The sequence below is a fragment of the Gopherus flavomarginatus genome, chromosome 13, assembly GCF_025201925.1.
Source record: "Gopherus flavomarginatus isolate rGopFla2 chromosome 13, rGopFla2.mat.asm, whole genome shotgun sequence".
Lineage (NCBI taxonomy): Eukaryota > Metazoa > Chordata > Testudines > Testudinidae > Gopherus > Gopherus flavomarginatus.
This window is the reverse complement of record NC_066629.1, coordinates 22436300-22724657: the sequence shown is the minus strand read 5'-3', so window position 1 is coordinate 22724657 and position 288358 is coordinate 22436300. Positions and strand designations below refer to the sequence as shown.

At 50.2% G+C, this 288358-nt stretch overlaps 1 protein-coding gene across 5 annotated transcripts; it reads right to left on the bottom strand.

Annotated features, from left to right (window-relative positions):
* Positions 1-107900: 107900 nt before the first annotated feature.
* NECTIN1 (nectin cell adhesion molecule 1) lies at positions 107901-271305 on the bottom strand. 5 transcript variants are annotated; one of them, XR_007769222.1, is made up of 11 exons: positions 270436-271305; positions 199247-199597; positions 198325-198627; positions 197725-197842; positions 188821-188972; positions 140671-140818; positions 135850-135937; positions 135244-135354; positions 126481-126664; positions 121763-121807; positions 111865-111953 (listed from the first exon to the last, which is right to left on the bottom strand). XR_007769222.1 is itself a non-coding variant. In XM_050922064.1 (10 exons), the coding sequence occupies exons 1-9, from the start codon at positions 270515-270517 to the stop codon at positions 126524-126526; spliced, it is 1494 nt and encodes a 497-aa protein (XP_050778021.1). In that variant the 5' UTR covers positions 270518-271305; the 3' UTR covers positions 111865-111953; positions 126481-126523. The 5 variants fall into 5 exon arrangements, 3 of the variants coding, with proteins under 3 accessions (XP_050778019.1, XP_050778021.1, XP_050778020.1); XR_007769223.1 differs by lacking the exon at positions 111865-111953 and adding an exon at positions 120600-120630; XM_050922064.1 differs by lacking the exon at positions 121763-121807.
* Between the last annotated feature and the right edge of the window lie 17053 nt (positions 271306-288358).

Here is a 288358-nt window from a genome sequence, read left to right as displayed (position 1 = left end):
GTTTTGTGAGGCTACAAATTATTGTGAAGGATTTGCAAAGCTCTGAGCTCTGTGGGGGTCGCTGATCCTAGCAATCATCCTTCTGCACTTGATGGGCCTAGTGCTGAGCTTCTTACTCATGTTCTGCTCAGGCAAACACCCTCTGAAGTCAAGGAACCAAGTCCTGAGGATCTTGCTCAGACTTCCCCAAAGATACACTGCTATTGAGGTCAGTGGGAATGTTACTAAGAACATAAGAATGGCCAGACTGGGTCAGACCAAAGGTTTATCTAGCCCAGTACCCTGTCTTCTGACAGTGGCCAATGCCAGGTGCTTCGAAGCGGATGAATAGAACAGGGCATTTATCGAGTGATCCATTCCCAGTCCTCTGGTCCCAGCTTCTGGCAGTCAGAGGCTGATGACACCCAGAGCATGGGGTTTTATCCCTGATCATCTTGGTTGACAGCCATTGCTGGACCTATCCGCTGTGAACTCATCTCATTCCTTTTTAACAGGGACTAAAGCGAGTGAAGACCTCCAGGACCCAGCCAGCTGTAATGTGTAACAATAGAGAAATAGCAAAGATCCCAATGGCCCATCCGTTCCCCCCCGCATCCCACTGAGGGGCTGGCTGTCACGCTCCAGCCCATAGCAGGGCAGCATAGCATCAGACCGTCTGGGGGGAGGCTGAGGAAATTGCTCACCTGGGCCAGGCACCACAGTGCCCCCAGAGAACCCGTCTGTGCTGGTGAGTAAACAGACAGGTTAGTGCTGCAGACAGCTCTGAAGCGACTTATTAAAGGGATTAGCCATCGCCCCGACTGGATTTAAGATGGGGGCTGTTATCAACAGATAATCCTGTCTCAAATCCTCTCCAGTGGCTTGGGGAAGGCAGAGGGGAGAGTGGGAGGAGGGAGAGAAGGAAGATGAGTGAGGACTAAAGCAGCAGGAGGAAGGGGAGCAATGGGAGGAAGGCAGAGGAGTCCCAGAAGAAGAGAGCAGAAGGAAGGAGTATGCAAGATTTTTCCATCTGAAGGGCAAATCCAGTTCCTTATGCTCAGTCCAAGTAACTGGGCTGGGCTTTGGAGATTTCATCACGGTGCTAGGAGGGGAGAAATGGTTCCCACTGACCCACTCTGCAGCCACGGCACCAAGCTTAGGCCTGGAGTCACTTCCATAGACCTTGGGCCCTGCTCTAGGTATGTAGGGGGCAAAGACTGCTGGACCTACACAGTGGCCCAATCCCTGTTGCCCCCAAAGAGGTACAGTGCCTTGCAGGGTGGCTCTGTGGAGCTGGTTTCAACAGAGCACACAGCAGTGGGAGACGCTCTGCCCAACTCTTCTCAGAGATGCTGCCATGCCAAAGCAAAGCAGAGCAGACCCCAGCAGTGGTCATGATGTGGGTAAGAGGCATCTGGCTGGCTGGCAGCAGAGGTGCAGCCTGGATGGCTCAGTGAGGCATGAGCTGGGATGCTGTGTATTTTGGGGGAGGGTCCATGACAGCAGGGCCCATGCATTGCAGACCCCTGAGAAATTTCTTTGGGCCTCAGTCTTTCCTTCAGTCCCTCTTGTGGCCTCCTCCATTCTGGTTCCACAGTGCCTCAGAGTGTTTGGCCACAAAGCTCTGCTGAGGACTCCATGCACTGCCGAGGGGGGTGGGAATGGTTGAGGCAGGAGCATTGCAGAGGCAGGCAGCCAGAGGGGTGCATGGGAAATTTGAACCACTGCATGCTCAGAACCACAACTGGGGGTGCTCAGAATGCTGCCAGTCTGGTGGATCAGGAATGACTATAGCCCTCCTTAATGCAGCATGATCTATGTACCGCTCTAGTAGCTAGTCCAGGTCAGACATTTATGTATCTGTTCTACCTGCAGCTAATGGGTTTAGGGACCTGGGCACTTATGAAAATCCCATTAGACACCTCTCTGCAAGTTTAAGCTCCTAAATACCTTTACAAATCTGCTGCTGAGACTTTGAGCTCAAACTAAAGAGGCTCCGGCTTTTAGATCAAAATGTCCAAAGTTTGATCCCTGCTCATGACCCACCCAGGGGGTGATATGTGCATGTTCACCCATGTAGGAGAGCAAACCTGGCTATCATCACTGGGGAGGTTGGCACCCAAGGCCTGCCTCCGCCCAATGGCCTGTGTTTCAGCACCATGGACAAGGCTCCAATGGAGCCTGACAAACTGAGTTTGCCCATGTTCTGTAGCAAGCCTGCATTTGAAGCAGTGTATTCAATCCTGATTAGCTCTGACACACTCACCTGTAACCTTTTCATTAGGAAATTATGTTTAATAGAAATTGTTCTGACACTTCTCAGAGGCATTTCCCCGCAATTCATTAGGAGGCGGGGGGTGGGAGGGGGAAACATGAAATCAAATGGTAATCAGGCGTTTCTTTTCAGTGGCAATATTTGTGCTAATCAGGCCGCAGTGTGGAGTGAATGGGCATCAGCAGGTGGCAGCGGGGGTGGGAGTGAATGAAGCACGCAGAAGAAATGTCAAGGTGAATGGCTGCCTGGAGCCCAGAGGGGAGGAGAGAAGGGGAAACCAGCCAAACACACTTGGCCGGAGGTTGGGAACGAAGCTGAAGGATCCAAGATCAGTTAGACAGGGAACCTAGAGTTGCCCCTGCACAAGATTTGGAACTGACTCCACTCCAGTGTTTGGGACCAGCCCCATCTGTTGCTCTCTTAAAAGACACCTACAGCCTAAGCAGAAAGTTCATCAGGGAGCATCTATCGATCTGTCTTCACTGTTTCCGAAGGCTGTGGGGAACCAGAATTTCTGTATCACAGGAAATTTTACAATGTGTTTCATTCTGAATTGTAGTTAAAACAAAGACTTCGTAATTTCCTGCAAAATGATGTTATTTGGGGGAAAATTCAGTTTTTTGGGTCCATCAAAATTTCATTGAATTTCAACTTTTTAAATGCAAACTACCATTTCAAAATGAAAACAAAACAAAACAAGACGTTTCATTGAGAAAGAGTCAAAAAGAATAATTCAGCCTGATCAAAATGCTTTTTTTCTTAAAAAATGTAATCCAAATGGACACATTTATTGCAATTATTAAAGTTGCAATGAATAATGGCTGTAAAGATGAATGGGTTTTGTGGGAGTTTGGAATCTAAGTTCATTTCAGGTGTCTTTGAAAGTCTCAGCCAATAATAATAAGTATTAGCATTGGTTTAAATGAAGACAAAGTCCTGGTGCTAAACATAGCTGATTGTTTGACTACATTTGTGATCAAAGAGAAAGTAGTACAATATGAAAGGGAGACATACATACCCCTCCTTTTGAGAAGCTGTTCTCCTCTCACTGTATGCCCACCTTACACAGCAGGTGTGCTTCGAAAGATACCCCCCAACCACTTATAGCGCTGTTGCTTATTAATTAGAAAGGGCTTTCTATGGCACTAAGATCTGACCCACTAATTTATACAAGCTCTTTAACTTTGTGTTCTGTATCTTTTCTTATCTCTGTTTTGGATACTACATTTTGAATGAGTTGCCAATAAAGGTACCTGTACTAGGATGTAAAACAAAAGTAGCTGGCTTTGACAATCTGTATATTTGCTAATGCCAAAAGATAAGTTTAACTTTGCAGAGAATTGTGGGATATCTCTCTCTTGACATACATGAGCAAAATGGACCGAATTGTAGAAAAGACATAATATAATGTGGTTAACATAACTGCTCGCATGCTAGGTAAAATACAATATTAGTAAGATATACCCTACAGGTAACATATACATATTGGCTAACAGTCCAGTATTTATTATTGTTTACAGGAGACAGCATGTGGTCTAGTGGTTAGAGCTGAGATCCAACAGTCCTTAGAGAAAAAATAACCCAACATGCAAGTCAGGACTCCTGGGTTCTATTCCAACCCCTTTTTGACCTTGGGCAAATCCACTTCTCTTCTCATTGCCTCATCTGTAAGCTGGACAAGAACACTGTGTGTGGGGTGTGCAGTTTAATTACCATTAATTAGGCTCTTTGGGAAGGGAAGGTCCCATGGAGAAGACACAGTATTATTATAAGGGCCCTAAGTTCTTTCCAGACAGTTAAGGGATGAGAAATTCCCCTGCACAGAAGAGATCTGGTGGTTTAAGTTGCATGCAGAATGTGGTGGAGAGGGAAGAACACCGGAAAATAGGAGCTCAGGAGCTATATGGAGCAGCAGGGAAGGGAAGATGAGCATGTGGCTGCATCTAGGTTTCTGGTTAAACACTAGTGCAGCAGGCGGGACTTGAGAAGAGACTAGAATGAGAAGAGAGGGGGCACATTGTGGGCAGCATTCGGGACTGAGATTTCTGCAGGGAAGTGCATTGGCGCTGGTGGCTGATCATGACTTCATGGATCCCTGGGATTTGTGAAGTTCAGGACTGGGGGTGGGGTGAGATGCAGGAAGGCTGGAGGAGGGAGAGGCAGCAGAGTACGGGTGGGGAGGGAAGTGGAGAATGATCCTGGGTTTCTCCTAGTGTACGTTGTGGCTGAAGTCAGCACTGAGCTGGGTCTTTCCCTCTACCAGGAAAGGGATGAGCAGTTTGTTCCAGCCCCCCCCCTTCCCTATGGGAACGTCGCAGATTTTAACATGGGAAGGGATCATTAGGTCATCTAGTCTGACCTCCTATATTGCTCAGGCCATTAAATGTCACCCAGTTATCCCTGTGCTGAGCCCAGCAGCTTGTCTGTGACTAAAGCTCATCTTCCAAAAAGGGATCCAGTCCTGACTTGAAGAGCACAAGAGACGAAGAATGCACCACTTCCCTTGGTGGCTTGTTCCAATGGTTAACCACCCTCCCTGTTAAACACATGGGCCTTATTTTGAATTTGAATTTGAATTTGTCTGACTTTAGCTTCCAGCCCTTGGCTCTTGCTCAGCCTCTCTCTTTTAGATTAAAAAGCCCTCTAGTACCTTGTACTCTCTCCCCACAAAGGTATTTATTCCCTGTAGTTAAACCACCTCTCAGTCTTCTTTTGGAGACGCTAAACAGGTGGAACTCCTTAAATCTCTCACTGTAAGGCACTTGCTCTGATGCTCCAAACTTTTTTATGGTGCTTCTCCACATCTGCGCCGCTTTTTTTCCAACATCTTTTTAAATATGTGAGCACCAGAAATGGACAAAGTATTCCAGTCTCAGTCTCACCAATGGCCTATACAGTGGCATAGGCACCGACTCCCTGGGTTCTTCGGGGTTGGAGCATCCATGGAAAAAAATTAGTGGGTGCTCAGTACCCATTGGCAGCCAGCTCCCTCTTCCCCGCCCTAGTGCCTCCCAGCTGCTGGGGCCCTGCCAATCAACTCTTCCCCCTCCCTCCCAGTGCCTACCACCACCGCAATCAGCTGTTTTGCAGTGTGCACGAGGCTCTGGGAGCGAAGGGGAGGTGTGAGGATGGGATGCACTGGGAGGAGGGGTTGGAACTGGGCGGGAAGAGGTGGGTGGAGACTGGGGCATGGGGAAAGGGATGGGGAGGGGGTGGGGCCTGGGCAGAGCAGGGGCGGGAAGAAGATGAACAGTGGTGTGGCTTGGTGGAAGGGGTGGGGTGGGGGCAGGACCAGGAGTGGAGCAGGGGAGGGAAGAGTTGGGACGAGTTGGGGCTTGGGGGAAGGGGGCCTTGGATGGAGCAGGGGGCTGAGCACTCCTCGGGCCGGAGGAAGTCAGCGCCTATGTACAGTGGCATCATAACGTCCCTGAGCCTACTCACATGTTTACACATCCAAGGATCACATTAACCCCTTCAGACACAGCATCACCCTGGGAGCTCATGTTCAGTGCCTTGTTCACTATGATCCCTAAATCCTTTTCAGTCACTGCTTTCCAGGGTACAGTCCTCCAGTCTGTCCGTCCGGCCTGCATTCCTTGTTCCTACATGTATCACTTGTCATTTGACTGCATTAAAACATATTGTGTGTCAATGGGGCCCAGCTTGATGGTTATTTATCGCTGCCAATCTTTGTGTCATCTGCAAATTTTATCTGCATGGATTTTATATTTACTTCCAGATCATTGTTGAAAATATTGAATCCTGATCCCTTAAGAGCCCAGCCAGAAACATCGTCTTTCAATGAAGATTCGTCATTGATGACGACTTTTTGAGATCCGTCAGTCAGTCCATTCTTAGCCTGTTTAATGTGTGCTCTATTGATATTGCATGGTGCTAATTTTTTAATCAGCATGCCATGTGGTACTGAGGGAAATGCTTTACAAAGGGAAAGTATGTCGCATCTACGCAGTTACCTGTAGCAACCAAACTTGTCATCTCATCAAAGAATGAAATCACATTAATTTGATAAGGCCTATTTTCCATAAAGCCGCACTGACTGGCATGAATTATATTCCTATTCTTTAATGCTTGATCGATTTAATCCCATATCAGCTTTCCCATTATTTTGCCCAGGACTGAAGTCAGACTAAATGGCCTGTGGTCACCCAGCTTTTCTTTTTGGAACTGGCCCAGCATTTGCACTCTTCCACTTTTCTGGAGTTTCCTCGGTGTTCCAAGATGTATTGATAATTAACTCTAGCACTGGAGAGTGTAATACCAGAGCAGAGGAGATGGAAACCCACCTGCCTGGGTGTGTGGGGATGGCTGCTCAGTTATCCCCCTGGTTTGGGATCTGTTGCTGATTTCCCGTCTCTGGAGCCTTACATGTATTAGGCCCCGATCTCTCCTCTGTGCCAGAATTGCCAGCTAATTGCCCCGCTACCCCCAGTTGGCCCAAATTGGCACACTGAGACCCGCTTAGTGTGTGCCACTCGCCACCAGTTTGCAAATGAGTTTGCACAAAGGCTTTCTGACCCGAATGTACCTCCCTGTTATTATATCCCTTTCACCGCCTCTAACGCAATTACCACTCTCCCAATAATAACATGTAATGCAATTACATCCAGCGAGCCCGCCAACCGAATGCTCAAGTGACTTCAGCTCATCTGCACTCACTAGATCTTATGAGTTATGACCAGCCTTTGACCCGCGCCAAGCTAGACAGCAGCCCCCCAGTGGCATGAGATGTGGCAGAAGGGATTCACGGCCGATTCCTGGACTTGGCAGAATGAATGAGACATAGAGACTGAATTCCTCTCTTACCTCTAGGTCCGGATTGTGTTGCACTGGCAGGGGGTGGTGTGTGTAGCACATGTGCCCACGCTGCTGTCTGCTGGGGGCAGTATGGTATAGGGCATCAGGGGTTTGGGCTCTATTCCTGGTTCAGTGCTAGCATGCTGTGTGACCTTGGAGAGGTCACAATCCCTCTCCATGCCTTAGCTTCCCCCCTTCTATGGATGAAAGGTGTAAATGCCGAGTGATGCATCTTTGTCCCTGGTTCCCCAGAGTTGGCATATTTCCCCAGCACTCTATTCAGACTGAATTCACACGCATAAGCCTTGTTGTTATTAACTGGCAGTGGAGCAAACATGATTCATACTGGATCTGTGCAGGGGCTTTTTGCTTGAGGGTGCTGTAAGAAGTGCTTAGAAGCTGGTTCTCTGGGGGTGCAAGTTTCTCATCATGCATTAATATTACTATGGTTCATGCATGATTTACCTGTAGAATTCACTGCCACTAGGTATAACTGAGACTAAGCATTAGGCAGAATTCCTAAAAGGACTGGACATCCAGGTGGATAAAGAGAATGTCCATAGTTAGATAGATAGATCAATCTATAACCCTCATGCTTCATGACACAATATGACCACTAACTGACAGGGGTCAGGAAGGATTGTTTTGTATTCTTGATTATGTGGTTTCTTTCTTCTTCTTCTGAAGAGCCTCTGTGGGAGACAGGACTTTCTCGGAATACAGTCCCTGTGGGAGACAGGACACTGGACTAGACAGACCAGACGTATGATCTGGTGTGACAGTTGCCTTTGTAACTTTGCTCCAGCCAATCCCCAGATGTTAGAGGCAGTCACATTATTCCCCTCGCCCATCTGACAAACAACGTTAGATTTTACCTCTGCCGATAAGAGCTAATCTAGCATTTTACAACTGTATATCTGAAATTAGTAGCAGCTTAATCTCCCTCTGCTGGATCACTCAGGGTGTAATTGTGCAGAAAAAAGAGAGTATTAAAATGCAAAACACTCCATTGTACTTTTTTATGTTAAATCCGTTCCTCATTCTGTCTTTCTTTTAATTTTACAAGGGGGTTTTATTTTATTTTTTTTCCTATGGGTGCATGCGTTCATCTATCATAAAGAGAATGAGCGGGGCATACAGAGAGAATAATTTCAATTTTGACATGAATCTTAAAAATGAATACTTAAATACAAGCAAAAAATATATTCTTACACCTTTAATTTCCTCTCTATGAAGTCTAATGAAAAAGCCTGATTATTTTTAATTCTTCCCCTTAATAATTCAGTGGCAGAGTGATTTAAGGCTGGGGACGATAATTACCTTTTCACTTCTCTGGTAAATGGAGTTTTAATAGAAATGGGAGCTCAAATGCTGGAATTAATTCAAACAGGTCAGATTCAGGTCATCCATAGCTTCTTCTGTATAAATCATTTATCTGTAAAATGGCCTGCTTTTCAATTTCACAGGGAACCCTACTCAGGGGCTTCATTTGAAAGTAAGACACAATGTTTATATCTTGTAAGGCAAAGGGAAAAAAGGTGCAGTGCACATCATTGTGAGATTTTTAAAAAAATGCTAATTACTGGCAGGCTGAAGGAGATGACTATGCACTTAGGTAGATGAAGATAGTTCACACCGGTGTAACTACAATGGTAAGCTACAGGGGTGGCTTTCTAAATTCCTTATATTGGGCCCTGGTCTCTGAGCACTGCACATTTCTTCTCATACACTCTCTGTGAGGCAGGGCAGTGGTGGTATCCCCAGGGAACTCAAGCACAGAGAGAGTAAGTGACTTGCCCAAGACCACATAGGAAGTCTGTGGCAGAGCAGGGCATCAAATGTGGGTCTTGTAAGGGCATTACTACTGCCTGAACACCTGGCCCATCCTTTGTCTCTAATCCCTACTTCTGCAAGTCCCTTTTTGCACTATTGCTGAGTGTCTGTTAAGTGTTTGCCTTAGTGTAGGTACACTGATGCATTCAAATTCAAATTTCCCTGGTTAGACAAATCCTGTGAGAATCCAGGAGGTAGGTTTCTCCCTGGGAAGATCTTGAAGTGTAGCTAGGAATCATTAATTGGGATGGTTTTGTAGCTAACGCACCAGATTGGACCTCAGGTAGGTTCAGTTCTTGCCTCTGACACAGATTTCCTCTGTGACCTTGAGCAAGCCACATAATCTCCCGGTGTCTCAGTCATCCATTTATGAGATGGGGATAATAATAATTCTCTACCCAGGATGGGTGTGAGGATAAATTTGGAGATGTAGGTGAAGTGTTCAGACAGAACACTGATGGGGGACAGAGAAGTATTTTGATAGATGGGCAATTTATAGTTACATAGCACTTTTCATCCCAGAATTTCAAAGCACATTACAACCATTAACCTTCCTAATTCTCCAGGGTGATATTTATTTTTATCCATCTTTGAAAGATGGGGAAACTGAGGCACAGAAAGGTTAACATGACTTGTCCAAAGCCAATGGCAGAGGTGGACAAAGAATCCAAGAGTCCTGATGACTACTTCACTGCGCTCATCATTAGATTACAGCCCCTCCCTGCTGGAACTGGGAGTTGCTCATCCCAGATGAGCCTGCAGCAGTCCAGGATGGGAGGGATGAGGGTGTCACTGCATCCCCAGCATGGGCTCATGGTGCCAGAGTGCGTGACTGCAGGTTCCCCGTCACAGCATATGCAGGTACCAGAGAGAACTCGTCCCATTGGCTCAGGCAAGGAGAGCTCTCACCTGACTAACAGCCAGCAGTGATGCGTCATTTTATCCTACCCATCCCTAGCACTGGGTGATTTAAATAATTGCCCCCACTCAGCAATAACAGAGAGTGACAAAACAGGGACGAGTGAGATCCCAGGAGTATCCATCATCTGCTACCAGACCACAGGACAGCACAGGGGGTGGCTGGCAGATTCACTGCTACATGAATGCATGTGAAAGCGGATGAGAGAAGAGGGGAGAGCCCCTGGGAGCTGGGTGGTCAGAAAGCACATGTTCAAAACGTGCCAGGCAAGTCCTGATGCATTGCAAAGTACCATGGGTGCCAACATCCATCCATCAATCCTTAAAGGCAGACCACCTGAGTGGGAACGATTCCAGTTTCCCAATGTGGTTCCCTTCAGCTCCTCATATCCCTGCCACCCAGCAAATGGCTTGGAGAACGGGTACAGCATGTTCAGAAAGTCACAAGACCAGGGCTGTGACGAGACAAGGCAAAGCAAGTTCCAGTGCCCAGGACCTCCCAACTGAACAAGGGGGCTCTTTGCAGAGGCTCTATCATAGTGTTACTTGGGCAGAGAGGGTCTCTCTCCAATCGATAACCCCAGACCTTTTCTTGTAACAACAGTTAACACTTGTTTAGCTCATTCCAGCTATCGCTTTCAGAGCCCTTGGCAAAGGTGAGTCCATAGCATTGTCCCCATTCTACAACCAGGGAAACTGAGGCACAGAGTAGGGACATGACTTGTCCAAGGTCATCCAGGGAGTCAGTCATAGAGTTGAGAACAAAACGTAGGCAACTGGATGTTTAATCTTGTGCCCTGCCAGCTGGATCAGGCAGCCTTTAAGGCATTCTAGGGAAGAACCTGTGCCTTGAGTGGTGCCATACCTAGGGCTGCTTTGTAAAACACAGGGTCTTCCCTCTGGAAAGCATGACAGGATAAAGGTCATATGACATAGCAGGGCCCAAAGCAATAGGAGAGAAATATTAAACTTCCTGGAAAATGAGCTCCAGAGGAACCCCATCAACCTTAATCTCTCCAATGAACCTGCCCCAGTGGAAACCCCCACAGCCCCAAACTCTCTGGTGAACCCAACCCTGGAGAACCACTCTCCTGCTTAAGAGGGCTCCACCAAAGTTCATCCACTCTGCGCTACCGAGCCCAATGCTATGCTATTAAGTTTGTGCTGTGCAATCAACCCCCTGACCTAGCATTCGCCACCTCCCCTGATTCAAAGGCTCCGACGGGGGGGAGCAGAAACCAAAAGAGTGTTGAAACTCAAAGGGGAGGTGGAAATTAGCAAGGCTGCGCTGGAATCGGGGAAAGCAGTTGGGGGTTACGTTTGTCATGAACATTAAACACAGGCAGCCGGGTCTCTAATTAAGTGCTGGGCTGGCGGAACTTTAAAGCACTCCAGATCTGATTCGCGCTGAGGGCATGTTAATGATTTCTTTTCAAATGTCAAGCAGTTTTGTTTCTATTTCCTTTCATAAATAATTTCTACCAAGCCGGAGGCGGTGACAGCACCCATCTGACAGGAGGAGCCCCCTCTGCAGCCAGCCCAGCATCGGTGCAGTTGGGATATAGCTTTTACACTGCAGCAGCACTTCGGTTTGGGGCTCTGGTGGGGCAGAGGCACGTAGCAACACGTGGGTCCAGGCCCAAAGAGTAGAGAGGCATAAGGAGCCCACTGTGCAGGGGAGAGAAGCTGCTGGCTGTAGGCGTAGATGAGTAGCTGGATAGTAGGTCCGTGGGGAGTGGGTAGGTTGTTGGCTGTGCTGCCCAACACACTAGTGAGCCCATGCAGGCGGAGGAGTGATCATCGCTTACGTCCCACCCGCAGCAAGAGGAAACTGAGACCAGAGCCATAATTTGGTCCTCCGGGCTGCCCCTTACTGAGGCTGGATTGCAGGGTTGTAATCTAGCCCTAAGATGACATAAGGACGTAAGAACATAAGAATGGCCCTACTGGATCAGACCAAGGGTCCATCTAGCCCAGTATCCTGTCTACCAACAGTGGCCAATGCCAGGTGCCCCAGAGGGAATGAACAGAACAGGTAATGATCAAGTGATCCATCCCCTATTACCCATTCCCAGCTCCTGGCAAACAGAGGCTAGGGACACTATCCCTGTCCATCCTGGCTAATAGTCTTTGGTGGATCTATCCTCCATGAATGTATCTAGTCCTTTTTTGAACAAGCAGTATCCAAGGGGTGAGGGGCAGGGTTACACTCAGAGGGGATGCAGCCTACAGAGAGTTACATTACGATTCAGCTGTTCCCAGCAGACCCTCAAGCCAGCTGTCATTCTAGGGTGGATTTCTTATGTGTGGCACGGGGTAGAACACCTCCCACTCTCACAGGCTTAATGCAGGAATCCTGAGGTGAAATTAACTGGCCTGGGCTATGTAGGAAGTTAGAGTAGATAATCAGGTCCCTGCCTCCTGGCCTTAAACTCCCTGAGCCACGGGATGGAGAGGAGCAAAGGCAAGTGGCTGCATTTCTCTCACACGCTTATCCAGTCTCCCAAGGGAAACAGTGGAAGCCTCTTTGCTTGGGACATTGAAAATTGGAGAGAACCAGCCCTGCAGAATATAATCTAGCGCAGCGGCTTTCAGCCTTTCCCCCTTGCAATTCTGTTACCCCAGGACAAAGCTCTGGGAATCCTCTTCCTCCCATCTTGTCATAAAGAAATGGAGGGTGGTTGTGACCCCCTGGAACCTATCTGGGACCCCCAGGCTGAGAATCTAGGCTGCAGGGAGGACAGTCCTCCACTGGCTGGTTGGACAGACTGGGTCACCCAAGAGACCCTTTTCTAGCTGGTCCTCAGACTTTTCTGGGGACATGAAAGAAACTGGTCTTAGATTGGAACCAACTGCTGAGTGGAGCATCCACCCCGGGTGCTCCTCCAAACTCGTTTGTGAGTGCTTAGGGCCAGCCACTAGGATGCGCTCTGCCCTTCTTAGAGGAAGTGGTTTCTCATTGTAGCCAAATGGAACCTCTGCAAGTTTACGACACACTAATATTCCTTTGCCCATTACCATTTAAGGTCAGCTATTATACACCGCTTCCTGGGGAACTCAAGCAAATGATTGCATTGCCCGAGTCACAGACTCATTTGGTAAATACAAATACAATTTCCAGATTCAGGCAATGAACCAATCAGTCGTCAAACCGTGGAGCTTAAAACTGATGTCTCTCTTTTGGGGACTGCAGAAATACTACGTGGCCTAGGATCTGGCCTGCACTGTGTGCCATAGATCACTATTTAGACTGAGAAATACTCTGGGTCAAAGGCCCAATTTCCTCCTTCCTTTCCAGTCATCTGTAGGATTTGCTGTAGCATCACTGTATCCAAAAGGCACATGAACCTTTTCTAAAATATTGGTTCACTCAGAGGCATGGAATGTGGCCAGAAGCCAAATCTGCACACTGACTGTAAACTCAAGGGAGGTGCAAGTCCTGCACTAACTGTCTCCAGAGCTGAATTTGGTTGGCTTTCTGAGTATTGGGGTTAGAGCTAACGACACCCCCAGCAAATGCAAAAGGAAGCCCAAGAATTTCACATGGGTGGGGTTAACACCCCATAACCTCTACATGGCTTCAGTGGGGCAGGGAGAGCAGTCCCTGCAAAGCCCAGGTTTGCCCCAAGCCCGGCCTAGGTCCCGCTCAAATGAGCTCAGTGAAAACGGCCTGAGCTTTGGGCTCACAATGGAATGAGGAATCAGGTGAGTTGGATCTGGGTTTGATTTGGTTATAAACGTTTTGTGCAGCTCTGTCTCAAACCTGGCAGATTCCTGACACCTGGTCTCCACTCTCCTTCCTCTTGGAGTCATTGATATATTTAGTCAGATGAAAAAAAATGAGTCTATGACAAGCATCCATATGTGCCTGCCTAGTGCTCCATAGCACATGACGGGGACCAGTCCTGCCATCTTCACTCAGGCACCTCTCCCCTTGAAGATCTCAAGCAGCAGTGCTGCCTAGTGGAATGAGTGCTATGCTGGGAGCTGGGCAATCTTGAATTCTAATCCCAAATTGCTCTGAGCCTGATGTCACATCACACTGGGGTGAATGGAGAAACAGGCCCGTGCCTCAGTTTCCCCAGCTGTAGAGAGGCAGCAGATAGGGCACGACGACTGGGAATCAGGAGACCTGGGTTCTATTCCCAGCTCTGACCCTGCCTTGCTGTGTGACCTTTAGTAAGCCACTCGCCCTTCGCTGTGTCTTTTTCTCTCTCACCTTTTGTCCGTTTAGACTGCAGGCCCCTTGGAGCAGGGACTGTATCCCTACTCTTGGGCTATACAGTGTCGGTCACAGTGGGACCCTGATCTTGACTGGGGCTTCTATGCACTATTGTAATATAAATAACTAGTAATAATGTACAAAGATAACAGCATCATCCTTTTCTGCCTCCCGGGGAAGCTGTAAGGATGAACTAGTTAATAGCTGCACAGTTCTTTGACTGCACAGTAGTGCTATATAAATGCTAAAGACCCTGGGTCCTCTTAGAGTCTATCAGCTCTAAGACACTTGAGGAGATGTCGGTTGGTATTTGTGTTGCAATATGCTGTAATTTTATTCGTAAATACATTCCATTTATTGGTTACTAATTGTTGATAATCAGTTATGAATGATTGTATCTGTATTGTTCTTTGACAGGTATCCATCCTTATGAATATTGTTTTCTAGTTATATGTAAGCATGTTTTATCAGGGTTTTTTGTATTTAGGAAAATAAATACAAATAGATAGCAATCATCAAAATTAATAAATGGGCTTTCCCTTCTAACAGACCGGCAAGGTATGTGCCATTTCTCCCTCTTATAGCCTGTCTGCTAGAGAATAGTAACCTACTACTGCTAGAAGCTGATGGAGTTACTCCTTTGGGTCACATAGCAGAGGTTTGTGCTGACAACTCATATAGGGGGATTGTTACCAGAACTATTTTTTTTTGAGTGGAAAATTTCTCAAAAAAAAAAGGACTTTTGAAGAAATTTTCTTGGAAAATTTGGCGTTTTCTGTGGAAAGATTAAAACCCAAGATATTTCAGTTCTGAAATGCTGCCGTGGTGCCTCATGGGAGTTGTAGTTTAAGTGCTTGGTGCTCACATTCTCCTCTATGGGTTGGGCTCCCTGATCGGACTACATCTCCCAGGAGTATTTTATGCTTATGGAATAGCACAAAGAGGGCCTGCCTTGTTTCAGGAAAACAAAGAGTTAATAGCAACTCATGCTCACACAAGTGTTCCAGGGATGTCATAGTATAATTCCCAAAACTGGACCTTAGCGTCCAAAATATGGGTACTTAGCATGAATTCCCCTAAGCTTAATTACCAGCTTAGATCTGATAGGCTGCCACCAATCAGGACTTAAGTAGAGCGCCTGATAGACTCTAGTGTCCCCAAACCCTTCCCTGGAGACCCCAAGACCCAGATTCCTTGAGTCTCACAACAAAGGGAAATAAACCATTCCCTTCCCCCTCTTTATGTCCTCCCAGATCTTTCCCGCCCTGGGTACCCTAGGAGATCACCGTAATTCAAATCCTTGAATCACCACTTCCCCTCCCTTCTTCTCAGGAAAGAGATACACAGATAAATGCTGAGAGCAGGCTTTTCTTCCCTCCTCCCTTTCCTTTCTGCCACCAATTCCCTGGTAACTACACAGACTCAAGTCCTTCGAGCCTTAACTAGGAGAAAACTCAAACAGGTCTTAAAGCAAAGCTTTTAATAAAAAAAGAAAGAAAAAAGGTAAAAGGTTTATCTCTGCACTTTAGATGGTAAACAGTTACAAGGTCTTTCAACTTATAAACAATAGAAAAAAACTTTCTCCAGCAGAAACGCAATTTAAGCTACTTCTAGCAAGTACATATATGCAAATGGAAAAAAAAAACAAATTAAAAGACTATGACCGCCTTTTCTTACTTACAATTCTGAATAGATAAGAGACTGTAGCAGGGAGATTGGCAGAATCCTGGTTGCACCTCTAACCCCATCCCAGAGAGAACAAAGCCAAACCCAAAACCCACAAACAAAGGCTTCCCTCCACGAGATTTGAAAGTATCTTGTCTCCTGATTGGTCCTCTGGTCAGGTGTTTGCAGGTCACTGTTTGTTAACCCTTTCCAGGTGAAAGAGACATTAACCCTTAGCTATCTGTTTATGACAGGGAGGCACCAGGGATTTGATCCATTTCCCATTCCCGGTAATGGAAGTCCTTCCACTGAGTGTAACTGGAGATGCATCAGGCTCCATTACAGCAACAGATGGGGATAGCTTATCTTGGAACAGGCTGTGGGCTGGGTGAGGAACCTCTAGCTGGGGGATATTTGTTTGTTACCTTGTGGTGTCCTCTATCTGCTTCCCTGGAACAAAGGGGAAAAAAATTCTCCCTGAAAGCCTGGCCAACCCAGTGCTCATTGGGCTGAATTCCAATAGCGGTAAGCATTACGCTAAGTGGATGCATGCACATGTGCACTCCCCCATCAATATGGAACTCCAGGATTGTGGGGAGAGGACTGGGACATCAAGGGACCGGCAGAAGACAGAGCCTGCATCTGCACTGCCAGATTCAGGTTGCGGTGTATAGTCTGCCGTTGTCCTCTGTTAGGGTTAGGGTTGTGACCCCATCACCTGCGCCTGGATAGAAGTGAGTCCTGGATTCTGAGGATCACTTCCCTGCGGAGAAAGCAGAGACAAGTTCTAGAGATGGGGGTGAAGAACAGACCAATGAGACAGACTTATGTGAGACTATGTCTAAAAGGGCTAAGACTTTGATAGCCCCTGAGCTGCTGGACGGAGCTGCGGATGGAGCTGTGAGCCCTGAGAAGGGAGCATTGGGTGGGAGCTCCCAGCACAGTACTGGCACTGTGAGCCCTTAAGTCCTCAATCCTGCATGCTCCAGTGATGATACTAGGTCCAAGCCTGGGGCTGCACTGTCTGGGGCCTTGGGGGAAATCAATACGGCAGTGGTTCCTACTAAACCTCTCTCTTTCGGGAATGGGAAGAATGTTATGAGAGCTGCTTGTTCTTCCCATGTGGTGGAGTCTAAGGGAGATGAAGAGGATGAGGATAATCTCAGACCCCTCACTAGTTCTTGATGTCCCAGCCAGGCTTCACTTTTTATAAATTGACTTGTAAGCTGGACCCGTTCTGCTTGATTTGGTGTGTGGAGAATATTTTGAGTGCACTTGGGGAGGACAAGGCTTTACTAATCCATTTTTAGCATTTGCTTAAGATGTGTTTTGCTTTACAGTCAGGTCTTTCTGTGTACGTGTTACCATGTCATAACATTTTAAATCTTTTTTAATGTGATTTTATGTAAAGAAAGGTGTTTTTCATGTCACCCCTCGCACACACAAAACCACTATTATGGAAAAAAGACCCAGATGGGAAAAAATCTACGTCCATTACCCAAAGCCCTGGGGCCAGAGTAGAGATGCCTGAGTGACAGAATGGGCTCTTTGGATTTATGTTGGCCGGGAGTTGCTTCCTAGTGTTCTCCTCTGTGCCTTGCTGGCACTCCGCTCTCCAAGGAAGGCGGGGCCTTGCGGTACTTTTAACGCTTGTATAAACAGACCTTTCCCCTAGCCCGGCGCAGTAATGATGTTTATTGAGTCACACACGCATTCTGTCTCTTGTATTTTTCATGCACCCAGTCCCCCGAGGCGATGCAGCTTGCTAATCAAACAGCAGCAAAGCTGGTGCGTGCGCCATTCCCCGCCACTATTGATAATCATGCTTCTCCCCCCCACACCTCGAAATGTGGTCCAGCAACCGGGATCCCACGTGTTGCCAGTTGCAGCTTTAATTGACAAATGGCCCATTATGTCTGCTCACGGGAGCTTTGTGATTAAGTGTGATGAGGAGGAGGCGGATGATGCCCAGTCAGTCTTAACTGGGGAAACTGGACATGGCTCTGGTGAGGGGGTTGTCTCCCAGTGTTATTATAAGTCCAGGGGAAAATAAATCCCGCCCCCCACATCCTCTTCTACCAGTTCAGCAGGTGGCTGAGGCAGCTGTAATAACCTAACTTCCACTTGTGATGATCCTGCCTGTGCAAATGAGCAGCCTTGATGGAATCTGGTGAGCCAACACAATGCCTTGCCTTTCTCTTCCCTTTGAAGATCCCAAGCCTGTGTGCCGTAAGCCTGACTCCCTCCTCCCCTCTTGTGTGGAAAGTTAGTAATCCCCATGTCTGACCCAGAGAGAAAGTGGAACATTTCAAGGGCTTCACTAAAATCACTCAGAGATCCTCCGTCAGAGCTAGGAGGGGGAACCCCAGAGTCCTGACACACAATCTGCCACTCAGACCTCTGGATGCTGATCACTCTAAACATAAGCTGAGAGGGAAAAGGAAGGGCTGAAACTGCAGCTGTGTCTGTGCTGATGGATGCTGAAGACCTTCACAGAGTTTTGTGTGGAGATTGTTCCATCCAGCACTGAAATGCAGCCACCTTTGGGTTGGAACATGCAGCTGTTTAACCGCATATAACAACAGTACATGACTATGGGGGACAGGAACATAAGAACAAATGGCCATACTGGGTCAGACCAAAGGTCCATCTAGCCCAATATCATGTCATCCAGCAGTGGCCAATGCCAGAAACTTCAGAGGAAGTGAACAGAACAGATAATCATCAGTGATCCATCCCCTATCGCTCATTCCCAGCTTCTGGCAAACAGAGGCTAGGGACACCATTCCTGCCCATCCTGGCTCATAGTCATTGATGGACCTATCCTCCATGTAGTACATGCATAGTCACCACTGTAAGCTTGTTTCAATGGGAAACTGAGACTGGGAGACATTCCTCTAGGAGATTGTGTGGGGATACAGAGACTTAATCAGCCCCAGTTCTTCCCTTTAAATCTATCTAACCATCTTTCTTTCTTCTTTACAGACTCCTTTCTGTTTGGTCCTCATCACCCTAGTATTCTAGGGTTTCAGATTGAAGTAGACCCTTTATGAACTCTCTTTTTAAATGGGAAACAGGAGCTGGGAATTTTGCTTTAAGAGTTCAAAGTCTCTTTCTAAAATGTAAAGCATATTTACGTTGTTTGCATCCTATGACGGGGAAACAAATGCCTCTGATTTGTGAGCGGCTCCCAACCCGCTGCCCATTTTTCCAGGGCTGTGCATAAATAACACAATTTATTCAAAGGAACCCTTTCTCCTATTTACATTTATATTGAATAATTTAAAACACCTTCCCCATTTCCATAAATTACTCCCCCTAGGATGGGGAACCTGCCTGTGTCGAAGGGATCTGCTTCTGGGGGGAATGTCTAATTACATTAACATATGCAACTACATTAAAGTGAGGGCTGACCCCAGGGAGGGGGCAGCTGTGCTGACAGGGGAAGAGGGGAATGCAGGGTGTTTGGATGCTGCGTGGCATCTGTGAGTGGTGGGACCTGGGAGGTGTGGCAGGTCTGAGCATTGCAGTGTAGGAGGCTCTGGGTTGGGGGTACCCCAGTGAAAGGTAAAAAAAAATGCTGAGCAGGATGGGGCGTGCAAGGAGCTCAGTCTTGCATCAAAGGGAGACCACAAGGGACCTGATCCCTCATTGCTCAGCAGGATGCGAGAGCCTGATCCTGCACTAAGAGAGCACAAAGCACATTAATGAGAGCTCCAGCCCCTAGCTACCCTACCCATGTCTAGGGTGAGGCCAGAGAAGGGAACGCAGAGCTGAGCATCTCCTTGGTGTGAAAAGGAACCTGTATAAGACCATGTCTCCTGAGCCCAGCTCCTGGTCCCTCTTTTATCCAGTGCTCTTGTCAGCAAGGAAGTGGGTGCACAAGGGGTTTGGGACTTGCTCCCGCTCAGTGCACTGAGTCCCCACTCATGCTCACACCGAGACTCAACTCACATTGCCACTGCAGTATCTCAGCCTGTGCTTCCCACTGGGCCCCAGGCCAGGGCATCCCAGATCCAGGGCTAAGAGGGTTGCCCAAGGCCAGGCAGTGAGCTAGGGACAGAGCTGGGAGCAGAATGCTGATGGGCCTGATTCTGACCTTGCTTGGGCATGTGCTGCATCATTTACCCACAGCCTCTTGCACTGGGTGGTACTGTGGAGCTCACTCCCTAGGCCTGGGGAGCTCCCCTGCTCCTGAACTCAAAAAAGGCTTTGGCAAGTGGGCATTCCTGCTCTGAGTGCCAAGGGAAGGTGCCAAGAGCATCTTCACCCTCAGTAGAAAGAGAAGAAAACAATCAGCCCATTTTGGGCCTTCCCATCAGGAACTGAACTCCTCCTCCACCCCTTCCTCTGCTCTAGGTTCCATCCGCGGGACACGTTACAGACACACTGGAGTAGCCTGGACATCTCCCACTGGGTGGCTCCATCTCTTACAGGAGATTGCAGTGGTTCGGCGTAATTAACGAAGGGGAATAACAGCCCTGTGTAAACAGATGTCTGCCACCTTGGCTGCCCCTGACATCAGCAGCTTCTTGCTCAGAGAGTCATTCTGGGATGGTGGCTTGGAATTTAATTTCCTAGAATTTAATTTCCTGGCTTGCTGAAGGAAGGCAGGAAGGCTGCGGGTCCATCACCACAGACAGCAGAGGATGTGAACCAACTATGAAAGGAAGGAAGAAAACTGCAGTGCTGTGGTGCTTGGGAGTTGAATTATGACATGATGGGAGCCCGGACCCTCCAGCACTGAAAGCAGCTGACTTGTGGGTCACTATTTCAGGGATAAATTTAGCAGAAGGGAAAAAGAATCACAGGGAATTTGCAAGCTAGTGTCCCTCCTCCTCTCAATGGTTTTCCCTTCTATTTTCATACTTTCCCACATTGGTGTGAGTGACTCCTGATGTCTCTCGAAGAGGTGGTTTCCTAGAGACTGGCAAAGACATGGGAGAAGTATAAGGGGCAAGGAGGATACAGAAGCGATGGGGCCTGGCTGGAGGTGATGGGTTGATAGCCCTGGAGACTGAAGCCCTCTGTTCATCTACAGAGCAGGTAAAGCACCAGCCGACTATGCCCATGCATCACTCCATTGTGCCATGTCCTTGACTGTTATCATGGCCCACTGAGTCCTTGACCACTCTGGTGAGACTGCCAAGAAAGTTGCCAGTTCATGGCAGCTGTCATGGAGGTTTCTGAGCTGTGGACCTCAGTCCACTGGGAACTGTATGAGACCCACCAGCTGGTTACAATCCTCAGTTGCTACCAGCCTGAGTTAGATTCAGAACACTGAACAGCAGTGAAAGACTTCACCTCATTACTGATCCCTGGAGTCACTCAATTCACAGATCTTAGGAATGTTAACCTTTCGCAGGCTTTTAAGGGGTACCCAATGGACTCTTCAGCCCAAACCCTCTATTTCAGCACATGTAGCCCCGGAATACAGAGGGCAACGCACTAGCAGAGAGATCTCATGCATTTGGGACTTCCGGCCGGGACAATGATTCACTGATCAGCTAAGGGATAGCAGCATGGACACTTCTTGATCACATGAGCCTTCTTTGATTCCACTGAAGTCCAAGTTGCACTCCTAGGGCCAGATTCAGGATGCCCAGTGCTCCTGGCCACCACCCAGGAAAACTTGATGACAAATGTGGAGAACAAATTCTTTACTCCGATTCTGGATTCTCACCCCCCACAAAGCTTCAGCTGCCACTTTGCAGGTGGAGAAGAGACATGCAGTGGAGCATCCCAGCCCAGCCACAGGCATGCTGTTTGCTAGTGACAGCAATGTGTGACTCCTCCTCTGGGATGGGGGATCTGCATGGGGAAGAGGTGTGGGCCCCGAGTGGCCAGAATAAAGGGGTACCCAGTCACTCTGCTTTGACAACATTGTTATTTATTATTGGTAGCAGCGGAGTGCGTAGGAGTCACAGTCATGGCTCAGGACCTCATTGCACTGGGTGCCATACAATCCAGAACAAAAAGAAGTCCCTGCTTCAAAGACCTCGTAACCTAAGTAGGAGACAAGAGACAGCATATGGCTACAGGCTGACTGAAGGGAGAGTACAAGGAATCAGTGAGACCATATTCATCAGCATGACACAACACACCAGCAGCCTAACCATGGTCAAGTCTTTTGTAGGCATCAAGGTGAAAGAGAGGATAAGGACTCAAAGAATGGCAGCTGTGGGTGGATGAGGCCCTGTAAGTAAGTGTTATAGATACTTATGCATGGGGGCATTTACCTGCAGATATCCCGTATATAAACATACATGTCCAGCTGGTGTAAATTGGTCATGCTGATTGGTATCAACTGAGGATCTGGCCCGCTGGGCTAGTTCCACATTCACACTTTTATAAGGTAGGAGTAATTCAGGTGAAGTCAAAGGGCCTGGCTGACTCCTGAGTAACTCATGTTTTAAGGCTGTGTGACTCCACTGGGCACCAGAGTAGCCCAGCACAAACTTGGAGCAGAACTGGAGCAAGACCATGGTAATTTAGGCCCAGTGGACTAAGCCTTTAACTGAGAGTGAAATAAATCCACCTGCGTATAATACCTCCCTAGAAAATTCCTTCTTAAAGTAATCTCCCTTTTCCTGGTCACTACTAAAATTTCAGGCTTAGAAATTAATTATCATTTTAATGTTGCCATTTATTTTACTGCTGGCTGTATAGGAAGAATAAATCCAGCTTGAAAATGAATTGTGATTACGGTGTCCACGCTTCACAAGCTTGTGATATTGCCTCTGTATTAATGAAATATTATTGACAAATTCTATCGAATTTGGCAAAAGCACCCCCCCTACTGTGCTGACGCAGAGCTCTTTGAAATTAAACAGGAGTTCAACACCTGGCATTTTGCAAATGGCTACATCTGAAAGAGAATGATGAACGTCCTTTCATTACTTACCTAGAATAGCTGTTTGCCATTCCCCCTCCTTAGTGTCATTTATTTCTCTGGGATCTAACTCTCAGCAGATGCCTCTGGTAGTGTTTTATGTTTGAGGGTCCAGATACCCATTTAATTAACTCCATAATTGTATGGTAACTGCTGGTCCTCTGATTGCACAGTAAGCATCGGATAGATTAAGACAGTAATTTCATGGTAATTTTTGTCTTCCCAACTAGTGGTCTCTGAGGGAAAAGATCTCAAGGTCCCATATTCAGTTTCTACTCAGGCAAAGCTCCCGCTCAAGTCAAAAAGAGCTTGGTGCATAAGGACACTCAGAAATAACAGAGTAAGGACCTTAGGATTTGAACCACTGACTTTATTAGTGGTAATAGAGTCCCCGTTGTGCTGGGTGCAGTAGAAACACAAAGACAAAGGATGAGAAAGGAAATAGGGGAAATGCCTTGCCCAAGGGCATGGAGCAGGTCACTAGACTGCTGGGGATAGAGCACAGATCTCCTGAGTTCTCCTCCCTATCGTTATGTCCCACTTAAGCCTGGGGCTCAGTTGATACTTAGACTTCATGCTGTCCCTTTGCACAGGAGTGTAGGTTAGTCCAGAGGAGTTTGTGGTGATGCTGGATTCCTTCGTACAGGGCTGAGAGAGGTTGGCCATGTCGCTCCAGGGCTGTTCTGTGCTGATAGCTACATCTCCCTAGTCTCCCTTGCACCACGTGGGAGGAGACAGCATGGAATTTATAGGGAAAAGGGTGGTGGACCAGACAGAGGGGAAAGGCAGCTATCCCTCCCTCTCACAGCTGCAGCTCCACAGGGACAGCATGTGAGCTCATCTCTGTCCCCGTCTGAATGGGGCTATGGGGTCAGGAAGCAGCTGCTCGACCCCCCATGTTCCCCTGACTGATCTGCACAATACACAGATCTAGGGGCCTGATGTCCAGGCAGCCCTTTGCTGTGATTCCTTATTGAAAGTGGCAGCATCTCTGGAGGACACAGAGCAGAGTTCAGAGTGCAGCTCCTGCCTTCATCTTTAATGCGCTTGCCCTGTAGTCACTCTCAGTGATGGAGGCAGGTGTACAGCCACACGGGGAGAAAGAGATGGATATTGCTTGGAGCTGCCTTAGGGACTGTGTTAATAGGCCTGGAGGGAGAGAATTTGGCAGAAGCTGGGAGAAAACCCTGCAACAAAATTAGGATGAGAGAGAGACAACTCTCCTGGCCCAGTTGCACACTTTCTTTGCCTCTCAGTCTCTCTCCCCCTCCTGTAACTTAGTGCTCACTAGTATCCTGGATGAGATTAGTTCTCTTTGAAGCTATTCTCCTATCTGTGCAGACAGGTTTCCCAGGAGCTCATGGCATTAAAAGCACAGGTCCATAGGCAGTGAAGGCTCCCTGGTTGCAACTGCATCATCAGTGGATAAGACCCCATATTGCCATGCAGTGTGACGCTCTCAGGTTTATTAACTCAAGTTTTCTTAAAGATATTAAAGCTTGTGGCACAGATGCAACAGCCATTCCATTACTCAGGATGGATTCTATAATATTAGCTTGGAAGCAACTTAATAACACTTTCAAAGCAGCAAGAATTTACAGTGGGTCACACTCCCTCACTTCATCTCCCTCTGGACTGATGTGTCATGACTTTGTATTCTCCCTTTCCCTGTATGGATGCATATCTGACCTAAACTGCCTACTGTCCCTGCAGAAGATATGAATCCAAAATTCTCAAAGCCTTAGTGACAATGCAACACAATAAGACCCATTGAAGTCAATGGGAGTCTTCCAACTGAGTGAATGGGCATTGGATCAGGCCTTAAACAAGAAGACATTCTAAGTGACTTTTTAAAAATCCTAAAAAAGGTAGTAGAAAGACAATACGTGATCTAGAAAGTAGAGTGAATCAGTGACAACTGGTCTTGGCAAGGATCTATTGAACCTAGAACAAACATGCAAGTGTGAAAATGCCTCAGAGTGTGACTCAAAGCTGAGATCATCTTGCATCTTTCTACTGGTTCTTCAGCTGCTAGAACATCTGGGGAACATATGGCATTGACGGCACTTGTCACGATGCTTCTTGCATTGGAAATTTGATTTGGGTACCCAGAAAAAGTCTTCATTCCAGATACATTTTCCAAAGACCCAACTGTGATATCCCTCAAAGCACTGCATAGGAGCCCATTAGAGAGTTTGTGTTTGAACATTTGAAGCAATTATTCATGTTCATCTTAGCTCCAAATAGCTACCAAACACCATGTGTTTTTCCTCAGTGTTAATAAAAGCCTAAATGATTCTTCATTAAGAAGCCCATTAAGAAACTTGCAGTTTCCTCAGAGCTCATTAGAGGATATTCTCACCATTAAATTATCACACTGGAGTTTTACAGAAGACTGAGGAAAGATGCCCTATTGTGATTAATTCATGATAGATTTTCTCTCCCTTCCATACACTCTGTTCCCCAGGCTCAGTTTTGCTAATTTCCCAAACTCTACATTCTTTGAAGCACAGCTCTGATCCTTCAACTTCTCTCTGCAGGGAGGGTTTCCCCAGAGCTGTGACACAGTGAGTCTGCAATCCATTTTTGCAGTGTTTTCCACCAGTTTTTGACGTGCAGTGGGACCTCTTCGCATCTTTCTCAATAGGAGATCATTGCTCCATTTAAAGTTTCCAAGCCTTTACTGCAGGTCATGTTTATGACAAGGACAATGAGAAGACTGGCAAATCTGGAACTGAACCCATTTACTGGCACCCATCTTAGGAAGAACGCGGCCCAGCTTTGGTAGTGCATTCCGTAACTGGAGCTGTCCCTGGTGCTGAATCATGGAGTTGATGCTGAACGGAGGAGCTGCTCTTTGAGATGAATGGTGTCTCTCTCCCAAGACAAGAGAAAGCCATAAACAATGTTATGTACACTACCCACAAAATGGCAACCTCCTCTACACCAGTATCCAGGCTCTGCTAGCAAGCCCTTGTGTTTTTTGCTGTAATTCCCTACATACCAAAGGCTTAGGAAAGGGAGCAGCCTCACCAGGCAAAAACCTGAAGTAGAAAGGGCAAAGCAGGCCAGAAGGCAGAGTCTCCTAAATTAAGTCTATGGCAGGTCAATTTGTGTCATCCTTCTGAACCCAGGAACAAATCACATGATCGAGGGATTACTGGCTTGTGGGAAAACTGGTTGTTTTAAAACAACAGAGCTGCTCTAATCTCCCACCAAGTATTAAAATCTCATTTATGGTGCATTATACAGTTGGTCTTTTGAACAGTTAAAGGCCATAAATGAAGTTTATGGCATCCTGAAGTCAAATCTGGGGAAAGAATGAGAGATAATCCGTTTGGCTGAAGAGGATGGAGCAGGAAGGGCCAGCACGGCACAGTTATTTACATCCATTCAGAGTCACAGGGAAATTAAGGGCATTAACTGAGCTGCCAGGCCCTCCTCAGAATGGGGCTTTAAATGATATTGATGTGGTCCTAATAGATGTGCAGTTTGTCTTGTGCATATTGCTGTTCAGCACTTGGAAGCAGCCGATGGGCAGGAGCTTTAGAAATATTTTGTCTCTTCAGTAGGATCCGTTTCTGTGGGTTTGGAGTGTCAAACCCTACAAAACAAGTTCCAGTTCCATGAGCCACCAAGTTGAGTTAGGGACCCAAAGTGCATTTAACTGAGGTACTCAGCTCTTGGGAGCCCAGTCAAAATAACCCCAAAACTTCCTAGGCAGGATTTCTTGTCATTCTTGTTATTAGAGTAGGGCCTAGTGGCTCTGACTGAGATCAGGGCCGCCTAGGTGCTGTACAAGCACATAGTAAGAGACAACCCCTGCCATAAAGTGCTTGCAGTCTATGTAGCAAGGCAGATAAAGGGTGGGAAGTGAAACGGAAGCCCAAGGAAAGGAAGCGACTAGCCTATGATTATGCAGCAGGGCAGCGGCAGAAATGGGAAATAAAAAGCAGGTATCCTGAGTCCCAGTCCAGTGCCTTTCGCACTGGGTCATGTTGCTTTGCTTTAAGCTAAGAAGAAACAAAGGCTCCCATTAGCCTGGTTTCATAGCCCTGGGAAAGTCGACTAGCCAGGCCAGATCCCCAGCTAGTGTAAATCGATGTAACTCCACTGATATCTGTGGAGCTCTCAGGGGTAGTCTAGGTCAGTGGTCCCCAACCTTTTTGGCTGGCAGGTGCCAGCCAAAGGACCACTGCGGTGGTGGAGCACCCGCCGAAATGCCGCCGAATTTCAGCAGCATTTCGGCGGGGATACCTGTCGATGACATCACTTGCCGTTGACAAGCGATGTCATCGAGAAGTGTCCCCGCTGAAATTCGGGAGTGACGCCTCTCGATGACATCACTTGTCAATGGCAAGTGGCGTCATCGAGAGGTATCGCCGCCGAAATTCAGGAGTGACGCCTCTCGATGATGTCACTTGTTGGCGACAAGCATCATCATCGAGAGGCGTCCCCGCCAAAATGCTGCTGAGGCATTTTGGCAGGTGCTATCCTGGGGGCCAGGACTCGGGCATATTAAGATGCCCCCATGGGCGCCATGGCGCCCGCGGGCACCGCGTTGGGGACCCTTGGTCTAGGTATACTTAATGTAGCCTCAGCATGGGGGCGGGACGCTGGACTAGCTGACCTCTTGAGGTCTCTTCCACCCTTAACTTTCCATGATTTCTACAGTAATACAGTTACACAGCTTTACGGCTGAAGATCTGGCCCACCATATCCCCTATGGAGGGCTAGATTTTTCCTCAGATTTTACTCATGACCTGGTCCAGCTTTCATGAAATCAGTGGGAGTTTTGCCAGGGTGAGGAGCAAGTGAAATCTGAGGAATGACTCCAAGATCTGGCCTATGGTCAGTTTTTAAACAGAGAATCTGAAAATTGTCCTGCTTCCGAGTAGGAGAGAAAGAAATTCCCCCCTCCCCTCGAGATAACAATTCACTCTTTCCAGATCTCCTCCCACCAAAGGCCTGCCATCTCAGCACCCCAGGGAACCTCCTTGTTGGACCAAGGCTTGAAATCTGTAGAGATAACTGTTGCCTTACTCAAGGAAAACTCCCAGTGGGACAGATCTCAAGATGAGCTGATCTCTTCCAGTCCTATTGACTTTGGTGAGCTTGGAGGTGCTTAGCACCTCTCAGGAATTGGCCCATTGTCTTCAATGAAGGCTTTGCCCAAGTAAGAATTGAGAAAGGATTTAACTCCTAGTGTCCACCCAGGCTGAGTGCTGCTCTCCTGCCAGTCCCTGCTCTGAGGGCATGCAGCTGTGTTCTTCCCGCTGCTCAGAAAAAGGAAGCTCACCCTCTTCTCGCCAATCCCCAGACAGGGTCTAAAACACCAAACCTCACACCTTTTACTATGCTGCCTGGTGCTTGCATGCACACCGAGCAGTAGCTAGGGACAGACGGTGGAATGAAACTAACCCACAAAGCATTCAGCGATCAAAGACACGTAACCATATCTCCAAGGATCACGTGTCTCATTTCTAAAAGACAAGCAAGGTCCTAGCCAACCACAAAGCTTCTGTAAATATTTAGAGAGTTATTATAAGCAAGGCCAGCCTTTGGGTTTCGGGAGCCCCGAAGTGAGGCTGGAGTAGCTTCCCCTTTGGGGCCAGGCATGAAAGCGTATAGTAGGGATTTGGACTAACCAAATGAGAGCTGCAGGATTTCACTTCAGAAGAAAGAAGCCAAACACAAGGACCTCTCTCCTCACTGAGGCTTAATTAATTATTGTTAGTGAGGCGCACAGAGAACCAAAAATGAAAAGAGCTACATGCTTGCAGAGCATCATCCTCATTGTTATTAGCAAGCAGGGATATGCAAACACACTTGCTCCTGTGAGTGCCCCTTGTCCCATTGGGGCTGATGTTCCTAGACTCACTGGGGCCACTTGTCTACCTCAAGTGCCCTCAAAGCTGGCTCTGAGTAGGTCCTTTGCCTCCTTGCTTTCTTCTTGTCTGATTGTCTGAGTTTCTCACAAATAATACTAGCAATAAAAAAAGCTCATACCACATGTGTGATTGATGCCCATGTCCAATCCACGGGTGAAAATGACACGTGCCCTTATAGATTTCAGATTCTAGGTAGCAGAGTGTGATGTAGCTATATGAAGAGCAACTGATGCATCGTGTCTGAATCTAATCTATCATCTAATTTTTTTATCTCCAAGGTGCCTGTCATTTCAGTGTCCATCTGTCATAACATTTTTTCCCAGATCTGGACGTTAGCGTCCAAAATATGGGTGTTAGCCTGAAAACCTCCAAGCTTAGTTACCAGCTTGGACCTGATAACGCTGCCACCAGCCAGGGATTTATACAGTGCCTAGCTCACTGTGGTCTCCCCAAAACCTTCCCTGGGGGACCCCCAGACTCAGATTCCTTGAGTCTCACAACAAAGGGAAATAACCCCCTCCCCTTGTTTCCTTGTTACTTCCTCCCAGGCTCCACTCCTTGGACGACCCTAGGAGATTCCCTGCTTCCAGTCCTGGAAACACAAGTACCGAGAGAACTAATCTCTCCCCCTCACCCAGAGGGTATGCAAAGTCAGGCTTAGTAAATCTAACACAAAGAGATTTTCCCCTGGACTTCTTCCTCCCACCAATTGCCTGGTGAGCTGCAGACTCAATTCCCTGGAGTCCCCACTAAAGAAAAACTCCAACAGGTCTTAAAAAGAAAGCTTTATATAAAAAGAGTGAAAAAAGACATAATATATAGTCTCTGTAATAAGATGACAATATACAGGGTCAATTGCTTAAAGGAAAAAAATGAATAAACAGCCTTATCCAAAAAGAATACAATTCAAAACACTCCAGCAACTACACACATGTAAATACAAAAGAAAACAATATAAACCTATTGTCTTACATCCTTGTACTTACAACTTGGAAACAGAAGATTAGAAAGCCAGGAGATAGAAAAATCACTCTCAGAGCCGAGAGGATCAGACACAAGACAAAACAATGAACTCACACCCAAAACTTCCGTCCACCCAGATTTGAAAAACTCTTGTTTCCTGATTGGTCCTCTGGTCAGGTGTTTCAGGTTACTGGTGTTACCCCTTTACAGGTAAAAGAACATTAACCCTTAGCTATCTGTTTATGACACCATCCACCTCTTTCTCTCTAAAGGCCAAATGCCATTCTCAGTTATAGCGGTACAGTCCCATTGACTGCCAGGGAGTTGTGCTGGTGGAACCCGAAGAAGAATTTACCCTGAAGTGAATGAGTGTCTCTTCTATTTCATTTTCTCTGTCTCTACTGAGCTCTAGCCCACAACAATCAGGGGGAGAGTCCCTTGCCTCAATGAAAGGTGACATGTATGCTGGGACGCAAGAAAATACACTGTGAACGGGGAAGTGCCTAGGGGATGCTGTCAAAGATGATTTTTTTGGCCATAGCATTTAATGTAGAAGGTGTCAGGGGCCCCTGGGCCAAAATAACACACCTCTGAGGCTGGATGAATCAGTAAGTGAAGGCATCTCTCAGATGTTGCACCTGGAGACTCATCAAGGAGTTTTGGTGCATCTTCTCCTTTGAAGGATGGGCAGGATGCTATTTTGCTGTGGCTTGATGGGCACTGGCCCTGTTGGCCTGTGGCAGCCCGTCTTTTAACACTGTTGTTGCATTTCTAATGGGAAGGGCTTGATGAGGTCCCTTGGTGTATGTGATTGATGGGATCAGATGTCATGAGCAAGCTTGCTGTGATGGATATTTGAATGCTGGGACCCTGCATATGGGTGTGCGTGTGTCAAGAGGAACTTCAGTGAATCAGCCAGCAACCATAGTGGATTTGCAACTTAATTAGCTGACTCTGCTCAGCTGGTGCCCTGTTGACCCCTTGCAGATTTAAAGAGGTGAGTCACCAGCTGAAGCAGAGTTTAGGGTGGCTTTGAGCACAGGGACAGACTGCCAGGATGGGTGAGTGAGCTTCAGTTCATCTCTGCATCCCAGGCCCGCTCCCTGTAAGGGCTCCCTGCTCCATTCAAACAAGCACACATGCGCATGTGTGAACACAGGCTCACATGCACACACACATGCATACACATGCACACATTTATCTCTATACACACATGCGCACATATGTGTCCCTGCACATTTTCCTTGGAGTCAATCTTCATGGTCATTCCTTTCCTCACCAAAGGATCCCATTTATCACTAGAGGGGAGTTCGGTCACTTTGTCCATTCAGTTCTAAATCCAAGGCAGCCCATAACCTAGAACAGTAGGATCCCCCATTACTGAGCCGACAGGTGAACCCAGTCTTTCTTCATTCACTTCTAGGCTTCGTCTATGCCAGGGCACCCCCTGATCTACTCACAACATATCCCCGTTCCTTGAGCGAGAAGACAATTCCTCTCCGTTCATTCAGTTCTGTACAGTTCCTGGTCTGATGCACCCCAGCCCTGCCCTAAAAAAACTCTTTCACTCATGGATAACAGTTTCCTTTTATGGACAGTGCATTATGTTTAAATCTCCATCATAATCAGCCATTTAAATCAAGAGTACTTGGAATTATCTGCTGCCATCTTTGGAGGAAAATGTACCTAGTTTAAATGCATTAAATGATCTTTATTCATTCCGTTCAGGAACAATGATCTTAGCACAGACTTAGAAGAGGAATGGTCCTTCTTATAGCTGTTGCCTTGATCTGGATGGAATTTTTGGGTCTGACTCAGAACATTTCCAGAGTTTTGGGGGCATTTGTACCTGAGGTGTTAGCTTTGGGGGCCATTTCTACCTGATTTCAAAGCTAGGCAGGGAGGATTAACCATGTTGAGGCATCTTTTATGCACTTAGGCGTCTGGACTTTTTTATACACTTAGGTACCTGGCCCAGCTGAGGTCAGGGTCCCACAGGCACCGCACAGACGTACAGAGGAAAGAGACAACCCCCGCCCCAAAGAGCTTGCAGTCTGAGCAAACAATGAAAACATTCTGGGGTGACATTTTCAAAAGTGCCTGAGTCTCCCTGAAAGTAATGTGGCTTAGGACTTAAGTCTTCTTTGTAAAGATGAGTTACATACTTTGGAGCCTCACTCAGCTGCACTGGGACATTTGACCCATTATCCCCATTTTACAGATGGGGAGTCGAGGTACAGAAAGAGTAAGAGATTTGCCCAAGGTCATACTGGGAGTTTGTAGAAGAGCCAACTGCTGAACCTTCATGGCCTGAGTTCCAGTCCAGTGCCCTAGCCATGGGGCCCTTCAGGTCCCTTGTTTGCCAGAAATGGAGGTGAAAAAATTATAATGCTCCTAGGTTTCCCAATGCCCATTGCAAACTCCACCCATCAGATTTACAGCGTGTGGGTCAAACCGGGCCCTGGCACAAACAGGCGATACCCCAGCAATGTGAATGGAGTTACACCAGGCCTGGATTTGGCCCTGTAGAAGCTGAGAACACTTCACCTACCACAGTTTTCCTGCTTGTTGTTCTTTTTCTCTGTCACTGTTAGCAACCCCTTTTCCTCCCGGTCTCACAGGCCTGTAACATGGGCGTCACCTTTGACTGCTCCTTCTCTCTAGATCAGTGGTTCCAAACCTATTTACCACTGTAGGCCACATATGCAGCTTTCTCTGTGTTATGTGGGCCACATCCGCACAATGTATATGCTAGCTGTAGGGCCTGGAGGATGTCACATGGGCGCAGCTGTGTGCCGATGCTGCAAGTGACCCGTGGGTTGAGAATCACTGCTCTAGACCCTAACACTCCAGTCATGTCCTAATCCTACAGCTGCTGCTTCCTCCATAACATTTCCAAGCCCTGGCTTCTGTTCTCTGTCCGCACCACTCGCAACTCTCACCCACGCTCTCCTCACTTCCTGCCTTGTTTAATGCGCCCAGCACAATGGAGCTCTGATCCTGATTGGGGTCACCGAGTGCCATTGCCATACAAATGATAATAAATGAAAATAATGATAATTAACCAGGGCTCAAAGGCTCAGGTTTATGCCTGCCCTGAAATATCATCTCCCTCTTCGTCTCTTATTGCAGTCCCCCAAAGGAAACTCCTTCCAGAGCTGAGGCTGCAGGTGCAGATTCTCAGCTGATCCAGTTCCACTGAAATCAGTGGGTCACATCCTCACCTGGTGTCAATCAACATAGCTCCATTGAACTCAGTGGTGTAAATCAGCCCAGATGCCGGTGGACCTAGGCTGATTAGCACCAGCTGAGGATCCGTCCTTGGAGGAGCAGCTTTCTCCAGCTGTCTTGGGAAACACAACACGTGAACAGCTAATACAAGAGGAACGCAGGTCTGGAGAGCAGACAACAGCCAGCGGAGCAACATGGGCATGTGCTGTGTGTTTTCTCTCCCTCCCCTTGCCAATATTACTGTTTTTGTGCTCTGTGGTTTGAAAGCGAACGTTGTTGATACCAGCGCTGTCTCTTATCATGAAGCTGCTGCAAAAATTGCTTTTAAATTGTTTTACAATTGGGTTTTGCTCACAAGCCTCCTGATTGAGCAAGGCAAACTCGAGATGGGAAATGAGTCTGGGGTGGGAGTGAGAGAGGGAGCCTGGAGGACAAGACACTGGAGCGAGGAAAGAGAACACGGGACTGTTCTCAACACAAGCCCACATGAATTAAAGCAGAAGTTTGTTCCATAGCCTTGTCAAGGGTGAAAATCACCGGCATGCAGAGGGCTAGCATGTGGCCTGTGCAGCACTTATGAACTTTCTGGTGCAGGGAGCATCTTTTTGTACAGCACCTAGCACCATGGGGTCCTGGGCCATGACTGGGTCTCCTAAGTGCTATTGCAATGTAACTAATAATGAAGAATCATTCCCTAAGCCCTATGGTTGAAATTCTGGCCCCATTGGAGTCAACAGGAGTTCTGTCCTTGATTCCCCTGGAGCCAGGATTTCTCCCTATGGAGTCAAAAGAAGAATTGCCAGACAGTGTAAAAGGAGCCACCTTAGACTCTAGGGACACTAGGGCTAGTGCAGCTTCCTTCTGAGGGCTTTTTACTTGCGAGGCTACACAAATAAAATAATCCCCGCACCAGCAACTCTGACAGCAGTGACTTTGTTGAAGTAACTTTGTAATGAATCCCAGCCCTTCTCCCAACAGATGCCCTTGCAGTAATATCTTGAAGTAGCAGCAGAATACAATAAATCAGCTTTTAACAAACTCATAAACTCATCGTAGGGGAGGTAAACCAATTTCTGAGCCAGTTGAGGCACTGAGATTTCACAGAGTGGCACAAAGCTTGAGTGGATTGTGAGATTGCTCTTGAGCTGGTGAATTAGTCTCCTTTTCTCTGCTGGCTGATAGGGACAATACTATTAACTCCTTGGTGGCTATGGGCTCACTCTCTGTCTCTCTCTCACACACACTTTCTGACTCACACAAACAAGCTGATCCCTCTGTTCCTCCCCCAACACAGCAGTAGATCTGATATCCAGGTGCCCTGGGACTGTAGATTTGAATCCCAGTAGTTTTCGCTCAGCCTTCCTTCCACCTGAGGGAGGTCAACACACTGAGGCCAGACAGCCACGGTGCTGTAGGTATGCCAGCATTAACCCATGGAGTAGACGCAGCCTACAGAGACAGAAAGGTTTTTTCCATCGCAGTAGAGACTCCACCTCCCCGAGCATCCATTCACTAGCCTAGCTGTGTTTACACCGGGGTGTGTGGGTTGTATGTGTGTGTGTGTGTGTCAGCATAGCTACGGTGCTCACAAGGGTGGATTGTTCATACCTCTAAGTGCCATATAGTAGCACCTCAGAGCTCACAACACCTCGAGAATGGAGGTTGTTCATTACTCTGAATAAGGCCTTGGCTACATTGGCTCTTTACAGCACTGCAACTTTCTCGCTCAGGGGTGTGAAAAAACAACCCCCTGAGAGCAGCAAGTCACAGCGCTGCAAAGCGCCAGTGTAAACAGTGCCCCAGTGCTGGGAGCATGGCTCCCAGCACTGCAAGCTAATCCCCACGGGGAGGTGGAGTACCTGCAGTGTTGGGAGAGCTCTCTCCCAGCGCTGGCGTCGCGACCACACTCGCACTTCAAAGCGCTGCCACGGGGTGTTTCGAGTGTAGCCAAGCCCTAAAACGTTCTGGTGGTTCTTTCAAAAGTTTACCACTGAACATTGACTTAATGCAGCTTTGGAACTTTGCTATGCAGAAGAAAAATGCTGCTTTTCCTTTAATTTTTTAGTTGTTGACGTTTAACACAGCAATGTACTGTATTTGATTTTTGTTTTTTTCTGGGCTCTGCTGCTGCCTGATTGTGTACTTCTGGCTCCAAATGAGATGTGTGGTTGACCGGTCAGTTTGTAACTCTGCTGTTCTACTGTAGCTCTGTAGATCTAGGTTTTAAATGTGGATCAAGCCTGAGTCCCACGTACGTCATTTACTTTGTATGTGGCTTTTTTTGGAAAAGGCCTTAAAACACCAGGTCCTGTCTGCTTTGTGAAAACAGTAAAGAACCCAAGGCATAGTTTATGAGTCAGAGCCAAATTCACCCTGACTTACACCCACATTGCTTTCAACAGATTAATAGTAGAATGTGGCCCTGAATATTTGTTCTTAGCCAAAATTTCCCTGTCCTTCCTGTTGCACTGTCTGCTGTATGCATGGCTACAGCCTTCTACCCCAGAGGTTGCTGCATTTCCATGAGGCTGCACATGTACAAAGTGTAAAATACTTTGCCAGATAAACACCAGCTGTTGTTATGTTCACACACCTCCTTGGCATTCACTCACAGGCAGCCTGGGAAACACCAGCCTGAGGAAGAAATACATTTCCTTCGCCTTGTTGTTTTTCAGTGGGAAGCTCGCTCTCTGAAAATCTTCTGTGTAGCGTTTAATGAGAGCAGTGAGGTGGGGCAAGCCAATGGGGTGTTGCCGACCGCTTGTTGTGATGTATCGAAGATGGTGTTGGAATTGCAAGCTGTCACTTTAAAAGCAGGGGGATCTGTATCAAAGCACAGGGTTGGAGTCAGGCTGAAAAGAGCCACAAAGCAAGGTGGGGTGAGCGGTGCCTCCCTGCCTTTGGGAGCAGCCTGTTTTGCTGGTCTCTTGTGTGTTTCGACTTTGAAGAAATAAAGTCGTGTTATTTTGCAACCTTCCAGCAAGAGTATTTTTGGTTCTCTCTGATTTCTCCGTGGCTATGCTCTGAAATGTAATGCTTGCGACTCCACAGAGCTCTGATGCTAAGCAGCCCACAGGAAGGAGAAAAGCAATGGTGCAACTGCTGTTGTGTCAGAAGATTGGGTATGGCTACGAAGACCTAAGGCCATTTTCACCTGTAGTGAAGAGGGGAACTGGGAACTGCTTCTCATGTCCCTATCTTCAGGAAGGTAGTTTAATTGTTAAACACAAGCTCTCTGGGCCTGAACAAGGAGAACCCAGAAAGGAAACAAGTCAGGGCGCTCCTGGGGATCAGGGACATCTCTTGCATTGCTCCAGTACAGACACCTATCTGCCACATTGAAACGAAGCCAAAGGGCAGCTCCTGGTCACTTTTAGTTCCGTGCCACCATGGCCTGGGAGGAAAATAGCTTCCTAGTTTATCAAGCCCAAACCTGAGCTATAAGTAAAGATTTTGATGCCTGGAGGTAGGTGCCAAGCTTTCCAGTGTATGCTGGAATGTGGGTTAGCCAGCTGGGGCATCCAGGTACAGGGCCAGATGCTCAGCTGACATGAATTGGAATAGCTCCACTGGCTTCACTAGAGCTCAGCTGAACTAACCAGCTGAGGCTGCGTCCTTCAGCAGCCCCCGTCCCCTAGAGGATTCCAGAGGCTGCCTTTGAGGAGATGAAAGAGGATTTTCATGCACAGATTATTACCCATGTGTCTTCTCACAAAGGAAAAAGCCACCCTTCCACTCCCCCATCCCCGCTGCCATCAGAGAGGTTACCACTGTAACCATTCCCTATCACCCCGATGAGAAATAACTGCCCAAGCAAGTCACATAGGCACCACAACTCCCCACCCCCTTCAAGCCAGCTGAGTGGGGACTAGGTTGTTATAGCAACATTGTGGTATAAGTGACCCCCCCCCCACCGCTTCCACCACTACACACCACTGCAGAAAAGAAACATGCAGCGTCTTCATAATGGCGCTGGCGTCACTTGGTTTATCCAGTTGTCAAAGATAATAGGAAACAGGAGACGCGGCGCTGAATGCTGAAGCACTGTGAGGACTGGGCTGGCTGGTAACTGTCCAAACTACCTGTGATGCCAGCAGGGATCTGACTCGGGAACACGTCGCAGGTTGCAGCCAGGTCTAGAGCTCCACGGACCACGCAGCTGCTGGCCCTGCAGACAGAATCCCCATCGGAGCTCCAAGACAGGACGGGGGTGTGTGTGTGTGGCCCCTGATGCTGGCCCAGGCATCATGGCCACATTCAGTACATTCCATCCTAGGGGGCACCCAGCAGCATTCCTTGCTCCCATTGCCGAGGGAGACCTATGTCCCATGCATGCCTGTCCTGCCCACCCGGTGCAGCGATGGGACCAAAGGCTGGCTCGTTCACAGAGAAGAATCTCTCCTGAGGGACTCTGCCTTGCTCCCTGACTTGGTCACTGGCACCCGGGTGTAGTGCATTCAGCATGCCCAATTGCCTGAATGAGATTGTGATACCTAGCAGAATTGTACACCTGCAACTACCAGGCCATAGATCTTCAGGCCCAGCCAACTGTATGAAGGAGATTAGCAGATGGTGCCCCTTTTCTCCCTTATCTAATACATCCTGCCATACAGCTGGGGATGGGACAGAGCTTCTTGTCTTCCTGCGGCATCGCTCCTTTCACTGCAGTGGTGATAGCTTGACCAAGAACACTCAGCCAGCAAGGTAAGGACTATAATAGAGCGACTGCATTTGGCTGCTTGGCTACAGTTTGGGATTTGCTCCAGGCTCTGGCTCCGGGCTGAGATGCCAGATTATACTGACGTGCCTACACACAGGAAAACAAGCAAAGAGACAGACAAAGAGCAAAGAGTCGAATACTTTCCAGTCAGCTGAGAGTGAGTCTTCTGTTTGTTCAGGCTACATGGTGTGTCCGTGCCACTGAGCAAACCCCAAAGCTGTCAATGGGAGGCATGAATGGGGCTTCTGCTCAGGGCCCAGTTACCAGATCAACAGCCAAAGAGAGAACATGAGCTCTTCAGATGCATTGATGAATAATGGCACAACATGCAGGGTGCCAGGGAAGATAGGGGATGGGAAGGGACAGGGGAAGAGGGCTCAGGATGGCAAGTAATATCTGCTAATAAGTGTGGATGGAATGCTAAAGAGCAGACTTATCCCTTGGCAGGTGCTTCTTTGTGTGGACCTCCATCCTCTGTCAGAGAACTTCCAGCATCATCCAACAGAAGACAACTCCTCAGAGAAAAAGCCCAGAGGCCATTCAGTCCCTCAGGGAGAAGCAACCTATAGAAATTGTCACACAAGTTCCTTCTAGTCCAGTGTCCTGTCTCCAATGATGGCCAGCACCAGCTGCTTCAGAGGGAAGGGCAAGAAACCCAATAGTGGACAGTTATGGGCTCACCTGCCTGTACATGAAGTTTCTTCCTAACCCCTGGCAGTTAGTGGTTGATTTGTGCAGCTGTCTCCCTTAGCAGCTGCTGAGGGAGACAGTCTCCCATCAGTTGTGTTCAGTATGCTCTGTAGTTCTGGTCAGCTAGAAAGCCAGCTGGGTGTACACAGGAAAGCCATCTGGGTGATTCCCTAGCATGGCACACTCACCATGCCTTGATCACTGACTGAGGCACAGACATCCAGGTTCATTGCACTTACAAGAGTGATACCCACTAGCATTCCCTGCCTTTTTGCTAGCGGACAGGTACCCAGCTCCAACACCTGGAAGCCAGCTGAGTCCATCCAAGAAAGTCCTGTGGGTGAAGTAGAGTAAAGTCCTGTGGCAACCAGGTGTGCTGTGCTCACCTTCCAGGGCTCTGCTGTTTCTTACAGGTTATGCCTAGTGCTGACCAGACCATCTCAGCAGTGAAGGCTCACAGGATCCACTGCAGCGTTTTTTGGGCAGATGTACCAGATAGTCAGTCTAAAGTATTGGCTGAACAAGCCAAGACCTGCTCCCTTCTATGTATCAGAGTGCTCTACAGAGCTTGGGCTGCTCCTTGCAGGTGCCCCTGAAAATCCATAACATTCTAACCAGTTTTCAGAAAAAATGTTTCTTTGGCTTCTCTGTTATAATGAATAATTACTATTGTTTATTTGTATTTGTACTGCGGTAATGCCTCTTCTTGAATCAGGCACCCCCGCGGTGTTAGGCTTGGAGCAACAAGATGCTCTGACCTTTACTATTTATTGTTCGTATTATGACAAGAACTAGGTGCCTCAACTGAGGTCAGGATGCCATTGTGCAAGGTGTGCTGCAGAGATGTAGCAAGAAATGATCCCTGCCTGAGAGAGCTCACAGTCCAAATAGACAAGCTCAGTAAAGGGCAGGAGGGGAAACAGAGGCACAGAGAGATACAGTCAAGCAGCCGGTTAATGGCAGAGATCAGGACCCAGATCTCTTGACTCCCAGTCCAGTGCCATGCCCTATCCATCTATATGGACATAACAAAAACCTCACACCATTGATGCTTTATATCCTCTCTAAAATCATATTGGAGATATAGAGGAAACTCCCATTCTGGCCAATGGTTTTCTTTATTAACAGCTGTCATAAACAGATAGCTAAGGGTTAATGTTCTTTTACCTGTAAAGGGTTAACACAGGGAACCAAACACCTGACCAGAGGACCAATCAGGAAACAAGACTTTTTCAAATCTGGGTGGAGGGAAGTTTTGGGTGTGAGTTCTTTGTCTTGGGTCTGACCCTCTCGGCTCTGAGAGTGATTTTTCTATCTCCTGCCTTTCTAATCTTCTGTTTCCAAGTTGTAAGTACAAGGATAGTAAGACAATAGGTTTATATTGTTTTCTTTTGTATTTACATGTGTGTAGTTGCTGGAATGTGTTAAACTGTATTCTTTTTGAATAAGGCTGTTTATTCATTTTTTTCCTTTAAGCAATTGACCCTGTATATTGTCATCTTATTACAGAGACTATTTTTAATGTCTTTTTCTTTCTTTTTTTCATATAAAGCTTTCTTTTTAAGACCTGTTGGAGTTTTTTCTTTAGTGGGGATTCCAGGGAATTGAGTCTGCAGCTCACCAAGGAATTGGTGGAAGGAAAAAGTCAAGGGGAAAATCTCTTTGTGTTAGATTTACTAAGCCTGACTTTGCATACTCTCTGGGTGAGGGGGAGAGATTAGCTCTCTCGGTACTTGTGTTTCCAGGAATGGAAGCAGGGAATTTCCTAGGGTCGTCCAAGGAGGGGAGCCTGGGAGAAAGTAACAAGGAAACAAAGGGAGGGGGTTATTTCCCTTTGTTGTGAGATTCAAGGAATCTGAGTCTGGGGGTCCCCCAGGGAAGGTTTTGGGGAGACCACAGTGAGCTAGGCACTGTATATTTCTTAGCTGGTGGCAGCGATACCAGGTCCAAGCTGGTACCTAAGCTTGTAGGTTTTCATGCTAACACCCATATTTTGGACGCTAAGGTCCAGATCTGGGAAGAAATGTTATGACAACAGCCTAGCAGGAGCCCAGGGCCAACCTTTCACACTGACAATAATACCTAAATTATACATCCAATTACATTACTCGCTTTCATCCAAGGACCTCGAAACATGTTAAAACTTGACTCACTTTTGTATTATCCTCATTCAATGGATGGGGAAAAATGAGGCACCAAGAAGTGAAATGATTTTGCCCAAGGTCACTCAGTGAATCAGAGACACAGCCTAGACCAGAAGGGCAGGACAAAGTTGATAGGAAACCAGAACTCTGTCTAGGGTTGGCTACCTCCATGATGGATGTTGCATTAAACACTGATAGATAGATTAGTTTAGACCTCCCAGGTCTCTTTGACAGCAGTTTCTCCAAAACAGCTGAGCCACATTCCACCTCCAAAATTGTACATGATTCCATTAAAAAAGAAAAGGGACCAAATCCCCCCAAAAGCAAGAGCTATTCTAGCTGCTGTTGCTACTTCCTCCAGTACTGCAGAGATTGCTGGGTAAGCCCAGGCCCGTTCTCATTGGCAGTTTGTCTTTACAGAAACAAATGCCCATTCACTGTGTAATTAACGCAGTTAACTGAGACGCTGATCCATGCTAACTCTGTGAAACCAGCTTATTATCTGCAGCGCTAATTAGCCAGGGAAAAATAGACGCTGGTTTTGCAGAATATATGTGTAAAGGGGGAGTGAGAGGAAACCCTTCAAAACTGATTCCTTTTTTTTGCCTTTTTCCTCTTTTCACTCTAAAACAAGAGATGAAAAAAGTAAGCTGCAGATGCAAAAAAAAAAATCTCTTTTTGAAGGACTCAATCAGAGCTGGGCAGGTCTGGCAGCAGAAGTAATGCACAGTCATGGGAAAAGAAGAAGTTTGCCCCTCTTAAATTGTCTTTAGCGCTCAATTGAAATACTGCACATCAGAGCGGAAGGGATGCTGGATTTGCACTGGAAATAAGGAGAGGAAAAGCTTACCAAAAATTTACTGTAGGTTTGTACAAGGCCTTGTACATTGCAACTGTGGCCTGGCTAGTGCCTTTAGGTGCTCTAAAATAATACTAAGATTCATTAATAATTATTACAAGTGTCTTCTCAGTAAATCTCCAGACCGGTTTGAAAAAGATGCTAGAAGTAATACAGGAGCTAAAGTGTGTATCAAATTCCAAAGATTATTCAGGCTAAAGAATGACAAGTGACTGTGTGTGTGTCCAAAGCAAGGCCTGTTACTACTGGAGGAAACTCAGTCTGTAGTTTTACTGTGGCATTTAGTATTCGGAGCAAAGTCCGATTTGCTCATTGCGCTGATGGGATATGAAAGGCAGGATGGAGTTTTACTGCAGAGCAGTTGACCTAGCTCCCGAGATATTACTGATACACAGCTGTTTTTCAGCATTTCAAAACACTAGAGTCAATATGTGGAGCTGTCTGCTAAGAGAAGCAATTAGACTTCAGAGCATTAAGAACACCAGTTCCAAAACGTATACACAGGGGACGGATCCATCTCAATCCCAGCCAGAAGGGAGGGCCACAGGGAATATAAATTACATAGAACACACTAGTTCCCATCCCAGCCAGCAAGTAGCACAGCTGGAAATGTAATGGGGACCATTGTATGTCCCATCCAGAAGGGGTCATGGTGACCAGTTGAACCCAAAGGGACGTACACAGAACTGGGGAATACAAAAAGGGGAAACCATCTTCTGTCCATCACTAGGTCACTGCAGAGAATGGGACAGAGGTGGAGTGAAGAGGATCTAGAACAGTCCCTGTCCTAGCTCCCGGGGTGCAATTGAAGAAGATTGCACAGACAGAGGGATATCCTGGGAATCTTTTTTTATTCCAGCCAGAAGGAGGCACTGCAGAACTTGCCCCAAGGGGAACAAACAGGAGGCAGGTGAGTATCTGTCCTGGACAGCAGGGATTGGAGATGAGGACGCAGGGCAGAACAATCTGAAGTTACGTCCACACTATGAGTTGGGCTGTGATGCTCAGGCTGCACAGAGCACCCCTAAAAAGTGAGGATGGGCTTCAGGGCCCAAGAGCCAGCCTGAGCCCGAACAGCTCCACAGCTATTTTTAGCATCATAGCCTGAGCCCTGTGAGCCTGAGTCTGTAGATGCAGGCTCTGAGACTTGCAGCCGCTGGATCCTCCTTGCTGTGTAAACGCACCCACGCATGATAGCTCTCATCTGAGCTAGTGCACTAAAAATAGTAGCATAGCCAGAGTAGCACGGGCAGCCGCGAGGCACCTGCCACAGATAGCTCCTGTGCCACCCACGGCTGCCTGTGCTACTGTGACTACACTACTGTTTTTAGCATGTTAGCTCAATGAGAGCTAGTGTGAGTCTGTCTACACGAGCTGGGAACCACTTCCCTAGCTTCCAGGATAGACATAGCCTGAGTGGGAGAGGAGCTTTCCACTGGAAGAATGGAAGAAGAGACAGATGATGGTGTGACTGGTGTGACTAGCTGGATCTCAGTAAAAGTAGGAGAGATAGATAGATAGACAGACAGATAGATGGAGTCTAATTCTTTCTCTGGAAAAGCCTCCCCCCATCCCTCCCTGAGCAGGTAACACATTTAACATCCATTAATTAACACTAAGACAACTGCCTTAATGTTTCACCCAATCTCTCATTAGTAACCTCCCGCAGCAAGGGGTACAGCCAGACCTGCTGCGTGCAGCCCTGTGGTGGATCATTTGTAACCAAGGTGGCACTCCTCCACTTCTCGCGCTGAGTTTGGATCGGGGATGGCTCAGTTACAAGGATGGGATAGACATGGGACTGGCTTTTCCATGACTCCCAATTTCTAAGCCAGTTTATGGAGCCATGCAAGAGGGACAGCATTTCTAGCATAACCTGGGAGGCTATAACAGCCTCATGACCTGGTGCATCGAGAGGCCATGACCTGCTAAAAGCCATGCACTTGAGGGACATTTACTGGCAAAAACTGATCCATGCTGGGCTTTTGGCTGAGGACGCTTTATTCATTTAAACTCTTTATATAGTACAAGTATTAAGAGCTGTTGGTGCAAGGTGCCCAAATGGACTCCCTGAAGTCCTCTTTTTGGCCCTGAATCCAACAAAGCACATTTCACTTGAAATACCTGAATAGTCCCCATTGGACTCAATGGGGCTACTCAGGTACTTACAGGACAGGCCGTGCTTAAGTGTTTTGCTGGATTGGGGCCTTTACACATTGAAGAGGGACAACATGGGGCATCAGCAGTGTAGATTTGCCCCCTCAGTGCCCACTGCCAGCAGTGAGAGAGGAGGTCAGTCTCCAGGGCCCCATTCAGTCCTCAGTCTCTCTGCCGCTGAGACCAGGGTATCAAAAGTGAGGGAAGCTTTTGTGATCCTGCCTAGGGGGATCTAGAGTGGAGCAGCCGTGCTCATTTTATGTGGCTCACCAAACAGTCATCAGATGATAACAACTCTTTGGACATGGGCTTGATCTATTGGTGAAAGGCACCTGGCCAAGTACTGACCACAGCTGGCCATCAGGGGTGCTGGAACAATTTGTTTAGTGGGGGTGCTGGTTGTGCTCTTGTTCAGGTCGGCAGACGGAGGAAGCACGTGTACGGTTTGACTTGGATGCGGTATCGAAGACACGCACCCTGCTGCAAAGGGTGAGATTCACCTCTGTGCAAAGGTCTGTGCACCCCTTAAGCCCTCAAAGTAGCACATATGTGGTGCATACACCTCGTGGTGGCTCTTTTGCATGTAGGGCATTTCACCCCACATGTCTTCCTGCTTTGTGAGTACTGGCCTTGCAACACTCCAGAGAGGTAAAAGCCATGGGGGAATCTCTCTCCAGTCGAGACTGGATTTAAGTAACTGCAACTTCTTCTGCAACAGCAGACGCCAGGGAACGAGGGATGCCTCTGTGCTGGCGGCCGTGCTGTAATTACGCTGAAAGTCCATATCACCGATTACACTTGTTCTGCTTGTACGGCACGAGGCTGGTGGCTTGTTTAACAATTCACAGAGCATTGTTCTCACTGCAGCCATAACACCACAAAATTGATATTGTTCTTACACGGGAGGCACAGATAAGACGTGTGTTTAGCACAATGTCGGGGCCACGATACCATCGCTGCATGGGGAAATTAAAAACCTCGACTTGGAAGCAAAACCCTGGTTCTCCCTCCCCTCCCCTCAGCATTTGCGGTGGCAGCATGGGTGTTCCCCACGGGCCCAGCGAGGAGAACAGCAATTGATGAGGATGCACGCTCCTCTTCTAGCAAGCCCAAGACCCTTGGGACTCAGCTGGGAGGTGACAGCGTGTAGAACAGAGGCGGCACTGAATGAAAACACTGGCACTGAATCCCTCTACATTTCGTGGAAGTTTAGGTCTATATCGAGGCCTGTCACTGGTCTATTATCGGTTCAGCCCCAACGCATTCAGAGCCCTAGACTTTTCCCTTTCTTCAAGGTGAGAAGAAAATCCTTTCTGGCTCTTTGCATCCCAGATCCTTGAGATACACCATCTTAGGGGTGGTGGTGAAAGCTGGGTACCTCATGGTGGGTGGGTGTGTGTGTGTGTGTGTGTGTGTGTGTGTGTGTGTGTGTGTGAGATAGAGAAGCATGTATGTGAGTATATATTGTGACGTGTCTGTAACATCTGTCTGTGGAGGTCACAGTTGCGTGTCTATCTATGGGGGATGTCTGTGTCTGTCACTCTCTGGGGATCTCCCTATGCACTTGTCCCCTAACTCCCTTCCTGCTGGCTGGGGCTGCTTTTCCTTCCTAGCAGAGAGGGGGTCCATTTTGTGCATTAGCACCTAATTGTCAGTAGGAACAGAAGGGCTGCCACTTTATACACATGTATCCATCAGAGACAGATGGTTCCAAGAGACCCATAGGCTCAATGTGGGAAGCATTAATGCAGTTTTAATTAAACTTATTATCCTTGCTATGTGGGCCTTAGGGAGACAGAATGTTGAGAAGCAAAACAACACTCCGGAACCTGTATTTTCCCCTTTTCTTTTTGTTTTTTAGTTTGACTGAGGCACCGGCTGTGGCCGTGGGTAGAGCTGGGTGGGAAAGTTCTTTACATCCTGTGAACATTTCTGAGATTTCAAAAATAAAAACTCCCCAACTCAAATCAGGACAAAAAAAACAAATCTCAATTTTTTTTTGCAAATTAGAAAAATCAAAAAATTCGGTTTAGGTGAATCTAAAGGCTTTGCTTCAATTATTTCTGAATGTTTTGGTTTTGTCTTTATCATTAGTAGTATTACTATAATTAGCTTACCTTTCTAAACAAAAATCCATTTCAAACAGAAAAACTGGAATTTTTCATTTTGAAAATGTTGAAATGAAATCTTTCCATCATTTCTAAACTTCCTCCCCCACAAAAAAAGTGTTGTGAGTGTAGGAATTCGTCAAAGGCAGGGACTGAGAGAGGTGAGAGCAAGAACCATGTGAGGCAAGGACCATGGGAGGTGAGAGTGGGACCATGTAAGAAAGGATCTGGAGCCACGTGTGGTGGGACCCTTGAGCGGCAGGGGCCATGTGAGGTGGGGGGCAGAAGCTGCATGAGATAGGAGGGGGAACCACCATCAGGCAGAGACCACATGAGGTGAGAGCAGGAACCACGTGAAGCAGTGACCACGTGAGGTGAGAGCGGGACCCACGTGAAGCAGGGAACACGTGAGGTGAGAGCAGGAACCACGTGAAGCAGGGACCACGTGAGGTGAGAGCGGGAACCACGTGAAGCAGTGACCACGTGAGGTGAGAGCGGGAACCACGTGAAGCAGGGAACACGTGAGGTGAGAGCAGAAGCTGCATGACATGGAACCTGGAGCTGCACAAGGTGTGGGCTGCATAAGGTGGGGACAGGAGCTATGTGAGGCTGCATTAGGTCAGAGTGGGGGCCATGTTAGCTGGAGCAGAAGCCCCTAGTGTGAGCCAGAAGCTGTGGGACATTTAAGTAATTTCATTCTCCTCACTAGGATTCTATCTGATTTTCTTCCCAGTGAAAAACACTCTTAAAGGACTCCTTAACCGTCAGAAAAAAGGTGCCAAACTCATTTCCGGGGAGTTCCATTAGCAATCAGCCAACCAGAGACAGGATTGGTGCTGCTTTTGCAAAACTGCTTTGGTTGAGTTTTGCTTTCCTACAAGCCCAAACGAAGCATGTCTGTGCCCCAACTCACCGAGAAAGCAGAGCCAGGATTGGGTGGCAGAAGATCTGCCTTTTCTTCCCAGCTCTGACATTGATTATATTGCCTTAATGTGCAAGAGGATTGTGAGGCTAAATTCATGGTTGTAACACACTTTGGGATCCTTGCAAGAAAAGTGCTACAGCAGGATCAAGGATCATTCATTCGAACTCCACACAGACCAGGTCACCACCTCCGTTTTGACTCATCTCTCTGAGATGCTCAGGTCCAGGGCCGGCGCTTCCATATAGGTGGCCTAGGCAATCGCCTAGGGTGCCAGGATTATTGGTGGGTGGCATTTTGCTGGAGGAGGTGGCAGGCGGCTCCGGTGGAGCTGCCGCAGTTATGTCTGCAGACGGTCGGCTGCTCCCACTGCGGACTAGTGGAGACGCGGACCAGCGGACCCTCCGTAGGCACGACTGCAGCAGCTCCACCGGAGACACGGGACCAGGGCGCGGGGCAGTGAAATTGCTGTACTCCTAGGGCGCTAAAACCCCTAGCACCGGTCCTGCTCTGGCCCCTCACCCCCAAAGTTCCCCCAGCCCTCCCTGAACAAATGCTGATAATAAGCAGAGCAAACCCATAACCCTAGACGATGAGCAATTAATCAGGCAACCGGAGAAGCATGCACTGCATCCATCTTATCTGAGTTAGGGTGCAATCTGCTGCAGAGGTAGAATTGCGCCAAGAAACTCAACAACAACAAAAGGTGGCAAAGGCCAGGAAACAAAGTTATACAGGAGCCTGGGAGTGGGGGAGGAGAGGTCTCTGAGGCCTGTCTGGGTTCCTGCTGATTGATGATGGAATAAGGAGAAAGAGATGGGGCAGAGAGACAAGGCATGTGCAATTAACTTTCCTGACAGCGACCCCTGATTATTGGGGACATGTGTCGGATAAGACTCCTGATAAGCACTCTGAGGGGGAGAAGCAGAGAGGCCCAGAGACCGCAACAGTTTTGGGGATGGGGGGAAGAAGGGGGTGCCAGTCACGGGGCTGATAAGGAGAGAGCTGCACATGGCAGGGAATGATTGCAAATGCTGTGAGTCAGGAGGCCTGTGTGGGACCTCCCGGGGGCTGAAGACCAGGCTATTGAGCCTGCAGATTCACAAGCCAGCCACCAGGCTAAGGAGGCAGAGGAACCAAGTCGTCAGCCAGTCTCATGCCAGCCTGAGCTGGACATGAAGAGAGGGGAGAGCCCACAGAGGGATGCTCCCTCTCCAGGCTCGGACGGTTGAGGTTCGGTGCCCCAGCCTGCAGGAGATCTGTTTCGGTGGAAGTCCAGTAGGTGGGCAGGCAGCTGCCCCAGACTGCATCAGGTGGGAGAGGGAAGGTTGATGCAGCCCTTGCAGATTGCAGTGAAGCCGGGAAAATGTGACATCACTCAGGGATGGTCTCCCCAGGAGTAGTCCTGGTAGGCCCCACAAGCAGCCCTGGCTGTCTCTATATGGCCAAGAGGATATGAGGCACCTGAGGACTTCCCCCCCACCCCGCCCTCTTACCTTTCTATCTAGGACTCTGCGCCTCCTCTGTAGTCAGTGTGTAAACTCACGAACAGGCAGGGCTCAGCTGAACCCTGCGTGGGTTTGAGGTGTTGTCCTGTGCAGTGCACACCCTCACCGGCAGGTCCCAGCGGGGCTACAGCCCACAGCTTCTCCTGGCTTAGCGACAGGCCTGGGCCACAATGGTCAGATCCAGAGCCAGATGGTTCCATTTCAGGCCCACCTCTGGCACTGCTCCCTGGCAGGAGGGCATCTTAGCCTACCCCACCCACTTCCCCCACATCCTAGGAGGAACCACTCCCTGGACTATTTTCATTGCCCACGATTGAATGGGATAACACTTTGCTAGAATGATAAAAGCTAGTTAATTATCCAGTTAGAAAGCTGCCCCCACCCCTCTTTGCCTGCCCGTGGCTATATATTAATCTTTTGTTAGTTCATTTTATCTGGAGCCGAATAAATTGGAAAAGCAGGAATGATTCATGTACTGTAGATTGTGTATTGATCCAGCACACTTCCCTCCTTAAAGTCCCAATCCGTCACGCCGATCAATTGTGCATTCTGGCCTAGCCCACTGCGCTTGCCGTTTGAAGAAGAGGAGACACAGCCTGGAAGCACATCTGCACGCATCTCAGCTAGTCCTCTCTCCAGGGTGTTTTGCACCCCACATCTGCAGGAGGCAGCTGTTCATACAGAGCCCCCAGCTTTACCAGTGGCAGTTGCTCTGATTGGATAGCTACATGCTCCCTACAAAGTCCTGTCTGAAGCATAGGTAAAATGGGATGCTTCCTCCACCTTGGCTGTTCTAACGTCCTGGCTGGGAAGTTGGAAGGGGATCAGTTTTCTGGACTGGAAATGCTGCTGGCATTTGTGACTCAAAGCCCCACAGGGCTTGATGCTCAACTGAGGTAATCTGAGATGGCCCAGAAGACACATGGCGAGGGGCATAATGGAGGAATCCGAGTGCCTCCCAAATGTTATGGATGAATTTAACCTCACAATCTCTCTGGGCATATGAATTCCATTTTATAGATTATTTGTATGACAGTAATGTCTAGAAATCCCAACTCAGGGTAGGCTGAGTGAGTGGCAGTCCCTGCACCAAAGCACTTACAATCTAAATAGACAAGGCAGCCTAAAAAATTACTGCTGCCCCAATTTTATAGATGGGGCTCCGAGACACAGAGAAAGGCTAAGTGACTTGCCCAAGGTCATTCAGGGAATCTGTGGCAGAGCCAGGGACTGGACCCAGGTCTCCTGAGTCCCAAGCCAGTGCCTTAACCACAACCAAGAAGGGCGAAGGAAGATCCCAGCAGCACTGTGAGTTTATGCTGATGTGGGATAGGGGGGCAGCAATGCAGGCAAAGAGATGCACAGTGGAGGGGAGTGGATTAGTACTGGAGGTGGCAGGTTGGATGGAACTCACCAGCTTCCCAGTATCTGTTGGAAAGCTCTCGAGGAATAGCTGAGCAGCAAAGGGAGTAATTTGCAGCTCTAATAGCTTCTTGGGCACACTGCGACACGGTAATGGGGACTGGGGCTCAGGCTGGTTGGATGCAATCTGCCTTCCATCAAGAGACTCCAGACTTGCCCAGCAGGAGCCGGAATTAAAGTGCGATGATTGCGATGAGAACCTGACAGCAGAGGGGAGGGAAGCAGTGGTGCAAGGGTAGCGGGGGGGGGGGGGGGAGGGAGCAGCCTGATACCTGGGAGGAAGGCAGGTGAGTGGCACAGAGATAGCTTACCCTGAGCCCTAGTGGGTGAGATGGATTCAGACCGAAGCCCATCTGGGGCTGGGAGTCGTGCAGCCCAGCCCTGTAACAGGGATCCCTACAACAACTCTACTGGAGGAGCCTAGCAGGGCCGGCTTTAGGAAGTGCGGGGCCCAATTCGAACATTTTCAGCGGGGGCCCTGGCAGGGATGACTTAAAAAAAAACGTGTAAGAAAAAGCCTTTCATTTCTTCCATGTATTATTTACTTTCCATAACTATATAAATAATACAATTATATATTATGTACATTGCATCACATATGCTGTTGATTGCTTATTAATGACCGCCATTTCACATGTGTGGGTCCCTGCCACTCCCTGCGGGTGTGCACATGTGTGGGTCCCAGCTGCTCCCTGCCCCCCTCATTGAAGCAAGTGTGCAGGGTTACAGCCCTGGGAACTGCAGGGCAGCAGTGGACTTGGGGCTGGTTGGAGTCAGGGCAGGGGCTGACTGGAGGTAGGGTCTAGCTGCAGGCAGGGCAAGGGGTGCAGGGCTGGCTGGAGACAGGGGTGTGTGGGGTGGGGTGGGCTGGCTTCAGGCAGGGCCGCAGGGGGATGCAGCAGGGGTTGAGGGGGCTGGAGACAGAGGAGTGTGGAATTGGCTGGTTTCAGGCAGGGGAGTGCAGCGGGGTTGGCTGGAGGCTGGAGGGCAGGGAGGTTGGGGCTGGGTGTGGGCAGGGCTGGCAGGGCTGGTGCAGGCAGGGGTGTGTGGGGGCTGTCTGTCTTTGGGCAGGGCCACAGGGGTGTGTGGCAGGGGGTGGCTGGAGACAGGGCAGGGGGTTTGGCAGGGGCTGGCTGTGGGCACGGAGTGCAGAACTGGCTGGGGGCAGAGCTGGCTGGGGGCAGGGCAGAGGGTGCAGCAGAGGCAGCTGGAGCCCCGCCCTTTAAATAGCCCCCAAGCCTCCCGCTATCCCAGGGCTCTGGGGGTTATTTAAAGGGCCCAGGGCTCCCCTGCTTCTACCCCTCCCCAGACCTTTTATATAGCGGCGAGAGCCCTGGAGAATACATGGGGGCAGCGGGGCTCTGGCGGCTATTTAAAGGACGGAGTGGCAGAGGCAGCTGGAGCCCCGGCCCTTTAAATAGCCCCCGGAGCCCCCCGAAATCCCAGGGCTATGGGGGCTATTTAAAGGGCCCAGAGCTCCGGCCGAGAGAGCGGGGCTGCAGGGCGGCTTGCCGCACTCCGGCCGCGGCTCCAGCCAGGAGAGTGGGGCTGCTTGCCGCACTCTGGCTCTCGGCGCAGGGCCCGATTCCTGGGAATCGGTTGAATCGGCCTAAAGCCAGCACTGGAGCCTGGCACTGGTAGCCTTGGGAATTCCCCACAGCCAGCCCACCAGCACCATTTTGTACAGCGCCTCCTGTTGGGAGAGGCTGGAACTGAACAGCTAGTGCTCCTGCCCCATTCCCTGTAAAATCCCTGTCTGGATGAGGTGGGGCTCTAAGCACCTGTGATGTCCTTCACCGCTAGCCCTCTGCCACTATCCCAGCAGAAATCCTTGTTCCACTCCTGTCTTGTTTAGCAGTGAGGGCCATCCAGGGGGCAAGACTCATGTGAGATCTGGCAGGAGCCAGTTGAGCAGAGTAAAATGGAGCCTGTCTGAGGCCTGGCAGCGAATCCTGGAGTAACTCGGAACACAGTCAGTGCTGATTGCATCTCACTGTCATGCCATCTTCATTCCACATCGGACAGGCTGGAAAACTCTGGGGGTGGTAAAATATAACATAACATGGGCTGCTGCAGAAATATTCCCTCCTACATGGAAAAAGAAGAGCTTTCCCCTCACTGCTGGACACAGTCATAACAATAACTCTTTGCAATAGAATTGCACCTAATATCAGAGCTCCCAAAGCACTTTAACAAGGTGGGCCAGCACGTTGTCCTTACGGGGGAAACAGACAAAAAGGGGAATTCATTTGTCCACAGACAACAAGTTATTGACAGAGCCGAGAATATCCGGGTATCCCCATACCCACTTCCCTGCTCTAAACACTAGACTCCAGTGTTTCCCAGGGCTGGGTAATAGAACACAGGAGCCCAGATTCCTAGTCTCCTGCTCTAACCACACCACACAACTACACACCCCATCCACAGCCATGAGTTAAACCCAGGAGTTCTCACTCCCAGTTCCTTTCTTGAACCATTAGCTCTCATTGCATACTTTTGTACGTTGGGTACCACGGTAACAGACACCTTCTAGCCCCCAGACAGACAGACAGATTTAACACAAACACTGTGTAGATATTAACATGACATATGCAGACACAAGTATAATACAGACATCTTTTTTTATTCCTTTACATTTTGTGCTGACTGCGATACCCTCAAGAGAGGCATGCCTTGTTTCCCGGCAATGATACTTAGACATGCTTCAGCTCCATACAAAGTATATGATTTCAGGACACGCCATGGAAAATAGCAGGCTGCAGTGGGCCATCGCAGTTCCAGCTCGCTTTACATATGATAGCTCCTTGAGAGAAGGGATTACACGTCTCTTCAAGCCAATCCATTTGCCAGGTACCTATTGCAGCTGAAGAGGTAGCTTATGCCACCTCCTTGGGGCTGCAGGTAGTTAAGGCAGTAAGTTCAGTTCGCATGGGCTTGGGGAAGCATCTTCTGCCACTAGCTCATTGTGTGGCCTTGGGCGAATCCCCTTGCCTCCCAGTGCCTCACTTTCCCCATGGGCCAGAGCCCAATCCTAGTCCTAATGGGAGCATTGTCAATTATGTCAAGGGGAACCCTATAGTGGAGATGATACAACTGTTACCAAACCCAAGGTTGCATGGTATCCGAGTTCCACAGTTTATTACAAACTCCAACCCCAGGCCCGGATTTAGTAACGGGGTCTCCAAGATCACAAACCTTCTGGCCTGTGATTTGGCACCTTGGAGTATCACGCTGGCTCTGGGCATGTGTCTTCCAGAGGTGGGTCATCTTTTTATTGGCCATGTTAGCTACAGAGTCGCAAAGGGGGATGCGTACACTTTCTCTGTCAGGCTGATAACATAGTCCTGCAGCCTCAGACGTGCTAACACGTTCTGCTTGCCAACTTCAGCATCTGACAGACAGCAGCTTCCCTATGTGTTAAACATTAATAGCTTTCCAGCTTTGCCTCTACATTTCCTGTTACTGGGGACATGCGCTGCCTCTCTGGAGATGTCAGTCCACGACAGAACAATTACTCCACGGGCTCAGTGCTTCTGAAGAAGGTGGATGGCTTCAGCCCGGAAAAGGAATGGATTGCCTGAGAGTGGTAAAGGAAATATCAGGGCATCAAGGGATTTCAGCAAGATGTTGTCACAAGAATGGGACCAGAGTGTGGCACCAACTGTGCAGCTGGAATGTGGAATCTGTTTCTGCAGAAGAATGTCGGCTGTTTTATTTAGATGAAATATTAACTCAAAGTCCTGACCAATCATGGACATGAATGATCCCATGGCATTTAGTGCAAAAGTTGAAGTCTTAACTCTGGTGTCACTGTCAGATTCCAACTCCAATAATTCCGTTCTGCCACCTCTCAAGTGGCTACAAAATTCTTCTTTGTTTTCTCACCTGTTATGTAGTGTTACTGTGTACAGCCAATTCCTTGTTGTGTTCCACTCCAGAGGCAGATGCTTATCATTGGTGGGTGAATGATGGTTGTAAATATAGCATCACTCCACAAAGTTACAACATTTTGGGGGGGAGGGGTCAAAATGTTTCACAATTTTGTCTTGTGGAAACTCATGCTTGCAAAATGTGGCTGTGTCATGGAATTTAGCCAAAAGGTTTGGGGTGGTTGTTGTTGTTCTGCATCAAAAAATGCAAAACTGCAAATCTTAATTTTTGCATTTGCAACTTCTCCTACACCTGAATATGGGTCAAACGTGACTTGTAAGTTCACCTGGGCTTGAGTGACATTTCACCATTCCAGGTTTGAAAACAGACTCATTTTCTAGCTATGACCCCAATAAAGTATAAATCTTTTCATGAGCTGTGAGACCATCCAAATCTGGGGTTCCCCTTGTGAAAATGTCATCCATCTTTAATAAATATATGGACCAGAAGCTCAGCTGGTGTAAAGTGGTGGATCTCCACTGAAATCAGTGGGGATATGGTGACTGACATCAGTTGAGGACCTGCCCCATAGCAAGTGAAGGACTTTATGATCACTTTGAGAGAAAGCTGTCATGACTTTCTCTCTCACCTTTAAGGGTCCCAGCATAACAAGCCCCAGTAATAATTCAGCAGAAGTTCAGTATTACCAACTAAAAAAAGGATTCCTTTCCAAACATCATTTGTCTATGTGTGCAGTTGTGAGTCTCTCTTTATCTGTTTCTGCAGACTACAAAACTGAACACACCTGTCTCATAGAGAGATGGATCCAAGATTGAGTCCTGGTGTGGATCCATTTTTGAGAACCCCAAATTTCATAGGGGGTTGAGATCTGGCCTGTTCTCTTTGGCATCTCTTTAGTCCCACCAAACTCATTATGTGGAAGCTTCACTCCTCTGCCTGAGGTTCGGACATGTCAGGAGTGTGTGGGGAGAGGGGATCAAAGGAATTGCTGGAGAGCTCATAGAACAAGACAAGGACCAGATCAAAGGCCATAGCAGAGTGAGACATGAGACTTGTCTGTCTGAACTGCTAACTCCTTAGTTTGTGGGTATCCCTGATGCTGGCAAAGGGACCACCACTCAATAGGACTTGCGTTTAGAGTCACATCGATGAGTTTTGCATCACTCAGTGCAGCCTGGCTCCGGATGCCCCATCCCCAAATCCCCCAATGCAACTCCCACAGAAGGATTTTAGCGGAATATTTCATGGCTCACTGTAATTCTGCTTGTGCGGTCACGAGATCCAGGCTCCCAAGTAGAGGTTATTAGATGTTGAATGTGTAAGTAACCGAGGCAGCCAGCTCCCTGACTGATTCAGCCTCGAGCTATTCAGGGAGACGTGAAAGACACGTCTCCTATTGGCACAATTTCCGCTGCTCTGTTACACAAGTGAAGTGGTGGAGATGGGGATAATCAGAGTCTCCTGCTCTCAGCAGGGGGCATGAGGAGAGGCCCCGGTGCACAAAGTGCTGCGCACCTCAAACAGGTCTTTGAGTTTTAAAAGTCATTTTAGCACTGGTGAAAAGGGCTAGAAGTCCAGGGAGTTGTTCAGTTCCCAGCAGCTTTCACAGCCAAGGGGGTTACAATTCTCATTCACACCCTGCTGAGCGGCCACATCACAAACCACTCACCTGAAGGCATGGCCACTGCAATAGAAACCAGGCCTGTGAAAATGTTTATAGTGCCTGGCTGTACCAATGTTCTTCCTGCACAGACTAGTTAGAGCCATCATCTCAGTAGGTTGCAATTTACCCAGAGATACCTGGGGCGTTAAGCAGTGCTGCTAGTGCATTTTATCTGGTTGTACCTGGAACATTCAAAAACTCAACAGATGGCATCTAATTGGAGTCACATGGGGCCTTCAGCAGCACAGTAGCTGCGTTGTACCTGTAACATTCAGCTGCAAGACAAGTGCCTCCCACCTGAATACATCTGGAGCATTCAGCATGAGCTGGGCCTTGGAGAAACAAACTGACTCCCTTTTCACAGTGCAAGCCATCCCTTCTCCCCACTGCTTGGAGAGGAGCCCTCACTGGCTACTCCTCTGTCCCCAAGCTCCATTGCTCCTTCACAGGGAGCTGCACTTCCTGCCTTCGCTTGAAACGCTGTGTCCATAAATACTTGTGCATTGTGGCTCTAAGCTCTACTGAGGCTCTCGGGGATTATGTGACCTAATGGCTACATCAATTTGCTTTCTAATAGTCATGTTATTAATACTGTGAGAGCTCAGAGTTGCAGATAAATCCTAGTGCTATAAACCCACTTTTATATTTCACACCACATAGCTCTTTTCACTTGGCACACTCCACTGGCACAAAGCACTCTCCTAGCTAGGGGCATGTATTATTATCATCAACTCAAGCCCTAATTGAATTCATTAGAAACAAGCCCTGTTGCTCTAATCTTTAGATGAAGTTTTCCCTCTTATTACAGTGCAAATGAAAGTCCTTATTAATTCCTCACTCGGTTGTTTATCTGGTGAAACGATCGGGGAGGGTGGAGGGGAGATGGACAGTCTGGGTTAATAATGCAAAAAATCCCTTTGGTTTTTTTTCTGTTGATAGCAGTAATGGATTTGAGGTGGTTGCTTCAGGCTCCGTCAATGCAGGAAAGAGGGTTGGATGGTGTGGGTTACTTTGGGCTATAAGCCTCCTTGCAGTTTGAAGCCAAGGAGAGGTTGGCAGTGGAGGCAAAAGACATGACCATCTCCGTCAGAGCTGCAAAGAGACAGTCCTTGGAGATTTTGGAGACACCTCAGCTTGGCTTTGAGGGGCTGTGTGCTTACTGCAGGAGGGGAGTTCTGGGTGCGATGTGTGAGAGGTCATGTGATCAAGCATCTTGAGCTCTAGGCAACGATCTGAGAGGTTCTAGTCTGAGCTCTGGCACTACCTCACTGTGTACCCCAGGGCAAGTGGCTTCTCATCTGGGCCTCAGTTTCCCTGTTTGCATAATGGGAATAATGATGCTTTTGCAAGGTACTTAAATCAGCCAATGAACAGCACGACAGTAGGCAGCACTGATTCTGATGCAGCTGCCCGAACTCCATACAGGGACCCAGATCATTTAACCACAAACAAGCCCCTTTTGTGGCAGCATACAAGGGTGTCATTATTTCAGTCGTTAGACCCATTCCTCCTCCCCAATTAACCCAGCATATACAACCACTACTAACAATGTCCCCACCTTACTCCAACCGGATAGAAAGTAACTCAAGAAGAAATGGAAGCAGAGGGGGAAGGAAATATGGTTACATATTCATCAGCTCATTAATATTCATGAGGACTGTAAACCAGATTAATTTCCGTGCACCATTTCTCCTGTGATTCCTTCCTCCCATATTTTATGTAACAAGAAAAAAGAACCCAAATATTTTTTGTCGTTATCTTTAGCTTCATTTAAATGGAACACAGGTCATTTGTCATTTAAATAGGAATTCTTCCTTCTGTGCAGAAAGTAGCTTTCCCCTGCATCATGACTATCATGGACCCCTGCCTGTTGACAGATCTCAGAAGGCACCATCACTGCCATTTACAAATCCAGTCTGCTTTCCCTTCCAGCTTTCCACAGCAATATTGTGGGTGAATCAGAACGATTCATCTGTGTTTCGTAGGCCCTGTAATGCTAAAATGGAGATTCTCCTTTAGGCTAAGGGCAGGGGTATGGGCTTTGGGAGCAGGAGGATGAGTGTTCGGGAGTGGAGTTACTGTGCTGACTGAGTGAAGGGGTGTTTCTTGGAAAGCCCAATAGAAGTCCGCACAAGATGTGGCTCTTTCCAAGTGGGAGTGGCTCAGAGAGAAAGAGAGTGTGTGTGTGTGTGTGTGTGCGTGAGTGCATCTGTGCTTCCTGCCTGTTTTTACAGGAGAAGCCGGGGGGCTGTCTCTGCGCTGTCTTCCAAGAGCATCTTGGTCTCTCCTGCTCTCTGCTCAGGGCACACAACAGCTTAGCTTCCTGAGGACTGAAATGCACTGGTCTAACATTAAAGTCTTTGGGCTCAATATAGTGGTAAATGGGTCAGTCTTGGTGGCTTGTATTAACCCACTATAAAATGCTGAGTGCCCCTGCTGTAAGCTGAGTGGTACCTGGCATTATTATGGGCATTACAGTAGTGCCCAGAGGTCCTGACTAAGATTGGCCCCCCATGGAGCTAGGTGCTGTACAGACACATCCCAAGAGACAATTGCTGCCCCAAGGAGCTTCCACTGAGCATGAACAAGACACAGGGTGGGAAAGCACAAATGAAGTGTCACCCTCAACGACACTAGCAGAGCCAGCAAGAGAAACTGTCTCCTGACTTCCCTTCCAGTGCCTTCTCCATTAGGTCACAGATTTGCTATTCTGGAGACACAACCTCTTGTGTTTGGGACACACTTTGGCCAGCTCCTTGAGCAAATCTTCTACTTTCGCTATGAGAGACAGTCAAATTCATTTTGGAAACTAGTTATCACTGTAAATTAACATTTTAAAAGCTCTGTAGTTTACATTTCCACTTATAAATCCTCCTGTTAGGATTATTTGATAGTGCAAATTCTCATCTATGCCTTAATAGGCCTTTCAGATTTGGGGTGGGTATGAATTTCAATTTTTTTTCTTCTGGTAATAGGATCTACTGAATATATGACAGATTTGTCAGTGGAATTTCAACAAATAATAATAAATGAACTTTAAATGCCATTTATGTCGTCAATTTTTAATTTCAAAAGTGTCACCCTATTGCATTTTGGGATATGCAAATTAAACAGTTCACCTACAAAGTTTTATAGCAGCCTAACGTGTCTAGAATGCTTTCGGCTGATATTTCTGCTTATTTAATCCCTGCAATATAAGGTTAAGATTAGCTGTTGATATTTGTTATATTTGTTTTATAATGGATAGATTCCTTTCATTAACTAAATGATTTAGAATTATGCAAACCAAAGTACAAACTGTATTGGGTGGTGACGCTGAAGTACCCAGATTGGAAAAATAACTGAGCTAGAGAAATGGAAAGATGCTACTGTGCCAGAGCATGTGAAAAGAGACTTTAAAAACCTGCATTAATCAGTCTCTTCAATGAGACGTGAAACAGAACCTCTGGCCATTCATGGCCATTCTGCATCCATGGTAGTGGAGGGTTGTTAATGTTAACTTGGGTGTGTAGGCTAAATAGCAGCTCAGAGATTTACACTCCTCCGACCCACACTTTCCAATAGTAATAATAATTTGCGTTCGTTTAACACCCTTCAGTCTTGTTTGCAGTGCTTAGGGGCCCCGGTGTGCTAGGTGCTTGTATGTGCAGTCTGAGACAGTCCCTGTCCCCAAGAGCTTGCAATTGATATAGGCAAGACTGACAAAAGGAGGATTGTTATCTTTATTTGACAGATAGGGAGGCAAAGCTCTTGGGGGAGGTTAAGTGATGTGCCCAAGGTCACACAAAACTTTTCTGATAGAGCCAAGAATTAAACCCAGATCCTCCTGACTCTCAGTCCAGTGCCTTGAACTGATTTGTGATCTTTCCCCATCTGAAGATCTCATAATAACGGGTCAGATCAATGGATCAGGTAGCTCAGTATCCTGTCTGCCAACAGTGGCTGGGGCCAGATGCTTCAGAGGGAATGGACAGAACAGGGCAACTATTGAGTGAGCCACCCCCTGTTGTCTAGTCCCAGCTTGTGGCAGTCAGATTTTTTGGGACACCCAGAGCATGGGGTTGCGTCTGTGACCATCTTGGCTAAGAAACATTGATGGACTTATCCTCTCTGAATTTACCTAGTTCTGTTTTGATCCCAGTTATAATTTTGGCCTTCACAACATCTCCTGGCAATGAGTTCCACAGATTGACTGTGTGTTGTGTGAAGAAGTATTTTCTTACGTTCATTGTAAACCCTCTGACTACTAATTGCATTGGATGACCTTGGTTCTTGTGTTATGTGAAGGGGTAAATAACACTTCCCTAGTCACTTTCTCCACACCCATCATGATTTCCTAGACCGCTGTGATATCTGTTTGGCTTCCCAGATGTACAGGATAGCTTGGTGGCGATGGTGGTAGGGGTTCAGAACAATGGTGCAATAAGAGCGTCAGGCCTGCAGTGTCTAGGTCAGAAAATTGGCACTGCAATAAAAATGTAGTTTTTGGTGGCTTCAGCTTTTATTTGAGGGACCTAAGAGCTGCCCCAAATTCCCCGGCCTCACACGTAGGGAGGACATCTGTCCTGTGAACCTGTGGCCCAAGCGGTCAGAGGTCTATTCTCCCAGAATTCCCCTTTTGCTTGCTCCAAGACGAAGCTGCTGTTGGAGTCCCCCTACTGTGCTGTAGAAGTGTCTGCCCCAGAGTTCCCACTGTCCCGGAGAGCACTTCAGTGGGAATAGAAGGGCACCATTCCTCTGCCTGGGTGCACCCCTGGCTCCTGTACAATTGAGACAAGGATCAGAGGATATGCTTTCCCTGCCTGGGCATACCCTGTGCTCCCATCCATGCTGAGCTCCGTGCCACACGCCTCTAATGAAAGAATCCTCATAACAAAGTGCTTATCACTTCATCAGAGAAAATTAATCTCCACCAAGGACAGCTGATCTTTCATGAAGCCATTCATGTGAGAGAGCCTCTCTCGCAGCCCCTCACTTCTCCCTTCCACCTCCTCCACTGCAGTGGGATCCCCAGGGATCTGCCAAGCAAAGTTTCAGGTGCATCTCCATTAATTACCATAAGCTGGTTAACCACAGGGTAATGATAAATTCCTCTCATTTGTTATTGGCCAGTGATTACGGCAGCGAAAGGAGGGAGGTCAGGGGGGCAGAAAGCCATCAATTTCCTATTGCAAGGAGATGGCAGATCATCTGACTGAGCCTGTCTGCCTGGTGCTTGCTTCTGCTCCAACATGCCAGTATCCTGGGGCCCTTTGTCTCCCAGATAATGACCTGCACTAGAATCGATTGTTGTTCAGGCAGGGGTCTGAGTGGGTCTTGCAGGCTTTGGTTGTAGAAGTCACTATTGGTCTTTTTCAGTGGATGTCACTACAGTTGGAGCTGCCACCGGAGACATTACGGGCTTCCTGGATTTCGGGCTTGCACTTTGGAGTTGGCCAATGTCATTGCCGCAGCGGGCTGAGAAGTGTATCATAGGATCTTGCTCCCTCTAGAGGATAAGAGACCAGTTTGTCATCAGGGAGCACATCTTTGGGCCATGTAGCTGATTAGATTGGAGACGAGGGAGCAAAGCTTGATACTGGGGATGAGGCTCGCTACCATTCCAGAAGCTGCAGCAGCCTGCCTGGCACACCAATGCATATGGAAAGTTAAGCGGTTACACCTGCACATCAGCACAATGTGCCTGCAGGTTACATCCTGTATGTGCTGACATGCATATGACATGCAGCACTCATGAGCACCAATGCTCTGTAAGCATGAAGGGTGCTAGCTACGGATGCGTGTGTGCATGCACATGTATGGTTTATGCACAGGATTCCGCCCTTGTGTGCACCCATTTATGTGTATACGCACAGCACTAACATTGCATGCATGCCACCCCCCACACGTGGTTTGAGTGCCTGTACACACGTGTGTGATGTGCATACATATCACACCCATCACATGTATGCAAAGTATAGAACACCCATCTTTGCATGCACATATGCAGCCCCGCCATGCAGAGGCCCAGCCCAAGTCCAGGCTGCAGCCTTCCACTGGAGTTCTTGTTTGGCCATGAACACAACTCTTTTACCGCTGGGTAAATAACTCCCATCGGATTGTTTTGCTAAACTGGCTTCATGACCCACGCCAAAGTGCTCAAACACAAGAAATGATCATCGTGTTAATTGCAATTCTCTTGTTATGCAAAGTCATCAGCGGACTAATGTCCCATGTTATTACCAGATATTGCAAACAGCTCAGTTCAAACAGAAAGCAGGATGCGTCCAGTTACCCCTGAGACCAACTTAGCTAGGAGTGATGGCAACATATTTCTAGGGCTTACTGGCAAGAGGGGGTCAATTTTATGGCTACATTGGAGGGCAGGCAACTCTCAATCTTTAGTGCTTCAGCTAAAGAGATGGCTGCTGCAACAGGCAACCATATCGATTACTTGGAGCAGATCAAGATGCATTTCTAGGTTCTTCTATTCCTGGCTCTTCCACTCACCGTGTGTGACTTTGAGCCAGTCCCTGCCTCAGTTTCCTGCTTCCAAAGGTGCTCTCAAAGTAGGATTATAATTGATTGTCCTTGGGAATAAGTACTGGTTTCTGGTTAATCTTCCTTGAGCATGGAATGCCATTTGGGGGGCAAGAGCATTTGCACAGGATGCATTCAGGAATAATTGATAAAGGGCTTCAAAAATACAGGCTTTGGGGTTTGGGTTTTGACGCCTGTATACTGCTATGCTGCTCTCTGATGCCCAGGGCTGGAAGAAGGAAGCGGCAGCCAAACAGATTTCCAAAACCTCTCGAAGATCACATTCTAGGGGTTTGCTCCCATTCATCCTAGGTGAATTTTAGGCTTTTGAAAGGAACTAACCGAGAGGAACCAAACTTCTGTTTACACACAGACCATCTATGCTCTTGGAAGAGGCAGAGCAAACGTCCCTCTCACGCCTAATCTAAAGCATCCAGAGCAAGTGGGGAATTTTGTCCCTGTGTCCATTGGACCTGGGTCTTGCTGATGAGATTGTGAACAAGCAGGCCAATTACTACCAGGGTCATTGGGGGGATTAGAGACACGGACTCCTCTTCCCTGACAACATCAACTCAATTCATAGAAGCAACCAAGCAGCAGGTACTGATTTCTCATCTGAAGCAGAGACTCTAACTCATTGTGCACGTGCGCGGCTCTGTTCCTTTTCTGTGACTCACTTGCCTCGCTGGCTGCAGAGCAGCAGGGCCTCGTGCCGTTTGCCGGGACACATCCTTGCCAAGCCATTTGGTGGCAGTGATGTGTTTCCCTGTATTTCTGGAGCAAGTTCAGTTGTTTTGCTCCTTCACCAGCACTTGGTGCCTGGTGCCTTTCTCCTTGGTAGATCTCACCCAGCTTGTCTTCTGCTGGAAATTGGATTTGAAAATTGTTCTTTGGTATCAGAGTCTAAGGGGCTTTCCTGAGCCTTCCAAGATCTTTGCAGGAAGGTTGGAAGCAACTAGAGTGATGACTGAGCTATCCCGTTTCTACCTTGCATTGGTGCACCCACGGGACTAACTAGCGTTCACTGGGTTACTGACGTCAATACAAATTATCTGAGCTGAGAATCTGCCCTGTCTGCTCCATGCTTCCTTGTTAAGTTTTCACAGTCTTGTTGCTTCAGGTTACACCCCTTGAGCCACCAGCCTGGTCAGGCCCTCTCCAATGGCTTTGCTGTTTCACAGCGAGCTGACCATGGGGATTTCACTGCTTTCCCCCCACCAGCTGTTTCTCTTGGCATTGCTGGTCGGCTGGCCACTCAAGGACACCTGCTTCTTCCCCAGAAGCAAACTAATCCATCACCTGGACACCTTTTTTGGCAAGAGCCACAAATGAAAAAAACCCAGCTTGGACAGAGGAAGAGCAGGATGCGCTGTGAGCATGATCAATTCACAGGATCCAGGGGGAATGAGCAGAGGGTGAGAATGTGCTTTGAGTGCAGGAAGCCAAATATTGGAATGCTCTGCCCTGCAGGATCCAGGTCTCGCTCCATCAAGCACAACACAAGCTCAACTGGCCTTGCAACATCTACACTCACAGCTTTCTTTCCAATCACCGGGAAAGAGATTTGCTCTTTGAAAGGGCTTGGCTTGCATTATGGCAAAGAAACTTGGGAGCATGTAATGGGCCTCATCTGGAACTGAACATGCCCAAACAATGGGCGAGACTGAGTCTGAATTGGGATCCAGAGCTGAATTTTGCAGCCGGTCTCCATTTCTGCAATGGGCTGAACCAAGAACTTCAGCATAGAACGCTTCCAAACTTTGGTAGATTCAGAGTTTAGACCTGACCGTTGTGGGTCAGGGCCCCAAGCAGAGCTCCTCCTAATCACTGGGGACTACCAGTCACCACACAGGTGTGTGCAGCAGATAGGCAGCATTGCTGTGAAAGCATTCCCTCAGGTGCTGAGCGGCGGGGAGTGAGCGCAGAGGAGAAACTGACTCTTTTATCCTCCTAGAGCGCTGGTTGGAAAGGGAGGGGAGGAAATCCCACCTCGGCCCTGATAACTTGTAGCAAGTGCTCCTGGGAACGAGGGATGGTTGGGAGTGGATGCATTGTGTGCACTTTGTGTCCCGGGGAGTGCAGGACAGTGAGAGAGAGCTGGGCAGCTATTGAGAGTAGGAGTTCTGGGCTGGGGAGCAACCCAGGGAACAGTCAGAGCATGTGCCCTGGGAGCCTGCATCAGGCCGCATGTGAGGATTGCTCTGAGGCCACAGGAAAGAGAAGCCTCGCTCTGTGACAGAGGGACTGACACTGGCACTGGGACTGTTTGCTGCTGATAAAGCTGAGGGTCCCTTACTGATTATGGTGTTGGAGTGATTTCCAGATGAGTGCCTGCCTCTCCAAGGGTGGGAGGAGAAGGCTGCACCCCAAGGCAAAACAGGGAGTCTGGCACCCCCATCCCATTCTCCTTTCCTCATGTAGGGTTTAGTGATCAGGATAGTACAGGGGTTTGGCAGAGGACTGGAGGCATGTCACATGACCTGCCAGCTGACTTCCTGGGTTTGCATTCCAAAGGCATGGAGGCCCCCTGTGCTCAGTTCTTACTCTCAGGACCCACCATCCAGTCCTGCCCTGAGCAACTCCAGATTAATGGGACTCCAGGGGTCCTCAGCATTTCATGGGACTGGGCCCAACCTGAGGACCCCTGGTTTCCAGGGCTGTCCGTCCCACATCAGCTCACTCTCACATAGTGAGATCCACAGGGAGATAAAAAAGCCAAAGAGCATTAATCCTGCATATGCAATGAGTGGCTAGGCACACCAGCCATGGCCAGGAGCTGCACACTGCAGGATGTATTTTGATGTATTGCTCGTTGTGATGTCTCTGCAGTTAACTGGCAGCCCAGGTTATTAGTGAGATACCTAAATGCTTGGCAAAGATACCCTTCCTCTACCCAGGTTTTCTTCAGGGTGCAACAGCACGAGTGAAAAGGTTCAGGCCCTCCGGTTTATCAATCATTTCTTAATTAAACAGCCTGCTCTGATCTCCCCTTTTGCTGCTGACTCTGACTCAGAGCTTTGTTCTCTTTAAGGACAGCAGATTTTTCTATTTCTTTTTAATAGCACCAGGGAAATCCCTTTCTTCTTTCACTGCCCCCTCCACAGAGCTGCTGGGTTTCTTAGAAGCTACCGGCGAAGGTTTCCAATTTCTCAGACTTGCATTTCCCTTCCTGAGCAATCAAAGCACAGAGAGGCTAATGGCGCTGGGAATCCGTTGTGTCTCAACGGCTGTGGAGTTCTCTGGGCCACATTCGCCTCTCATGGGCACTGTGCAAATCAGGAGTGGCTCAAGGATGTGACACCAGGCAAAATCAGAGAGTAAACTGTTCTGAGAATCCCAGATTCAATTCATCATTGTTCTGCAGCAGCTTTAAATCAGCTCAGCTGGCAGAGGGCAGGTGTAAACACCCCCTGGAAGATCCTACCAGCACAGAGGGCCTTTGCAGTGACCCGTGGCTCAGACCAGGGTCACTGTTTTCAGGGGGCAGCATAACCTCCTTTGCTGCAGATCTATTTGTTAATTAAGGGCACTTTTGCAAGCTCCCTGCAATCCAGCTACTGCGTTGCTCACTGAAATGCAGGTGCAATGACTCTCCTGGCTGCGCCCATCTGTCGGGATTGAACTCGGGGCCTGTGGCTCTAATATGTGACCCAGCCACCAGCCAGGGATGAAACCCCATGCTGGGTTAGTGCAAGTTACACAGGCAACTCTTGCGACAGAGCTGCTGGCATCAGGTACCCTGTCTTGGAGACTGGCCTATAGTCTAGGTCATGGGTAGAGCGAAGCTGACTTGCCGTGGTTGGGAAGATGGAAGACCTCAGCTGTTCAGTTCAAAGCTAGGGATGGGCCCTGCCATAAAGTGTAGGGGTGCCCAGCCCTGGAGGCTAACGTTTACTTGGCACTGATGGTTTGTTCCAGGCACGTCTTTCATTGAGGGACATGAGTGGTTGAGGGCGCTGGATCCCTAGGCCTGGGCAGAGCAGGATGCCGATATAAGCAAGTAGTGCGCAAGGGAGCAGTGTGACACAGCCTGTTAGGCTGTGGAATGAGGAGAGCTGAGCTCTATTTCTGCACTGGCCGCTTACACACTCTGCACCTCCCGGCGAGTTGCTGTGCAGCCTCTGTTAGCAATGATACCCTCACCCATGTACGGCGCTCTGAGATCCTTGGGCCAGAAGGGCAAAGCATCATTGTTTCCCTCTTGCTATTGGAAACGTGGGATTGAGCCAAGCCCTCTTCTTCGCTCCCTGCCTCCTATTACCTGCAATCGCCGGGGGACCGCGAACTTTTACCAACCCCGTTCAGAGCCCCATCCCCACTTCTCTGTTGAATAAAACATCCTCTTGGTGAAGTCATCTCCCATGGGCGAATGGCGGGGATGGGAAGGCTCTTGCCATCTGTAGGGCCTGCTCCAATCCGTTATGAAAGATTGCTGCTGGAACCACTATGGCAAATCATATTTCACATTTGTTATATTTATAAACATCCCCCTCTCTTTTCTCTTCTCAGACAGGCAGGTACTCAGAAGGTCTTTAGCACCTCAGCGATAAGTATTGGATAAAATATCACTTGGGATACAGTGTCAAATGCATCACACAGTAATTGCCAGCAAAGTGGACGGGCCAACCCAACGAGACCCATTTTTCTATCAATCTTCCAGAGCGGGGAAGCTCACCTTGACTCATAGCTCCTCTCTGCGGTCTGCAAGGCAGCAGAAGAAAGATGGTTACCTTCCCTTCTCTGCACCCCCCACCACACGACCACACTTCCACCTTCAGCTTTTCCCTCTCCCCTCCCACCCCTTTTGTCTCGAAGCTGCCGCAGCAGCAGCTGGTTTGCGGGAGCTGTCGATTTTCTATTCAAAATGCTGTGGTGCTGTCATTTTCTGCACTTCCACAATTAGGGGAATTTTAAGCAAACTACCCTGTGGATGATTACAGCCGGATTCAATTTCTGTTGCTTTGATCACCAAAGATGAGGACGCTGCTGGAATATTTGCTGATGTTCTGTGCTTCAAGAAAAGCTCCTGCTAGCTGCCTCTTCTCTCTTCCCCCTACCTCACTGCTTTCCGGCTCCCCTCCACCAGGCTGCTCCCTCAGCTCAGGTGGCACCAAATGAACCCCAAACACACTTTTCTGTGCCAGAAGGCAGCATGATCTAGTGGCTAGCTAGGAGCTGAGCGATAGGATTTATGGGGTTTGTTCCCAACTCTGTGACTCAGGACCAGTCTGTGCTTCATATTCCCCATCCATAACACAGGGGAATCAAAGCTGCTCATATTCGTGAAGTGTGCGAAGGAGTTATCAGTGCAGATGATTAGCCTGATTTCCTGGGGCTGCAAAACTGGTTGGGAAACCTTGAGAATTAGGTTTCTTGGGTGTTAGCGGTTCTTCCCTCTGCTGGGTGGGTTAGAAACACCTGCCCCTATTGTCAATGTTAAAACTCCCATTAACTTTAATGTGGCCAGGATTTCATCCCAAGAGAACAGCCCAATTACAGCTGATATTTCCAGCCAGGCTAGGCTTTCTTCAAATGCAGGCATAGCAGAAGAAATGGCAAAGGATAGGCTGGGGGTAAGGTGAAGCACGTGGTTCTGAACCTCAGAAAGTTCCTGGTCCGGCTTTGGGGCAAAGGTTTGGTTCTGATTCTAGCCACACACATTCACACCTCCCTACTTGAATCCAGATCAGCTACTCTTTCCTCCTCCCACATGGTCTCCGGATTCTAGAGACACAAGCCCAGTTTGGGTTTCATGGTGTTTTGTGAATTCTTTCTACGCCCTGGGGGATATTTGAACTGGTTCACATCAAAGCTGAAAGGTGGAAAACTTCTTCTAATCAAAACCAACTAGCAAGCGAAATTCACCAGGCTTTAGGGTTGTTTGCTACCTGAAACTTTGACCTTGGGGACCAGTTTCACTGTGGAGTTTGTGGGTCCCAGATCTGGAGTGGGGACTGGGGCTGATAGATGGTTTGGATAGAAACCCTGGGGTACTGGATAGTTTGAGGGCTTTCTTTCCCATGAGCTCTGCAAACCAAATTAAGAATGTATAATCAACAGGTGACTTGGAAACCTCAGACCTGAACTCATATTGTCCTACAAGCCTGGGGATCCTGATCAAGGTGAGGCTACCAGCAGGGAACTTTGTGAGGACTCCTATCCAGGCTCCAAGTAGATATGACTTTGTTAAAATAAACCTGTCACTTCTTCAGGACTAACTGGCAATCTGCACTCAGAAGAGACCTAGGACTCAACAAGTAGAGCAGAGAGCTGTAAGTCAGGATTTGGGTGTGTTGGCAAATCTCCGGGGCAGGGGGAGAATCGGGGCTGGAACAATGGAGGTATTATAGCTCAAAATGACTGTGGGGGAAATGCATTTGGGGGCTACCATACTATAGCTGCTCTATCCAGAGCCAGCAGAGAGGAGCTCAGTCCTTATTTTGTACAGGTAGAGCTCAGTAGGAAATCATATTTAGGGAGGTTCTGCCTTGGTGTTCCCAAATGTGTCCATGACAGGCTGTCAGTTCCAGTATATTAATAGACTATTAATGCATCCGACTTTCCTGAGCAGTATGTATAGGTTTTCCATAGGTTAATTAGGCCATATTTCAGGATAATTACAGCTGTATATTTCTGCACTAATTAAGTGGCTTTAAGACAAACCCACAACGTGGCTTACTGAATCATAATTAAACTTCCTCTGCCTCCTGCTAGATACCATGGAACTAATACCCATAAAAGATCCCGGCACTGCTCCTTGCCAGCAGCAAATTAAAGCTCACGGAGGAATCTGATGGAACGTATCATTTTTATAGAATCGTGTGTACAGATTATTCAAAATGAATATTACATGAGTCATCAAAATGATTCAACTTTCGCTTCTTTATTTATATATATATATCTTCCCAAATGAACTTTCACCTGACGGGAGGGGGAATGACTCATCCATGGAATATTCATATACAACAGTGAACTTAATGCTTTCTTTCCCTAGAGCCAGCACTAGAACTAGGGACCACTTCCATCCTGCAGGAGCACCGAGGGCAAAATTGACTGCTAACCTCATGGTTCCTTCAAAGTCCATGCACCATCTCACTATACAGATTGTAAGCTCTTTGGAGCAGCTGTCATCTTTCTGTTCTGGCACAATGGGGTCCTGGTTCACGGCTGGGATTCCTAAGCCCTACCTCCATCTAAATAATAAACAACTTCAATCTCCCTTATGTCTTATTTTGAGGTGTCTGTATGAGAGCGAATTTCACTCTAGATGCATTTTGCTGATCTGATGGCCTTGCCAGGTGATATTGCCACTGTTTAACATGAAACGACTAACCTGGAAATAAATATTTTGACCAGTATGGGTTTGCCTTTGCAAACCAACTGGCTATGGTTGCATTTGCACTCCTTTGGACTTAGCTTTCAGCAAACCCGTTAGTGGATGAATTAGTGGTGATGGGCACTCTAGAAATAAAAGACAGACAGCTAGATAGATTTTACTGGGAATAATGAATTTGACTGCAGAACATTCGTGGAAAGCAAATATCCAGGTCAAGTTCTAAGAGTTATGCTCATCCAGTGAGGGAACAGAAACAACAGCAAGTGACCTACGTGTCCAATCAGACAGCTCTACATTTGAGCATTGGCATTTCACAACTAATTGCTCACGAACAAGCTACAAACCAAGGTAAAATCCTCATCTCATTAAAATCAATAGCAAAACTCCCGTTGACTTCTGTGGGGCCAGGATTGCACCAAGAAAGTCATTCTGCCACTTTTCAAATAATGAACAGATTTGAAAAAATCTAATCTTTTAGTGGGGAATTCATGGACTGAAGTGGACGGGAATGGCTCCACAGTGGTTCAGCACTAAATCATAAGCAAAGTCTGCCTTGTAATTAGGACAGTGTTTGGGTTTTATTCAGAAGGGTGTGTCATAAGGTGACGGAGTCCCTTTAAGAGGGGGACATGGTCTACCTCCAGGATAATTGATCAGGGAAGTTTGGCCTGCAAAAAGGGTTTCAGGGAACAACTGGCACTCCCAGAGAAAGGCGCGGTCAGCTGGGGAGGGAGATGATAGGACAGTTAGAGGGGAGACACAGGAAAGAGGTAGTTTGGAGTTTCCTCCCTCAGGGAAAGGAATCGTGAGGAGCTACTGGAGGGAGCTTGTACCGTGGGACTGGCCCAATGAAGGGACAGGGGGGATGAAGGAGACTCCTGAAGCAGGGGTGGGAGAAAGCCAACCCTCCTTCCCAAGACAGAAGGCCTGGGGACAGACCAGGGCTAAGAACCGGGCCTGGAGAGAATCAGCCTGGGGAAAAAAGACACCAGGGAAGAAGCCCTGAAGCTTGGCAGCTCAGCGAGGGAGCCTTGAATGCTTGATCCACTTATTTGACTCACTCCCTTCTTGCTATTCTGGAGGCAGCACTGAGCAGATACTGGAGATCGCTAACTGATGTCTGCAGCTGGAGGCTTTCTTGGCTGGAAGAGCCGCTGGAAAATGGGCTCTTCTGGTAGGAGAGAATGTGTGTGTGTGTGTGTGTGTGTGTGTGTGTGTGTGTGTGTGTGTGTGTGTGTTTGCAGAGGGTTGTCTGACTGTCTGTGTTTCATGGCTGGAAATGCCATGCCAAGAACCTTTTGACAGTTTTGATTTTGTGTCCGTTTGGAAATCAGAAGCAAAAAGACTTTTCAAAAAGTGAGAGGCTGGAATGGTTGGGGAAATTTCCAGCTGGCTCACCTAGCCCTCATTACCACCAGCTGTTTGGCACTGCGTGTCTTTTACCAGCTTGATAGGAGAAAGCTCTTGGCTTGGGATGGGGTGGATCTAGCATGACTCTCGGAGTGGGCAGAAGGCCAGCGACTGCCACATATTTGGTTCCACTCAGAGGAATAAAAATAGGGTGCACTCAAACAACCCAGACTGGGCCACTACAAGACATTCAGGCAGAGACTTTTAATGCTGCCTAGGAGATTTGGGTGCCCAGTTCCCTTTAAAATGCATGGACGCGGCCTCCTTCTCTACTTCCCTACCCAGAATCTTGGGGAGGGTTGCTACATGCTGTTAACATGGCATCAGAGGGGGCTGGATGAAATGTGTGGTTGTGTCCCTAGGTGCTTTGCAAAATGCCCTGCCGTGCTCTGGACTGGAAGGCACTGTATAAAATGTCGGCCGTCATCATTAATCTCTTCTTGATGTTGCCACTGACCTATATGGCTGACACTGCAGTGTATAACAAGCTACTGTCACTATAAAGGTGTTCCTGTCCATTTGCAGCTGAGCAGGAGGGGTGCTAGTTGAGTAGTTAGTTGTTCCAGCTGCTGGGAGGCAGACTGGGGTTTTGCAGATGCAGCCGGAGATACCCATGAGTTTGGGGTGGGGCAGATGCAAAGGGACTGAGATTTTAAATACAGGGAGTTTTGTGGGTATATGGAGGGAGCTGAGATTTGGGGTTGTGAGAAGGGTGTAAAAGGGGAGGAACCTCAGAACTTTGTGTGTAGTGGGAGGGGCCAGTTAAAGAGTCAGGGGATCTTGTTCTAAAATCATCTCTTAGTGCTTTGCAGTGTGTGTGTGTGTGTGTGTGTGTGTAGAAAATCTGCTCTTTACATTTGTGCTCCTGGTTGGAGGGACAATCCATGACTAGAGCGTACAATGAACTGATTTTTCAGTTCACCGCCAAACCCCCAAAATCAGACAAATAAAATTCAGTTTGGACCCCAAACCAAAAAATGATTTGAATGTTTTGTTGAAGGGAAAAAGTTAAAAAAAAAGTAATTTCAGTTTGAGCAAAATGTTTTGTTTGCCCAGACACAAAACATTTATTTTTTGTTTCAAATTATGTAATAGTTGAAAACAAAATTGAAGGAAAATTTGAAATGAAGTCGGGTCAACAAAAACATTTAGCTTTTTTCAGATTTTGTTTTTGGACCAAAGCAATTCAGTGAATTCAAGATACATTTCAGAAGAATGAAATCTGCATTTTTTGACAACAAAAATTTCAGTTAAAAAATGTCACCCTGTTCTCCTCAGGACCCCTCTGCCAGGCGTGGTCAGGGAGAGTATGACTTGGCTTCAGACTGTTTTTTGGGGAGAAGGGGTTAATTTCTCCAGCAGCATTCTCAGACTTGTATCAGCCATGGGGGGCAGGGGAGGAAGAAGAGGTGAAAGGTCAAGGATGATCAACACCCCATGAAGTCCCAGATTCAGGAGGAAGGGGGAGTCTTTCCAGGGATAGCCCTCGAGACTGGGCTGCCATCTGTCTCCAGGAGGGGCAGTTGGTAGGGAAAGCTGTCAAGGTAAATTAGGTAGGAGACATTGGTGGAAAAGTTGGGGGAGGTGAAGACTGAATGTCCACAGAGAACTTATTTGCCTCCCACTCCAGAAGGAGATGTCACCCTAGGGAAGGGTTGGAATAACATGAGGATTCCCAAATCCATGGGGACTGGAACTTCTTCTGCTCCAGGACAGGAAAGGAACCCTCCAGGTCAAGGATGGGTCCCATGAACTGAAGTCAAGGACTGAAGGACTTTGGGACTGTGACTTCCACCCACGACTGGGGATCTGTAAGGTGCTGCTTTTTGCCTAGCCCATGACAGACTCACCACCATATCCAGAGTCACTTTTCAGGTAGTTTAATTTTCCAGAAGCCAAAATGCTGTCTATGTATTTCTGTGTGAGAGAGATCATGCCAGTCCTCCAGCCCACCCAGGGCTACAGCTACCAGGGACGACCCACTGTTAGGGTGACCATACGTCCCATTTTGGCCAGGACAGTCCCTTGGTTAAGCCCTGTCTCAGCCATCCCAACGTTTTGGACAAAAGAGGGCACGTGTCTCATTTGCTCCATCAGCCAGCAAGAGCAAATGGGACACATGCCCACTTTTATCCAAAAAGTGGGGTATGGTGTGGAGGAATGTCTGGGGAGGGGAGCCACAGCCCCTTGCAGGAGGGGAGACAGGGCTCATGCTGGGGGGACAGGGTTCCAGTGACCCCAGCCTTGTGTGGGCGGCGGGGCAGGGTCAGGGGGGACTCGGGGCAGCCCTGTGGCTGCGGGGTGGGGGGAGAGAGAGACAGCTCAAGCCAGCCCTGCAGGGTGTCACATTTCTCTTTGGGAAATATGGTTACCCTCCTTTTTTGCCTTTCAGGGCTGCTGCAGGACTCTTCCTTGGTTTTCCTGTCTCCTAGGCTTTCTCCCTGGACGCCATGTTCCCTCCAGCAGGTTCCCCTCTCCCCAGGGCACTCTGGCAGCTTTTCCCAGGGGAATGTCCTGTTGCTGCTGCTCCCTGAACATTCCATCCTTAATGACAAGCTGCCTCGTCACCCTCTTAATTGGCCCAACTGGGAAGACCAGTTCTAGCCCAGGGGAGCTGATCCTGCCTCCCTTCAAGGGTCCAGCCACCCTGTGACAAGAACCCTACCCACTGGAAACTGCTCTGTGCAGGGGGCATAGGGATAGGCTGTGGTGTAGCAGCAGCGGCATGATGTCCTGTCTGTGCCTAGGCGCCTCTGTGCCATTCATCCTTCAGGGAGGGCACATATGACTGCGAAAGCAAGTAAGAGCCACTTGGTTTTCTCTGGCAATAAATTGGGCTGGTAATAGATTAAACGCAGAAGCCGAGGATTTGTTCTAGCAGAAATGCTATTGCCTAGGGTGGTTTTAATAAAATGATAATCAAATAAAGAGTGAACTACAATAAATTAATGTCTTTCACCGGGGAGGTGGGCACAACCGTCCTTTCAAAGCTGCCGTCGATGTTGTAATCAGTGAAGAGAGAGGGGGAAGGAAAAAGAAAAGGAATGGGGGAGAAAAAGCATTTAACCCTGCTTGTTAGACATGTGAATCTCGCATCTAATTTCCAACGGACTTACACCATGTGCGAGCACTGATAAGGCCCTGTGTGAAATTGACAGCTTGGTCTGAGCCGTCTATCTGCCATAAACCATTTCTTTATTGTGCAGATAAAGGAGCTAGCCTGGCTGAGCATGACTGTATGATTAAACTTTTCATCTGAGGGAGGATAGGTGAAGAAAGAGACACATTCCTATTAAAGCTGCTATTAACTAATGAGGGAGAGGGGAATACGCTATGTGTTTTTATATATACACACAGACTTAATAATCTCTTTTCAGGCTGCTTTGAGAGAGAGGAGCAGGGGCAGGGGTGGGAAGGTGGGCAGGATATGGTGCATGCATTGGCATGGGGCATTGTTGGAGGAGATTTGTCCTGGCCAGGTCAGAGAAGCAACTGTTGTGTGAGAGTTTGGTTAACTGTTTGAGAGGCTGTATATATGTAAGAGAGAGTTCAAGTGTGTATACGTGTCAAAGCCTTAGGTGTGTACACAGGTGCGAGGAAGGTGTGTGTGGATTTGGCCATGTGTGAGTTGTGTTTTTGTGTCATTGCAGGGATATGTATATGTGCATATGGGAGTCTGTCTCTGTGTGAAGATATGTGGGCAGTGGATAACAGCCTACAACTGCTACCAGCCGGTGGAGTTGCTCTTTTAGCTCAGGTGTTAGAGACCCAGGCTTTTAGCGCTGAAAGGTGTTGATGACCTTTGCAGGTTATACTTGCATGAGCGTTTATCACCTTCTCTCTCTCATACAGAAATACACAGTGTGCCTGTGCATACATTTGGATGGTTGGACACAGTTTTGCAAGGGTGCCCGTGTGTGGCTGTCCATGTGTTTGCATATAGGTAGGTCTGGGTGTATTTGGGAGAGTGTGAGTGCCCACAGGGACTGGGTGCCTTTTTCTGTTCAGTTTCTCTTGCCAAGGTCTAACCAGGGTCATTTGGTGAGCGCTAGAATCCAGGAATAAGCTTGAGGCTCGAGTTCTTCCTACCCTAAGTTGTAGGGTAGGGTCAGGAGGTCTGAGAAATGCCTTCAGCTTCAATCTCCTGCCACTGGTGGGGGTCTGGATGAAGTGACTGTCTGAGGTCCTGCCAGCCCTACAATTCTATGCTTCTGTTCTGACTTAAATCTATACAAGGTCCCCATAATCAGTGTGCTCCTGCAAATTGCCCGCCTCTCCGGGATATCGCCCCTGATACACCCCCACCACCAGCTGGAGCAGAACCTTCCCCAGACTCAGTATTAGCTCCAGATTCCCTAAAGCCCACTGTTGGGTCTAGATGAGTGCCCCAGGAATTCATCTGCCCACACACCAGGGCTCCCTGGGAGCTGTGGAATGTCCTCTCCATGCCAGTCTGCAGAGCCTTAACAGGCCGGTCTCTCTTCCAGGAGGGCTGCCTCTCGGTGTGGGATAATGGGCTCCGTGCAGGGATTGTCAGGCACAGGTATTCTCCTCACCGCTAATGGAAGCTGATGAGTTGGGGAGAGCATGAGCAGCCTGGAGGATTTTTAAAGAGTTAGAGTGGAGTAGCCCTGTTAAATCAGGCCAGATGGCCACATTAGCTCTGTACCGAAGATATGAAACTCCCTGTCCATCACCCGCTTGCTGGCCCGGCCCAGCTGCCCAGTTTTTCTCTGCAAGCCTTTGACAGCTGCTCTTGGGGAAATAGAGAAACGCAGCCCGCCCCTCCTTTTCATTATCAATAAACACAAGCGCTCATTGTCTTCTAAAGCAATTTCATAGCCGCTGCACAAGCACGGAGCCATCAAAGGAGCCTTTCAGTGGGCTGCTGCGAGAGACAATGGGAAGCAGATACACCTTCATCAACAAAGAGACGCATTTCCATTTTGATAACAAATGTCTCTGTCCCCCCCAGTGTGTTGTACACCCCGCGCCTTGTTGTGTGTGTGTGTGTTTCTCCCCCGCCCCCCCACCGATGAGAGGAACCCGCCAAGCAGAATGGCACGCACAATAGCATTTACCCTTCCCTCTTCCTGCCAGGCTCCTGGCTGACAGATCTGATAGGCCCAGGCACCGCGCGCTTACCTTTCATTCTAAATAGGGGAGAAAAACAGGCTTTATTTTCCCTCCCTATCCGTTATCTCCCTCTTGCTTGTTCTCGTTACAATGTACCTGCCGTGACAGAGATGTAGGAGCTGCCAAAGGAACCGCTGTGCCTTTTGTGTTCCCTCCGGGCATATGCAGCTCCCACCGGCTTCAGCTTCTCTTGGCTTCTGCCGGCGTTGAACTTTGGCCTAGCGTGCTTGTTCTTTAAAGAAGAAACAGGTGCTCGGATACTGCCTTGACAGACAGAGAGGTATGCAGGGCAGTTATTAGATGGAGCTGCCTTTTCTAAATCTCTTTTGTGTATTTCCTTTCCATTAATATCCTAATAATCCTGGGAGCGCCACGTCAGTAGATCTCAAAGCAGTTTGTAAAGGTGAGGGAGACTGTATGATCTTCATTTCACTGAAGGGGAAACTGAGGCACTGAGATGTGACGATGGCCTGATTTTCAGCGGAGCTGCACATTGGTCAATGAGAGTTGTGCAAGCTCGGCACTTCTGAACATCAGGCCATTAAAATGTCATCTCGTTAGGAATGTAGGGCATGGCAGACTGGAGCAGACCAGGGAGCCATCTAGTTCCGTGTCCTGTCACTGGAAGTAGCCACTAGCAGGTGCATCAGATGAAGGACAAGGTCTCTGTAGTAGGCAGTTAGGGAATAACTTTCCTCCTCTTCCATTATTTAGAGTTTGGCTTGTGCCCTGTAGCAGGAGGGTTTATATCTTTTTCAAAAGATTTTGTTTACTATATTTGTTTAATATCTACTGGGATAACTCTGCATGGGTTCATTAGCTATATTAATGTCCAATCCTTCTGGGATCCCGTTAAGCTCTTGGTCTCAGGGATAGCTTGTGGCAATGAGTTCCACAGGCCAATCACACGCTGGTTAGCAAACTGAGTGCATTTGATCGGGAGTCCGAGAGACACGATGGGGATGGGGCCATTTTGCACAGCGTCACTTTCCAGAGCACTGCTGCATGCTCCGAAAGGAAAAATCACAGGGAAGAACCACCCTGGCTCGTTGGCTGCTTCTCTGGCTGTCAGAACGGCAGCACAGGCCACAGAACAATGTGCTGGTGTTCCATTGTGAGCTGCTCCCGGCTGAGACCTTCTGAAAGGAAAAGGCACTGGAGCGTGTGGGGGGCCCAGTCTGCAATTGTCAGGTTTGCTCGCACGCCCCTTGCGTCACAGAGCATGATTTGGCTATGATAGCCGTCGCCTCAGCCTCTCTGGCTGGGGTCACGGAGTGGGAGGTGGAAATGGAGATCCCCACCCCTACTCCCGTCCCTCTGGATCCCGTCTCTCTCTCTGCTTAGATGGAGGCCTAATGGCACCAGTGCTCTCATAATTGATGGGTTGTGACAATAGCAGTGAGAAAGGAACCTTCAATTGGCCCATTCTTGTAGCTGCAGAGGGATCATGGGGAGCTCAGCTTTGTCTATCACTAAATGACCTGGCACAATGCAGACCCTTCTGCTGCTGCCCAGCAAAAGGGCCAAAGGAAAAAGTTAGCCCCTCTGAGCCTTTCTTCATGAGGGGAACCCATGGGATCTTGGGAGCCAGGGATGCTGGGCCCTCAGTATCAGAGTCATCATGGGAGCTGTACAGCAGAAAGGCAGAAGTAAGGAAGCAGACAGCCAGCCAAGCAAGCTGAGATTTTGATGCCATTTTAACACCGGGTGGGGCTAGGTTATCTCCTGCAGGCCCCGAATTGAGAGGGAATCCTGCATCCAGAGTTCAAACAACATCCTCAGCTCCTCAGGCTGGGAGAGGGGATAAACTGAGCAGGGTCTTTTATTTCCTCTTGGCTGGTGAGTATCTGGGGGGAAAGGAATCGGGAGTTATGCCCCTATCAGCAGTTAACCCACTCCATGCAGAATGTTCCCAAGAGCACATCACCTTGGGCTTACCTCACAGTAACACAATCATGCCCTCCTGCAACCTCCTTGATGCAGGGGCTGGAGCTCCCCCCACCTCCTTCTCCAAGAAGTAATGGAGAGGACCACACACATGCACCCACTGCCGGTCCCTGAGAGACTGATGTGTTCTTCCCCAAGCAGCTTGTTTACAACCATTATCTCTGCTGCTGACACTTCTCTCTCTGCCAAAGTTTCCAGCCTCAGCAGAGATGCCATTCCCTTATCGGTCTTAGCTGGAGAGGATCAACAGATGGCTTCTTTCACTGCAGCACCTCTCAGTGACACAGCATTATGCAGAGGGAGAATCAGGGAGGACATGGAGGGGAATGTGAAAGCAAGCAAGCAAGCAAGCATAGGGAAGGTAGGGTGGAAGGAATGAGAGATACAGGAATAGGAGCGTTTGGAGGAGAAAAGGGAACATTCAGAGGGAAAGGGAGGAGGGTTAGAAGGCAGACGGGAATGAAGGAGTAAAACAGGATGAAGAAATAGAGGTGACTTGAGAGAGGAGAAGGACGAGGGGGCCTAGCACATGACAGACGGTACATCAGGAATCCAAGATCAAAATGCCAACTAAATTAGGGTGTTATAGGTCACCGAACAGAAATTTCACAATGACTGAGTCACTAACAAAGGTTAAAATGTGGAACAAAGGCAAATAACAACAAAATCTGGAGTCAGTGACCATAAACTCGGAACAGAAAAGAGGGTGATGCAGAGATGACTGGAAAGCAGAAGAAATCATTGTCTGCAATCAGTGTTCAGCGGGCCAGATTGAAAACGAAATGTACTTTTCTGCGCTGTCATCCCAAATGCAAATACAGAAGAGAAGTGGTTTTGACAATGTCTTCCAATAAAATTAATATACTTAAAGCAGTCAATGGGAAGGAGATAGCAATGTCAGGCCAGGAACAGATACAAACAAAGCTGGGATATGCAATGCTGCATGCAAACATTACATAGGATCAACTAACAGTGGTAAGGAAAATTGGACACAAATTTTTCAGTGAAACATTTTTTTTCATTGGAAAATGCTGATTTGTCAAAACCAAAAACTGGGGAGAGGGTCACTTTCGAGGAAATTTCTGTTTAGAAACATTTTTCAGAAAAAATGTTTTGAAATTGTCAACATGTCCCATTTTGGCATTGTCCAAACGGAACATTCAACTTTGTTTGGTGTTGAAAAGCATTTTCATTTTGACATTTAGGCTCTTATAGTAAAAAAAATTTAAAAATAAAAATGGTCAAAATTGAAAATAAAAATAAAACAGATATTACCTGAAATTAAAAAAAAGTGACAACGCAAATCGTCTCAATTGACCTCAACTGAATTCTTCAGATTGTCAGTTTGTGGGAAATTTTGAAATTTTGACTTTTCATCCTGATTCAGGGTGGGAAAAAGTCCAAAATTGCTAAAATTTTCCTGGGATGAGAAAACCGTTTCTCCCTTGTCCTTGCTCTGGTTCTGAGAACCATCTGTTCTCATTGAAATCAGCAGCAGTCTGGGTCATTCAGCCCCTCTCAAGAACACAGAGGATCAGACTCTCTGGGCTTGACTCTTCCTTAGTGTTATCACTGAGTCTGGTGCAAAGTACATACAGAACATTATCATTCTGACCAGGCAGCATTTTACACCCATTCAGTGTTCCAGACAATGATGACGCAAGATCCAGGTGAGGGAAAGCAGGGACTAGTTCTCCATCATTTATTTGGCTTCTTAGATGGGATCTGAGATTTCAAACACCTGCAAAATCCAGGGGTGTTTTGGCCATTTGGTTCAGGCCCATCTCCTATGAGATCTGGCACCGTAGCAGGGAATTCAGCCAATAGAGAAACTTAGTTGGAAGGACGAGAGGTGGGAGAAGAGCTTCCAAGCCTGGGTTTGCTGTGCAGGCTGCTGCTGAAGGTAAATCTGTTTATTCATAAGCCAGGTGGAGCTCAGGCTGCTGCTGAACAAATATAATCTTCGTTGTCTCCATTTGGCGTCTCTGCCCAACTTCCAAGCACCCCCCTTAGTGTAAATGAACCCTGGTGTCAGTCTGGGTACATGCTCGGTCCCCATTACATGGTGATTCTGGGTGGTTCTAGGGTCATATCTTCTAAAGGCCAATTAAGGATGAGTCTGACCTGAGCCCTCAGTAACATAGGGGCCATCATAGTACTTAAGTCCCACTTAAGCCCTCCAGTACAGCCCTGCAGCAGTACTGGGATCCCGCAGGTCCCAGTGCCATAATAGCGCCTTTGATGGAGATCAAAATAATCTGCTCTTTTAATTCATTAAATGGGGTGTTTCTATTTCCAGTTTATAGAGTGGGAAACTGAGGCACAGGGCGATGACAAGATTATCCCAAAGTCACATGACAGAGCTAAGAATGGAACCCAGGTGTCAGTCTTAGGCTTCAGGCCCCCATTTTTGCCACAGTGAACATCCTCTAGATGGCCTTTTGGTTGCTATGGCAGCAAATTTGATACCTCCCAGTCTACACAGCCAGTTCAGTGTCACTTACGCTGAGGTCAGCAACATCCATCCTGGCTACGCCCCTTCACGCTGGAGAATGGGGTCAGCATTTCTGCGTTAGCTGGATTTCTCAGTCGCTTACCAGCGCTTTGGACCTGATTCTTGTCTCCCTGCTGGTGCTGTGATTCAGGCATGACACCTCTGAGAGGCAGGATGGCCCAGTGGTTACAGCATTAGTTTAGCTTGTGGGAGACCTGGGATAAATTCCCAGCACTGCCACTGATATCCTTTGTGGCCATGGGTCAGTCACTTAACCTCTCTTATGTCAGTCTCCAAGCTCATTTGTTTTCCTTGAATCCTCTGAGGTGGCCAACAAATGAGAATATTAGTCTCCAAAGTTTGGAGCTGTGATTCAGCCCAGCCCAAGAATACAAAGTGCATGTCTGGATTGAGGTCTGAATTGCTCTGGGGCTCAATGGGCCAGCTGGTCCCGATATGCAGGTTCAGGCTCATCTCTAGATCTAATAGCTCATGCTTCTGGCAGATGGAAGACTGGTCTTGAGGTTAAGGGACTGGGACTCAGGAGATCTAGGACCAAGTCCTGCCTGAGCCCCAGGTTCCCTTGCCTATCTCTTAACTGGGGATGGTGATAACGCTCCCTTTGTCTTGTCTAGTCAGGCTCTGAACTCTTCAGGACAGGGGCTGTGTGCAGCCAGCACCCAGCACAATGGGGCCCAGATCTCCAGTGCTACCGTACTACAGAGAATATACTGTTCCTAAGAACAAATCATTTGCCAGAGGAGCTCAGCCTCTCAGCCCCTATCTCTCCTGGCCCCGCAGAAGGATGGGGATTGCCCAGGAGAGGCAGTAAGTTTCAGCACTCAACGGCCATGTCTGGAAAGGCGCAGCTTTTCCAGGTAATCCGGGGGGCTTGGAATTCCATCCCCCTACATCCACACAAGCTAAACCAGGACTCAGGCAGGCTGTATTGGGTTCACCCTAGTGCCGTGGGGATGGCTCGAAGGATTGCAGCCCAGGAGCCCTACCCGGCCTCCTCCCCAAACTACCAATCCTATCCGTATGAATTATTATTATGAACCATCCATTATTAATAGGGGAGGCTGGGGGTTCAAAGAGGCTTTTATATAGCTGCAAGTCCTGGCTGTTCCAGCAGAGAGAGAGATTTACCTAGTGAACGTCCTGGGGGGCTGTTTGCAGAGGTTTCCATGGGATTACCATCATAAGAAGATGGGGGAGTCTGCAGGTCCAGGTCCATCAGAAAAGGACACAAGAGCCCACCTTGAATCTCTTAAGTCCCTCTGTGCTTCTATTTGGCTTGTCAGTGGTTTCTTCTCTTCCTAGTGAAGACAGGTGGCAGGGTGAGGAGAGAGGCAGTTCTGAAAGCATTAACAGCTTTGTTTTGTCCTGGCTCTTTCTACTAACAAAAGAGAGGAAGGAACCGATGGGGGGAAAGTACCCTACAGCCATCAAGGCCCAGTTCCGGAGCAGATGTGCCTGAACACCAGCTTTTGCCTCCTACTTCTGTACAGAGGAGCCACGGGGGTAAATAACCAGCAACTGAGGCTGCTGTGAACCAGCTGTGGAGACTCTTTTCTTATTCGAGAGCATATGGGGTCCCACCGTTAAGCAAGAGTTCAGAGAGTGCTGCATACACACACATACACATACAGCGGCATGGCCGGATGCTCACTGTTGCAAACACATTGACCCCGGAGGTCTGGTGACTAGAGGAACGAACTAGAAATCAGTGATCTTGGGAATCTCCTCCCACCTCAGACAGAGAGCATTATCTAGTGCCTAGTGCTCATTTCTCTGTCACTGACCTATGTGGCCTTGGGGAAATTGCGGCTTTCCCATGCCTCAGTTTCCCAATCTGGCAGGTGTGGAGTGTACTGCTGGCCAGGTAGGTTGGGCAGCTGAGCTATACGGTGACAGGTTCCCTTTGCTGACTCTGTAGAGAGGGCAGGTGAGACATTGACTAGTAGGTTACCTGGGTGGGCAAGCAGTTGCTCTAGCCTGGCAGGCAGGAGTGGCTAGGACAGGCAAATTTCACTAGTCAAGCTGTATGATGAGAGAATGGGGGAAGGAAGGAAGGAAGGACACAGCACACTATATACTTGTGATAAACAGACCCTCATCCTCAAGCATGAGATGGAGCCTGCTCCATCTAAGGCAACAGTTATTATTCCAAACCACACATGAAAGGTAATTTTGAAATTGCACTTTCCATTGCCACCTCGGCTGCCGCAATCAAAGCTGCAAAAATCTACAAGGCGGGTAGCTACCAGAGGTGTCTAAAAATAAGGCAGATCAAATGGGAAAGCAAACTAGCAGACAGCCCCAGTACACATGCCATGCTGAGGAGATAGTGTTCAGACACGGTGAGGGAAGCAGGGGGACGTACATTTACTTGGGCTCCCAGTCCTCAAGTCTGGGGAGCTGTTGAGGGCTATTTCCCGCATGTCTTTATCTTCTCGTCATCTAAGGGATGGATGGGTATAATCAAATCCTAAAAAAGAGGCAGGAGCAAATTGGTCTTTCTTCCTCAGTGAGAGAACAATTTCTGGATCCTGCTAATCCTGCTTTGATCATCTGAGAACCATAAGATACTAGACAGTCCCTCTGCAAAAATGTCAACATTTATTAAATCTTTAGCATGAACAACTGGATTTCTTCTTCTTTTTCTTCCCCCCTCCTTCTCTTAACACTATTTTACAGTGACCTGATGAGAAAAGACAGCTTAAAAGCCAGGGCTCAATTATTATTATTAGCTGGAGAACTTGGAAATTCACTGGGCAGAGGCAGAGGCCTGGAATAGACCAACCCCATCTGCACATGCTAAAATCAAGGGCTTTTCTATTCAGGGCCTAGCCCTGGGTCTGTTCCTTTTCTTTACAATGTGTATCACTGCCTTGCATAGTTATACCACTGTGAGTCCTGGCCACTGCAGCAATAACTATCCTGACTCATCCTATCTATCCATCTGTCCTCCTAGATCTTAATATACTGATCTATGTATCTATCTATCCATCCCCATTCACACCCTCTGTCTATCCACCTCGCTCTGCATATCATCTTTCTCCCCATACATTCTCTCCATCACAAGGCATACTATTTATCTGTCTGTGTTTCTTCCTTATGCCTGCTGCTGGAAGCACTGCCTTTGTACCCTGCTGTACAGTGCAAATATAGTTCAACTCCCATGGTGTAGCTCTGACTAAGTAAGCAGTTCTGTGGTAAATATATATTTTTTAAAATGCTGCCTGTATCCTTATGTTACCCTCAGACTGGACAGGAAAAGTCAGGAGAACAGGTTCCCCACCCAGTTGTTTAGATGCGGAGCACAGATGGATTTTCCTCTGAAAGCCATTCCGCCCAGCAGGCACACAACTGAGGAGATAGTTTAATATCGGAACATCTTGAAACGGGTGAGCAGGGAAGGATTTAGCCAAGATCCTATCAAAGCCCGAGTCGGAGAAACACTCAGGCCTGCATCTCATTAACTGGAGTTAGGTGAGTGTGAAGATGAGTTAAGGGCTACTGGATATTTGCTCTGTACTGAAGGAGATAGACTGAAGCTAAGCTTTAAGCAGGGAAGGGGAGGAAACAAAGTGTTTTTATGTGGACCTGGGAATAAAAACAAACATGGATGAAAGGAAGGCTAGCTCTGTTTATGGCCCCACAGGCATCCTTCTGCCCATCTTGATAGGAGGCTTGACCTGGCCCAGTCTACACAAGTCAGAAAGGTGGTGCAGAGGCTGTTGGCTAGAACCCCTTGATCATCTGAAGCCAATACAATGACTTGTCTGTACCCTACAAAACCAAGACTCTCCCTTGTGTTTTACCAGTCCTGGGTGGTTAGACTCAAGTGCATCTCAACTGGTGCCATTGTCATCTGCGTTTTCTCCTAGTTTGCACTGGGAGCCACAAGCATTCCGGTTGTCCAGGTTCAGCTCGTTCTCCTGACCCCACGCCACGAAGCAGAGCCACCTATTCAGAAATTAACCAAGAGCCACTGCTCTCAGAAAACTGAGCACTGTGGGAAAGATGCTTAAAGAAGTCCCAGAATGCACTGGTCCAGCCATGTTTGTAAGGTGCACGGGGTGCTGACATACCAAAATAATTACATCAGAAACAGCACTGTATGTGGCTGTGCAGAAAGATTACAAGCAAAGGAGACAGCTCCAGCCACTGGTTATTATCTGCTACTTGTATAGCAGCAGTGCCCAGGGCCCTCAGTTGAAATCCAGGTTCCATGGCGCTAGGTGATGTATAGACTCAATAAGGGATTGTCCCTGCCCCAAAGAGCGCACAGTCTGAATAGACAAGTCAGCTATTATCCCCACGTTACAGATGGAGAATCAAGGCACAGGGAGACTAAGTGATATGTCCAAGGTCACACAGGGAATCAGCGGCAGAGCGGCGAACAGAAATCCTGAGTCCTCAGCCTTAACCACAAAACTGTCCTTCCTCAACTCCTGCAGCACCAGTCCCTGCAATAGACACTTTGCTGAGTGTGGATGCAATCACCGTGACCTCAGGTCAAGCATCTTGTAGACACAGTGCTGGGTACATGAAAGGGAGCCAGCTGCTGAGAGATTTGGCCAGATGGTGTGCGAGATTAGAGGAATTTGATTTTCTGAGTGCAACAGAAACCTGGATGATCTAATATTGCTCCAGATGTGTGATCCACAGGGTGGGTTGGTTTGTTTTTTGCCAGGGATAGGGCCATGGTTGACTCCTTCCTGGAAATAATTCTCTTTGCTTGAGGGGGTGTGGGGAGGGAGAAGGGTATGTGAGGAGGCACAGCATGCAGCTGGTTTGCCACTCCTCACCAGGATTGTGCTACAAGTCACTGGAGAAACTTCCCACAGAGCTCTCCTGCCCCTGCAGCATGGCCCCATTTGGGCTGCGAAGATTAAAAAAATGCCTCTATTACAGGGATTATTATTGTAAGTAGGTTAAACCACCATTAACAATGCCAGCTACCCTAAGCAAAAAATGCTTCTACTGGGAGAATGGCAATGAAAGCCAGATATTCCCCCTGCCCTCCGCATTATGACAAACTCTGTGAGCTATGGCAGATGTCTCTTGGCTCATTTCTCAGACAGACTAAAGAGCCTTATAAATAACTACTTTTGTTCAAAGACTTCCATCTCTCGCTCACTCTGGGCCAGGTTCTGATGCCTCTGCTCATGGTGACCAGCAGCATATTGTGTGAGTGTTAAATCCATGGAAATATTCACAGAGTAAGGGTGAGACAATCTGGTCCACCCTCTACAGAGAGTGAGACATCTGCAGTCAGGTAGGTTTATAATGCTGCACAACATAGCTAATTGGAACTTTATGGTGACAGCTGGGACAGAACTGCTTCCAAAGCACTGAGCTAACCGGCCACTTGACCTAAAGGAGAATCACCATTAGGGAGTATCAATATAGGTCCTATGACACCCTGATGAGCAGTTCTGACTCCATCCAGTAGAGGGGATAGCTCACTGTAATACAGTTACATATAATAAGACATGGCTCATAGAGATTAGGCCCACAGATACAGATTTGGTTTGTGCTGGGTGCAAACTGGAGGCTGAATCAAAATGTGGAGGCAGGTTCATATTCAACGAAACTGCAATCTCATGAGCAGTTCTCATGTGATCTTGTCCCATTCCAGGGCAGACATCTTGTGAGATCAGCTGTTCCAGAAAGACTGTCCATCACCTCATGCTGAAATCTCTGGAGAATGGCTTATCTGCTGAGATTTGGGCCACATCAGAGCCAGAGCCAGAAACAATCCTCTTTTGGTTTGGGATCCAGCCCCAAAACAAGACAACAGAGGTGATTTTAGGTCTAGGGAACTGACTCTAAACAATGCCCAAAATTGCAGGGGGTTCTGATTTTGGCCTGCCTCTGTGATAGCATCCCCCAAGAGTGGACTGACTCTGTCCGCTGCAGGAGCAGAGGACTGGGGCTATACATGTGGACTACATAGGCGGGAGAGAGACGTGGAGCACAAGGGAGCCCAATTCTCCACTAATGAGATAATACTGCTTGTCTGTGAGATATTGCAGCTGTGTGCAGTATCTTTGGGGGAACATATTGTGTTAAGTCAGTGTATGTATCTCTGGGGTCCAGGAGTCTCATGAATGACTGTGTTTGGCTCCATGGGAGAGCGTTATCACAGCTCCTCCAGGAACCAAAAATAGAGAGGGGATTAAAGTGAGTCACTAAGGCTGTAAACACCTCTAGAGAGGTACCAGCCCTAGGGGAGGCTTGCAGGTACTGGTTCAGTTGACTTCAGCTGGGCTGTGAGGGCTCAGGACTTGTGAAATCCAGGGCTCTAGCACTTCCCCTTATTCACTCCCAGTGCTCACACCTGCACAGAAATGTACCAGCCTTGCACTCCCTTGCTCAGCACAGCCATAGTCTTTCAGGATCAAGGGCTGTGTGTGTGTGAGTGTGTGTGTGTGTGTGTGTTCAGGGAACTGAAGCAAAAAAACCAGAACCAGTGGAGTGTTGTCAACAGTGATTGAGCACAAAAATCTATATCCAAGCGGGACTGCAGGCAGATCTGTTAGCTACTGATGTGAGACAATCCAAATCATGGTCTGGAATGCTTGCTGTGATCAATCCTGACAGGTATTGTTCAGCGGATGTTGTTGAATGATGCTACTGGGATCTGCATGGGGGTAGGGCCTGGTTTCTGTCCCTGCCATCTCAAAATGGCTGTGGCTCTCATTAGGGCCTGCAGCCTTCTAGAGAGGAGGCTGATGGACAATAGGACACTTTGGAGGTGGCTAATTAAAAAAGGGAGCTCCAAAGGAGAAGCTTGTTTCATTCATCCTCTTCCAAGACTGTCTTGATGAAGACTGTCTGTCTTCACAATAATCCACTGCTGTAGAGGCTGCTAGAGAAAGAGACTCGCCCCCCGGAGGGACCCTAAACCCATCTATTGCAGCCCTGAGAGGTCTAACACAGGTGGAAACGGCTTTCTCTTTTTGCAATGCACCCATTTCAGCCCCAGCATGCAGCTGGCTGCTTGCCGGCTTGATTCTGGCCAGGCTGCTGGTGCTGCTGGAGTCAGAACACCTGGATATCCTCATCAAAGCCCTTCTGACATGAAACAGAATCTGTGCATGCGGCAAGGTACCTGGGCCAGCTGCTGCCTGCGCTATACCACAGCTCAGGCTAAGCTGGGAGAATTAGCTGTGGTTTGATAAGACGTTCTCTGTTAATACGTTACTGAGCTGGAAGGCTAATTATGCCCATATACATCCTTGCACGTTAATGCTGACATGCAGCTCCAGCAAGCATCATCTGCTGTCGCTTCCCACTTCGGAGCAGAGGCTGTACATAGCATTTGAATCAGATCTGCAGTGCTGAGGCACCTAGCGCTCAAGTGAGTGGGAAGGAGATGGGTTCTTGGTGGAAAGATTTATCCTTGAAAGGGGTTAAGGGTCTGATGTCCTGAGCAGGGGCAAAAGGGGATGGGACGGTGCCGAGCTTGAGGCCGTGTCTCTGGATTATGGTGGGTTTCACTCTAACTAGCTGTTTGCACATGAAATTTTTCATGCGATTAGGCAGGTAACGGCCCCGTAGAGCTGCACGTCTATATTTTATGCAGTAAACGGAAGCCCTGAAGCCAATCTCCCTGACACACACTCCTGATTTACACCCTGAGCCAGGCAGATAATTACATTTCAGTTTGATATATAAAAGGCAGCATGGGAAGCTTATGAAGAATTAACGCAGCTTTCTGCAATACCTGCTAAGTCAGAAGCGTTTGGTTAATCATTTTGCAGTAATCAAACAAACATTGACATAAAGAGGGACTAACCAGCCTGATCTCTGGAGGGAACATGGCTTGGCAGGAGAGCTCATGCCAATCTGAGGAGTTCAGAGGAGGACACTTGCTACTTGATCTCGGTTTCCATTTCCTAAGAAGCCTGCATCACTTGTTAAACAAAAAAATCTGCTAAACTTCTGAGAGATGTAGGTGACCGAGGAATTTGGAGGTGGGTCAGAGGGGCTGGCGAACTATTGGCATGGGGGATCAGGGGTCTGGCAGAGTGGATTCACTTGAGAGGAAGATCTAGATGCAGTCAGAAGGTGAGGAAGGGCCAAAATTCCCTTGGGGAAATTCGACAGGTGAGACTATGTTGATAGGGGACTGTGTTGGGAGGAAGACTATGCTGATGGGTCTAGGCCCTGTCCCCACTTTAAGCCCCCCACTAGGAGGACCGCTGCTTTCTTGAGTTCTGTCATCATTGATGCCTGCCCTCTCCTTTGCCATCCCTACTGTTATCTGCGATGAAGGAGGGTTTCCGTACCCGTCAGTCATAACAGAGGCACATTTTGGAGAAGGACAAGGTGAAAGAGTCATGGAGCCCATATGCCCTGCCTGAGCAAATCTTCAAATCAGAGAACATTCAAAGTCAAAGCTGGATTCTCCTTGTTCTCCTGCCCAAGGGGTAGCTCTGGTCCAGAGCCTCTGGAGGGGAACTGGAATTCATTGGTGGAGCGAATTTCAATGCAGAAGAGAGTGGTCTACCCAGCTAGTTCTGGGCCCATTAGCAGAGCTGGGAAATCCCAAGGACTGAACAAGCACCTTAGCAAAATCAGGCCCTGCGAGCCTAGGAGCTCCAGGTCCATCCAAGCAGAGAAGAGAATCAGGGAGGCGCAGTTCATTACATTGACCGTTGCTGACTGTCTCGGGCCAGGGGGAGGGTATAGAGCACTTCATCTCCTAGTGGTTCATAGCCCTTCAGTCTTGGCAGCTGCTGCCATTCATCACTGAAAGCAAAGGATTATATATTAGAAATGACAGGCAGATTACACTCCGGGTACAGCCGGGCCTTCTTCATTTGGGTCTGGAATTAGTTTGAGGCTGCCGGGGACCTTGACAGTGATAAATAGTTGGCGCGGCAGACATGGCTGCCTTGCACTCTTGTCCTGGCTAGCGGAGGGGGCTTTTCATTATCATCATTTTATTAACCTCTCGGTGACAAGAGACCTCCGCTGTCATGTTGCATTTTGAGTTCCGGAAACCTGGAGTGAGTGGCCAGTATGAGCAGAGCTCCAGAGATGGCTCCTCTAAGCTGTTTCCCCTTACGGGGGAACCTCCAGGGCGGCAGGGAAAACTGGTGGGAAATATGAGATGTAGGAAGAGACATCAGCCACCAGGGAGATGGCGGGAGAGATTGAATAAGGAAAGCATCAGCTGACTGTAGAAGCTGAGCTTCAGCTCAGCCTGCTGCTGAATTGAGTTCACCTCCTACATTGCTCTTTAAGAAGAATGCCACGTCAGTTCCCACAAGCCACTGGAGCACGTCCCATCAGGGCGTGTGCCCCACAGACTGTGTATCAAGGCATGGGTGGGGCTTATGCATGAGGGGGAGGGGCCTATGCACAAGGAGGTGTGGTGACTGGATGAGTGCATGTCTCAGGGGACAGCGGTGCTGAGAGGGAGGTGTGGGGGACCTAAGCTGAGTGTGTGTGTGTGTGGGATGGTTGAGTGGGGTGAGGGGGGGGAAGTGAAGAGTGGACAGTGTGTGTATGTTAAAGTGAATAATGAAGGTGAGATGCCAGAGTGGCCATGAGGCTACAGGTATTTTATGTGTACTCACACAGAGAGCATGCATTGGAGTGTGGGTGTTATAAGTACACACTCACACACACAAACATGCACACACAAGCTTATTTTTCTATCTTTCTATAACAGGCTTTAATGGCTTAGTGTTGCAATAGCAGATTGGAGTTTCAGCTGGGTTTTGGCCACCACTGAACTAGTGTTAAAGTCTCAGCGTGGTTATTTTAAAATAAAGTAAGAATAATAATGATTAATTTGTGTATACTGACCAGGCACTTTAGTCTAATGCATCTCAGTCAGCATTGTTAGCCTGGTCAACCAGACATCTCTGTGTGAAACATCAGGGCAAATAGTGTGTCATGTCTGAGGTGCACCAACAGAAATACACAAAGGGTTGGGACTGGAGCAGCAGGGGCTGCTGCAGGTCTTGCCTAAGGTTCACCCTCAGAGCTGCGTGTGTGAGCCAAAGGCGAGAAGCTAGGACTGGAGTGCCTGGGTGCAGCAGTTCTATATTGCAGTCTGTTGGCAAAGGGAAGGGAAGCGAAGCTTATCCATCAGCCACCTGCGCTCTGCCTGCTTCTCCCAACATTGACTGGCCTCTTACGTTCCTGAGAAATGGCAAAATAATCAGCATGATTTAAAAAAAAATTAATTACTTTTCACAAACTTTTCTGGGCATTGCTTGGACTTTGCCTTTTTAAAAGTCTCTGAGCCCCGTGAAAGTCGGCTCCGCACAATGCATTTTACATACTAATGGCATCTAATTCCCCGTCCGATAAAAGCAGAAGGGAAGATAAAAAGGCCTGCAGGCAAATAGGATTAATCGGGTGTCAGAGGTGCCTAATTAGAAAGAATGATGGACTGGAATGCAGTGCACAGGAGGCAGGAGGCAGGCCAAGCTGTTCCTAACAGTTTCTTCTATGTATTTAGATGCTTCCACTGTACACAATGCAAATGCCTGAACATCAACAAGTCACCTCTCTCCTGCTCTGTCCCTTCACCTGGAGAGTTCTGAAGCTTGGTGTACCAAGCGCCATTTGTCATGGTGACAGGGAGAAGATGTAATCCATCCAACTGCTGGTTGCATCCTGAAAAATCAATGCATTAGCGATCTGCCTTTCTTTCCTTCTCCATTTTCTTCCATTCTTTCTAACTTCTTATTCTTATTCAGGGAAACCTGACTGCCACTTCTGAACACCTGGGATTGAGCCTGCCAACATTCCCCATCTTTCTTCATCTCCGAGTCTCCGTGGCAGCCTATGCAGAGGCATCATGTTGAGCTAACTCTCTGGCGTCCTTCAAGGGCTAAGAGTTGGTGTCGCCATTAGACTTGCCCCATTGCTGGTTGGCTCCATATCTAAGGAAGTCTCCTCGGGTGGCAGGGGGAGGGGAGAGACAGCTTGCCTTGGTGGACTAGTGATAGGAGGAAGAAGCACTCACCTATAGGTTACTAGTCCCAGTCTGGATCAGCTCAGTCATGGCTGAAAGTCACAATGGATGATGGCTACTTTAGTGGCTTCTAACTGAAGTAAGTCTAGGGGTCTCAGCTAAGAAGATGTGTCCGCATGGCACAAACCAGAGCCTCCTTATTGACACTCTCAGTAAAGAGGCAAATGAATGCGTGGGTCATGGGGAGTAGCTCTCAGTCTGTATTGAGACATATTGGTTGGGGACAGCATGGGGGTAGTTTGTGCTGTGGATTAAGAAGATTCCAGGTGATCCATCCAGCACTTTCCACCAGCATCCACTTCTCTTAAGTATACCTGGTCCCTTTTTAACAACCGTAGAAGACATGCATGGCTTTTGTGCGAGCCCTGTGTGACACAGGACAACACAGGTGCCACATGTGAAATACCAGCACCCCAAATGAGCACACAGCCCACTTCCCTGTGTGGGTGTGCAGCGTGTGTTGCACTGGAGGTTTTCGTGAAGCAAGGGGCTGGAGAGGATTTTGTTGCTATATGGTGGGGTTTCCAATCTCCTGCCCTACTTGAGGCCTACGAGCACGAGTGGGACTAATTTCATTTCAGCGAAAGCATTCTGTGAATCCTTTTCACCATGCAAAATCCATTGCATCCTTCTCATTAATCCCCCCAAATACAGATACTTACTCCAGGCCTAATCCTCCTCTGCTATTGTGTCTCTCCACTGCAGCCTCTCTTCATCAGCTTAATAAATTCTTGCCATTTCAATAGAGGCTTCAAAGCTGAACATGTCGGGCATTAGAGTGAACTCAAATCCCAGGGGCTGCTACGCCTTCTTCCCCGGCAGCCTCAGACCCTGGGCCAGGCAAGGCCGAGTACTGTAGCAGGATGGGAGGCAGAGGTCACCTGTGATATGAAAAAATTGCTTCCTCATGAGCATGTGTCAGGTGAGACAAAACACAATGTGCTGAGGCCAAAATAAAATTGATCATGGCTTTATTTGGTTTTTAGCCTGGGGTGGATTCTAGTTCAGGTCGGGAGACTATCCCCGGCCTTGAAGGTGGCAATAATGTCCTTGAATCCAATTCAGGACCTTGCCAAAGGGTTTTGTTGGTGAGGCTCTGCCTTTTGCTGCCAGTGGAACTCCATCTGCCAATTTTAAACAGGCCCTCTCTGCCCGTGGTTACCGAAGACCAAAGTAAGCACTGTGCTGACAATGTACAGGCCTCTGCAACTGTCTCCAAGCCCTTTTCGATTCATTAGAATGGCAAGGGAGAGCTGCACTTGAGAAAATTTCTCCAAAGACTTTGTTTCAAACTCTGATGCTTTCCTTCCAGTTAGTTTCTCTTTCCTTCTCGTTAGAGCAGGAGGGACTGGGAGTTTGGACTCCTGGGTTCTATTCCTGAGTCTAGGAGACGGTGCCGTCAAGTGCCTAGAGCAGGTGATTGCAAGTCAGGATTCCTGGGTTCTAATTCCCATTTCTGCCACTGACTCAAGGTGAGAATTCAGCATTAAATCACTGAAGCTTTCTGTCCATCCATCTGTAAAATGGGGAAATAATATTTCCTTTGTGATCTCCAGACGAAAGGCTGAAAGCCTGGTATATTGATATTCCTCTCTCCAGCAAATTGCATGGCGTTTTCGTTTCATCATGTATTTAAAAAAAAAAAAGGGAGTCTGACAACTATTTCCTAAATTTACCCCATGAAATAATTTTGGGTGCCTACTGGACCTGACCATTGCTCTCCACATCCAGTATCTTATTTGCAGAGGCAAATATCTGATGCATTAGGGGATCAATAAGTTCATACCCTGAAGCCTGAAATTTGATGACCAGCCTCTCAACATGAACACTGCAAATATTAGCCGTGCTTGTGATGTACCTGGCCTCTACAAGATTTAATCTGATGACCTGTAAATTCCAGGGGCTCATATTGATCAGAGGGTTTCCATTTTTAAGTCACGTTCCCCATGTAAATGTTTCATTTGCCCCTGAAATGACTAATCTAGACTGATGTTTTTTTCTCTCATTTTATTGTATTAGGGGCTCGTAATCCTGTTTTACGTCCTGGTGTCTCTTCAATAGGCCAAACCCCTTGTACATATTTGTTTTTCAGCATGGCATTTACACAGTGCGGCTGCTCCACAAGGGTTCTGCTGAAAGACAGATTCACAGTGGAAATTAAACACAAAAGACTAAATGCTCCTGGGGAGCTACGGGCAGCTGTGTTGCTTTATTTAATTTTTAAGACTATTTGGATGAACACAGCAATTTTTCTCCCTTTGATTCTGCCTTTACAAAACTTCTCTGAGGAACCAGAGCAGCCTCCAGGCAGATGCAAATATATTAGTCTTTATTATAAAAGGGAGGAGGGGGGGGGAAAGCAAAAGCAAACCAACAACAAATCCCCTGAAGTTAGCACCAGCGCAAATGTCAGAGACAGGAGGACTGTTTCTCATTCACAAAAATGTAATCGAAGTGTGTTGGCACATCAAATATGCCAAGGAGCTGCATTCTAGGCAGAAGCCGGAAGGGCTCACGCTCCCTTAAGCACACAGCCTGGAGCGATGTCCTTTTCAGAATGCAGCGGCACATGTACAACTGGCGGTGCCTATAAAATATTGTGGCACTGACTTGAAATAGATGGCAGACTGCATGTGCGGGAGGGGTGTGTTTCTAGGGACAGGTTGTGTAAGCAGGAGGAGATGTGTGTGTGTATGCGTCAGGTGAATGAGGCATGTGTGGAAAGGCATAGAGCAGATTAGGAAATATGTGTAGGAGGAGGGGTGTGCATGAAGAAGGAGATGTGTGTAGTGGGCAAGGTGTGTGTGCATGTGTTTGTGTGTGTAGCAGTGTGCTGTAAACAAATAGTTCCATTCTTAATCCTCAACAGAATATGTAGGCCCTGAGACCGTACCCAAACTAAGCCTTCCTGGGATCTGGCTTTACTGGTACCTCCAGAACAATAATACATCACAAAAGCCTGGCCTACCATTCCTCCCTTTGCTGTGCCTAGGGCTTTCCTGCGGGACTCCTTCTGTCCTATCCCCCTAATTCCCTCTCAGGAGAGAGCCACTCCCACCTCCCTTGTATCCAGGCTGGATTTAATGAAACACAACTCATCAGCCACACTGCCACAGTTCTAACCCCTGCTGACTGGGTCCCCATCTCCCTGTTACATATGCATGTGAGGGTGTATGCGTGGATGCTGGGGAGAGGGGAAGGTGTGTTTTAACCCCTCAATCCAATGGTCCTGAGCACTTTATTAAAATGCAAACTGCAGACATAGGCTCAGCATGATCAAACCTACCTCTCCATGTAACACTTCAATCTTTTCTTCCTACAGATCTTTCAAAACAAGGTGCAGCTAACAAGACAATCATGTCCCGAGATAGCTAAAGCAGCAGCCAGTGCAGTCTGTGAATCAAGTGTTTGACACTGACTGTAACATTTAAAGCGAAATCTCTCTCCAATCCACTAGCACTAGCCACTGGTAGTGAAATCTTGATGGCAGTCTCCTGGTTTATTCCTGTCATTACATCTTGCTTGTTTCCACTGCATATTTGTCTGTGGCTTCCAGAGTTATGGAGGTTATTAAATTTGAATATTTTTATGGACTCACCTACTTACAATGTACAAGCAAAGTAACCCTTTGTTCTAATTTAGTCTTTTCCTTTCTCTAAATCCCAGCAAGCAGTTGCTAATAAATGAACAAATAAATGCATTCAGATTGAGCCGTAATGGAGAGAAATGCAGTGTCTAATGAACAGATCATTTGCACCCCAAGACTAAAGATGAATTACAGTGACACCTCTTCCAAACTCCTTTTTAGTTTAAACTATTTCTCCTTGGGAAGAAACAGAAAAAAGCGCAGCAGATGGATTTCACCGAGAAGGATCTGAACATGCACCAAACAGAACTGTCACAGCCAAAATTGCTTCATATATCATAGACCAACACCAGGCAGATAATGGCAAACCAGTTCTGATCAGGGACCGATTATTATTGCTGATTCCAAGCGTGATGCGCAGAGTAGACAGCCTTACAGCTTGATTTTCTTAAATTGGGCTGACCTTGCAGCGTTGAGATTCACAATGGGTTTGCGTTGACCGGTAAAATGAGGTGCCAACATGATGGAGAAGTTATAAAAGAAGTCAATCATCTCTCTTCTCTCTCTTGCTTTTCTTTTTCTAATGAGAGTGTCTCTTTTCATGTCTTTGTTGAAGATGTGCGTGGTAACAACCTGTCTTCCTGTCTGCTACTGTCGGCTCTCAAATTACCCCCAAATTACCCTGCCCCAATGGAAATGTGTGGTCAGATGAGTTATCAGAACTCAGGCATTGGCAGAAATGAGAAGTGGAGTGGGGGAATTATGACTGGATCATTTATTTTAATGTCAGTCTGTTCTTCCCCAGATAATCTAATGTGATATTCAAACATCAGTAATTTTCTGTCATGTGGCTTTTTTTATTTGTTTTGCTAATGCAGTTATTAACACAGAACCAAAAAGCAGCCTGACACAAATGACTCAGGAGCGGCGCAAGCATGTGGGGGGATGAATTACAGAATGCTGCGCCCGGCTGGTTAGAGCTTTCTGGACTGGGCGGGAGCCTGTCATGTGTGAGTCTGATGACGATTTCCATAGTGACACAGGGAAGAAAGAGCAATGTAATCGAATAAGAGAACATCTGGTCTTGGGGAAACAACCACTCAGCAGAGATTCAGAAGATCTGGATTCAAGTTCTGGCTTTGGCATGAACTCCCTGTGTGACCTGGCAGAGGTGCTGGGACAATTTGTATAATGAGGGTGCTGAGAGCCATTGGACCAAACTGTAAACTCTCCATACAATGGAAACCACTTCAAGCCAGGGGGTGCGGTAGCATCCCTAGTTCCAGCACCTATGTCTTGGGCAAGTTATTTAATGTGTCGGTCTCAATATCCTATCTGGACAATGAGGGTAATAATTCTTCCTTTCTTCCAACTTTTGTCTTTTTTGACTGTAAGCTCTTTAAGGTGGGGCAGCCTCTCACTATGTACAGTACCTGCCACTAGGAGGCCACTAGATGCTATCGTAATACAAATAATTAACAACAAATGCTATGGCTGGAGATCGCTAAACTCTGAACATTACCACAATGTGTTGACATTTCAAACAGGTGGTGTCAGCAGAGACAGGATACTGAGCTAGATGGACCACTGGTCTGATCTAGTCTGGAGATTGCTGTGTGCCTATGGCAAACATCTCATTCTTAAAGGACAAGGTCCTTTCCTGGAAGAGCTGACATCCCAAAGGGAAAGTGAGTTTGAAGGCAGTGCAGCCTGATGGAACGTGATTCAGCTCCACCCAGTGTGTATCTTAGGGATGCTTTGAAAAGGGAGCAAAAATCAGATTTCAGCCTTCTTTGGGAGTTCATGTGCAAGCAGCAGATGATATTGATGAGCGGTCACTGTCTCTTTTTGCATCCTTGTGGAACATAGTTATCAGGACCTGATCCTTCACCCACCTCAGGGTAAATCCAGAGTTGTTCAGTTGAAGTCCATGGATGAGTGTAAATGAGGGAGCAATGAGACCCAATATGGTCTGTGGTGGTGGCTTGGATTCTAGCCGGTAGTTCATGGATGCGCTCTCATTCAGTATCTCTGCTAAAGGCACAAAGGGAGGCAATCTCACACATGCAGCGTAGTGATATCACAGGGCTGAAAAACAGCAGCTCCTCATAGGTAGGGAAGGCCAGTGCAAGCAGCTCAGGCCCGATCCCCTCTCCATCTCCGATCAGGAATGAAAGGTTGTGGAGACAATTATATTTTGTCCCTGGTGCTGATGGACAGCTCCTTCCCAGGCTATGCTTTATCCTGGGCAACACATGGTGCTGATGGACAGATCTCAGCCCCCTAGGGAATGGGATACAGCAACAGTGCTCTGTGTGTCCTATTCTTGGGGGTGGAGAGGTGAGGTCCTAAGCTGAGCTGGCCTGGGCAGTTCTTCACAGCAGCTCTGTGGTCCCTAGAGTGCATTTTGTAGGAAGTCTGGCAGTGGGGTAGATATTCCCATAGAGGTATGAATGCAGTACCTGGGAGCTGAAACTTTTAGGAACAAGAGCTAAGGACTTGCATTAGGAGCTAAAGTGGCCTGGCGGTTGGACAGGCCATGGAATTCTCCTCCACTGGAAACCAGAGTTTCCAGAGAGAGATATTCAAATGTATTTGACCCATCACAGTCTAAGAAGAAGAAAGTGAACTTTAATCATGTCTATTAAAAGGTTAGCTAATTGCTGACAGTGGCAGAGGGGAGAAATCCTGACATATACAGTGAAGTCTGAGGCCAGGAAAGTGCCACTGACACACAGTATAGACAAAGGAGACATTATTAAGGAAGAGCGAGCAGTGGAAAGGTTTCTTTTGCCTTTAAAAGCAAACCCTGCTAACTCCACATACTCTGTTCTCCAACAGTCTGGGCTCAGCCAGTGTATCCTCCCTCTGCTTCTTAGTCATGGGTCAGTGAGCCTTGCATGTTTAAATCAATATAATCTTTCTTTTAAAGTTTCACAGTGCTCATGTAATGCCAGTAAGTTCCTGCTTCCCCCCATTCTTAAAGCAAGGAGATATAATGGCAAGGAGTTCAGGAACACTACCTGCTATGAAAATCATCTTAGGGAAGGAATTGGATCTAGATTTATCTTCCCAAATACTGGATATCATCACTGCCAATGAATCAAGACTTCCTTCAATTTTGGTGGAGAGACAAACTGGTTTCACAACATCAGCCTGCTCCCATCCCTGCTTACACATGTTCTATTGCAGTTTAACACCACTACCTTCAATGGCAGGAGTCCAGTTACCCCAGCATGAGCAAGAGGAAAATCAGACTCCCTAGACCAGACTTTCATATGATCACAAGGCCACATTTTCCAGGAGTCAGCACCCACAAGGGGGTCAATGTTCTCAAAAGGTCTCAGATCCCATTGAGGTGGCCAGAGTTTCTAACGTGCTCAGCACACACCAGATCTGGTCAGATTTTCCAAAACTGGCCTCAGTGGGAGCTGAACCATTCTGAAAATCTGACCCTGATTGCAGGTGCTGAGCACGATCGGAAATCTTGGCCTATGCGTTAGCCTTGCCCACTTCATCTCACCCACTGATCAGCCACATGGATGATTTGGAAGAAAGCTCGCTCATTTCAAGCCTGTGTGCTGCAGAGCTGAGGGATCTCAGGGTATAGAACTTTTCACCATGTGTGTGGATCTAGCCTGCAGTCAGAAGTGAATGACCAGAAAGTTGTTAGCAGACACAATATGGTTTGATGACATCCATGAAATAAATTGATGGGCTCAGCCTGGTTGCTAGTGTCCATGTTAGGAAAACACAATCACAATCACAACCCATGCTAACAGGAAGTCTCCACAGAGAAGTTAAGGGCTGAATGGACTAAGAGGATTGAACTAACCTCTAGGAAGGTCCCTTTAGCTCAGGGTCATGTTACAGAGTGCACTACCATTGCCCTTACTAATTTTGTACTCATATGGACAGCTTCGGTCTGCAGTGCTTTTAATCTGACATTCCATCCACACACATCTAAAAAAAAGCATCAAAATTGAATCAACTCTTTATAATGGTTCAAGGTTTCTTGAGACACTAATTTGCTGGGCTGAGCAAGCAATCCACCATGACTCTTGAGGGAAATGCAAGTGAGTGAGAAAAATAATCCATGAATAAAAGTCCTGGGCACATGCATTCTTTGTAGCAAAGACAAGTCAAGTTGTACTTCCCAAGCCTTCAAACACTGAGAGAATTCATGTTCTTCTGTGATAGTTTATGTGAATCTTGGCTTCTCACTAAGACATTCTGTGTCATTAATATAAATTTGACTTGTGTATGCTTTTTCCTTGTGAAGCACAAAAAGAGACACAACCTCCAAGATCTGCCACAATTTGTTATTGAGTTTGTAATATGTAATTGTGGGAATGATTATAATATTGCCAACTGGATTTCAGTTGTCCCCACACACGCAGACCGGCAAGCTGAAATAAGCAATGACAGGAAAATGTTCTTGTTTGCACACAAATACGTTAATAACTAGCAATTTCAGGCTGGGAAAAGTAGGAGAAAAAATAAGTTGAAGGACAAAAAAGCCACACATATTAAACTCAATGGGGAAGTTAACTCTAGTGATGGCAGTACTGTGGATTTGGAGTGGGACCTGGTGAATTACAAAATAGATCCAATGAGTTAAAGAAGTACATCCACTCTAGCCCCCTTAACCCCTCCCATTTTGCATGCCTTTTAACACATCCATGAAATCACATTAATTTCTCTAATGTGTGCAATGCCCTAAGTTACTTTTTAATCATTATGATCAAAACTTTGTTTAAAATTGAAGGCAGCTGCATTTGTTTCTGTCGGATATCATAATTGCAATTGTAAATTGGGAAACGTAATGTTTCCTGGTGCTGCTGTGAGTAATAGCTCTGAAATCATTATAGATAGGTAGATATAAATAAACCAAGAGATCTATAAAAATAAGCAAAAGCAAGTTAAAAGGATAATTTGCAGATCAAACAGGAATAGTGGAATAGGAATGCAGAAAAAATATTTCACTGCACAGTCAAAGTGTTCTTTAAATGTATTTGCACCATTACACAAAAAGGTAGGTAACAGAGAAAATTGCTCTACTAGAAAAATCAGAGTGGGGAATTAATGGGCAGGCTGTATTTGCTGAGAATGTTGTTTTGTTTTGGTATTCACAGAAGAGTATGCAGCACCTCCCAACAAGAAGTTGAAGGGCTCAGACTGCAGCCCAACAGCCAAACAAGGCCACCAGAATCCTCCCTGGCACATTTGCCTTTTGGCTTGCCCTCTCCATGGATCTGATCTTGCAAAATGCTTCTGGACACCTCCATCTCTCACTGCTTAGCACCTTGTCAGCTGAGATCTGCAGAAGGTGGTGAGGAGAAAGCCGATCAGCCTCAGGTTTCTTTCATTGGTGGGCACAAACAAGAAGCAAGGTTTTTTTTAAATACCAGGGAAGGTTTGAGTGAAGAGAGAGATGGTAGGACGAATGTGTGTGCCAGACCTCTGGATTCCACTCCTGGTCCTTCGGGCAGAATCCCTAGCTGGCACAGAACTGGAATAGCCATCTCTATTCTACCTTTTCCTGACACTGTTCGGGTATGTTGTGTGTTCAGAGCACCTTGCACTCTGGAAGTCCCTGGGTGCCTAGGGGGATGACACAAATGAGACAGTCTAACTTACACCAGGGGCTGAAGTGACCAGAGGATGGGGGGCTGCTCATATTCTGTGTTGAGTTCATTTTGGCCGCACTCAAAGATCTGTCCCTGCATATGAATTTCAATGCAATGATAGATGTGCTCTTGAGACTCCTAGCAAGTTATGCTTGAGCCCTTTGACTGAATAAGATTTCCTCCCAAATGTAGCATGAAATTCGGAACTCAGGTACGCTGGTATAAATCTAGAGCAACTTCACATAAGACAATGTAGTTATTCCAGATTTGCACTAGCAGATGCATATTCTGGCTCATAGTGTGAGGATAACCACAGAAATAGTTGTGAAAAGCCCAGATCGTACCAGTCCTAGATAGCACCCATTCATGTGCTCTGTAAAGGAAATGCGCGGCGGGGGGGTGGGTGGGAATTAATGGTGCCTTACATGACAGTTTTGTAGATGTTTTCTGTTTTTCAAGACCCAAGAACTGGAAAATGGCCAACATCATGCCAGCATTTATCAGAAGACCGTGAGATCCAGCAGGCCATTACAGTCCAGCCCGCCATTACAGTCCAGCCCATTTAACATCCGTACGTGAGGAAGGGATATTAGAAACAATTTTGTAAGATTTAGAAAGGAATCATTTAATTGGGGACGCCAACATGGACTTATCAAGATGTGATCATCTGCTCAACTACCTCATTCTGTAGTTTCAAATGCTGTGGCCATGTTATTATTTCTTGAGTTCCACAGTACAGATTGTTAACCAAGGCGATGAGGCACGGGGTTGGGAGGGACACAGGTGGACAGGTAGGTAGATACCTGCCTGGGAAACAGGAAAGAGGCCAGCATTTTGACAATATACTTGAATATCTCCAGGTGGGAAGAAGCTACCAATGCAGCAGCTGACCCAGTGGCTTGTATTCATAATATGAGCAAAAGGTGAGAATGCAGAGATCACACGTGACATTGAAGTTAGCAGCTGGGGCTAAAGTCTGAGGAACAACTACGGCCAAGATCCTCCAAGCCATCTACAGAAATGGGCAGCCTGAATTAATAGGCCATAGTCCTTCAGACCCATTGGGTGACTTTGGAAACCCCAGTCTAAATATGTGGAATGGCTTTAAATGACTAGTTCAGATGATGGGGAAATGGGCAGACAAGCTCACAAAATGAACTGCTGTGAATACTTCAAATGCTTAAACAGCGCAGAGGGAGGAGAAATATAGAGAGTCATGCAGGGGGAGGCAATAAGGAAGGATAATGGGATGAAATTAAAATAGTAAATTACATCTGAAGATTGTATACACCTTCTCCCCCCACTGAACTCTCTTCCACCTTCTCTCCCCAGGCAAAGGGTCCTGTTTTAAACTCTGGGGTCACTAATCCGCAGCTGTCACAAATGAAGTCAGTAGCGCTACATGGGTTAATACCAGCTGAGGATCTTTCCCTAGGACAGCATACAATCCATTAACCACACACGTCAAGCTGTGGAGTGCTCTCCCCAGGGAAGAAACACAAGTCCAGTCATTGGGAGCATTCAGAATTAATCCAGGTAAAGGACAGGTGATTGTACTGCAGGGAGTGGCATGCAAGAGATGCACTGATTGGACTTACCCATCTGTAATTTTTGTGATTCTATGGTCTGATTCGCGGGGCAGGGTGAGAGAGAAAGCGTGGCCTTTGTAAGAGAGGGCAGCGTCAAATGGAGGGACCTAGGTCTCTGTGAGGGCAGGGAGCTGGAAGGAGTGAGATAGGAAGAGGTTTTGGGGTAGCTGTGATCATTTTAGTGATGCCATGTGCATTCCAGACAGCAGGAGAAAGACATTGGGATAGGCATGAGGTTAGGGATGGTGGCGGAAGAGGGTGGAGGTGCTGGCAGGGATAGGTGTGGGAGGTGAAGAGGATCAGGCCTGCCTCATCATGTAAATGAAATGCTTAGCTTATGCACTCCCTCTGGCCTCCTTCTGCTAAGCAAGGATAGCTTGGTGGGTGCAGAACAGCTTCTCATTTATGCAGGATCAGGGTCTCCTGTGCTCCCGGCCCTTTGTACTTTGCATGCAGCCATGCAGCACTGCATTTTGGTGCTGGACAGGATGTAATTCTGTGTGGCTGCTAAATAAGTCCCCATTTTCCCTGCAGCGGGGAACATAGGACACACTGACCCTTCCCTCCCAGCCATTCAAAGTGTTACTCTACCTCTTGGACAGGCACAGATGCAGAGCTCTTGGAAGACAGAGAGGCCTCTGGCACCCGATCTCACCCTGCTCTGGCCTAACAGGCCCCATGACTGTCTCCATGACAGGGCCTATGTGCGGAAGCCATGACAGGTGACGTGACCCCGTGCTGCACAGCCCTTGCACTGATCTCCACAATCCGCAGCCCGAGACAGCTTAGACAAGAATGCCTTCATCTGTTAAATCTTCCATCGGACTCTAATGGCCCTGCTTCTCCTGTCCAACATCACTCAGCGTGACTCCCTAATTACTGTAATTAGGGAGCGCAGGAGAAACCTGTGCGCTGCTAAGGAGGAGCCATGCTCAGGAAATGGATTCTCACCATAGGCTACATCCATTAACAGGTCAGCAAGCCTGTCGCTTCCATCTCCCAGCGCAGACAGTGCTCTGACACCCCCAAGCTCGGGTGGCCTGGCTGAGAGGACTTGGACAGGAATGTTGGCTGTGATGGACAGTTGCTGCCTCCAGACTCCTCTCCACTTCCTCCCACCACTTGCTTTTAAAGCAAAAGGCTTCCCCCAATGAAGGCCACTCTGTAACTGAAGACAATCACACCCAGTGGCCAATGGATCCACCACACCTAGAGAAGGGGGTTGTTACCTCAGCTCCACACATGGAAGGGCAGAGAGATGGAGTGAATTGCCCCAGATCATGCAGAGAGTCTGAGGCAGAGCCACATCCCCTGAGTGCCAGCCCCATGCCTAAACCTCAAGCCCAGCTTTCCACTATTATATTCTTACAGTCTGTCCAAATCAGGCAAATGCATCCTAGCCGGCAGTCCATCCACACATGCTTCCCTCTTTGGAGTAACATGACAGTCACCTATGATCTTCCCTAGAAGAGAACACATTTCACTTCAAGCCTGTAGCAGAGTCCATCTCCCTCACCCTGCAGAGATTCACAGCAGCATTTCCTGCCAGGCGCAGCCTCTGCCAGGAGCCTTGCAAAGATAAGAATCGACCGGCTTTGCACTTCAGTAGGTGCACGGCCCTGGGAATGTTCACATGAGCACTATACCTGGCCCATCCGATTGCACCAGTGAACTAGCTAACGCTCCAGCTCTGAGTTATTGAACCATAAATTCCAGCTTAATGAGTTTTATACTGAGGAGAATCATTAATATAATTTGTACTGATGTGAAAATGATGTTGCTCGAGACTGAATGAGGAGGGAGTATTTTGGAGGGCGGGGGACTGGTGGAAATGTTTTCTTCCCTGGCAGCGTCTCAGGGATTCTATTCACCCCGAGGAAGATGGCTATGTATGTATGTTCGTCTCAGATTTAACCTTGGCTCCCATCCGCAAAAAAGAACATATAGAGTGGGAACACAATGATATTAAAGCAAAGAGATCAACCGCCTCTGTTTGCCAGCTGAGATGTAGCATCTTTAATGTAGCACTTTACTGTTCTGTCCTTTAATTTGGAGCCCTTTTTTCTGATCCCTACACATAGCATGGTATTGTCTCGGCTCCTCGGTGTCTATTTTTTGCTCCTGCATGAAAAGATGTCTTTAAAGGCAGCTGTTTCAGAGATAAAATAACAGATCTTTGGCTTAAAAAAGAAAATCTATCTATCTATGAAATAAAGAACCCAGCAGGATATGCTCTGTGCTAGCATAAGGGCTAATCAGAGCTTGGTAAGTGTTTGAGATGGAGGCTTGCAAAGGCACTGGAAGTGCTGACCCTGCCTGCAGATCTGATGGTGGAAAAGAAATAAGATGAACTGGAATGAATGGGGCTCCAATCACCTTTGTACAAGCAGCCGTCTTTACCCCCCAGCCCCCCAGTCGCCATAAGATTCAGGGTTTGCAAAGTGTCTCTGCTGAACCTTGGTGTTCCTGGGGGGTTTAAACTCAGACAGGGATGATGTCAAGGGTATCCTGTGTTATATTGTTACACAGCCTCCGTTTTCAGCTGCTCTTCTCCTTTGTTTAAAGCCAACGCAGTGCTAATGATAGGTGCAGGAGTGGAGCTCTGCAGAAGGAGCTATCAGTCAACTCTCTCCATCCTGCCCTAGAGTCACTCACTACCCGCAAGGGTAAGAGGGTTATTCATATTCCAGGTCCATCCCATCCTTGGCACCTCTGCTGAGACAACCATCAAGGGTAACTCCTTGGGCCCAATCCATTCTCTGCGATGTCCTGCTAGCCACTGGGCTGAGGCTCTAGCAACTAGTCTCATGCAATCCCACAAACGCCAGTGTCATGGAAACCTAGGGTGGATTCACACCAGTGGCCTAGAAGTGACAGGCTCTTTTTTTACCATCCCCACCTCAAGCCTTTTGCTGCCTCCATCCCCGGGTGAGCTGTTTCAAAGGACCAAGGTCTTTTTATTTATTTATTTAAAAGAGAAGCTCTATCTCTGGGCAACGTAGCTTTCCCATTAAAATAGGCCCTGGAGATTTTTCATTTGCTGAGCTAGTGACTTGTGCTAAGAATTCCTTCACTGCATGTTGGTCAGACCCGTTTGATAGTCTACATTCTAACAGTGTGCTAATTCCACGCTCAGCTGGGCCGGACTCCAAAGCAAATAAACCTGCAAGGGCTTTCAGCGTTCTAGTTTGGGGACTGTAACACAGGGACAGATGCTTAGACCCTTCCTAGAGATGAAGGGCTACTCTACTGAGCCATCCAGCTGTCAGGATCTTCACTCCATTCCTGCAGATGCAGGGTAATTGCTGCTAAGTTACAATGGTAGGTACATTGCTACCTCGATGTAACGCAACCCGATATAACACAAATTCGGATATAACGCGGTAAAGCAGTGCTCCAGGGTGAGAGGCGGGGGCTGTGCACTCCGGTGGATGAAAGCAAGTTCAATATAACACAGTTTCACCTATAACACAGCAAGATTATTTGGCTCCCGAGGACAACGTTATATCGAGGTAGAGGTATATTTCTTGTTAACACCAACCAGATGGTTGAGAGAGGTTGGATAGTCTAACTCATAGGAAGAGGGAAAGCGGGTTTCGTCTGGAGAAGGTCCTGCTGAGAAATCCTAGCTGTAGCCAAGCCTGTAGCCAAAGCTTAGGCTGAAGTATGTTTGGTTGCTGTTGTTACTGTAACTAATTTACATAACACTAGTGCCCAGGGGCCCCCAGTTAAAGATCAGACCTCTGTTGTGCCAGCTAGCTGGGGAAGTCCTATGGCCTGTGTCATGCAGAGGGTCAGACTAGATGATTGCAATGGTCCCTTCCGGCCTTGGAATGTGTGAATCTGGTAGTCACTACACAAGCAGGCAAAACCTGAGCACCCCCTGTACCCCGGCACTCACAATCTAGGGATATGGTGGGAGGATGAAGGGAAGGGGGTGGAGGAAGTGGGATACCATGCACAAAGCTGCAATCTCAGGTGTCCTTTGAATGAGTGATAAAGCCAGTCCCCAGGCAGGGGGAAGTTTACACACGCTGGACAGAGTCCAGACTCTGATCAGAGCAGGGCTGAGAGTCTGCTGCTCACAGGCATGGCACACCTTTGCATGCTCCCAGAAAGACAGAGAACTCCATGCAGAAGATCAGAGCATGAAGTCCCTGTCTGGTCACAGCCACTCGCCCTGCAGCTATGAAGAGAGGGTTTGGCTGAACGGCCGTTCAACTTGCTCTGCATTTCCTCTCCCAGATTCCTATGTTATAAGGTCTGAAAAGACCAGTGTGGTCATCTGCTTCATCCTCCTGCATAACACCAGCCATAAGACTTCCCTGAGTTCATTCCTGTTTGTACTAGAGCAGGGCTGTTACTCTGCTTTGCCTGAAGCACATTGCACGCCACCCTAACTCACACTCCCAAGCAGAGGGAACAAAGAGGATGAGACTTGGCTACATGCCCTGGAAAGGAATCAGACAACCCGCGGTGTTGCAAGTTTGCAAAGGGACCGGTTACTGGCATGAGTTATTGTAATGTCCCTGAAGGCTGGCCGTCAGAGGAAGTTAACCTGACTATCGGCAATGGGCCCGACACATTCAAGAGCTCATTTCATCCCATCCATAGGGTTACTGTAACCAGATATTGAACTTCAAAGGAAAATACCCAGAACCATGTCTTCCCCCCAACTCTGTCCTCCCTCCATAGGATTCTTTCTTGCTTGCTTTCTTTTTAATGCGGAATTCTGCCATGCTGCCAGTTCCTCATGCAAATCAGGCACTTGCTAGTTTCATATTAATCAGGGAAAGTCCCCCACCAGCTGGTTCAGGTCATGAGCGCATGGCAGTGCCAGGGGACATTTGGAGTGGTCATGTCCCTTGTAAGGGAATGGATCCTGGAAGTCAGTGCTTTTCTGCTCCCTCTGTCATGATGCATGTAATGAAACAGTCACAAAGATAGAGCAGTCTCCCCTCTCTCTGCCTTATGGATGGGGCACCAGCCTTCCCCCAATGTTCTCCATGCAGCATGCCAGAACCGGACAGTGGCTGTCGTGAAGCAGAGCCAGGTGTGCTGCATTCATCATCCCAAATAGCCCTGCTTTGGGGAACAAAGCTGCACACCCACTCATCCACCCAGTGCACCTATTTTGTCCCTAGTGCAGGCGAAACAAGTCCTCCCCCCACCAGAGACTCCCAAAAAAGCCTGGGCTACAATGTGGTGAACCTGGTGGACCTTTCAATTAGCCCATTGGTGAGCAGGCTCCAGCTCAAAGGAAGACAATGAGACTTTGAGGGAGGCTCCCACAAAAAAAGAGACACAGCTAAGACATATGGGATGGAGGTGGCACCTTCTCACCACAACCTCCTCCCAGAAGGGACTTGAACATAACAGTTCCCAGACCTGGACAGAGACCTGTGTGGGTGTGTGATAAATAAAGGGGGTGGCATAGCTCCCTTTAATGGACACCCAGCCAGCCAGTTAGCTGTAAAATCCCTCTTGATAGCTGTTCTCTGCTTGTTTTACCTGTAAAGGGTTAAAAAAGGTGCCCCAGGAAAAGAAAAGGGGCACCTGACCAAAAGAGCCAATGGGAAGGCTAGAACTTCTTAAAATTGGGAAGGAAGCTTTCCATTTGTGTTTGTGGTTGCTCTCTCTGGGCTGAAGAGATGGGGCAGCAGGAATGCTGTGTAATGTAAGTAAACTAGGAATGTTTAGGAAGAAGCAGTTAGGTTTATTTCTGTTTATTTTTTAAGACTTGTGGACTCATGTGTGCTAACCCCAGATGCTTTTGTTTGCTTGTAACTTTTAAGCTGAACCCCCAAGAGGCTAGTTTGGGTGCTTAATTTTTGGAATTGCTCTTTTAAAATCTAGCAAAAGCCTAAATTCCAGATGTATTTTCATTCTTTTTGTTTTTAATAGAATTTTTTTTTTTTAAGAACAGGATTTGGATTGTTGTGTCCTAAGAGGTTCGTACCTATCCTGTTTGATTAGCTGGTAGCAACAGCTAATTTCCTTTGTTTTCTTCTCAGCTCTTCCCCTGAAGCTGGGGGTGAAAGAGCTTGAGGGTACCCCACAGGGAGGAATTCCCAAGTGCTCCTTCCTGGGTCCAAGGGAGGTTTTGCATTTGGGTGGTGGCAGCATTTACCAAGCCAAGGTCAGAGAAAATCTGTAACCTTGGGAGTTTAATACAAGCCTGGAGTGACCAGGATTAATTTTTAGAATCCTTGGGAGCCCCATCTTCTGCACTAGAAGTGCTAGGGTGGGGAATCAGCCCTGACGAGGGGGTGTGTGGGGGTGTGTGTGTGTGTGTGTGTGTGTGTGTAGAGGTGGGGAAGGGCTAACATGTAAAGCTTTAGTTGTGCAGTGAATGAGGTGTAGTTGGCGGGCCAAGACCAAGCGCCTAACACCAGTTTCACAGTAAAGAGACCAGGGAAGCTGTTTTCACTTGTACATCACTTTTATTTAAGCTCTGTGATCAGTCTTGTCCTTCAGAACAGCTCCATCAGCCATCACTGCAGCATTTCACCCCCACTGGACAGGAGACAGGGCTTCTAGTCTCGCATGAGGTAAGACACGGAAATAAAACATCAAAATCATCCACCCACCCACCTGCCTGCCGCTGGGACATGAGGGCTGCTGCCTCCCTCGCTGTGTATTCACATTCAGCCCCCTTTCCTGTTCAATCCAAGCAACCACCCTTTACCTCCCCCATTAAGGACGGCACGGTTGCAGGAGCAGGTCCTTTGTCTAAGCAGCCTATGCCAAGGTGTGGGCTTATCCTAGCTGGATAGAGACACCCCTGTCTGACATTGCTGAGGCTGGACCACTACCTCCGGAAGGTCAAGACTTGAGCATGGAGGGAAAATTAGTTTGATCCCTTTGTTATGGGGTTGGGGAAGCTAGAAGATCTATGGGACAATTGATTTGACCCCATGAATACAGAGGAGCGAAATGAGGGCCTGGATCAGAACCATCCTTGGATTTGGCTTTGTAGAACCAAAACCCTATCAACCCAATCTCCCCTGCCATCTCCTGCAAGGTTTTACCCATCTGCACATGGGGGCCGTGAAGGAATTTGGCGATACCACCAGACCTTCCGCTGAAGCACAGACAGAGGTCTTCCTTTGTTTCGTGTGTCAAGAATAGGGGAGAAGGTAGAAAAGGCAGAGAGAGATCAAATGTTCCTAAGTTTAAAACATGCACTGGATAAATCAAGCAGCTCATTTCAGAGGCTGAATTTCTGTCTCACTCTTTCTTTCTTGAGAGGATAGAAATCCTTTTGCTTTGCTGAAAAGCAAAGATCTCGGTGTCTCTTCTATGTCGACAGCTCAAGTTCAAATTTGTCCAAGGCAATTGGCCTTCCTTTGCACTGCTATGCGACACTGTGGTATGCCTACATGTCATCCCCTCACCCATCATAGTACAGACCTCCCTCAAAGATTGCAGAAGAGACGTCTAGCTACAGAGATGTCCTCTGCCCCCTCTCCCCTCCCACATACAGTCCTTTCATCTGACATGATCCTTATGCACCTCAAGAGCTGATCATGTTGCTTTTCTTCTGCCTCTCATCTATGTGCCCAGATCTGGGGTGAATGTGGAAACAGGCTTCCAATAAGACCCACTTTAATTCCTGCTAGCCTGGAGATACCCCATTTCTTTTAGGAAGAGAGCCGGAGGGAATGGCCCTTGCCCATGTGTTCTCGTGGCTCAGCAGTGCAAGGCTGCATCTCTCTCCAGGATGCAAAGACCACAGCGATTTTCCGCCACCACATCTCCTTCTCTAAAGGGTGGGCTAAAGGCAGATTGGTAGAGGAGGCCAAAGTACATTCCCATTGCCAGGGTGGCAGGGAACTGGACAGTGACGGCAGTAGGTCTAGTTCAGAGCAAACCCAGCTCCATGGCTGCCAAACATTACTCCATGGCACATTAAGAGGAAAGAGCAAGAGAGAGAGAGAGGTCTAGCATTTGAGTGGAGGCAGGTGGCACTTGAACTCATTCGTGAAGGGACGTGAATTGGCCAGTCTCTGGGCAGAGGAGGCCGATCAAGGAAGCATGAACCCTACCAGTACCAAAGGATCCAACCCAGTGAAGATGAAAGGGAAGGGATTTCAAAGGCCCCATGTCTGTGATTAGGGGCCCATTGGCCCTTCCATGAGCTAGGTGCTCCCATGGGCTGCCCCACCTGCTCCACGTACCAGCTAGGGGGGGCTGCACACTTTGGGATGGCCGTAGACCAGGAAGAGCTGGTGCCCCCTTCTTTGAACCCTAGAGGCTGCCAACCTGGTCAGCACAAAGCAACAGAGCCATTCAGTCCGACAGAACCCACCCCAACCCCAACCGGCTCATCCATTTTCTTCTGCAGGAGGGAATGATGTCATCGCTGCAGGTGGCCGTGCTTTTTTCCCAAAACAGCATGTGGCCGCTGCGCACAAGGAAAGGGTGGAGCCAGGTTTTGTGGGGCAGTCCCAGGAGGCGTGGCCAGAGCCTGCTTCCCTTATGGCACTTTATTTCCTAATGGAAGCCGTCTCCATCTCTCTCTTTATATCTACATATTTTAGCCTGCAGGAAATATATGAGGTAGTGTGGACACAGCCGTGCTTCTGTGTGAGTCAGGGAGTTGGGGGACAAGCAGGATGAGCTCAGAGACAAACCTCTGTAGTGGGAGAAAAGAAAGTATATAGAGCGACCTTTGCCTTTAGAACCAAATATACAAAAATAAAAGTGACCCAGTCTATTTGCGAAGGCAGGAGCTGGGCTGACAGCATCTGATGTGTTATTCCCCCCATGGGGAGTCTTGAATACTGCGGTGGTTTCCTTTGCATTTGTGCAAGGGGCATTGGATACTGGCTTGGTGTTGGAGAACCAGGCGGATAGCAGGGGGCGCCTGGCTCACATGTCCTTGTGGATCAGCAGTGCAAGGTTGTGTATGTCTCCAGGATGCAAAAGATCCACCCCCAAATTAAGAAAAATAAGAGTCTGTCAACTGACGACATGTCCCCTTGTGCATAACTGTCCATTCTTTGTCTCTCCCATGCTGTACCTGGGTGGAAAAGGTTAGAAATAATCCTGAAGCCAACTATTCTCCAAGACTTTTTTTCCTCTTGTTCCTCTTCATCTTTTCTTTTTTTCTAATACAAGTGAACAAGGAGGTGATGTGGAGATGAATTCTGCTGTCTAAAACACGTGGTGGTTGCAGGAACTTACACTTTCATATACACACACACTCCAAATATCAAAAAATTCACAGTTCAAAACTAAGACGATTTAAAAAAAGTTAAAAGGCCAGATTCTCTGTTGGCTTTTATCCTTCATTAAGAGCAAGAAGATTACCTGAAATTCTGATTTGTCTTCTATATTCTGCCTGAGATCACTTAAAAATTCCAATCAACAGGTGCACAGACGGATCTGCGGTGAATTTTAGACTTTTGGAAAAGAAAATGATGGTGTGTATATCTACATATTTTTCCTAATTAGAGATTTTTTTTCTTTTGGTTTCAGGTTATATGATAGAAAGTTCTAGGAAGATGTTCCAGTATCCGTTGTCTTTCCTGTGCCCAAATTTGGTTCCCATACCCTCTGGGTTTGGAAGAGTCGATACAAGAAGTTGGGAGTGGGGGAAAAAAAAACCCTCTTCTGCTCTGGGGCTGGTTCTGAGCCTCTTTCATTGCAAATGTCATCATTACCTTTGGTTCAGAAATCTTAACTGTTTGGCTCTTTGAACAGGGCTCCTGGTCCCAAAAGGTATTTTCAAACAAGAGAGTTGCAGACTCAGACCTGCGCTCTGGCTGGGAAGTTTCAAAGTAGTACAGAGATAATTTTGTTTGGATGTAAAGTAGAATTGGGAATTTTAGACATGGTGTGACAAGGTTTGTGAAGGAATCCGCTCCAGGAGCCTCTTGTGTAAATGGTGTAAAAATTGACACTAGGGAACACAGACACTTGAGTGGGTCTGGGACATTCCATCCAACAGAAGGGAGTGGTGCACCACCCAGCCGCCCACTGACACACGCACGCATGCACATAGCCAGCTCACTACTGGAGGGTGATGGGGCCAAAATTAGGGAAGAAAAAGATGCAAACAAGGGGAAAATGTCAGTGTATGACACAGATGAAGGCAGAGAGTTCCCTTGAACACTAACGAGCAGGCGGATGCTTAACCTAATCATGTCGATTACAATTGCACCAAAATTTAAAAACAGGAAAACCTAAACAAAAATTCTCAATGGCTGGAGACAAATCAAAGGTCTTGGTTAATACGTGAAAGGTTGGGTGATGTGAAGAATTGGCTTCTTTGCTTTTGCTTGACTGTGTGCTGTTGTTTTAAACATACTGTTCCTTAGGACATATGTACGGTGCCCGGGAACCTGGTGGCGGGCAGCAAAAGGAGACATCAGCACGGTGAGAATACAGATCTTCTGGGAGGTATGATAAGTGGTTATAGACATGGGGTATTTTCTCCAGATATTGATCTTCAGGTGAGCAACAGCAGGTCAGGTGATCACTCGCATCCGGTATCTCTGAGTGACGCTTTCCAAAGTTCTGGGAGAAGAGACAAAGTCAGTGAATAGAATCATGGAGCTAAACTGCAGTAACAGGCACTGCTCTCTGACTCCCTGTGAGATACCCTCAAATAATGAATAGTGGCAGGGAAAATAATGGAGCTCTGTCAGGTTTTTTGCAAAAAACAAACTATTCACATTTCATCCTGGGCCATTTTAGCACTGAGAAATTTCTGCCTCACCCCCCAAATATGCCCATTTTCCCCATGAAAATTTGCATACTTTGTTCCCAGTCCTGTAAATCCTTTCCCAAGGGCTTAATTTTACACAGGTGAGTTTCAATGGGATGATTCACATGTGTAATATTTACCTTAGGAAGGAAATGCATAAGAAGGGGTATGATAAAAGCATAGATAATAGGATTGGTGTACAGAAGGGAGAGGAGGAGCTTCTGTCCTTCCTGTCTCATGACACAAAACCCAGGGACAGTCAATGAAATTAAAAGGTGGCAAAATTCAAAACGGATCAAAGGAAATCCTTGTTCATGCAGTGCATAATCAGACTGACACACCCTGCCACAGGATGTCATTGAGGTCTTGAGCTTAGCAACATTGAGAAAAGGACAACAAGAATAGCCAGAATTAAAATAGTTAATGCTAACAAAATTTTTGGGACCAATATTAGATCTCATGCTTCAGAGCTTAAACCAATCTACTCCTATAAGGATTTAGGAGAAGACCTAGTGTGTGGGACAGATTGTCTCAGATCTACCTAATGCAGGATTCTTATACACCTTCCTCTGGTGCAACTGGTGCTAGTTACTGTCAAAGACTGGATACTGCACTAGATGGACCTGGAATCTAATCCAGTCTGGTTATGCCTATGTTCCTTTGTAAAGTGTGGTTGCAGGATCAGGCCTTGGAAGGTGAAATGGTTTATTGTCCAAATAAACCTGCATATCCTTCTAACTCTATGCAATGGAGCAGTTCCATTGAAATCACCTGGACTACTCACGTGAGTAACACTAATTGTGTATGTCAGGTTTGCAGGGTTGGGGCTACAGTGCTGAGAACTGAAATGTCCAATTTGGAAAATTTGGTGGATTTGGCTCAGACACAAGACCATTTCCTTCAAGGTGGGAAAACAGGCCCAATCTTTCCTCTATAAAATGGTTCATTTCTTATGGGGTGGCTGGAGGGAGGAAGGGAGAAGAATGCTGTGCTGTTCAGATATTTTGCAAAATCTGGTTCTTTTCTGCAAGCCCTGAACAAAATGCAAACCCTTTGAATTCCAAGGTGCTTGGGTTTTTGTTGTGATTGCTTTGCCCAGTTGTTAATAACAAATGACAATCAAATGTCACTTGTTCTAGTACAAAATAGCCAAGATCTTTCTTTGCTGGGTTTTCTGCAAAACAAAAGGGATGATTGGAAAGAACATCCGCTAATGCTCAGCTCCCTCCCCTCTGTTTATCTGTGGCCTTGGCTACACTGGCACTTTACAGTGCTGCAACTTTCTCGCTCAGGGATGTGAAAAAAACACCCCCCTGAGCGCAGCAAGATACAGCGCTGTAAAGTGCCAGTGTAAACAGTGCCGCAGCGCTGGCAGCTCGGCTCCCAGCGCTGCAAGCTAAACGCCATGAGGAGGTGGAGTACGTGCAGTGCTGGGAGAGCTCTCTCCCAGCTCTGGCTCTGCGACCACACTCGCACTTCAAAGCGCTGCCATGGCAGCGCTTTGAAGTTTCAAGTGTAGCCATAGCCTGTGTGTCTGGGACTGAACCAGCATGCTCAGTGCCCCAGGGAAAAGCAAAGTCTTCACACGCTCTCCCTTGGGGCTGGCAGTGGATTGGAATGATTCCTTCCTGCCTACACATTTGTCTATTGTTTTGAAACCCTGCAAGCTGATCTTGGTGAAGCATCTAGTGGGGACATCTCTCTGTATTCCAAGCACCATTACAACAACCTGGGTACGTCATAGACAATTGCCTTCAGCTGCTTCGTTCTTTGGTCTCAGCACATTTAAAAGATCGCTTGACAGCTCTTTTTCCTATTAGGCAAAGACTGGCTTATCTGCTACATTTAGGGCTCAAGAGGCCCTACTCCTGCTTTGGTTTTCCATCCAGAGGCTAGCTCCCTGGGGGTGGTGGTCTTCTTGGCTAACTCATTTGCTGAAAGGAACTCAAGGGATTGAGTGGGCCAGTTTTGATACGTCACACACTAAAAACAAGGGCTCTTGCTCTCAGACACGGCCCTGCATTTAAAAACAGTACTGTCAAATCTTGACCCATCCAAATCTCTGCTGTTCCATACCCTCATGGGGCAGGGGTTGTCTTGTGGGTCCACTGCTTAGTGCAATGGGGCCCTGCTTCTTGACTGGGGCCCCAGGTGCTACTACAACATAAATTAGACATACAGCCAAGCCTTTTACTTGTCCGAAGCCTCTGTTATCCAAATTCCTTGTTCCCCTTCTACTGAGGTTTGGACTACAACAGAGCATTGTCAGCGGGGGGAGGGTCCCTGCATGGTTCTGATACTACAAAGGCTGATCAAATACTGAGCACCCTGGCCCATGTTCTTTTAAAGCTGTTGCAAAATGGATGCAGTTATCTGCAGCACCAGATAGTGAGCCCTTTACTGGCCAGGCGCACCTGTATCCAAGGAGCATGCACATCAACCGCCATTCGTGCCAATTCTGGCTCATCCTCCTCCCTTTTCCCCAATCCCATCTCAGTTTAGACAAGGGAAATCAGGACAAGGTAATGAGAGGGGAAGAGAGATCAATGCTGCCTACACTATTGGCAGGTTATTCCAATGGTTTCCCCCCCTTGTTTTATGCTGAGCTGCTACAGGCGGGAGAGGGTCAAGGAAGCAACCCAGGCCAGCCTGCTAATTGTGATCCTTTGGGTTTTCAAGCACCCTGAATTATCTTTTTGACAGTCCGCTGCCTGTCTGGTGAACCAGTAGGATCTATAACCCATGGTAGCCAGACCACAACACTCTCATGAAACAATGCAGCCTCCTAGATGAAAGGAACATTCTCCTCTCCAGGAAGAAAACAGCCTGCAATCATTTTTTATGCATGGGCTTTGCTTTTGGCCTGGCTGAAATGCAACTTTGTCCTGGCCCCATCCCTTGCCACAGGTTGGAAATCCCCAATATGGCTCCATTCAGTGCTAGAATTTGGGTCCTCAAGAGGAAAAGCCTGAAGGAACAGAAAGAGCCTCTCAGCCAGTTCCCAGATAAATATTTCACCAGGCTCCTTTAAAAAATAATATATCCAGAAAACAAACTGTCACTAATGATTTATTGATGGCTCTACAAAGCTGAACTAATGTGTGAGGCAGCAAATCACCTGGAGAGCTGCATGTTCTCCAAGCAATTTCAGGGGCCAGGGAGTAGCATGAAAGGGGGTGGGTGGCTTCTGGGAGTAACAGGTTGCAATTAAGGGATGGAAGATTATGCTGAACATCAGGAAAACCAGTCAGCCTGTGCAATGGTCTCCCCAGGAGAAGGGGAGGAACCCTGTTGCTTGAGACATTTAAAGCACCAGGGAATGATCCTGTGTTAAGTCAGGAGATGGATAGGATCATAATCAAGCCTTAGTTGCTACAAGTCCATTAAGGTTTGCCACACAAAGTCCCCCTGAGCCTCAGTGGGCCCCCTGCAGCCTCATGTGGTCTGGCAGTCAGCCACACAGCTGATTTGGTGCCTTTTCTGTGGCTATGTCAGTAAATATTGAAAGACTGGAACCCAAGGCCCAGGCCTACAGGACAGGACCAGTCACACTCAGCCCAGGGCTCAGCATCTGTACCACAAGGGCCAACACAGGGGTGCAGCAGGTCCCTACATAAAGGGGGTTGTTATCACACAGATCTCAAGCATTCACCAACAGGGACTGAGAGCAGCTGCCAGGGGAGACCAATTGCTGATCAGATAAGCAATTCTGCTACCATAGAACATGCTCCTATCTCAAGCTAGCTCCCTTGCCTACCTCTAACTGCTCAGGGCTCTAAACCCAATATATCTACCTCCCCTCACATAAAGAAGAGAAAAGTCTTTCCTCTTCCCTCTTTATAGCCAGAGTCATTAATCAGTCCTTGCACTTGCTGCTGAGCACCCTTGAGCAGCCTCACCTGCAAGCGATTTGCTTCCATGCCTGCCAGCTGAGCCAATATGTTTGCAGAGGCAGAAATCCCAATCTGAGCAAGGATTTTAACCCCTTCTCAGCCAAGAAGTGGTCAGGGTTTGCCCACCTTACCAGAATGTGGATGTTTGTACAAGGGTGTGTGGACAGGTGTGCAGTGGTGAGCACAACCCTGGAACTGTGGGCAAGGTGGTCTATAATATGAATCCTATCCGGAGTTGTGCATCATGTGTGGCACAGGCATTTGTGCCAGAGTAGGGCGCAAGGCTTGGTGCAAATGGGTATGTCAGAACTGGGCCTACAGAGGGATTCATTAGCATGCTGGGTGACAGGCATGGTGCAAAGGAGTGGTTTACCCTAGCACAGCACAGAGACATTAGAAACATGCTTCCTTAACTGGGTCTTATGGCCCAGTGGTGGATGTTGCTGAGCTAGAGCTGCAGGAAGACACTGGAACACAACACAGCTGAGCATTGCACCAGGAGAAACACAGGGGAGCTGATGGGGATACACCCCAAAATGCTGATAACTTGGAGAAGGATCCCAAGGAACAATGAGGGTCTGGAGAAGGATCCCAAGGAACAATGAGGGTCTGATTTAGAGACCCTGAACCCATGCTGAGAGGCCAATGCTGTGGCCTTAGTAGTTGGCTAGTACAATGACAGAAGAGGTATTGTGATGCAGCCCAGAGCAGGGATTCAGAGACATATCCCAGGGGTAGGGCCTAAATCAACCTCACAAGGACCCATGAAAACTGGGGGCTTCCCACTGCAGATTGAAATGTGCTGCCTATTGCCCACCACTACAAATACCAATCCTCAATTGCCAAGAGATGGCCAAGTTACAGGGCTTGATCCTTCACTGCCCAGCTCATTGGACCCAATTTGCCATTGCCCTGCAGCTTGCATTGCCATTTTATCCTGGTGTAAGACACTCCCAGGCTGAGCCGTGCATTGCACATGGTGGTGTAGGCACTGAGGCAGCATTGTGTGCTGTTGCACCAATGCACTGTGCACAAGTGTAGATCACCCAAGGCACAGGACAACAGAAGATCAGCCACCTTGTGGCAAACTTTCCACCTAAGCAAGGTGGGTGCAAGAACACTGCCATCCTGCCTTGGTAGCACTATGTGACCACAGCAGGGCAGACCAGATTTTGGAGTTTAGGGGGAAAAAAGCACTCCCTGGGCCCTCTCACCTTCCTTAAACCTGTGAATTCAGAAGCCAAGTCTGCTCACCACTTTGCTCACTTTCAAGTAGCAGGCCGGAAGGGGATTGCACACACCCACTGTTTATCAACAGCTCTGACAGCCAGTGCTCTTTGAATCTCTCTCTTGTCCCTCTGTGACTTTCCTGCAATCTTACTTACCTCCAACAAAGTTTGAAATGAAATTATGGCTAAATAAATTTAGCTGCTACACGAATTTTCCCCCACCTCTTGTGTCTGCTCTCTCTGCCTTCACCTCTGATACAATTCCATATAATGCTTGTTAGCTGGGATATGTAGTTTAAAGCATTTTAAAGAAACTGGTTAAGTAGGGTGTCAAAAAGCCATCCATTTCAAACAGCCTGGCGGATTAGTGTTAAACTGCCTTTGCTTGAATAACATGCTCTAATTCAGTTTCTCAGTCACTCTAGTTCCAGCATTTCCCCATGTCCCACTTCAGAGCTCTTCTTGCATGTGAAAGTCACTCCCTAAGCATAGTTATTAGCACTGTGAATTGTTTTCCCCTTGTGACCTGGTAATCACCAATAAATCTGCTCATCCCTTACCAGGAATGAATTCTAACCCAGGTGAAGGAGGGATGGGAGGGGGGACAGATATTGGCCAAGATCTTGATGTTTGGTTAACTTCATTTCCATGAAAATCAGAAGCAGGAAAGACAGAATTACAAGTGGGGAATATCTGGAGAGGGCTCTGTGCCATCTGGCCTCACCCAAAACATTATCACTGACTGCTTTGGAAGTTGAACACAGAACCTTCTGTACTGCTAACTACCATTTAAGCTAATGGAATAGCTGCATTAGCCACAGGCTTCCATCTTCTATTGGGCCAGCCATGGCTAGAGGATGGGACAGATGCAATAACTATCCTTTGTTAGCATATTAGTTGTTTCCTCTTTACAGGCAGCTACTCTGGAACATCTGAGGATGTTAGAAAAGTAGACTTGAACTCCAGTCAATCTCTTTACAAGCCACAAACAGGATTTGAACTCCAGGATGTCCAGACTAGTGAAATTGGAATAGCAACTTTACTAAGCAATAGCAGGAGAAGGCTGTTATCCTTTAGGGGGACCAGCCATTAGCAAGGGATGCTATCTATATACACCATGTTGCATTCCTTACCAATGGGAATTACTGAATGGTTGGGTGATAGCCATAGCTCTGGGAAACAGATATAAGACTCAAGCAGTTACCAAAGTACTGAAATCTTGTATCAATTTCCCCACTGTGTTTATAAACTGATTCCTCAGCACTTTTATAGCCCTTTTCATCTTCAAAGTGCTGCACAGACTTTAGTTAATTCTCACAGCACTGCTGCTTGTTCGACACCTTATCTATCACAGAGCTCCTTGATTGCTCACCACACTGCGTATAAGTGAATAATAGCTGCAAGGATCAGGGAGAGGGGCTGGGACCAAGAGAACTGGGTTCTCATTAGCAATTGTTTCTCTCCAGGCAGCGACTTTGGGCCCTTGGATCCAGACCCAGAGGGTGGATCTGAGGTTTGTGTTAGGAGGGGCAAAGCCCCTCAGTGAGGAGCACACATAAATTATTCACACAGGAAGCTCAGGGCTGCAGGATTCCTTGCAGAGTTCTGCAGCTGGAGCGCTTCAGCATCGCCCCTTGGTACAGAGATGGACGGGGTTCTCCCATCCACGTAGATAATCCACCTCCCCGAGAGGTGGTAGCTAGGTGGATAGAAGAATTCTTCCCTTCACTGAGCCCTGTCTACAAGGGGGGGGTGTCAGCATAGCTCCATCTCGGGGTGTGTGTGTGGATTTTTACACCCCTGAGCAACAAAGCTAGGCCAATGTCAGTTTTCAGTGTAGACCAGCCCTAACTCTAGCATAAGTATTCATCTGGCCCCGTTGCTGCAGTATCTGACTGCCTTACGTGCCCTAATGGATTGGGCATCAGGGCAGGGCTATTAACCCTACTTCAAAGGTGGGGAACAAGGCCCAGATTTCAGTGGGAGTTAGGCAACTAATTACCTTCAAAAATTTGGGCCTCAGTCACTTGCCCAAGGTCACTGTCACTGCTGAGAGGCTGGATTTCTGGTGTTCATCATTTCTGATTGTAAAAGGGAGGGGCACCCCAAAAGGATGGAGAGCACAAGTAATTCTGGGACAGAAATGAAAGGCCTGCACTGAATAGGGGCAGGGGTTCACGGTTTGATGGTGCTGAAGTATCATGATCCATTTGGATGCCTCCAAAGAGCAGTAGTGGCTAGTGCAATGGGCAGGGACTCAGGAGACCAGGAGGATCTATTCCTAACTCTGCCACTGGCCTGCTGGGTGACCTTGGACAAGTTACTATGCCTCTCCATTCCTCAGTTTCCCCACCTGTAAAACAGATATATAGTAATTGGTAGAGCACTTTGAGAGCTATGGATGAAAAGCACCATCAAAGGTAAGTATTACTAAAATGGAACTGGGAAACTGGCTTCTACTGTTCTTGGATGCAGCCTGGATTTGTGGATTCAAATCCAATCCCTTTTATCATGAAGGGGTTCACATTTAAGGTTCTGGTTCTGGTCCGTCTCTTGGCCTGCTGGTACTTGGACAGCAGGGCTGGGAGTCTGCCTCCTGGTTTCATTTCCTCCTGACACACTGGGGTCTTGGAATCTGTCTCGTGATCTGAGCCATCCACACAACAGGGACGGGACAGGAAATTCTCTACGTGAAGGAGATTTTTTTTTTAATAAAACCATAAAAAGTGAAGCCCAGCGCACGCTGTGTCTGAGTGGGGAGATTTTGCTGCGGGAAGATTACACTTTCAAAGCACCACATGACCAGCTTTATTTTTCCTTCAGAGAGACCAGGAGGCTTTCCAAATTTGGATTTGGCGGATTACTGTCCTTGTGCTGGCAAGAAAATCCCCCACCCCGGGAAGACAAGGCAAGACCTCCCAAGATGGATTAGAGAACACTCCCCTTCTTCATATCTCTGAGAACACTCTCCCGTTGCAGCGCAAGAATCCTCTGGGAAAGGAAGGGGTAAAGGGTGGGTAGATCTCTGCTTTCAAACCTCTCACCTTTTCCTGGGATCCCTGCTCAGTGTTAACTATAACATGCAAGGCCGTGCAAGGGAGGAGGTTATGAGCCAGGGTGGGAGCAGAGGGGAAGGAGGGCAGGGGTCCACAGTGGAATCTCTCGCTTGTTTCCCCTCTGTCTGGCAGCCCCTCAGGAAGGGAAAATTATGCTTAGCCTGCAGCTGCCTTTCGGAAGCTGCAAAGGGTGGATAGTATCAGAGGGTGGAAATTCAGCTCTGCTCATTTCGCCAGGGATGGATTTCCCCCCCCCCCCCCGATTATGCAGTATGGATCTCGCCTGCACCTCCAATAGGGCTCTCCAGCCTGTAGGAAGAATAGGTTTCGATCAGGTGCTGTAGAAATGGCTGACAAAGGGCATGCTGGAGTGAGATGCCATGTGCAGCACGGCATGCCACTGTGGGAGCTAGGAGCCATCAGGGAGGAATACATGGAGGCCAGCCACCTGGCACAAAGACATGGCTCTGCCTGGAGGTGAGCTGAGGGGACCGAGACTCCCGTCCCCATGGGAGGCTGTGTCAAAATGTGAACCCCAGCCTGGCGAGGAGCACGTCTGAGATGTGAAGCCTGGTGGGTTACAGGGATCCTGGTGAGCCCACATGATGTGCAGTGTGCCAGTGACAGTGCAGAGTGTGTTGGAGGGAAGCAGGGTCTGTTGTGGTGCACCACAGAGGAAGGAAAGCAGGACCCAATGTGGGGCATGTGGAAGAGGGATACGGGGTGGGGCACCTTAAAGTGGGAGAGACAAGCAATATTCCTGGGCCAGCCTAGAGCATATCATGCCCAGATCTCTGCCACTACCAATGGCCCAGCAGGGAACGTGTCACAGCGAGGGAGGCTGGTTCTGATTAAAGGCATCTTCTCTGTTGCCTGTTGGTGCCAGCCCCTAAGAAATCCTGGGCAGTGGAACCCTCTGCATGTCAGCCTGGATGGGTGCTGTATAACCTGCTGGGACCCAATCTATCCCTATAGCACCAGGGCAGGGCTGGATTCAAGAGGCCAAGTCCACCTTCCATCCCCGTAATGGTAGCTGAGGGGTCTGGGCTGGGACACGGAGCCTTCCGGCTGGCTGTCTAGAACCCAGCCTGGATTGGTAGGGAAGGATGTCTGGTGCCCTGCATGAGATGAGTTGGCTGCTCTCAGCCCAGAGGGTGGATGGTCACAAACCCATCGCTCCAGTGGCACTAATCGGCCTCCTTCTCCATCTCAGCAAGTAGGCTGAGGTGAATTGTCCATGGAGTCGGAGCTCGACCCTGCCCCCAGGGGAGGGCTGGGTTGGCGCGGTTTGTGTGGGGTGGCTGGCTGTGCCGTGACCTGTGATCTCCCTGTCCGTTGGATAGAGGCACCCACCGTCTGTGGCTGATGAGCCAGCACCGCCCGCCTGCGCTAAACTGATAGCGGAACCAACAGGATAAAAAAAACAACACCCGTAACTTACTGTCCGCTCTCGCTCGTTACGTCTACGAAGACCTTGATCCTCATTCTGCGCGCAGGACACGGGCAAGACACCGCAAGAGAGAGAGGTTACCATCCGCTCTGGGCAAGGCCAGCGGCAGACACTTACCTACCGGCTACTGTGGGGCTCTACAGGGCTCCTTCCAGCACAGGGAACCAAGGGGGTCTGTGGGAGGGTGGCAGGCAGACCACACCCATCCGACTCACTCACACAGTCACTCGGGCCGCTGCAAATACCCTCACCCCATAGTGTACCCTCCCCATGGGGACTCACTCCAGGTGCTCCTGTGCCTGGGATGCCCTTACCCCAGACTGACCTCTCCCCACAGGGACTCATGCTCCAGAAGCTCCTATCTCTGGTGGGACCCAAACTGTCCTGTTCTGCAGTGACAGGAGCAGGGAACCAGCCGGGTGGCTGAGACATACCAGGGCTGGAATGGGTCCGAATCCTTGTAGCATTTTCCAGCAGACCTTGGTAAAGCTACTTCCCTTCCTTAACATCCTTCACCCTGCACCACCTTCTTCCCCTTCCTTGGGTGTATCCCCTCCCCTTACTCCCCCATTCCTGCCCTCTCGTGCCTTCTCACCCCCCAGGCAGTCCCCCTTACAATCCCAAAGCCTTAGCGTGTCCCCTGCCCCACGGGGTGTGCTCCATCCACCAATACGGGGGGCCTGAGTTCAGTGCATTCCCTCGCTGCAGCAGGAGGAGGGGGGAAATTTAAAGCAGTGCCAGGGCTGTCACTTTACTTCTCTCAGGCAGAATCTGCCTCACCCCCTGCACCTTTCAGTTGCTCGGCCCAGCCGCCCACTCCCTTCCCTGGCTGCCTTGGGCCTCAGAGACATGGTCCTTCTGCTTGGCGGCTGGGACTTTCCATCTCCTCCTGGGGCGTGAGCTTGCCCCCTTTGAGTGGTGCCACAGTAAAGGAAGGGGCAGGGGGAGGCGGCAGTCGCCTGAGACACACAAGTAGGAGGGGCACGGAGGCATCACAGCTCAGGAGAGAGCTGCCGACATCCTTCCCCTGACAAATGGTCCCCGAGCTGTTTGGCCAGGTTGAAAGGCTCTGTCGGCCAAGACTGCCTGCCTAGGGGTGCCCACCGCAGAGTAGGGGTGTCTCTTCCTTGCAGGGCTATGACGACAGGGCTACGCTGTCCACTCTAGGGACCGAGTCAGAAGAATGGGAGATGGACGCACCTCCCTGGGGCTCGCTGCAGCCCATGCACAGAGGATGGTTGTGAGGGGGAACCCTGACCCCACACAGCAGGGCGGGAGCGGGCTGGCACGTAGAGGCTGCCCAAGAAGGGAGATGTTACCCAAGGCACAGCTAGACCATGCTCTAAGCCAGGCTCCCATCCTGCTGAAGGTAGCAGGAGGTGGAGAGTCACAACTGAGCCTCGGGCCCAGGGAGCTGAGGTTGGGCAACTGTGGGTGGGGGTGTAAGTTCACTCCATTCCCAAGACCGCTGGTGGGACATGGACATTCACTTTGGCCAGTCACAGCCACTAGCTCCCCCTGTGATAAAGGGTCCCGATAATGAGGCCTGCAGTTCTTAGCGGTTCTCCTTCCCAAAGCCCCGTGTAGCTAGCTTCCCCGCCCCTCTGTGCCAGCTGCCCAGGCTCCTCCATTTCTGTGCCATCACAGCCGCAGTCCCTTTGTCCCTTCCAGTGATCTGCCCGCGCTGGCCTACCATCTGCCTTAGGAGGACCCTATGGATACCTTGTTATCTTCCCTAGCTGCTCTACCCCTTGATACTGGCTGTCCTGGTTGCTTTGCCTTTGACGCCAAGTATGCCAGACTGTCTCAATCCTCCCTGCCAGCAGCTCCCCATCTCTTCTCCATCACACAGTGGCATTTGCATATTGAAGAGTTATCTGTGCCATACACAGCCCTGAATGAGCCACATGGATAATAGCTCATTATTATATGGCTCTCATTAGCGAATTTATCAGCTGCCTCTCAGCTCTTCCTATGGCTCTGGCCATTACATGGCCAAGCTGGCTTGGCCCACACCACCCACTAACCCCGCTGCTCCAGGCTGAAGTGTGAGGCGATTTTTTGGGGTGGGGTTGGAAGCAGAAGTGGAGGGCGGGGTTCAGGTTCTGAGGCCCCTGGCCAGCTTGGCTTAGTCCTCCAGCAGGTGTGAGGAGGAAAGGAAGGGGTCGTGCCCCCTATTTCTCTTGATCTGTTTGTCCCAGCCATGGACTTGGTGGTCTCCAGATTTCTCTGCTGTCTGGAAAGATGGAGTGATCCACCATGGATGGGGATAAAGGTGAAGGGGACCTGAGAGATCCTGGGGACTCATCCGCTCCCACTGCCTGCCTCAAATTGTCACCATCAGCTGGAGATGACCGGGACCGTTTCCTGAACTAAGCTAGATGTAATGGGACCTAGATCCAAACAACCCTGCTTTGGGGTTCTGCAAATCCAAACTGTGTCTGGCCAAATTCTGCCCCTCTGCTCACAATGAGAGGCAGGGCAGAGCAGGGACGTGAGATCTGGACATTGAGGGTGTCTGACTCCTGATCCAAACTTCCTGTCTCAGGCTCCTGTGTCTAACGGCTGAACTGGAAAGCTGGACCCTCCTGGGCCTTAGCGATCATTGGATGATGCTCCAATTCCAGATCAGAGCTGAGAGTCTAGCCCCACTGTCTGCTGCCCTACAGAGGGTTGAGCCTTCCAAGCAAAGGAAAAGCATTCCCTAGGCAATCCAGTTGGCTGAGGGTCCATTGGAGCTGGGCCTTTCTAATGGAAACCAGGGCATCTTCTGCACATCCAGAAATTCCCCATGCCTCGTTCTGCAAAGAAACCCCTAAAGCACAGCCATAAAGAGCTCTGCCCCCGAGAAGTTGGATGAATTAACTCTCAAGTCAAATTTAAGCCCCGGTGTAATTCCATTGCATTGGCATAGCTGCACCCAGGATGACCCTGGTCCTAGGTATCGCTCTCTGCAACTCCCTCAGACCATGTCCTAGTTTCAAACATCCATGCAGCCACTAGAGCCCTTTGGATGGGGGCCTGGGAAACTCTTTTATTTGATTGGTAGCGGGAAGTTCCTACGCTATCACAGGAGTTTGGAGATGGCTCTGAGCCACCTAAATTAGGCTCCATCTTTTAAATCCCCCCAAAGTGTGGGGGGTGTTTGGAGCTGGGGTTTTTGGGTGGAGATGCCCACAATATCTAGAGGGCACCCTCTTCTCTGGGCCCAGACATGGTCCCTGGCATCAAAGACTTCAGCTGAGGGAAGTGTGTGACACAGATGAAGCGGAGAAAAAAGTAATTGAAGAGCAGAGACGCAGCTTGTGAACTATTGACAAAGGACTGGATGGGAGAATGACACGGTGTCTCGCCCGGGCTGGTTAAAGAAGAGCAGAGACCTGTTCTATTACAGGATAAACCACTCCTTGTGAGCCAGGGTCAGGGGTTATTGATAATACAAACACACACACCTGGGCAAGGTGCAGAAAGAGACTAGAGATGGTAGATTGGCTGCAGTGGCATCTCCACACACACACTCTCTCTCTCTCTCTCTCTCTCTCTCCCCTCACACACACTCTTACAGACCAACTTTCTCCCACACACAAACACGGGAGCGATTGGCAGTGGGCAACCAGCAGTGTCCATGACGATGGGATTTTCTCACCCCCTGGCTGCGGGAGGCCATGGGTGGAGAGGGGAGGGCAGGCCATTAAACAAGAACAGCACTCTTCCTCTTCCAACCCTCTGCCTGGGGGCATTTCCACTTGGCAAATGTCCTGGCTGAGTGTCAGCAGGAGCATCTTGCTGGCAGGACACATGCCCTCTCCTCCCATGCCCCGTAGAGCTGAGCATTGTCACAGAGCGGGGCTGGCTTCCTGGCCATGCAGAGCAGGTGGCCATCATCTGCCTGACCCAGCTGCCTCCAGTGCTGAGAAAGAGCCAGGCCCTGGCTTCCCAGATGGGTGCCCCTTGGCAAGAGCACTTCCCTCTCCTAGCCAAGCTACTTGCCGTGACCCACTCTCTCTTTTTCATCTAGCTCGCTAGCCCAGCATTTCTAGGGCACTAATCCTTCCAGTCCCCAAGCCTCTCTCCCGCCTGCTTCTCACATCTCATTTTCTCCAGTAGTTTCTCATTCACTCTTGCTGGTTTCTTCGCCTCTCCCTCTGCGCTGCGTAACTAGAGTTCCTCTGACCCACCTTGCCTTGTATCGCACGTTCCTCTGCACAGACCCAGGGAGCTGCCCACAAGCATGGGGGAAGCTCTTAAAAAACTTCTCTCAACAGGTCCCTGGGCCTTCGGCCTCCTCTTCTGCACATCTTCGCTTCGGGCTACCCAGGTGATTCCAACCAGAAACCCAAACCAAGATCCCCACCCCACTCCTCACTTCAAACTATGTTAGCTTGACAGGGGAAAACCAACCAGAAACAAACATTATCCAACCTGCCCTGCCCCCAACCTCTCCACATGGCATAAAGCGAAAGGACAGGCGCGTCATGCTGCTGCAAGCCGCATGCAGGAGAGCCAAGGCTACAGCGTTCTTGCTTTCGGTTCTCTCTGGCCGGGCCCCGCGAGGACCAGAGGGAGCATGCAGCACCATGGAGACACGGGTGTGGGGCGGGGGGAGGTGAGTATGCCAGGGAAACCATTCCACGAGGGAGGGAAGTGACAGGAGGTGGAGGGAGCACAGATTTCACCAGCAGCACAGAAAGGAGAGTGCGTTTGTGTACCTTGAGGCCAGAATCTTAGGGGAAAGGCCTAGAGTGGCATGCGCTAGCGTAAGTTAGGCTGGATGGTTGCATACTCGACTAGGTCTCCGCCAGCTTGGATGGAGCTCCGGGGGCTGGGTGACGAGGCCAGAGCGGATGTGTCCAGCTCTGCATAGTGGACATCATAGTCCTTGGTGCCCGAATTCTGGAGATGAGAGAGCAGTGAGGTGTGAAAACACAGAGGGGATGGCAGGGAGAAGTGTACAACATGAGAGAGGAGAGAAAGAGAGCATGACAGAGTGCAAAGAGGGGGTGAGGATGGTGATGTCATGGGAATGGGGGGGGGGGAAGTCATGCCAAGAGGTATGAGAAATGGCAAAAGAGACAGAGGTGTTAACAGAAAGGGGGAATGGTGACAGGGAAGAGAAGACAAGAACAGTGAAAGGGGGAGAAAAGATAAGAAAGGGGAAAAATGAACAATCATTATAACTAAAATCCCCGAACAAAGCCAGGATCCGAATGGCATTTATCCCCATTCGTTAGCCAATTTGGGCACTGAACTTGTCTGAACGGACATGCCCCCCCAGCGTCTCCTCCACCCTGGCTGAATGAGGGATGCTTCCCCACTTCCAGCAGCTACTCCCTCGTATGGACGGCTCCATCTTTGGGAAATGGGGGCTGAAATCCTGACCCCATGAAGTCAATGGCAAAGCTCCCCTTGACTTCAATGGGGCCAGACTTTCTCCCCTTGGGAGGGTGAACTGGATTCAACCCCCATGGAATGGCAGTGCTGCCCAGTTTCGTACCCCCTCCAGGAGCCAGCACCCTCACTGCAAAGGGCCTGCGTGGGGTGACGGGGGGAAGGTAACCCAGAATCAGAGGGCAATGCTTGTATTTTAGGCCCCAGGAGAACAGATGAGGGTGTGGGTGGGTAGGAATGGTGGTCAGATCCCTTGTGCTTTATATCCCTAGAGCACTTTTGAGACCCTCTGGTTGAATTATCCAGCACCAGTGAGATATCGCAATGGAGCTCTCAAAGCCACAGCTTGGTGACCAAAGGGCAAGAAAGCACCCTTCCCCTATGGAGGACACTGGGGTTGGATGGGGGAACCGTCCTTGCCCCTATTCCACCTCCTTGCTAGAGCTCTAGCTAGATTGCTAGTTCTTGGGGCAGGGAACACCTCTGTGACGTGCGTGTGAAGCACCCAGCCCATCTGCAGGTGCTCAGCAATAAGGAATCTTGCATGGACAGCATGATACATACCTGGCCTCCTCTGCAGGCTTCCCTTCGGGGACCTCCAAGTGCCTCAAGAAACAGTCACGAGCGAACCTCCTGGGAGGTTTGTCTTACAGTGGGGAAACTGAGGCACAGAGCGGGGCCATGATTTGCCAGAGCTGGGAATAGAATGCAGCTCTCCTGACTCCCAGCTGTAAGGAGCACCACAAACACCCTCTACAGACAGCATTTCAGGGGCAGCCTCTGGTCCCACCCACACAAGGTGCCTGTGTTCACCGAACAAGAAGTGTGTTTGCTATGGCTCATCGGAGGGCAGGCGGGATGCTTCCAGACATGGAAGCCTCTTCTCGCTTCCTCTCGCTGAGCTACTGCATCCCGTGCAAATCAGGTAAAAGGTGTTTAATTTGAGAACGTTCCCCGCTCTGTTTCTGAACAGTTCTCAGCCATTTACCAGCTGTGGCAGGGCCATTTCTGGAGGTTTATGGCTCTGGGATGAGCCGTTTTAAGTGCCTGTTGCTGCACAGGGTGATTGGTTGAGTTATCGTCTCCAACTGTCTTGCTGTACCATCTATCTTGCTATAACTCTGGGAGGCAGAACCCCTCCACCCAACGGGGTGTGGGAAATGAAAAGCAAACAAAGGTGGTTCTTCCCGTATCAAATTCCCCACAGGTGCCCAGACAGGCTGGTCTCAGGAGGGCAACCAACAGACATCAAGGTGCATTCTGTGCTGCACGCTGGGAGAGGGAGAGCTGACGGGCTAGCAACAGAAAACCCAGCATACAGCCGGGAGCTCACAAATGTGTGCGGGTGTGTGTGGTGCATGTGTAAGCACATGCACAGTGTATGGAAGTACAGGGCTTGCGTGTCTGTAGGTGCACAGTGTAGTAGTGTATGTGTGCGTGACATGGAGGGTTGGTGTATGTGGTAACAGTGGAATCAAACCCCTCCATCTGACAGAGACTTGAGTGGTCTGTCTCTTCATTACATGCTGTAGACACATGTGTAACTTGCCGTGTCAATGAAATCTCACTGACCAGGACTGAGAGGGCATGTGGAGAGAGTGTATACGGGCCAGAGGGCTGGGAAAGAAAAGTTTACTGAACTTCTTCAGTTCAATTCTGAATAATGCTGGTCCCGATCCAAAATCCAGACCTGAATGACCATGATCTGGACTTTCTCTAGTCCTGGAGAGGTGTGACCCAAGACACGAGGGGCCCATTCTTCCATTGTCCGCATTGCTGCTCCCTAGCCAGCACAGCCCCACACAAGCTGACTCTGGAGGTGGGATCTGTGTCTTTGCAGAGGCTCTGCCACTCACTGGCTCACGCCTGCTCCCTGCTGCTTGTTTAGAACAAAAATGTATTGCAATAGCAATAATGTGCCTTGTACACGAGATCTAATGCCGACACCCTGGTAATTCCCTGTCAACCAAACGAATGACGCAGCTGCCTGGGCTAATGAACCCTTTCCCTTTACGCCTGCACACATGTAACCATTCCTCCCACACACGCCTCACACCTGAGCTTCCACACGCACACTCACACTCGATGCCATTGGCTCATGTACACATCCCCATCCAACACAGCACCTATGCTCACACGTATGTACCCCTTTGAGCACACACACACCAACATTTACACACACATTCTTGTGCATGCATATACTCTCTGGCAAGGCCAGACGCACACTGGCAGACCCAATCACAGTCATGCCCACACACAGTTCCATACATTAGAGAGGGGCCAGCGCTGCAAGCTTTGGAGCCAGATCTGGATGTTGAAATCTGCAGAGTGGGGTGTACTTAGATTCAGGGCTTTGGTGCCGGCTCCTCACCATTATGTGCACAACATACTCCCTCCTGCACACAACACACACAATGGTACAGTGAAAACCAGACACAGCACCAGCCCGGCAGCTCTTCCAGACCCTGCACCTTTCTCTGCCCTGAGATCCCTGGAAGGGAAAACAGCTGAGCCCATGGGCACTGGCCTAGCGCAGAGCTCGGAGGGGGAATGCTTACCAGCCTTACATACCCCCAATTTCTGAGCCCCGACCTCCACTGGGAGGGGCAGGGGGAGCTGGGCCATTTGGTATCTGCCTGTCCACATAGGGCGCTGCAGTGTTTGTGGGGGGCCCCAGAGACTTGGCTACATCAGCCTGCCCTAGGCCTGAGCCGAGCCCTAGAGACACCAGCCTCTCACTGCTGTGAATGCCACAGCTAACCTCCCCCAAAGGAAAAGTAGGGCGGGGGGAGGGACATTTCACCCCATGTGGCCGGGGGCGGCTGGGGCACTGCAGCTTTGGGGGGCAGCTGGAACAAGGAGGAGACCATGTGGAGTGAAGCTACAATGTCCTCCTCTTGGGGTGCAGGAAGCACAGACACTGCCACAGGGAAACACCCAGCTAATTAAGGAGCAGCCAAACCTGCCTGTCCCTCTGCGTGCCTGGCGGATGTGTGAAGCTGGAGGTGTCTGTGCGGCCCGGAGAATCGGCAGGGATGGGATTGCTCCTCTTGCTGGAGTCAGGGAGGCAGAAGGGGCCCCGTGGAGAAGGAGGGGGCTGAGGTGAGCAGTGAGAAATGATCATGGTAATTTAGGGGCTCTGCAGCTGTTGTTGGCCACCGTGCTGGGCTCAGCTCTCAGGGCTGCTCTTGCTCTCTTCCCTTCCCTCCATCCTACTCTCTATCCCCTTCTCTCGATCCTTCTCTTCCTTTTTTCACCCATTCTCTCTTGTCCACCACCCTTCTCTGGGAGCTCTCTCTTCCCCCAGCCCTCCCCGTCTTTCTAATCCCTCTCCGACTCTCTCTGTCTCCAACTCTGTGAAATCATCACCCTGAGGCTGCAGTTTTCATGCATACCTGCAATGAATCTACTTTATCCCAAATTATGAGACATCACACAATTCATTTAACGCGTAAAGAGCCCGCCCCAGCTAAACACAGCGTGCCTGGCTCTCTAATCCCCTCCTGCCATCCATCTCTAAGCAGACAAAGTGCCAGCAGAACAGGAACATCCTGCATTTCTCCAGCACCTTCCCTTCCGAGGGGTCCCAAAGCCACTTACAAACTATCTATACACACGAAATGCTTCAGCGTGCAGCCGCTTCTGGGGTGGAACATGCTGCAAATCAGAGTAGGGCAGGAAAAGCCCAAGTGAAACCACAGAATTTAAGGTCCAGCTGTAATTCACCACCCCAGAATTGGCTAGGGCACTGACCTGACCAGTCTTGATGTGAAAAGGGATCTACCATAGCTTCCCTCCTCATCTCCAGCAGCATGGCTCCCCAGAGCAGCATGCCACAGCTGGTGCTTAGAGGTCTCCCATCCAAGTCCTGGCTTAGTCTGACCTTCCTTACCAGCTATCTTGTACCCTCGTCTAGCTCTAAATCAGCACTTCTCAGCCTTTTGCATGCCAAGGCCTCCCCCAGCTCGCCAGCCTCCTGCCATCACCCTGGAATGAACTCTGGCTCCTCCTCCCATTAAGCAATAGGTGAAGGGCAGAGGGATTGCTAACACCTGTTTGCAACCGCCCCCCCCCCAGCTCTGATGCCCCCATTGTCATGAGGGCTGCTCTTCTGCAGCACCCCTCCCCTTCGGATCTATTTGCCGGCATTAAATCTCCTGCCCCCGGTCTCCTAGCTGACGAGATCACACTGTGCAGCACAGAGCACTGTGCCCAGCTGAGCCTGAACAAGCTGCTGCTGCTTCCCTGTAGCCAAGCTCTCAGCCACACGCCTCTGGCCGCCCAGTGAGCTGCTCCCACCAGCAGGGAGGGCTGCTGGCAGGATGGCTGTGGGAGCTAGCGGTGACCAGGCCACAGACCAGACCATGGCTCTGCAAAGGGTTTGCGAAGGCTGGCAGAGCTTACAATAGGCTGGGTGCTGCAACATGTGCAGGAGGCCGTCGCTATGGGTTTATGGAGCGAATAACTATTCCCCCAGAGGGCCCCGTAGGAAGGAGAGGGGAAGAGCTGTGTTCTTCCCAGAGCAATGACTTGCAGCTCGATGCACACCTGTCCCCATAACTGTACCGCAGCCAGCATGCTCTATCTGTGCGCCCCAGAGGCCTTGGCAGGTACCAGCAGGCCTGGCAGGAAGTGTGTACACTCCTCCTGCTGACATTTCAGCAGCCTCCATAGCCCCTCTGCCTGCTCAAAGGGCATGGAGATTAGCAGGGATGGAATGGAACCGACCAGGAGCAGCACCCCTGCCTGCCCCCAGGCAGCAAGCCAAAAGGGTGTTACCAACCGCGGGAAAATGGGCAGCCCAGGGCCCCAGAGGTGGGGATGATCTCTAGGGTGCGTTGAGAGAGCCAACCATGGTGTGAGTGTGTGGGGGAAGGCAGGAACAAACCCAAAACCTTGTGAACGTTTTCTCTGTGTGTTTGGTGGGTGGGGAGGGGTGGGGTCAAGGCCCTGGGCGGGGCAGTGAGAGACCCAGTTCCTGATCTGTCTGATTCCAAACAGAAATTTTCCTCAAAATTATTCCGACCGGCATTACCTATTGATAGTGCATAGCAAGCAGCCTGCGGGTGAGTTAGCATATGGCAGGGGAGGGGTCCTGTGTGCCTGGGAACGGACTGGGAGGGGTGGGGGATTGTGGTGCCTGAACAGAACCAGGTTCAGGACTGCATGAGCCCAGCTCTGGGTGGGCTGCTCAGGGCTGGCCTCAGGTATCGGTCATTGCAGGAGACTGGTTCCCATGGGTCACTCAGCGTCACCCATGGGACCCGAGTATCTGGAAGTTGCTGGCTATTCACTGGGGGTCCTCCATGGCTTTGGGCCTGTGGTGTCACATCCAGATGGGTTCGAGTTTAGCCCCAGTGCTAGTGGGATCACTCCACTACCCTGAGGTAGGGAACTCTTCCCACCTGCTGGTCATGGTGAAACCTTGGAGCAGGGGCTCCATGGAACTGCCCTCCAGTTTGGCCTGTCAGAGGTGACTCAGAGGCAGGAGGAAAGGAGAAGGTGTCAGGAGTTTCAGGCGCTGAGTGCTCCTCCCCCCGCCCGCCCCATAGCATGATGTGGGGCTGGGTGGGCGAGGGGGGAGATACAGCTCTCAGCAAGGGTCTCCACCACACTTGAGCATTAGGAAAAGATCCTAGAAATTCAGGCCAGTTTGCCAGTTCCCCTCCCCGCTAATGTGAATTTCCTGCCACTGAAAGGGGCCTACCTGGAACCCCACCAACCAGAGCCCTCTGACTTCTGCAAGGAGAGTCCAGCAGAGCAGCAGGGTCGGGCGGGGGGTGCTGCCCACACACTGCCCCCCCTCAGGGACCCCCCTGGGGGAGAAGGGAAGTTGGGTTTTCTTGACCCGACCCAGCCTCAGTGCTGCACACAGTGGTGGGTTTTTGGGACATGTGTCTGCTCCGAGCTGGACTGAGATTACCAAACCCAGTTCCCATGGTTACCACATGGCCACCAGCTGGGCCCATCTTCCCATCACTAGCTCGGCCACTGATGGCTTTCTTTAATTAACCAACCTCTTGTTATTTACCAAGGCGAGTTAACTCCTTCCTAACTCAGTAATTCTGAGGGAGATTCTGCTCTCAGATCCCATCCTCAGAGCACAGCTTGGCTCTGGGGTCCTGCTCTTCCTGCAAAACACACCTGGGAATTGGCAATCAATTGCAGAGACCAGGAAATTGGTCACCCCCACAGCAGGTCTCAGCAGAGAATTTTTTCCCTTAGGCTATATGCACCCTGCAGCTGCAGAAAAGTCCCCGTGATCACACCAGTGGAGCCGAGAGCAGAGTTTGGTCTTTAGTGTTAGTTTCTGAATCACAGCTGCTCTTCCTGTCTTGTTGGGTGACATTTCTCTGGATGAAGGTGATTGGGTCTGATTGTCCTTGCCCTTATTCTGGAGATTCTCACTAGAGTCACACTGGTATAAAAGCAACAGGAGAGGGAAATCCTGCTCCTTGCATCCACCAATCCATGCAAATTATTATGAGTCCTTTACTCCGCACTTTTCATCCCAAAGCACTTCATATATAGAGAGCCCTGGTGAAATGCAGCCACCTCTGGGGTGGACAGCAGCATGCAGAGCACAATGCATTGCACAAGAAGGAACTCTGGCCAAAGATGCCAGGGCAAAACCCTCTGTAGATGAAAACTGCCTTGTATCCATTCTGAGCATTCAGGCCCTTGACTGAAAGTCTCACTGAAGAGATTCCCCTATGCCTGGTACCTAATTTATCACCCTCAGAGGAGCAAAAGTCAGTCAACACTGCAGGGATCTAAACCTGTAGTCCCAGGGAGTCTAGCTGTACCAAGGCTGACCCGTAGCCCACTGAGTCACCCCCTGCAGGAAGGCAGCCAGTTATCACGCATCGCTATCTAACCTATTCTAGATCTGCATCAGCCTTCCCTACCCGTCTGCTAAATTCTCTCCCTGGCTCTCTGACCCCTAGTCCCCCTGCTGCTGCTGCCGCTGCCTTGCATTAGCATCTCCCTGTTTCAAGCTGAACAAATCCCCACAAAACACAGAGTTTTAAAAAAGTGTCCTCAATTTAAAGTCAAACTCCAGCAAGTTCTGCCCTGCAGATAATTGATTTCCCAGGCTCCTCCTCTGTGTACATTCTGCTCTCTCAGGGTCACTTCATGGCAGCCTCCCCTTCAGCTTAACAGTCTGTTATGGGACTGGCTGCAGAAGATGAGGCCCCAGCAGGGTGTACCAGCTGGTCCAGGCCCCGATGACTTGCTGAAAACCCAGAACCCTACTCTAGAATAGATCCTAGCACCTCCTGCCTCCATCTGCCTCCCTTTTCAATGCAGATTCGCAGCTTGCCTCTTCCACCTTCTGCAAAAAGGCCTGAATCTTTGCTGAGAACAACGCAGAGGTCAATTAGCAGTCAGGTTGGCCCCTGAGCCCCAGAATAAATGTGCCTCGAAAAAGAAATGTAGGGCTGCAGCTGCATTCTCTCCCACTTCCTGCTAGTAGGCAGTTCAGGATCTCAAGCCCCCTGGGGATATGAGGACCCCAAGAGGCAGGCAGCACAGGGTAGACCCAGTCAGAGAGGATGGACCAGGATCCACAGGCAGATCCTCACCTCTTCCAGCCACAAGATGGTATGATCTCAGGGAAGGGTGTACAGGTGGGGGACCCTGTGACTCTGATTTGGCCAGGGTGAAGCTGTTTTGGGACTGGTGGGTCAAGGAGTAGGGGCATTTGACTCATCCACACCCATTTCAGTCCTAATTCCCACCCTGTGTGCTGCTGGTTGTATCTTGGAGAGCAGCCCATGGGATGCCCCGTGCACCCACAGTTATGGGGAGGGTCACACAGCAGAAGAGGAAAGGGCAGAGTCCCCTCAGGCTAGGGTTGGCAGTGGTGGGGTGAGGAGGCCTAGGATGGGATGAACATGGAGACTTTGGTCTCACATCTCAGTCCAGGCGAGGGCTCTCCTTTCCTCCAACAGCTGGTGAGAGAAGGCTGCCTGGCCCACCCCAGTGGACAGAGGAGTGACCTAATCCTTCATTGGGAGCTCCTGTGCAGAAAGTGGAGTGAGGGCCAGGTCAGGTCAGTGCCGGCACCAAGCCCTCCTTACCAGCTTGTCGGAGTATGGAGAGGACTCGCTGGCTGCCATGTCGTAGTACGGTGTCTGCAGGGGGAGCTTCTGGATCTCTTCCTCCTGCTTCATGTTGTCTAGGCGGACGACCTGGAGTTGGGGAGATAGGTCAAGAGGGCAAGCACCGTTCTCACCCTTCCTGCCACCCATCTGGGGAGCAGCACCTGTCCCAGGGGATTGGACAAGGTGAACAAAGTCACCATGAGACCTCTCCTACAGAGTCCCCCTCTCCAGCTCTTTTTGCCCCATTCCTTGTCTCACAATTGTTAGGCATTACACTTCAAAGGATGGGAGTTCACCAAGGCACTGATCCTTCCGAGAAGAACCCTGCCTGGCCTAGAACCTGTCCATGCCCATAAGGGTGCAGGTTGTGTCCAACCTGCAGTCCCCAAGGGTGCTGAGATCCTGGTCAGAGAGGATAATCCCAACCCACTGTCCTCTCACCAAACCTGCTTCATGGGGCATTCCCAAAGGCTGGCTGGAATTTGCACTCTGTGCCTCCAGAGCCTGCACCCTCGATTCTGGCTGGAGGCCTGTCTCCCATGCTGGCAAAGGAAGCTGGGGTGCTAGGCTGGGGGTAGGTACCTGGATGTCTTCTGCCGTCAGGTGGCTTTTCATCTCCTGTTTCCTCTTTGGCGGTGGGACAGGTTTGTGGGATGGAGGCAGATCAATTCTGCAGGGAGAAAAAGCAGCCGTTGGTTTGACTCTGGGGACAGGGAATCTGCTCGATCCCGAATGCACCAATATCAGTGGCAAAACTCCTTTTGGCTTCAATGGATGCAGATGTGGACCAAGCAGCTTGGGCATTATTGGGGGCGGGGAGGGCTTTCCTTCTGGGTTCTGACTTTCATCTCCATGAAGCTCACTTCCTGCAGGGAGCCCGTGTGTCAGGGCTGCCCTGCCCCTGGATGTTGCTTCACCTGCTCTGCAATTCATCCATAGACATGTTCATAGTCCCAGAATAAGGGATCAGGCAGAGCTCCCAGGTGCAAACAGCACTCACCTCTTCCTCCTCTCAGAGAACTGCATCCCCCTCCTCTCACTTACCATTGTCCTCCCCACCATGCCTTCCATGCCTTTTCACTACAATTCCAACCCAGACTGTAAATCCCCTGGGGCAGAATTCCACTTTCTTTTCTGCCCATGTAAATCCGGAATAACCCCAATGACTCCACACACTCCCTTTGCTCTTCCCTCCACCCCCTGCAACTTCTTCTTTCCTGGTCACTGGACTCACAGCTGAGTCTTCTCTGAAATTAGCTCGTGAGCTTTACAGGGAGGGACTGTCCATGTGTCTGTACAGCACCTGGCACAGAGGGGCCTTGATCCTGACTGGAGCCTCGAGGCCCTACTGTGAGATGGCTAGATCCAGCGATTCAGCTTTCCACTGAACTGTCAACATAATTAAAGGGGCTTGTTCTAATATTTCACCCACTTCCCCTGGATTCTTTTGTCCACAGTACATTTCTAATCCCAGGTCAACCTCTGCCTCAGATTGTGGCCCCCCAGGCTGGTGCGGGTAAACCCACTTGAGAGCCGACACCAAATCATCACAACAGGGGCGGTTCGACTTGTTGCTGTAGGATTCCAGGAAGCAGCTTGTGCCAAGCACTGCTAATCAAGAGCAAGCCGATGGTCTGTCTGGTCTGGTACCTGGTCTCTGAGTGGCTGCTGTTGGATGCGTCAGGCTTTGGCACAAAAATCTTCATATTGTATACACTGTGCAATTTATTCCTGACCCCAAATGGGGTGAGATCAGCTTTTGCCCTGGAGCATGAGGACTGACAGCCTTTGTAATCTCCATCCTAGGGACTGCCTCTGCAGATTCTGCTCATATGCATACACGTGTCTAATCCTTTTACAAAACTTATTAAACTCTGCCACTCTAATTAGTGGGCTGCCCCCTCCCTTTCCTCTCCATACTTGTTCATTCTCCTTGTAAACTTCAGCAAATGCGGGGGGAAGGCGGGGCAGTTTTCTGCAAACTCCAGTGGATTCCAAGCCCGGAGCAGGACTCGGGATGGGGACGCAGGGTGGAAAATGGGGGTTGCGGACTGCGGCAAGGACACCCATTGACTCCAGTGGGCTTTGGATCAAGCTCCTAGATAGTTCTATGCAAAAGTGGGGCACCACACAGTGATGAGTGGCATGAGGAGTGGGGAGGAGATGTCTCTATTATCTTGGGCTCCAGGAGAAGGCCTGGTCCCAGGGTCAGGGTATTCAGCCTGCTCCATTGTGCGTCTCTTCTCAGCTAAAGAAGCTCTTCTTGTGCCTTTGTGGAGGGCCATTGTGGGAAACCAACGGTTTGAAAGTGGCTCTTTTTGCAGGCCTGATGCTGTCCATGCAATTTCACCCCGCATGGCTATTATTGTCTCAGCTCCCGCTTTTCACTCCGCTGTCTCTCTCTGCACACTCCCGCCATCCTCCAGTGCCTTCTCTCAAACAGAATTAAATGGAGCAAAAAATTTTGCCAGGATGTAACAACAATGTGTGTGTGTAGGGGGAAGGGGGGCTCCATTTGTCCTTCAGCTCTTTGGTGCTTTCCCATTGCAAATAGGAAGGGGGTGATTTGAGGGTGATAGGCGGGGTGTTTGCTCTCAAAAAGGATACAGCAGCAAGGAGGATGCTGTTCCCTGGGAGGATGCATGAGAAGAACTTCTCCAAAGGCACAGGGCGGGGGCGGAGGGGTTGTTTGTGCAGCACACACTGGAGCAACCACTCTGTTCCAAGACCTCTGCTCTGTGCCTCAGGGGACAGAGGAGGGCAATGGACCCTCAGTGAGCAGCAGCAGGTGGGATCCAGTGAGCTGGTCCTTCTCCAGCATCAGAGGGATGCGGGATGCCAGGCTAGCACACTGTGGTAATAACCAGACTGTAAGAAACTGCCTGTTGTGGATGTATCACCACTGCCTGCCTCTAAATCAGAACAGTCTGTCTGTGTCATAGACTCCATACTGCTGGCAGCTAATGCAGAGTCTCCTTTAGCTTTATGAGCTGGGGCCACATCTCCAGTGCAGGAGGAGATAAGCTGCCCTGGTGGGAGTCTGACTGGCCATGTAATTTAGGGGCAACCACCAGTTCCTAGGTAGCTACAGACTTATTGTGATCAGAGTGTGCAAAGAAGGGGCACAGGGAGAGTAGAATGGGGAACAAAATGGTCTTTGAAAGCAGAGATGAGCCCGAGCCCAGACATGCCCCCCTCCCTGACTTTGAAAGTGGTTAGTGGGACCTGAGCCTGGACTCAGACCCGATTCTTGCCAACAATCTGAGCACTTAGGGGAGGATGGGGCCAGGGATGAATTGCAGGTTGGGGTCCCAGCAATGTGACTTGAAACCATTCCAACAGTCAGGGAGCCAGAAAGAGCTGCCACAGGAGAAAAGCCTGGGGTGGGGAGCCTGCAGTGAGGAGGCTGAAGGGGGAGCCACGCTGGAGGAGCCCAGCTGTGCATCAGGATTATACTTCAAACCAGTGCACACTCTATTATGAGTCGCCTCTTGTTCTTGTGCCTTGTTCACAGGAGCTTGGGAGAATACCACTGCCTCAATGCCTTGCTCTAATCCGAGTCCTGGGGAGGGGGATTGGGGAGCAGGAGAGGGCAGGAGTAGAAATGGGAGGGGGCCAGTGTGGGAAGCTGCAGGGAGACCACATGGGGGGTGTTCAGAGAAGCAGGGAGATCAGGAGAGCAGGACGGGAGTGAAGAGGCAGAGAAGGCAGGATGGCTTGTTCGCTTTTCTACCCTGGAAACTCTCAGTGACACAATCAAAGGAGAAACTTTCCCTCCTCCAACCTCTCCAACACTTGAAAAGGATCCACAACGAACTCTGCCGTGAGTGGGAGCCGGAAGCTGGGAACCAGGTGCTGTCCCTGCATGTTGCCAGAGCATGGGAGGTTGGGAGGGGAGTCAGGTAAGCTCCCAAGTGCGAGATGCAGGAGAGACACACTTGCTAGGATCCCCTCTGGGAAAAGGCCATGGCTTGGCCCTGTTAGGAAGGGGAGCTGAAGCCCTGCGTGATTAGACAGAGAGGAGCAAAGCTGATTTATCATTCAGGGGAAACCAGCCAGCAGGAAGAAGGGAGAGAAACACACACAATGAAAGAATAATTCACTCCTCTGCTCAGCAGCCCTGGGCCATGGCCAGCATACCCTCAACATGGGGCACTCCCTCCAACCAGGCCAACCATCACAGGACTGGAGAGCAGGATTCTCTTGGGCACGTTCCCGGCTCCTGCTCTACTTTGGAGATATTTCAGCACCATGGACAGCAGGCACTGCATCAGTTCCCAAGGGCTGTGACGTAGGAGAGGGGCCAAGAGTCTCCAAACCCAAGAGTGGGGCCAAGCTGGACGGTGGATCCCAGAGCTCCTGCTCCATCAGCAGGCAGAGGCTAAAGGGGTGGCTCTGCTGAGGAGCAGGCCAGGCAATGCCCCCTGCACCCACACTGGCACAAGCAAACTGGCATTTGTGCCTGCCAAGCAGGCCCCCTGCAGCCACATGGCCAGTGGTACAGTTTTTGCAGGTTCCCCTATTGTACCTCCTCTTTAAACACTGGCCCCCAAATACACACAGCCGGGGTGACACGGTAGTAGAGAAGCCAGGGGAAGCAATGTGTGACTTTGAGCTTTGTCAGCAGGGAGTAGGGCTTGGGAATCCTGGTTCAATCCTTAGCCTGCAAGCCCTGGCTGTCTCTCCACCAGCAGGCACTGTGATCAGTAGCCAATGGACCACTTATCCCACCCTTCCACCCCCACCACCAAAGATGTTTTTACCTCATTCTCTGTAGGGCTCAGGCAGCCTCCACTGCAACTCCCCACCCTTTGCTTGTGATTTTGGAAAATCTCAAACAGACCAATTTGTTTTGGCAAAGCTAAAAATGTGCCCGGTTTTGTACAACCCAGACGTGCATGCGTCCCTATGTGCTTGATGCTTGATGCTTTGATGCTTGATGTCGGTGTGTATGTTTGTGCCAGTTGGGAGCAGCACTCGCCTTTCGTTCTCTGGAGACCGGGAACCCACACATGGGTTCGTACCCTGCTTTCCCTAGTGCATGCCATCCCGTGTCACCGAACCGCAGACAAAGGTGTCACTGCTGGCACTCATTCCAGAGGAGCAGCTGAGGAGTGGAACTGTGGTGGCGGTTGCAGGTTCGGATACAGGGGCATTGGCCAAGCGATGCGCTTAAGGGCTCAGGCAGAGAATCCGAGAGGACGTTGCTGTTTAGGATTGAGGGGTATCAGCAAAGCTTTCGGGGGAGGGACCCAGGACTGGACTAGCAGGGAGAGCCACAGCTCAGGCTTGGGGAGCAGGAGTAGAGCTGCAGGGAAGGAGGTGGTGTGGGGCCAGTCCAGGACTGGAATGCTGAAGCCCAGGGTTGAGGTGCAGCTGTGACCGAGCACAGAGGCTACTCACAGGTCATTGTCAGTCTCCGTGCGGCTCTTCTGCTGTCGCCTGTAGATGATGAACACAGTGACGGCCACGCCGATGATGAGAGCTGCAGCAATTACGCCTCCCAGGATCCCGATAATGCCCCCTGGAGCTCCCTGTGGCAGCGGCTTATCTGCAACAAAAGCAGAGACATAACACGTTAGCATCCAGAGCCCTGGGATCAATGGTGCCAGGTGCAGCACTCAGCAGAGCAGAGGCCCAATGTACTGCAGATCCTGTGGCTCTTGGAGAGAGATCAGCCCCACCCCCAGACTCCTTGATCTCCCTGTCTCATCTCTCTCCCTGCAAGGCAGATCCTTCTGCCCCACTATGGACCTGAGCTTTTCCAGGTCTCCAGAGACCTGGTTTCCTATTGACTGACACTGCTCCATCTGGGCCCCTTCTGACCATTGAGTTCACAGATTCCATGATCATAGGGCCCTGCCTTGAGAAGTGCCAGATGCCTCCTTCCCTGGCCTCCCGTGGAGTGAACAAGGCTCCTTGCCACTCATCAGCTTCTTGCCAAGTACCGTGATCCTCCCCACCGAGGACCAAGCACCTGACCCCACTCTGCCAGCTCTCCTCTCCCCATGGCCTGGACCCCTGCTGGGACCTGCCTACCCATGACCATGTCCATCCCAAGGATTAGAGCCAGAACCGACAGCAGGAGGAAAGCTATGGGGCACGGGGGGTGGGGGCCTTGTCCTCCCAGAGTCCCAGTGCTCAGATACTACAATACTGAGCAGCAGTGCCAAACCCCAGCATTCCCCGCTCCTAGTAGCTAGAGATCCCTCACGCACAGGTCCCCCAAGCGCCCACCAAAAACTCCTCACAGTCCACCAGGGGATTGGCTATGCTCCCTAGGGTTAACCCTTCAGCTGCTGGTATTTTGTCAGCTGGCTGAACACCCAGACGACAAGTTTATACTATCTGAGGTTAATCCCAGAGAAGCGCATTTATTCCTGGAAGCAATGACTGACTGGGGGCAGAGCAGGCTGTGTGTGTGCGCGTCAGGGCCCTGCGTCCATGGGGCACAGATATCCTGGTGGTTTGATGGGCCGTATACCCCCTGCCCTAGCTCCCATTGGCCCTGAAACTGAATAGCTCCATGACTCGGAGACGGCCTCAGTGCAGCTAACATGGACCTCATTCAAAGGAAACCAATCCCGTGGACTTGGTGGGAAAGAGCTTTGAAATGTATGATAAAAGGATTTAATCTGCTCTACCTTCCAACCTAATTAAACTTGAAAACTAGCTAATTGGTACTTTGTACTTACAGCTATGGCAGTGATGAAAGAGGAAGATAATTGGAATGGAGAAAGGAAAAGAATTCAGGGGAGGGGAAAAAGGGGTCTGCTGGAGCCTGGTCCCCCGGGGAAGGGATGCAGCTCATAGCAGAGCATGTGCCTTCCTTGGAAATGGGGTGGAGACTTGCCTAGTGGTGTCTGCAGCTCATTACAATGGCAGTGGCCCTGGTGGATGCATCATGTTGTCATCTTCTCCCTGCAGCGATGCAAAGTGCGATCTGGTTTATATGATCAGCAACTGAGCATGTCACATGCATCAGACGTGGGTCAATCACGCCAGCCCTGTCTATTAGGTAGGGCCCAGGGCAATCACCATCCGTCCCTGCTGCCTCTGTTGCTTGTTAGAGGCACTGACCAACTGGCATCCTTTCCTGACACACACTACAGGGCTGGACTGAACAACACCCCCCGTCCACCATGTCACTCAGATGAGATGTGGACCAATCAGCCTCCAGCCCTGGCACTTAAACGAAGCAGTGTCTTGACCTCCAAGATTCCCCAGTAATTCAGGGCAGTGCTGGGAAAGGAACCCAGGTGTCTGGACTTCCCCCGTCCATTTCTAACCATTAAACTCCCCTGCCTTTCAGAATTGGGAATTGATCTCTGGAGTCCCAGTTCCCGCTCCCTGCTTTGACTGCTAGACCATGCTGCTTCCCAGAACGAGATCTAGAACCCAGGAGTCCTGGTGCCTGATTCTCTGCTGTAACCACTAGACCCTGCTCCCTCTCGGAGGGAGAGCAAGGAACGTAGCAAGTAGGCATTCTGGAGCTAATCGCTCATCCCTTTATTCTCAACTGTCTCTGTGTGCCCGTCCATGGGGATGCATTGCTGTGCGGGTATGAGCAGGAACGAGCCATGAGCCCCTACCTGGAGCAGGTCCTCCTGGGAGCGATTAAGAGCATGATAGCATAACCATCGCCACATAGCAGTGATGTGGAAGGAAAGCCAACCCTGGGGGCCGTGTCATGACAGCAGGTTCTGTTTTCCTAGCAGCTGCCCCCTGGGAAGGGGATGGAATGGTTGCAGAATCCTCCCCAGTGCCAAATGCAATGGCAGGAGCTCACAACTCCCCTTGCAATAAGCCTCAATTCTCCACTCTGCACAGGGCACCGCGGCTCTGGTTCATTTAGCTCATTGAGGAAAGATAGCTGCGGAGGAGGGAGGCAGGAGGAGAGCCACATAAACCTGTAAAGCCAGCGCTGTTCATTTTGATTTAGCCAAGAAGCTATTGCTGGGTTTGTATAACACCTAGCACAATGGGCTATGTCCCAGACCCGTCATTTTTCGCGTTGTCTCAGAGCTCAGACACTGCATACAGACTGCAACAATAATATTACCTCCTAGCTATGCACCTCTCAGAGCGGGCTTTTGATCAATACATCTCATAATCTTTTCATGTGGTTAGCCCCACGACAAGCTCTGTGACATAAGAGTATTATCATCATCACCAGGGAAAATGCAGGTTGAGAGAGAGACTAAGTGACATGCCCAAGAACACAAAGAAAGTTTGTGGCAGAACAGAGAACTGAACCAGAGTTTCCCAAATAACTGGCCTAACCACAGGGACAACCTTCCTCTAGCTGGGATATCAAATCTGCAGCACCTTCCATCCCCAAAGCCCCTGTGGCTTATACATAGTCCGAGAGCATTCAGAGTCAACCCATCTGACATAAGGGAAGACGTTCTGTGCTAGTCAGTGGAATTTCCCCAGTAGGGCAGATGGAATAATAATGGTCTATGGCTTTGCTATGTATATTGGAATTGTTCCCCTCCACCAATGAAAAGCAGCTACCCCTGGGTTGGAAGAGACTGCTTAACAGCCCCCAGGAACAATGCAGCTTAGGACAGGAAGTGAAGCAGAATATTGTGCCCTGTCGAAATTGCAGGGGTACTGTAGGCAGGGAGAATGTAATATCTCACAGTGGACTGTATCTGCATCACTGGAATTAACATACTTAGGCTTGGATGGGTTAGATTTTTAGTGGCAAACTTCAAAAAGTATTTCCATCAGTAACATTTGAAATTGACTGATAGGCAAAGTAAGGAAAATGCTGCTTGAGAACTTGTTAGAGTTTGATTTAAGGATATTTACTTTGCTTATTTTGGCATGCCATGTTGACAATTTGTGTTTTAATGATTATAAAGCTTTAACCTGTTGAAATCAACATCTACTGACCTACACTGCTTTCTGACCCCTGCCCATAATTTTGTGCAACTGTGAAAATTTAAATTGATAAAACTAAAAATAATGCTTAAAAATAAGCATTGCTGTTATCTGTCAAATTCTGCCACACCGAAACAAATCCATGCCAGGGGCTCTTCAATGTCCCCGTGTGATCAGCACTTTGGATTCATATCCCTGCCACAAGAAAATCTATCCAACAGACTCACTGTGTAAGAGGTGCCAATCCGAACCTGAGAAGGAGCCAGAATTTACCAATGTACATTGTCGAAGAGCCACAGTAATACATCAGCAGCCCCCATCAGCTCCCTCCACAACTCCTAGTGCCTCCTGCCCACCGGCAGCCTCGCCGATCAGCGGCTTCCACTCCCTCCCAATCAGCTGTTTTGTGGTGTGCAGGAGGCTCACGGTGGGGGGAGCAAGGGCACGGAAGGCTCAGGGGAGGAGGCGGGAAGGGGTGGAGTGAGGGCACAGCCAGGGGTTCAGCAGTGAGCACCCCCTAGCACATTGGAAAGTTGGCACCTGTAGCTCCAGCCCCAGAGTCGGTGCCTATACAAGGAGCAGCGTACTAACTTCTGAAGAGCCTCATGTGGCTCCAGAGCCACAGGTTGGCCACCCCTGCCCTCTGCGGAGCATTTGGGTTCAGTGCTGATTCAGATGGAAAAGGGCCGCCTATTGATTAGCCACCCCCATGTTCTGGTACTCCACCAGCTGCTCAGCTGTGAGGTTGACACCCTGCCATCCCATGCCCGAAGACCCATCACATTGCCAGCGCAAAACCAACTGTGCCAGATCCGTGAAAGCAACACATCTGTGCGAATCCCACTCCCAGACTGCCGCACAAAGGAGCAAGCGGGGTCTGCACGGGATTCACGGAGGTGTCCCCTCTCCCCAGCTACTGCCAGCAATCAGTGCCTGTGCCACACGGCAAAGAACCGACACGCTTATCACATCAGTGCAAAAGGCTCTGAACGCCAGCACGAGACATCGTAGCAAGCACGGAAAAGGCTCAACAGTGAGCCCCAACCTCAATATCCCTGATGTTCTTCCGTCCCTTTACACGCTTTGATGCTAACTTGCCTTTATCCTCCCTGGCAAGGCACCCCAGCATCTCCATCAGCTGGCATCTTACCTGGCCTTCCCAGGCCCCTTTAAAAGCTCCGAGCCAGGCCGCAGGATACTGCAGTCATCACAAGGCAAGGCCCGGCTCTCACCCTCCTGAGCTGTGCCACTTCAGCTCCTCTCCCTCCCCTGCTTTCCCTCTCCATACACCACATTACCCCATAAATAATATTTCTGCCTTGAGATAGCTCACTTACTGCCATGCTCAGACAGACAGCTGAAGCAATGGGATATGATCTCGAGGACTGCATTAGAGATTGTGGCAGGGACAACGACTGTAAAGAATCTTCCAGTCACTTCGGCGGGGGCATTTCCATGATGAATTGGCCCCTAATGGCTCTCTTGATGTCAGGTAGCGAGCGGGGAACATCAGCTTCCTGCTACAGCTGTAAATCAGGCTCTTTGCATGGAAAAGGCTTGTGGGGGGGGAAATGAATAAATAAATAGAGCCAAGTGGATCTTCAGGAGCCGTCTGGGAGTTCAGGACAATGGAGGGGGCCAGGGAGATTGGGAGAGGGGACGATGCAGCCTTCAAATTTGCAGGGAAGAGAGAGAGAGAGAGAGAGAGAGAGAAAGGACAATGGGAAAAGAAAGCCAGAGGAAGAGGAGAGGGAATGACAGTGCGAGGAAGAAAAAGCAGGAGCTCCAGGATGAGGGGGATGGTAGTGAATAGCGCCACTCCTCGGGCCCACGAGTGTCTGGGGCTTAGCATCAGCTGGGAAGCTGGCCCTGGCCCTTCCTATCCTTGGTCCCTGCCCTTATCAACCTCACTTTTAAGAAGCTGCTCGCTCAGGGGCATCTTAATGAACCTGCTGCCGAACTGTCTGTCTAGCTGCATTAGCTGGGCTGAGTGAGCTGGGGGGGGGGGTGAACTGCAGCCAAAGCTCTTCCTCGCCCTCGTAATAACTGGGGTGCTGTGGGTTAGGGCTCAGAAGCACAGCATGGAGTGGACTTGCAGGGGCCGTGGGTCAATATTGGGGTACACTGGGAAAGCTATGGGGATCCAGGAGTGGTCAGGATTGCAGTGCATGGGCAGGGGAGGGGGGAGGGGAAATCAGGCTTGGACCGAGAAGAACTTCTGCAAATTAAGAATGCAAAACCCCTTGCTCTGTGTCACGCTAGAATTGCTTAAAACTCCCCCAAAAGTTTGCATGAAGCATTTGGCAGCAAGGCAAGTAGCGGGAAGCCCGATGGGGCTAAACAAACAGCTCAGCCTTATCTGAGTGGCTAAAGGCTGCGGGAAGCTGTTCAGTCCTGCTGGAGACTGAATTAATCTGAACAATTAGAATTAAGGAGGAAAGGAAAAGAAAAAAAAATTTTTTGGTGCCATTTTCCTCCTTTGTTTTTTTCTTGTATTCCATTCTTCCCCAGCCCCCTGCTCCCTCCTGGAGTTGGGAACTCAGTAAGGAGCCACCTTGCCCTGGCCCTCCTTGGAAGTGGATTAAAAGAGTATGTATTAATAATGAATCCATTGCACTCGCACTGTTGTGTAAGTCTGGGGTTCTCAAAGCTCCTTCTCAGTGTGAGTAAGTATTATTATCGCCATTTCACAGATGGGGGAAGCGACGCACTAAAAGAAGACACAAATTTTCCACTTGCTGGCAGCTCCAGGAATAGAACCCGGAGTTCCAGCTCCCATGTGGCTCTTTGGAGCTGTGGACCATGAGGCCTTCAGCTGTAGGTCCTGATTCCAGGAATGAAAAAGGAAAGAGATGAAGGACTCAAAGGTTGGGGACAGTTGGTTCCCTGTCAGTTCACTCTGGAGTCAAAACACATAGTGAAATTAGGAGCCCTAACAGTCCAATCTGAATCCCAAAGTGGATCAGGAACCTGGAATGAACCAATCGCAGAACTTCGTGAGATGGGGAACTCTAAAGAACCAAACCAAACATGACATGAGATCAAGACTTTAGTTAACCAATCTGGTGAGGAGCAGGACTCCTAACAAACCAATCATAACCCTGAATGCAGTCATGACTCTGTAAGGAGCCAATCACAGCTGTGAGTGACATGACAATCCGGCCCCAAAACAAATTAATCAAAACACTTCATGAGATCAAGACCTTCTATAATTAACTAGTCATGATGCTTAATTTGCTCATGTCCACCAATCTTATTCAGTTGACGGTTCACTAAGAATGTGCACAATTTTCAGTGGACAGAGAGAATCCCTTTTAGACAGACGAATTGAAGGAGATGTTATGGGAGGTCTCCTGTCCTCAGCACAGCCCTCTGCCAGTCACGAAGAACAAAAAAAACTCACAAGGCCGATGTCTCCATTTACAGCGACAGAGGCCTGGCTCAGATTTACGGCCCTGTCTGTGTGAGCAGCCATGGTATCATTTCCAACCACAAGCACAAACAGAGCAAGCCATTCTTACGCACCGTGCCCCCAAGATAAAATATTGCAAGTGAGACGTAAATAGTAAATAATAGCAAAGGGAGAGTGAGGGGTTTTGAGAGTGGACAGAGAGGTTCCCAGGTGGGATTTGGAAAGAGGTGGCGAGTGGAGAAGCTGGAGAGACCCACTGACTTCCCCAGTGCCACCTGGCACCTTGCTGGATCAGTGGTTCAGTGCCGAGTCAGGCAAGGGTGCCGGCTGCTGAACAACCAATGCACTTCCTGCAGCCTGTGGGTCTGACCTCCCCTGCCTTGCACGGTCAGCGTGAGCGCAGATGGAATCCGAGCCATATTGCTCTCCGTCCATTTGCACTGGTGTAAACAATGGCGCACAGAGCAGGGCAATGGTGAACGAGACCCAGATAGTTTCTCCTTAATGGGCTGACCGGGCCCTGTCTTGCTTAGCTCCTAACCAGGGCGCAGGGCTGCAGGCGAGAATGTGTGTGAAGGCATTTCGCAGTGCAGAGAATCAGCCACTGGGCTGCTGCAAATCGATGCTCCATGCCCAGTCTCGAGCCTGCCGCACAGAGTTAACCCCACAGTGTCCAGCACATGTTCAAAGCCCTACACAGCTCCCAGCTCCGATGCTTGTGCAAACAGATCTTTGTGTTTCCAGCTCAGCTTGTGTCATGCCCCCAACAGTGCAGGCTGCAGCGTGGTGGCTCAACCCTCAGAGAAGGGGACAGCCACTCTAGTGGGAGTCTGGAACCATGGAGCAAGGTGCAGCTTTGAGAAATCTCTGAATGCAGCAGAGGGCAGACGGGACGTTGCTGGGCTTTCTGTGCCAGAAACGTCTCTGGACCTGATTCTCTGGGGCCTTGCAGCTCAGGTCATCTTGTGTGCAAAGGTGGTGGTGGTGGGCAGGGTGAAGTGCTCCAGCCACAGGAATGGGCAGAGATTCCTGATCCAATATCGGTTTATACCCCTGTGGCCCAGGTATAAATGACTCCAATGGGTGCAGAGTAGGGGGACAAGCAGGCCCTATATTTCCTCAAAGAAAGAGGAGGAAGGGAGCGAAAGGGTTAATAACCTGCAGAGCTGGGGATATGGCCAGAACAGAGACAAGGCAGGGCTGTTATTCCTGCATTGGGCTCCATGGAACTATATAAACAAGGAGGAATTTTAAAAGCAAACCCAGGCTGTTTGCCGAGGTTCCTTGTTTATGTAACTGTCACTTACACAGCTGCCAGCCTCGCGGAGAGGGTAGACCTGCCATTGTTCAGGAAGCTGCTCCCAGCTCTGCCTGCGTTGTTGGTCTGCAGCTCGACACCCGACCCGAGGCATTCAGCAGAAATCCTCATCTCACCCCGAGCCCAACCACTCCGTGCAACAAAGACACACGGACCCCCCACATCCAGCCCTGCGAGCATGCTTGGAGTACTGCAATCTCACAACCACGCTGCTCAGGTTCACCACTGACAGGGTTTGCTGTGGTCACTTGCCACGGTGCCAGCCTCAGCATGGCCTAATTTGGTCACTGAATCCTAGCAGTCTCCTACCAGCCAGCACCCAGGGGCTGATCAAGTCCCAGAGGAGAACACAGCCTGGCACCCAGCCCACAGGGCACTGATTGCACTTCTCTTCCGCGGCTGCATGCCCTCCCAGCCTGTTTGCCTCGCTCTATGTTCACTAGCCCCAACCAGCACTGTGAAAACAACTCGAGGGGGCGGTGGAGAGCCGGGAGCATGGCGAATGGGGGGCAGACCCCTTCCCCTGGCTTCTGCTTTGAAGAGAAAACCCATCTGCCACCGGATACGCCCAGGTGTTTGATATTAGCTGAGATTTCATGCACACTCTAACCTGGGCAATTGCTTTGCCATCCAGCTCAGGCAGTGGCAGCAGGTACCAGAGGAAACTCATCTCTGGCTGCTAATGACCTTCCTCCCCCTCTTCCCCAGCATAGGAGCCATCAGTGGTTAAGTAGCTGCTGGACTGTGGGAGTCTCATCTCCTCTGGAATGCAGTTTGACCCCTGGCGACCTCCGATTGCAATTCCTCTTTGAGTCGCCTCCAGCAGCTGCTAATAAGGATGGAGTTTAAGGCTGGGTAATCGGAAAGTTAACCCAGCAAGGCCTGGCAGAAACAGCAATTGACCTTTGGAAAATATCCTTGGCATCGAGAGATCACCAAGCACTTTGCAAAAAAAAAAAAAAAAAAAAAAAAAAAAAAAAAAAAAGCCTCTCCTGTATAGGTGGCTTTGCCCGTGCCAGAAAAAGCAGCCACTTCTGGTGGGGAGCACAGCAGCTGTTTAACAGCGCATGTCAACACCAGGCAACAGTCTGGGGGGACGGGGACAAAGAGCTCTCTATTCATTTTCAAGTGCAAGGGGGATTTAGCAAGGAAGTTTCTGCAGTGATGAGCACAACATAGACAGGGCTAGATCCTTTGCTGGTGGAAACCGGCAGGACTCCATTGTTCTCAGTGCAGCTATACTGACCTACCCCAGAGCAGCCCCTTTAGCTTAGACTGGATTCTCTCACGGGACTTAGAGCACGTGCTCGCACACACACTTACAAGTCAGTCAATCACAACACAGCACAGAAAGGTCTGAATCACAACATTTGGATCTAGATCCAGATTTAAAACTCTCCACGTTTGTGGGTGTTTGGCTCTGGGGCTTCTGTAATAACCTTAGTCCCAGATTTGGACCTTAGCGTCCAAGATATGGGGGTTAGCATGAAAACCTCCAAGCTTAGTTACCAGCTTGGACCTGGTACTTGCTGCCACCACCCAAAAAATTAGAGTGTTTTGGGGCACTCTGGTCCCCCTGAAAAACCTTCCCTGGGGACCCCAAGACCCAAATCCCTTGAGTCTCACAACAAAGGGAAATAATCCTTTTTCCCTTCCCCCCTCCAGGTGCTCCTGGAGAGATACACAGACACAAGCTCTGTGAACCCAAACAGAGTGAATCTCCCTCTCTGTTCCCAATCCTGGAAACAAAAAGTACTTTCCTATTCCCCCCAGAGGGAATGCAAAAATCAGGCTAGCAATCCAACACACAGATCTCCCCGATTCCTTCCTCCCACCAATTCCCTGGTGAGTACAGACTCAATTTCCCTGAAGTAAAGAAAAACTCCAACAGGTCTTAAAAGAAAGCTTTATATAAAAAGAAAGAAAAATAAGTACAAATGTTCTCTCTGTATTAGATGATACAACACAGGGTCAATTGCTTAAAAGAATATTGAATAAACAGCCTTATTCCAAAAGAATACAAATCAAAGCACTCCAGCACTTATATTCATGCAAATACCAAAGAAAAGAAAACCATAGAACTTACTATCTGATCTCTTTGTCCTTACACTTAGAAACAGAAGACTAGAAAGTAGAGCTACTTCTCCAAAGCTCAGAGAAAGCAGGCAGCCAGAAAACAAAGACACAGACACTCAATTCCCTCCACCCAAAGTTGAAAAAATCCAGTTTCCTGATTGGTCCTCTGGTCAGGTGCTTCAGGTGAAAGAGACATTAACCCTTAGCTATCTGTTTATGACAGCTTCTGCTTGGGTCCATCTCGCCACACAACTGTCTGTCACACAATGCCCCAAGAAAGCCTGCTGGCAACCCAACTGCCCCCCTGAAGAACCACATGGCACCTGTGCAGCCAGACAGCACACAGGCCAGGCCAGAAACCCTTTCATTTGCTCTCGAGCCCAGTCCTTGAGGTGGCTGCCGCAGCAGGGCTCATGCTGGCATGGGGGGATGTACATATTGCTTCCAGGGACAAAGGCTGCAGCTTCACTTCATCACCATTGTGTGTAGCTGGCACTCCCAGCCTCCATGGGGTAACCAGAAGTGCCCTGCCTGGGAGCTCTTTGCCAGGCCAATAAATGCAGCCCTGTGGGGTCAGCCCACGTGCAAGGAGCAGACAAGGCCTCTAGGGGACTCCTGCTGCTCCACCTTGGTCCTATTTCCTCAGCCAAGAGAGTGAGCAGGGACCCAACCATGCCTTGGCTGTGCCTGGGGAGTGCACAGGTATTTTGGGGTGTGGGCAGGGTCATCCTAGGCCTGTGTGGTGCCCGAGAGGGACCATGCTCAGGTGTGGCCAGGGTAGATAGACTATGGTATTACACTGCGGTTTGCAAGGCCACATTGGAGAGAACCCATGTGTCAGGTTAGGGTCAGCCAGGGAGCTGTTCAGTGGGTCCAAGGCTGAGATTTGGGAGCCATGGGAAGTTTGCTAAGATATACCCCGGGGTCAATCCACCCCATCAGCCGCCTGCACACTAGGACTTGACCAGACAAGCCGCTCCATCCGAGAGAGTGAATTTCCAAGGGATGAGACACACAAGGAGAAAAATGAAGAAGGACCTGGTATAAACCTGACAGCTCATCCTGTGAGCCCCAGTGACACCCCTAGCCCAGCTCTGGGAAAGAGGGGAGCAGACTTAGCCCCTCTTCTATCTGATCCAGCATATCCATCCACTTCCAGTGCTCACCTCACTGGGGCATTTATACTGGCTCCTGCAATCCCATGTATTGCCCACTGGCCAGAGTCTGCTGCTTCCCAAGCAAGGCCAGCACCACAGAGCATCGGCTCTCGGGAGGATGGGGCCCAGCGATGGAGAATGTTTCCCCCCTCCCTCCTACCTCTTAATTTTGGTTCCGCTTCATTTCCTCCTAGCTTAGCAGAGAAATGAACAATCAAATCCCTTTGCTAATTTATTTTTTTCTTCTGCACATTTTGGAGGAAGTGATGGCACTTGAAATTGCCTCTCTTGGAACTAAGGGGACAGATTCTGATCTCGGTTACACCAATGTAAATCCAGAGGGACTCTAGGGATTTCAGTGCTCTTACTCCAGATTTATGTCATAGCAAGCGAGAGCAGAAGCCAGCCCCCTAATCCGTCTCTAGCCGTTGATACTCTATGGATCCCCAGGAGAGTGCATTAGGGTCGTGCTATTACAGGCAGCCTCCAAATGAATTTGGAGAGATAGGGGTGCCACTGCTCCTGCTTAAACTCTTATCGTTTGTTTTAATAAAGTTAATTTGCTTAACAATCTTCCAGCTGCACTCCTGGGGACATCTCACTCTCCGCTCAGCCTGGGCTCAATCCCATCAGCTTCCCCACAGTTCCATGAGGGATGAGTCTGGCTCAGGAGACAGACCCTTGCTTGTGTTTGTCTGGAGACCCCATCCTCCTCTCACTGGTGTCAGTGACCTTCAGAGAGTTAGCCATGATGTAAGGGAGCAGAATCAGGCTCCAGGCAGCGCTTTAGGTTTGTACAGCACCTGCCACAATGGGGTCCTGCTCCATAACTGGCAGGTGACAACAGCAGCATTGAAAAATAGAGGCTTCCAAATAGACTGGGAGACACTTCGCTTACCAGCCATTGCTGCAGCTGCTCTCTCCTGCATGCTTCTCACCCTGATAAGCCTCACTGCTTCCCCACCACTGCTCCATCTCCAGCAGCTTCCCAGATACCCAGGAGACCCTCCAGAGCCCAGACAAAAGAATCATGGGACTGGAAGGGACACTGAGAATTCAACTAGTTCTACCCCCTGCCCTGAGCCAAGGCCAAGTAAACCTAGATCATCCCTGACAGATGTTTGTCCAACCTGTTCTTAAAAAGCCTCCCGTGATGGGGATTCCACAGCCTCCCTTGGAAGCCTGTTCCAGAGCTTAACTACCCTTAGAGTTAGAAAGATTTTCCTAATATCTACCCTAAATGTCCCTTGCTGCAGATTAAGCCCATTACTTCTTGTCCTATCTTCAGTGGACACAGAGAAAAATTGATCACTGTCCTCTTTCTAACAGCCCTTAACATATTTGAAGACTGTTATCAGGTTCCACCACTCAGTCTTCTTTTCTCAAGACGAAACGTGCTCACTTTTTAAAATCTTTACTCACAGGTCAGGTTTTCTAAACCTTTTCTTCTGTTTGTTGCTCTGCTCTGGACTCTCTCCAATTTTTCCTGATGTGTGGCACCCAGAATTGGACAAAATACTCCAGCTGAGGACACGTGACAAGTGAGCAGAGCAAGACAATTACCATCCATGTCTTACACACAACACTCTTATTAATACACCCCAGAATGATATTTACCTTTTTGCAACTGCATCACAGTGTTAACTCATGTTCAATTCGTGGTCCACTCTAACCCCCAGATCCTTTTCAGCGGTACCACCACCCAGCCAGGTATTCCCCATTTTGTAGTTGTGCATTTGATTTTTCCTTCCTAAGTGAAGCACTTGGCACTTGTATTTACTGAATTTCATCTTGTTGAATTGAGACCAATTCTCTTATTTTTCAGGGTTGTTTTGAATTCCAAACCTGTCATCCAAAGTGCTTGCAATCCCTCCCAGCTTGGTGTCACTTGCAAAATTTTATAAGCATACTCTCCACTCCATTATCCATGTCATTAATGAAAATATTGAATAGTACCAAAGCCAGGACTGATGTCTGTGGGACCACACCAGAAACACCCTCCCAGTCTGACAGTAAACCAATGATAACTACTCTTTGAGGACTAACTTACTAAAAATCAAGATGTATCACATCTATAGCTTCCCCTCATTCACAAGGCCAGTAACCTAAAGTCAAAGAAGGAAATTAAAGTTGCTTTGGCATGATTTGTTCTTCACAAATCCATGCTGGCTATAAGAAACTGTTATCCTCTAGGTTCTTATACACTGATAGTTTAATAATTTGATCCAGTACCTTTCCAGGTATCAAAGTTAGGCTGGTCAGATTCCTCTCTGTTCTCTTTTTAGAGACAACTATTATGTTTGCCCTTCTCTAGTCTTCTGGGACCTCACCTGTTCTCCATGAGTTCTTAAAGATAATTGCTAATGCATCTGAGATTGCTTCAGCTACACCTTTAAGTACCTAGGGTGAACTTCATCAGGCCCTGCTGACTGGAATGTAACTAACTTATCTAACTATTATTTAACCTGTTCTTTCCCTGTGTTAGTTTGCATTCCTTGCCCTTTGTTGTTAGTATCAACTGTGTTAAGTATCTGGTCACTGTTAACCTTTTTAGGGAAGGCTGAAGCAAAAAAGGCATTAGACACTTCAACATTCTTCCCCATTGGGTAGAGAACTCACACTTTCTTTTGTCTTTCAGTTGCTCGTAATGAATTTAAAGAAACTCTTCTTATTGCCTTTTATGGCCCTGTTGAGATGTAACTCATTTTGGACCTTAGTCTGTCTGATTTTGTTCCTACCTGCTTGCACTGTTCTTTTGTACTCCTGCTTAGAACAGCCTTATCACATCATCCCAGCAATCTCTGGGAGTGGGACTGGCATCACCAGCCACCCTGGAAAGGGGTTACATTCCTCCTCTCCCCTAGGAGTGTCGGTTGGCATCAGGCACTGAACGTTGCATAGTCAAGTTATTTTCAGCATCCTAGCCCTCTGGATGCTTCGGAGCACCTTGGAATAAGAACAAAGCTGTTTGATATTCACAAACCTGGATTCTGGCGTCACTGCCCTTCTTATTGCTTGTCATGTGCACAGCTCCTGATCAATGGCTCTGAGGTTAACAGCCACTTCCCTTAACCTGTGGAAGCATCCAAGCTCATGCATAGCAATGGCAGCTGAAATGTTTTCCTAGGCTGCCCCTGCTATGACCCCTTCCAAAGGGGTGTTTTGGTTGGGCTCTAGACCTCCTTGCAAGAAAAAAGAACCATACCATGCATTTCCCTACCACCTTCTGTCTGAGGATCTTTGCAATGCTCTTGGGAAACCATCATTGCTATTGCCACCAGTGAGTCAAATGAACCATGATGTAACTTCGTATGCCAGAGGTAGTCTTGGCCCACTATCACTATTTCACCAAAGGGGAAACTGAGGCACGGAGATGCAGAATGACTTGTGGAAGGTCAATAGTAGAACCAGGAATAGAACCCAGGAGCTGACTCCTAGGCCTCTGGCAATTACTACTTGACAACCATTCCCTTCTAGAATGGGGAACAGAATGCAGGCATGTGCAAGATCACACCGCACAGAGGATGCCATTTTGTAGAGCATGTATTTCTGCATGTGGTCCACGGAGGTGCTCTGTAACTAGCTCCTGGCCCTCAACACTGGAAAGGTTGGACTGTCTCAAGTGAGAGGTGACTTGAAGGTATAAGTGCCATAATGGGAAAAAAATACAGGGTCCTACAAGGCTCTTTTATCTTGCAGAGAAAGGCAGAAGAAGAACCAGTGGCCAGAAGCTAAAGCTAGATGAATTCAAGTTAGAAACTAGGCACACATTTTTAACAGCGAGGGCGATGAACCAGAGGAACAAACTACCAAGTTTCTCCCTCTCATGATGTCTTCTGAGCCAGACTGGGAGATGTACTTCAGCCAGACACAAGTTCTGCTTTAGTCAAACGTGTCACTGGGCTCAGTAGAGGGGTAAATGTAATGGCCTGTGCTTACAGATCAGACTAGATGATCTAATTGCCCCTTCTGGCTTTAAACTCTATGACTCTAGTCCTCTGGGGTAATTATTAGACAATGTGCTTCTCCCAGAGCAGGGAACAGAACCCAGCAGTCCTGAGTTTCAGCCCCTGTGCTCTAACCACTAACCAACATTCCCCATCCCAGAGGCAAGACCAGAAACCAGAGGTACTTCCCGCAAAGCCCTGCTCTACCCATTGGACTACTCTCCCCCCACAGTCAATATCATTCCCTTCCCCACTACATGTGGATGCTAAGGGAAGGAGCCTTGGCATTCTCTGTCTCTGGGAAAGCTGCCAAGCATGCAGCATCCTGGAGATGGGAGAGCCCCCAGAAGACTCCATGGAGAGCCCAGAAAGCATAGCACTGCTTGGTGCATGTTCCCTGCAGCTTTGTGAGTGTGAGGAGGGCTTCCTCCCCGGGAGCCGGGTTCCACTTGCTCTCCCAGCTCCATCTATTCTGTTGCTCAGGTACCACTTTAAAGGCAGGTCCTTGGCGCAGTTTTTAGGTCAGATATAATTGGGAAGCTGTCGTGAGGAGCTATAAAACCTCAGTTAATATGCTGGAACTATCTAGTTAAATGCCAATTATAAAACCCTATAAGCTTCTCAACTCAAATATATTAATAACATAATTAAACATTTATTGCTTATGCAAATTAAAAATTAAGTTAATCGGACAGCAAGGAAACCCCAGGAAGTGACCATTTAACAAACTAATTTCTATTTAATTATCATTCCGCCCCATTACAAAAGCCCCCGTGATGTTATTTTGGCCTGGTTTGTAATGCTGATTTGAGTGATTCAGACTCAGCTCTGCTCCAGCTGTTGGGATCAATCTGACTGACCTACCTCTCTGGTGTCACTTGCACAGCTGCAGCATCTGGATGGGACCCACCTCCTTCCCACTTCTCCCCTCCGGCTGGTGAAACCGCAGTGCCCTTCACTGGGTGGTGCGGTGCTGGCAGAATTTACACCTCAGATCCCACCTGTCTCAGTCTAATTATTGTGTAACTAGGCTCTGTGGGCCGGCTTCTCTGCTGAGCACCCATGACTCCAGTAGAAGCCACTGGGACCTGCGGGTTCTCAGCTCCTTTGAACATCAACTGTGAGTTTATATAAGGAGGGGGCAAAATACGCTCACACTTTCAGGGGGGCTGATGGGAACTTTGCAGCTCAGGACCATCTGTAGCCAGAACAAGGGTTGCATACAGAGACAGGGAGCAGGTGGGCAGTGAGCCCCTCCTCCCCCTCATGCCTTTCAGAGGAAGGTCCCTCCTGTCTGGCTGTCACCCCCATGGGGGTTTGGGAAATCTGCCCCTGCCAGTCTGTAAATGGCCAAGTCCAATCACCCCTCTGCATTTCAAGGGAAGGAAAAGTCATTTGGAAAGGGGATGGGGGGCAGGTAGTCCCAGGAAGCACCAGTGGCCAGCTGAGAAGCAATTTGTGCTGCATTCCATCCCCTGAGCCCTGATGGGAACCAGACACTTCAGGGAAAGAGATTTGCAACTGGAACCAAAGGCTAATTTTTACCTCTGGAAGGGCAAGTAGGGAGGTGCTCTAGCTCTCAAGCCAGAGATGGATTCTCTTCACACTGAGGCAGCAGCCTGGCACATATCCCGTGCCAATCTCCTGCACCCTGCATGGCGGCTCTGGCTGCTGGATGGCCCCTGGAGCAGGGGCACTCGCCTTTCCCTCTGGAGATCCAGGCTGAAGGCACTGGGGGCATGGAAATGTTGGGCTCAGCCTAGAACTGACTGGGGATTTGTCCATAGAATGCAAACCTCTCACACAGTTCAGAAGAGGTCTGAGGAAGATGGGGTGCTACTGGCCAGGGCGCAGAGGCATTGGCCGGGGCTCAGGACTGGAACAGCAGGGGGTGCGATTGGCAGGATTTAGGGACATCAGTAGAGTTACGTGGCAGCCCGGGCCTCTAGGCACCCCTCACTTTTCTGAACCCAGGTAGATTGACAAATAGAGGGGAAGAAAGAAAGATCCTTAGGCAAGGAGGCCAGAGAAAGGGATTCAGAGCTCTCCCAAGTGATACTATCAGGAGGAGACAAAGGTGGGTGGGGTACCAAGAGCATGCCAGGGGTGGAATGCCCATGAGCCTCAAAGCGATTTAGGCACCTAACTCCCATTGATCTGGGCCAACGCGCCTCTGCATCCCAAATTTCCCCTCTGCAAAGTGAGCGGACAGGCACTCTGCAAACGGCCGGGAGCATTCCTAGGCTTAGCTGCTGAATGCAGGTGTGGCAAGTTACGCTCCTGGGGTGAAAGGTGGCATGTCAGAGCAGCGGGCTATGATGATCGTTATTATAGAGAGGTAGCTGAAGGTACATTATAGAAGCCAGCAGCTGGAGAGGGGGACAAAGCTTGGCATTGGGAAGTGAAGTGTTCTCAGTCCTCGGGGACGGAGCAATTTCTCAGGAGAACAAAGTCTGTGGGGCTGGAGCTGGGTGGAGAGACACATCTCCCCCCCCCGTGACAGGCGATCAGTTAAACCTGACAGGTGTGAAGTTGGCAATTTTCTTTTCAAAACTGCCAGATAAACAGGCAGGCAGGAGTCAGAGGAGATGGAAAGGAACAGAGAGATAAGGCGAAATGGAAACATAAAAGATGGGAAAGTCAAGCACATTTCTCAGAGAGGCCAGTCATGGTTCAGAGGCGGAGAGGAAAGGAGCAAGAGTATTAACACTACTGTGTGTGCAGCCCCATGCTCCCAGCCAAATGCACAGCAACTGAGCTAGGAAGGGGCTTGACTCCCAGGCAGCACCCCAGAAGGGTCCTCCTGGCCCTTGTCAATTGCACAGAGGGGAAAACTTTGGATGCCATGGCTTGACGTTTCCTCAGGAGGTTTAATTGTCACTGAACAGCCTCCCGGGCTGGTGGGCACAGTTCAGAGCCATGTTTTCATGGGGTGTGTGGAAGATGCCTATTTTGCACCCATGCCATTTTTCACCCCCAAATTCTGCACTGAGTAGATGCGATAAAAGCCTGATCCAAAGCCCATGAAATCAGGGAAGGGTCACTCACCGATTTCAGTGGGGTTTGGATCAGGCCCTGCAATTGCAAACTCTCTGGATAGAGAACATGTCTCACTCTGCATTTGCATGGCTTGTCAGTGGAATTCAAACCTAGCACATTCTGCACAGCAGCATCAGCTAAATGTCTTGAGATAAAGGTGCAACCACATTAGTTGGTAGCAGTAGTAGGTTATTACCCTTTAGTAGACCAGTCACTAGAAAGTGATGTGACATGCTGTGCATTGGTGTATTACACTTGCAAAGCATCATGGATATTTATGGTGCTGTGTATGTGATTTTTCATATCTAATAAGTATTGATCATCTGATTCGTGCACACAGATACTCGTACAAATGCTTGGTTTGTGAGTGCAACACGTGTGCGCAAAGTTTTCCAGAGGCCTTTGGATGCCTGGCTTGTGAACATCTGGGGCCGTGTGCTGTCTTAATTTTGGTTTGTTTTTTTTTGTATTGGGTCATTAAATGCTTCATTGCAATGAGATCTGCTGCATACTGGGACAGTGTGCCAGCTCCCCATCCCCCAAATACACATGCTTTCTCCTGTCTCATCATAACAGTCACTAACGAAGGGAATTCCAGCCTGTGCAGGACTCCACAAAGAGCCACATTACCTCACAATCTCAGTGCAAGGGGCCCTAGGCTGGATGGCATTTGCATAAAGCAAATTTCCTATTACAAATACTTCCATACAAATCAAACTCTGCTTTGCAGATAATCTGAGAAGAGAAAAAAATGGAAATTCATCAAATACATTTTTCACTACAAATAATTCACCCATTTCTGTTTAAACTGATATTGGTCTCCCTTGACTCTGGATTAGCACTATAAGACTGATTGACTTGGTCTGACTGCATTTTCCCTGTTCTGATTTGACTCTGGACTAATTCTGGATTGTCTCTTCTCCTGACACTGGCCTACCTCTAGGATGACACTCTCCCAGATTGATTAGATTACCACTAGGTTCACCTTAGTCTGGACTGATTATGGATGAGCTCTGGATCAGCCTTGTTCTGGACTGTCTCTGGACTAGCTCTGGACTTGATGCTGGACTAGCTCTTCCTGAAAACTTTAAACCTACATAGTGGTATTTTCACTGGAAAGAATCCCAAAGAATTTCACAAACGCACATGCAGACAGGATGCCCAAAGAATCACTTTTCTCCCCTCTGACAGGGGACTGCTGGGAAGGAACACAGCAGCTATTCAACAGCGCACAACAGGATGGGAAAACAAGGGGAATCCTGCATTAGGTCGAAACTCCCCTGGGAATGTAGGGAGGCAAAACTCAATCACCCACACAGGAATTTGTAGCTAAACATCGGACTCTTTCCAGCTTCTCCACAGGGCCGCCCAGAGGATTCAGGGGGCCTGGGGCAAAGCGGGGGAGCTGCAGTGCTTGTACTCATCCAGCGGCGGTCTGGGTCTTCGGCGGCATTTCGGTGGTGGGGGGCCCTTCGGTTGCTCCATGTCTTCAGCAGCACTGAAGGGCTCCCCGCCGCTGAAATGCTGGTCGAAGACTGGGACCACAGCAGGGCCAGGGCTCATGAGGCCCCTGTGAGGTCCGGGGCCTGGGGCAAATTGCCCCACTTGCCCCCACCTCTGTGCGGCCTGCTTCTCCATGGGATCTTTAACAATAGCAAGGGTCAAGCTGAGATGACTGTGGAGTACCTCTGCATTGATCCTGTCTAAATCTGAGCTGATTGTGGTCTATTTGGGGCATCCCTCACCGTAGGGTCTAAGTATCAGTTTAGCCCTCGGTTTACACTGATCTAGATGGACTCTGTGCCAGTGGACTCGACCTCCAGCCTTTACTCTGCCTGAGCGCACTCTCCTATAGACATGGCTAAAGTTCCAGTAACTCCTCCAACACTGGCTTTGCTGAGCCTGCAGCACAAATGGATCCTTGGGGATCTCCTTGATACCGAGTGTTGTCCAAGAGGTGAGGGTTAGGAGCATCATGGAGGAGAACTCCCTCCCCAGAGCTCCGATGCACCAAACCGCAGGGCAGGCAGGTTCCCTGCTTGCACTGAGCAGAATTCCACACTCAGTCGCCAGGCAGCCCAAATTCAACCCAGGGGAAAAGGCAGGCAATGCCATCAAAGCCAACAGGGCTGGACTTGCTTACACCGGCTGTGAGTCTGGCTCATTCCCTTCAATGGGGTTGTGCACTGAAGCTGGCCAGGCAAAGCTAAACAGAGGCAACTTTGACAGGGCCAGATTCTCCCCTCCCTGACCCCATGCTGACAGGGGTGTAACACTACTGACTTCAGTGAGGTGATGCCTGATTTAACCTGACTGGAGGTTCATATCGCAGACAGGACCCACCCACAGGGCTGCCTGGTCGTGCAGGGGATACCATCTAGACCTTCAAGCCTATTGCTCCAGGCCTAAAATTAAAGCTCCCAGCCACAGCAGCTCCCGCACTCAGGCCAACCTCCCACAGCTGCTCCAGCACTCGCTCTGCTCCGTGGAGCAGTTCCAGGCCGCCTGCCTTCGCCCTGAGACAGAGACCTCTGAAGGAAGCACTGATGAAAGGAACCAGAACTTTGCTAGTATTGGGCTTGGCAGCACTGGTAGGAGGACAGGCTGTGCCTGGCAGTGAATAGGGAAGCTGGGCTGGGCAGGGAGCGGGGGTGGCAAGGAACATTCTACTGGTGCAGTGAGCTTTGCAAGGCCTGTGCATGCGGCACGGAGTGCTTTTGATGGACTGATGCCAGGAAAGCTTCTTTAATGGGCAGGGACTGTAGCCCAGGGCACACAGTACAGGAACCAGAGGCATGCTTAGCTTCCTCCCCGGCCATCTGCTGCACTGATGGATTCACTCCCTAGACCTGGTGGGATCGCACTCTCCAGATGGGGGAATTCACGCTGCATGGCCATCCAGCCCTGGGCTCCCCACCCGTGGGGCCATCAGTGCCACCCTGACCTTACCCTGCAGCGATCACCCTGTCCCAGATGGCAGAGAGAAGGCAGAGAGAACTCAGCCCGCATGAATGTTTGGCTCCCAGAAGCTTGGCCTAGAGGAACCAGCCCAGGGGAGGGAGAATTCGATCGTTCATTCCTATTCATCTCCCAGCTTCACTGACGTAAATCTGGAGTCACTCTACTGGCTCCAGATTTACACCGAGATCAGAATCTTCTGCAGCCAAATCTAGCCTCCTTCACATCAGCTTGTTCACTGGTTCCTCACCAGCATTCTTGCCCATCAGTCGGGCTCCGAAAGTAGCCCTTGCCACCAGCTGTGCCAGCCTATAGCTTGCAAAGATGTAGCTTTAGGAATACAGTCAAGCTGCACCGCCTGCCCGCCATCTTTCCCCAAGCTGTGTGCATGCGTACACACACACACACACACACACACACACACACACACACACTTCCACTCACAACCGTGTTTTTATTTTGTTCCAGAGAAACAAAACACTTCAAGGCACAAGACAGGCGCTCCGCCTTCTATTGAGCACAGCTCCCTGCAGCCCAGGCGGAGAAGCAGCCCCATGTTATGGGCTTTATCCATCCTCGCTCAACTGGAAGCCATGGCCTGGGAAATGAGGACAGCACTTCCCTGGAGTGGTCGCTACCATGCACAAGAGCAGCAGGCCCCCACCTTCTATCCCTGCCTTCTTTCCAGCTCGTAGCCCAATCTGTGCTCCCTTATCTCCCGCTGAACTTGGCTGGCTCTGCTGAACCAGCTGTTAGGAACCCTATTATATATGCCGATGCCCCATACATCTGTGTATTAGTCTCTGTTGGTGCTGCTGACTTGAATGATTGCAACTGAAGTGATGCTGCTTTGCAGACATCTGCTGTTCCCAGGCGAGGGAAGGTCAGAGGAGAAGAGCTGCCAAACAATGGAATAAAAATACGGGCACCCGACTTGGGGGTAGTCACTGCCCCATGGCCTCCCTGCAGTCCTTCGGCCACTTGCTGACCTTTTCCTTCCCATGCACTTTTGCAAGACCACCTCCAGCCAAATCAGTATGGACAGACAGATTTCCCTAGCTGCCCCCCAACTTGCCTGGAGGTGATCTGAACCAACAGGACCCTGGCTGACATTCAGAGGCACATGTCGTTGCTCCTGCTGCTGAGAGAGGAACCTATTGGTGCATCAGCAGTGAGGCGAGGGTGCATGTGCACCCACATTTGCAGCGGGGAGATGATAGTTATTCTTTAACCCTCTCTTGAGCTGGCCTCTGGTGCTGGAGTGCCCCCTTCTCCTGTGCCAGCCCCAGTAGGGTGCCTTTGATGAATACTGGCAGCACAGTGCACCCTGGCCCTTCCCAGCCCCGATCCGGAGGGGTCGCCCTCAGCCTTACAAGCAAGCCATCGATCAGAATTTAACTGCCACCAAAGCCCTGATTAGTCTCAAGCCACAAACATTCCCCACTCTTAGGTCTGTGGCATTCATACCCCAGCTGAGCCAGCGGCTCACCCTACTAGGGGCTATGGGGGCTGCCTTCTGGATATTAACGTCTGGTGGGGCAGGACTGAATTTGCTGCGCAAATACTGCTCGGGATTCCTTTGGCTCATCCCTCCCCTAAAGCCTCCCAGATTAATATCCCTCTCCAAATTCCTGCAGGTCCTTAGAACACCTAAAGGAGAGCATCTTTCCAACCATCCACTCCCGAAAGATCCCCCCTGGGTTTTACTCTGAGCCCTGTGCAGGGTGGAAAGGCACCTCAGTCCCTGAGCTGTGCACAGGCCATAAAGCTGCAGCTACCAATCATACACGAACCTTCATACTGACTCCAAGCCCCTGAGTTCAGGGGGCTCCTGGGAATGTGGGATGCCCCGGGCCCAGCAAGCTACGGAGCATGCTAGTGACCAGTAACGGGCCAAGGCGAGTTCCCAGTCTGTGTGAGACGGATCCAGCAGGACAAAGTTAATCCCTGGATTATGTTGACCATCTAGATGAAGTCAATGGGAATGGCCCATGCTAGGCCCGAGCTACACACCTATACACCATCACCCAGGACTTCTCTGCCTTTTCCGTACTGCAACCCAACTTTCATATAACCCTTCCGCCCCTGCTCACCCCCCTTCCCATACCCAATACGAGAAGGGCAGGGTGGTCATAACCCTCTGACTTGTGTCTGTGACCTCCAGGTTGAGAACCCCTGGGTCAGACTAGATCTGAGGCTAAAGAGAGACAGACATCTTGGGGTATGAAGGATTAAATCCAGCACTGCCTATTGCTTTAAGGGGAGTCCCAGCTCTAGGTCATCATCTAGGGAAGAAACGAGACAACCCCCGAGTCAGGCCAGTGCTTTGCAAACTGCATTCCTGGTTCTGATGTAACCTCCCCATAGGCCCTGTTGCACTGAGACCAGACGGGTGCCAGCTGCCAGCATGCTTCATTGAAGATGGGGAACGAACCGTGTGAGCTGAGCTGTGCGATGCAGACTGAGCCTCCACCCCACCCACTCACACACACACAGCCCAACCCAGCTTGTCTGTAGAACAATTCCGTACTGCAGCGCGAATCAGCTGAGTTGAGATCTGGATCCGGCTGAGTTCAGATTTGGATCAGGATCCCACTCCCAGTCTCTCTGGGGTGCTGGGACCCTGGGTTTTCGTTCAAGTTCATCTCTCATTAAACAGCGATAGGCAGTCAGAAGAGAAAGCAAGTGCTGCCTTCCACCAATGGAGGAAACTGTGCTGGGACTTGGCTGCTGAGAACCAGTAGCCAGAACAGTGTGTTCCTTGTCCCACTGTGGTCAGGGCTTTTGAGCAAAGCCGTTCAGTGCGATCTAGGGAGATCACTATGAGCCAGGCACTACATGCACTAGAGTCAGTTGGAAGACTCCAATTGGTTTCCCCACATGCTTACTCTAATAGGGGTCCACTCTATGGGTATCAATGGCAAAACTCCCATTGACTTCAGTGGATGTAAGAACAAAGCTGCTCTATTTGATCATTATCTATTGTATGTCACTCTAGCTAAATCTCTCTCTCTCTCTCTCCAAAGACAGGAGGCTCTGCGTGAGCTGAGGAACAAGGACTTCCTGGCAACCTGTTTGCAGGCGGACAGACAGACAATGGAGGGCAAAGATGAAGTTTTTCCCTATGGAGAGATCAATCAATAGACCCATAGTGATGTAGCCTCCAGGGTCTTGTCTAGCAAGGCACCCTTTAATGTCTGCAGGGCATTGATCTCTCCAAGCTTGTCCCGTGACAGTCATGGGTTCTGGGTTGGCTTCTTTCCCTTTGGATTGCAAGCCATCCCCTTTCAAAGCACCGTATATCACAGAAGAGATCAAGGCAACTGGAAAGGTGCAACGTCTCCAGATTTTGTTGCATCCAGCCGCACGTTGCAGTGCCACAACTTCACAGTCGAAAAGGAAAAGCACTGCTTCTTTTAAAATTCTTTATTTATCAAAAAGTACATTTCTTTCCACAGCTGAGCCACTATTTTTTTTATACAAGTAAAAGGGAGGGTGAAGCAACACCCCCCCAATCAGAACCATGAAAACATCCTCCCCCCAACCAAAAATTATTACAAAGGATGGAAAACAAAACAAAAAATCATAAAAGCAAATTCAGTCCGTTACATTATTATTATTTTTTTTTTTTACAAAAGCACTTACAACATAGATTACAAAAAAATGCAAGGTTGTTTTTTTTTTAGGGTTGTTTTTTTATTCCACAATAATTACAGCAAGAAAAAAAAATAGTCACTGGAGTTAAGGGACCATGTTTGGAAAGAAAAGAAAAAGCAAGTCAGATCAGCTGCAGTAGCTCTCCATGGATGCCCATTTACACCAGCTGAGGATCTGGCCCCTTATATTCATTACATTTACATTCACCCTTAAGTAGATCACATATGGAATGCTGCGCTGTGCAAATGTATGGAACAAGTCCCTTCTGTAGGGCTTCATCTTGCAACCTTTGCTCATGGATGGAATTCACCCTGTGCAGAGGACCAGCCCAAGGCATTTCAGCCCAGATCCTCAGCTCAATGGCAGTTCGGTGCCTAAATATCATTGAGGATCTGGGCTGTCCCCTCTTATATCCTACTTAAGGGATAATATGGCACCTAGACTGGTGCTGACTCTTCGGCATGGTGGTGAATCTCAGACTGTGCCATCGCCTTCAATGGGGCTCGTTCCGGTGAGTAACGGCTGCAAGGTTGGCCCTTTGTAGAGAAGGGGTCCAGTTCTAGGAATGACGGTCGGAGGCAGGATTTGGATGGGAGCAAGTTGACCCAGCCTCATCCTCTCCCCTCCCACCATTCCCTGCCTCTCTCGGTGGAAGGGGGTGCTCTGCAGGGAGGTGCATTCGTATGCAAAGTGAGTCACTCTAATTTGCTACGGATCATGTCAAAACAGAAAAAGAAAGTCACAAACCAGGGGAGGGGTAAAGTGCTATCATAAGCCACCTAGAATACGGAGAGGCTTCAGTGCACACAGTGCTGGCAGCGTTCCTCACAGCGCTTCCTGCTGGGAGAGGCAAGGACTGGGGTAGCCACGAGCGCCGCACATTCAATGTCCCTGGAGCATTCCCCACCGCCCCTCCTGCTGGTCTACTCTTCCAACAGCTGTTGGATTGGGCTGGGACTGCAGAAACTCTCCATTTCTCTACTGGCCAGTGTTTCCACAGCATTTCCCACTGCTTGGCCTGGAGTAGCTCGAAGCATCTCTCCAGCCAGCACTTCCACAACATGCCCTGCTCTGCTTCCCGTTGGGAAAAAGAAACTGGGACGGGAGCAGATCCCAGCCCCCACTTCTCCACACAAACTCCGAGCAGCGCTTTGTTTGGGAAACCCTGCTGGCATGCTACAGACCTGTCCACCTACAAAACTCCGTGGAGACCGCACGCCCTTTCTCTCAGCCCTCTTCCTCCAGCAAGCTGAGACTGGGAGGTGCATTGCATGGGTGTGTGAGAACGAAGGAGCCAGTGGCCCCTTCTTTTAATCATGCTCCCGTCGTTATTTGCTATGCTGTCTCTCTCCCTCAGCGAACTGTGCTGAACAGTCGTTGAGTTTCTTTCGACGCTGAGCCAGGAAAGGCTCCTCTGTCCCTGCTGTCTCTGCAGTCAATTCAGCTCTAACATTTGGGTTTTTGTTTGTGTTTGTTTGTTTGTTTTTTTCTCAAAGAAAACTTCAGATGGAGTTTTGTGTTTTGTTTTTTTCTGGCTTGAATAAAAATGATTTACAAAAACACAAGAACAAACCACCAAACAATCTTGTAATTAAGTCAGGGAAAATAACATCACTGGGGTGAATTGTGATGGATAATCCCAGACATAAACCCCAGCAGGAAAACAGCTGGGGCGTTTTCATACGAATAATACAGACTCAATTTAGTTTTCAGGAGGAGATACGTCTGCCTGCGCGCAGCTCACTGTGGGAGGGAAAGGGACGCTGGCACATAGCTCAGACCAAATTCACCTTCATTTCCCCAACAGGCCATCTCCTGACCCGGGAGCCATATAATGAGGCCTTTCTTTACCTGTCCTGCTGTCCTCACCTTCTCATTGTGATACTGGGTCCCAGACACTTTGTCTCTCCCCACTTGTCTCTTTTCCTACGGCAACTGCCTGGAGAATAATTCCTGGGCTACCATGTCAGGGCCAGGCTGCTTGTCTGCAACCTCTGTGCTCATATCTTTGCCTGGCACTAACAATCCCTTCTTCCGTTGGACTTTCCAGGGACCATTGCTTACACAGGGCTGGCTAGGGCTGCCCAGATATCTTTAGCAAGCTCTGGGATTTCCCTGTGGGCAGAGACATGTGCAATATTACGTGCAAGGATCGGGGTTCTATGCACATACCCCAAAGGTCTCTTCCAGTGTGCGTCTTCCCCATGCTCCCTAGGCTGGCTTTCTTTTTTGTGCCCTGCTCTTAGGGGCAGGGTGGCTCTGACGCATGGAGTTACCCGTGCCATCAGCCAATGCCATGGAGAAGTGGAAACCATGCAAAATCAGTGCCACAGGCAAACTCCTGAGCAAGGCCTCCTGCCCCCCTTTGGCCAATGGGCTCCCCCTGAGCAGCAGAAATACAGTTTCTGAGTCCCTCTGCACTAGTGCATAACAGTCTGCCCTGGGGGTAAGTCAGAGGGGCTGTGGGTGGAAGGGAAGGAGGAACGCACATGAGAGGAAGCTGTAGGGAAGGGGCAGAGCGGATCTACTTGTCTCCTGCCTCCATGGAAATCTGTGCTCTTTTGCCTGGTTAACAGAGAGGAAGGTTCGAAAGGGGACTGTACTGGAGCGTTAAACCCTAGCTCTGCAAACGGTCCCCTAGGAACTCATTCCCCATGGCCATAAGGGCAGCTAGCCCTGGATCTTTCATTGGAAATAGACCTCCTCCCTCAGTAATACTCGGCAGTGGAGGCCACCCCAATGTATCTTCCTGGCCTTCTCCAGGGGTAAGAAGCCTGGGTTCTCTTCTGGAAAAATCCCTCCTGGGGGTCTGGGAAGCAGCTCCGATAGCCCTCACTAAATAAGGGAAGAGGCGCTGCCAGAGACGGACCCATTAGCAGCATGGAGCAGAGCCCGTGCCTGGCCACAGAGGACCAGCAGGAGAGGGCCCTTTGGCAGCCATGGAGAGATCGCTGCTCTGAAGAGTCTCCTCAGATTCATAGCCATGTCTCAGGAAGGACAGCGGCCTTGGCTGGGATCAGCAAAGCTGTCTAGGAGATTTGGATGCTGAGCTCCCATTAAAAGGAATGGGAGTTGGGCGATGGAATCCCACTGGCCCTTTGAAAAGCTCACAGACTGCTAGACTTTAAGGACCATCATGATCATCTAGTCTGACTTCCTGCACATGGCAGGTCACAGAACCTCACCTGGTCACTCCTGTAACAGACCCCTAAGCTCTGGTGTGTCTCATTGGCAGGTCCACCTCGCTAGGCTGGGGGCTCAAGTCGCTGGGGTGGGGACGGAGTACCAGTTCTAAACCATTAGCTCCCATGCAGCTCTGGGACACAAAACAAACAGCGTCCTCAGTTTAGCCTCCTACACATCTCCCCTGCACAACCTTCCTGCCATGACAGCCACCTTCGACCTAACTAGGTGGGAGAGCCCCCCCGCCCCCGCCAATACAAGCAGAAGGGCTGGACTCCCAGGGATGGAGATTAACCCCAGAGAGGGAATGGATCTTGTTATTGTATCCCAGCAGCTCTCAGACAAATTGTCAATCCATAATATTTCATGAGGAAACTTATTCTTCGCTATAGATTAACGGCGAATCGTTTAGGCTTGCTAATTAAGGCCCCATGAGGGAATCTTGTCCAATTAACTGACCCCATAAACGGTCACCCTTTCAGTAACGAGAGCCAGAAGCATCCTTCTTCTGAGAAGGAGGGGGACAGAGCTAGGTACCCTGGGTTTTTCCATGGCCGTAGGGCCCAGGCCTACCCCCAGTGATAACCTGTTCCCACAGCGCAAGTCAGTGACGTGCCTGGGACCACCTCACGCTGTGGAATGAGCAGCTCTGAAGTGTAGCTCCCACACTGGACATGCTGATGGCAAAGGGAGGTGGGCCCCGCTTGGTTCAGAGGGGAGGCGTACTGCTAGCCAAGCAGGCAGGGCCCTGGTTTGGGGTCGCAATGCATGTTTCCTCCTCTCCTCTTTTCTGCTGGCCCCGGTGTAGTCACAGAGACAACAGGTCTAACACGACCCAATGGCTGGAAGTTGAAGCTAGACAAATTCAGACTGGGCATAAGGCATAGATATTTAATAGTCAGAGTAATTAGCCACGGGAACCATTTACCCAGGGTGACGGTGGAGTCTCCATCACTGGCCATGCTTTTTCTAAAAGATCTGGGAGTGGGAACTTGGCTAGGGCCCATCTCTAATGTCTGATGCACCGTAGAGTACAGAACCACCAAACCACCTGAGGTGACAGCAAGGTTGCAGGAGGGTAAGCGACTGACTGAGATCCAGCAGGAATATAATGTTACTTCCTCTGCTCTGTCTTTATCCCAGGACTCCATGTGTCCACTATGTGCTGGGAGTCCCATATCACAGTGCTGCACCTTATCCGATCTGTGCTGCTATCACTAGGCAGGACCGGCTGAGGCCTTGACTCCCTTTGGGTCTGCGGGTTTACAAAACCCCTTTAATCGGTACCGAATCAGATGGATACTGGGTATGTGCTCAGTAGTACGAAAAGAGAAAACCAACCTTATGCTGAAATGAGGGTGGAATTCGGTCTCCTTGGGTATGGATTCACCTGACAGTGATGGATAGGCCCCCTAAAGTTTAGTGGCTTCTCTGAATGCCTTGAGCCGGATCTCTGGAGAGCGTCTCTCTCGAGATCTCCAGGACATCCTGCTTTCAACAGAGACAGCAGCACCCCAAGAACAGCCACTCTTGGAGTATTTCCACCAGGAAGCAAAAACCACCAGGAAAAGCCAGAACAATTACAACTAGGGTGACCAGACATCCCAATAAAATCGGGACCGTCCCCACCGATTTTTGGTCGCTCCGCCGGCAGCACTCGGCTTTTTCTTTTTGCTCCACTAGCAGACCCCCGTTCCCATGTGTCCCGATATTTTTTTCCTCTCATCTGGTCACCCTAATTACAACCGAGTTATCTGATTTACCATCCCTGCAGCAGGAATGAACTCAATAAGCCGAGGGAATGGTCTGGGTCAAGTTCGACTGTACCTGACTCAAGCCAGAAACCGTGGGTCGGGCTTTGGAACAGAGTCTGGCTGAAGCTGGATATGAGATTTTGGTTTGGATTATTATAAAAGGTCTAGTATCAGAGGGGTAGCCGTGTTAGTCTGGATCTGTAAAAGCAGCAAAGAATCCTGTGGCACCTTATAGACTAACAGACGTTTTGGAGCATGAGCTTTCGTGGGTGAATACCCACTTCATCAGATGCATATAAAAGGTCTGAGTCTCCATTCTGCTGCCCAGCTGTATAGCTATGTCTGTGGTATGAAACCCATGTATGGCACCGGGGGAGAATTAAACCCATTACAATACACCTCTGAAAATGGTGATCTCTTTTTCAGTCATTTAGCCATTTGGTAAAGGAACAGAAAAAACAAACACCTAGTGAATCCTGCCTTGGTGGAAGGTCAGTGTCAGACCGACAGCCCGGAAACTGAAATCTCAGTTAGCCACAGAACAGCAGGGGTAGCAGCAATCCAAGCTTCCCTCCAACCTCCCCATCACATATCAAGGGGGGGAGAGGAGATCAGCACACGGCTCAATCAGTCCTTGGCCTATCAGCCTCTGAAGGGGCCATTCGATGCAGGCTATCAGTGGCCATAAGGGCCAGGGTCATTACTACAGGAGTTGTGGCTGGCAACACTCTCACAGAGGGGAAGGATGTAAACTGATGACTGCAAAGACCTAGCAGTTTAAATACAAAGGGCCCGGCCTGATGCCCGTTGAAGTCAACGCAAAGGGCGTTGGAGCTCCCCTAAAGAAATGGCCCACTGGGCTGGGTGGCACCACGCCAACCGGCAGCATGTTTGCAGGCAGGGAACAGGGGTGTCTCACGGAACTCTCCCCGTCACTGTGGCACATGCAGAGGACACGGCACGTGTCGGAAACAGGGTGAAATTAACTCCTCCTTGGCTGACACAAAAAACCCCTCACGTCTTTAAACAATATGGACACCCCAGCAGTGACCAGCGGCATCACCACAGCCAGGATTTCCCCCACTTTTCTCTTTTCCTTTTCTTTTTGTTGGTTTGTTTTTAAATACTGTAAAAGGATAATAAATGGTAGGAGGAAAACAGCAGCTCCATTTCCTTGTGCCAATAACAGCCCCATGGGCCTTGGATTTTGCTTAGTTTCCTTTGTTTCTTATTTGTTCCTTACACGCTTAACACTGAGACTCACTCGTCACAGGCACATTGTGGGGAATGGAAAACCCCCAAAAAAACAAACAAAAGGGAAAAAAATCCATCCGATATGGCATCTAGGTCTTCAGTGCTTTGTGCTTTTCTCCTCCTCCTTGGTCCTCCTTTTTTTTTTGCCCTCCCATGGACTCCCCTCACCCCCAAATAAGACAACATACAAACAAATTCCAGTGTTTCGGGGGGCATGGAGAGGGAGGGATCTTTGGGGAAGGACGATTTGAGACACTAAGACATAAACGAGGCATATTATACAGGGGTGGGCAGTAGTAGTTAAAGCAAATAGTCACACCAAAGCCACTGATCAATACAAACACCACAGAAGGGGACAAAGTCGGTGGGAGAAATTTAAAAAAAACCAACCAACCAAACAACCTCCTCCCCCCCCCAAAAAAAACGATCCATAAGCAAAGCTACCAGCCCCTCCCTCCCCGCCCCTGTCGCCGCCGAGTGAGTGGCAGGTGTCTCAAGTCTCTGTCGAGCTCCCTTGGGCCAGGCAGCAGTGACCGTGCATGGATGTGAGCGCGCGTGTGCGATGCATGTGCGAACGGCCCTCGGCCGGGGTCTGGAGGGCGGGGGGGGAGCGTGAGTGGGGGTCTGGGGAGGGGGCGAGCTACACGTACCACTCTTTTTTGGAAATAAAAGATCCGTCGTTCTGGGAGACCATGTTCTCAGCCAGATCCAGCTGCTCGGGGTCGTACTGGAAGCCGAGTGTCCTTTCGCCGTAGGGCTCCGGATGGGCCCCGACCTCGTCCACCGTGAAGTAAGGCCGCTTGGAGTCGTCCTCGTACTTGTTGGCAAGGCCCAGCTTGCGCTCGCCTCCGGCATCCTCCTCTTCGTCCTCGTAGCTGCTGCCCCCAAGCGGGCCCGGCTTCTTCTCGTCGTCTGAGTCGTCTGGGTACTGCAGGTTCTGGGCCATGGGGGGGTGGTGCTGCGGGATGCCGGCCTTGCTGTACCCATTGCCGTACACGTGTTTCTTGGTGCTGTAGTCGCCCTTGAAGGTGTGACGCCGGCGGCGGAGCAACACAAAGAGCACCACAGCCACCACCAGGACCAGCGAGACTCCGCCCACCACGCCCCCAATCACGGCCGTGGGGATGTTCGGCTGCGCCACTGATTTGCGGTCATCGTTTGGAGACGGGGTGGAGGGGAATTCTGGGTAGGAAAAGACAGATGGAAGGGGGAACAGTGTCAATCCATGTGCAATTGCACCCTCGCTCCGGGCTTGCATTTCAATTGGTTATTGGTTGGAAGATGAGGGTAAGGAACAAGGAAGGGAAAAATCGGGGAAGGGGAGGAGCCTATGTACGGCGGCCGCGACACAGGGTTAGCGCTTGGGTTCTAGGTGTTAGTCACAGGTGGACTGTGCACCATTGCAAGCTTTCCAGGTTAAGCCACCACCACCAGCAGCATGCAGGAGCCCAGCAGGCGACAGACCTCAGCCCCCTTCACCGGCGGCGTCTACACCCAGCTTTCTAAAAGCTGGCCCCAAATTCAGGCCGCCTCTGTGCTTCGGCTGCCCACCTGGAGATTCCTTGAGCATGATTTTCAGGACGAGCTAAGCACCCACGACTCCTGGTGACAAATTCCAGGTGCTCAGTGCTCCTCAAGAATCAAGCCTGAGGCGTGTCCAGTCAGGTGACTGAAAACAGAGGCAGACAAACCGGGGAGGCTGCTTTGCAAAAGTGTGGCCATAGAAATTCACACTGCACTGGAGCAGACCAGTGGGCCATCTACTGGTATTGGATCAGACCAATGAGCCATCTAACCTGATATCCCTCCTTCCTGCAGTATCAAATGCAGCCCATCCAGCCCTCTGTCTCAGACACTGCTCAACACTGTCTGATGCTTCAGAGGAAGATGGAAAACCCTATGGTGCACCTCTGTAATTCAATGCCATCCAATGCAGCCATCTCCTGCCTGACCCCAGCTGCTGATCAGTTTACACCCTGAAGCATGAGGATAGATAACCTCTATTTTTTTATTCTGGCTGGTACAGTGGCACTGCAGTTGCTAATCCTGTTCACAGACAGAGGTCCTGCCCTAGTTCAAGAAAAAGAAAATCAAAACAAAGTTATTTTCCTTTTCACTGTGTTTATTTTATATGTTTTATGTTACCACAGACAGCGGTTTGGGGCCAAGAGAGAGCTGGACGAGCTGCTAGGCCCCTAGGCTCAATAAAATCCCCTAGCAAAAAGCTAGCCCTCCTGTCAATGGAATGCCAGTCCCATGGGTGCCTGAAGGGTAGTGCCATAGTAAAGCTAGGTCTGTATCCTTCCTTCCTCAGCCTGTTACTAGGCCAACAGACATCTGCCTGGAACGTGCCTGTGTCCTCGGCACTCTGGAATGCCCGAAGCATGGGTGGTGCACTGACAGGGTTAATGCTCACCTGGAAATCCTAGGCACTTTGCCAAGGGTAGCCCCTAAGACCCATCCTGCAAGGGGCTGGTCACGCTCCACCTCTTGTCGAGCCAACGGGAGTTGGAGGTACTTAGCATGATGCAGGATTGGGCCCTCAATGCACATGGGAAGGGGAATGCCGGGCTGGGCCAGTTTTCCCCAACGGTCCCAGCTGTGCCTTGGCAATGATGCTGCCTCAGGGCGGCCTCTCCTCCTATGGGCTCAGTACAGTGTGCCTACTCTTTGCGGCAGGGTTCACAAGAGCAGAAGGGAGGGAGGGTCATCTGATGCCCTTCTATAGAGTCTCCAATCCAAGGAACTCGTTAATCAAATGAGCTAATTACTAACAAGACTTCTAAACCCACTGCTTGACAGTACCATTATCCCCAGTGCCATCTGAGAGATGGGGAAACTGAGGCATGCAGCGACGGCCTGGACTTGCCCAAGGTCAAACAGCAGGGTGGTAGCAAAGCAGTGGATAGAACCCAAGTGTCCTGACTCCCAGCTCCCTGCTTTAATCATCGTCTAGTAGTGCCTTCGACAGAGGAGAGAAAGAGAGAGAGCACAGGGGAACACCCTCTCTTCTCTCCTTACGCTGCCAGGCTCAGAACACATCCAGCAATGTCCCATCAGGAAAGGACACGCACACACCAGCCAGCCGTCTGGAAACATGTCAAGATACATTCCTTCCACGCGAACACTCACAACACGGAGACAGATCTCACGCTTGCGGAGCTGGGGAAAATCCAGAGCAACTTTACAGACTTCAGTGGCATTGTTCTGGATTTACACCGGCCAAGCCGAGAGCCAAATCCAGCCTCGCTGACCTTCTGAGGAAAGAAGCAAGACATTATACCACTGTTCCCGCAGCAGAGCATTGCCCGTGCATGCTCCCAAGGCTGCTGCTCCCCCCCCAGCACTGTCTCGCTCCCCTCCACACTCAGCTGCATTGCCCTTGCTCTCAGGCCTGCTGGCTTCCACGCTCTCTCCTCACTATCTGGTCTGACCCCTCCGGTGCTAAGCATCTCCCACTATGAGGTGACCAGGCCACACATTGGAGCAGCCCCTCTTCCCTCAGGGGGGCCTTGCCTTGCCTCCCCAGCATAGAGATTTGGGGCTGCTCCTCACTGCTGAATAGCTCTGCAGCTGCCTTCCTATCTCCTGCTGCATGAAGCTGCCAATCAAACACCAAACTTCCCTCTCAAATAGCAGCCAGGACTATGGGCAGAGAACCAGCCGAATGATGGACAAGTTCCATCACTGAATGGTTGCAGAGCAAAAACATTGCCCCGCCCCCAACACCAATCATGATGAGCTTGTGGAACTCATGGCCACAAGAGGCCAAGAGCGTAGCAGGATTGCAAAGGAGGATCAGGCATTTATAAGTGATTGTAGGAAACATTAAACAAACTAGAGATTGGGAAGAGACAGGAATTCTGATGCTCCAGGTCTTAACCCAACCTCAAGCTCAGAAGGAAACTTTCCTTGGGGGCAGGTTATCCCAGAAGTGTAGCAATTTTCCTCTGAAGCACCCGGTGAGAGAATACTGGGCTGGATGGAGCACCAGTGTAGCTATTCCCATGTACCCAGGGGTGCCTAGTCTCGCATTTTAAACTCTCCCCATCCTCTGAGATAGAGGTTTTGTTTGTGCTGTTGAACGAGACATTTAAAATCTCTGGCCTTTCCTCTGAAATTGCTCCTCCTTTGCATTGTCCCAGATCGACAGTGCTGACTCTTTTGTATTAGGAGTGTTCTTAGCGGAGGCAATGAAACTGATCGTAGCAGAGGGTTTTGCAGTGAGAAATGCCAGCCGGAATGGGACAGGTGCACGCAGCTGGGGGCGATTTGCTCCTTCCAGAGCAAGGCAGAGGAAAAACGGACATGCTACATTAAAAGGCGGCCAGTTTAGAAGTCTCTGCATGTGTGTGTCTATCCAGAAAAGCCTGCCAGACGAAACTAAAAACCTCTCGTCTCAACTGCTAAAAATGAGACATTTATCCCTAAGGGAAACTGGATAATGCTAGCTGCTGATGGCTCAGCCTCCCTCTCTCACACGCACGCATGTTCTAGCCTCTGCCATGGCCCCATTCAGCCAGTGGGGCCAGTTCCTGGGAGTAACCTCAACGCTGGTGAATCTTTAGGGGGTACAAAGCTGGTGTTATGCTCTACACCACTCTCTTCTCCCCTCACAGCTTCCGGCACATGGATGTGGCTGGAATGCTGCTGACCTCAGACTGTTCTCAGAGGCAGGAGTGGCTAATTAGGGGGCTCTGGCAGCTGAGTATAAGAGAGAGCAGCCCTCCAGCAGCTCTAGCTGATGCTAGTTGACCAGACTGGTTGCCAGCCAATGCCAGAACCTAGGGGCTGGATCTTTGACCCCCACCAGTCCTAAACTCAGCTTGGCTGCAGTTCAGAACTGGTGCCTCTCTTTCCTGCTCAGTGATGTCACAAGGTGTTTTCAGGCCCAAGCAGCTGGTGGAAAATGGGAGCTCAATTCTCTCCCTGCAGCTGCCCACCGAAGTCAGCTAGAGACTGGTACCACGTGAGGAAGTGGAGCAATCTCTGGGGTTCTACAGATTCCTCCCTCTTCTTGGCTCCAGGGGGTGGAGAGGCCGTGGTTCTGTGTCGAACAGCAAAGGGGAGTTTGGCACCTGTCTCCTCGCCAACGGTCTTGTTAGCCCCGTGATTCAAAGGCAAGAAATAGGACATTCTCCTTCATCTCCCCGACCCTGCAAGATCTCCTGATGTTCGGTTCCTCTCCTCTCGTCCCCAGATGTCACATTTCTGAGACGTGTCATCAACCTCCCTGCCCCCGCCCCCCAACGCTTTGGACATGAAAACTAACTTGTCAGAGTGTCAGATTTCGCACCTTGCACATGGAGGAAATGATTTCACTCAAACATAAGCCCTGTCCCCTCCCCGAAGCCAGTTCTGATGTAAAACCAGGTGTGACTGCGAATCAGCAGGTAAAGCACTGAAATTTCCCCTGCCAATCATCAGCCAGGGAGAGCGAGAGAGACGGGGAGGATATGGAGAAGGGAAGGGGAGAGACAGAGAGAGGAGAGAAGGGGGATTGCGGAATGGTGGCAGGATCAAGAGATGGAAACCCAGTGACACAGCAGAGAGGGGGCCAGGGCTCCCTGGGAAGCCAAGAATGAGGCCGTTCCCAGCACTGCCACTGGGTGGCGGGAGAGACCACTTCTGTCCTCCAGAGAATTGGAGCAGGGCTAGTGACCTGTTCCCTGCAATCGCTGCAGCGGCTATTTGCACCCCTTCCCCCATCTCCTCCCACCACTGCTCGCGGCACAAGAGAGAAGTGAATAAACACAGGAGCGACCCAGCACCCTACTCTTGCCAAGCAGGGCAACTGGGGGTTCCCAGGGTCGGCTGCCCCAAACACGGCCTCTTCTACCCCTTAGTGCCTTCACTCAGCAGAGACCTGCAAACTCACGGCCGCCCCAGCATGCTGGCACTGAAGCAGGTGGTCTCCCACACTCCCCATCACTGCCACTCTCTGGGTGTCCACCCACATGCCTGGCAGGGTGAGACAAAGGGGAGAGTAATGCTGGCAGGGCCCTGGCCCATCCCCAGCAGATGAAGGACAGACATGGCAGGGTGAGATGAAAAGCCTGGTCTTTATTTCCAATTCAGAGCTGTGCCCTGCGGGCGGATCTACAGCACAGAGATCCCTTGGATCAGCCATTCTCTGTCACGGGCTTGGAGCACTTTCCAAAAGGCAGGAAAAGGGGATTATCCCCACTGACAGACAGACTGGGAAACCGAGGCACAGAGCAGAGCCAGGAACAAACTGTCAAGTGCCGACTCCTAGGCCCTGCTGTGACCCTAGACCTTGCTCCTCACTGCCTGCTTTCCTTCTACCAGTTTCTACCTGGCCATAAGGACTCAGGACTGAAGAGAGGGGGCTGGGCAGGGCAGCTTGGCCCCAGGATTCTTTAGACCTGCTCCACTTGAACTCCCAGCACTGAGGCCATGGCTACACTGGAGCTTTACAGCGCTGCAACTTTCACGCTCAGGGGTGTGAAAAAAACACCCCCCTGAGCGCTGCGAGATACAGCGCTGTAAAGCGTCAGTGTAAACAGTGCCGCAGCGCTGGGAGCGTGGCTCCCAGCGCTGCAAGCTACACCCATAGAGAATGTGGAGTATGTGCAGTGCTGGCGCTGCGACCACACTTGCACTCAGCGCTTTGAAGTTTCAAGGGTAGCCATACCCTGAGCCTCTTCTAACAGCAGCTGGGATAAGGCATCAGCCAGCCCATCTCAGCTTCCATCCCTACCCAGAGCAGGGCTCTTTCCTGGTGAGCCGGCTTCTCTCTTCCTCTCCTCTACAAGAGCCACCCAGCCCAGCCACGCCCTGCTTTATCACCAAGCCCTCATTGCAAACAATCCCCTGCCCCCTCACCCCACCTGGGCCGCTGCACCTGGCTGCTGTCAGTATGGCCTCTAACCGCCTGGGAGCTGGGATCACACAGTGGCTGTTACCTGGGCGTTTCTAGGGCACGCCTGGCAGCAGCTGGGAGAGCAAGGCTGATAGTTAAGCACCAGCCTCAGCGTCTCCTCTCCCTCCACTGCCCCAACAGTTCAACTCTGAAGTGAACTAATGACTTAGGATGGGCAGGATCCTCTGCTGGCGAAACTTGGAGTGGATCCATTGCTGTTGATGGATGCGTTGTGGGTAATGAAGCGACGCTGATTCACACCAGCTGAGGATCTGGCTCCGAATACTGGCTGCTGAGCAATGCTGAATTCCATGGGCAGGATGAAACGGACCAAATGACAGCCCTGGGTGCCTGTGGAATCCTGCGGCCTGTCTCTTCTCCCCCACCTTAGTGCCCGTGAGGGTCCTGGAAACCGACAATCCCACTGCCCAGAGCAGAGCATGCTGGGCCCCATGTGAAAAATCCATTAGGAAGAGTCTGGAGAGAATTAAAGCTACCGTGGAAAGGGGAGCAGTAGAGAAATGGGAGATGGGGGGAGGGATAAGCTGAGCTTTTACTACAGTGTAACACATTCTTCCTCTCCCTCCAGCCCCTGTAAAACAGAGAGCGCTGTATGCATAGGAATTAAAGGAGCAACACTATCTCCCCACTCTCCCCCTCCTGTTCTCTGCCAGCTGTTGCATTCAGCCATGGCTTCCTGTCCCTGTGCCAAGAACCAGGCCTCTTGGGGCAGCAGCTGGGAGCAGAGAGAGAGAGAGAGATGAGGGGTCGCTCTGGGTTTCACCCTGGAATGAAGCCAAGTCCACAGTTTCCCTTTGATCCCTCCAAAGAAAAGGACTATCCAGCCCCATCTGCAGGGAGCTCTGGCTTCTGGGGCACTTTCTTCCCCTCTTGGAAAGGCTTGGCTAGGTAGCCAGCCTGGAGCACGTTTCTCCAGATCCAGGGTGGGGGAAGCCAGACATCTCATGGCGGGTTTCACCTGTTGCTGACTCACAGCTGGAAAGTGCATGGGAATGAATGGCTCTGAGGGCTGCCACCCTGGCGGAGATCAGGAATAACCCCACCGAAGCCTTAACAGTCTCAGGCTTTCCTATATCAGGAGTGAGGCGCCTGCAAATCAGAATCTTTTTCAAGCCAATCATGAGATTAAAAACAAAACACAACTTTCCGGGCTCTGTTTTTTCCTCCTTCTGGTCTTTCAGTCTTTAGGATTCACCTTTCCAAGCTTTTCTCTGCAACCACACAGACTAGAAACTTGCTCCATTTTTACAATAAAAACCAAGATGCTCAAGCAATCACCTGACTCCAGGTTCTGGGGCTTTAAGCAAAAAAACACCAGCTAGCATGACAAAGGACAAGCAGACCCCGAGGGAGGTCTCCGGTCAAGCTGATCCCTGAGGAAACTGATGGAGATAAATCTAGCCACCCCTGCTTCCCACTGCGTGGCATGTTGCATTGCCATATAGATCTGTGCAAAACAGGAATGAAATGAGTTTGTGGAGCACTTCACGCCCACTGTGCATTAGCTTTGCACAGGAGGAGTAAATAATGAGACAAGATGCCAGGCAAGGGGTTGGAGCTCAGCTAATGTTTTCCTAGCAACTGGCAGGTCTTCAATGTCCTGGTCATTCTGTTTGGATGAAATTCAGCTGCTGAGCCTAACAAATCACTGGGATCTGCAAACCCAGGCTGGGAAACTGGCAGGGTCAATGAAACTCATGAGATTCCTGCTACCCCCAGCTCCTGCTGAAGGTTGGGAATACTGCAAGAGAATACTTCTGGGGGGTGGCAGCTTTCAGCGGGATTCTGTGAACACAGAGACAATCATGCTTTAAAAAGAAAAAAAATGTTAGACCAAGTGGAAAAAACTGACCTATTTTCATGAAAAAATTTAGTCCTAATTTCCAAAAGTGTTGGCTGGCTGTATTGAAAGTGTGTGTGTGTCAGGAGCGGGTGGGATGTTTTTTTATAACAAAAATCTTCTGGTTAGAGTTTGGGTTAGTTTTTCTATGGTTGAGTTTGGTTCTTATTTGCTCCAGGCATGTCCCAAGGAGATATCCCATTTGGCCTGGGATCTGGATTGGGTTTCAGCTGAGGTTTGATATTTGAACTCAGTCAGGTTCAGGGTTGGATAGAGCCCAGATCTGGTGAGCTGTTCCCATGAGATTTCTCTCCCTGAGTGGCAAAAAAACCAAACCAAACCAAACCCCACTCAGATGATATGTCATCTTTGGCCAGAATCCCCTGAGATTTCACTGTGTGCACTGGGAATTTCTGAGCTTAGACCTCAATTTGGATACCCCCATCGGGGCCAGGTGGACCAGGGCATTCTAGTCCAGACCCTCTGTAAAGGGCTTTGATTTTAGAAACTCATTCTCTTCAGAACACTTGGCCTGCCCCTGCCCATTCGCAGTGAAACATCCACCCACATATCCTGTGGCTGCTGACAATAGGATCCCAGCAGAGCAGCAGAGTTGGGAAGGGAGATGAAGCCAGTCGTGGTAGCTGACTAGAAAATACAAGGCAGATCCTCATCCGGTGTAAGTCAGTGAGGACCCAAAGCCTCCAGTGCTGCTTTACCCCAGCGGAGGATCTGGCCGCCCCTTTCCATCGTTCCCTGCTCTTTGTGCTGGAGGGGAGTGTAGGGGTGGGAAGGGAAACCACTGGAAGCTAATCCAGGAGTTCAGCAGCTGCTGCTGGCATTTCAGAATGTGACGGCTTTTAGGACAGATGCCAAACGTCTCTCAGGTTCTAATCTCTCTGCCAGGTCACCTACTGCTTGTCAATCAAAGACTACCCTGCAGCAGGTCTCTGGTAGAGAATCCAGCGGCCAGGTTACACCACCAAGTCCCCCAGTTGCACCTGTTCTGAGCCTCCTTTAGTCCACTGCCCTGGGTTCAGAGCCCAAGTGGTTTGCACAGACGTGAGTGATGCACCATGCAGACCACAATGCTCTGGGTGCACAGCCTCCAAGCTCCTCAGCTGCAGATAAACGCTTGCTGGAAAGGCCTCTCTCCTACGCTCTCGGCTGCACACAAGGCCTGTGCTCAGTCGGCGCAGTGCTCGGCCAAGTCCTACAGGCTGTTTGCAGTGACCTTGCTGGGATGAGATCACGGCAGGTGAGTAAACAACTCTCCAGGCAGCACAGCAAACCAGGGACCCCTCTCATCTCCGCTTGCTCCCCTCCTGCCCATCTTGCTGAGCCATGGCCCCTCTCACCGCGGAGGAGAGGCCAGAAGCCAATGGCAGAATGGCACATTTATCAAATGCCATCGGCCACTTACAAATTGATAGGGGCTAGGAGGACGTCTCAGGGATGCACAGGAGTGCCAATGCACCAGGGGCATGAATCTGCTGGGCACGAACAGCAGGGCAGGGCAGGGCAGAGCAGGGCAGGGTGAAATTCAATCAGTGACAGGGGAGATGAGGAAAAGCCCCACTGTGCTGGGGCAGCCACTGGGAGATGGACTGAGCCCCCATTAGGCAGGGGTGTGGAGTTAACACCGGGAACCCGAGCTCCATCCTTCTGGAGCACATCCCTTCCTCTGGCGCTCACAGAGTCCCTCACCGAGGTTACCAGTTCCTCCCACTCCATGGAGGAGGACGAGGTCGACGTCCTCCAGAGGGGCTGTTGGTTTTGGAGGCCTCTGTTTTGAGACATCCGTGGGTTGGGTTTTCAGAGATGCTGAGCACGCCAACCTCCTTTGCGATCAGGGGGATTGGCGGGTGCTCCGCACCCAGGGAAGTTAGGCCTGAGGCATCTCAGGCAGACACCCCCCAAAACAAATAAAAACAAGAGGCCCCAGGTAAGTGGCAATTTTGGAAGATGTTCAGTTTATCGATTTACTGAGGGTCACACAGGGAGGGGGTGGTGAAGCAGGGGACAGTTTCCTTTATCCATCCACCCGCCCATTTTATCCTGCTGCCCCTCCTTGTGGTATCTGAGCACCTTCCCCAGAAAGTCAAGAGCAACAGTGATGTCCCCATGGTCTCCTGGCTCCTTCCCGCTGGGCAACAGGCTTTGACCTCCAGGGAGGTGCCCTCACATACAGACCCTGAGGGGGATGCGTGACAGCTCAGCAGCTGCTAGGGGAGCCTGTCCCCACTTCCCATGCCTCTTTCTTCCTGCAGAGAGCTGGGTTGCCTTGACAGGTCCTCCTGCAGTGGCACAGTTGGACTGACCCAGCACAGTCAGGGACTGGGGACAAATTTTAAATCTGCCCTGGCCGTGGCTGATGACCTCTCTGGAGCTTGGCCCCTTCTCTTGCCTTTCCCGTCTTTTCCTCCGGGTCCTCATCCTCTCTCATCCCTGTCCCGTCTCAGCATTGACACCCCGCTCCTCATCCTCTTTAGCCTTAGCGAGTCATTGCACAAGCTGAGTACACGGCCTGGCCTCTGGGATGAACCATGTTTCCTTAGGGCCATGCACCGCTTCACAAGCTCCTCCTTTGGGAGTCACAGCAGTCAGGGCTGGGGCTGGGGCTGGGCGAAGGAGGAATTCTCCGGGGACAGTGGCATGGGGAGCGCCCCTGTGCTGGTCCTGCCGTGCGGGAGAAAGAGAGATGGGGAGAGGGCTGCCAGGCTCTCCCAGCGCTCTGCTAATCTCCACTAGCTCTGATTAAGTGTGCCTGGAGCTCACGGGCCTGCGCAGGGTTTGTTTTAATGAGGTCTCTCACCCTGTGCCTGTGCTAAGCGAAGCCAATATACACGGTCTCCAGCCTCCCTGTTTCTCCCCCACAAAGACCCACTCCTCTCCTGCAGCTGCGTTGCTCCAGCCCCGTGGGGTGCAGAGAGAACTGCTACAGATACCCACATGCTGCCAGACTATATGCAGAGCAACACATCCTGCATGCAGAGGTGGAGCCCAGCTGAGACCTTCTGGACCAAACAACAAGCCGAGCCTGAAAAACGATCGCTTCTCCTTGCGGCAGGGTTCAGAGAAGATTTTTGGCCTCCTTCTCCACCACATCTCCTCAGGTCTCTCCCTGCCATTTCCAAGGGGAGTGTGTACGCCCTCTGCATGAGTGTGCAGGTGGGCGTGTGCAGGGAGTTGTGAATATACACACCTGCCCTTGCACATTATAACGTGTGCATGCACTAGGCTGGGGATCCATGTGCACAGGCTGCGTGTGTCTGAAGATGGGCAAGCAGGGATGACTACATGTGCATAAGCATGTTTGTGTGCTTCTGCATGCAGGGATGTCAGTGCGCGCAGGTTGGTGCATTTGTGTACACATGCTGGTGATGGTGTATGGGCGTGTCTGAGCATGCATATGTGTGTGTATGCACAGGGGGGCCAAATGGGTGGGCACGTGTGTGACTGGACATGGATGCTCAATTGTGCCTGGCTGTGTCTGAAGATACAATCGTACAGAGATGCGTGTGCACAACTGCTCATGGATGTGCAATTGTGCCCGAATCAGCATGTGCCTGACTGTACACAAATGTGCCTTTGAGCCCCGGTGCACGTGAGCGCGTGCATGCATGATGCAGCGTGCTCCCCTGCAGGGAAGCCTGCCTGCCCTAGAGCCCACTTAGACACGCAGGGACACATGTGCAGACACAGTGAGTCTATAATAAGAATCCCTTATTATTTCCCACAACCAGCTGTAATAAATAGTTACATGCCTCACTACATGGATTTGCTTCAACCGACAAACGTCCTGCAAGGCAGGAGAAGCTATTACGTGAACAGATTGCAGGGATAAAATATTAAATTTCCACTTATCAATCTTTTTAATGTGCTATAACTCTAATAGCAGCTTTCAGCCTTTCCCCAGAACAAATCCCCGGTTCGCTCAGGAGGGAGACTAAACTAGCCAGGTGATTCTCCTCCTCGTTCAGGTCTGGAGTGGGCTAATAGCAGGCTGCCGTGATGGCAGGAGAGGGGGACAGGCACGGATGTGAGTGAGGGGGGAGCTGGGCTGGGCTGGCTCTGCACTGGGCTCCTTTCTATTCTACCCAAGGCTAGCGGCTCACTCGACTGAGTGCCATTTATTGTGCATGGCTCTTGAAAGAGGCTTCGTGGTCTGCTGACAATCCCTAAATTGCCTGCAAGCCCCAAACAAATGTACCTGTAATAGCCGAGCGAGGCCAGCTGAGCCCTCTCCAGCGCCAACCTAATCAGCCCTTGGGGAGAGCTGGATAAACATATTCAGATCCTATGAATTATTAAAAGGGTATTACTTTGTGTATCCCTGGTCTAACGAGTCAGCTGCTAATTGGCTCGAACGCGGCCCCCTTCAGTGCATGCTCTTACCCCCTCATCCCTGCTGCAGCTGGTCACCTCACCATGGATACTGTTCTACATGGTGGCACCTCAGGGTCCAGATTCATATCTTCGCCATGTGGGTGTAAATCTGGAGTCACTCCACTGAAAACAGGGTGTGGGTGTGACTCCAGATTTATGCATCTGGCATCCAGGGCAGTACCAGCCCTCATTCCCCAGCACTATCGCTGATGCCCTATCCCAACACCCTTGAAAGCCTGATTTTAATGATGCCTTTCCCCTGCCCTCAGTGCTAATCGTCCCCGGGGCCCCAGCTGCCTGGTAAAGAGCAATTCCCAAAAGCTTTTCCTGCTATGCCCATTTCTGCTTCCCTCTGCTCGACATATGCCCCTTCTCTCCCCTCCCTCCCATGCTCTGTTCTCCATTCCCTCTGGATGGCTCACTCCATGGGCTAAGGGACCATCCACCCAGGTATAGAGAGCACTTGGGCACCCAACTCCCCCTGGAAGTCAATGAGAGTGGACACCTAACTCCCATGGGTTCGTGGTTCCCCCTGAATACGAGGCCTTTCCACTAGAAGAACCACACTCACAACCCTGCCACGATCTGCCCAATGAGCCCCACACTCTAGTGTGCTGGAGACGCCAGGAAATCCACTAGAGACGTCACTATTGCTAGGGAAGGTACCCAGGTACGGTGATGATGGGCGGCAGCGTAAGCCCCTTTGATAGGCAGAAGTGCCTGTGCCATTGTACATGGCTGTGCAATTGCACATGGCCGGCTGAGAGACACGGGAGCAGAAATAGGACCTCACTATTACAGGCCTCGCAACACCGAACATCTTGGGGCATATTTCGACTGCGACACAGTAAAGGTTGAGAGACAGAGAGATCTGAGATTAGAATGAAACACGCTATGAAGAAACCCTGTCTCCCCCAAACTCTTCCCTTGTGTGTGTTGTGAATCTATTCTCCTGTGCTGGGAACAGGGAGGTTTCCACTTCCTGGTCTAGTCCAGATTATTGGTCGTTACCATTTGATGGCTTTGGGCCTACATGAAATAAGCTGCAGGTGGTCTCAGCCCGGTTGCTAGAGGGCAGTTGCCCACATTGCCAAAGGAGCACAGTGGCTGGCATTGATCAGCCCTCTTGTTGGTACTCACAAATGTGGCTGAAGGGATCTCGGAGATGCTCATCTCTCTGGCCCCTAGACACGATCCCGGGTCAACGCTGAGTCAGGGCTACTCGCCCCCCGGCTGCCCAGGCTGTATCTCGCCTGTAGGCAGAGCTCCCCAGTTGCTCAGGCTGCCATGATGCCAGCTCCTTTCACCAGTAAAGTATTCCACAAAGGGAAACAGAAACCAGTCCCGGCTCAATAGATAATGAGGCAAAGTAAACAGTTTGCACCACAGGTTCACCCCAACAGCAACTAGTGAATGATACGTAGCATCAGTGTTTCATCCACAGACCTCCACACGCTTCACATGGGAAAATTAACATGACTGTGCCCACGTGCTAGCCAGGGGAAACTGAGGCACGGAGGGGCGCCCAGAGCAACATTATCACTGATTTCAATTTGAGGCACCCTGGGTCCAATTCTCAGAGTTGCTGAGCACCCACAAGCTGCAATGGGCATCAATGGATGCCAGGGGTGCTCAGCACCTCTTCGAATCAGGCCTGAGATGTCTCAAGTCAGGCACCTCCCCGAAGAATGAGGCATCCGGAAAGAGTGGCCTGCTTTTGAGAATGTTTTGAGCCACCTCGCTAGGGGCTGGCAGGGCAGGAACCAGAACCCTGCAACCTTGGGGCTCCCAGCCATGCCCTTGGATAGTGGCCACTGCTGACAGTCTGCCCGTAAGTGCCCACAGTCCCACAATGAGTCTGTGGCAGCTCTGGGAATGGGACCCCGGTGTCCCGACTCCACGCAGCCCCTTGTCTAGTCCAGCGAGTGCAGGAGGCCCCATCCCTGCTCTTCACTTGTGCTCTGAACATCCTGTGCCTTGGAAGCTCCCGCAGCCTGCAGGGCGTCTCATTAGCCGTGTGCCTTAGAGGGAACAATATGGCAGAGCTTGGGACTTTGGTCAGAGAAAAGAGACTGTACGATGATTCCCTAACCTGCCTGACAGCAGCCGCCTTGGCCCCAGGAGCTTGTTTCCCCACCCATCCCCACCAGGGAGTCATGCCTGCCACAGGAACTGGAAAACAAGTCTCCAATGTCCCGTCATAGGACAGCCTGAGAAGTAGCCCTCTGCAGATCAGTCCTTTGCCTCATTCTGCAGGGCCAGTTGGCAGTAGTCCTTTGGATAGAGTTTTACACTGCCTGGAAATTCCCTAGTGGAGATGGAAACCAGGCAAGCAGAGAGACCAAGCAGCTGGGCAGTTATGGCATGTGGTGACAGAACCAATACCCTGCTAAACCCAGGGCTTAGAGCGCTGGGCATCTTGGGTCATATTTTGGTTGTGGCATGGGTTTGGTATACTCTCCCAGTTCTCTCTATCCCAGCAGCGTTGCAGCCTGGCCATTGGGTGGGGAAAACCTCAGAGTGCCCCTGCATTGTGGAAAAGGTTAAACCCAGGGCAAGAGGCATCCAGCCATTGTATTAAGCCAGCTGAGAGAGATTAGGCTGGGCTCTGCCTATCTAGATGTTCATACCATTATTCTCATCCTGGTAGCTAAGCAGGTTTGCCTCCAGGGCACTGGGTAGCACATGGTCTCCTCGCAGATGCTGGGAACAACATTGGGTCATTTGTCTTTTTATAACCACCATGGACTGAGTTGATCTGAGATGGAGATCGTCCATCAGAGGAACACACGTCACAAGCACAACCACACACCGTCAGCAGTGCAACATACCCCAGGCCCTCAGGGCTGCTTGTCAGCCAGCCACTCCTTGCTATCTCCACCAAGACCCGAGAGCAATCAGATGCTCTGCCTACCGCCCGAACCCTTAGCTCAGTGCTGTACGATAACATTTCCTTTCTCTGCCATTCACCTGTCACTGCCAGAGGTTACTTCTCCCTGATGTCAGACCAACAACTTCTGAAGTCATTTCTCTTCCCTTGTTAATCTACTGCCACATGATGTCATTTCCTCCCTTTGACATCATGACGCCTCCTGATGTCATCTCGTCTCTTGATGTTAACCCAACGTCTCCAGATGCCACTTCCTCTCTCAGTAGCTAGCCTGATTTCTCATATGACATTGTATGACATCACCACCTTAACTCCTGGCCCTCTGATGTCACTCCCTCCTGGAGCCTAGAGAAAGTGGCCCCTCTCCCTACAGCTTGTCTCCTCAGCCTCGTGTGCGATGGTAGGGTTAGCAGCTGTATGGAGCAGCACAACTGGAAAAAATTGATGAGTTGCTTCAAACTGACTAGCATGGGAAACAAATAGTTGCCCGCAGATGTCGGACCACTGCCTTGTTGGAAGGCACTCCTCTTTCCCACCCCCTCAGAAAGCCTCTCCTTCAACACTTCTCACCACACATCCCAGCTTCAACTCTTGCTTTGAATCAGAAGCGGAAAGGAAAACGAAGGGAGGTGAGATCAAACAAGCCACCGTGTATAAAAGGAAGCAAGACCAAGAAAACATGAAATGAAATCCAAGCCCAAATCACTCAGAAAACAAATCCCGTGAGCGCAGGGCAAAGCGGAGATCCTCTTTGCTTTATCGGTTATACCTCGAGAGAGAGAGCCTAGCTTTAGAAAAAACAACAGAAGAGCATGTGGCTGGTTGTTCACCACCAGGTTAGGTCTCCCCAATCTGCCCCTTTGTGGATAGGCTGAGTTTTTCCTACCTGTTACATTGACTTCCACGAGCCCTGACCGCGTGCCGATGGTATTGGTGGCCTCACAGATGTACGTCCCCGCCAGGCTGTAGGAGACGGGCCCTTTGAAGAACAGGGTGTTGTTCTGGACTTCTACGTTCTCGGGCAGTGAGCCGTTCAGCCTATGGGGGAAGAGCATTGGGGTTGGTTCCCAGGGTCTCGCGGTGCTCAGGCAAGGCTGCTGCACTCACGAATGCCTAGGTAACTCCACTGACATCAACAGAGCCCTTGGTGTGAGCGGGAGGGGGAGCAGGTCCTTGTTTCACCAACTCCCTTCCACCACCTCCGCATGTCTATCCCTCTCCATCTGCAAACACAGCAAATGGGCGTGAGTTACCCTCCTGTCACTACCACCTGTTCCGTGACCTGCTTGGAGAGCAGATTCCCATCTCACCAAGAGTTCCCCAAGCCGAAGGGAGTTAGCTGGAAGATTGCTTTGGATCAGACTGGCATAAATCAGGAGTCAATGGAGCTACGCCTGGGTAAAACCATTGTGATATCAGAATCGAGCCCTTTGCATAATTTACCCCCCGTTTATGTTATTGCTGGATCTCACCAGCTGGTTGCTGAGCTGTCATAGACAAACCTCTTGGGGCTGCAAATCTTTCTAGACCATCCTTATTTGGGGAACTCCCAGTTCCAGCCAGACACCAGAAGGGGAGGGGGGCGGTGGAGAATCAGCAAAATATTTCAGAGCCTTAAAACAGATCAGTTTCCAGTGTGGTTCTGGAAATAGGTGCAGATTTCGGGGTGGTGGTGGTGGTTAGGTTTGAGGGTGGGTGTGGTAAGGTTATCATTTTATCTCATAGACTCATCTCTAGCAGGCCTTTGACCCACTTATGTCCCCCTTGCCTTCCATTCAGTGCAACCAACAGACACAAGGATACTCATTCGCTACTGCATTATTCCCTTTTCATGCCAGTGTAACCCCACTGGACAGATCTTCAGCTGGTGATAATCAGCACAACAATGCTGACCTCCGTGAGCTTTGCTGACATACACCAGCGAAGGATCTCACCCACTGATGTGAAACTGGAACAGCACCGAGTCAGGCGCCAAGTTTCGGAAAAGCCGTGAAACAAACAACCCCCAAAAATCCATACGCCGAGGAAAGAAATACACATCCCAGTCACTCTTAATTACCACTACAAAGTAAAGCAATTACTTTTATTAAGCAATTACATTTACTAAGTAATCTCCCCCCCTACAAAAAATGCATTAACTGTAAGTAATCCTTAGAAAAAAGAGGAATGAAGTGGTGCCTTGGTTGCGTTAGTATAGGAAATGGATATAAATAACAATATCTATAAGCCAAGGGATGACTATGAATACCAATAATAAAGAGAATGCATTAGTCAGGAAGGGTGAAATTCATCCCTTTGCAGAGAGCCAGCAAATGGGCTATGTGCCACTTAAGTCTCACTTATGCCCTGGGATTTAAGTGGCAGATATACAGGCCTGCTGTTGGTCCAGTGCCAATGCGTGCATCAGGACCCCGCCCTGCAAGGCACTGAGCAACAGAGGCATTGGGCCCTGTAGGTGCCCTGCACTGTTAGCATTGCAGCAGGGATGCAAAGGCAGTCATGCAGCCAACTCCCAATGGGCTGGCACCTTGGGGCGGAAATCCCAGTCTGCTTCCAACAGACACCTTGGGCCAGCCCCTGCACTGGGGTAAACCAGCCACATTCTGTTGATTTCAGTGGAGCTGCTGCACTGGTTTATGCCTGCTGAGGACTCTCCATCTCCTCAACTTGCCATTTCCTGGCTCATCCTATGTAATCATGAGTCAGTAACGGCGGGAAACCCACTTTCTCAAGCCTGGCAGCCATTCGGCCTCTGAGCCCTTATGTGGGCCCAGAAGAACCTAGCTACAACCTTGATGCCTATGGGTGCAAATGGGACCCCGGCCCTGGGAGCGGGAAATCTGCACTCCAAAGCTGGCATTTTCCCAAGCGCTCAGCACTGGCCTAATCCTGCGCCCACTGAAGTCAGCCTCCATATGGCACTTACGTGGCCCCTGTTACAGGAAGAGTCAAATGCCTCCAACTTGAAAACATTTCTCCTCATGGGTGACCAGCCCCGTTAAGAGGGAGCCAGCTCCAGTGCACCTGTGACTGATTTCCTGCTGCCCAGCTGGGCCTCAGGGAGACGGGAGTAGACGCCAGGCTGGTAACAAGACTCTGGTGCACTGGATCCCCGTCCCTCTTAAAGGGACCAGTCACTCTGGCAGCCCTCAGAAGCCCAGGAGACAGCAGGGAAATGCTATTATTCCCATGGAACAGATAGAGAACTACTCCATGGTGTCAGCTGATTCCTGCAGAGCTTGGCAGGACAGTCCTGTCCATCTCCTACAGCCCCACAATGTGGAGCGCTGCACAACCGACCAGGCCCACAATGCAGGGTTCCCACCTTCTACTTAAGCATCCCTCTGGATCACTCCTGGAGGGAGGCTGCTGATTGGTGCAATGGTCAGCTCAAGTGTAACACAGAATCCGCCATGAATATGGGCAAAGAGATGGATGGGGCATTAGGAAGAATCTGTATAAAGGGCTGGGTATTGGTGTCAGGGGGCCACTCTCACTCATCCCCTCATGGCCTCAGGCCAGCCCTGAGCCCCCTGCCTCAGTGAGCTCCTGTAACAGGCTTCTTCAATCACTCACACCCCCATCAGCTCATTCATAGGCCTTCTCAAATTCTGGTTTATTCAATTAGCAGCATTCAAAATAAAGTTCTCAAATCTATTTAGCCTCTGATCAGCTCACTCTCAGGCCTTGCCTGCCTGTCTGTACCTTGCTCCCCAAGACCCAGCTTTCGCTGCTGAGGCTTATCACTCCCAGCAGTCTCCGTACTCCTGCTAGGGCTTTCTGAGAATCCCCTTTCTGCAACGTCCTGCTGCTCTTTATAGGGGAATCAGCTGAACCCTGATCAGGTGTGCCTGCTTAGTCACTCTTTCTCCCCCCCCCGCACCCCCATTCCCAGTCTTTCAAGCCTAGCATCCTGAAGTACTATCTGGGGGTTCTGCTATAGCAGCTCAAAGAGAGGCTTGTGCCCTGGATCCAAAGTCGCAGCCCTAATGCAGACTCTCTGGCAGGATGTTACTAGTTCTATGCCTCAGTTTCCCACATCTGTTAAAACCAGGGCTGGGCTAATTCAATGTGGCCTAATTCCAAACCTATCTGTGGGTCTGAGACCCAATGAGACGGGGTTTGCAATACAGGAGCAAAGATCTCAATGAAAAAATAAACACTTTGGTCAGCAGAGCTGGTGAGTGTGAGGCTGGCAAACCAGGGGCCAGTGCATGCCAAGGTCCCCTTGTCTCAATGGAATACTAACAAACACATGACTGGGATCGGTCTGGCCCCTTTGTGTGTTAGTCTTGTTAACAGGGGTATTAGAGTTATAAGAATATGATTAGAGTTTAGACTGTATTGAATGCATGTGAGCTGCTGCATGCGTTAGTCTCCAACTTACACCTTCTGTATCCTATACTGTAAGGTAATATTTGAGTGCTTGTATGGTGAGCCTCTGTGACTGTGTAACTGGCCAGAGAGGAGAGAGACATTAACTAGTGTGAAGTGCTGATCTCCAACAGAAAGCATTACATCCTGCCTGAAAGGGAAAGTCCATCGACACCAGATGGACTAGTGTGCAACGTTAAAGAGGACACAAGGCACTGGTTGTTCTATCCTCCCCTCCTCACGAAGAGGAGCCATGCATGTGGATTCTCCCATCAGCTGAGTTTGCAGCTCAGAGCATAAGGCAGGAAGTGAATTAAAAAAATCCTAACAAGAAAATACTGTATCTCTGTGCTGCTTAGACTCTGGGGGAGAAGGGTTTCTAGGAATAAGCAAGAGATCCCCAGCTGCATAGCCTGGGTTAGCCTGAAAGGGCACGAAGAGCTTGCTTATTATAAAAGCTTCTATCACCTTTTAAAACTCAAGATTGTAACTCATTTGTGTGTGTATGTTCACCTTGTATATAACTCCCTTTTCCTATTTTATAAATCTGTAAATGTTTTATTATAGGATTGGCTACAAGTGCTGTCTGTGGTGTGGGATCCAAGGTGCAACTGACTTGGGGGTAAGTGATGGTCCTTTGGGACTGGGAGTAACCTGAATATTACTCCTGGTGTAAGGGACCAGCTATCACAAAGGTAGGCTCACCTGGGTGGCGAGATAGATCAGAGTACCCCAGGGGACTGTCTGTGACTCCGTGTAAAGACTGTGACAGTGCCTGGGGAATTGACACTTGATACTTGGTTGGTGAAATCTAAGTATTCCCAGCCAGTTTGGGGTTTGTATGCTGGTTTTGAACAGTCTGCTCTGAGCCTGGTACTCGTGCTCTCGAGTTGCTGCATGCAGCATTACAGGGAGGGAGGCTTTTCTATCCCTAATACAAGGAACGGGCTGCCCTAGAGCTGACGGTACTTCCACTCCAATTTAATCCAGTTGGATAGGAAGAAAAGGGTGGCAGTTATAGGGAGATACAGATGGAGAACGTAATTCAGATTTGCAAAGTGTCCCAGAAATGGTCAGAGAGATTCCCAGAGACCTGGCCTCCATGTGGCCAGCTCTCTCTGGTAGAACAGGGACAAAAATGTCTCATAGGGCACAGTGCTCATGCACTGCTTGGGAGGTGACATACGGTTGGTGTTCTGTTAGGGTGATGGTCCCACCGGCGGTTCTGGGAGGGGAAGAGCCAGTAAGCAGTGCTAGCCCGATGGAGGACAGCCTTGCTATGAAAGGAAAGATTTGGCTTCTTGAACCTGGTGGGGCCGAGGCTAAGCACCTCCTGGTCTCCAGGCAAGAGGCCCACTGAGTTGATGGGCTCCCCCCGCAGGGTCAAGTGCAGGAATGGGAAGCCTGTGCTGATTACTGTAACGAGCAAGTGAGGGAATCAGCAGCTGCTCTCCGCCGCACAAAAGCGAGGGAAGGGGCGGGGGTGATCTGCCATTCCAGGCAGGGCTGCGGTGTCACCACTAGTAATTTGCTGCTTCTCCTTCAGGAATAGAAGCAGGCAAATGCGACTCGCAGGTTAACGAAATGCCTGGGAAGAGATTTCTCAGCCTGTCCGGCTGGGCTCTGACGTGGGAGCAGGGAATCAGTTCTATGTTAATCAGCAGCACGGGGGGACACGTCAGAGTCAATTTCTTTCCAGCACTGCTGCTCCGCTTGCAATGTGGCCATGTCCCCATCACTCACCATCCCCATCCCTCCTGCCATGCACATGCAACTCCCAGGGCCTGGCTGCTGGGGAACAGCAGAGTTAGCTAGCGAGCTCCAAACCCAGCCTTTAGCCTGTGTCTCTCCCAGGGGAACTGGCTCATAGGCAGCCTTGAGCTGACGGGGAAGCAGAGTTGGGGCAAGGAGGAAGAGAAAGAGAAAGCAAACAGCTGCTTTTGCCCCTCTTTTTCCCTCCTATCTCTCTGTTCTCCTTTCTATGCCCCTCCCTCTATCTTTACGACTTCTCTGTTCTTTCCCTTCCCTTCTTCCCCCTGTTCTTTCCCTTCCCTTCCTCCCCCTTCCTCCTCAGTTTACCAAACCTATAAGCAAACCTCACTGACCAGTTCGTCCTCTGGGAAGGGAGTGCTGAGGACAGGATCAAACGGATATTTGTCGCAGTAGCCTGCTCTCTCTGTCTCTCCCTTCTCCTCTCCCCGGCTCCTTCTGCAGCCAACGAGCCTGTGCCCCCAGTGGCTGAGTTGTGAGCCATGGTCCCCTCATGACCAGGGGCCATAGATACACACACACATGGACGATAGGAGAATCCTTAGTCTTTCTAGATTTTAGAACTGAAACGAAATGCATGGCCACAGAGGGCTAACTCCAGGACTGGCATCGGGGGATACAATTCTTTAGGGCGCTGCCTCCTTCTAGAAGTTAGGAGTGCTTACGCCAGTTGCCAACCAATACGCCACCTGAATGGTCCTGCTGAGGAAAACGCAGCAGGCAGAGTGTGTGGAACCCTGCATCCCATAACTGCCCCTCTCATCTGGCCTGGGCTAGGAAATCTCACTGGGCTGAGAAAAAATGGCCCCGTCTTACTCACACCATGGCTGTCTGCCTCTCTCTAGCGTTACAGCAGCAGCTGGACGCCCCATGCTGAGATCTGGGCCCCACTGCGCAAGGTGCTGTATGCATGCATAGTAAGGGATAGCCCGCCCCTGAAGAGCTTATAATTTAAACAGACCAAGAGAGTATTATTGTCTCCATCTTACACAGGAGGAACTGAGGCATGGGGAGATCACGTGACTTGCCCAAAGTGACAGACAAAGCCTGGGACAGAGGCAGGAATTGATCCCCGGTTTCCTATGTTCTTGGCCAGTCCATGTCCCACAGGGCCACCTTTGACACCAGGAAGCTGGCCTTACTGCCCAAAGGATGTGAGCCAGGGGAGCCAACGCCATTCTTCAGGGGGTGCTGGAGCCTTCTGTGTCATGTGTGAAACCCTCTCTCTGCACTGCTCTGGGTGATGGTGCAGAAGGTGCCAAGAGGCACATGGAGTTTACAGGGGAGGAACTGGCAGCAGTGACAGAAGAATCCTCTTCAGGCTTATAAGCAAAGCAGCCTGATATGGGAAGCGACATGAGAGAGAATAACTCTGGCTCCCTGCAAAGACATTTTGAGAGCTGCTTTCCCGATGACAAGCGCCAGCCGAAGAGAAAAGAATCCGTTTGATCGGTTTTTAAGCTCCATGAATGCAAAAAGAAATAACCACTCCAGGTTCCGTCAATGTTCATCTAAGCCCCCAATAGCTCCAGCTCACTCCTCCTTCCCTTTAGGGCATTCAGTCCAAAGCTGACAACTTGGAGGAGGCTGAATTGCTTCCATTTAATGACTGAAATGTGGGGAGGGGTGCGCCAAAAGGAGGTTGGTTAGAATGGGGTTCATTGCAGGGAGAGATTTTCAAAGGCGTATAAAGTCAACAGAACTCTTTAATCCCTATAGGCACACATGACAATCCCCCGCACCAGTGCCGAACTCCTGGGTTCTTTTGCCGGCTCTGCTACTGACTCACTGAGTGAGCTTGGGCAAGTCACTATGCCACTCCGTGCCTCAGTTTCCCCACTTGAAACACAAGGAGAATAACACTCACCCTCTTTATAGGAGGGTTGGGAGGATTATTGGATGTCTGTCCAGCTTCATTGAGATGTGACGGTCTGTATAAGGGCCACTGCCATATACGCACACTCAGAGGTTATGGAGTAACAGCTGGGTTACTCTGTTAGGTCCAGTGATGGAGCTAGAGCCTCCAAGATTGAGGGGAAGCCATGGAGTTAGGTGTGTCCCACCACCTGCTTGACCTCCATGCAACAAAGGGCGTCTCTCCTCCTGGGTCCCTGGAGAGCATGTTTGTGTGCATCTGGACACATCACAGCTACGCTCCGTCTCCGAGGCAGGGCCGTACTGGAAAGGGGCTGGCAGATGGAGTCTTCATTCCCCAGCAGAGCCCGCAGCTGGCACCATGCACCCGGGTTTGCTGGGGGAGCGTGCTCACCTGCAGCCCTTCACTACCGGGTGCAGCTTGCACGGCTCATTGTGCTGGGGTCAATCTCCCAGCCGCCATGAACACAGCAAGGGCAGGACAGCAGCATTTTCTGCTCTTCTCCTGTGCATCAAGGGATCCTCCTGCTGCCTCAGCTCAATGGCCCTCGCAGCCCAGCTCTCCTCGCTCTCAGGTCCTTGTCAGATTGACCTGCAATGCTGCCTAATTAATGCAAACCAGGGCCGAGAGAGGCGGGAGGGAGCTGCTAGCTCCTTGACTGTTGCCTGTTCCCCTTCATCGGAGATGGCAGGGCCCACTGGGTCTGAATTCTCTTCCCTGTGGCAAGTGCTGAGCCTGGAGGAGGCCATGGGCAGGAGAATAACCCGAGAGAGCAGGGAGGGGACATAATCCTGGGAGAAGGGGATCATGGTCCCCTAAGAAGGAGACCGTGACCTTTTCAGCTGCCCACCATGCCCCATCCCCCACAGAGCCTGTTAGCAGACCCGTGAGCAGACCTGGAAGCCTTTGCCCATGCCAGGCAGATGCGCTGGGGCTCAGACCAAACCCCAGCCCCATCCGTGTCATCTCAGCTGACAGACCACGTGAGTCCATCCGCCTGGAAAGGCACTGCTGTCCCGAGTCGCCTGGAACACTCGGAGCCTTCCCCGCAGCGCGGTCTGCAGCCGCGTCCCTGCAGGCTGTCCTGTAGGCACGGCTGGCAGAGGAAGCAGGTTGCTCTGCGTCTGACAGGCCAGGTTCCATGGGGGGTGGGGAGGAGCTGAAAAGGTCAGGGTCCTGGACAGAAGCGACGCCAGACCCCCTGAAATGGCAGCAAGACCCCCCACCCCAGAAAGCTGGTTTCAGTCCCGATGGATAGACCCTTCTATATGTGCACCAGAGTTCTACGTAGAGGAAATCCATAGAGAGGCAGGATTTATAGACATGCTTCCCAGCTGGTGTATGGGTTACACCAGTGGAGGAGCTGCCCCATATAGGTGCAGGCCTGAGTCCCTGTAGAAAGTTTCAATCCCGGCAGAGTCAGGATTTCTATACACAGCCCATTTAGCCCCCACAGAAGTAGAGATTTCTCTCTGCCGCCTGAGTTCCCCGTGGGAAGGTGGTTTCGGTCTTTAGTGACCCTCAGGCCCCATTTCTCCTCTCAAGAGCAGAGGTTTTACCCCAGAGCAACCCCACTGACGGCAACGGAGTTACTCCAGATTCACAGCAGCATCAGTGAGAGCAGAGCCAGGCCCTGTGTCTCTGCAACCAGGCCTTACGGAGTCCAAGTACCAGTTGGTAGGAGTCTTCTAGCTCTCCAAGGAGGGTTCCCTGGCTCTCATGGGAAGTGGTGTGTGCTGCTACAGGGCCGGATGCCTTGGGGGTACTTACAGCCTCCATTGGTAGGTGGTAGCGGGGGGGTTGGCATCGGATTTGCATGTCAGTTTCACATCCTTCCGGTTCAAAAACCAGTTGCCGTCAAAGCCCTCGATGGTGACTTCTGGCTCATCTGTCAGGGGAGAGAGGGAAGGCAAGAAACAGGGCCGGGGGGGGAGCGGGAAGGGCAGAAGAGAGAGAGATGGAGAAAGGAGCGGGGAAGGAAATGGAAGAGGAAGGGAAAAAGAGGAAAAAGGAGACAGATGGGGGTGAAAACAAAGAAAAGAAGGATGGAGGAACAGTGGGAATGGAGGAGGATGAGAGATGGGGACAGAGAACATTAGAGAGGAGTAGAGAAGGCAGAGAGGAAGACAGGAAGAAGGGAGAGGTGGAAAGAGAGAAAAAGAACAGGCAAAAGGAAGGAGTGGGTGGGTGAGAGAGGGAGGGAGGGTGAGTGGTTATTCAAAGAGATCACTCTGTTCTCTTCTACCCCAAGGAGGGCGCGGCACTGGTCTCCACCCCTGCAGCAAGCTCGTGACCCTCCCTGCCCTGGGGATATTCAGTCAAGACACCAGGCCTTGGCAGCTGGCCTGGCCCCACTGCTCTTTCACTCACACTGCACATTGAGGGTCATGCTGTCGGTGAAACGGTCCAGCTGGTAATTGACCACGCACATGAGTTGCTGCCGGTGGGCCTCCCGGCTCGGCACTAGGCGGTACCGGCTGATCACCGTGATGGTGCCGTTGCTGTTCTTGATCTCCTGGAACTCCGCTTCCCCTTTGAGTTTGGTGTCCCAGGTGACGGTGCTGGGCGGCTTCCCATTGGAGGACATGCAGGTGGCTACCGGGATCTTCTCTGTCTTGCCGGATCTGGCTATGAGGGGCCGGGTGGTGCCCTCCATCCGGTTGGTGGGCTTGGCTACAAAGAGACAGCAGAGCAGGGAGAGGTTATAAAATCACCACCAAATCCCCACGGCTCCCAACCCCCGGGACACTCAGCAGTACAGCCCCATAGCTGGGCTCTCCTTGACCTGATCTAGAGCTCGAGTCAATTTCCTGCAGTCTCAGCAGAGCTACTCTGAACCTCAGCCACTGGGGATCCAGCCCTCCAGGCTGCAGGTCATGAAGAAGGGTGGTGAAACACTGGATGGACAGTTGAATTCTCTTCTTCACTGAAAAGCCCAGGTTAGAGAGAGTCTTGTGGGGGAATCCTAGGCCAAGGTCTCTCTACCCATAAACCCAGGCTAAGAAAGCTCCAGGGAGGAACCCTACTAATGCTTTGTATCGCTCTAGTGTCTTTCATCTGGGACGCTCAAGCCACTTTGCTAACTAGTTCAGCCTCCCCATGCTTCTGGCAATGTCAGATTATGGAGAAAGAGCTCTGTGGGTGCACTTTAAACCAAGGGATTCTTCCCACCAGAGCCTCAGGGAGTCCTAGGTGGCTGGTGCCAGGTTCCAGAGGGTGCTCGGTGGGTCACTCTGACCCAGAACAGTGAAACGGGCTGAGCATCCAGCCCAAGGCAATGGCTATATCTTACCCAGCACGGTGAGGTTCAGCTGGCTTTCCCGGTTGCCAGTTGGGAAGGTGGCAAATTCGCAGATGTACACGCCCTCATCCTCCAGCTCCAGCTGGGACAGCTGGATGGTGCCATCCTTAAAGGAGGGATTACGGAAGGTCACGCGCTCCTTGTAGGGGGAGAGGATGGAGACCCCCATGGCGGGGTTGTAGATGGCCACATTCTGCTTGGAGCCATTGGTGGCCTTCTGCCATGTGACCTGTGTGATCTTCACAGTGGGAAGCGGGTTGGTGAAGCTACAGTGAAGGACCACGTCTGTCCCGATGAACCCCGAGACTGTGTCATTGACCAGGACGGTCTGAGCCCGGAGCCCTGCAATGACAGAGCAGGGAAGACGTGGATGAGATTGAGAAAGTGAGAGAGAGGAACGAAGGGATCCTGGTCTCTGGAACCCCTGCACCACAGCTGAATCTGGTGCATAGCAGGCAAGGAGCTGACATTTCATGACCAATCCCTGAATTTCAGCTGCCCTAGGAATTTGTCAGGCAGTCGATACACTGGGCCAATTCCTACAGCATTTGATTGCAGAGCGCACTGCCCTATGGACGTTGGGGGCTTATGGTCCCTGCTGCCTGCCTTCAAGTTAGCCAAGAGCTCTTGGACCCCAGAGGTCCGTCCTCAGCGCAGGTCACAGCGTCACATAACAAAACTCTCCGGGCCAAATCCACCCCAATGTAACGCCATGGAGCCTACTGCAGCCAGGGCTGGCTGGGACCCACGTCAGCCTCTGGGGGAGCCAGCTCCTCTGCTGTTGTATAACAAACTGCAACCCCACCTACAATAGCCGTTTGATAAGGGCTGAGATCCCCCAGCCATGCCGGCCACTGAGGTCTGCTGCTTCCTTCACCCCCGGAGCTGCTCAGTGAGGTCTAGTGTCCAATGGCCAACGTGGTGCCCTGTGGCCATTCCCTGACGGCCTGGGGATGGACAAACAAGCTAATGCTTTTACACTTGAGAAATATATCACATGCTACTGAAGTCATTACTGCAAATATACAGCACACATGTGGCTATATAAGCACATCTATGCACACATCCACACACCCTGCGCCATCACACACATGCACAGACACGTTGGCTGTTCTAGGCACGCAGGGAACCACATCACCAGGCACCCACTGTACATACATGAACTTACATGGGCACACGCAGCTACACGCTTGGCCAAACTCCGCTCTCAGGACATTGCAGGTGGCTCATTGAAAGCAAGGGGGAGGATTTGTTGGCAGCATTTGATACATCTCAAGGGTGCAAAAGACACTTGCAAACTGACACATATGTGCACGTGTGTGTGCACAAAGGCACACACACACGCTGAGGCCTAGACTGTGATTTTCAGAGCAAATCTGAAGAACGGAGTATTGGGAACACACAGGCTGCTCCAGCCAGATACTCTATTTTTCACTTCCTGATCTTTCCTTTCCTGTTGTGCATTGTTGCAGTCAGATGGCAAACAGCTGCCTCGTTCCACCCCAGAGGTAGCTGCATTTTAGAGGCAGATGAAGCCATTCCTAGACACAGGCTCTGTAACACAGAGATGAAAAGCACTCAGCAGAAGCATAGCATATTCTTAATGGTTATTCTTCTGTCCCAGGTGATTCCTCCCTCTATAGAGTGGGAAATAAAGTCTCTCACAAGATCAACATTTAAATTCATCTATGGTTGCTGCCACATCTGTGTGTTTAGAGATAACGCTCCAATAATTATACAGCTGGTATTTATATTACAAATGTATTGGAAGAGCAAAGTGCTGAGAACTGGAAAAGCTGGTTCTGCTCACTCCCTTACGGAGGAGGCTGAAACGCATGTGTGCAGAGTGTGAGAGAGGGAGCCCAGGGAAAGAGAGAAAGGGTAGGAGGAAGACAAGAAAGGGTGATGGAGAGGAAGGGAGGGTCAGGAAATAGAGAGAGAGGGATGTAGGGGAAATGGAGACCGAGTATCTTCATGGTCAGCGCACACAGCCATTTAAAGCCATTGCTGCTAAGTGGAAGGGCATCAATACTGTTGCTGTCAGAGCCAAGGCTAGAAACAGTCTGGCCTCTGTGCTCCCGCTCCTCTAATGGCCAGCTAGGCCCAAGTGAGTGCAAACCTGAATTAGCTCCTCATAGGCCCCCACCCCAAGTACACACACGTGTACATTCACCCAGTGTCCTCTAAAACATATTCTCACTCACGTTCCTCAGACACACATCTATCCCTCCACATATAATCCCGCATGGACACGTGTCCTCTGTCACACACGTGCATTCGTGCATTTCCAATCTCACACATACATGCCCTCACTCAGGCACACACTTCTCCTCTCTCACATGTAGGCACACACATACACACATTCTCAGACAGGGGTGCACACACGTTCCCCCTCTCAAACACACATCCACACACATGTCCTCACTCAAGCACACACTTCTCTCTCACACGCAGGCACACACACATCCCCAGACAGGGGTGCACACGTGTTCCCCCTCTCAAACACACATCCACTCACACGTCCTCATTCAGGCACGTGCTCACTCCCAGCATTTTGTTTCAAGCCTGCTGCACTTGCTTCCCTCCTGCAGTCTGCAGCCCTCGCCGCGGCCCCGCTGAGCCCAGAAGGGATCCTAACAAAACCTGCCCAGCACTGACACTTCACCCGTAGTCCACAGCAGGGCAATCATGAAGCCTCAATACCCTTCCTCTGGGCTGAGTACGGGCTCTCTCCTTCAGCCAGGCTTCGTGCCCCTGCCAGTCACTCAGCACCGCCAGGGAATAGGTGCTTGCCTAATGCTCTGCTAATAGTCACTGAAAGGCACTGGGCGTGTGCAGCCGGGGAGCACCAGGCACTGGTGACGTGAGGTGACACCGCACACCCCTTGGCCTTTAGATGCAGCTAATGACCCCACAGAGAAGCACTGCAAATGTCACTTTAGTTTGGGAGCAGCACAGCAGTCCTTTGGTGTGGGAGGAGACGGAGCCAGCTGATGTTGAGCAGAGCACCCCCAGCAGCACTGCACCTACCGATACAATGCTGGGGCAATGACAGATAGGACCAGCCTGAGTCAGGAAGGGAACAGCAGCAGGACTGAGATGGATGAAGAATGTCTGGGCAATGAAGTTCTCAGCACAGCACCCCCTAAGAGGGGGCAGAGATCTGGGACCTGTTACGAACAGCGGCTCCCTTAGCAGCACAAGGAGCACTGGGTGACGGAGCATGCTAAGAGGGCAAAGAGCAGCACCATGCTTCCTAATACCAGGCCGAGATTCGAGAGAGGGGGGAAATGCAGCGCATCCAACTCGTCGAGCTGCATGCTATGATCCTGTTGCCCTCCAGGTGAGAAAGCCTCTTGCAGAACTGGCTGCACCTGCAGAGGTGAGCCACAGCCTTGCCAAGCACCCCAGCTCTGAAGTGTTTACAGCCCCGGAGAGCATGTGGGAGCTTGCCGGCTAGCAGAGACAGTCACGTAGCAAAGGTCCTGGGAACAGACGCCTGCACGGCTCACTGCTGCCTCCATGTAGGTGTGCTAAGCACTCCCTCTCTCTCCCAAGGCCTGGGGAGGATGGATTCATCAGCCCCAGCCCCACCTTCTTCTGAAGTGCTGCCAGCACAGGCAGGCAGGCTCAGCCACCAGTGAGAAACCTCCCTCAACAAGCTCTAGTTCTCAAAGTGAGCTGTTGGCTCCGGGGCTTGGGCGATGGTACAGCTGGCTCGGGCTCCACATAAGCTCTGTGACCCTACAGGCTTCAGCTGTTCCCCAGGAGCCCAGCTTTACAAAGACCAATAGAAGAGGAAGAGGCCGTGTTCACTTTCAGTTCAGCGAATGGACAGCAGAAAACCACGCTCCTTGCCGAGGCTGGACTCCTTACCGTGAGGGCCAGAAAAGCGAGTGATTGGCCAGAGAATCGTGGAAGTCAGAGACAGAGGAACCCTCCGGGGTTCTCTGGGGCACCGCCCTGCCAATGCAGTTACAGGGAGAAGAGCGATGTCCCAATGGCAAGGGGATGGGTAGCCTAAAGAAACAGAGTTTCCATCACTGCCAAGGGATGCTTTTCCACAGGCCAGATGCTAAGGTGATCGGCACCTTAGAAATATCATTAGGATGATGATAATGATGAGGAATAGCATAGACAGACAGACATGTGGATACCTTCAGGAAGTTTTTCTTTATATTCAGCTTCAATGTTCCCTATGTTAATTCCATTCTATTACCCCGAGCTCTGTTCCCGGCAATGTCCGAGGAAACTAATTAAGGATCCTTATAAAACTGGTCAGTTTCTTCGAAGAGCTGGAACTGCAGTACACTTCCCGCTTTTACCCCAGGTCGTGGCATTCAGCCTGGCTTGCTATTCTGCCACGGAAAATAGCCTTCTCTCCCCTGCCCAGATCTTCCAAGCCTGGGGTCATGGAGAGGGAGCAGCAGGGTCCCGGGCACATGGCAGTGGAACAGACGCAGGGACATGCAAACAGAGCAGAAGGAGCACTGGGATAAAGGGAAACAGCACTGGGCAGAGTGCAAGGGCTGGGATCCATGGAAATGGAGCTGGAGTGGCTGGGAATCAGGGTCATGGAGCATGAGGTCCTAGGATACAGGGATATGGTGTAGCAGGCCGCACAGAACCAGGGGGTAGGGCAGAGGGACATGGAACATGATGGCTGCACACATGTCCAGCAAGATGACGGAGACTTGGATAATGTTAAATTTGATCCTGATCTCCAACGTGTGTAAAACAAGAAGCAGCCTCCAGATCCCCCATGACAGGGGGGCCTCTCACCTCCCAGACACAGAGGGCTGGATCCACGGCTGGCAGAAAGCAGTGTGGCCACGCCAAAGAAGCCATCCTGAGTGAGGCCAGCTAAGGATCCGGCCAGGCACCGTGCCCGGCTGGAAGTCAGGCTTCTACATGCAGCAGCGTTAAAAAAAAAACCGCATTCCTAACTGTTTGAGGCCGCAGGGGAAAAAATATAACAAGAAAACAATGAGCACATGGAAATCATGTTTCCTCCCAAGGTGTCTGAAAGCTGGTGGCTGCTTTGGGAGAGGGGAAAAACCTCTGATGACCCCTCCTGGCTTGCAGTGCCCCAGATCCCGTGTGGGGAAACAACCCCACCCCCACATCCAAGCGACAACACCAAATCCCAGCTAGCATCACTGAGAACAAGGTCCGATGGAGCCAAGGTTTTTTGCAAGTTACCAGCGAACATGAGCGACCTCCCTCGGCTCCCCAACCTAAACCTGCAGCCAGACTGTAGATTGGCTGTCGCGGAGCAGCCAGCTGCCCTCGAGGGTGTTTGCTTGCAAGGTGACTGAGACTGGATGGCTTCTCTCCCCTTGGCCCAGTGCACACTCAATAATTCATCAGGGCCAATGCACAAATTATTGATGGGAATCAGAGAGTGCGCGCATGCAGGAGAGAAGATAAAGCACCCAATCAGCCTCTGGAGAGGCCTGGAAGAGCCCAGAGTGTGTGTGATGTGGGAGCCAGAGGGGTGGGCCCATGTCCAGCTCTGCTGCTCCTGTGCCAGATCGCCAAGAGTCTGTTGACCTGTCCTTGCCTCTGCCCGGGAGGCAGCCAGCTAGCTAGGCAGAGCGCTGAGCAGCATTAGCTCTGTACATCAGAGCCTGCCCAGTTGCACCTTCCTGCCTAGTTCTAGGGCCAGAAAGCCCCAACTGAGGGCTGGAGACATGCCGGTGCCCTGACTTCATTAGCGGAGACCTCGGCCCCACTTCCCCGCCCTGGCTTCCAAAGTGCTTCGTGTGGAGCCCTTTCTCCTGGATCCTCATTCCAGACACTCACTGGGCCATGTGAGGCTCCAGCACTCTGGCAGCTGTGCTCAGCACAGAGCCGGCTGCATCCTGTGGCACGGACAGGGAACTAGGAGGGGCATGGCGGGACGAGGATGTGTGTAAGTGTCCCCTGGCTCATACTTCCCCTGCGACCTGGATTGGGACACGAAGCCCAGGCATTGGCTGGATCTGGCCTCATGAGGCCCTCGAGTGTTGGGCTAGGAGAGAAGAACAGGCTCTAAGAGACCCACTGAACTAATCCCATCCTTCCTGCTGCACCAACACCTCCACCCTCTAACCAAGGGTCTCCTTCCTCCCCCAACCCCTCCCATGAGACATCTCTCTTAGCAGCCACCAGCACAGCTCTCTGGTGCCTGCCAAGCCCTGTATGGTCACCTGGAACCTGGGCTCATCATTGCTAAAAACAAGAGCATCTCTCACTTGAACAAAATGGATAGCACGGTGCTTTACAGACATGGCTGCCTAATGTCCTGCCCCTCCAGAGTCTTGCCTCCCACTCAGAGAGCTCTGTAGACCAGTGGTTCTCAAACTTGTTTCGCTGCTTGTGCTGGGAAAGACCCTGGAGGGCCGGGCCGATTTGTTTCTCTGCTGCGTCCGCAGGTTCAGCTGATTGCGGCTCCCAGTGGCCGTGATTCACTGCTCCAGCCCAATGGGGGCTGCGGGAAGTGGCAGCCAGTATGTCCCTGGGCCCATGCCGCTTCCAGCAGCTCCCGTTGGCCTGGAGCAGTGAACTGCGGCCACTGGGAGCCGCAATCAGCTGGACCTGCAGACGCGGCAGGTAAACAAACCGGCCCAGCCTGCCAGGGGCTTTACCTGCACAAGCAGCACAACAAGTTTGGGAACTATGGCTGTAGACGATCCAGCAATTGCTGGAGACAGCAGATTGACATTCTGCTGCACCGTCGTGTACCCAGTCGATCGTTCTTTGTTAGTAAGAACCATGTGAACTCCACGCTGCTTTGCACAACTTCACATTGGCCCAACCCGCCATGGATTTCTCCCACCCGTTCCCAGATAACCTTCCTGCCCCGAAGGCATTGAAACAGCCCTTGGCATCAGCCTGCTGAGACTCCACTATGGTGTGGCAATATGCGTACCTTGCTGACACAAATGCTGTAACAGGTCAGAGATGCAAAAGCCCTTGTGTCTCAGGCTATGTCTACACTACAGCCTATGTTTATTTACAATGCATTAATTTTTTATTTTTCTCTAGTACCCAGTCCTGAGAGGCTCTGTACACCCACAGTTCCCATTGACTTCAGCAGGTGTTGTCCTATATATACACAAAGATCAAGTCACTTCTCACTGAAATGCAGCCACCTCTGGAGCAGAACGCAAGAGACATTTACCAGCCCACAGCAACACTGCACATGGTCTAGGGAAGATGGGAAGTAATAAAGAATCTTGAATCCAGCTGAAACCATGTGGGGAATTTTGAGAGGCAGGGTGTAATTACCTGAGCTGGGACATGGCCAAACGCTGGGATTAACACCCTTCCTCTTGCAAAAAAAGTACGCAAAAAAAATGCCCAGGAGATTTTAACTGATCACTAGGCATTAGAAACTTCATTCTACATCTCTTCCGAGAGGCGCCATGCTTAGTCACTAGCTGGTTGCTGGCTGAGAAAGGAGAGTGCTCCCTAATGAATCACCAATGCACCACTTCCTGCAGCACACCAGCCCTTCGTTGGAGGTCTCTTATTCAAATACTGATCTACCTCAACCCTGCTTAGCATGCGAGCTCAGATACCAGAGGGATTAGACAGTAGTGCTTAGACAGCCATGCAAGAGGCGCATTAGTAATAAGACAGAGAGATACCTAGTGAGATAGTGTGGCAAGATTGCCACTGAAGGTGACACAGTGACATACAAATGCAAAATGTCCAGACTGGGTTGAAATAACATTAAGATCATGGCAGGGACAAGTTGAGAAAATTGCAAGCTAAGGCATCCCCTCCCACAGCTATATGACGTCAAGGCGCTGGGGATTCAGTGACATGGTTTACAACGCCGCCTCTGGCTTCAGTTCAAATCCCTCTCAGAAAAGAAAGACCAATCTTGGCTTGGGATTGCTAATTGGATACACAGCCCCTTTCATTCGAGGCCACCGGTTCATAGGCAGAGTAGATCAGTAGTGATGACAGAGATGTCACCAGCTGATGGCTGGCCAGTGGCCTGTAGTGAAGTGAATTTTTTTGGTAGTTCTCTGTCTAGTTCCAAGGGGTGTCCCACGTCTGGCCCCTTTGTTCGCAGTAGCGGATAATGGAAAGAGACCCAGGCTGAGGTACAACGGAGAGGAAGCTTGTCCACGCTGGCTCAGCCTGGTGGCTAAATTTCAATCTCCGCCCGGATGCCATCAGTTAACACTGAATCCAGAAAGGAAGATCTGCCCTGGACCATTTTTGATTTTCCCACTAATTCCCCTCAAGGCTTTATTATAACTTTCCTGGCACTATTATGATGACTAGTCTGATGGTAGCACCTACAGACCCTGCCCAAGATCAGTGCTCCGTTGTGCTGGGCGCTGCACAGACACACAGTAAGAGACAGCCCCCATCCCCAAGAGCTTACAGGCTAAATATACAGGATGGAAACAGACAAAGGGAGAGGGGATGTGATTTGCCCAAGACCACACAACAGGTGAGCGGCAGAGTTAGAAATACGCCCAAGGTCTCCTGAGAACCAGCCCTATCCACTAGGCCACACAGATCTCAGGTTTCATATTTCTGTGAATGGCAAATGGCATCCCGCTAGAAAATGAATTGCAGACTAGACTCACTATAGTGATTCTCTGCCCACTCCCATGGCTTTTCCCCTGCTCTGGGTCCACTGACTTCAGCACAGCCGCTTCGCCCAGTGTGAATGAGAGACGAACGCTCCCTCATGCAGAAGCAGGAAGGCTGGCAGAGCAGGGCTCCAGGTGAAAGTGCTGACACAGCCCTGGGACGGGCCTTCCTGCAATAAAGCTATGAAAGCCAAAGCTCAGCAGCAAAGCACAAAGGCTCCTCAGTCCGCGCTCCCGCTCCCAGCGCTGGCCCCGCCCCGCGAGCATGCCAGCTAATCCCTCAGCTAGTTCTGCCAGTTCCCACCCCAGAGCAGGTAGCAGCTCTGCCCCTTGCCTCTGCCTGACCCATGCTGAGCGTCACTGCTCCACCCAACCCCGCTGCCTGGAGCTTCCTGTGCCCGGCATCTCACCAGTTCCCACTCAGCCTCTTCGTCTCACTCCCCTTCTGCACCCCTTCATGCCACACGATCTGCACCCCTCAGTGCTGACACACTGCCAGCCTGCCTCTGCCCTCCCCAGACTCCATATCCCACATTTTTACCCAACCCTTCTGTCTCTCCTCGCCCCCCACAGCAGCCCCAGGCTTCCTCTGAAAGGTGCCCCTCAGACTGACTGTAACATTCCCTTCCACTGACCTGTATCCTTCCCCCCTCAAACCCTCAACCAGCCCTGCACCCCTCACCCACCTCCCATTCTCCTCTGGCATATTCCCGTCTCTAGCTCCAGACCTTGTCCCCTCCGTTTCCCCAACCCATCTCCAGGGGTCATTTCCTCTGAGGCATAATTATTACCAGGGAGCGTGGCTAGGTAGCGGGATCCCAGCGGTGCAGAGGAGCCAGAACTCTATTCAAGGAGCTGTCTTTGCTAAGGAAACCGGGTCACGTGTGGGCAAGGGCCAGGGAAGAGGTAGCACCCGGGCTCAGGTGGGGTCATCCCCTGGGCCTACCGATGAGCTGCTCACGGGGATCGCTCTCTTTACTGCTACCCACTGAACTGCACGCAGGAAGGGATGGTGGAGTCTGGGCAAGTGAGCTGAAGCGAGATGCCCTCCGTTACGATTCCATTGGCCATGATGATGCAGAGAAGGCAATGCAGATGAGCGAACACGGGGCCTGGCAAGCGCACCCCCTACTGGGTAGAACATCCCTCCCGGAGGCTGAGAGCAGGGGACAGATTCAGAGCAGATATTTGCGTGGGTGCAGGAGAGCACTGAGTGGAAGAGAACAGTACAGCTGAAAGATAAAGGGTGCTGGGAGCAATGGTACCTTATTTTGCCGGGCATCCCCTTGAATGTATGGGAGCCTGCCTCCTACCCACCTTCTCCAAGGTCACCTCTGGAGGTGGTTTGGGGAGTTCTGTGCAGGAGGGGGTCAGCGAGGCATTCGGGAGGGATCAATCCGTGAGATCGTTTTGTTTCCGAAACAAAGGAATTCGAGACCTAACAGCTTCAATGAAAACACAAATAAACCTGATGGAAAAAATATTCCCCGAGCTGTCGGATTAGAGTAGGAGCAGGAAGCAGAGAGTGTGGAGTGCCTGGCCTGGGGAGATGACTCACCCAACAGCACAATGAGGGCATGACAAAAGCCAAAACTCTGCTGACTCAGCCCTGAGCTCAGCGCTAGCAGGACGGGTTAATGGCTGCCATCTCCATGTTCCCACCCCTCCTGATCCCAGCAGGGCAGTTAAACCTGGCCTCTCCTAGACACACTGTCACCAAAGGGGCAGCTGGCCAGGCAAATGGAATCACAAGGGATTAGAGAGTCACCTGGTGTTATGTTCTGGATGGGAAACCAGACGAGTGTCAAAACAAACCAATCAATGCCAGCCCCAACGGACATCTCATCAACCAGAGCTGATATCTTTGTGCCATTAGATCACTCAGGGCCCCTGCTTTGCTGCGCCTTGTAGTAATGTGGTCGGATTGCAAGATAGCAGATTCTAACCTCATGTCATTCTGATTACAGTCTTGCTTCCATCCTGTCCTACACCAGCTGTGGTCCTGGAATGAACGTACCAACTAATCTCTCACGGATGCACTGTGCCTTTTGAGAGATGGGATTCTGAACCCTTCAATGATACAAGACATTGATTGCTAATCCTTCCCAAGATACCAACAGCTAAAATTCTGCCCGTCAAAGCAGGGAGCATTGGGGGAATGCATGATTGCAAGCAGAATGAGGTTGCTTTCAGGTTTGATAGCTCACTACAGATCGAGGCTGGAAACCCTCTGAGGAACCTGTAAGCACCTGCAAACTCCCCTGGTCAGAAAGAAAGAGGGCACATGAATACGGATGGGGAAGTGGGGCAAGTGACTGAGGCCTCGGCTACACTGGCGCTTTACAGCGCTGCAACTTTCTCGCTCAGGGGTGTGAAAAAAACACCCCCCTGAGCGCAGCAAGATACAGCGCTGTAAAGCGTCAGTGTAAACAGTGCCGCAGCACTGGGAGCGCGGCTCCCAGGGCTGCAAGCTAAACCCCACGAGGATGTGGAGTACGTGCAGTGCTGGGAGAGCTCTCTCCCAGCGCTGGCACTGCAACCACACTCGCACTTCAAAGCGCTGCCATGGCAGCGCTTTGAAGTTTCAAGTGTAGCCATACCCTGAGAAAGGAAGAACCCTGGAGCCACCAGGGCTGTTTATAAGATTCCTGCCCATGGAAAAACAGGATGCAAAGGAGAGCATGTGCCTCTGCATGAGTGTATGCACCAGAAATGAGTCCGCTACTCCCCTGCCTGCTTCCCAGCCTCTGCTCAGCCTTCATCTAATCTAGACTCAGAGCTTCACAAACTCCTCCTCTTGCTCTGGGCACAGACTGGCCGAGTCTAAGGCACCGAGTGACACTACCTATCCCTCCTACCTTGGCCCCACCTGTAAGAATAATACTTTGTGTTTAGACAGAGCTTTACATCTTCAAAGGGCTTGACACTAATTCCCTCTCCCAATAGCCTCTGAGAATGGTTGTCCCGGTTTCACAGATGGGGAACTCGGAGACACACAGAGGTGAAGTAACTTGCCCACAGCCACCCAGGGAGTCAGTGGGAGAACAACATCTGTGTCCCGCAGCAGCCTCCCTTGCTCTAACCTGAGGCTGAGGTTTGACACGTTGACTGATCCCAAGCTCAGGGCTCAGACACGATACTGGCACTTTGTGTCCAAGGAAGCACTTACAGACATGGATGGACTAAACCCAACAGTCCCACTGCTGTGCAGTAAGTGTCATCCCCCTGCTACCGATGGGGAGAATGAGGCACTGAGAGGGGACGCGACTTGTGCAAGGTCACATTGGGAAGAGAACCCAGGTCTCCCAGCTCCCAACTCTCAGCACTAGACCCCTCTGTGACTAGGGACGAACACAAATGGAGATATAGCTCTGTCAGGGGGTTCTGACAAATGGTTCCTCCAATCCCTGGCCTGATCAGCTGACTCCAAATCAGCTGCTGGTTGGGAAGGTGGAGAACTGTGAACAGACCCTCTGGCTCCCATGAGCCTCTCCACCTCACCAGTGAGAGCCGCTGTCTCACCGCTGAGTGGCTCTGGGGAGCTCAGCTAGAAGAATCCCACCGAGAAGGACAATCTGGGGGCTCCTGAGGGAAGCTGAGTCCAGAGGGGGGTTTCCCAGAGAGCAATCTGGGAATGAAGGGGTCCCCCCGGGAGGTTAAAGATCAAGGTTCCAGTTCAGCTCTGGTCCAAGCAATTGAAATGCCACAGAACTTAACAGCTGAGATCAGAGCCGGATTTGTCCCAAGCTCTGAGCAGGGAGAGGATCCGCTTGTTTCATGCATGCTGCCCGACCCTGCACGGAACTGCTGCTCTGCTCTTGTGTCTAATCAGCTCCCAACCTTCACAAGGGCCAGGCCGTGGCTGGAATGAGCTCTGGGCTAGGAGGCAGCTGCACAGATGGGGGCTGAAGGAAGCCTGCTGTGCTCCTAAGACTCAGGACTGTAAACAAGCCGGGGACCACCCACTAAAGGCTCCTTGCAATGGCCCTAATCACACAGTGAGTCTGGGGGGAGGAGACGAGTGAGGGTCACAGCCTGGCTGAGGGGCCTGCCAAGCAGGACCACGCAGCCTGCCTTGTCCTGTCTAGTACAGACGCAGCCCTGGGCTGGGTGGGAATGCGGCTTTGCTGTTGGGAGTCATTGATCCACTCAGAACAAGAGTCTCTATGATCCACCCAGCTCAACCCCCATGTCTACTGGATCTAAAGGGCAAGGGTCTGTCTGCTTCATCCCTCTCAGCTGATTGCCTGAAAAGGACCAAAAAGGCAAAGATGTCCCAACCCAGAAACGCTCCTCCCAGACACAGGCTGCAGGGCCGCGGGGTGTGTGTGTGTGTCTTTCTCTCCAGCAAAGGGAAAGATGATTTGCCCCTGGGGATGGGGGGTACATTCCAGGGGTCAGATTGCTCAGCGCCCCTGGAAGTGCCCAGCACTCAGCAGCTCTCATTCTTGTCAATGGGGTGTGGAGAAGGGGGAGGGAGGGATTCTCCATTGGTCTTAACGGGAGCTCCTGGGTGTTGAACATTCTGGTTCTGCTTGGCCCTGGGGTGTCAAGAGGGACCAGAACCAACTCCCCAGATCCAAACAGTCCTCGATGTGGTTGTGGGAGTAGGGAGGGGAGTTCAGATCTGGATGTGGATCCAGAATATTGGAGCTGGGGCCCATGCCACAGTTCACATGTGCTTTTGTATGAACAGGGCAGGGAGGCAGAGCAAACAAAAGAGGGGGAAGGAGAGAGAGTCTCCTCCTCTCTAGATGCTGAGGAAAAGAAATCAAAACCCCTTTCTCTAGCCTGCTAGGTGCTCCCCGCAAGCCCCACCTTGGGGCCCATGGCCTGATGGGACACTGAAGCACTCAGCTGGCTGCGTGGGAGGGAGGCAGAGCAAACAAAAGAGGGGGAAGGAGAGAGAGTCTCCTCCTCTCTAGATGCTGAGGAAAAGAAATCAAAACCCCTTTCTCTAGCCTGCTAGGTGCTCCCCACAAGCCCCACCTTGGGGCCCATGGCCTGATGGGACACTGAAGCACTCAGCTGGCTGCGTGGGAGGGAGAGAGCAGAGCAGCTCTGCTGCAACAAGGTGCAATAATGAGGCTTCTGTTCCATGCAGGGATTTAATGCCCAGTCCTCCCAGGAGCCCAGGCCAGGCAGCGGATTGTGCCCACTTGCCCTTCGAGACGCCTGGAGTGGGCACAAGCCCTCATTTTGAGGTGAGGAAAATTGGCAAATGCAGATAATGTGGGGTTAGGCTAATGGGATTTGCATGCCTAGCGTTTAAGAGGCTGTGAACAGGCAGAGAGCAGGCCTGGAAAGCTATGGGGGGAGACGGGAACCTCCCTGTGACCCATGGTCCCTTCAGCAGACAGGCGTCTTCACACTCCCAGGCTGCCTGGAGCCCAGAGGGAGACAGCAAGTGAGACACAGCAAACAAAACACAAGAGGGATCTGATGCTAAACATCACCCAGACCAGCACTTAGGGCTGGAATTACTGGTTGCACAGTGTGACTCAACAGGCACATTATTGCCCAGGTAAGGCGCTAGCTCAGGTTTTGTGCAACAACACACAACGGGGGGGATGCCTGCCAGACACGCAGTGCACCATAGCATCAGTCCTCCATGAGAATAACCATCCATCATCTACACTGTCATGCAGCCACTGATTCCCAGCATCTGGTGGGAGAGTCCAGTGGTGCCTCCCAAGGTTACGTACCAGCAGTGGAGAAATCCAGTACTGAATAGACATAGGGGCTCAGATCCCTGAAGGCATTTTTGCACCTAACTCCCACTGAAAGCAATAGGAGTCAGGTGCCTAAATACCTTTGAGCATCTGGACCGAGGAGCCCAATTTTCAACCATGGGAGACTGTCATAAACAGATAGCTAAGGGTTAATGTCTCTTTCACCTGAAGCACCTGACCAGAGGACCAATCAGGAAACCGGATTTTTTCAACTTTGGGTGGAGGGAATTGAGTGTCTTTGTCTTTGTTTTTCTGGCTGCCTGCTTTTCTCTGAGCTTTGGAGAAGTAGTTTCTTTTTTCTAGTCTTCTGTTTCCAAGTGTAAGGACAAAGAGATCAGATATATTACAGAGACTCACCATGGCCTCCAGAACCCATCTCAGGATGCTTGAGTGGGTAGGTAGGGTCACAAATACCCACTTTGTAGCTGAAGCCCTGATCAGACCGTGCAGCGACAGGCCCGGGATGTTCCAGAGAGGCAGACCAGAGGCATAAAGTTTGAATCTGGAATCTGACCATCCCCAAAGGCCAGTTGCATTTGGATCCATGAAGCTCGGATCTGGACCCAGACCCAAAGGTCCCCAACACCAGGAGGCTATTGGCAGCTGGTGGCCCAGTCTGAGTCATGATACATAGGCAAAGTAACAAAGGTCAGATCTGCAATTGGCTCCAAACTCCAGCTGCCCAGAAGCAGGCGAGGTCTGGAGGCAGGCCCCTTAGAGAGGCCGGGAGGGTTTTAAAAAATTAACATTTTAGCCAAAAAAGGTTGTAATTCAAACATTTGTGACCTTGCCTTCTATTTTCCAATCATTTTGCATTACATAGATGGGCCATAGTCAGGACATTCAGATCTCAACTTCCTTAATGATCAGCCAATGGAACAGAGTCTAATCCACTGTCCCAGTTCAGGGCCCACATTGGAGAAATGGGCCCACAGATACAGGGTCAGATGCTCAGCTAGTGCAAATTGGTGTATCTCTTTGACTTCAATGGAATGATGCTGATTTATACCATCTTAGGATCTGGCTCCATATTTCCCTTTCACACAGCAATGAGCGATGCTGGGAAGGTTTGGGGATGGGATGGGAAAAGTAAACTCCTCGGCCAGGCTCTGAAACTTTGGGAAAACTGCAAAGCTGGGCGAGGAATCCCAGAACAGGCTGTCTGGAGGTGATTCCTCCCAGCGTCAAAACACCATGACCTCAGCCATTCTCCTGGGATCTCTGCACGTTCAGTCCCTACTGAAACTGGGAAAGAGGCTGCCACAAAAATGGAAGGTGTGTTAAAAATGTATATTAACCTTTTATATTTAATCTATACAATACACAGAGAGAACACCTTCTGTGTATCTATTGAATCCAACATACACCTTCTGTCTAATCAAATCTATCTATCCCTGTTAGAATTTTCCATCATTGTATTATGCAACTACAGAACTCCTGGGTTCCATTCTTATCTGTCATCCTTTCATCCGAACCAGCTGGTCCATCCCCATGCCCTCCCCTTAGATCAAGCCTACCTGTTCTGGATGGGTACTGGGTCAGGTAGAGTAGTAGCCACAGGAGCTAGCCCATGGCATGCCTGTGCAGCCGCAAAGTGGATTAGATTCATAGACTCTAGGACTGGAAGGGACCTCGAGAGGTCATCGAGTCCAGTCCCCTGCACTCATAGCAGGACCAAATACTGTCTAGACCATCCCTGATAGACATTTATCTAACCTACTCTTAGATATCTGCAGGGATGGAGATTCCACAACCTTCCCTAGGCAGTTTATTCCAGTGTTTAACCACCCTGTCAGTTAGGAACTTTTTCCTAATGTCCAGCCTAAACCTCCCTTGCTGCAGTTTAAGCCCATTGCTTCTTGTTCTATCCTTGGAGACTAAGGTGAACAAATTTTCTCTCACCTCCTGATGACACCCTTTTAGATACCTGAAAACTGCTATCATGTCCCCTCTCAGTCTTTTCTTTTCCAAACTAAACAAACCCAATTCTTTTAGCCTTCCTTCATAGGTCATGTTCTCAAGACCTTTAATCATTCCTGTTGCTCTTCTCTGGACCCTCTCCAATTTCTCCACATCTTTCTTGAAATGTGGTCCCCAGAACTGGACACAATACTCCAGTTGAGGCCTAACCAGCGCAGAGTAGAGCAGAAGAATGACTTCTCGTGTCTTGTATCAGAGGGGTAGCCATGTTAGTCTGGATCTGTAAAAGCAGCAAAGAATCCTGTGGCACCTTATAGACTAACAGAGGTTTTGGAGCATGAGCTTTCATAGGTGAATACCTACTTCATCAGATGCTTGCTTACAACACACCTGTTAATGCATCCAAGAATCACGTTTGCTTTTTTGTGCAACAGCATCACACTGTTGACTCATATTTAGCTTGTGATCCATTATATCCCCTAGATCCCTTTCTGCCGTACTCCTTCCTAGACAGTCTCTTCCCATTCTGTATGTGTGAAACTGATTGTTCCTTCTTAAGTGGAGCACTTTGCATTTGTCTTTATTAAACTTCATCCTGTTTACCTCAGACCATTTCTCCAATTTGTCCAGACCATTTTGAATTTTGACCCTATCCTTCAAAGCAGTTGCAATCCCTCCCAGTTTGGTATCATCTGCAAACTTAATAAGCGTACTTTCTATGCCAATATCTAAGTTGTTGATGAAGATATTGAACAGAACCTGTCCCAAAACAGGCCCCTGCGGAACCCCACTTGTTATACCTTTCCAGCAGGATTGGGAACCATTTATAACTACTCTCTGAGTATGATTATCCAGCCATTAGATTCTGGCTCTGAAATGTTCTCAACCTCCAGCTGTCTGCCCTCCAGAAGGATCCCTGTCTTCCCCTCTTTCTGTACAGAAGGTTCTGCTCTTCCCACCCACCTGGTTAGCGAGCCCCCATTCCCCTCCGTCTGTTGTTTGCTTCTTTCTTAGCGGTAACTGGTACACGGAGGCTGTTTAAAAGAACTCATGTTCCTTGCTGATAAAAAAAAGAACAAACCAAACTGTTAGATTTTTTAGCAGAAACTGCAATATGGACTCGATTCCTGCAGCAATTCTGCATTTTTAATGATCAGCTTTACCCAAGGAAATTTCAGCCAGCTCCCACAGCGGTAGGGAAATGAGGAAGGGAAAGGGTTCTTCATGTTTCCAGGAGAACTTTTTTAAAAGCTGCGTGTGGCTGGATGAAATCTCTCAGCACCTGGCTGTGTAGTCTAGAGGCTGTGTGTTTGGCCACAACACACAGCATCTGCTCTTAGGCAGGCAGCTGTGAGCTTCCAGCTAGCCAAGATTACGGCACTGCGAGCTTCCTCAGAGCAGTGCCCCCAGTGCCAGCCAGGATTCCAGCACTGTGAGCTGCCTCACAGCAGTGCCCTGTTACAAAAGCAAGCTGCATATACTGTCACATCCCCCCACTCCAGTGCCAGGACAGCCGGCCCCACACATCACAGCACAGCCGTGCAATAAGTTCTCAGCTCTCAAGAGGGAGCCGACAAAGATCCCTCAGCATGACCGAAAGGGAAGTCCGATCCCAAGAGCAGGGATGCTACTGTGACAGCTGCCATCTGGGCCGACCCACCGGGGATTGAAGTGGGATCTCCAGAGCTAAAAACACAAGCTACTCCAGCTTGAGCTGAAGAGACACACCTCCCTGGCGGGTGCTGTAACAGACTCATCTCCTCTGTGGATCAGGCACAGCAGGGGATCTATACCACACTCTCACCAGCAGGCTCGAAAAGTGCCTGGACAGAGAGTGAGGCAGCTGCTTTCCAAGGGAGGACAGTGGCGGGTAGAGCGGATAAGTATCTAATACAGAGGGTTTGTGCTACAGCCTGATGCTGAGACAGCACTGTAGATTCAGCCAGATTTGAACCTCACTTGTCTCCTGCTAAAGTGGAATCCACCCCATGTGTCTGAGGCATTAGCAAAGTGTTTGTGCTTAATTAGTGGCACTTTCCTCCCTGTTAAAGTTACAAGTGGTGCAGGTCTCTCTGTCTTTCTCCTGGCTCAGATGCGGCTCCTGCTCTAATAAAAAGGAATCCCTAGCAGATCCCTTGCGGTATCATCTCACTGCGGCAACCCAGCGATTGCTTCCCTCCTCCGATGGCATTTGAAAGCACACAGCTAGCGGGCACAGCTGAGGGTGAGCACTGTCATACCTTGGCCTATGCACTGCCTATCACTCCCTGCCCCTGGAACCTCAATACCGCAGTGCCCATGGCATCTCTCCACTTGACTCTGAAAACCTCATCATCTAGTGGTCTCTAACCCTGGCACAACTATGTCCAGGGTACCCTCATTCCCCCAGCATTTCCTACTTGTGTCACTCCAACGCCATGTCACCCCATGTGCAATGCGGTCCCCTTATTCCACATCAACCTCTTCCCACACGCTTCCAACCCATGGCATCCTCCCTGCCTGCTGATGTCCCCATCTTTCTGAAGCCTCATCTTATGCCCAAGGATAATCTCTTGCCTGGGTGATTCCAGCCCATGGCATCTCCCAGGCACATGGCATGTCCCTTTCCCTACATCATGCCCAGCGCCTTCTAAGTATATTAATGGCCCCAACAGCTAGTGAATGCTCCTTCCCTGGCACTCCCCTGCTAACGACAGGGCCAAAACCCACAGGGCTCCATGCCCAGTGCACCATCACTGTGCTTGATACATTACACTCAGGCAGTCACCACAGAACTCCCAGCAAGGCAGACCCTCCCACCACCTACCCTGGCAGCTGCCTGCTCCCAGCAGGTGTGACCCAGGTTGTTCTCTGCCCCACACCTGGCAGGGGGCTGGGCATGGGGCTGGCTAATTAATCTCTACATTCCACGCGGCAGTGTCTAATTATGACAAAAACATTTTATCAGGCAATAAATATTTATTTTTGAAAAAAAACTATTTACATGTGTTGATTTAGCAACCAGGCTAATCAGCCCCGAGAGGGAAAAGCTTTGCCTGCATTAATTCCACTGCTCAGGATTCAGAGGAGCAAAAGCAGGTCACCTGGCCTCTCTTGCTTGGCATCGGGGGTGTCATCAAGATCTCCGAAGTGAGCTGGAGTTTTGCCCCATGGCTACGCGGTGTGTCGCCAGTCATTTCCCTCTAAACCTGAAGCGACCAGAGGTGTTAATAAAAATGACCCTTTCCCTAGCATCTTTATCCAAGGGGACACTGCAGCAGAAGCACTCCACAGACTATGCAGCCTATACAGTCTTTACCTGCCATTGAAGTGCAGCCACCTCTGGGGTGGAATGCAGCCTCTGTACACGGCGATGCTGCCCAACAGTTTAGTAGCTTCCCTGCTCATTGCTGAGATACCAAGGTGACAGGCTCCTGAGAAATACCATAGCTAGACAGCTGAGCACCTGAGAGATTAGATCTAGAGGTAGATGTATTTAAAAAGCAGCCATACTGAAATATCTTTAGGACATTCAGGACACTGACTAGAGATCTCATCTGCAGGACCTGCAAACTCAGTGCAGGGGTGTTTGGTTCAGTGCTGACTTGGAAAGAAAAGCTCCACCTACAGACAACGAAATCACTTAACCTCTGGGTGGCTAAATGCTGCATCTGTAAAATGGGGCTAATGTTTCCCTGCTTGGTTGCAAGATGCTCAGACACTGGTGATGGGGGCCGGACATGTACATACATCGACAGGATTCACTGCTATCACTGAGTGAATTGGAGAGGTGAAGGGTCACCCTTCACCAAGCAGTTCAGGGATGGCTGATCAGAACAAAGAGCTGCCCACTGCCGCTGGGAGCAGGCTCTGGTTTGCATGCTCTTAGGTGAATGCAAAATGGAGAAGAGAAACAAGCTCTCCATGCATTAACAAGAAGAACAGAACAATCAGGGGGTCAAACCTTGAGGGAAAATATTTCTTTGAAATGTCAAGTGAAATTTCTTGCTCTCTCTGGACAAGCACAGAGCAAGTCTCGTAGTTTTGGTTTTGTTTCAGCACAAAATTCGCAATAGCTGGGGCAGTAACAGGTCTCCCCTGAACAAACAGCATGACCCCATAAGCCCATGCAAGGGTCTAACAAAATTCACTGGCTTTGTTATGGGGTTTGCATTCATCTCACTGGATTAGCATCAGCCCAAACTTTAAACCAACATTCCAGGAATGCAAAGCCAGTGGGCACTGAATGTGACATCAGCCCAAAGCCTACATCTAGTGAAATATATCAGACATAGCAAACACTCAGCCATGTGAGGAAAATCCTGCGCTGATGAGAATGACACAGCCGGTGGGAAAGGGAAGGTGCCTCATGCAGGGAAAGATCCGACCAGCAAGACACAGCCACCCCTGGAGGGACAATATTTCCCTCACCTCTGTTAGGTGAGACCCAGCCTCAAAGGCTAAGGATCTTCTCCCCTAGCCTGTTTCAAACCTGGGGGTGGGGAGTGTCTTGCTCAGGGCAGTTTTGGCTCCGACCTTCAGAGCTCCTCAGGCAAAGGAAACAGACAGGAAACCAATAGGAAGCCCAAGTGGGAAGTGGAGTTTCCAGCTGCCACCAGAAGCGTGAAGGCAGTTCCTTCCTCTCATTGCTGCCATGAGTGCTAGGAGACGGGGATGGGTTATATACAGCCCCTGGTTGGGCTTTGGGAATTCTGCACCTTACACCTGAAAACTAACACCTGATTCACTTACTCCAGTGTAAACCCAGAGTAACTCCACTGACTTCAGCAGGGTTACTCCAGATTTACCTCCATGTAGCTAAGATCTGGATCTTGATCTCTTCCCCCCACCTGCCCTGCCATTCTAAGATCTCAAAATCATATTATCTCCTTTCCCTTTTCCAGGAGCTGGCTAGCCTCTTCACTTTTCTAGCCTATCCCCTTCTTTTCACCACTCTAAAAACTGGATGCTTGAATCTCTCTCCCACACAAACACACCTTGTCTCTCACCATTTCCCACAAACCCTTGCATTCCCCAACTAACTGCCACCCATATCCCTCAACATTTCAAAGAAATACTGCCCCCCCACAAGATTTGACTCCCAGATTGTGGTGTTCTTGCTAATGATGGGGATCTCCAGACAGGACCATGAGCTAAAGGTCCCCCGGGTACAGACACGTTATCTGGAGGCAGCTGTTTGGGTTATGTGGATATTAAGCCCTTTTAATCACCTGGAAGCAGAGAGCCTGTGGAATAATGGTTAGTGTTTAAAGCAACCCCAGCTGCCTCGGTGGGGCTGGGATATCTCACTAAGAGCTGCCTGCTGATTTTGTGTTTGATTAAATTCTTACATGAGAGCAAGGGAGTCTCTGACCTGCAGCAACATGGCAATGGGGAGAACTTATCTGAGACCTTTAGAGCCCATTGCTGGGCCCTCGGCAGAGCCTGTTTACTAGCAAGGGTTCTGAGCTGCAACGTTCAGGTCTGGATTTCAAATCCCTCTGCAAAACCAGGGACACTGAGAAGGGGGCGGGGATTTTGGCTTCAACAGTGACAGAACTAGATTCAGATCCGAACTCCACGACCCCCCCAGAGTTTCAGGAGATGAGATCCGGGCTTTGAGGTCTGACCTAACTCTACATTATACCCAGGGGAGCACAATGACTGCCAGGGGGCAGATCAGAGGCTGGGGTGAACCAGCTGAAGAGCACAGTACCTCCATAATGGCTGATCCTCAGCATGTCTTTGGAGCTTTCTGGTTCTGAAACTCTGTTCAGACACAAAATCACCAGCCAGAATCAGAGATACAGGTTGAATCCCCTCCTCCCCCCAAACTTTTTTTTCTTAAAGTTTAAAAGGATCCTGTTTACCTTTTCCCCTTTATTTCTCCTTGCTGCCTCCCCAGTCCCAGGTTTGGGCTGGCACCAGATGCGGAGGTGGCACGATACCATCATAAAAATATAGCTGTTATCATACAGATGGGGCCCAAGCTAAACTCTCTTTAGTCCAACCACCCAGACACAGGTGTTGCTCAAGATTTGAATGCAAATTCAGAGGTGGGTTTTGCAAATGGCTCCTGTTTTCTCAAGCCAAAACCCCACATCTGAATACCCCCCGACTTGAGAGCCTTTGAAACCTGCATCTGGATGAGAATTCCCTAGCATGAGCCTATCTCTAGATCACACAACCCCCTGCGATCCAGCCCTACTCAGCGTCGCACGGCACTGACCACCTGGGTTAAGCAACCCTTGCAGACAGATCCATCCCAGCGTGACTGTCTCATTCCCTCATCTCCAGTCGCTGCCTCGAGGGACTCCCATATGTAAGGGGACTCGTGTCACGGCAAGAGTGTGTCTAGGATCCCTCCGGGGGACACAGAAGCCAGACTTGCTGCTCATCTTTCCTGAACCCCCAGCCCAGCAGAGACACTCGCCAGAAGGAGATGCACTCAAGGAGCTAGGCTGGGGCTTGCCACACCCCTGCAAGACACGGGCTTCTCCATCATCACTCCATGGAGCAGAACAGACTAATTAACAGGCTTCCACTTGCCATGGACAATTGGACAAATGAGGGGACAGTTCCAGCTGGGACTGGCACTGCCACAGGGCACTGGGGCCACCAAAACATCCCCACCAAACTTTCACTGTGCCCACCCACACCCTGCCCCGCCCTGAAACCCCACGGATCACCCAGCTCACAACACACTGTCACTCCCTCCCGCTTTCCCAGTGAGATTGAACCATGGGGAGGCCACATCTCCCAAGAAGCCGAGATCTGAGCCAGTGCTAAGGTGAAACAGCAGGACTGGCAATTCCCCTCAGCGCTGGCAGTCAGGGTCCCCATATAAGATTATGGCAGCTCCCCAAGTCTCACGGGCAGAGTCCTGGGGCCTACAGGAGGCAGTCAAAGGGTCAGTGGGAGGCTGGACATGCCCCCCGATTCTCCCACCTTGCTCCATGGCCGTGTGCTCGGATCTCAGCCATTCCCTAAGGGGACGTCTGCACTTCAAGCTGGGGTTTGACACCTAGCTCGAGACACACTGACCCGTTGGTGCTCCTCGCCAGCTAGTGCCCTAAAACGAGAGTGGAGCTAGCAGCAGGAGGGGTTAACGGCCTGGAGAAAGATCCTTTCTGAGGTGCTAGGTACACAGTCGGGGTGGCTGCCATGTAGCTCAGTGGGAATTAGCGTGGGAACGCCCCCTCCGGCTGGGAATGAGCTCCCCCTCCCCCCAGCTCCAAGTGCAGATGTACCCTAAGTCTCAGCACACTCAGCTTCGTCGCTGCTAGTGGTGACCCTGCGACTAACCCCTCCTGCCTACAGTCATCTTCCCCAGGCTGGCTAGAACAGGCCATGTCGGGTGGGCCCCATGTGGCGCTACCTTTCCGAGAGCAGCAGGCCCTCAGGGCTCACTCTCCTCCTCCACCCTGGCTCCTCCTCCCTCCTTTCCCCCAGGCAGCAGGAGAGTCACAGTTTTGGTCTCACGGGACCTGGGGTCTCTAGCATGCACCCGCGTCTCCCTCTTCCCACCCCTTCCACCCCTTCTGGCTCCCACTGTGGGAAGCCGCACCCTGCCCCTTCCAGCTCTGACTTGCACACTTTCCGATCCTGGCTGGGTCGGGGCAGAACAAGCTGGGGCCTGCCACCTCTTCCTCGCCTTCCCTTTGAACAGAGACACATAGCTGGTGAGGTACGTCAAGCGCAGCTGCACACACAGGAGCCAGCCCTCGGACCATTGTGCACCTAATCCTCCGCACTCCCCACAACCTGTGAGTCACCTTGTTTCTTGGGCCCGGAATAGCCACGTCCTCCTCTGCCCCACACCTCCTCTCTACAGTCAGGGTCCCAGGGCACAGGCTCTTCTGGGTTAGCCCCAAGGGACGGCTCCCCGTGCTTCCTCCCCCACTGACGTCTCTGGGAGAACTGGGCTCCAGGGTGCCATAACTGGGCTCCTGTGGGGCAGCCACTGGTCTTTGCCATGCTCTGGGGATGGGACTCTGGAGCAGAGGGAAAAAAGGTGAAAGTGGCCACTAGTGACTGGGTGGAGGGAGCAGCACCAAAGGGCTCTGGATACTCCAGTAATGGTTGCAGTGCTGTCTGTGTGGCTGTCTTCCCAGGGGCCTGCATCGCTGGGGGAGGTGGTCGGACACCCATGCCTGCTGCCTTCCCCATATGCAGCACAGGGAAGGGAGGCAGGGTGCTGGGGAGCAGGGATAGCCTCACGAGCAGATGACTAGATCAGGGAGCAAATATGGCTCCTTGCACAGACACAATCCAAGCCCATGGGACCAGATGGAACCGGCTTTCATCAGACTGCTGGGGGGATCGGAGACATGCCCCCCTGCAACTATTCACTGTCTTGTCTTGATCCCCCTCAATAGTCTCCTGGAGCTGACAGCTAGGAAGGAAATTCACCCTTCAAAGCCAAAGACGTGAAACTAGCCAGCCAGAAATTACCTGCCTCCTCCCTGCACTGGCCAGTGCATGGTTAACTCGCCTTCCCCTGCCACCTCTCCCAACTGGAGCAGAGGCTGTAATTAGGTTAATGAGCTAAACCTGAATTGTGATTGGGATTCCCTGATTTACCGGTCTGTCTCCAGCTTTTGTTTTACTGCCAGTGAAGGTTCCAAAACCCATCCCAGCTAATGGCTCTGATAGCAGAAAGGTCTCCCGGATTTTAAATAGTATTTAATGGCCAAGGTAATTATTGATCATCGAGCAAAATGGAGATGCTTGAAACAGGGCTCTGGGTATGCCCCACTGCGCCTGTCATGTCTCTAGCCTGGGCAGAGGCATCCTGCAGACACAGGTAAAGAGGGGTGAAAGAGAGAGAGAGAAAAAACAGATGAAAGAGTAAATGGAAGAGAGAGTGGTGGAAAAAACGGAGGATGAGAGAGAAAGAGATGAAAGAAACAAGGTTGAAAAAGGGAATTGAAGAGAAAAGAGGAGTGTGAAAGAGAAATTGGAGAAGGAGAGGGAAAGAGCAAAGGAAGGAGGCAGAGAGACAGCCATCCCATCCCACCCTGATCCTCGGATGCATAAACAGGGGAATCTCGAGTGGAAGTAGAGACGTTATTTTACCTCTGTATTTGGCACTAGTGCGAACGCTGCTGGAATCCTGTGTCCAGATTTGGTGCTCACAGTTCAAGAAGGATGTTGATAAATTGAAGAAGGTTCCGAGAAGAGCCACAAGAATGATTAAAGGATTAGAAAACCTGCCTTATCATGACAGATTGAAAGAGCTCAATCTATGTAGCTTAAGAGAGAGCAGGTTAAGGGGTGACTTGATTACAGTCTAAAAGTATCTACATGGGGAACAGATATTTAATAACAGGCTCTCCAATCTAGCAGAGAAAGGTAGAACACGATCCAATGGCTGGAAATTGAAGTGAGACAAACTCAAACTAGAAATTAGGTGTAAATGTTAACAGTGAGGATAAGTAACCACTGGAACAATTTGCCAAGGGTCGGGGTGGATTCTCCATCATTGGCCATTTTTAAATCCAGATGGGATGTAATTTCTAAAAGCTCTGCTCTGGGAATTATTTGGGGCAGGTCTCTGGCCCGTGCTATACAGGAAGGTAAACTTGTTGATCACAATGGTCCCTTCTGGCATTGGAATCTATGAATCTATTCTCAGTCCATCCCATCCTAGACTCATCTGCACAGGGCAAGAAAGATTAAGTGGAATGGGAAGTTAAATGGCCTCTTAGCAGTGCGTCTACTGGATGGTCTCCTAACCCCTCGGAGACCATCATGCCCCTGCAAATGCTCACTGGCAGCTCGGCCCACTGGGAATCGATCCAGATTTTGTTTTTTCATCCCATTCTCCAGTGATCGGCCCAGTCTCCCAGCAGAGCTTTCCATGGGAAGGTGCTGTCGATGTGATGCAGTAGGGACTGTCTGTGTGGGGAGTGGGAGAGCAGGGGAGGACTTTAGGAGATGGACGATGCCAGAGCCTGTAACCTGAGCTAGGTAAGGGAGGAAAAAGGTCAACACCTTTGCCCGGGAAGGGGACAAAGGAAGGGAGTGGCAGGAGGGAAGCAGTTGGAGTTTGGGCTTGGGGCTGGATGGGCGGAATTCAGGGTATCCTAGCTGGGATCCAAGCACCCTGAAAGCCCAGAAGGACTCGGTGGAGGGGTCCTGACTGTGCCTGCAAGCTCTGCTGTAACCTGTGTTCCTGTTGTCCAATAAACCTTCTGTTTTACTGACTGGCTGAGAGTCACTGTGGGTCCCAGGAAGAGGGGTGAAGGGCCGGACTCCCCCACACTCCGTGACAACTGGTGGCAGCGGTGGGATATACTGCACCCCGTGGACGGCGCTTCCTGCAGTAAGTGACTGGGGAGCAGTAAAACGAAGGGGTGGTTAACCCCTGGGAGTGTGTGCCCAGTGAGAAGGACTTTGCAGTAACAGGGTCCCCCGGGGGATTGCAGCGAGCGGTCCCAGGGGCGGAGGAGTCTGCAGCTCGACCCTGGCAGAGAGGTGGTGACCTCAAGAAGGGCTGGTGCACTAGGGGTCCCCTGGAAACCGTGGGGAGCGGCGAGCACCCCGGCCTGTGAGTGGTCAGCAGGAAGATGTATGCCAAGCGGCGCAAGTGTGACCTGGTGGAGCTGTGCAAGCAGAGGGGGCTGCACCCAGGGAGACGCACCAAGGACCAGCTGATTGCCCAGCTGGAGGAGGGAGACCGCATGAATGAACGGAGCCCTGTCGCTGAGGGAAGCAGCCGAGCAGATGCAGCGCAGGCACCAGTGTCTGTCCCCGCTGGGAGTGGTCAGCCGGCGGACGAGGGCTTCCCGAGACCCCCCCTTCCTAGGCGTAGAGGAAGGGCGGGGAGGAGCCCAGTGTATACCGAGGGCACCGTGACACCCCCGGCCAGCAGGGGATCTGCCCGGCGAAGCCCACCCCCCAGCAGGGGATCCTCCCGGCAACGCTCGGCATCCGTGGAGCGGATGCGGCTGGAATATGAAAGGGAGCTGAGACGGGAGGAGCTCGAGTTAAAGAGGCGAGAGCTGGAGGAGAAGGCGAAACAGCGTGAACATGAGGAGAACCAGCGCCAGCGTGAGCAGGAGGAGAAGGAGAACCAGCGTAAACATGAGCGGGAGGAGAAGGAGAAACAGCGTAAACATGAGCTGGACCTGGCCCAGCTGAGGAGCAGTGAGGCCCCAGCTGCGGTGAGTGAGGGGGGACCCAAGCCTACAAAGAGCTTTGATAAGCACTTGCTGCCCCGGCGTAAGGAGGGGGAGGACATAGATACCTTCCTGACGGCTTTTGAGAATGCCTGCGAGCTGCACAGGGTTGACCCTGCAGACAGGATCGCAGTTCTCACCCCCTTACTGGACTCCACAGCCGTGGAGGTGTACAGCCGACTGAAAGGGGCGGAGGCAGGGGACTACGAACTGTTCAAACAGGCCCTGCTCCGCGAGTTTGGGCTGACTCCTGAGATGTACCGGAAAAAGTTCCGGAGCCAGCGTAAAACCCGTGAGGTTACATACCTACAACTGGTCAACCGGGCGCAGGGGTATGCCCGCAAGTGGACAGCTGGGGCCCAAACTAAAGAGGACCTGCTTGACCTATTCATACTGGAGCACCTGTACGAGCAGTGCCCGTCCGACCTGAGGCTGTGGTTGATGGACCAGAAGCCGGAGAACCCGCAGCATGCAGGCCAGCTGGCCGACCAATTTGTGGACAGTCGGGCAGGGGATGGCAGGGAGGAGTCTCGAAGGAGCAGGCCTGCCTCAACGCAGAGAGAGAGTCAACATGGGACCTCCCAAAGGGGGCCTATGGAGAACCCCCCCAAAAGGGGAACATCCAGCGGCAGGTCCCTCCGACCCACTCAAGGGGACCCACGAGATATGGGCTGCTATCGCTGTGGCCAACGAGGTCACATACGGGCCCAGTGCCCCAAGCTCAGGGACAGACCAAGCAGACCCAACCCGCAGAGGGTGGACTGGGTAAAAACCCAATCGGAGGAGGGGCTACATTCCCAGGAAAGGGGGGTTGGCAACATACCACCTATGGATGCTCCCGGTTCCGGGTTTTTGGTTTACCGGGTGGGCGCGGGGCTGCCCCTCCGGAAAGAGTGCATTGTTTCCCTGGAAGTGGATGGGAGGAAGGTCACTGGGTACTGGGACACGGGCGCAGGGGTGACGCTGGCCCGGCCCGAGGTGGTGGCCTCAGATCGGATGGTGCCCGACACCTACCTGACCCTGATGGGCGTGGGCGGGACCCCATTCAAGGTACCCGTGGCAAGGGTACACCTGAAATGGGGGGCCAAGGAGGGCCCCAAGGATGTGGGGGTACACCAATATTTGCCCACTGACGTGTTAATGGGAGGGGACCTTGAGGACTGGCCTACTAACACCCAGAGTGCCCTGGTCGTGACTCGTAGTCAGAGTCGGCAAATGGCACTGCACCCCGAAAACGGGGAAGGTACTCGACCTGAGGTGCAGGACCCTAACTCAGGGAGCGGGGAACGCCCAGGGGCACGGTGCAGAGAGGCTGCGGCCTCAGACCCAGCCAGCAAGGGAGAGCCGGTCCCCATTCCTGTCCCAGCTGCTGAGTTCCAGGCCGAGTTGCAGAAAGATCCCTCCTTGCGGAAGCACCGGGACCGGGCTGACCTTAGTGCGGTACAGACCATGAGGAGAGATTGCAAGGAGAGGTTCCTGTGGGAGAAGGGGTTCCTGTACCGAGAATGGGCTCCCCCAGGGGAAGTAGAGTCATGGGGGATCAGGAGGCAGTTGGTGGTTCCCCAGAAGTTCCGTCACAAGCTGTTGTACCTGGCCCATGACATCCCTCTCGCAGGGCACCAGGGAATCCGGCGCACCAGGCAGAGGCTGCTACAGAACTTTTACTGGCCTGGGGTCTTTACCCATGTCCGACAGTACTGCCAATCCTGTGACCCCTGCCAGAGGGTGGGGAAGGCCCGGGACAAGGGGAAAGCAGCTTTGAGGCCTTTACCCATCATAGAAGAACCTTTCCAGAAGGTAGCCATGGACATAGTGGGACCTCTCAGCAAGACGACCCGGTCAGGGAAGAAATACATCCTGGTGGTGGTGGATTTTGCCACTCGCTACCCCGAGGCGGTGGCCTTGTCCTCTATCGAAGCAGACACAGTGGCAGATGCGCTGCTGACAATTTTCAGCCGGGTGGGGTTCCCCAAGGAGGTCTTAACGGACCAGGGGTCCAACTTCATGTCGGCCCTGCTCCGGTCCTTATGGCAGAAATGTGGGGTCCAGCACAACTGGGCCTCAGCGTATCACCCCCAGTCCAACGGGCTGGTAGAAAGGTTCAACGGGACGCTGAAGATGATGCTAAAAACATTTATGAACCAGCATCCGCAAGATTGGGACAAGTACTTACCTCACCTGCTGTTTGCGTACAGGGAGGTACCCCAGGAATCTACTGGGTTTTCACCTTTCGAACTGTTGTATGGAAGGCGGGTGAGGGGGCCCCTAGACCTGATGAGGGACGAATGGGAGGGGAAGGCCTCTCCCGAGGGAGAGTCAGTGGTGGAGTATGTCCTGACCTTCCGGGAAAGACTGGCCGAGCTCATGGGCCTGGCCAGGGAGAATCTGGCCCGAGCCCAGAGGAGGCAGAAGGTCTGGTATGACCGCACAGCCCGAGCCCGTGCCTTCGCCACCGGGGATCAGGTGATGGTTCTCATCCCCGTGAGGAGAAACAAACTCCAGGCCGCCTGGGAAGGGCCCTTCAAGGTTATCAAGCAACTGAATGAGGTAAACTATGTGGTGGAGCTGTCAAACCGGGCACATCACCGTCGGGTGTACCATGTGAACATGATGAAACCATACTATGACAGGGGGAATGTGGTGTTGGCCGTGTGTGGACATTGGGAGGGGCAGGGAGATGACCCCTTAGTGGATCTATTCCCTGGGACAAAAACTGGTTCCCCCCTGGAGGCGATTCCCCTCTCTGATCAGCTGACCCCGGGCCAGCACGCTGAGATCAGAGGGGTGCTGCATCTGTACAGACAGCTGTTTTCCAACCAGCCTGGACGCACTAATTTGACTGTCCACCGGGTGGAGACCGGGTCACACCCCCCTATAAGATGCTCCCCTTTTCGGGTCACTGGTAAAACTGCCCAGGATCTTGAAAGAGAGGTCAGGGACATGCTGGCTTTGGGGGTGATCCAGCCGTCTTCCAGCCCTTGGGCCTCGCCAGTAGTGCTGGTTCCCAAGAAGGATGGGTCAATCCGGTTCTGTGTGGACTATCGAAAGCTCAATGCCATCACCGTATCTGATGCCTACCCTATGCCCAGGCCTGACGAGCTCCTAGACAAGCTGGGAGGTGCACGGTACCTCACCACTATGGATCTTACCAAAGGCTACTGGCAAGTGCCGCTGGACGCAGATGCCAGGCTGAAATCGGCCTTTATCACCCCTCTGGGGCTCTATGAGTTTTTGACCCTGCCCTTCGGCCTCAAGGGAGCGCCGGCCACCTTCCAGCGCCTGGTGGATCAGCTACTGAGGGGGATGGAGAGTTTTGCCGTGGCGTATATTGACGACATCTGCGTCTTCAGCCAGACCTGGGAGGACCACGTGTCCCAGGTTAAACAAGTCCTGGACCGACTCCGAAAGGCTGGGTTAACAGTAAAGGCTGAGAAGTGCAAGGTGGGGATGGCTGAAGTATCTTACCTGGGCCATCGGGTGGGGAGCGGCTGCCTGAAGCCGGAACCAGCCAAGGTGGAGGTGATCAGAGACTGGCCTGCTCCCCAAACCAAAAAGCAGGTCCAGGCCTTTATTGGGATGGCGGGGTACTATCGAAGGTTCGTGCCCCACTTCAGTGCCATAGCCGGCCCCATCACTGAACTGTGCAAAAAGGGGAAGCCAGACAAGGTGATCTGGACTGAGCAGTGCCAGGAGGCTTTCCGGGCGCTGAAGGAGGCTCTGGTTAGCGACCCAGTTCTGGCAAACCCAGATTTTGACAAACCCTTTATGGTGTTCACCGATGCCTCAGACACGGGACTGGGGGCGGTGTTAATGCAGGAGGATGAAAAGGGGGAGAGACACCCCATCGTGTACCTGAGTAAGAAGCTGCTACCCCGGGAACAAAGCTACGCGGCCATCGAGAAGGAATGCCTGGCCATGGTGTGGGCCCTTAAGAAGCTAGAGCCATATCTCTTTGGGCGACACTTCACCGTGTACACCGACCACTCTCCCCTGACCTGGCTGCACCAGATGAAAGGAGCCAACGCCAAGCTCCTGAGGTGGAGCCTGCTCCTGCAGGACTATGACATGGACGTGGTCCATGTGAAGGGAAGTGCCAACCTGACAGCGGATGCGTTGTCCCGGAGAGGGGACCCTGAACTTCCCCAGGTCACTGGGCAGAGTGACCCCGCTCAGTTCAGTCTCGAAGGGGGGAGAGATGTGATGCAGTAGGGACTGTCTGTGTGGGGAGTGGGAGAGCAGGGGAGGACTTTAGGAGATGGACGATGCCAGAGCCTGTAACCTGAGCTAGGTAAGGGAGGAAAAAGGTCAACACCTTTGCCCGGGAAGGGGACAAAGGAAGGGAGTGGCAGGAGGGAAGCAGTTGGAGTTTGGGCTTGGGGCTGGATGGGCGGAATTCAGGGTATCCTAGCTGGGATCCAAGCACCCTGAAAGCCCAGAAGGACTCGGTGGAGGGGTCCTGACTGTGCCTGCAAGCTCTGCTGTAACCTGTGTTCCTGTTGTCCAATAAACCTTCTGTTTTACTGACTGGCTGAGAGTCACTGTGGGTCCCAGGAAGAGGGGTGAAGGGCCGGACTCCCCCACACTCCGTGACAGTGCTGTCTCCTTCCATCATCCCGCCTCTCCCCGCAAGCCCTCTGCCTGGCTGTCTCCCCAGCCCTGTAACAGGAAGGCCAGTGGGTGGCTTCAGCACCGCTGTTTGATGCATACAGCTCTGACTGAGAGAGCCTGGTAGGGTGTGCAGAGCTGTCAGCGGATAAAGTAGCAGATAACAAGGCCAGGAGTGTGAAGTCAATCCCCAGATCTGAGAGACAAGACATGAGAGCCCGGGATCCAATCCCTACTTGGTATAGCCGGGTGGTAGAGACACCAATAACCCTAAGTTCGGTCATGACTTGGTACAGACCCTGCTCAAGACACCAGAGGCAGTGGGCTCAGCCTGATACAGTCACCAGGGGCTAGGTTTTCAAAGGGGATCATACCCAACGCGCTGAGCTCTTTGGAAAACCTGAGCTCTTTTCGCAGTGCCTAAAATGGGAGCTGAGCTCTTCTGAAAACCTGGCCCAGGATTTGTGGCTTCCATGCCCAGCCCGTCCAGGCCCTGGAGAGTAAATGGGGAAGGGGCATTTACAGACATTGCTTGGACCTTGGTCAGCAGGCTAGTATTGCGCAGAGAAGCAGGGTAACAGCTCCCAAGTATTTCTCCTCCTATCTCCTCCTTCCCAAGGGGAAACCTATGGCCAACAGACCATGCTCCGGGAGCATTTGCCTCTTCCTTCTCTGGCTGTTTCCAAAGTTCAAGCCCCAGGGATGGGGGAAGCAGGTTGCAACACATCCCCTCTCTCCCAGGCTACACGGATGCAGCTCCCCTCCCAGCCAAGATCTGCAGCCAGCTTCTCTCTGTCTTTCTCTCCCCAGAGCAGGAACAAAGCTAGTCCAACCAGTAATTGGCTTTCCTGCTTCGACTTGCCCCAGAAACACAGCTGCAATCAGAAATGTCAGCATGAGAGCAGGGGCTGGGAAATGTGCATCAGGCCCAGTGCTTTGAGGCCTTCCAGACAAGGTCCTTGGTAAACAAGGGGGTTGCGTGTCAGGCAGGAGGAGGGTCTGTTCTGGCTTGCTGAGGAATGTGCTCCAGCGCCTAGACCAGATGACGAGGGTTGGTTTAACATTCACCAGTTGGTAGAGAACCACTGTGCCCTCTGCCTCTCCTCCCTGCCTCTCGTCAACACTGGACACACTCAACACCATGGCAGCTTTGGTGCCAGCTGCCCGACTCAGCCCCCAACTCATGTGGAGGGAGCGCCATAGCATGAGAACTCACCCAAGTTCCAGGCAAGCTAGAGAGGGGCCTGAGCCGGGCTTGGTGGCGAAGGGGGTTGGATTAGGGGATCCCAGTCAGCCCATCACAGAGGTAAAAGTCAGCTGTGAAATTGGGAGCTGAACATCACCCAGGTTTCAGGGGTTCATTTGGGTTTCTTTATTGAGGAAACTTCCCCTCCAGTTTCCGTACTGCTGGGTTCTCCTCCCCTCACCTCTCAAGCTTTGGCTGATGTTTTGGATTTGTGCAAACCCCCAAATGCTACTGAAACCACTGGATGGCACCCGATTTTATGCTAGCTCCATGAATCAGTTCCAGGTTCATTTCAAACTGAGCCCAGATGAGCTTGATGGGCTTGCAAACCGCAGAGAAACCTCTGCTGAGCTGGGTCTGAGTTTTGAGTTTGCAAGTAGAACTGGGCCCGCACCAGGAAGTTCAGATCCAAACTTTCCCCAAGTCCTGGGTAGCCCGGAAGTGGATTTTTGCTTCCATCTACTACAGAGATAAGGTCGGGGTGTAAAGTTCATCATCTGATCCTGGATCAGCTTGGACCTGCCTTTTCCCTCACATCCTCAGCATTTAGTCTGATCCATGATAGCGACAGCGGCTCATTGCCAAATTCAGTTCTGGCTCCTGACTTTCCCAGGGTCTGGGAGTCTGGTGATCATCCCCATCCCCCTTTGAGACAAGCTGTACAACCAGGCAAGTTTCACCTTGTTGCGCCCGTCATAACTCCTTTACCAACTTAGATGCCCGCCCCAGGGCTTTGGGAAAAGACTCTTACAGTCAAGCGAATATTTGCCAGCTCTTTGCTCCATACAGGGCCTTTAGTATATGCTCTCATCCTATCTGCTTTGTTTGCACCAAACTAAGTTATAGTTACGGAGCTGGAGCCAGATTTTTCAATGTACTTAGGTCCTTACAGATTCAGATAGCCGTCTAGTGATGCAGATAGCACCTGACTCCAACCCCAGGGGAGTTGGGCGCCTAAGAGCTTATGAAAATCCCACTAGGCACTTATCTGCATTTTTAGGCGCCTAAACACCTTTGCAAATCTGACCCTTAGATAATACTGAATGGCCAGCAGAGAGAGAAACGAAGAGGCACGAACCAGGGAGCAGAGAGAGATCCTCAGCTGGGATTTGAAAAGAGCTGGAGAGGCAGCTCCCTATGCTGGGGAGCTGAACAGGAAGAGGCTCTTGCACCAACAGGCAGAGGCTAGGTGGCAGAGCATGTAGGAAGGCAGTGCTAGATGAGCAGCGGGACGGTGGAAGGGAATGGAGACTGAGGTACGTCAGGGAATCTGCCTCAAGCAAGTCCATAGAGAGCAGTTTACAACTCGATCCTTAAGTGAATGGGAAGGAAGGAGAGGGGCATGTGTACGTGTGTGGGGTGCTAGGAGGTGAAGCTGCCATTTGGGATCTGTCTACCACGATATATTCAGCTGTAACAGATCACACATGAAGGACAGGGCCTAACTCTGCAACCACTGCAGTCAATGTTGAAACTGCTCCTCCTAACTTCGACAGCATCAGGATCTGGTGCTGCATCCCCTTCTCTGAGGGACTGAGCCTGAGAACTACGGAGCTGAGCCCAGCAGGAGCAACAGATGCTCGGAGCCCCACAGGTTTGGGCCCACCTCCTAGATCAGGGCTGTTCGTTTGCATCATTGTTCCCTCCTTGAAACCAATGAAAAAAAGTCAATGAAAGAAATCCTTGCGACATTCCTCCCCATGCATGTGCCAGACAGGCAGAGGAGAGCCAGGTCGGTTTATTACAGCAATTACAGCAGGGTCTAAATCTTCCTGAGGGCCATGTGCTGGTGATGGAGCAGAGATTTGCTTTTTAATGTCAGCACCAGAGGCCAGGCAGGTGCTGGGAGCCTGACAGGTATCACTTGCCCAAACACTAAGAGACATTTCAAAAACAGCATCATTTGTTGCCTCTTGTCCTGAAGGATCCAAATCCCCTCGCGGACAGTTCACAGGCCAGAGCACCTTATCCCACTGCTGAAACGCAGCTACCTCTGGGGAGGAGAGCAACAACAAGGGCTGAGGGAGGGGACATTTCTCTAGCGAGGAGATGGTTTTACCCAAGAGGCATGCTGCCAGCACTGTAATTTATTGTTGGTATTGCAGAGGGGTTGAGGAGCCCCAGTCATGGCCAGAACCCCACGGTGTTAGGACCTGTACAAACAAAAGACGGTGCTTGTCTCAAGGGACATATGCACCACTGGAAACACGCTCCCATCTCCCCTTACCCACGACTGAATCCTTTCCTGCACCACTAGACACTGCAAAGCCAGCCCTGCCCCTTCCCAGAGGGCACCCAGGAGGCAGCATGATCTGGAGGCAGCACGGTAATTGAGCATCGCAGGACCCTGGCTTTAAGCACATACTCCTTGGGGGCCTGCATGGAGTGCAGCTCCCTAGCCAGCACTTGGGTTATGCTGGTCCCACCATACAGCTCCAGAGCGAGATCTCTCTGCACGTACAACAAGACGCTGCACTCTACCTCCCTGCTTTGCAGCCCAAAGGAAGACCAAGAGACAAGCTTTGGGGAGGAATTATCCACCCTATGACCGGTTACTGTTTCCAGTTACCCTGTCCTATTTCTCCCATGCCTGGGGGGGACAGCTTGGCTCAGATGGGGGTACAGTTTCAAACCCTCTGACTGCTGCTGACTGATCCCCAGAGACCAACATTCACCACCAGCAGGGAATCGCTTAGTTTAGATCTTCCATCCACAGCCACACTAGCTGGTATGAATGTGTGTCAGGGATATCAGCCCTCATGCTTCAGGGCATGAGCCAATCATGACCTGATGGGTCAGGAAGAAACTACAACTACTGGGCATGTTGATGAATAAGTATCATCCTCTGGTGCAGCTACACCCACAACTGGAGACACGATGCTGGGCTTCATGGAACAATGGTCCAACGATATGTTTATTCCTATGTCATCGTTATTTCGTCCATCAGCATTTAGACTGATGGGCAGCCAACTGGATCCACGTCACATGAAAGCCAAGTCAAACTTGCACCTAAAGCTAGAGATGGGCCCAAGCCCAATAACTGGATTTCAAACACCCTGGAATTCAAGGCTGCTCACTGGGACCTGGCCAGGGACTCCAGGGAGCTCACAGTACTGTCACAGTCGGGGAAGGATGGTGGGTCAATGCAGGGTGCTGGGGCGAGCCAAAGCACCATCTGCTACTGAGGCCAAAAAGGGACTTTTCCATTGTCCAGTGGAGGCAGATCATTTTCTGCAGGAAGCGGGAGGGGCACACAATAGACTGAGGAGCATCCAGCCAAGTGCAGCATTCACATTGCTGTGAGCTCAGGATGCGCTGGGAAGCACAGCTGGATTCAGTTACCTGATAAGCTGGGGGAATCTTCCTTATACTCCCAGCCTAGCTCTGATGCAATCCCCATCGCAGCCGGCCATGCACCCACCCCTGCTCCAGCTGCTGGTGGGAGCCGGAGCCTGCGTGCTCATGCCAGGGGCTCAAGGAAGCAGGGTGCATGTAGCAAGGGTTGTGCCGCCCAAGGAAACCCAGGGTCTCTTTTCAGACCAGCTAAACATCACTGCAGTGCACACATGTGCCTGCAGCATCTGTGCAGCCTCATGTGGGCCAGCTGCTGGGTAACAAGTTGCATCTAAATTACTCAGCTTCTGGTTTGAGTGTCTATGAAACTCCCCCGATACCACACAGTTCCGGACTCCCAGGAAAGCCCTCCTGTAGAGAGGCAGGCTCAGAAACATAGGCAGCCTACACAAAGATGCTGAAGGGGTGTCAGCAGAACCCCCCAGCCCCCGCATTCAGTGCAACGCACCGCATTGAGTGCATGTTCACAAGTGCATGCATGCAACTGGCAACACCAATCTGGATTCTGTTACCCACTTGTTAAAGGGCTGGAGACACCCGTTTGCGCCTCTGTTCAGTTCTCTCCTATTCCTGCTTCTCCTTCACCGTTTCCGGTCTCTCATTCTGTCCATCGCCTTCTTGTTTCCACTCTTGCTTTCGTTCTCCCCTTCTGCCATCTCTGCAGCAGCACGCAGCCACCTGGGCTGATTGCTGCAGCTTTCCCGGCGCTGCTGAGAGACTCGATGTGCACCAGTCTGCCAGCCTCGGAAAGGAGGAGCAGGGGCAGGGGGAAGATTACCTGACCCCACTCGCTGCAGGAACTTTTCCTGCCGACTCCACCTCGAAATATCTGTACTTAATCAATCAGACTTCAAGCCCAGTGATTTCCAGCAGCTGAAGGCACCGTGTGAGCAATTTCCATCTGCAGCACAGCAAGGACACCACAGCTCTCGCTCCCCTTCTCTGCTACTGCTGCTTGGATTGGGCACCAAGGAAGGCTCTGATCCAGACTTCCCCCTAGTTTGCTGGGGAGGAAGATTTTAGATCTGAGGATCCAGTTGCAGCCCATGGTTTCTAATAAAGGGGCAGAAAGTGAGGACAGTCCCCTCACCCCGGCTACAGAGAATGCAGAAAGCTGCTGCATATTCTCCTCTTGGAGGCTGGATGTGCTGAAGAGTCACATAGTTAGACTGCAAAACTCACCACCACAACGTATGCTCAAGACCAAGTGCTCAGATGGGTGAAAAACAGAGGAGCGGACATTTATATGGATAGCAAGACTATCCAGAGTTATAAAAATAAGGAGGAAAGGAAAACAGGAGTTTTAAAAGGGACTGAAACCTCCTGCTTCAGGATGTAATGAGATCTTTAACTGTTAGGGGTCAGGACATTTCCCCCGGTGGTACTACAGTTGTTGATTTTTTTGCATCTTCCTCTGAAGCAGCTGGTGCTGGCTAATGTCAGTGACAGACTGGACTATATGAAGCCCTGCTCTGACCCAGTCTCACAGTTTCTATGTACCATGAGCCATTTCCTGCAAGCTTGGAGCACCCATATTCCTTCCTGGGCTCCCCTACCCTCCACAGCATTGGCAGGGTAACCCATAGGCTCTGTGCCAAGCTTGACCTGACTTCTGTGGGAAGAGCCTTGCATTCCCCAGCCTTCCAGTGCAGCGGGTTGGTGATTCCATGGCAGATAAATCAAAACCGTGGAGATATGTATTGTTTCACGTACACAGCTGAGTTAACCAATCACGACAGAGTGAACCCTCAGTTATTTAACCGGATGTTCAATACCATTCACTGAATGCTGCCCTTCCATTTTAACTTTCCGAGAGCTGCAGAATTTTTCAGTGAAAATGCATGACTGTTGTCAGAGGGTGAAGCCTGAGGATTCAGCCACTGAGTGGGGGACAGCTGGGACTTTTGGCATCTGTTAGGGTGAGGGAGGCAGGCTGGGATGGTGAGATAACTGCTGTAGCTGGATGGGGCTTCTGGGCACTTCTACCATATAAATATTAAATAATCAATGTTATCAAAATCAGCAGTGAAAGAGTTAACAGTGCTGACAATTGTAATTCCATCATTAAGTTTCAGAGTTAACGTGCAATTGAGGGGAAAGGGGCCGCTCACACCTCTCAGGGCTATTGTCTCAGGCTGTCTGCAGATTCAGGCATCCATTTGTAGCCAATTCCCAACTTGAATGTTTTTTTTGCAAGCTTAGCTTCTTGATCATAATTCTGTAGCCAATGCCACCCTGGTGCTCGTTTGCCTTCTGTACGGCTGCTCTTTGGGCTCCCTTCATGCAGTGCACTTGTGTCACTTTGAAATTCACCACAAAGGCCCAAAGCTGGCCTAGTTACCACTTAAATCCCACTTACAGGCCTTGTGCAGTGGATTTCATCTGGCGAGCGGAAGCTGCCAGGGGCAGAGGGCGATCATAGCCTGGCTCTTGTTCACTGTGTCCTTCTTCTATCTACTACCTTAAGCCTTTTTACGGGTGCAACACCACAGCACCAGGGTTTACATTCACCTTGAGCCAGCTCCATCTCATTCCCAGCTCCGTTCCTTTCTCCAGAAAGCCATATTCAGCCTCTCTGAGTCACAGAGTAACGGAGCCCTTGGGGGTGATGTCAGTGAGTCACGGGGGACCAAGGAAGGAGACAAATCTTGGTGAGACCTTAATTAGTTCTGACAAATTAATAACATTGGGGGAGGGGAAGCCCTCATTTATCCTGCAGATCTAATTTCCTTCCCTTGTGTTTTATTTCCCTGTCACATCACACGCTGTCAGGAATGTTGGAGGGGAAAAAAAGGGATGGGGGCGGAATGGACTGTCAAACAAGCCGTCAATCCCTGCCCTGCACACCCTGTTAGCATTTCCAGGAAAGGGAACTTCAGATGCAAAGCCATCAAAACCACTCCTAATGATCTCCCTCAGCGCGTCAGGGCAGAATGGGTGACAGGGACTAGACTGGCACCACAGCCACCCTTCATAGAGAGATCCTGATGGAAAAGTATAGGACCAACATGAACTCCAGTCACTGGGTCAGAGAAATCGAGATACCTGCCTCCAACTGCCACGGAATCGTGGGCAAAATTACGCCCAGATATGGGCCTTCTACCAGACAAAAGCCCTCACCAGTCACAGAACATGGGGCCACATTCTGCCATGGCACAGACATGGACGACTTTCTACAAGAGAAGACGCATTTAGCAACTTGCGCGTAAAGCATGCCAGGCTGTGGGGATAGAATGCCTTCTGCCAAGCAATCTGTCTTCAGAAGCCACAGAACCAGGGACTGAAGTCTATCCAGACAAGGATGGCTGTGGCCGTCTGCCAGACAAGAAGCTTCAACCACTCACTGGACCAGTGAAAGGAGGAACACAGTGGTTCTGGGTGCTGCTGAACTTGAGACATTGCGAAGGGGAGCTGAACACCTGCATTCTGAAAAGCACCCCCCTGTAAGAGGCCTCAAATTGGGCGCCCAGAGTCACGGGTCACTTATGGAAAGTAGCACCAGGTGAATGGCAAAGCTCTCTTCTCCAGAGCCCCGTTGGAGGATATTTATTCCTAGCTAAGTCTTTACCTTGGATTCTCCCCAACTTCCCTCCCCCCTCCCCCACCATGAAAGCTGATGCTGCCCAAGGATCCAGTTTCTGACTCATCCCTGAAAGACGAGGCGCTTCGGCCCGGCACTCAATCCAGGCCTTGTAAAGCGATGTGTGGCCCGGGTGAGCTCTGAGACCGAAGGACGTGTGCCATGGCATCTCAGCTGCAGCTGTATTTATGGTAGGAAGGGGATTAGTGCTGCTCGGATACCTGCATGAGCTCTTGAAGCACTGGGGATGGGTACCCTGCTGGCAGACAAAACAGCTCAAGTGGATCATCTATTTAATTGGGGGGCTTGATCATTCCCCTTGGACTCACCACTCCAGCAGATCTTTTCCAATCTGATTGATATTACAATAGCATCCCAGCTGGACCTACAGTCAGATAGCCCCTGCCCCGAATTGCTTATAACTTAAATAGACAAGGTAGATGGGTAACAAAGGTGGCTGGGGGAGTTGTCATCGGCAGAACCAGGAAGAGAACCCAGGTCCGAATGTCCACTCCCGTGCCCTACCAGTACACCACTCTGTCTTGCCTTCCCTCACTACCGGCTATGGTCAAAGGGCAGATTTGCAGCCCTACGACTTCTCTTGCTGTTTGAACCGTTGCCATCCTGGTGATGCTCAGGCTGACATCAGAAAAAAAATGCCAAACGGCCACATTCAGTGGAAAAGCCGAATAACCCAAACCCAAACCCCGCCTCCCCATCCCTCCCCCCCATGCATGCTGTCCATTGTATAATCCATACAGGTGGTCACCGCTAATGCCTCGTTGCCCTGGTCACCGGGAGTGCTGAACTGCAGGAGGATAAAGGGATCCTCCTCCCCAGCTCCACCCGCCCACTGCATACTCCACCTCCCAGCTCAGCCCAAGGCGCACAATGAGCCCCAGGAAAAAGACGAATGGCCCAGGGAGCCATTCTCTACACAGCTGTTCACTGCCAGCCTGTGATTGGAGGGTAGGGGGAAGGTTTGATTACTGCTTGTCCCGCAGGGTAAAACAAAGCTATGGATCTCAGAGCTCTGGAGTGTAGCTAGAGACATTTCTAACCAAATAAATACTAGATCCTGCCCCTGCAATCCCACAGCAAGTCAGAGCGGAAACTCTAGGCGGAGAAGTAGGCAACCTTTCCGCCCACAGAATGGGGCTGGATCCCAGTGTTGATACTGAGCCCCAAGGTTTATTTTGAATCGACTTATGTTCCTGCAGGAGCCAGCTCCCACTGCCATCCCTTCCAATGGTGCAGCTGTCGCGTTTCAGAAGCAGCATCCAGAAAAGTGCAATCGTAATATTTCCCAATACTCCCAGTCCTTCCGACTCTTTTTCTGAACCATCAGAGAAGGAAGAATTCCTGGGGAGAGCCATGAAAATGCACTGAGCTAGATGATCCACCCATATCGTGCCGTCCTTCCTACCTGTGCCATGTGCGTATGTCATGCTACCATTCTGACCAGGTCACGTTTTCCACCCATGTTATCCAGATTTAAATGACAATACAAGGGGCCACACACAGAGAATCAGCCCCACAAGCACTTAATAGCCCACTAGAAATACGTTCTAGCCTTTTGTTATCGCTGTAGATCCTGATTCTTATAATATTGGATAACTCTTTGCATTGGTTTTCAGATGGGACAGAGGGCCGCTAACATTTACGAATGAAGATCCAAATCTATCCACAATGCTTGCGTTTTGCCCAACCTGAAGGAGCATTGTGGTCTCTCTGGGCTGAGACTCCCTTTAGAAGGACAGGGTGGCTACGGGCCAAGCTTTGGTCACCCTTGCTATAAGGCCTCTAGCAAGCTTTTCCCCTCACTACTCCCCTCCCCATCAAAGATGCCTAGGCTGGTATTTTCAATGAGACCTAAGGGAGTTAAGCCGTCACTGAAAGTCAAACTGGACTAACACCCCTAAGCCTATTTTAAAAGCCCCTTTTCTAGCCTGAGGTCCCTCTTTGCACAGTCCTGGCCTCACAGCTCCTTTGCAGTTCCAGTCCGGCTCATTATAAATGCTTTCTGCTTGCACAGCACTTTTCACCCACCGGTCTCAAAGCAAGTTCCAAAGGGTTATTTACACACATTGTCAGCCCCATTGCAGAGATGGGGAACTGAAGAAACTGCAAGGCGGAAGGACTGTTATGCAGTGAGTCTATGCCACATGGAACTAGAATCCAGGTCTCCTGATGCTTCGATCAGTCCACTAGACCACGACCGTCCTGCAGCAGGGCAGCATGTTAACTCCTGCCCCTTGTAAAACAAATCTGGCCAAGACGCCAGCCCCTGGGGTAGTGGACTCGACCCTCTAATACAGGAGCTGATGTCACGCAGGCGTAAATGTCTAATCACTCGGAAATGGAATAGACACCCCCTTTCTACACACGTACTCACAACTCCAGCTGGCCATTCCACTGCTCGTTCTCTTGGGTTACCAGACCAGAGACCTTGCACTGCACAGACAACAGGGAGACCTGACAACTAGTATGACCCCGGTGTGCTGATATCACGGCTTATCGACCAGTATCATCTCATTGTTTCCTTGTACTCCCCCGTCTGTCTGTATACACCTGTTGTCTCCTGTGAGCCCGTATTTTTGCTCTCTGCACAGCGTCTAGCACAATAGGGCTCCAGTCCATGACGGGGGCTCCTAGGTGCTATAGTATGACAAATCATTAGAAAATAATAATACTAATAAGATCCTTCATGCAGTTCAGACTTTAAAACTTCCAGCCTTATCACTGGGGAAACATGAAACAATTGTCCTGAGGCTCAGGGCTTGGTCACAGTGGGGACTGGGCAGACAAAGCAAAACTGCTCCAAGACATTATTTGCATTGGGGCAGCATATTCCTGTTTGACGCTGGGCTAAACTGCACTGGGGAAAGCTGAAGCTTCGCCTTGGAGTTTGCATTGGGGTAACTACATCAGGGCAAATCCCCACTGTGGAGAAAGCCACAGGTGGGGCCAATCCCAGAAGTTTGGAAGCTTCTGCAGGATGGGATATCAAATTTGCCTCCTGCAGGCCTTGGAGCTTGGTAGAACCCAAGCACATGAACATTTGTGGAAGGAGAACCCAATGGGGGAGCAGAACGAGCTGGGGCCAGTCGCATCACACATTTCTAATGCACCTGGGTGGACAATGTTCACATCGTGCACAGCATTTTCTAAAGAGCTCTGCACGCTGGGCGCCTGCTGGGAGCGGAACACTTTTGACAGCCTGGCCCTGATGCAGGTGCCTCAGTGGGAGCTAAGCTCTTTCGAAAACCTGGCCCCAACTGTGGGTGTTGAAACCTTGAAAATGTGACCCTGAGCGCTTTGGGAAATCTGGCCTCACTTGGCCAGCTCTTAAAATAGGAAGACAGATATTTACCAGCCAGAGTAAATCCATTGCAGGCCCCTGATTAACTATTAACTCCTTTGTAAAGACCACAGGCAAGCTCTGCTACTATTTATTGCTCAAAGTGGAATTGTGGGCAGAAAAATTATCAGGGACACACAGTGCCAACTTATTCATCAAATCTGTGTCTGAGTCAGATCTGTTCAGGGAGACACTTACAGAGTGCACTTCACAGGTCTCCCCGCTCTCAGAGCAGTGCTGTCTGTATACCTCTGCTATCAACCCATGTGCTCTCTGCGGCACTTGCTCTGGCCTGCAGAACATGACAAGATCTGCTCATGTAACTGGCCAAGGGTCTGCCCCACAGCTCACCAAGTCAATACAGTCCTGACTTCAATGGCTCTGAGGCCAGGTTCCAATATACCTGTGATGCTCGCAGAGCCAATATAGCTATGGGAGGGTGAACTGGTCCCTCATTTGCCTCATGCCTCTCCTGCTAAGCCCCAAATGCAGAACCCTTTCAGATCCCTGTTTGGATCAACAGGGCTGCAGCATAAATCGCTTGGTGATGTGTAAACAGGGTTGAATGGATCCAGAGAGAGCCCCACAACCTCACTAGTTATCTGAACATAAATGACACTTTAACAGTTCGTCACCAATAAATTAAAGCTTGCTTGGGTCGCAGTAGCAGTGATGCTGTGACAGAACAGGTTTCAGGGCAGCTGTACAAGCCCAGCCGGGACCCTGGGTAATGACTCAGAGGGCTTAGCTGTTGTTTTAAAGCCAGCTATAATGGGGTATATTCCCCATCCTGGCTTTAAAAGCTTTACTGTGGGCCTGAGGCCAATTAACCCATCTGGAAGGTGGGCCAGCCCCAATGAAAGTGAGTCCCAGCTGGGAGAGGAGCTGGGTGGTTTCTGAAAAGGTGGGAGTCTGGAGCAGAAAGGGGCTGCAGGGAGAGAAAGAGAGAAGAACTCTGCAACCACTCTCTGGGACTAGAGAGTGGAGAGACTGCCTGGGGGACAGGCAGCCCTGGGATCCTCCTGCGTAGCAAAGTCTGGCAAGGAGAGACACGGAGCAGCCACTGGGGGTGCACCAAGCTCTGGTGATGAGCCCTGATTGTAAGGCAGGATCTGGCTTTCCAGGGAGAAAGCTCTGGGAAGCATTCAACTGAGGACCAGAATGGGATGAACAGTCAAGACTGAGGATGGCAGGAGTTGGGTTAAGTTTACACTTTTGGCTGGGGACTTAGTGGGGAATTCCAGGGAGGAGCTCTGTGGCCTCAAGAAGGGTGAACTTAGGCAGGCTGTGGGAGAGGCCTGCCACAGGCATGGGTAGGAAGAAGTCCAGGGAGGTGGCAGCACAAAGTCTGGCGGGGTGAACCTTGACTGCCTGTTCTAGATTCCCTGGGCTGGAACCTGCTGTAGAGGACAGGGAAGGTGATAGGTAGCCCTTGAGAAGGGGATGTGGACTCCTCGGAGCCCTGAGAAGAAGGGACATCGAGTGTGGAAGGATTGGATATGTGTCCATGTTGGACTTTCTGGTGCCCCAGAAGGAACAGGACTAGACGTGAGCTGGCCAGGTCATGTGAAGAGGCAGACCAACGCCGGGCAGCAGCGGCCGTCGGCAGGTCACTAGACAGGAGGGCCTGCTACGCCATTCCCAGCCACGAAGGAGTCAACTCTCCTGCAGGGATTAACATGTCCATGGCACCAGCACTGAGACAAATCATCCTTTGGTGTGTAAACAGGTCTGAATGGATCCAGAGAAAGCCCCGCGATGCCACCAGTTAGCTTAATACAACGGATGCTTTAATGTCCTATGCCAGTATAACAAATCTCAGGTCACCTAAGGGGATGTCTACTCTGCAATCGGAGGCGTGACTGCAGCATGTGAAGACATACCTGGGCTAGCTTTAATTTAGCGGCAGTGCTTTAACATGGCTTGTGTCGTCGCGGCACCACCTTTGCGAGGGGGGCGGCTCCCAGCACTGATGCACTGTCAAAACTGGTACATTATAGCGCTGAAACTTGCTGCACTCAGGGGTGTGTTTTTTCAAATCACTGAGTGAGAAAGTTGCAGCGCTGTAAAGTGCCAGTGTAGACAAACCTGTAGAGAGCCTACCATCTAATGAGACAAGGTAGACAAAGGAAATGTGGTTATTCCTGTTCTGATCAAGGTGGAACTGAGGCACAGAGAGACTGAGGGCCTGATTTTCCAAGATTATCAAAGATCAGCCTGCAAAGTTCTGAGCTCTTTTGAAAACTCTGGCCTAAGTGACTTGCTCAAGCTCACACAGGATTGAGGGAGGTTCTGTGGCAGTGTGGGAAACTGAACTCAGGACTTCTCGCCCCCTGCACAAAGGTCCACACGACCAGCCTCTTTAATATAAGGATTAAATTCCATCCCGAAGATGCACCAGTTTCACTCCAGGTGCAGCATTACACTGAGTTGGTACAACTGGTGCAAATCTGTGTGTGGCACCGTTGTTTTAAACCTGGCAAGCTAAGCTGATAGCAGCCAGGTTTAAATTGAGTAAAAGTGTCCACACTCAAAGTTGCATCGGTTTAGCTCAATTAGTTTAAGCTCATTGCTTTATTTAACCTGGTTCAACTCTGTGCTTTGGGCCTCATTCAGTAAAACACGTATGCAAGTGTTTTACCCTTAAGCACCCGTGTAGTCCCCTTGCTTTCAATCACATGGTTCACATTAAGCACCTGCTTACATGCTTTGCTGAACAGGGATGAGTTTATTCATATGCTTCAAGTTGAGCACATACTTAGGTCATTTGCCAAATTGGGCCTAACTAAATTCATGCTTAGGCGTACTGGCCTGTAGCATTGGTGCTGGTTTGTCATGTTAACTGGATACAAAATGTTAACATCCTTGTACACTAGATGCCATCTCTGAAGGCTTTTCCTGAGGATTGTAGAGTCCCAGGATAGCCCGGATCACAGAGACAAAAGATGCTTGTTCCTCATCTTATTTCTAATTATAATTGGGAATAAGAAAGTAGCTGTGCTCCTGTTTGGCCTGAGAGCCAGCGCCAATCCCTCCCTCCCTAACTCTCAGGCACGTCAGGTTTCCTGACATGCAGAGATCAAATAACCTATCACTGAAAGGAAAGATATTATCCCCTAGCACCATTCAATGCAAACACCAAAACAGCGCTTGGCTTCCCGAATGAAAAGCCAATTAAAGAACTTGCCTTTTCAAGGGGAACAAGGATCTGACATAAATGTTTGGGTCGCTTTTGTTGTTGTTATTGGTTTTGGCAAGGAGAAATTGCTCTATTTAAGCGCTATCGATGAGCTATATTAAAATCGAATCAATCTTTCTCAAAACATTTTGGCTTCCTGTCTACTTTGGCAAAAAACACATCTGCCAAAAAAAATATTTCTGGATGATTTTGTTTTTTGGCTTACCTCATCAATGATGTTTTGGGTTCGTTTTGCCGTTCTTGTGCTGGGCTCTGACATAGGCAGAGCTAAAACAGGCATTTAAAATCTACATCTGAACAGATGGGCCCTGGTCTCAAGAAATGTGAGCTGGGGCAAGCCTCAAAGCAAAACAAACCAGTGATGGCAATTCAGTGGGGCTGGGATTTAGGGTCATTATGAAAATAACATTTTCTTTGTAAGCAGGAACCGAGATAAGGGCTCCAGATCAAGATGTGTGCATCTCTGAACACAAGATGTCTGATTGCATTTACTCCCTTCCTGCACTTAGTGGTGTGACAGAGGCAAAGGGATAGAGATAGCTTTAAGCCATCTTTGCACTCCCATGGGCCATTTAGATGGGCCTACCCAGCCCCCAGTGTAAGTCAGAGCAATCTCAGCGTTGCTCAAATTTACATTTTGCTTCCCACGGCCCAATTTGGGTCTCAAGAAGCAGAGAATAGCTGTAGGGCAGTGCACTCACCCACACCCTGGCACGTCTCTGATTCGCTCTGCACCAGGGGCACAGATACAGAGTTAGCAATTTCCAAGACAGGAGCAGGGCATGAGATTGTAAACTCTTGCGACACGGAGGGTGTCTAGCACAGTGGGGCTCCAAAAGTGATAGGGGCTTTTGGGGGCTAACACAGTACACAGAAATAAATACAATGATAAATAAGGAGGTATGTAATAGTGATAAGTAGATTCTCTGTAAGGCAATGGCAGACTGATTGATTTTTTAAACAAGTCATTTTCTGGCTGGTTTCAGTTTCTGATTCTCATGCACTAGCACAAAGCTGCAATGTGGAGGTTACAAAGACTGCAGGCACACTGTTATTTGTTTCTCTCTCCTGTGTTTGTTTGTTTGTTTTTTCAACGGCTTCCACTGGAAATAGAAAATACAAATAGCAGGGAACCATTTCTACTGGCCTGAGTATTCATTACAGGCTTGTTTTGAATAGAAATAGGACGTGGGCCTAGCTTTGCCTGACAAGTGACTCTTTAAATAAAAACAAACAGAGAGAAGAACAAACAAACTGGCCTGGATTCTGCTTTGGGTTATGCACCGGCAGGTCACTGAGATTGCTCCAGTTTCTCCTGTGCTGTTTGGGCTCTCTGCTGAGGGCAGGGGGCTGGGGATTTCAGTCCGTACTCTCTCCGTATCTACAGGAGCACAGGACGGGGGAGTGGGTACAAGTGGGAACCTAGCTGGGGGGACACCCAGAATCCTGCTCCTCATAAGCCTTTCAGGCAAGATGTGGGGGAGCTTTAGCATGGCCGGAGTTGGTGCAGAGCCCAGAAGGGGTGCGGGTGGGTGGGGATGAGGGTGTTGCTAGTGGCACCTCCCTAAAGGAAGTATTGTAGCCATGCCTTCTAGCAATGCCCCCGCCCGCCTCAGTGCAGGATGCCTCTGAGTATGCTCCGTGGGGAGCAGGGGGCGAATCCCTGCTGCACCCCATTGCAGGGTTTCCAAGCCGTGATCCAGCAGTGGGTAGGTGGGTGTGAAAGAGAGAATGAAACCAATAGGAGGCAGAGCGAGAGGGGGGAGAGACAGAAGGGAAAGCAGGAGGGGAAGGGAGAAGCAAGGCTGGGCAGGGAGGAATGAGACGGGGCAGGAAGGTCCCACCCCACACAGGATCCCTCCCTCTCCCATGCCTTTCCGCCTGGGGAAGGAGGAGACCTTTGGTTGTGTATTTTTTTTTCCCAGCATTCCCCAGGCCACCACTCGCTAAACCTCTGTCTCAAGCCACTCCATCGCCATGACAACGGGGCGAAAAGGAACAGATGGTCTCAATGAGCCAAATTCCAGTTAAAGAGGGAGGAGGGGAGCGGGGAGGCACTGGCTGGAGAGGGGGAATTGTGAAATGCTCAGTGACACAGACACCCCGTCCTGGCCATCGCTCCACGCTCAGCCGAGCATGCGGTGTCGTCCCAGCAGGGCCAGCGGCTCCCTGGCCCCTCTCAGCAAAGGAGGAGACTCAACAGGCGTAGAGTGATCCCTGGGGGTCTCATGGCGAGGAGGGCACAAAAACAGGGGCCCGACACACCCTGCCACGGAGAGAGAGACAGACACACGCGCCGACTGGAAACAGGCCCACACAGACACACAGCCATGGGCAGCAGCACAGCACAGAAACCCAGAGAGATCAGAGAGACAGACACACGTATATACACACTGACATCACACACACACAGGTAAGACACACACAGAGACATGGGCAGAGCCCGCCTTCCTCCTCCCATCACAGGTGGTTACACTCCCATTGACGCCCACCCCATAACTGTGGGGCCTTCAATGCACCCTGGGAACAGGGATGCCAAAGGGACCAGGGGAATGGAGGTTGTCAGCTAGGACTGCCAACTTTCTGCTTGCAGAAAACCGAACACCTTGCCTCACCCCTGGCCCTTCCCCAAGGCCCCGCCCCTTTCCAAGGCCCCGCCCCCACTCATTCCAATCCCTGCTCACTCACTCACATGCTCTGCCCCAGCCTTGCTCATTTTCACCAGGCTGGGGCAAGGGGGTGAGGGCTCCGGCTGGGGGTGCAAGCACTGGGTTGGAGCCGGAGATGATGAGGTCTGTGGGGTGCAGGAGGTGGCTCCAGGCCTGGGGGTGGGGCTGAGGGGTTCAGAGTGTGGAAGGGGGCTCTGGGCTGGGGCATAGGGTTGGGGTGCAGGAGGGAGTGAGGCCTCCAACTGGGGGTGCAGGCTCTGGGGTGGGGCCAGGGATGAGAGGTTTGGGGTGCAGGAGGGAGCTCTGGCTAGGACAGGGAGCTGGGATGTGGGCAGGGGTGCGGGATGCAGGCTCTGGGAGGGAGTTTGGGTGTGGGAGGGGGCTCAGGACAGGGGGCTGGGGTGTGGGAGCGGGTTCAGGGTGCAGGCTCCGGGCAGCACTTACCTCAGGCAGCCCCTGGAAGCAGTGGCATGTCCCTGAGGCCCCTAAGTGGAGGCGCAGCCAGATGACTCAGGCCCCACCCCCGCAGCTCCCATTGGGCATAGTTCCCAGCCAATGGGAGCTACAGAGCCGGTGCTCGGGAGAGGGGGGTCAGCGTGCAAAGCCTCCCTGGCCGACCCTTCACCTAGGGGCTGCAGGGACATGCTGCTGCTTCTGGGAGCCGCGTGGAGCCAGAGCAGGCAGGGAGTCTGCCTTAGCCCCTCTGTGCCACCAACTGGACTTTTAACGGCCCGGTCAGCGGTGCTGACTGGAGCCGCCAGCAGGGTCCCTTTTTGACAGAGCGTTCTGGTTGAAAACCAGACGCTCGGCAATCCTATTGTCAGCAGAAGGACTCGCCTCCCTCCCCCACCCCGCCCCCGAAACAATTAGTGGAAAACCTTCCCAATCTCCTTAACCCAGGGGGGGACTCTGCCAGGAAGGATGCCAAGGGAGTATCTTGAATTTATCTGATCTCCATGATCTGGCAGGGAGCTGCCCAGGCCTGGGTGAGGTGTGTTGGGCAGGCCAAGAATTCCTTCAATGTGTAGACAATTCGCATGTCTCTCTGAACCAAAGCTTGTCGCCTCCAGCTTCTGGGGTGACTGCATGGTAGTGCAGCTGAGTCTTCCTCATGCTGAGGGGGCTGGGGACCAGACAGTCCGAGCCCGTAGGCAATCCCCGAGACCCACGTCCGCAGTGCAATGATCACCGCTTGTCGGCAGGGGAGACAGGCGCCTGCCTCAAATGGATTCATCAGAGCAGATGGGGGGCTGAATGGGGGAGGAAAACCAGGTCACTAATCTCCTCATGGATTAGCTGCTAGCCCAGTCGGTGGGGGGCCCCAGGGTAGTGTTTTGGATCAGAGAAGAGACAGGGAAGAAGCAGCAAAACGTTCCTGAGACTCACACAAACCGCAGCAAGAATTCAGGGCTGGAACAGATATTGCAAAGCCTGCCACATTTCCTTCAGAGAGCGCAGTGTCAGTCAGACATTGGCTTCTTCCTCACATCTGGGCCTAATTGGATTTGCAATAGTGGCTGTGCGGCTGTTAACAGCTGCTACGTTCCAGAAATGGCTGCATTTCAGCGGTGGACGAAAGCGGTGATCATGTATATTTACAGCACATAATCAGTTTCCTAAAGTCTATAAAGCCTCCCAGGCTCCTGTGCATTGCAAAGCATCCTATGTATAAATGTAAATGATCAACCCTGATTGTAGAGACTCAAAGAGCCATTGTTTCAGGAAAGAAAAAAAGAAAAAAAAATGCTGACTTTTCACTTTCCATCTTAATTTCAAACACTGGACAATGGGGATCCCTTGGATATGCGGATCCATCTTCTCCAAAACAATTGGGGAAACAATCTGTTTCCAGAGCCAGTCCCAGGGGGATGTCTACACTGCAGTCAGGAAGCGTGGCTGTATCATGTGCCGAAGTTCAAGATAGCTTTGATCTAGCTGCTGCTCCATTGCTAATGTCACTCAAGCTAGTCTTGATCTAGTCAGGGGTTCTCAAACTGGGGGTTGGGACCCTTCAGGGGGTCGTGAGGTTATTACATGAAGGGTCACGAGCTGTCAGCCTCCACCCCAAACCCTGCTTTGCCTTCAACATTTATAATGGTGTTAAATATGTTAAAAAGTGTTTTTTCATTTATAAGGGGGGTCGCACTCAGAGGCCTGGGATGTGAAAGGGGTCACCAGTACAAAAGTTTGAGAACCTAGGAGTTAGCTGAAAGCTTGCTCTGGTATATCTGCACACGTGACAATCACACCTCCTGATGGCAGTGTAGCCATACCCTGGAGTGGCTCATCATCACCCAACAGCATCCAGCTCATCTCCAGAGTGCAGACAAGTTCTGCAGCCAGTCTCCTCCTCTATAAGAAGCACACAGTTGCACTTGCAATTTCCTGGAGGCATTTAGCCCTAGTCGGGAGCAAGCACTGCACAGGGTGCCATAGGGCCCAACGGCTGGAATAGGGAATGGGAGCTAATGGGACTTGACCCATCTCCATCTTCTCATCTCTCCCCTCCGCTGGAGCTGTTCCCTCATCTCTGGCTCAGTGAACACAAAGATGATGCCCTCAGGGGACCAGGCGGACCAGCCATTTCACGCCCCACATGAACAGCAAAAGCTGGTCCCAGCCTCCCAACTGTCTCTCTTACCCTGCAAGCTCCGGTGAAGGGGGGTTTGAAAGCCAGCTTGGAGCCAATGACCTTCATGTTCAGGAGGAGAAAACCAGGAGCTGTACAATGACACGCAGGGCCGGCTTTAGGCCTATTCTACCAATTCCTCCGAATCGGGCCACGCGCCCAGTGAGAATCCCTTCCCTGGCTAGAGGCGCCTTTTTAATTTTTACTCACCTGGCAGCGCTCTGGGTCTTCAGCGGCACTTTGGCAGCGGGTCCTTCACTTGCTCTGGGTCTTCGACGGCACTTTGGCGGTGGGTCGGTCCTTCAGTGCCGCTGAAGACCTGGAGTGAGTGAACGACCCGCCGCCGAAGTGCCACCAGCCCCACGTGGTTTTTTTACATTTTTTTTTTTTTTAGTCATCCCTGCTGGGGCCCCATCGAAACTGTTCGAATTGGGCCCCACACTTCCTAAAGCCGGCCCTGATGAAACGTGCCACAGGGGCTGTCTGCCCCATAAGAGTCCAGGAAGAGCCTTCCAAGAATTGCCACCTCTGGCTTTTGATTATGGGTTATTATTAGCAGTTCCTCCTCCCCCTCCACCCTCATTTGTTCGTTAGGAGGACATTGTCTCATGTAATTTTCCACTATGCTCGGACTGCAGTCGAGCTCTCCAACAGTGCCGTTATCAGCACCTGGGCACGTGGAGGCTGAGGAGTGAACGGTTCATTCATTTCAGTCCCTGTGTGAATGGGAGACTCTGACCTTGGAGCATCCTGGCGAGGATCCGTCCAGAACAGGCCCGCTGCCTCCTGTCAGATTCATGCTCAGACGCGTCCTTCTCCATTTGTTCCCAACCACCTCCCCACCCCAGGCTGCTGCAGGCAGCTCAGACAGGCTTTGCCAAACTCCCTCCATGCTGCTGGAAGCCAGGAGAGCAACGAAGCAAGATGCTCTCAGGCTGCAGCAACTAACAACTTGCATCCTCCTGGACCAGAGCAGCTGCTAACAGGGGAGCCACGGAAAACAGATCCAACTCAATTCAAACTCTTGGCAGATGGGGCTGCTCCTGCTCACCTCCTCTATTGCCCACTGCCCGTGCCTGCAACTCCCTCACCTACACAGGTTTGAACCTCTCCAGCTTCTCTCTAAACTCAGCTGTTTTAGGTAGTGTTTCTACAGGGCCTGATCCTACTCAAATCAAGACCAACAGGAAAACTCTCATACAATGATGCAGAGTCACACTTCTCACACCTCACTGGCACACATGGCGAACCAACACAAGGTTGTTAGCAGACTTCCAGAGTCCCAATCCATTGCCTTCACCACCCCTCCACTGCTGGGGAAAGGCCCCTGCCCTTTTACACATGGGGTTCTGAGGGGCAGAGAGATTATGGGCTGAGTGCTCCGAATGTCTGTTCAAACCAATCAACATTTGGAGCCTAACTCCTCTGGAGAATTCAGTCCTAAGTTATACGCCGGTTTGTAGCACAGCTAAGTTCCTGGGTCCCACTGCAGTGCCTTAACCACAAGATCATCCCGGTTAATGAATGTTGGCTTTACTTCTGGCTCCCTGTGAAGATAAAGTTACATCCCAGCTTTCCCTGGGGCTTGTCTAGATTAGGGAAATTTGCATTGATGTAGGGCAAGCTCCAAATATAGATGCACTGCGCTAGTGCACATCCAGGCTGGCACGAGTGTCTTTTCCCCCATAACTCACCAATGGAGTGACTCCAGTGCAAATTTCCCTTCTTAGGGAAAGGGACCGACCCTGGAGACTGATACCCTCCAACCTCAGGAACAGCCTGGAGAGCAGCAGTGCAGGCTTCCCACATAGAAAATTAACCCATTTGACCCACCCCCTCTCCTTCTTCATTGTCCCATTTGTGTTCCTCTTTTCCTTTCATGTCTGTGCTAACTCTCCCCTCCATCGCTCCTCCTAGATCAAAGCTGCCTCTGCTCCCTGTATTACAAACATAATTCAGCTGGAAGATAAGAAACTCTCCAGCAGGTCTTTATTAATCCCACAGAAGGCTGAAGTGAGAGGAGAATGCAAGGCCTGTACAGCTCAGCAACACCAGGACAGGGGCAAATATGCTTTGAAACCAGTTCAAAAAGGAAACAACCATTCAAAAAAGTCCCTTTCTTAATGCTCCTTAAATCTCCTCCCCTCCGACTCCACACCAGGGTTTCACAATAACCAGCTTGGAGTCAGCTCCTGAACAATACCATCCCAGATTTCCCAGGAGACACCCAGCATGCTGAGGCAGGACATTTAAGCAGCGCGGGCAGTCCTATGGAGACCTCCACCCAGGGAGGGTGCATTGAATAAAGCTGCGTCTTCTTTACCCCAATACTGAGGCTCGATGTATTAATTCCAGCTTCCTGGGGAGCTAGGACACAAATCTCCTTTCCGTGCATCCTGACAACAATTTGTGACTCCCTCTGGCAGACAGCATATGGCTCCAACCCCAGCTTTGCAAAGCACACGCTTTCCTAAGGGGTTGCCAGCTTCTGCATACCCTGCCTTCCCCTGGAACACTGCAAAGACCCAGGCGCAAACACAGCTCCACATTGGCAATGGGATGTCAAGTCCTTTCTCCACCACCAGGCTGTGAGCTCAATTCCAGCTTGCACCAGCAGATACCAGTTATCAGCTGAGCACCTGCGTATGCATTGAGGGTAATGGTCTCAGACAGGCACCTACAGTGCTACTTGCTCCCCTTATGTAACGAGCTAGCCCCCATTACCAGCTGGGCACTGCATGAGATTTGATGCATTTACCCTCAGAACCCCCCCGGGAGGTAAGGCAGGGCTACTGTCCCCATTTTACAGATGGGAAACTGAGGCTGAGAAAGGCTAAGTGACTTCCCAAGGTCTCACAGAAAGTCTGTGGGAGAGAAGGAAATTGAATCCAATTCTCCAGCTGGCAACCTAACCACTAGGCCATCTTTCCTGCTTTGGCATTCTCAACAGAGAGACCCAGGATTGAGTGGGGCATGGGACATGAACTCCCTCTTCAGCCCTCCAAATGATTTCTCCAGTTGAGGGTCAGTGGGCAGCTGTCAGAAGCTGGCCCTGTTGCTGCCTGTTCCTTGGCTAAACGGCTGGTACCTTTCGCCAGCCCTAAAAATTCCTATCAAATATTTACTTTAAACCACAAATGAGCTGGCTGCAAAGCAATTGAGTGTAAAATCAACAGACCCTTTTCAATGAAACACAGGAGAAATATAATGGACCAAGTTCATAACCCCCGCAAAGACAGTAGAGTTAGACCAGAAAGAATTATTTGCTCTGTTTGAGAACATTTGCAAATTTACCTGCACTAAACAGCTTTCTACCCTGGGAATTCCCTCTGCAGTGAGCTGGCTGATCTTTGCAGGTCTCAAAAGAGAAACTATTTTGGCAGCTTATTTGTGGTACCAAAAAGGATCACCTGTCTCCATGCTTTACAAATTTCATCCCATTTGTATTATACTAGCACCCACTGAGATCAAGGTCCTTTTGTGTTAGATGCACAAGACTTCCTGCCCCAACAAGCTTATAACAACAAGGGGAGGGGGGAAGGATTCTTATCAGCAACCCATTCCCAGATGAGGGGCAGACAGAGTAAGTAATTTGTCCAATTTCACACAGGGAGTCGAGCAAAGCAGGGATTAAACCCAAATTTTCTGCGTCCGAAGACATGGCTTTAACCACACGGCTAGCTTTCCACTCTGAATACAAGTTGATTCAAGCATGATGCCAGCTGGCATGGAGCAGAAGGCGTTGCAAATATATTGCGTGCTAAGATGCCAGGCAATCATTTTGCAGGGAGGGCAGCAGCTGGATGTCAGAAGCACGAAAAATATACTTCAAAATAAGGCAGTTCGTTTCATACTTCTGGAGTGCTGGGGAAAGGGCTCAAATCGATAGCACAGCAAACTACAAATTGGAGTCCTCTCCTTAGCCACTGAGCGGGTACAGCTGAGACAGCATCTGTGCAAACAACTTCCCAGTCGAGTCCCTCGCCTGCATGCCTCACTGAGGGGCTGCCGTGAAGCATGAGGGAAAGCTCTCCCCCTCACGGTCCCTTCTGTACTTGGCCTCTGGGCCCTGAACCCGGGAGGCAATTGTGTCTGAGCTCTGGACACAGCTGATTGGAAAGCAAACTGCGGCCTGACACACTCAGTTCACATAAGCCACCGAAAAGGCTCTTTACGGTAACAGCTGGAGATGGGTCTGAGCCACGAACTCTGGTCTGAATCCAAATGCCACCAAAGTTCAGGGGTGGTGTTTGGACAGAATTCAGCCAGGATGCCCTGGTCGGGATTTGAACCAGGAGGGTGACTTCTACATACAGGGGGGGCCCATCCCTCCCTGTGGGTTGAAGATATAAACAAACCCTTCCACCTCTCTCCAACTCCTCAACTGTCCGTGTTCTCAGCCCCACGCTCCAGGGACCTCTGGCGATGGTACTATTGGATCTCCCATATAAAAGTGGGATCAATGCAGTTGTCAGGCTATGGTTGCGCTGTTCCTGCTAATTGGTATTACAACAGGCAGACTGCAGCTCTCGCTCCAACTCTCTGTTGCTTGTCATAACGTAATCAAAATCTCTCTTGCTCTCTCTTTATCATGGAGCGTGACGGGAGCAGAGGCTACGGCAGCTGTGCGGCTTCCAGAGCGCACGGATCCTTCCTTATCACAGAATCGTAGAAATATTGGGCTGGAAGGGACCTTCAGAGGTCACCAAGTCCAACCCCTGGCACTGAGGCAGGACCAAGTAAACATAGACCAGCCCCAACAGGTGTGTGTCCATCCTGTTCTTAAAAACCTCTGACAGGGTTCCACAGCATTCCTTCGAAGCCCATTGCAGAGCAGAACATTTTCCTAATATCTAACCTAAATCTCCCTTGCTGCAGATTGAGCCCATTACACCTTGCTCTACCTTGGACATGGGAGAACAATTGATTAACGTTCTCCTTCTAACAGCCCTTCACATACTGTCTTCTTTCCAAAGAGGCCCAGTTTTTTTAACCTTTCCTCATAGGTCAGGTTCTCTAAACCTTTTATCATTTTTGTTGCTCTCCTCTGCACTCTCTCCAAATTGTCCACCTCTTTCCTCAAGTGCAGAGCCTGGAATTGGGCACAGTACTCCAGGTGAGACCTCACCAGTGCCAAGTAGAGTGGGACAATTACCACCTGTGTCTTGCAAACCTCCAGCTCCTTTTCAGCAGTGCTCCCACCTACCTACTTATTCCTCATTTTGTAGTTGTGCAATTGATTTTTCCTTCCTTTTTTTTTCTCCTTATGGGGCCCGGGACTGTAGCTTTATGAGCCTTTCACCTCCAGAACTCCGGGCTCCATCTCAGAAGTGAAATGAGTTTGCTGGTCTTAACTTTGTGCCAGTAGAACACTGTCCGTATCACAATATTGTGCTGCGCCCCTGGCGCAGCTGATGGTCTCTGCTCGGGAAAGGTCCTGAAGATTGGCATAACGGGGGGGCGGAGGATGAAAGTCAGGACTGAGGTGCATTGACAGAGCTTTGGGGTGTGTACGCCCAGGACTGGAATAGTAGTTGAGAATGTGATAAGCACTGGCAGAGCTGGGCATGGATAATCTAGGACTGGCATAGCAGGGGGGCCTGTGGGTCAGGTTTGAGGAGCATCAATAGAGTGGATCATGGAGGAATCTAGGACTGGCATAGCAGAGGGACCTGTGGGTCAGGTTTGAGGAGCATCAACAGAGTTGATCATGGAGGAATCTAGGACTGGCATAGCAGGGAGGAGGTTTGAGGAGCACTGGCAGAGCTGTGTGGGAGACCACAGGGCAACAGCAGGGCGAGCTGCAGGTAGGACTCAAGTACTGTACGCTGGCAGAACTGCACGTTGTCCTCCCTGGGAACTGTAGGACATTCCAAAGAGAGACACTAAGTTAGACCAACAGAGCTGGGTGGGATCCCAGGGCTGGCCCAGCAAATGATGCTGCAGAGTGGAGTTGGGCTGCAGAGGCAGTACTGGGGAGAGGGAAGGCAAGGACTTGAAGAGCAGGGGCTGCAGCAGGTCAGGGTGGAGGTTAAGCTCTGAGCATGTCTGCATTGAAGCTGCTTGCCCCATGCACGGCGCTATTATTATTAATATCACGATAGCACCTACAAGCCCCAATTAGGTCAGTGCCCCATTGTGCTAGGCACTGTACAAACAGAGTAAACAACCCCAGCGAGCTCCCCGCTAAGCTGATGAATGAGCTCCTTTCCAGCACACTCCTTCCTCCCTGCCCACAAGCAGCAGCCTTCTTCTCTGTCTCTCCCGCCCTGAAACACTGGCTCCAGGAGGCTCAGCCGATTTACGTTGGTTGGGTGATACCTGGCAGGTGATAGACATAGAGCCCAGGATTTGCTGATTGTTACCAAATGGCAGTTACACAGGGCTGAATTTCCAAGACAAATGAAGGATCAGCAGCCCTGGACCACTCAGCTCTCCAGAGACTGGCCATAAACAAAGCTCAAATAATTGGACTGCTTAGGCCAAGATGCAGCTTCTAATTATTCCTAGGCTCCCACAAATAAAAGGAATAAATCCTTGGATGGTGCCAGGCTGGACGGTGCTGGAAGCTTATTTTCCACATCACTTGAAAGCAACTATTATAAATCGCACTGAAAGATGCACCTCCCTGGGCTAGCCATATTTTTAACTCCAGGAAGGAAAAGCACATTTTAGTATTTACACCACAGGCAAAAATTTGTGTTTAAAAATCATACATTCCTGCTGTGCTGAGAAAGAAAGAAAGAAAGAAAGAAAGAAAGAAAGAAAGAAAGAAAGAAAGAAAGAAAGAAAGAAAGAAAGAAAGAAATCAGCTTCTACAGTTAGATGCCTGGAAATATTATACTCATGAAATCTACTCCTACCAGCCTCCCTCCGGAATGGAGTGAAAAAATGGGGACCCTGTGAGGCCAGGTAGGGTTAGGGAACTTTCACTGAGATCGCTGATTCAACTCCATTCTGTGTCAGTAGCAAACGCAAGTTGTTAACATCTGACTGCGGGTGGGTAGCCTACATATTACCTTTGTTCTTAGTAGTGCTATGCACTGAACGCCCAAATGAAACTGAGGCCCGTTGCAGCAGGTGCTGTACATACTCGTACTGCGTGACAGTCTCTGCCCTGAGGGGCTTCAATCAAAATAGGCAAGACAGACAAAAGGTGGGAGGTGAAACAGAGCAGAAGTGAGTTGCCCACAGTCAGCAGTAGAGCCAAGAATGGAAGCCAGGTCTCTGAGCTGCTAGGCAGGACATCTATTCACTAGACCACACTGAGTGTAATGAAGGGGTGGGTCTCAGCCCAGCTCCCAGCACAAGGAGGTGCGTGCATGTAGTACCAGGCTCAGCACCCTGGTTGGCTATCTCGCCAGATAGGCCAAGGACTTCTAGAGGCTCCTCTTCCTATAATGTGTAACTCATCGTGAGAGAGATAAGCCAGACAAAACCAGAGCACTGTTCCCCCTGGAGATCCCAGAGATTTTTCTCCTCCTGAGCATGGTCCCATTTCTAATTTCCCGTCCAGTCTCATGCACCAAGAACCCACTCTCCCATCCCCTTTGCAAGTGGCATGGTGTGGGCTGTGGTGTTATCCCTTTGCCTCCATCCCATGCTCACCACTGCGGTGTCCTGCCCACGTGAATCGAAGGAACTCGTCAGACATCGCAGCACCAATCAACCCTCCAAACAATATGTCTCTAACAGTCACAGTGTACTGTGATCCCTCCCTCTGGAAGGAGATGCTGATAAGTCTTCCCTGTGCCTTTAATTCACATCTCTAGAGTCAAGCGTGAGTCACATATGCTGGGCAAGTTCTGCTTAATTACTAGTGGACAGTAAAAGCATCGCTAGGAAATTCACACTCAGGGATCCTGCAGTCTCTCTCTCTCCCCCATTCTCACTAAGCAGAACATGCTCCGAAGCTGCCTTGGTTGATGCTTGCTACAAAGACTGCATTGCCTCTGTCCGAAAGGCATGGTTTTGTTACATCCCTGCCTGCAGCTGGAGCATGGCAGCTGGCGTGGGAGGGAAGAGGGCTCCTGCAGATGTCACAAGCTTTAATAGCACACAGCAAAAGCGTGATGACCATGGAGATGAGCAAAACTGTAGGCTTCGCATGTGTAGATAGACGTGTGAACAGCAGTGGCTGCAGATGTGCAGCAGTGCACACACGCAAACACGGAAATGCGTGCAATTACAGGGACCAGCACAGATGCATGCAAGGAGTCAGGGCCAAGCACGTGGGAAACATGGGTGTACATGCCTGAACATACGCAAACAGGGAGACCGACACGCCTGCAGCAGGCCCAAACATGCCTGCATATGTGCAAACAGGGAGACAAAAGTGGTATTTAGAAACATGCATGCTGCTATGTCTGTGCGCTGTTTCTCTCATACACCCACACAGACTCCCTTTCCTCCAGCAATATCCCAAAGGGCAAAGCCTGGGGCTTTTCTAATGGCGTAGGGAAGTATGTGCCTCTTCCCTACGCCACATGGAACCCTGCCCCTGGCTTGGGAGCCATGTCACTAACCATCATAGATCTCTGGGGTTTGGATTTGTCAAAGGTTTTGCTCCTTCTTTAATGCCTTTTGCCCCAGGATCTCAAGCCCTTTACAGTCATGAATTAGTCAACTTTTACAGAGCCTGTGAGGCAGGAAGAAGATCACTCCAACCACAGCTCGAACTCATCCAGCTCTGGGGTGGAGCGCATCAGCTGATTAACAGCCCCCGGCCATGCTACCAAACAGTTTGGAAGAGGAAGTGACAAGGGATCTTGTATCCCACAGACACTGCAGAGGAGATTGTAGTAGCTGATACCAGTTAGCATTTGACAAGTATGCCAAGGCTGCTATGCAAAGTGTCATGGGATGCTGTGGCGGCTGCAAAGAAGAGGGCTCTGGCCTGACAATGAACAGCCTGTTTGTTGTTTCCATTGCAGTTAAATGTCCAGTGGACTAAATCCTCTTCCAGCCCAGCTGCACCATCCAGCATCTTCACCTGTCAAATGGCTGAGCTCCTGTTCCCCTGGATGAGGCTATACAGACTGGGGAAGTGAGATCCAGAGAACGCATCTTTAGCCGTAAACTCTGTGCAGACGCCCTTTTTGTTTTGTGTAGCACCGACCTTGGCTAGGGCCTCTAAGCACCACTGTGATACATTCCTTACTCTTCCTCTGTGCCTGGCACCCCTTGTACATCAGTAAATCCACCCCGTGAGTCTACCTGAGAGCCAGCTTGGGGCCATTCTTACTCTGGGGTGCCCGAATAACAATCTGATCTTTAGTGCCTAGCCCCAATGGAGGGTGAAGTGAAATTTCAGGGCAGAAGATGGCTCCACTGTTGCTGTTTGTACACAGCAGGTTTGGGTTTGGGGGTTAGTTATGACTCCACAATGTGCCGATAACACACCCGTCCCAAGCCCTGGGCGCAGTAGGGTGGTTTGTTTTGGTTGCTCAAGGACAGAGCTAAGATCATTCCTCCCCTTGTTTCCTTCCTTGCTGACACTGTTTATCTCACAGGGAGCTCAGTGCTGGTGAAAGGTGCTGGACTGACTGCCCTGGAGATGAGAATCCTCTGTTTGTCCACAGAACAGCTGGGGAGAGGGTTGCAGACATCCGACCTCTTCCCTCTGCTATGTACCAGGGGCCCTCTAGCCACATTCCCCATGCCCTTACTCTGTACCTAGGGCTTGCTGGCCCCTTATAACTCTTATGCCCTTCTCTAGCCTTTCTTTACTCTCTAGCCTGTATCCATTTGTTCTCCATGCCCTGTGGAGACTGGACAGTGCTCCCTATCTTGTGGCTCATCCTCCAGGGTCTGTCCTCTGTTCCTCACCTATGTGTCTGTTATAACCTGTGCCTTATCTCTGGGATCCTACATTCTATGCCTGATACCCTGGCCCAGTCAGCCTCTGCTTAGACCGTAAAATCCCACAGCCACTAACTAGTCTCTTCTACCCGATAGCTCTGGATTGAGTCCCCCTGACTGATGTCCTGGCTCCTGCATCTCATGCCCTGAGCCAAATCTACGTGTAATGGATGGCATGTGAATAGATGGCACATCATTAACGTCATCTACGCCACAGAGCACCAGCCACAGGGGGTCTCACCAGTGGATTTTGCAAAGAATATTAAGATTGAACCCAGAGATGCTGCCAAGCCAGACTCATGAAGTGCCCCATCCCTGTGCGAAAAGCTGAGGGGTTCAAAGCAGATACACAGAATGCCAAGACAGAAATCTATTGGAGACAGTAACCGGAGACCCAGCCTGAATCTGCCCAAAACAGCCACGGATTCTCTTTTGCTCCCTCAGCGGCTGAGTTCTGCGTTTTCAGCCTCGCTTAGAAAACAAGGCTGTTTATGCATTTGGTTGGCCACATGGCGCTCGGTTCCAGTCCCTTCGCCTCCCAAACAGACATCCCATTGTATCTTGTACCGCTGTCGCCTGTTACCAGAGAAGAAACGCTGGATGCTAGCCACTACCCGCAGGATCTCTGGACCTGTCTGTCACTCCAGGATGTGTCTCCAATCAGCCGGCTCGAAAAGAAAAGGACAACGGATCCCTCAGTGGGGAACAATAAATTCCCTAGGTCCGGAGAGTCAAATATGCATCAGACATACTGAACTACAGAAACCCACGTCCACCTGAGCTAACAACCAGAGTAGGGGACCCAAAAGTTCCATCTCCACAGGGCAACCACCTGTGTTTAACAAATGGGCGAGAGGGTGGGTGGATGACCTCCTGGAAAGAAAGAAAGAAAGAAAGATTAAATGGTTTGGCTGCCCAGGAAAGAGGACTGCAATAACATGCATAAGCCCAGGTAAAGAGGGGCTTGGAAGAAAGGATGGAGAAAGAGGAAGAGATGCAGCCACTCCTCAATATACAGAGGCTTACTGGCACCTGCTGTTGCCTAGATAGGTGGCTTATATGGCACACGGTGCTGCTTCAAATCAATGATGTGATTCGAGATCCCTGTGCAACATCCCAGCACAGCAGAGTGGGGTCACCAGCCATTTCCTCTCCCAGGCTGCAGCAGCCTCCCCTGCAGCATATGCCCCTATCAGAAGGAGGAAGGCAAAGCAGGGCATTGCAAGAGCAGGAATTACTTCTTAAAATGACCCAGATCCTTTCTCTCAGCGGGCAAGGCTGCCAGGTGGATTGCTCCTTCCCTAGATCTCTCCCACCCACCCATATGGCTGACGAGAATTCAAAGAGCCACTGAAAACATCCTCGACCGGGACTGGCTCTAAGCCACGGTGTGTAGGGTAGGAGCAACGGGAGGGTCTGGAGCAGAGTGGGAGAGCAAGGCAGAGCCTAGTGGACAAGTTGCGGAAAGACCATTGTCCGTGCCCCCTTGCTGGAGCTGTGTCCTGGAGCATCAAGCATGTGGAAGGAGGGGAGGATGGAATCTCAGTGGGCGCCGTAGGTCTGGGGTGGTAGACCCGCGCTGGAGGGTCCAGGAATGGAATGTCAAGCCGTGTCGAGTGTAGGATCAGGGTGCACTTGGGGTGGGATGAGGCTCATCTTCATTCTGCCTGGATCTAGCCGATAACAAGTGTCCCCCACCCAAATATTGTCTGGATGGAGGGGAATATATTCCTCGCTGAGTGCCAGCATCAGAAGGGACATCTTGTAAGGGGGAGGTGTCCCTGATACAGACAATTCCCCTCTCAGTGGGATCTGGAAGGGTAGGAAACTGTGAGCCAGATCCTCTTCTGGTGTCAAGCAACCCACTCACAGCAGAGGCTGTGTCATAAACAGATAGTTAAGGGTTAATGTCTCTTTTACCTGTAAAGGGTTAACAAACAGGGACCCAAACACCTGACCAGAGGACCAATCAGGAAACAAGATACTTTCAAATCTGGGTGGAGGGAAGCCTTTGTTTGTGGGTTTTGGGTTTGTGCGTTGTTCTCTCAGGGTCCTGGACGGGACTAGAGGTGCAACCAGGTTTCTGCCAATCTCCCTGCTGCAGTCTCTTATCTATTCAGAATAGTTAGTTAGTAAAAAAGGCGGTTATAGTCTTTTAACTTGTTTTTCTTATTTGCAGATTTGTACTTGCTGGAAGTAGCTTTAATTGTGTTTCTGCTGGAGAAAGCTTCTTTCTATTGTCTATAAGCTAAAAACCCTGTATATTTACCATCTTGATTACAGAGACAGTTTTTATGTTTTTCCTTCTTTATTAAAGTTTTCCTCTTTTTTTTAGAATCTAATTGATTTTTTTTGGTTATCTTTTGTAAGACTCCAGGGAAGGGAGTCTGCACTCACCAGGGAATTGGTGGGAGAAAGGAAAGGGAGGAGGGAAGAAAAACCTGCTCTCGGTGTTTATCTCTGTATCTCTCTCCGGGGAAGAAGGGAGGGGGAAGGGGTGATTCAAGGAATTGAATTACGGTGGTCTCCTAGGGTACCCAGGGCGGGAAAGAGCTGGGAGAAATAAAGGAGGGGGAAGGAAAATGGTTTATTCCCCTTTGTTTTGAGACTCAAGGAATCTGGGTCTTGGTGGTCCCCAGGGAAAGGTTTGGGGAGACCAGAGTCTATCAGGCGCTCTACCTAAGTCCTGATTGGTGGCAGCCTATCAGATCTAAGCTGATAATTAAGCTTAGGGGAATTCATGCTAGTACCCATATTTTGGACGCTAAGGTCCAGATTTGGGAATTATACTATGACAGGCTGAGCCCCTGTTCTAAAGTCCGCTGCCTCGTGATACAGATAGAGCAGGGAGCTTCAGCCACGCCAGGGCAGAGAATCGGGAAAGAGGGAAGAAGAGAGAGATGGCTGACACCCCTGTCCTACCCACAGAGTCACTCACTGCTCACTACTTAAAAGCCTTACAGTAGCAGCAGAGAAGAGCAGTTGCTGCAACCCCTCTGGGACCAGCCTGTGCCAACAGGCTGTCCCAGCCCCTGAGATGAAGAGGAAGAGAAAAGCAACTGCGAAGGAAGTATAGGGGTTAAACTGCCACACTCCATCCCTCCTATCACCTGCAATGCAGCCCCAGAGCCAGGCACATGCGCCCATAACACAGATTGGTGCACGTAAAACGGGCAGCGGCAGGTTACGTACCCACTGGGCTCAGCATGTGCAAGCATTGCTCTCTGCTTCACCCGCAGTTTGTGTCTGGGACAAGCGCGCATTTAGTGGCTGCGAGGGTTGAAAGCCAGGCCCTTAAAACACAGGAAGAGTAACTCAGCCACTGGAGAGGCAGGGGAAGGACGGACGGAGGTTTGACTGGCCCCTGCACACTCTCACCTGCTGATTGAAGGAGCTCACTGCTCCCTCTACAGCAGCTAAGGCTGGAGTTTCTTTTCTGCTCCGGAGCTGAGAGGTTCCCTTCATGCCAGCAGCAAATGTGAAAGTGAGCAGGCCCCATTCTAACCTGGTCTAAAACCTTTGTCAGGACAGGCCAATGGGCATCTTAGCTAGACATCAGGAGAGAGGTCTGGGCATAAAAGCAGCTTAAGGAGGAGTGGGGGGATATAGTTGCCAGAGGTTTCCTTCATCAGTTAGATGGGTTTTCACTTGATAAGGTGATATGGGCTACAGAGCTTTCACTGCAGCCAGAGAGACCCTGGGAGGGCAGGGACTGAATTTGTGGCTCTGTGACCAAGCAAAACCTGTTTCTCAGCTGACATGAAGAGGGGATGGGGAGAGGATGCAAACTGCACGCTGGCTTCTGGCACCAAACCACCAATGAGCTGGGGAGCTGGCTAGAGCTAAGCTGACACATTTGAATAAGAGAACAGTTCTCACGGTATTATCTGATTAGGAACCAACTGCCCCTCCCTGGATTTCATCTGTGCCCTTCGTACCAACAAACCCAACTGGCCTGTGCAGAAAGACATACGGACATGCAAGCGCACGACTCTTGTACATACATGCACACACCTCTGAACATGTCCAGACCCCTGGATACACACGCACACCCACAGAGCATGCACATATACCGCTGTATGCACACTTGCATAGACGTACATATGTGCATACACGCAAGCATGAAAATACACATACACTCATAGACATTTGTCTGTGTGCGCACCCACTCTCATGGGGTCACCGCTGCAGGGCTGGTAAAAAGCACTTTCGCATATGAGCCCGGGATAGCTATTGGGGAGTATTTGCAGGATTCCCACCACCATCTCACCTGCTTTCATTACTAGCTTTGGCTCATCTGAGCAACACACTGGCCCAAATCTTATCACCCCAGAGAGTGAGCACCTTTTAAGGAAACTCTCCCAAACATCCTCTCTTGATCAGGGCAAAAGGAATTCTCAGTGGAGGGTGGGGGCTCCCACCACAGGACAGCAGGAGAGACAGCCACGGCAGGGGTAGCTAAAGTCAGAAATCAGAGGGTAGCCGTGTTAGTCTGGATCTGTAAAAGCAGCAAAGAATCCTGTGGCACCTTATAGACTAACACTTATGTATAACACTAACAAAACGTCTGTTAGTCTATAAGGTGCCACAGGATTCTTTGCTGCTTTTAAAGTCAGAAACCTTCATTGGCCCAGTGAGATCAAAGAAGAGCTGCTCTGACCAAAGAGCAACAACTTAGCAAGACGGAAGCGTGCATAGCTGCCATTTGCTAGAGAAAGTCAAGGGGTCTTGTGTGTCCACCTGAGGACTTGCAAACTCATTCCTGCAAAGCTCCATGGACAACCTCCTTCCTACTGCTCTGTGTCCCAGAGGGCCAGCTCTCCCTCTGCTCTGTTCTGTGTGCCTCACTATGTAGCTGCCCCTTCCCCCAGGCCTGGCTGCTACTGGCTGCACTCCTGCAGAAGCCATGCCTGTTAATGACACAGTGAGTTTAGAGATGAGTGAATTTCCCTAGGCTACAGCAAGGACGTGTCACTGAGGAGGGGGCAGTCGCTTCTGCTCCTCCCCAGCAACCTCCTCCCTCTTTATCTCATCTCTCTATCTAGATTCAGACACCACACCCATCTGACTGATTATGTACTCACTCCAACAGGAGAGCAAAAGGGAGGCGCCGTGGGGGCCACCTGCTCATCTGGGGTGGGAAGCAGGTCACTGGAGCTGGCATGTCTGATTCCCGGTGTGACTCAACTCAGGAGCGAGAGGTGCCCGAAGGATGGTTCTCAGCTACCCAGTGCTTCCCTGGAAACTAGGTTGGTGCCAGCTGGAACGATCAAGCCTGAGGGAGAGCCAGCCATGAGGAAAAGCCTGCTGGACCCTGCCAATGACCACTTACACTATTAACCACTGGTTAGTGATGCCCCTTGCATTCTTCTGAGATGAGTATCCCATCATGCCCTCTCTTCCTAATCCTGCTTAGCAGCCCCCATAGTGTTTGCCAATGGTTTCCCATTAATTTTAATACCCTGGTGAGGCTGGTGATTATTATAACCCCATTATCCAGATTGGGGCAACTGAGGCAAATGGAGGTAAAGAGGCTCACCCTACAGTCATGCAGACTCAGAGGCAGAGCTTGGAAATAAAACTTTGGAGTCCTGTTCCTGGTCTCCCCTGCTCTAACCAATAGTCAAAAGTGGTTTCCACCATGCAGTGACCGCAGAATAGCTGGGCTAGTTAAAGTTGGGTCGGCTGGATCGGCTCCAACTCCAGTTGGAAACACTCAACCCCTGGTGACACACACACACGCCCATAAATTCATTCCAGGCCAAATCTCGGTCGGTAAGTTCCAGTGCAATAGCAATATTAACTGAGAAAACAGCCGCAAAACACACACGTTCACTTCCCAAAATAGTCTGATCCAGTTGCTGTCATGCTGCAGGAGTGCACAGAAGAAAAAAATCTGACCAATGAATTTGATGTTTACAAGCGTCAGCCTTTTAGCAGATGCTTCATGATATTATTGCTACTCTTTAGATCGTAATATGGACCAGTCCCCTTTGGCCTCTAACAAAGATATACAGCTTTGGCATTGTGAATGGTCTGATGACAGATTCTCCTGAAGGCTGTGCGATCTCCTTGGAAAGGAAATGTCCCCTTGAATTGCAGTGAAGTCTCACATCTGACCTAGGGCCTCCAGGCCACACTATAACTTTGGTGCAACTTAGTCAGTGATCATCAAAGTACTTTGAAGTTGCAAATTGCCATCAAGCATGTCTATAGCTCCTCCCATCCGAGGACCTCAAAGCAACTTACAAACCAAGCTACGCCAGCCCCACTATGAACCCAAGAAGTATTACTGTCCCAACTTAAGAGAAGGGAATTGCCCAAGGTCCCATAGGAAAGCCTGTAGAAGCACTGGGAATAGAAATCAGATCTTCTGGCACCAAGTCACCCATATCAACCACAAGACTGGCAGTGCCTCGAATGACACCAGTTTCCATGGCAGAGAAACAGATAGTGCATTAGTACTTCTTAAACATAAATAGAACCACAACTCTGAAAATCTGCTGCTTAGGATCTTTCTTCTACAGCTTCCTGTGGTTTTGAATAGGCCGATTCCCATTAACATCTTTGAAGCTCTACACCACAGCCTGACATGATACCTGGTAATGGCTCCAAACGGACAGGAAAGCAGATTTGCATGGTAGACTGCAGGAGCCCTGAATTGAATCCGTTATGGGCGATTGAGCAGATTGCATTAAAGACAATTTGTGAAACAGATTTTTATAAGGGACTTCTTATGGCTTTTTATGGCAAGGAACTTTTATCTCCTTATAAGACAAAGCTAACATTATAAGAAGAGAGAGACAGGGAGGGAAATTCACACAGGAAAGGAACAAATAAAAAATCTGCATTGAACAGATGAGCAGTAAAGGTCTGACAGAAACACAGGAATGCAGGGAGAAGATAAAATTGACTCCTGATTTCATTGCATCCTTACTGGGTCCCATATCATTCTCTTCAGCAAAGTGGGGGATTTTTTTTTTTTTTGACCAGAGGAGTGAAAAAAAGCTTCATTTTGTGTTCTCCATCTCTCCCTGTCTTTTCCCTGACACCTCTGCCTCTCTGGCTCTCAGTGGCTATATATGGATAGCTTCATGCACGCGCTCTCCAGCTTTTAAATGTAACATCTCACTCCCTTGCAGAACTCACTGTGAACCGATGTTGCTGAGGTGAGCAGTTCAGTAAGATCCATAAGCTTCTTGGGGCTCAGGGACCATCTTTTTGTTCTGTTTCTGTACAGCATCTGGCACGCTTGAGCCCTGATCTCTGGCTGGGACTCCTACTTGCTACCAGAGCTGAAACTATCAACCACCCATGCTTCAGGGCACAAAGCAGTCACCAGCAGGGGTCAGGAAGGACTATATCGCTAAAGTGTTGCAGAATTGACTGTACGTTTCTCTCTGCAAATCAGAGCCAGGCTACCAGACTAGATCAGCCACTGGCAGGCTCCAGGAGAGCCAGAGGAGGGGTAGTAGAGTAGACAGAGCACTGATCTCTTGCAATATGGCAGGAGATGGGACTTCCCATGGACCCTTAAGTATAGCAGGAAGCAGGATACTGATTAGACTGAGGACTAGTCTCTTCTAGCACAGGGGTGGCAGGACAGGAACCGAAGCAGTGAATAGACAGAGCAATTGTGTTTTGCTAAGGCAATTCCTATGCTTCACTGGTGATTTCAGGGATAAATTATTAATCACAGTGGCTGCAAAAGCAAACCACTCATCCCTCTGCTCCTGCAGACTCATTCCATCTCCAGTACCTCTTGGCTGTGTGTGGGGAGCGTGACCTAGCCAATGCCCTGAATGGAAAATCTCCAAGGGCATCCACAGCAAATGATTTCCTGCAAAGTTTGAGCTTGTTTCCTGCAAGAAGCCACAGCTCAGAACGGCTCTTAAAATAGTCAATCCACCTGGCTGGAGGAATAGTGGAGAACGGTGACCTGTATAAGAGCCCCAGGCTGTTTTCACCCATTACCTTATTCCTCTGCAATGCACAACCAGCTCCTTTTCCTCCCAGGCAGGGGGATAAGGAGGGACAGATCCAGCTCTGGCTTCCCTTTCCCCTGGACTCTCCACCCTTGGCAGATCCTCTCTGGACTCCTGACTTTCAGCACCAGGCCTTCAGCAGAGTCTCACCCTCTCCCACATCCCTTGAGCTGGCCAGTCTTCGGGTTTGCCCATCCCTGATGCTCTCCAGTGGAGACAGTTCCCAGGTGCTTGTGGCCAGCTGCTGAACCGGCCCTCTGCCTTTCCTCACTTTTAAAACACCCACCTCTGATCCAGCTCCTCCCGTCTCCCCAGCTGCAATGCTCCCTCCCTCTGCAGCACGCCCCCCTGGGGAAGGGCAGGCAGTGGGGGCGCTGGCACCTGCACTCCCAGGCCCGGGCCCAAGGAGTTAAGCCCTGAAAGAGGGAATCTGTCGGCGTTGCCTCCCTAACGCATTTTCCAGCACAATGCACCGGGACTGTCCCTGCCCCTCACGGCCCCATCTTTGCAGGACCCCGGATTTACATTAACCCCTTTGGTGCTGCAGCAGGCGCCAGCAGCAACAGAGCCAGCCCAGCGAGGGCCATCTGGAAAGTGGGTCAGCCTATGAGCTGCCCTAAAGGACAGGGGAGAACGGAGCAGAGCCAAGCCACGCCTGGCAAATAGCTGCCCAGGGGTCGGTTCTCCTCCCACTTGCACCAGCGGATGGCTCTGGCTCGACACAGCTGGCCCCGGGCTCCGAACCAGGCTCAGAACCGTGACCCGCGCCGCTGGGGGAAGTTCCCTCCGGCCCCGGAACCACCAGAGCATCTCTTGGCTGCAGAATAACGCCGCTGGGAGCTTCCGATCCCTCTCAGAAAAGTGGGGGGCGAGCGAGCGCGCCCCAAACATCTGCGCGCCTCGCCCAGCCCTTTTCTGGGAAGCCTGGCAGCGCCAGAAGCTGCTAGAGCCAAGGAGCAAACAAACCGCCCCAGCGCCCGGGACTCTGGAGCCCGGCTGCTGCCAAAACAAATCAGCCTGTTGTTGTTTTACAGGCAAAGATGAGATCGGCCCGTTCTGCCAGGCGCCCCCCGCCCCCTCCCTCCTTCCCATGCGGTACCCCAGCCCACGCGGATGCCTTCACATCGGCTCCAAAGCTAGGCAGAAAAAGAGGCAGGGTCCCCACCCAGCAGCACCCCCACGCTAGTCACCTCCAACTTCCCTTCGCCCCACAGCAGCCCCGACCCCCCTTGCTGCAGGGAGCATGGGGCTGGGCACAGTCGCTCCCCGTTGCTCACCTGGTAAGAGGGAAGCCACCAGCAAGCACACTCCAGTAGTCCACGAGCACCCGGGGCATCTCGACTGCCGCCGCGGAGCCATCAGAGTTCCTGAGTCAAACCGTCCGGGAGCGGCGCGGGGGTTCAGGCGAGCGGCTGGCTTGGGTTTGCACCCTGCCCCCCTGCCAAAGGAAAACACCAACCCAGCCTAGGCAGGGGCAATAAATATCGGGTGCACCGCACAAAGCTGGAGGGACCCCTTAAAAATCCACCGACGGTCGCGGACAGCCTGGGGCTGCAAAGAGCTCCAAGCGGGAGCCCGGACCTGGCTTTTTTCCCCCAGCGGGCAGCAATCCCTCCTTCCTCCGGCGACCACGTCCTCAGGGGCAGAGCTCTCTCCCGGGGCGCCTGGCGTCCCCTCCTTAGCACCGCCGCTCCCTGGAACCAGGCGGAGGGCAGGTCATGCTCCCCTTCACCGCCTCCCCCTCCGGACCCTGGGGGCAGGTCGGAGCCCTTCACCGGGGAACAAATCCCACTGCAACCACGCAGGAGGCTGGGTCTCTCCCCCCGCCGCCCAGCTGGGCTTTGCAAAGAGGGGGAACGGGCTTGTTAATTTCCAGTCCACGTTGCCGCTGCGATCAGATGGTCCCAGCTTGGTGCAAGTTGCAAAGCTCCATGTCTTTGCTTCTCTCCTCCAGGAGCAGAGGGGAGGCAGTCCCCGGGCACCGAGATCGGCAGACAGCGGGCTGCCGGCCGGGGGGCTCTTTGGCACCGAGATTTTGCTGCGGCGGCGGCGGCTGGGGGGAAGAACTGGAGTCTCCTTGGAGCATCAGCACGGGAAAAGCGGGTCCCTCCCTTCTGGTCTCTGATCTGTAACAATGGAACGCGCAGACACACACTGGCGCGGCTCCGGATCCGTAACCCCGCTCCTCCGCCGTGATGTCAGCCCATGTAAAGCAGGAGGAGGGCTCAGCCTTAACCCTTTCCAGCCCCCACCCCCCCACGCCTCGGCAGCAGCCGCCCAGCCGTAGCCTGCAGCCGATCCCCTACTCGCAGACCGGGCTCTGGCTCGGTTTTTTTAGGGTTCCCCGAGTTCAAGTGGCTGTTGCAGCCGGGAAAGGCAGATTTAACATGCTCCCAGCCCAGTACTCAGGCAGTCTGGGCCCGATCCTGCTAAGGCACCATTAGCCCACTAGTTTCAACTGGAGAACCCCTCCACACACACACACTCTTACTTTGTTCTGGTTTGATATATTTAATCGCTCAATCATCCCATGAGACTGGGGTTCTGTGGGTTCCAGTGCTCTTGAGCAGTGGGACCAGGGGCCTGGGAGTCAGGATTCCTGGGTTCACCCACACATGCCCGCCTTCACCTCAAGCATTTCCCTTGTATATTGTTTCCCTCTTCCAGCAGCCATAGTCTGGCCTGTCCAATTAGACGGCAAGCTCCTCTGGGAGCGCCTAGCAGACTGGAGTGATGGATAAGTAACACAGTGATCTGGTTTTCCCTGCTGAGAGTCCCTGGGCCCCATTTTATCTACCTGTACAAAGGGGATACCCATGATAGGGATTTGCTTCACAAAGGGGCTGGATGAAGGCTGCAGGCCGAGGTTCCCAGCTCTTGGAGTCACTGGATGAAATCAGAATACTATGGTTTTAGCCCTCATGGATACAGAGGAAAGCCTGAACATGTGAACCAAGTATTATATGCCTGCCTGAGCTTGAAATAATAGCCCCTGTCACCTCAGTGAAGGGTGGGACTGCACTATGGGAATGAGGGACTGGGACATATCCAGATCTCCAGCTTTCTTTCATTTGGCCCAGTTGTGAGACTTCATTAACGACTGCAAAGCACTTGGTTGATAAAGGCAAACTCTGACTATTGGTAACAAGTAGAAATCTGCCCCTAGCCAGAGATAGCTCATCAGAGGGATGCAGTTTAGGCTGCAACCGTTTCCATATCCAATGGTAGAGAAGGAGCGGCATAGCTGGCATCATATCTGATTGCTTTTGATTTCTCTAACCCAATGGATCAGGTGCCTATTTTGCAGCTGGGTGAACTGGAGGTGAGATTTAGCGTGGGATTAAGCAAAACTCAAACCCACGACCTCTGAGACTGCAGTCAAGCCACTGGCCACCACACCTCACAATTGGTTTATGTATATACACACATACACACACATACTTTTATAAATATCCCTTGTTTGTGTAGGACCTAGACAATGTGCAATGTAAACAAAGGCCATTCTTTGAACATATTTTGTGTGTATATCTGTATGTAGTCATGCTGATTCAGAATTAGCATTTTTTGCATAGATTCATAGATTCATAGACTCTAGGACTGGAAGGGACCTCGAGAGGTCATCGAGTCCAGTCCCCTGCCCTCATGGCAGGACCAAATATTGTCTAGACAATCCCTAATAGACATTTATCTAACCTACTCTTAAATATCTCCAGAGATGGAGATTCCACAACTTCCCTAGGCAATCTATTCCAGTGTTTAACTACCCTGACAGTTAGGAACTTTTTCCTAATGTCCAACCTAAATCTCCCTTGCTGCAGTTTAAGCCCATTGCTTCTTGTTCTATCATTGGAGGCTAAGGTGAACAAGTTTTCTCCCTCCTCCTGATGACACCCTTTTAGATACCTGAAAACTGCTATCATGTCCCCTCTCAGTCTTCTCTTTTCCAAACTAAACAAACCCAATTCCTTCAGCCTTCCTTCATAGGTCATGTTCTCAAGACCTTTAATCATTCTTGTTGCTCTTCTCTGGACCCTCTCCAATTTCTCCACATCTTTCTTGAAATGCGGTGCCCAGAACTGGACACAATACTCCAGCTGAGGCCTGACCAGTGCAGAGTAAAGCGGAAGAATGACTTCTCATGTCTTGTTTACAACACACCTGTTAATGCATCCCAGAATCACGTTTGCTTTTTTTGCAACAGTATCACACTGTTGACTCATATTAAGCTTGTGATCTACTATGACCCCTAGATCTCTTTCTGCCATACTCCTTCCTAGACAGTCTCCTCCCATTCTGTATGTGTGAAACTGATTGTTTCATGTGTGTACTTTTTTAAATTGCATGTGTGTACTTTTTTTAAATGACCCTTGTATATAGGACCTAGAGAAAAGCAATATTTTCTGCTTTTAAAGGTCCCTCCGCTAACTCCATATTTAACCAACAAGCCCTAGACCTCAAGCTGCACTGGCATCTACAAGGGTGCTGAGTCTCAAACAAAGATGTGATGAACAACAACAACAACAACAACAAAGTCATGTTGATTTCAAGCTCCATTAAGAACAACACAGGAACAAATCAATGCTTGGCAAACAGAAAAGGACAGAATCAGTAGGGAAGGATATTGCATACAATGGTGAGTGGAAAGGCGGAAGCTATAAAAAGATACCTCTGAGGACGCTTTCAACACCCCTTTCCTTTTTTTCTTCCCAGAAAAGCTAATTGCCATTCAAGGGAAGGTTGGGCAGTGCTGTAACCAAGCGGATTAGCCAAATACAAGGTTTGTTTGAAAATAATGAAGGTTATTACGTAGTAATGAGGTTTAGCTAATAGATTCATGGATTTCAAGGCCTGAAGGGACCATTAGGATCATCTCGTCTGACCTCCTCTGTAGCACCGGCTAGAAAGCGTCATCCAGTAATTTCTGCACCTAGCCTAGGTCTTCTGCCAGATCTACAGCATACAGTTTAGAAAGATAACCAGTCTGATTTAAAGGCAAGTAGTGGCGGACGGACAGGTGATAGTAAGTTGTTCCAGTGGTTAACTACCTCACTGTTAAAAATGTGTAACCTGATTTTAGTTTGAATTTGTCTAGCCTCATCTTTTAGCCATTGGATCTCATTTTGCCTTTTTCTGTTAGATTAAAGAGCAGTCTACTGTCAAGTTCACGGATAGGGCTATCATTGGCTATTAGCCAATATGATCAGGGTGCAACCCATGCTCCAGGTGTCCTTAAACTGCTGATTGCCAGAAGCTGGGACTGGACAACAAGGGATAGATCACTTGAAAATGCCCCGTTCTGTTCATTCCCTCTGAAGCATCTGGCACTGGCCACTGTCAGAAGATAGGATACTGGGCTAGATGGACCATTAGTCTAAGCCAGTGTGGCCATTATGTTCTTAACTTGCTTCCCCATATAGGTACTTGTAGAGATCATCACCTCACATTTCACGGCATCATAACTTAGCTCTTTTAATTTTATTTTGCTGCTGGGGGCTTATCATTTGTAAGTCAAATTAATTAGGAAGGCACTTAGAGCTTTCTGTATGGGATTTTAAAGTTGTGAAAGAAAGAAAGAAAGAAAAAAAGAAAGAAAGAAAGATTTATTCCCAAGTAACACAAGTATGGGCCTGGTTCTCAAAAGCTACTGAGCACACACAGCTCCAGTAGAAGTCAGTGTGTGCAACAGGTGCTCGGAACCCTTGAAAATCATTCCCTGTCTGTCTACGCTCTTTAATTCATCCAGGTATTTTTAGAGCATCCATCACGCTTTAAGGTTAAAGGCACAGAAATGAGGCACACTTCTCTGAGGGGCCACTGTTTATTGCAATGAACTAGTGAGTGTGTCTATGCTCCACTGCCCCCTATGGGCATGGAATCAGAACTGCTTAACTGTGGGGCATAGTTACGATACTGCTAACAGGCCTGTAGACAGTCATGGCTCTTCTTTAGTTCAAGTGATTTTGGAGCTGGAGGGTGTGAATTCTATCACCATGAAGGTCTGAATGGCCATAGCAAATGGTTTGTCTAGATTAGGAAAGGCAGACAGAATTAGTTAACACATGCTAGCTAGCTCCAATCTCACCAGGGCCTTTTCCCTAATGTAGATGCAGTTTAATCTCCCCTCTCCCCTCTTATTTCAATGTAGCCAATTGAGGTGACCCGAGAGTTTAGGCTAGGGTATATCACAACTGTTTGTGTTGTGGAACAATCATTTGTGGAGCATCTAGACTAGTATTCATAATCATGTTAGTTAACTCAAGTTAGAACAGGAGCACAAGTCCCAGGCTAGAGAAACCCACAAAGGCTCCATCCCTATTAATAAATAGCTCTAGGTACATTTCACTAAAAACAAAGAGAAAAATGAATTTGTGTTATCAGTGGCCTGAAACTTAGCAAGGAAAACAGCTCTCCAATCCCACCTGGAAGTGATCTTTGCCACTGAACATACAGGGACTCCAAGGAGATGGTAGAAAGGAGCCATTCATGTTAGGTGGGAATCACTCACCACATCAGAGCTTTTCCTGTGACACGAGTTCCGCTTTCCTTGCGGGGTCTGGCCTAAGCCCAGATACTAGCAATACCATAGTCACTTGACCCACTCTTGTATAAGTTGTCATGCAACTAATGTTCTTGAAATTGCAATTAAAGCATGCAACATTTGGCTGGGAATGGACAGGCTCCCTGCAGTGCAGTGACGAATCGCTGGCCACACGTCAGCTGAGGGTGCATCAAACTAATCCAGGACTTTTTCATGGACGCTGACTCTATAGGCAGCCGTTTGCAACCAGATCCCGTCTGGTGCACCCCTCAGAATCCTTAGCGACAGTTACCAGGGTGAGAGCAGATGCAGTGGCTTAGATGGTTCACTCTGAGGAGGACACATTTGGTAGTGGCTAAGGTCTGCTCTAGCAAGAGACCAGACACAGAGAAAGAAAGGGATTCAAAGTGCCTGAAGACTGGTCATTTGGGGCCTTCCCTACATCCAGGGCTGGCTCCAGGCACCAGTGCAACAAGCAGGTGCTTGGGGCGACCAACGGAAAGGGGCGGCACATCCAGCTTTTCGGCAGCAATTCGGTGGCGGGTCCCGCAGTCCCTCTCGGGGGGAAGGACCTGCTGCCAAATTGCTGCCGAAGAATGAAGTGGCAGCTGTAGAGCGGCTTTTTTTTCACTGCTTGGGGCAGCAAAAACGCTGGAGCCGGCCCTGCCTACATCATAGGCTGAAAACAGCTGGTGAGGGTGTTACAAATGCCCAATGACAAAGTTTATCAAAACAATAAGGACAGACTCCAGCTGCATAAAATCCTACAGGTATGACAGATCAACAATCTCTTAGCCAATCAGCAGCACAGAGCACTGCTGCACAGGCAGCGAGCCGTGTCTCAATGAAAACAGCACCACTCTGGGCCTCCATCACATGCAGGGGCACTTTCTGTGACTGAGCTTCACAGGAACACACGTTGGAATCACAGAATCATAGTTAGACTCAGCTGTTTGTCCCTCTGAAGCAGAGAAACGTGGGACTATGCACAGGAGGGGGAAGGGGAGAAATCATTCAGCTACGCCTTTGTAGACACTAACCCCTTTTCTGCTCTGGGCAGACATTACAAAGCCTGCGGAACTATGGGCTTGAATTTACTATAGGCCAAAGAGGACCACTTAGGATCATTTACTCTGGCCTCCTGCCTAACACAGGCCAGAGAATTTCACCAGGTAATTCCCACATCCTGGCATCTTTTGACAAAATTTCCTCTTCTGCATTGGATGATACTTTGCCACCGTCCACCCTTGAGGTGACAGCTTTCCAGCAGTTCCCTATGCATGTAGTTTGCAGAGCACTGTGACATGAGTGGCACTATAGAAATGGATGATGTCATATTATGCTGATGATTATGGCCAGAGAGACTGAAAGGGGAAAAGAAATTGCTCTTTAAAGCATTTTGCACTGGGCTTTTGCAGCTGCTTTTGTTCTGTGAACGGCCTGGAGCGTAGCCCTGTCACTCTACATAGGAAGCGCATTTGACACTCTTGTTACCGCCCCGTACCTGGGGTGTATTTGCTGCAGCAGTTGATTACATTACCTTCCGTGTTTATAAACATTTTGAATCAGTGCGGAGTGCAGCACTGCACAGAATGTTTAAGATGGCATCAGCTTTATTTTTGCTTTTTCATCTGTAAACACACATAATGTGTCTGCGATGCACTCAACAGTGAAGGATCAGAGCAGCAAATACTTCTGCGCTTGGCTTAGTCCTGAGCTAGCCTATTGCAACCTCTCTCTCTCTCTCTCTCTCTCACACACACACACCCCTCCAGCAACAGAGCCAGATCTCCTGTACCATCTCTCCTGTAGGGAGCAGGCATTTCAATCTCTGTATTCCTTCCCAGCCTGTGATTCTCTAGATGGCTCCATTTAACGGATCCAAAAGCAACCCCGAATAGGCGGGACATTGTCCCCCAGTTACCAGTGCTCACACAGGTTCTAATCCCTCTGCAAACATGAGCTGAGTCTAGGTGTTTATGCAATGCTGTCAGAGCACCTTAGCCCCTGAAAAACTCACAGCACCCCTGGTGAGGAAGGAATTTTAGTATAATCCCCCTTGTACATGGGAGAAAAGAGGCCCAGGGAGATTAAAGCCCTTAGGGGCAATCCTGGCCTTACTGAAGTCAATGGGAGTTTTGCCATTGGCTTCCAAGAGATCAGGATTTCACCCCATATTTTCAATGTCTGTTGAGTTGGGGTCCCCAGTGTTTGGAGGCCCAGCAAGAGACACATGGCTAGGGCTGATTTTCAGAGGTGTTGGGCACCCACCACACCAATCAATATCTCAGCACCTCAGAAAATCAGGCTCTCACAGGTGTCTGGAGTACAGCATCCAAAATCAGGGAACAACTTTGGCTGGATTTTGTCTCTGCCCCAGTCTCACAGCAGATTCAGGACTCCACGATCGCCTGCTATGCCAAGCTGCCTTCCAGTTCCAGCTTTCTCCTGGGCTGGTTGTATAGATGCACCCATCTCTAACCCGAATTGACTGTCCCTGCTCTTGCTGCAAGGAGGCAAAGAATTCCTGCCACATGGTCTTTCCATCCTCGGGACTCCTCCCACGGCTCTGAGCCAGGCCCAGAAAGAGATGGAGGATCTGCCCTTGCCAGCACACAGCCAGCTCAGGAGGGAGGAGACAGACATTGTCCTAATCACAGCTCCTCTTCAGGGTACCTCTATCCCAGGCCAGGGCTGGCACCTCCCTCTCATAGTGCCCAGGGAGTGAATGGATGTGTGTCGCACCCTGCTTCTCCCAGGGCCAGAGCTTAATTTGTAAGAGGTGCCAGGGACACACACATTTTTTTTCTTTTACTTTCATAACTTACGTGGCAAGCCCAGAGGTGCCGGGGCTATGAACTGCTAAGCCTAGGGCAAATTAAGTCCTGCCCAGGGCACACATAGCTGGAGGCCGGAATCCTCAGTGAAGCCTAATTTGAATGGTACCCAGCTATAAGCTGGAAATTGGTGGGTAGAGTCTGAAGGAAACATCTTCATCACAGGGGATGGGATGGTTTCAGATGGAGCAGTAGGGGCCCTCAGAAAGCCAGCAGCTGGCTAGGAAAAGGGTGGGCAGAGCCAGGGTTTCTCTCTCCCGAAAATTCCCCCACATTTTTAGGGAGAGAAGGTGACAGCACAGCTGCAAGAAGCACAACTGTCTGACGCCATCTAGTGACTGAAGGGCAGCATTTATGCTGCTGGATTCACCCAGCCAGGCAAGGATTTCAGGGCTACGGAGTCATTTATCATGGCAGGGGATGAGCTGCTGTTCACAGGGGCAGCCAGAGAGAAAGAGGATAGAGAGGCAGGTAATGGAAATTTCCAGAATATCATGGAGCCAGGCTGATTTCCACCAGCTGAGGATTTGGCCCGTCATCCCTAGGAGTTTTCTCATTGCTTAGCCCCAAGTGACTTGCTTTTGGAAGTGCTGAGGTGTGTATGTTACCTGTGAGGATATCAGCTCTCTCTGTCCAAGTGTACATTCAAACATGACAAAAGAAAAATTTTACTCAGGGAAAGTTGTTTAAATGCCTGATGCAAAGAGCTATGGTTGTTGTTGACAGAGCTGGCACCCCAGGAAACAAACATGCGCACAGAGAGAGAGAGAGAGAGAGAGAGAGAGAGACTCATTTAGACAGAGAACACCATTGGCTTCCAAGGAGGCACAAGGGACAGACAGAGAAAATATATAGAGAGGAAATCAAATAAAAGCAGCTCTCCCCTCATTTCAAAGGGCATCTATTCCCAGGGTAGCTAACAAGGTGCTGCAAAGAAAACAGAGCCTTCTTCCCTGAAAGGATACAGCCCCAGACACGACGCTGTGAGTCCCACACGCTTTGCAAAACCTATGCTTCTCATCTGGAGAGTGTGCAAGACTTAGGGTGGTTGTACTAGAAAGTATCATACATTATTTAAGAGCCATTGCCTTCCTGAGAGATGTGGCACACCCTGTGAGGCTTAGAGTCCCTAAGTGGTACCCTGAAGGGTGAGACTTTTGGAAACGTATGGGTGCTCACTCCTGTGAGAAAAGTAACAGAGGGCTTGTCTACACTTGGAAATTTACTGGAATACCCATTCCAGAATCATTATTAGCCTTGTATTTGCCTCAGACATGAAAACCGTCTTGATCCCTCATAGAGGCTCTGTGGGCTGTGGACAACTGTGGTCGAGCAGGTGGATCGTGGGACCAGGTGGAGGGAGTTGTATTCCTGGCTCATCTGCTGATTCACTGAACTCAGTGGAACCACTGGTATGAATGTACAGTAACCCCACGGCAGTCAGTGAGGTAAATGTGGAGAAACTCCACTGCAGTCATTGGTTTAAATTTAGTGTAACTCCAATGGAGTCACTGATGTAAATCCAGAGTAATTCCACTGAAGTTATTGGAGTGACTGGGATCATTCTGGAGTAACTCCTATGGATTCACTGTTGAGACTCTGGAATAACTCCAGTGCAGCCAGTGGAGTCACTGCTGTAAATCGGGAGTAGTTCCAATGGAATCATTGCTGAATCTGGAGTAACTCTGGATAGGGTGGTGGTCAGTGGAGTCACTGCTGTGAATCTCAAGTAACTCCAGTGGGGTCAGTGCCTTTCCTCCAGATCTGGGGTAAGTGAGAGCAGAATCCTCACCTGTGCTGTGCATTGAAATCACCACCCTTACTGTACAGGCAGCCTCGCTGTAATTTGGCTACCACTTATCACAGAGCCACCTCCAGCGAGCACCCTCCTTTCACTCGCTCCTTCCCACACCCACCTCTTTCAAACAGATAATTAGTTTCTATTTGTCACAAACCAGCTGCCGCTCTGAAGCCAGCTCCGGAGACCCAGTTTCATCTGAGAGCCAGGTGTCATCCTCCTCGTCACAAACTCCTTGATCGACCAGAGGAAGCACAGGCTGTTAGCATAAATACTTGATTAATACAGGTATTAATAAGCCCGCCTGAGTTTTCCTGCCTGGAGGTAATGAATCTTCCTGTGCTGACATGCGTGGGCATAGAAGGGCTGCATTGACAGCAAAGAGTGTTCTGCTGAGTCTGTGGGAGGAAAGACCAAGGGGGCGAGTCTCAGGTGTGTGAGGGCTTTGACCCCACAAGGGACTACAAAGGCTGAGCTGGCCCTAAATTAAAGGCTTCCCACCGACTGTCTCACTTCCCATCTCTGAGGCCCTAGGGCGAGTGGGAATCTCCCTGCTCCACCTATGCTTCTCTTGTCCTCTCTGAGATGCTGGTAGGTGGGCCAACCTTCCTTCTCCACCTCTGACAAGTAGTGAATGAGCTCCTCTTCATATCTCTAAGGCACAGGCAGGACTGGGGGCTGTCCTCCTCTGGGGCACAAGTGGGACAGTGGCTGTCTTCAGCCGTGGTTCTGTTCCTGTCTGACTACCTGGGGTTCCAAAGACAATTCAACCAGCCAATTATCCAGATTCTGCCCTCTTTGCATCCCATGCAACCTTCCCAAATGACTTCCATGGGCATGTGCAGATATAGCTAGGAGCAGAATTTGGCCCGATCCCTGCAGAGAGACGATGACATCCCAGGCCTGCAGGGGGCACACCCCTTGTGGCTTGGCTAGAATTAATGAAGATGTTTTACTGTCAGAAGATTGGGAATGAGACACTCGGTTTTTCATCTAATCAACCTGCAATGCACCAAATTCACCATAGCGGAGTAAGCGGCGCTTGCGAAAGGGCAGAGTTGTGATGACAGAATGGAGAAGGATTTTGTGGGCAGCGAAGGCAAAATGGTGGCCGTTTGCATGATGGTTAAACCCTTTGGACTGGATCCTCTGCTGGAGGAAAGTCTCAGATTTGCAGACTTCCGACCTCCAGTAGGGGTGGTTAGTGACCATACATGAGAAGAGAGGCTAGCTCAATGGTTAGGGCACTAGCCTGGGATTGAAAAATTCCAGGTTTAGTTCCTTGTTCTGCCACAGACTTCCTGTGTGACCTTGGACAAGTCACTCAGATCCTCAAATTTATGTCGGCACCTAAGTCCCATGGAAATCAATAGCACCTAAATGCCTTTGAGGATTTGGGCCTTAGTATCTCTGTGTCTCAGTTCCCTATCTGTAGAACTTAGCTAATATAATTATTATTATTTATCTATAGCACTGAGGAGCCGCTTCATGGACAATGATCCCACTCTGCTAGGTGCTGTACAGACACAGAACCAAAAGACGGTGCTTCCAAGGAGTTTATAATCTAGAACTGCTCTACCTCCCAGAGAGGCTGGGGGAGGGAGGGATAAATATCTTAAAGACTGTGATGTGCTGAGATACTTCAGTCATGGGGGCCAGACAGGAGCCTTAGATTGACTAACGTAATGAATCACCTCGTGACAAGCAGGGAGAAAAACAACATATTAAATTTTCCTTTGCAAATTTTTGAACATGAAATTTGATTCCTGACTAAAATGAGCTCAGATCAAAAATTGTTTGAAAGCCTGATATTTCAGCAGGAGTGTTTTTGTTGGAGGTTTGGTGACAGGTGACATTTCTGGGTTGCACAACACCCTGATCTGGAGGGATGTTGTGGCTTTCACAGAGCTTGGAGCAAAGAAGAAGTTCTTCTGAGAAGTTCTGAGCATCTTCCACTCCCATAGGGAAGCAGAGGTGGCCAGTCCATCAGGCACTGGACTAGGATCCTGGAGACTTGGATACTATTCCTGGCTCTCGCACCTACCTGTGGTGTGACCTTGAGCACTTCCTTTTGCCCTTTGTCTGTGTTATCTGTTTAGACTGTAACTTTCTTGGGACAAGGAGCCAAGTTACTGTCTGTTAGGCCAGCACTTGCCTCAACGGGGTCTTGGTCTCAGCTGGGGCTGCTAGGTGCTTGATATAAATAATCCCCACTGAAGTGGTGGGTGCATTCCAACTTTTAGGACTTGATTGACTTCAGCAAGGAGTTTTCCTGAGCAAAAAGCGACTAAAGCCTCAGGGCTTGGCCTAGGGAAGTTAGAGAGGGAAAAGCCCTAGTAGGGTGTTGTGGCAAGGCATAGAGCCCCCAGAGAACAAAGGGTTAACCGTAGCTCTCTTTTGCATAGGTGCTCTGGGAAAAGGTTTTAAGAGTGGCCGATTGGCAGTGCTTGCTCTGGGGGAAGGCTTATGCACAGACCTGTGCCAGTGCACAAACCCTCCCTGCTGTTTGGTTCCCAGTGATTTTCAGAGCACACAGAAAAGATTGCTCCAGGGATCCTGCTCCCCACTCTGGCTGCCGAGGGCGAGCAGTGAAGGAGGACTGGGACTTGCATGGAGCTTGCTTATTAGTCACCCCAGACCTGAGCCAGTGAAGTCAAGGGAACACTTTGCACTGCCTTCAATGGACATGGGATCAAGCCCTGGAACAGGAAGAATGACTGGCAACTGGAGTTACCTACTCTAACCCTGGCAAGAGCCCAGCTGGAGGTGATGTCTTCCCCTGTTGACCATATAACAAGCAGGGTCTTCAGAAACTCCCCTCCACTGACAAGTGCTGCCCCTTTTGCATGGAGCTGAATGTCCCCCTTTGCAGCCAAGAAATGCTGGCACTGCCTGAAAACAGGTCTGGGGGGTGGACAACCGTGAGTGTGCACAGCCCTTCCTCTCCTCAAAACCAGACAGTGCGGGACAGAAGGATGGTTGGGCAGTTATTTTGTCCAGCTGGACTCCTGGGCTCTAATTGTGGCTCTGCCGCAGATTTCCTGCTCGACCTTGAGCATGTTGTTCAAGGCCAGATAGCGCCTGACCCGCCCTGGGCTCACAAGGACACCCTTTCCTCTGCAGAAGGATGCTTGACCTTTGCCCAAGGCTCAGGGGGTCAGTGGGGTTTGGCATTCTAGAGGGGGTGATGGCACGGCTATCGTCCCCTGCACACCAGCCAGCTGGCTGAGGGTGGGGGAGCTGCCAGGGATTGTTTTCAGAGTCTCTCCCAGGGCACCTGTGAGCTCCCACTAGGGACGTGTTGTGCCCTGCTGACAACTATGACTCAAAACACAATTTACCCCTTTCCACCTCAGTTTCCTTCTCTGCAAAACAGGGATAAGAACACTACTTCCCTTCCCCCAAAGGTTCAATTTATTGCTGGCTGGGGGAGGGCGGGGAGAGGGGGTTGTTCCTGAGCTTTAAATGGAGGGTACTAGGAAAGAGGATGGAGCAGTGTGAGCCTTCAGAAAAGCTAGTGGATAAGGCATCAGAATGGCAAGCAGGAGACCTGGATTCTCTTCCTGGCTTTGCTGCATGACTTTGGGCAAGCCCTTTTCCCTTCTTCTGCCTCTGCTTCGCTTTCTGCCTTGTCTCTTTAGTCTGTGAGCTTTCAGAAGCAGGATGGACTCTCCCTCTGTTCCTGTGCAGCGCCAGGCCCAATGGGGCCCTGATCTCCACTGAACGCTCTCTGCACCACTGTAATCGTAATAAAGCCACATCTGCACTCACAAGGCAAGAGTGGCTAACACCATTCACGCTGAAGACATGTGAAGACACTGGGCTGGAGGCAAAGAGAAAATAAATCCAAGAAGAATGGAGCCTGAATGGCCCATATGGTCTGAAATCCTCAGCTCTGTGGGGAGCAGCCGATAAAATTCATCACCACGCTTAAAGGCAGTAAAAATAAAGGAAGTAAACAGAGTAATTGAGAGGCATAAACGGAGGGCAAGTCAAAGGTATGGCTAAGCACAGGGCTGTGGCACATTATAACTTCCCCAGCAGTCTACGGGCAGGGAATTGTTCAGTCTAACACAAAGGAGGGGGTTGCTGAGCTGTGTTATGGAGGGTTAGACTGGGATACGTGTGTAGGAATGCACAGTTCTGATCAGTTTGTGGCCAACCCCGCCTGCATTTCTCACCGTCAACACACTAATGCCCTGCACTTTCCTCCCAAACCCTCTCCAGTCCCCACCTTCTCTGCCACTTTTGAAAGCGACACCATCCTCCCTGTCTCTCAGGCCCCTAGCCAAGGGGTCTCTTTTGATTCCTCCTTTTGTCCCCACTTCTCTTCACATCCAAATCCTGCTGCTGCTTCCTGCACAGCATCACTAAAGTCTGCCCTTTATCCCCGCTTCTGGTAGCAAGAAGTTCTCCTCCACGCCCATCTGGATTGCTGCAACATGCCCTTCTCCAGTCCTTGTCCAATGCTCCCTCCCTCTGTAGCGTGCAAAAGGCTGCTAATACCGTGTCTTCCTCTCTTGCAGCTCCCTGCGCATCACCTCCTTGAATGAAATCCTCCACTGGCTCTTCCACCATATCCACTGCAAGTGCAATGTACAGGGGAGCGTGTGTAACAAATCCCACCTTGGTGCTTGATCTACGCAGGATATGGATCTGTTAAAGGACCATCTGGGGCAGCCTGGTTCTTTAGGTCAAGCTCATGCTTTTAGTGCTGAAGGTCCCCAGGTCATTCCCGTTTGTTAGCCAACATGGCAGTTCTCACATGAGCTTCTTGTCCTCACCTTCAGTGCACTGCTCAGTTCTAATCACCCTGATATCGGCCTTGATTCCCTCTTTGCTTCCTCGGGGGCCATCTTCCCACTTGCTTCCATTCCATTCCTGCATATGGAACCAGCCCCTGAACTAATCCATCAGGCTCTAACCCTCTTCTTCCACAAATCCCTTCTCAAGACTCAGTTCACCAGCAAGGCCTGTGACTAATTAAAGCTCACTAGAGGGGCAGTTGGGGCTAATTGTGATTTCTGATTTTTAACAGGAGGATTTTGGGGGCAGATCCTCAACTGGTGAAAACTGGTGCAAATAGCTGTGGAAATTCTCAGTGAAGTTGCAGTATTCAGGAAACTTGGCCAGCTGTAACTTGAAAGCAGTGTACAGCCAAGGTTGGGGAGAAAACTGCAGCTGCAGCTGAGGTTATGGCAGTGGAGAACCGCCTGGCCAAAGCCATCGCACCGCGCCGGGGAGAGGTCACCATGAACTGCACCATCCCCGGTACCCACAGCCAGCTGCGACTTGATGTCATCATCACCAACGAGGCTCGGAAAAAGAATCATTCTCGTCAACGTCACGATCTCCTTAGATAACAGGACCCCGGCCTTTTGTGAAGCCCAAGCTCGTAAGCTGGAAAAGTGTGCTCCCCTGGCCAACACCCTGAGAGGGAAGGGCTATGAGGTGCAGATGGATGCCCCCATTGTTGGATCCCCGGGTGCCTGGGACTCCTGCAATGACAGTGTGCTGTGGACCTGCGGGATAGGTCAATATTACACACAGCTCATGTGGCGTCTCATGGTCTCAAACACCATCTGACAGTCCAAGGACGTCTACACCGAACACATCACTGGCTACCAACAGTACCAGGAGGCGTGAGCTGAAACTACATCGTGCATCGACTACGAGAAAGAGACTGAGAGACTTTGTCCATTGGACCATATGAACTGGAACCGTAAACTCACTGAACGTTAAATCTCACCAAATGAGGGTCAATCCATCCTCATCATTGTATCCACTCATTATACTCCACACCCAAACGCAGCCATTATATGAACAACATACCCTCATATCTCAATGTCTGTACTTTGACTCATTAAGCTTTTACCCTCAATTGGGGATATTGCAGATTATGTATTGCTTACACCATCCAATCTTAAACTGAACTTCTCACCCCTTGATAATCTGTACGTTATTCCCTGATAACCAGAAACTACTATGCTTAAATTCCGTACTGTTCACTTTTTTTAAACATCATCTTAATAAATTTTTTTATTTACGTTACCAAACCTTGGGAAGTGGGTAAGTTTGGAGTTTATTTGATGCCTGTAAAGTAGGAAAGTTGGTCTAGTGGGAGACAGCGTGGCCTAGTGGATTCAGGAATGGGACTAAGGAAACCTAGGTTCTGTTCCTTGCTTTGGCACTGGCCTGCTGGATGACTGTGGGCAAGTCACATCATTTCTCCATGCCTCAGTTTCCCCACCTGTAAATCAGAGGAAATGAGGGCAAAGTGCTTTGAGATCAACTGATGGAAAGAGCTGGGTAATGTTTAGTGGATGGAGCACAGGACTAGAGCTGGTTCAATGCCTAGCTCTGCCACACACTCCCTGTGTGACAAGTCACCTGATTGCTCCGTGCCTCAGTTTACATCGGTAAAAGGAGGATAATACTTTCCTGCCTAAGAGGGGTGCTGCGAGGCTAACATCCATTAAGTGCTCAGATACTCAGATGATGGGGGCCAGAGTAGTAGACAGAGGGTTTTGGCTCTGGAACACTGGGAACTCCATCCTCCTTTACAAGTGAGGCTCTATGAATCACATAATGGCAGGGGCAAACCTTAAGGGCTTTCCTGTTCCTCTCTGTGTCTGGCATATCTAAGAGCATACAGGAGAAGACACGATGGATTCACTCAGCTGGCTTGTCATGTTGCAAAAAAAACATTATTTAGATACTTTTACAGGGTCTGTTAATGAAACTTCAGTGACCCTGCCACTCCTAGGAGAATCCATCTGCATCGAAGTGATGGAAATGAGCTCATTAATGGCCGGGGCCTGTTCGGTCACTATTGGAAATCGATTCAGAGTGACGAAGAGCTGTGAGAGGAGGGCCACATGTCCCAGGCAATAGCTAAATGGATGTTGTGGTGATGAACAGGGGGGTGGAGGGGCTGTAATTACTGAAGAGAGGTTGTAGGGCAGCTGGGAACATCCCTAGGCTTTTTCTGTTGTCTCTCCCGCCTGTCCATCCCTTTAGCTTGCCTTCCTTCCCTGCAGCTCAGCACAGAAACTAAAGGATGCGCTAAAATACAGGTTCCATCCAGTGGTCCAGATGTCCCAGGGGATCTGTAGGGGAGACTGTAAACTCTATAAGACTAGATTGTGAGCTCAGTCTGGGGGAGGGACCGTCTTTGTGTTCACTGTTTGCACAGCGCCTAGCACAATGGGGCTTGATCCCTGACCGGGACACCTAGATAATTTGATAATACAAACAGCAACAATGGAAAAGGCCAAGTGTGGATCCAGTGCTAAAGAAAATCTGGCTGGCACCCAATATAGCAGGAAGAGGGATAGCTGGGGGATGAATTTCCTGTCTCAAATTTTAAAACTCTTTGGAAAATGCCTCTGGCAACAAATGGAAATTTTTGTCTGCTCATCAGGCCCAAATGCCTCTTTGGTCAGGTTAACTAGCTCCTTTGTCACACCGCTCTGTCCTCCATAGTAATCTGCTTCCAGCCCCCTGGTTATATACACCCACCTCCCCATAAGCACCTTGTTAAGCCACTTGCCTGCAGAGATTCGCTATGTGGATTGGTGCTTGCAGAGGATCTGGTGTCAGGTCAGCCTGAAGGGTCCTGCTCTGGCTTGGCGTGGGGAAGGGGAGCACCTACCAGAGCCACTGGATGTTGGGTTATCCAGTAAATGAAGTAAGAGGGGGCAATCCTTGGGCAGCTCCCTCTGTGTGCTGCACTGCGGCTCTGGCATTCCCATGGAGGCCTAAGAATCCTGGGGAAGTGACTAGTTACCTTACAGGCCCTTGTTCTGAGTCACTGCCTGCCTGCTGCTGCAGCGTTCATTACAGGAGGAAATTAGGGGTGATCTACCAAGGAGCAGTAGGTAGGAGAGCTGGCCGCATCCTCCCCCGGTGTACAGCGGTGGCACCATGCCAGTTTACACCAGCTGAAGTCCTGCCCCCGCATGCCCACACTGCATGATTTGATGAAGCCTCTGCTCTTTCTCTCCATTTGCCCCTAGTCACCGAAA

What these genes read in the sequence shown, in the direction of transcription:
- NECTIN1 (XM_050922062.1), bottom strand. Translation starts at nt 270,517, where the DNA reads ATGGCTCCGCGGCGGCAGTCGAGATGCCCCGGGTGCTCGTGGACTACT. An exon ending in CATGACCCTCAATGTGCAGT is followed by an intron (nt 197,843 to 198,324) that starts GTGAGTGAAAGA and finishes CTCCCCTGACAG; the next exon opens with ATGAGCCAGAAGTCACCATC. An exon ending in CTCCATACTCCGACAAGCTG is followed by an intron (nt 111,954 to 135,243) that starts GTAAGGAGGGCT and finishes CTCTTCTCCCAG; the next exon opens with AACTTTGGAAAGCGTCACTC.